The sequence below is a fragment of the Musa acuminata genome, chromosome BXJ2-3, assembly GCF_036884655.1.
Source record: "Musa acuminata AAA Group cultivar baxijiao chromosome BXJ2-3, Cavendish_Baxijiao_AAA, whole genome shotgun sequence".
Taxonomy (NCBI): domain Eukaryota; kingdom Viridiplantae; phylum Streptophyta; class Magnoliopsida; order Zingiberales; family Musaceae; genus Musa; species Musa acuminata.
The window spans coordinates 5,854,548-6,102,132 of record NC_088340.1 but is presented as its reverse complement, the minus strand read 5'-3'; the positions used below and the strand labels follow the sequence as shown (position 1 = coordinate 6,102,132).

Genomic DNA, 247,585 nt, shown 5'->3' with positions numbered 1-247,585 from the left:
CTCATCATCCCATCGACTTCTCTTTAAGACTATTATAGAACCCTATAAAATAACCACCCTAATCATGGAATCCTCGTATAAGGGATTTTGTATGCTCAGTAGCTTTTACATTAACTTCGTAAACCTTCCGAAGCTGCATGCAGAAAAAACAATGATGAAATTGCATTAGGATTTGTTGTTATCTTGATGCTATTCATTGGGGGAGTCGGTATGGTTTGATTATGTTCTATCGAAGGCAAAAGCTCGTCCTGATAGCTCACATGATAGTCACAAGAGGTGGTTAGAACGGGGGAAAGTCTGACTGAAGCAATCCCGAAGTGTTGCTTATTCGCTCGAGGTAGATTTCGTATCGAACTGATGTGGTTTAAGTTTCCTCGGGGTTCTGGAGATGAGCCGAGATGTGCCTTAGCTTTACCAGGAACCGTATATAAGCGATCAATGTCAAGGGAGTTCTCGACTTACTTATGGAGGATAACATAAAGTATACCAAAATCAAGATGAAAGAATAGTCTTTTTCATATTTTTTTTAATAATTTGATTTTAAAATTTGAATACCTGAAATTGGATCATTCCTATTATGTGACTACTGTTTTAAAACCCTATCTCTTTTGCTGTATTGATTTTAAGACAGCAAATTGAATGACTCCAAGTCGAAGTATCTCACAATTTATATATTTTTGCATCATATAAACTTTATTATCGATTGTGCCCAAGCTACATACTTGCTAACTATTGGTAGCTCACCAATATCTTTTAGCACTAGATCTATTTAATGAGCTATGCATAAAGTCCAAAATAATATATTTTTTTCGATCTTAAAATTATAATCTAGACTTCTTAAAATTAGCTCTATTGTCAATAACTATTTGGATAAAATACTATAGTATGATCTCCTCTATCATAGTGTTTATTAGGTTTGTAATATAATTTGCATTTTGAATCTTGTTGAAAGCATCAACTAGCTTATGAAAAATTACTTGTATGTTGTAATACACAAGAACATTGATGATACTCCTTGTTGGGTCTATCTAACTATCATATATCAGTGTCACCTTACATATATCCTTCAATTTTATTACCTCCCCATTCAAATATATGCTGTGAATCTCCTTTCGCGTTGGAGGTTTGATACTTGTGCCAAACTTTTGAATAAAAGAGATCTATGACAATATGAACCTTGGACTATGTTTACTAAAATCCTACAAAAGTTAGTCTAGGTATGCATGCATATATATAAAGTTAGTCTAGGTATGAATGCATATATATATATATATATATATAGCGTTAAATCTAATTATATAACACAGATTATTTCGACCTTGTACAGGGTCATATAAGGCGATTCACAGTATCAGCGTTTTGTGAATGCTACAATTATTCTCTGCACTCCTTATTGTTCCCTTGAACCAAAAACCTTATTGATGCTTCCAGATGATGATAGTACAAGTAGAGAGATTAACAGTAACAATCAGACGTCCAAATTTAATTGTCAGAAGATGTTCACTTGGGAAGAACCTAAGATCTGTGCTACAAAGTTTTGGAGTACATCGCCTGAAATGAAGGCTCCAGCTGAAGATCAAACGATAACATGGTCTTCATGATTGTTCCAACCGCAAAGAGTGACTCGCGGAGTGATTCCAGGAGGAGCCTCAAAAGTGATAGAGACGTTCATTGTTTCACCAGGAACAAGTGAGAAATAGTTGTCGGTGTAATGGACTGGAAGGATTCGTGTAACTCCAGAAGTTCCGTGGTTTTTCTTTGCAGCATGAACAGAAAAATGAAGGAAAAAGGCAACTCCTGAATCATTTCCATTTATGTCAACCATGGTGGGGGTATCCACTGACCTCAAGAAGCCAAGGCCTCTAGAAATTCTCCTCAGAATGCTGCTTTCCTTTTCTTCTGAGCCAATGATTGATTTTCCTAAATTTATGCAGTTCTCACCACCTTCCTTTTTATTATCCATTTCGTTGCAGATTAAACGCCTAGAGCTTTTTGAGAGGTTCTTCAATTGCATGTTTACTTCGTAGGTCTGACCTGATATAAGAACTTCAGATATAATCTTTAGTGGCACTCTCTTCTTTCGATATAGTTCCAACGACTTAAAGTCTTTGCCAGGCAGATGCAACCAATAAAAGTTCCTAGATAATATGGAAAAATCTGACAGTCTGAAGAGTTTGAGAAGAAGAAAATACACTGGCTGTGCATTCTTTGAATTGGGATACTTCATTTTGACAACTTCTACCACCTTCTTGGGTGGTACCAAGATTTTCTCTGTGACATTGTAGAACGGACAAGATCCATCCAGGCCCCAAACTGAAACTTCTACTGCCACATTTGAAAGTCCAGCTGAAGTTGTATTCACGACCTAGCACACAAATAATTGCTTTGTAGAATTCAAGATATTACATTTAATACTATAATATAGTAAATCAAATTACCTCTACAAAGTAGCTAGCTAGATTGAGCTGGACATGAATTGGTTCAGCAGCACAGCGACAGCCAAAGAATCCTGCAGTCTGATCATGAAGATGATCATAGAACTGACCTCGGAGGCCTGTCCAAGGATTTTGAGTCTTCCAAATCAGGACACCTGTGTACTTGGTCCACATTCGAGAAGTCCAACCCTCCAGTAAGGCTCTATATTGGACATAATTGACAAGTTGTGCCTGCAACAAAATGAACAAGAGATTTGCTGCAAAGAAGATTCAACAAGTTTCAATTTAAAAAGACTAGCGATTTGGTTTACCTTGTCACAGAAATCATCCAGGCCTTTTGGACGCCCATAAAGCTCAATCTGATCATGGACTTTCCCTGGCTTTGAATATGGAATGTATTTGTGATACTCCCATATAGGGTTCGGAATTTCTTCTATGTACCCATCAGATCCCTTGCTGAATAATGGTATTAGCCATCCTTCTGAAGGCATTGTGGCCCTGATTGTAGCTGCAACGGGCATGCCAACAGAGCCAACCTCTGGATTGAACCCATATGGGTAGAAATTATCCCTAAAGAAATCTTCAGGGTTCTGGATTTCATAAGGTCCATCAGTAAAATCACCCTTTCCATTTGCAAAACCATCCCATAGTGATCCTTGTATATATACACGTGTCCCATCAAGATACTGACTTGGGTCCTTTGTGTTGTCTGACAAACCTTCAACTGTAGTATGAAACAATGGATGGAGTTTCAAGTCATTTTTAAGAGATGTGTTAATATCTTTTGGGGGAATTTGTTCATTGCCACCAACCCAAAGAGCCAGGCTAGCATGGTTCCTGAGAAGCTTGACAGTGTCTCTTGCACATAAAATAAAAAGGTTATGGTCCAAAGGCCCATCAGGATTAGATATTGGTACACCTCGTCCATCAACATCTCCTGTTATCCAAAATTCTTGCCAAACCTGTAGCAAAGTAATTGTCATCACAAATTAAGATGCTGAAAACATAGAGAATTGATGCAAAAACAAATATCCTATATCTAATCAAAAGTTCATATGAATTTCATGTAAAGTTCAACTAAAAAGGAAGTAACAAAAATGTAATTGTTATTTTCTATAAAGTAGGGAAGAAAAGTATGAGAGATAAAAAGCAACATTTGTGCTCCAAGAGAACACTAGAATACAAGTGTAGGTGCCAAAATATAGACACAATTCTATCATTCATCAGTCAACCAGAGTTTGGATAATTTTCCATGATAACAATATGCTGAGCCATCTCCTATCCAGCAAAGTAGACTCCAACAGAAGATCAGAGTAGAGGAGGAAGGATCATAAAACAAATTGTAGGAAAAGCTTAGCTTCTTATCTTTCTAATAATGATTCAATCATATGAACAAAATTCCACAAACATGAATTTATAGACTCAACCTTAACTAGATTCAAAACCAAACTTTGAGACAAAGGGAAAATACGGAAGCATGTGTTAAATAGTCTAGATCTGCACCATCTGCGGGAGGGACAATAAGCATTTAAAACCCACCCCTTAAAAGAATTTCCTTAAGATGAACCTTATGTTTAATGGAACCCCCACAAATATTTAACCTTTTGGGGTGTAGTAGCTTTTGGGAAGAACTTTAGATAATGGAATTACTTTGCCTCTGAAGTCAAAGACAATCAAAAGAATGAACTGAATATGCTCCCAAGCTTGTTCACTACAGAACTAGAATCTTCTCCACCAAAAGAGGAGAGACTAATAAAAGAAAGATGTATTATACAGTTATGCTAGTTGATATAATGTTTCGGCAATTGACAACTACAATAATGGTATGCTTGTTACTTTCACAAATCATTTACATGTTTAGTGCAGCTGATTGAGGATGCTCACCACTAAGCATCCTATTTCTTAAATATATTAGTCCTTTCCTGTGAAGATTTGCTTCTTGAACATATCAACAAAGAGAACAGACCTATGATACAGAGATCATGATGATCCAAGATACATTGGAGCCACAATGGAGATCTGGATAGATGTTAAACCATGCTGGGAGCTGTGAGATGTTGATTAGCATCATATTCATCCGATGTTATATGTTAATTAGCTTTGGCACTTGTAATTCTGCATTTGGAATATGCTATGTAACTCCAATATCTAGTGAAACTAATACAAAATGATCTTATGAGATTGTGTTGATTTTGCTTATAGGGTAATGACTTATGTACAGTGAACCGAGCACTTAGGCACTCGCCTAGGTGCCCAGGGGAGGCCCGAGCACTCGCCTATTGGGCTGTGTGAGTGTCTTCACTTAGGCGAGGCCCAAGTGCTCGCCTAGGCCCAGGCACTAGGCAGTGCCGAGCACTTGCCCGGTTCAACTCAAACCAGGTCGAGCCTAAGTCGAACCAGACAATCACATCTAGTTTGATTTAACTGATTATCCATCAAGCTTGAGTCGAACAAAACACCAGACAATCGGTTATATTGAACCAATTATCTATTGCAGAAAGCTAGAAACCACATGGGAGGAAGAACCCTGATGCAGAAACCCTCTTTCCCACTTCGTTTTTGCACAGCGGCAGCCTACTTCCCCAATAGCAGCAACGGAAACATCTTCCACCAGCAGTAGTAGTGGAGTCCTCTCCTTCCCGGTATATCTCTCGTTCACCACAACCCCCCAAGCATCGACTACAAACACCCCCGCACCTCACCACCACTGCCCCCCCCCCCTCCCTGCGCCCCCTCTTCCCTCTTCCCATTCACCGCTGCCTTCATTGTTGTTTATCAATTTTTTATGGTTATGTTTCAATTTTTAGATAAATAAAAGTTGATTCTTTTTGTCTAAGTTTGTGAGAACAGCAGCTGCCTTCTAGGATAAGTTGACCTGGAAGCACTCTAGTGGGGCTTGAGCAGCCCTGTTTATATTAATTAACAGCAGCTGTTTATTTTTATTAATCATGATATATAATTTTTAAATTATAATATTCAGGAACCCGCGCTTCACTCGAGGGAGAGTCTAGCGCCTCGAGCATTTTGGGATTGTGGCACCTTTTAGCGCCTAACGCTTATGACTATACTGCTTGTGAGAGTGAAGGACAGAGAGCCCTCCATCCAGCAATCCTATTATGCATGCAGACCAAGCCATGCCATTCCAGTATTCATTACTTTGAACCAAGCAATAGATATACAGGCAAACCTAGGCTATTAGATTAAATCAACTTAACATACAGAAAGTCAATCCAATCAAATATGAACCTATTTTTTGAGCCGTAACTGAAAGGGCATATCTAGCCATTTGTCCTTAAAATATTTCCCAAAACTAAACCTAAATGATGCTTAGCAGATAGAATTTTCATTCTCTCATGCACTTGATTGGACATAGTAGCTGACATTTTAGATTAGCCAAGACAATAAAATATAAAGAACAACTAATATTTACACATCTTACCAGCAAGCCATACATATCACAGCATTGGTAAAATTCTGGCCTCTCAGCTATTCCACCACCCCAACAGCGTAGCATGTTAAAGTTCATATCAGCGTGGAATTTTATGTCAGTCATGTATCTCTTCTTAGAAAGTCGTAATAGCCCATCAGACAATATCCAGTTTCCTCCACGGATAAAAACTGGTTCTCCATTCACTTTGAACAATCTGCAAAAGAATATCAAAGTTCAATGTGGCTCATATGATATTGAAATTTGTAAACTTTAATCATAAGAAGTGAGATATACAATCTGATTTATGTACCTGCCACCGGTAACATCATCAACAAAGCTCTCGATTTTACGGAATCCAAAACGATGGTTCCATGAATCAGATTCACCAGATCCCTTTACATCAACTGTTATCTCAACATCATACAAGGACTGCTTACCCATGCCATTTGGCCACCACAGGCTGGGTTTATAGAAGAAGAGCTTGCATGCCACATATTGTCAGTTGCATGATATTGAAAAATGACTATACAAATTGTAGATGCCATAAAATAGGAGTCTTCTTGAATATGTGTGCATAACTATGAACACAATCTTAAAAATGCATGTCATATGTTTATCATATATTTATCAAATATATGTCAGATACGATACTTAGAGGAGACTTCTGGAATAGTCAAATGTATCCATATTTTTTCGAAGTATACATCTTTCCTTCATTTTTACACCATTAGTAAGTATCCAGATCTTCATCCTTTATACATCTAAAGTTATATAAATCTCTATTGTTTTTTTCTCTAGATTTAACAATATGAAAATAACCCTTTTTCTCATACTTATTATAAGTTTTGTATTTTGTCATACAACATTTTTTGTCTCTTTTTTAGTTGTAATATATCTTCCAAAAATTTTGATTGTTTTTACAACTTTGTCAGTCTTCAAGGCATGAACTCTTGGTACTGATTGTCCTTTGACCATTGGTCTTTTGTTATGCACATGATTCTTATATCTATAAAGTACAAAGGTTGCTTATGGCTTCTTGTTCACCTCCTCTATTCTCGTTGTCACCTAATTGATCTTTATTTCTCCTGCACTGTACATCTAGGTTTATCCAGAAGCAAACCCCATGCTAAAATCAGTTCTTTAATCCAACTGGAACCTTTTTATTAATGTTGCTCAAGAGGCATGCCTCCTGGACAAAAGTGGTGAATCAATCACTGAGCCTTAGCAAAAAAGGAAAAGTTTGGTAATATCCTCAACAGATTAAGTGAAGAAATATGATGCTACTTAATAAAACTGATTAACAAGAGCCTTAGATACAGGTTTATACACACCGGAGGTAGCGTAAATTCTATGTGTGTTCCAGGAGGAATTTGTAACTCATGAGATTGAAGATGCTCGACCAGGCAGATATTTCCCTCTAATTCAGTGGTAACCTGCAGAGACAATAAACACTCTGCAAGCCATGGACTTTTGTTTTCTAGTCCAACAGTAGTATGGAGATACGCCCTCTTAAAGCCATCGAAGAATGATGAGACCAGGTGTGGATCAGTTATCTTCACAGGCTGCATCAAAGGAATGAAGAAATGCATCACAAAATTATAGGACCCAGATATCACTGTGCATCAGTTCCTATATGAGGAAAAGTCATATACAAACTGTAAACTAGTTAATCAAAGAACAAGCTAAAAATTCACAAAAGTAAATAAGAGTATAATGGTAGGATCAATGCACATATTCATGCAACTATATTTAGAGTATAAAAAAGCTATCATTGACCACTAATAAACCAAACTATGTTATGAGGCAACCTATACAAAAACAAAAACAAATTTAATGGATACAAGAAAATCCAAAATAAAACTAAACCCAGAATAACTTTTGAATTGCAACTATTAGTACACAACATAAATTATGTTATGTGGTTATCTATTGAGATGAGAATCTTACAAAGAAATGCTAAAGAAAGAATAAACCTCACCCCTGTAACTTGAACAGATACTTCATCCCAAATCCCAGTGTTCCTGTCTCTGCAGTACAGAGGAAAAGATCTATCAAGAAAAGCAGGGACCACAATTTTTCATATATAGACAAACGATATATTATGAAATATGAAAAAGAAATAAACAATTGCCAGTGGTGATTGAACACTGGCACAGTTGTTACTGTAATTTGCATAACAGCAATATTCTATGCCTCAGGCATATACCTGCTAAGATGCATTGCCCGATCTCATAAACTAGCATGGAAACTGACATCCAAGGCATGCAAGTTTCATGCCATCTGACCTTAAGATTAATCAATGACCTAATTAGTGAGAAGCTTCCTCTTCTTCCTAGTCCGATACACTAGAGAAATTGGTACTTGGATCAAGACTTATAACCTTTATTTAAGCATTTATAAGCATATCAATAGCCACATGTAACTTTAAGAGATGGGGATCAGATATATACAACATATATGTTTATCAGTGAGTACACATAATATGCCTGTATATATTCCTCATTCCTCCACGTGGGATTATTAGACCATCATAGTCTTCACTCAAGGGTCAAGATTTTCCTGATCAGGACATGATAACCTACTAGAACCCACCTTTCAGGATCCTGACATGATGCTTACATGAGGAAACTTTCATCTTCATGCACGTATAGCAATCACATCTTGGAGAGTGTCAATCACAAGAAAGGCCCACAGAATTGCTTAGATATCATTTGTGATGACTCTAAACTAATTCTTTATTCTAAATATGTAAATCTAAGTCTTCCTTACCCCAATGTGGAGAATTAGATTATCACACAAGTTATTGAGCATGTAAGCTGTTTGAGTGATAGCAAATGGTATTTGTGATAACACATTATGACTAGGGTTACCTTACGTACACCAATTTGTGAATTTACTACTAATCAAGGATTTTAATTTCAAATAATACCATCCGTACCGGGCGATACGTACCGGTCCATCAACAGACAGGTACGTAGACCGCCCGCTACCAGGCGATAGCGTCAATTGGGGCTATTTCCACTCCGTTATCACCCTAAATCAACCATCACTGCCCGCTACCGAATGGTATCAGTAGAGGGAGAAGAAAAGAGAAAACTTGAAAATCCGATGCCGCTCTCCCTTGACAATCCCGATCTGTCGCCGCCCTCCCTCGCCGCCGGACGCTGCAGATGATGTCACCTCCTCGTCTAAGGCGACGAGGTCTCGACGTTATTGGCGACTTCTACTCATCGGCGCAGGGAGAGAAGAAGTCTCGACGACGTCTCGCAAGGAGAAGCAGTTTCTTCTCCCCACGCAGGTAGAAGGAACGAGGCATTTTTTTTACTTTTTTGCACGGGGAGAAGGAAGTCAGGAACCCTCAGTTTCTTCTCCCCACGCGAGCAGAAACTAAGCGATGTCACCCTTTCTTTTTTTTTTCATGCGAGGAGAACGAAACCTCCTCACGCGAGCAAAGTGTGGGGAGTATATATATATATATATATATATATATATATATATATATATATATATATATATATATATAATGTATGTATGTATAAATGTATGTATGTATAAATGTATATAGGTATATATACATACATGTATATATATATATACATGTATACATGTATATATATATACATATATATATATATACACACACACACACACACACCGAGCGATATACCGAAACGTACTTCTCATTATAGTTATACCATACCGTATCGAGCTGAGTTCGAAACTCCAATACGGTACAAAATTACAAACCTTACTACTAAAAATTTGGGCTTGTTTCAACCTAAAAGATTCCAAAATTTAATCTGATTTTATGGTAAACAGGATAGCATATACCAAGAACAAGACTCATGGAAACTTGAAGTACATATCTCATATCAAGTGGGATCTAATTCCAATGCCCAATGGCCAATGGGTCCTCATTCTCCACTTCTAGGAAACAAGGATCATAGTAAGTTGAAAGAATAAAGCATCTAGCATATAGTTGTAGAGATATTGAAGTGTAATGGATGCAAAACAATGTTTTTACAAATACAAAACCAACTAATACAAATATTTCAAAGATGGTGTATCAAGGACTCTTAGTTGAAGTGCCAATGACGTTTTGTACTTATCATATAATGTATAAATTGTTGAGAAAACCAGAATGATTTTTACATATGGAAATGGACAACATACAAATAACTAAGGAATTTAAAATAATGGCTCCCAACAAAAGTGCAAATATTTGAAATTCACTACAATAACACTTAATAGCATACCTTATTGGGGTCATCCAATCCCAACCTTCAACATAGTGAGCAGCAACATCTTTCCCGATCTGATTGGGACAGTTTGTAGTTGTCAGAATAGACAATTGTGTATTCTTTCAAATACATACCTCACCAAAAACTCAATTTTTTGCAGGAAAAATTGGAAAAAACAGACTATTTTTAATGTAAAATATAAATGCAACTATTGAATCCAAAACAGAGATTATGTAAAGTTCAGAAAAACCATCTGCAAATATGAGAACAATATATAAAATTTGAAGCGTTCCATTGAACTATTGACAAGAAGAAAAACATAATGCAGAAAACTTAGCTAAAGGATGTAACCCATACCGAGTCAATCTGACTTGATAAGGACTACACCAGACTTGTTCTGCCTAATTATTCAAATGAACTACAAAATCATGGTTTGACTTTGATGATCATAATAAATAATAGGCACTAACATAAATTAACTGTTGGTTTTGCAGGTTGTTAGTTCGAATATAGTATTCGCGTCTCTTTATTTTTCACTATGTTTAACTAATATAATATCCTTCTCTCAGTTTAGCTTGCAGCATGCACTTGAGTTCAATTCATGTAGAATAATCATGCTTGCACATGGAAGAGGATGTTAAAATTTATAAATATATTTTCTTTATTAACAGCTTAACCCTTTGGAACTTGTGGTAACTTAATTAACATATTTATCAATTTTTAATTAGGATTATATATAGAGAGTCCTATTTTAAGTTATTTGATGTCTGAAAGTCATAATGAAGTTATAGAACTTTTAGGAAAGTTTTTTAATTGTTAGGAGTCACATTTTGAGAGATTCCTCTTTTAGTATGATATCTTGGGGGAACAATATCACGTTTTCTCCCTCATCTTCCATGCATAAGAGCTTGTAAGGCCTATTCGTCATTCTCAAAGGTATGCTGTTCCATTTATGTATTAAATTAACATTAGCTTTAGATTGATAACTATCTTCTTTTCTCTTGTTCTATATCCTAGGAGGCACTTTCTCCTACTCATATTTGAAAAATTTCCTGATAGAAGGGTTTAACCTGTCACATTAGAAAATTTTTACATGACTTGTTTATACTAGCTTCTTAAGAATATATTTCTTAATCAAATTGAGAAAATTTAATGACAATCAAATTAATATTGGGAATTTCATACTAATGATGCAACAAGAAATGAGACAAAAAATTTTACTGTTCTAATCAACTAATGAATTCCGCCCAAATAGCTTCGTGACTTACCAAAAACCAACAAGAACAGAAACAGCTAAATTTCTTAAACATAATCTTAATTTCATCATAGTATAAAAAAACAAAAATCTTGAAATTAAGCAGACAAGTAAATAATTAACAAGTTCACTCAGCTTTAACAAATATGGATGAACAAAACAACAGTCAAAGATATATTGAATTGAACATAATGAAACCTTTAAAGAAAACGACATAAGTGAATGGAGTAAGTCTAAAGAAAATGATACAAACCTCATGATCCCCACCTTGTCCTCCCTGAGGAGGTATGCTACCAGGATGATCAGGAGGATGAACAAGGACAGCAAGCATATTTATCCCACTAGGAGTAAGAATATCAGTAATATTCAGTGAATGTCTTCGGAACATCCCTTTAGGAAGAATCTCTTTGTGACCATTCAAATAAACTTCAGCTGAGTAATTAATTGCACGGAAGTTGAGGTGTACATGTTGATTTGCTGTCTGAAAAATAAAGGACAAACAATAATAAAATTTGGAATTCCAAGAGTTTATATAATTAGGATCAAAAAATTCAGCCATAAACAGCACTTTCATCTAATAATTATTCCTAGTTTTTTCCAAGTTACTGCCTGCTAGATTCTATATGTTGAGCATGTTACCAATTGTAACACTAATTTGATGTTTTTGAATTTGGGACTCATTGATGTAACAACATTTTGTTCAAAAGTCAAACTTCATTAAATTTCAATGCATGAACCCCTAATTTTCACCATACCCAGATAACATCAGCAAGTCATCCTACTTCCACAGTTATTTAGGACCTGTTCCATATAAAATCCACTTTCTCACTACCTGTACCACATCTCTTCCTTGAAACTAATTAGTATGTTGTACAGGGGCATATGGCCAGCAAAATACCATTCCCATACTCAAACATTGTTCATCTCATATAGGATTATCAAACCAGAATCCAAGTTATTGTGGTATAAGAATGATGAGATTATGGAACTCAACATTCTCACATTTATTGCTACTTCAATGTTCATTCTAGTTCATACTGGCTTTTTACTGAACATGTACTTTAGAACAGTCAGTCAAAACAATTAATTTGACTGAAATTCGATTATTAGTTCCAAGACATAAAAAACCTATCAAAATGGTCTATACAAACCAGTATTTACTGGTCCAATGACCGATTGGTACATAGACTAGACAAAATACCCAGTCCAGTCAAATATAAGCTTACATCTGGTACACTACTATAGTAGCACAATGGGCTGTGAAAGTACGAGTACCAAGTACCAACCATACCTTTTTAATCTTTTGGATTTTTTCTTTTAAATCTAATATTATCCCATTCGTGTCTTCGAGTGTTTTTTTACCTCCATTGCTCATTTGTATCACCGTCGTGACCAACAAGGCCCTCCCAGTATTGGTACCAGGCCCAGATATATTCCTTGATGAGTTCTTTAGCAACACTGAATCTGATTCTGTTGAATTTATTCCAAACTGGCTTCAAATGGGACTAGGTTTATCCTTGTATATGACTGGTCCAATCCTGCTTGAGACCCCATTCCCATACAAGAACACAAAGGTCAGAGGTGCTGCAGCAGCCACCATATGTCCAACATTCCCAAGGGTATCTTGCTGTTGATGAGAAAAAAATCACAGATATTGAATGCTGTTGCTAAGGAATGAATTGATTTTTTTGTCTCCTCTTTGGTTTTATGTCCTTTTTTTATTTTCTATGACTTATTTGACCAAAATCATTATGATTTTTTTAAAGCTGACTTTCTATAGGCATGTTTTGTCTCTTTTAGATTTCCTCTGATTAACTTTAATAAAGTTAAGGCAAATAAGAAGTGCACTATGAAACCCACTTATCTTGTTGACTGCCTAACAAAAGCAATTTCCCACGGTGCCCACATTGCTATAAATTATTTAGAATAGTGACATGTTCCTAGGTTGGTTTCATCACCCATAATTCTGAAGAAAAACTAGTTAAATATATATCCTACCAAGGAAGGACATTCCTAACATCTTTAATAGTCCAGAATATCAGGTTTAATACATTATTTTCATCCTTCCATATATCATGATCATTTGGAAAAGAAGAATCAAGGCAGAAAGTATACAATGACAAAGATTTAATCTGAAGAACTTATTAAATAAAGCAACCATGCTAGGTACGTAATATGAATAATAGATGTAAAAAACAGAGTGAAACAAGCAAATAACAGAGCTTTATACCTTCTTACACTCAAAGGTTGTGAAAAACCAAAATGTGTAATATTCCCTCCCGGAATTGGCAATATCAATTATTGCTTCATTGTTTAGCCCATAGAAAGGATCTGGCACCAAGTTGTTCTTTAGCAGCGTTCCCAAAACACTGTGAAAGAAACCAAAAAATTATATACATCAACCAGAAGCATGACTTAGTAACAGTAATCAGAAACCATAAACCATGTACTTTATAACTTTCACAAATTATTCACATGGTACATCACTTATTTATATGTGCTCATGAATTACCTCAGAAACCAATAGTTCATCATGACAAAGGATATGTCATCAATTCACTAATTCATACGGTTTGAACTTCTCAACATCCACCATATCCATGTCACTTATTTTACAACTAACAAGATGCGATTGTTCCGTATAAAGAGGACCAAGGTCAAATGTTAGGATGTATCCAAACTATAAGTAGCCAATCATTTCATTCGTGGGTCGTGGAACAAATTAGTCTCATATATCTCTATAGTGTGGCATAGGGAAAGCCTACTTGCCTTACAATAATGACATAGTGGCTATTACAGAAATAAACTTAATGATTATGATACCACAACTATCACTACTTTGATTCGTGACAATTAGATATCAATGTCAAATGTTGTAAGAGCAGTGTCATTCATGGATACTTCAAAATTATAATATTGATCTCCAACCACACGAAAATGTGGACCTAGACCCACCTCCCCATGTAGCATTCATTTTGATGTTGGTAGTTTCCACTTTCCACACTTATAATCACTTTTAACAACTCATTCCAAACCTGCTATTTCCTGTCATATATAAGACTATTATGCATTGCAAGTAATATTCAGAGTAACTCCACAGAATGCATTGAAGAAATTGCCACAAATTTTATAATTCAACAATCTGATCTCCACAAAGCAATCATCCTCTTTATGGGCTTAGATGAAATACTTCTATCAGACAACTTTAAACAATCCTCATCTAAGTTGGAATAGCCCCTTCAGTCTTTTTGAACCTAACACCCTCCAAAAGTTCCTTAAAAGAACGTCTTTTAAGGCCCTCTACAATTCTAAAATGATTCCCACAGCATAAAATGAAAAGAGGTCAAATTCCCAGAGCCACAATGCTCTTCTATGGAATCCAACATCCTGCCAACATATTCCCCTTTATTGCATTTCCTTTTCATGAGGGTGAGCTTTAGTGTCATGATAAGATTACTCCTTTGTAATCTAAGTGGCTGAGTTTCAAGTTGCAGAAACAACCTCTGTCACTTCTTACGAGGGTAAGACTAATTAAATTCATCCTTCCTAGACCCTGCTTTAGCAGGAGCCTTTTGTACTCGGCTGCTGTTGGTAATATTTTCCTTTTCATCAATGATTTATTATCACTCTTGAATCATCTCTACACCAATTCATCTCACTACTATCCTCATCCAAAAAAATCACTTTCACAAATTTTATACGAAGGGTGATGACAATCATTAGCTGACAAGTCTTTTTGAACTTCTGAATTACAGCATCATCCAGTGGCAGCACTTTGACTTATGTTTCTTTCTCTGTCATATTTCAGCTTTATCACCTACAACCTCTTCTCTCTTTGACACCTTCAATATTTCTCTCCGCCTCTGGCTTATCAGTACAGACAGATACAAACCACAATTATCAGACTCCACATCATTTATCACTTGCTCAGAAAAAAGAGTCGGATCTGATCCTACAGATCTGGATTTATCCAGTCATCCTTTAATTGGAACCATGATGCTACAGATCACTTGGATCAGTATACATCGAGCAGGCCTTTCATGTCAGCACCATAAACCACAATATGTGCCGTCCAACACTCTGTATACTTAAATCTTAAAAGAAAAAAATCTGCGGCATGTTCCAGCATATGATATGTGAGTATATTGGCATGTACCAGACCCACATCGATTCGATCAGGGATCAACACAGATCTGGTACCCAAAACATTGAACCATGATTGGAACACTAATTCTATCACGGACTTGATATTTACCCATTGCATAGATTTTTCCTCGTCACACATCAGTAAATCAAACGTTTAACCACCCGATTCTTCACTTCAGAATATGGACCATGGACTCCCAGACCATAACTTAACTTGATGGTAAGACAAATTTAAACACCAGGTACCAAAACTCCAAAGATCTAAATACCCCCATCCAACTTTCATTTGTTACTCAGTTCCCTGTTCATGGAATAATTTCAACCAACTAAACATTACTCGCAAGTCTTCTACCGTCACTAAATACTTCAATAGAAAATCATTATTGCTTAAAAATATATCATTAATTGGCGAAAATTCCTCCAGTGCAAACAATTAATGTATCCGCCAATTTAGTCCATCACTACAACCTTTGAAGACCAAGATTCCGAAAAGGAGGTGCATCTGCTAGAATTGCCTTCTTTGAAGACCCCAAGGCAGATCTCCTAATTTCTAAATGTGAAAAGTGAAAAAGTTCACCAAGCAAACAACAGAAAATCCCGATTGCATAGATCTAGATCCAATTATAGATACGGAAACACATGATTACATGAGAAGATGACTTGGACAAGAACAGAGAGACGGTTTCAGTATTCCTACTAAAGCGCTCATTTCTAATCCCCTAAGAATCTTCCAGTCTGCAGTTCTTGCTGCACCTTCAACTTGAATCAAACTCAGGTATAAAGCAGATTCCTGCAGGTGTACACAATTTTTATGGTCCAATTCGTGGTCCCCTTATCTAGACTAAGTAAATGAGACTATCAGATAAAATCAGGATTCCAGAAGCCGGTTGACTACATGGGCAATGGGGATTAGAGATAATCCGTACCAAGAAGCAATCTCCCTAGTGCAATGGCTTAATAGACATGGAATAGAGCCAAATAAACAGCCCTCTGTAGCAATATTTGGATCACGCGATTGATTCTACAACATCTGGTATCGAAAGAGGATAAGGAATAATAGAACGGTGAAGCGAGAGGCGCAGGCTTACGTGCCGGGCACCACAGCCTCCATCCATGGCGCGGAGGGGCCAGTCGGAGGTTGGGTTGTGGTCAACTGCACGCCCGTGGCCGCTACTTCCGAGGATCTCGCTGCCAACCAACCCGAGTCCAGCTTCGTCTTCCCCATACCCACCCTCCTCCTCCGCTCTCCCAGTCCCCTTTCACAGTCCATCGGTGCGATGAATAGTACATCCATCCCATCGCGGCACCGAAGCACTCTCTATGTACCCTCGTCGTTTCTCACACGCCTTGGCCTCAGACGCGGGTCCCATCACATTATTAACTCTTCCCATACCTCCAACGGTGATTCAAAAAAGTACTCCCCTTTTACCCTCTCACCCTTATTTTGACGATTTACATATGAAAAATATTATTTTTATTTCCTACCTTAGAAAACCCCTTTGTCAATTAATTTACTGAAGAAAATCCGCCTATTATTTTCGGCTTTTTTATTCCTAAAAATAACCTGCTTTCTTTTGTCTATTTCTTTCATTCAAATTCAAGTTCAAAAAAGAAAAGAAAAAGAGAAATAAAATTCGTAATTCAAAATAAAATATAAAAAGTAATAAAAAATAATTTGGAAGACATAACAACCAAAATTTCATATACGTGTAACTATAGAAAATACCTAGTTATAGTATTTCTCTAAAACAACATAGGTGACAATATCTCTATCAATTTTCTAACTGTATTATAGTTGATATATAACATTATTGAGTCACAGCTCATAATCTAAGCTTTGTTTATTTTTTAGGGTTTTAAATAAAATTCTTATATACTTATTGCCATAATTTAATTTAAAAATATTCAAATGGTAATAAAACAAGCCAAATATTTAATATATTAAAATTTAAGCCTGTGACAGTATCTATGATATCAACTATACTGTTCTATTATAAAAAAAAGTATTAAAATTTCTTATCAGCTCATATTGTGAGGACCTTAGGATGGCATAAAAGCTCTTAAAACAAGAAAAAGTTTCAATTTGGAAAGTAAATATTTACATTTAACATATTTCAATCCAATAGTACAAGGTATGGTAAAAAATTATTAACAAATAAATAGAAAGCATGATCAAGTATTTTAGAACTCCTTTAATAAAGTTTTTTAAAGAAAATAAAAAATTGTTATGTATCATGCTCATCATTCCATAATAGAAAATTCTATTATAGAAAATATATCATGCTCATGATTTTTGCCAAGATTGAAAATATCATTATGTACCATGCTCATCATTCTATAATAAAAAATTCTATTATAGAAAATATATTGATCCTCGCCAAGATTGAAAATATCATTATGTATCATACTCATCATTCCATAATAGAAAATTCTATACCTATAGTGTTGTTGTTACCTTGTTAGATACATATTAAGCTCCGATTTCAAGCGTGAGGATCCCCTTGATTTTTTTAATCATTGTAATAATAAATTTTCTCCCTTAAATATTTTACTATTCTCTATTATAATTAATAGAAATTGTACCATGTTCTCTACTATAATTAACACTATAATGATCATATAAGTTAGGGGTCAAGTTTTTAATCTCTAATTTTATCACAAATAATATCACCTTCTCCTAAAATTTCATAATAAATGGATAATTAATCAACTAAGTCATTAATAACAATTTTTTTAGTTATTATTATTATTATTATTATTATTATTATTATTATTATTATTATTATTATTATTATTATTATATATATATATAGTGACGTCCTTAGATCAATGCAGTGGGAATTGGATCATGATAAGATCATGATAATGAGACCAATTCACTTATAAACATAAACCCTAAATATTTTCGATCATAGGTTACTCGAAATGGACATCGGGATAACTAGACAGACTAGTGTGCTATACACCTGTTCATATGATGGAGACAGCTAATCCCATAGTTGTTTATGTATGGACATTAGAGATATAGTGCAGGTACTCATTAGAGAATGACATCATTGAATGATTCACTTACAGAATGTTGGTTGGTTAATGATACATCATCGTCAGATAGTAATTCCGTAGTCTTAGTTATACGTCTGGTCCTTAGACATGAGACACTAAGGATGCTCTGTATAAGTACTCCATTCTTTAATCTTGAACTTATATGTATTGAGGTTTCAAAACAAACACAACTAGTCATCGAGAGTGATAATCAATCTTCCTAGGGCAATTGAGTGTCATAAAGGATCATTCACTCTTGATATCATGAGAGAAATATCTCATATGTTCTCACTTGGTCAAATCCCTAGCCAAGGTTAATCGGATCATTATGAATCTGATAAGAGTGAGATTCGGATTGAGAAAGAAAAAGTTCTTTGGAAGAATCCGATTAAAGTGAGACTCAGATAAATTTTATATGGATCTGACAACGTCATACCCAATATATGATCTCTGGAATATTAGATAAACGAGAGACTATAGATATACGATAACTAAGGGTAGACAGGTTAAATAGATTAGATCCTCCTTAATCATCTCGGGACTATGGCGTAGTGGTCTAGTACATCCATAATCGATGAGATATAATGAATTATTAATAATTCGCTGAATCAAAAAGAGTTCTAATAGGTGCAACTCACAACTAGCTCGATATTGGGCCTAGAGAGTCACATACATATAGTTGATAATACGACGAATAGAAGACTAGATATGTGATATCTAATAAGCCTTTGTTTTATTGGATCCATTGGGTGAAACCCAATAAGAGCTCAAAGTGGATATTTAAATAGAAATCAAATTTTCATTAAGCTAGGGATAATTAGATGGAGATCCAATATCTAATATTCCAAGATAATTGGATAAAGATCTAATGCCCAATAGGGCAAGATCCATTAGGGTTATGTTAGAGGAGTTCTCTATAAATATGAGAGGCCAAAGGGTCATGGGCTAAACTTTTTTGGTTGCCCACCTCCTATTCTCCTCCCTCATATTCTTCCCTTGCCATTAGCCCCATCAAAGGCATGAGAATAGCAAGAAGGGTCAGTCCCTTCTTGTGTTTACTATTGCGTAATGGTGCGCGAAGGCGAGGAAAGAATGCGTCAAGGAGGTGTGTTGTTGCTTCATCCATCGTGTGGATCACCACTAGAGAGGAGTTTGTGAGAGCTCCTTCGTTCATGGATTGAGATATATAGATTAGGGATATATAATTTTCCTTATGTGAGAAAGTCTTACACGTGTTACGTAGTTTTTCGTTTTACGAGTTTTTCGCTCTCAATCGTCGCACGAAGATCAAATATGATTCTTTTGAAAAATTGGTTTTTGCTTTATTTGTTGCTGCATATGTGATGCTCCCATGGTTTCACAACAGGTCCAACCTCTCGCTTACGCGGTCAAGCCAAAGCCCACCATAGTGGGTCCAGCCTCTTGCTTATGTGGTCAAGCCAAAACCTATTATGGGTCTAGCTCTTGCTTATGCAGTTGAGCCAAAACCCACCATAGTGGGTCCATTATGTAATTGGGATTCAGGGATTCAACAACTAGGATTCAGTAAACTCATCGGTAAAATCATCGCGAACAAGATTTTCGCTTACGCGATTGAGCTAAAGCCCATCACAATGGGTCCAACATCCCGCTTATGCGATCGGGCCAAAATCCACAATTGGTCTAGCCTCCCGCTTACGTAATCAAGCCAAAACCTACAGTGGGTCCATCCTCCCCCTTATGTAGTTGGGCCAAAACCCATAGTGGGTCTATCCGCTCACTAATGCGATCGAGCCAAAGCCCACCATAGTGGGTCCAGCCTCCCACTTATGTGGTCAAACCAAAATCCACAATGGATCCATCCTCCCACTTACACTATCAATCCAAAGCCCACCACAAAGGGTCTAGCCACTCACTTATGCATCGAGCAAAAGCCCACTACAGTGGGTCGAGCCTCTCGCATACGCAATTAAGCCAAAGCCCATCACAATAGGTCCAACCTTTCGCTTATGCAGTCGAGCCAAAACCCATAGTGGGTCTAAACCTCCTGCTTACTAGATCAAGCCAAAACCCATAGTGGGTCTAGCCTCCCACTTACACGGACTAGCTAAAACCCATAGTTGGTCTATTCTCTTGCTTGCGCGATCGACCCAAAGCCTACCATAGTGAATCTAGCTTTCCGCTTACATGATCGAGCCAAAACCCATAGTGGGTCCAGCCTCCCCCTTATATGATTGAGCCAAAACTCATAGTGGGTCCATCCCCCCGCTTACATGGTCAAGACAAAGCCCATCACAGTGGGTCCTACCTCCCACTTATGTGGTCGAGACAAATTCCACCACAATGGGTCCAACCTCCCGTTTACGTAGTCGAGCCAAAACCCACAATGGGTCCAGCCTCCTGCTTATTAGTCATAGGTGCCCTATAAGTTAATCACGTGAGTGATGACACATATGATATGCAGTATGATCTTTTTATTTATTATTATTATTGGTATTTTCTTACTTTATATTACCTATTGTATATATTATGATGTCCTTGGATTTATGCAATGAGAATTAGATCATGATGAGATCTTGATATTGAGATAAATTCTTCTATAAACACAGACCCTAAATATTCTCGATCATAGGTTACTTGAGAGGGACATCGAGATAGTCGGATAGACCGATGTGCTATATACTCATCCATATTATGGAAGCGACTAGTCTCATAGCTACTAGACACTAGGGATATAGTGTAGGGACACTAGGGATATAGTGTAAGTGCTCATTGGAGAATGAGTTCACTAAATGATCTGCTCACAGAATGTTAGATGATTAATGATACCTTATTATTAAACAGCGATTCCATGATCCCAATTGTGTGTCTGGTCCTTAGATTTGAGATACTAAGGATGCCCTGTATAAATACTTCACTCTTTGATACTAGACTTATAGGTCTAGAAATTCTAGATCTAGTATGGTCAGTTATTGGGAGTGGTAGCTAACTATACGAGGGCAATTGAGAATCGATAGAGGATCATCTACTCTTGGTGTCATGAGAGAAATATCATGTGTGTTATCGCTCAAGCAAATCCCTAGCCATGGACATTCGGATTGAGAGAGAAAATAGTTCTTTGGGAGAATCTGATTATAACGAGACTAGAGTAGATTTCGTATAAGCCTAACAGCATCATGCCTGGTATATAGTCTCCAATATATTAGATGGATAGGGAGACTATAAATATATAATAACTAAGGGTAGACGGATTCAATGGATTGGATTCCCTTGTATCATTTGGGGACTATGGCCTAGTACGTCCATAGTTAATGAGTTGAGTGAATTATTATAGAGATAATAATTTACTGAATTAGGAGTTTTGATAGGTATGACTCAATGTCAGCTCAATATTGGGCCTAGAGAGTCACACACATATGGTAGGTGTTGTAACGAGTAGATGTTTGAATATGAGATATCCATCGACTCATTGTCTTATTGGATATTTAATAAGCCCCTGCATTATTATATCATATGGATAAAATCCAATAAGAACCAATAAGAGATTATTGGATAGAGATCCACTGATCCAAGAGGCTTGGATAATTGGATAGAGATCTAATACCCAATATGACAAGATTCATTATGGTTAAATGGTATGAACCTTTATAAATAAGAGAAACAAAAAAGTTGCATAGGCAAGTCTCCTCTTGGTTGCCCCTCCTATTCTCCTCAATCGACAACCCTTCTTTATGGTGTGTGGACAACAAGAAGGGTTGACCCCTTCTTGATCACTATGTAGCCTTATGGTGCGCATAGAGAGAAAGATCATACTACGAATTGAGGAGCATTATCACCCGATCTACCATATGGATCACCGCTAAAGATGAGGTTAGTAGACCTTCTTTATCCTCTCCTACGGGTCTAGGATTTTTCAGGGATATACGATCTCCCTATGTAACACATCTTACATGATATGTGTAGTTTTCAATTTTATAATTTATTGCGCACCAATCTTCGCCCAACGACTAAATATTTTTCTTTGGAAAATCTGGATTTTTGTTTTTGTTGTTCCATTGTGCATGTGATGCTCTCTCAAGATTTCCCAATATCACTTATGCGGTTGGACCAAAACCCATAGTGGGTCCAATCTCCCGATTACATAGTTAAGCCAAAGCCCACTATTGTGATTCCATCCTCTTGCTTACATGGTCGAGCCAAAGCCCACCATCATGGGTCTAACCTCCCACTTATGTAATCGAGCTAAAACTCACAATGGGTCTAGCCTCCCGCTTACGTAGTTGAGCCAAAGCCTATCATAGTGGGTCCAGCCTCCTACTTATGTAATCGAGGCAAAGCCCATCACAGTGGGTTGATAGTCCCGCTACAATGATCGAATCAAGACATGCTATAATAGAAGCCGATACGGCAATCGAATCAAGACCTACTATGGCGAACTGATACTAATACTCCCGCTATAGTGGTCAAATCAAGACCCTCTATGGCAGAAGCTGCTATGGTGGATTTATATTGATCACTGATCCTCTCACTCATGCAATCGAGCTAACACACTCTCACCTAGGTGGTCGAGTATCTACCCCCAAAAGCAGAAGAAGGGGCAGGCCCAAAAGAAGACCCAACCTTCTGGACAAAAGGGGGAGGTAAAAATGGAGAAGGAAACCTCCCAAAGAAAGAGGGGGAGGTCGAAAAATGATAGAGAGTGAACTCCTATGCGAAAGGGGGATAAGGAAGATAGAGAGGGAAGGAAAAAAGAAAGGGGTCCCTTAGGTCAATATCCATCACTCTTACAATCGCGCTTGCAAAAGAGTGTCCTCCACCTCGATAGACCTCACACCAACCATCACAATCTCAACAAGGAATTCATAACAAAAATAACGCATATGCAAGCGTGTAATAATATAGACAAAAGGAAAAGCGACATACTTTAAGACTCCTTTGCAAAGCCTCAAAGCACCGCTTCTGGGGGGATGAATGATAGGGAAAAGCTTGGCACTGCCAGCTCCCCTTACCACCTTAGCCAGGAACACCACCTAAACCAAATGTGGGAGCCCCCACTAATTCCCCCCCAATCGCCAGTAGGGATCTATCCTGCTTGTCTTAGCTTTCCAAAGTGGGCACGCAAGAACCACTCCTTACTAATACCGCAATTGAAGAAACTATGCCCTCCACTAATGGTTTGCAATATGCCACAGCTTCCCCATCTACCTTCTAGCTGACATTTTAGCATAAGCTATGCCTCTACATTAATGATTGATAGCATAGCTTAGCTTTACCAACCTTTTCTTCCAAATAGTTGATGGAGAGACCACTCCTTGCCTAACCCAAAGTAGTAAGGTAACCAACCCCTAAGCATCCCAACTATCCACACACGGTGTTAGAGGATACACGTAAGTAAGCCGCCCTCATTAATGCCTCCACCATACAAGGTAAGGGGGGCCTGAGCTAACGCATGTCCATACTACTCGACACCTAAGTATAAAAGTCAAGCCCCAAACCAAGATAAGAGGTGCGGGCAAATACCCTCTATTCTCTCATTTACATTGCTCATACTATTATCTTCCTTCCTCTTCGTCTTTCGTTGACTTAAGCATTGGAGGGGTCGAGCAGAGACACCCCTAGCGCAGACCAATTATGTAAGACCCTTGGTGCCATCTGGAGACATGGCCAAGAGGTAGCTCAATAGGTAGGAGAATCCAACTCTCCTACCCAGCTTCACTATACCAAGGCCATGTCGCTCCCAGCAAACCACATCCCATAGTGGATTCTCTACATTGATTAGTCACATCAGCTCCTCCCGTCAATAAGGAGGAGTTATCGGGAAAGACCTACACCTTTGGTAGTAAACCAATCGGGTCGACTCACCCGTCGATGGTATCTGTATACCAAAAACAATAAATCAAAGTTAGGGCTTGTGATTTTTCATGATTGTAATAAATGATACCATCTTGAAAATAAGAATAAAAAATAAGAATCACAACAACAGAAAAAAAAAAATTAAAACATAATTGAGCTTCGTGGTATAGCGGATTGCACTTCAAATTGAAGATCTAATCCCTTGTGTTTAAATCCTAATTTATTTATATTTTCATCAATCAAAATAGATTATTCGAATCGGAACTGGTAATTCGAATCAAAATTGGAATCGATATAGTTCTAAAATGAGAATCGAAACTCTGATTTTAATTTCAAATCAGATAGAATCAGAACCGAGATCGATAATTCTAAAATCGTGATGAACATTAAGTTCGTCAAAAGAAACAAATGCTATATGCCACAAGAAAATTGTAACCAGGAATCCCTGAAGAGGAGCTCAGATATGTATCAATCTTCCAAACTTATAAACATCGAAATCATAAAACCATAATGATGATTTAAGTTCCAAATCAAAGCATTCTATCGGTAAATATTGGAAGAAAAAAATATTCATTTTAAAATATTTACAGGCTGTCAATCCTAGAAATAGAAAGCCCTCAAGATACTGGTCAGTTTCTGTTCACAAAAGGAAAGTAAAAGTACAACAGAATAAACCGAGGATCCTGAGATGGAACGAGACATAAAGCAGGTAAGCTGCCCACCGACCCCAATAACTCTTAGCATTAACCACTCTTAAATCCCATCTCCCAACGCCACCCGTCACGACAGGCATGCATGCATGCACGCTTATACAAAGATAGGGGACTGCTCGAGGACATGAGAAAGCGAAGGATGCGAGCGCCCAAACGCGGAAGTAGAGATGGAAGAGATCACTCACAGGACGGTAGCTGTGAACGGCATCAACATGCACGTCGCCGAGAAAGGAGAAGGCCCCGTGGTTCTCCTCATCCACGGCTTCCCGGAGCTCTGGTACTCATGGCGGCACCAAATCGTGGCCCTCGCCGCCCACGGCTACCACGCCGTCGCCCCTGACCTCCGCGGCTTCGGCGACACCGACGCACCTCCTGCCGTCACCTCGTACACCATGTTCCACGTCGTCGGTGACCTCGTCGGTCTCATCGAAGCCCTCGGTCGAGATCAGGTCAGTGATCAGTCTCCACGTACTCCGTCCTCAGCTGCGGTTTGTAAGGGTTGTGTTCCTGATGCAACAAGGTGTTCGTGGTGGGACATGACTGGGGCGCATTGGTCGCGTGGTGCCTGTGCATGTTCCGGCCGGATAAGGTGAAAGCGTTGGTGAACCTGAGCGTTGTTTTCCGGCCGAGAAACCCTACCGGGAAACCAGTGGAGACTCTTCGGACCGCATATGGCGATGACTACTACGTTTGCAGATTCCAGGTCTGAGATGTTCTTCTCGAGCTTGTCACCGTCACACCCTCATTTGAAACACGAGAATCTTGAAAGAGAATAAAGTGATATCTACTGTTCTTTGAGAGAAGAGCCAGAGTTGGTAGTAATGAATGTATATTAATGGTCGGTGGAAAAACGTTGGCATGAACATTTCATGTCTGTATATCGAATCTAATAGTAGGACATAAATTTTGTTGTGCTATATTATCTTCTAAGTAGATTTATAGCCTTCAGGAAACCGGTCTTTACGCTGCAGGAACCTGGAAGAATTGAAGCAGAGTTTGGTCGAGTTGGCACTTCCTTGATAATTAAGAAGTTCTTAACATATCATGATCCAGGTCCTGTTATCGTACCAAAGGAGAAAGGATTTGGAGATGCCCCTGACAAGGAGAACGCCCTACCTTCTTGGCTGTCAGAGGACGACCTTAATTATTTTGCAGGCAAATTTGAGAAGTCTGGTTTCACTGGAGGATTGAACTACTACAGAGCTTTAGACCTGTATGCATATGCTTCGTAAACTTTTAGATAGTTGAAATCTGTTTGTTTGACTAATGCGTCTTTTCATTATCGCATGAACCGAAGAGATCATCCTAGATTGTCTATACCAGCTGAACCAGTGATCGAACCTCACGTACAATTCATCCTAAATTGTTTGCGATGGAGTGTGCAGGAACTGGGAGCTGACGGCACCATGGACTGGAGTGCAGATCAAAGTACCTGTGAAATTTATTGTGGGAGATCAAGACCTAGCTTACCATTTTCCTGGTGTTCAAGACTACATAAGCAAAGGTGGATTCAAGAGAGATGTTCCCTTGTTAGAGGATATGGTTGTCATGGAAGGAGTAGGCCACTTCATTAACCAGGAGAGACCACAGGAGATCAGCAACATCATCCTTGAGTTCATCAAAAAATTCTGATTCACCAGCATCACACCATTCTGGTTTTTTACATTCCAATCTCGCTGCATCTTGTAGTGAGGTCTCGAGCTGTAATAAAGTTATCCAAAACTAGTAGCAGAATGTGAAAGGAGATCTTGCTGTTGTATTTTCTTGGACAAGTTCATCTGAAAGGTAAAATAATAGTTTTGCCAACAACATCAATTTTTTTACTATTTAAGATCGACTATATAGTATCTTACCATTATTAAGATATGTAAAAATTATATTTATTTTAATTTATAATATTTAAATCTTTGTTTATAATTTTTATTAAGACCTTTTTAAATCTTCCTCCATCTCTCGTTGCATTATTAATGATAATAATTTCATCTTTTCTAATTACAGCATTCATAGATCCGTCAGATATATATTTGTATTATTTTAAATGATTATTTCTTATTTTATCAATTTCTATGATACATAATTATTCACTAATTAAAAAAAAAAATTATATATCTTTCACATTAAGTTCACATATCTACCATAATATTTTGATCTCAGCAATATAAATTTATCGAATACTTACATTCATAAAGTATTATTAGTTTAACAATTACTTTATAAAATTTCTCTCTTAATTTCAAAGATATTTCGTGACACCCTAGAAAGTTGAGAATGGTATGATGTCGTAATTCTATAGGTTTGTTCTATAAGAATATAATGTAAAAACTTAAACAAATAACTTTCAATTATATGTATTACATAATCTAATCAATAATCTATCTATCTTCAAGACATTCATGAAATTCAATAATTCATTCAAAGTTCTTAACATTTCATTCCAAATAACATACATACAAAATAATCTTAGTATATAATAAAATTTAAGATTTTTATTTTTTTTAATCCATAATCACAAATGAGCTACTTCTCAATTTGAAAAACTTAGAAATAATCATATGAAAAAACCATAGCATCGTGACTCATATACTAACAAATCTTATCATAAATAAATACATTTTTTTTAAATAATAAATATTTTATGCATTCGATATATATTTTTAAAATATGCATAAATACCAAAATTTTCTTCATTTTTATATAGTTTAAAAAATATATTTTTTAGAACATGTATTTTCAAAATACAAAATGTGATCCTTTTCGTAACGACATATTGCATAATGAACGCATAAACATAGCTAACGTCATAGCATAAATTAGTGTAACTATTCACAAATAACATAAATATATCTAATCGTTCATATATATAAATTTAACTAAGTTGTATACTGTCAAAATAAAAAGCTACAGTAGCATTAATGACTATGACCATATTATATCATAAATTCAGATAATATAAATCAATAAATACTTATAACATAATAAATAACTATTCAAACTATATGACTTTCTAAATTCTTTTGCTTATAACATAACATAACATTTAAATCAATGTTATACTTATAAAAAATATAAATTATTTTGTAATATTTTAAATAACAAAAACTTGTAAATCATGTAAATCACATGTATTTATCAATTCCAAACACAAGCATTAATAATTTTCAAAATCGAATACTTATCTTGATTGTATATTCTTGATATAAATATATAATTCTGATGCTTTTTTCCCCTCTTCTTATTGTTCCTACATGATTGTTTTTCCTCCTCCTATTTATTTTTTATAACATAAATATCAAATAATCTAAGGACGTCATAATTAATGATATTGTCCTGCACACTAATCTAATCAGTAGGAGTGTAATAGAATTCAAAAACGTATCTGATACAATTTTCCTAAACTTAATCCGAATTTATTTAATATCAAAACAGATCCTCAATCATTTTTCTTTTCTCTTTCTTTTGGGCTCCTTTATATGAGGCGCAAAAGCTTCTTTTCTTTTTCTCCTCTCATTTCTTTCTCCTTTCTCTTTTCTTTCTCTCATCCTTTTCCAACTGTCCTCTTTTCCTTTCTCCCTCTTTTTTTTTTCTTTTTTTTTCCCTTCTATTTTCACATGCTTTCTCCAATTGCACGAGATCAGTTAAAAAATATTAATGTATAAGAATATATTAAAAAAAGAAGACTAAGAGAATAATTTATATTGATAAATAACAAAAAAGTTAGATTATATATTATTTATTATAATATATATATATATATATATATATATATATATATATATATATATATATATATATATGAGTCTAGCCCACAATATATCAAATTAGTATCTGACTCAATATATATTAATCTTGACTAGTTTGACTCACCCATCATCATAAAATTTTTAATATGGTATCAAAGCTAAAGTTCATAGACAAAATGAGTGAATAAAAAATAATTTGAAAAAATAAAAAAGACCTAAATGATTAAAAAAAAGAAAGAGAAAGAGAAAGAGGGAGACTTGAGCTAACATGAGCTTGGTAACTAGAGTTAAGCTTTTGGTGGGGAGAAAGTTAACCACACCACCAACTAAACTATGGTTGTGAATAATTAAATCATGAATATGTATATGAGTCGAACCCACAATTTATCATATTAAACTTTTAATTGAATTAATATCTGACTCAATATATATTAATTCTGACTCATCAAGATTTTTAACAACATCCCTTCTCTATTTCACCTTTCTTTTTTCCTTCTTCTCTCTTTTTTTATTTTTATTTTCTCTATTTCTCTCTTCCTTTCTATCTCTTTTCCTTCTGTTGGTCTCCTCGTAATCCCCTCCAAGGAAGAAGCGATCGGTGTAAAATCTTTTTTATTATTTTTTATAATTTATTTCTTATCAATTTTTATATTTACATTCAGATTCTTATCATACAAAACTCCAAATGTCCCTCATTATTTAATCATCTTATTTTTATTATATAATAATATCTTAATCAATATATTTATTTTATTGAATAATTAATTTATTTAAAGAAATTTCTTACCCTCCAACTTGATTATAAAGTTCTATCTATTCCTAGTATTACTAGAATTACACTTATATATTAAATTTTAATCTAACTTTATCTAAAATTTTTAGTTGCTAAGGATTGTCTCAATGAAATGCTTTAAATATTTAGAAAATAATAGATAAAAATTATATTTTATGATAAATTTACCATTTTAATATAATCAGATAAAAAATTTTAAATGGCCCAAATATATAATAAATAAAAATATAATTGTGTAAATAAATATGAATTATTTTTTTAAATAAATAAATAAAATTTTACCCTATAAAAAATATAAATCATCTTAGTTTCTCATTAAAGATGTAATGGAGATTGTGTTCTTTCCTTCCAACCCATCATACCTTGATATACCTCAACAATGGATAATGGAGATGGGGTGGGTTTCCTCACTACAGGTGCAATCTAATCAACTCAGACCCATCCACCTTAAGAGGAGCTTACTGCTGTTACTCTAAGCAGGTGTTTCCTTGCAAACCACAATTCTCTGTCTGCTTCATGGTCACAAACTTTTCCCCAAAGGTAGGTGCCAAAAGCTTTGTCATTCTTTACCAACCAAACCAAGCCAGTTGACTCTGAAGAAGATGCGTGCTGCTTTTGAGATTTCCCAATTCTGATAGATAGAACCTCCATCCTCTTTCTCAGTGTCAGGTTGCCGAGTATCAATTGGCAAGATCGCAGAGTTTGGTAAACCAATCGTCTCAAACGTTAGGTTGCTGAGTATGGATTAGCTGAAGGACGAGTTGGTGTCGTGGTTTCCTTTGGACTGGCCTCCTCAGCTTCTAATGGCTGGTATTCGTCCAAAGGTCAATTCCATCAAGAAGCTTCCCATATGTCCATGGATGCCCCGCCATACTCCTCCGACAACGACCCCATGCTTGCCCGACGAACACCACTTCTTTCCCATCCATCATGCTTGAGGTTGTACACACAAATCAAGCCAATAATTCTGGAGTATTTTTCTTCCCGCCGACAGCATCCGCTGTCATCATCTCGCCGGAATAAAACCGTGGATCGGGCTGTGCCGCCTCAATGCTGCTACGTGTACGAACCAGAGAGCGAGCGCAGCGCAAATCCATTTTGCCCTTCTCTGCGTTCTTGGATACACACACAAAGACAACTACGTCCAAGAATAAAAGATGGATCTCACCTCCTCAGAGCACCACATCTCGTTCCATATCTCCGCCGCTCCTCGTTCATAGGTACGCTTAGGCCCGTGCCATGGCAGACGTAAGCTTCTTCGTTGGAATTCTCGGTGAGTCTCGGAAACCCCATGCAAGTTTTACCTTGAATAGACTTGACACAGAAGACTTAATTTTGTCTCAGGTAATGTGATCTCCATACTGGTCTTTGCCTCTCCGATGTGAGTATATGATGATCGTACCCATCAGTGCTTGGATTCCTTGATGCAAGTCATGGTGATGATTCTTACCGTTGCTGGATATGATTGTGATGGTTCAGAGGCACTTTCCGGAGGATTGTGAAGACGAAGTCCACTGAGAGCTTCAAAGGGCTTCCTTACATCACCACCTTGCTCAGTACCTCTCTATGGACTTTCTATGGCCTCCTCAAGCCGGGAGGCCTCCTCGTCGTGACCGTCAATGGCGTCGGCACCGTGTTGCAGGCCATCTATATCATTCTCTTCCTCATCTACGCTCCCAACGACACGAGGGTGACTCTCTCTCTCTCTCGCTCGTCACGTATGTATGTTCTCTTTGTAGCTCTATCCTCATACGATTTGGCTGGTTTCAGGCGAAGATGGCGAAGTTGGTGGGGATGCTTAACGTGTGTTTCTTTGGGGCCGTGGTGGTGGTCACCCTCCTTTCGGTCCATGCCAGCATGAGGCTTCTTGTGGTGGGTTGTCTGTGTGCAGCACTGACGGTTGGGATGTATGCTTCACCCATGGCAGCGATGGTGAGCAAACGGAACCTTTGAGCTTATGTTGAATTCAATTTGCTGACATCGTTGTTCGTGATCTAGAGCACAGTGGTGAAGACAAAGAGCGTGGAGTACATGCCCTTCTTCCTCTCCTTTTTCCTGTTCCTCAATGGCGGGGTTTGGAGTATCTACTCGGTGCTTGTAAGGGACTTCTTCATCGGTGTAAGCTGGCTTCGTCACCGTTTCTTCTTCTGCTCTCTTAGATTTCCCAAGCATAAGCACCGTTCTCAGATCTAGAGTAACGCTGCAGGTTCCCAATGCTATTGGTTTCGCCCTGGGCTCAGCGCAGCTGGTCCTCTACGCGGTGTACAGGAGGAAGAAACCGGCGGCAAAGGCGACCGAGCTGGAGGCGGAGGAGGAGGGATCGGCTCACCTCGTCGACCATGTCGAGATGCAAGGATTCGAGGAGAGCAACAAGGCGTCCCAGCACAAGCACCTGAACAAAGGGAGCAGCCTACCGAAGCCGTCGGCGGTGTCCCGCCAACTGAGCTTCCAAAAGATCGTGAAGTCCGTCTCGTTGACTCCTCTTGAGCTCCACTTTATCTGGGACCAGAATGATCACACGGCCAACTGAGGTGCCGGAATCCGTCAAGATGGAGCTCAACATAGAAGATGTAGGATATATATCTTTGTTAGGGATGGAGCTCCATATAGTTTTACTTGATAGGGTAACTTATGTAGGCTTCTTTGATCAATGAATCAAAATGTACCATGCCATAAGAATTATATCTTAATAGCAAAGCGGCATCTTGATCTTTTCTTGAGATAAATTATCTTAATAAATTATTTGTTATATTTTACATTTATCAAAGATTGAGAATTTAAATTTTTATTTGATATAATTAAAGACTTTCTTGTCTTTATCATTTATCTTTTATTGAAAAAATATTAATTAAAAATAATCAAATCCCTCAAGATGATGGTGTCAAATATTATTGATTAAAGGTTCAAAAGTCATCCGCATATCCTAATAGTAGAGATATTTTAAGTGAAGAAAGAGAAATTTACCTCGTCATATGTCTTTATCTAGTCTTACAAATTTGAAGTCAACATGATTCTTCATTGATTATAAGTGTTCTTTCATCGTTGGAAGAGGCTGTTAGAGACTTGTACAGCTTCCAGGAAAACAACAACAGCATCGCGCTTTGCTGCGTGTCCCAAGCACCAGTCTCTTATGGGGACATCGATGCTACGGCGTACTCGTTGCATTAATTACCGCGTAGCTCGGATTCGGTAGTTCTCCAAGACACGCAACACTCCGTGCGTCCAATCAAGCCTTTCTGTCTTCCCGGACACCCAATATTAATCGCACAGAGAGACACAAAAGGCAGAAGGAAAGCCACGATGTCTCCCTTCCTTCGTCCGCGCTCTTCTCTTCCTCTCCTCCTCATCTTTCTGAATTGCTTCTGCTTCCGATCGGCCGTCGGTGGTGAGAGTCCGACGGCGTACGAGGTGCTGGAGTCGTACGACTTACCGATAGGGTTGCTTCCCAAGGGCGCCATCGGCTACGACCTCGACGCATCCACCGGCGCCTTCTCCGCCTACCTCAACGGCAGCTGCAGCTTCTCCCTCGAGGGATCCTACCAGCTCCGCTACAACCCCACCATCTCCGGCCGCATCGCCTCCGACCACCTCTCCGATCTCCGCGGCGTCAGCGTCAAGGTCCTCTTTTTCTGGGTCAACATCATCGAGGTTCGCCGCCTCGGCGATTCCCTCCGCTTCTCCGTCGGCATCGCCTCTGCCGACTTCGCCATCAACAACTTCTACATGTGCCCCCGCTGCGGCTGTGGCTTGAACTGCCCCGATGACGACGACGTTGCGGCCGGATTCAACCTCCGACTCCCTCGACTCCATCCGGATGCGGTAAATCGCTCTTGAGCACTATTAGCATATGGTAACTTTAGGGCTTTGTATGTTCCCTCGTAGATCTGCCTCGGATCAGGACGGAGCTATCTCTAATCACATGGTGAGATGGAGATACATTAATAAACTCGACATCGTTAAATATGAAGTGGATTTGGTAGAATAGTAGTAAATCGATTGACCTCTTGGTTAATTCTTACATATGGAGTGTGAATTTTGTTGAATTCCCGATTGTTCGAATGTAGGACTCTTGTTCTACATGGTGAAAGGGAAATTTGCTTAGGTGATCAAAGGACGAACTACAAAATTAGGGCAACTGATGTAAAGGGAAGAACTACAATGAATCATAACTGTTGAGAGTGCAAGGCCTTCCTATACTTGGCACAGTTGTATTCTTCGTTCTTTTATGGGTGGCATCGGGACCTGATCGAGCCAAATAGCCAAAACAGCTGAGGAATGAATCATGTAGAATATAGTAGGAACACTAAGCTGCATACCGAAAATGGATTTGAACGCCTGCAATTTTCTCTGAAACACTTGGCTTTCTTCGCTGCTCATGATCTACAAAAGGTAAAAAAGGTATATTTAATATGAAGTTTGATAGCCAAAAAGTTCAAAAGATACAAGGAGCTTTATCATCTGCAAAGACGACAACGATCTTGTCATCTTGCCATAGTAACCATTCATAGATTAGGCACAGTTCTGCAATACAAGAACAGTTACTGATCGTTCTGATGGGCGGAAGTACAAAACTAGCTGCAATAGACGATGTGGATGGATGCCTTAGGCATTGGGTACTTCATACCTTTACTATTACCATGAAATTAATTTCAAAATATTATCTAGCAAATGAGAATAGGACGCATGGATTGTTATCTCAAGGAAGCCATTATTCTCCAATCATGCTTTTTACGCCTGCCTCGATGGTGGACCTTCTGCTCTGCAAATTTAGTCTCGTTGCCAATTTCCATCTGATCAGTGTCTGACAGTATATAAAATCATCAGAAGAGTTATAGCGTGTATGAATCAACAAAGGAATGACAAGCAGATATCTGTCAAACCATCAAGAGCATAACTCTTTTTTTCTTTTCTTAAGGATAATAGCAAGGACAAGAGCTCAAAATAACAGGCTTGCAAAATACATGTATTTACGAGAGCCTACATGGCAATTACATGAAAGGTTCACAAAGTATATAGTTTATGCAGCATAGGTAGCATCCTCTCTAAGTCTTTTTAGCAGTGTTTGAGGGAACATCCCTGTTGAAAAGTGCAGCATAAATATTATATTTGATTTTTGTCGAGCAATATTTTAATTCAATTTTTTCACCTCAAACATATGATCTCTCCCACCCCGTCTCTCGAGGGCACCCATATTATTGTCTCACCAATCCTAAGTAACACTCATCTGCACTCCCTTCACTCTCTCATGATAATAGTGGGTAGAAGAGTAAGGAAAGGGACTGAATATGGGAGTAGAGAACCGTGGTATTTCTTTTAATAATACTCCGATTAACTCCACATCGAAAATAAAATATATTTTAATTTTTTATTATTAATTTTTTTATTATAACACATCGATTAGTCTCACATTAGAAATGAACAAGACTAAGATTGATTTATAAGAATGTAATGTATAGGTGTAACATTCTGATTAGTCTCATATTATAACATTCTGATTAGTCTCACATTGAAAGTGAGCAAATGAGTAAGACTAAGATTGACTTATAAAACTTTAATGAGTGTATTTATATAAACTTTAACTTTAAGTATTTTGGCTAGTGGTTTTGGCTCAACAAAGTTAACAAGCTAATTATCCCATCAGGCTAAATCTTGATACGACTCTCTCAATTTAGAATTTAGTGGCGTACATATATTCGACACGTGTTGGACACATATTCGTCATTGACATGACTGGACACATGTCCAACCATGTCTTTTTTTTTATTTATGTTGGATACAACATGGCGTGTCGGACTCGGGCTTCCTCATCGTAAGCAAACTGTGAAACCGAGATTCCTCACCACGAGTAGTATAAAAGCTTTGAAATCCTTTTTCCTCGTAGATTCAAAGATTTAGAAGCTGATAGTCGATGTTAAATACCTCGGGACCCAACCAACCAACCAAACCCTTCTTCCTCACTGCGAAGCCTATGCCCTTCGCCTCGAGCCCCCTTTTTTATTGTCACGTGTTGTCGTGCTCTTAAGCCCTCCACCTCGAGTCTCCCTCTCTACCGTCATGCTCTACTATGCTAGTTGAGCCCTTCACCTCAAACCCCCCCTCTACCATTGTGCGCCATCGTGCTCTTGAACCCTTAGCCTCAAGAACCCCTCTAGGATGGCCGTCATGTGCTCTCAGGCCCTCGATAACTTCCTTGATAACTTCACTAGTGTCTGACAAAGCATCTTCCACACTAGCATTCGACAAAGCTTCTTCCTCAGCAATGCCCAGCAAAGGTAAATTAATTTTATTATTTTAGTTTTTGAATTTGGGATTTTAATCTGGTTTTTTTATCTAGGTTTTTTTACTGTTAATTTGGGGGTTAAAACGACGTCTATAAAATTTAAATATATAAATTCTGTAAATAATATGTACATATATATTAAAAAATACGTGTTCTCGTCATGCCCATATCCTGAATTTTTTTAAAAATAATGTGTCGTCATATCTTTGTCTTGTCATGTCCGTGCTTCATTGCATAAAAAACTAGTTCAAGTGGATTAAAGGAATTTTCTTTTCCTGTTGTTTTATTTCATGTAACTTTCTGCACAATAAGCAAAACTTTTACTTTTGTACTACTTTCTGCTAAACCTGATGAAAAATTTTAATTAGGATGAGTTTTAACTTTTAGCCACTCTCGCTTCAATTTGGTTTAGTTTGAGAAAATTGAGGGGTTTGGTTTTGGAAAAACCAAGGAGTCCAGTTTGTTTCAAAAATTAGGTCCTAACCAAGATGTATTGCGACAAAGATATATCTACAAGGGGTTGAATACCTAATCACTTCATTTGGGAAGAGGGATACCTCCCAGCTGAGCTACATATGATCAGTACAACCATGGTTTGCATTTATCAGCTTCCTTAATATGGTAAACGAAACTTTATAGCACAGTTCTACCAGCCACATCTAGACTTAGGCATAACTTAAAATCTATATTCCATATGGGTGGAAAACAGTAAATCTAGTTATCAGCATTCGTAAATAAATTGACAATCATATTATTGTTATATATTTTAACATTATATGTGACTTGTGCCTTTGGGCATGTAAATATATGAGTTTGTCCAGTTCTTCTTATCATCTACCGTGATAACTACTACAACAGTAGGAAATAACCCTATATCTATGCTACAACTAGGCCGTTAAGGATAATCAGTTATCAAGAATGCAACCATCCGGACAAAACCTATTAATATAAAAATTTCTGAATGATACTAGAATTACTGATGCACAAATAGAAATGATAAGCAGGAGCAGCACTACTATGATTGTAAGGAAAACTGTCTTGAAGAGAAGCGATTGAAAAGTACTATGGTGAATTAAGCCAGGAAGAACAATACTGAAAAGAAAAACAATTGATTGCAACAACAGTTAAACTTTTTACAGTACTACGCCAATATACATATATATATATATATATATATATAAAAGAACAGAACATTATGTTATGTCTCAACTAGTTCATTACTTTCTTTTCTATATGCCCTTTACTTGTTGTAGCCCACACAAGATGAGCACTAATCTTTTTCCAGACATGGTAGCAAGTGTTTATCCAATCAACTAATGCAACAAGGCAATAAATAATGCTATGACAAATCTTTAGAAATGGACAAAAAATATGTTATAAGGTTGATGGTAGGAAAGAAAATTAGCCTCCAAAATTTTTCCTCTTTGCTGGTGGCAGCCACTAAGATCTAAACAGACAAAAGCTAGGAATGCAGTATTACTAAGACTAAAGCATCGAATCAGGTTATCCAAGAAATCATTTAGGCAAGTAAAGAGTAAAAGCCAATTACAACATGGATCATACCTCCAATCTCTTCACCCCAGAACAACTGCTTCCCATCATCGTCATCGTCCTCGAACTCATCATCATAGCCGAGCTCCCCATCACCCCTATAGCCGGGCTCGCTCCCATAGCCGGACTCGTTCCCCTGCGATTCCAGAACCACTACGCTCCCAATGCCTTGAAGCGCCCCCAGTGCAGAGCCCTCCCTTTCCAATCCCCCTCCTCCACCGACCTCCCTACCCTCCCTCCTTGTCATTCGGGCTGCCTCGCTAACATCCGATCCCCAGCTACCATCCCCAATCACGAACAGCTCCCCGCTCGAATCCGTCCCACCGGCCGCAAACGGGAAGTCAGAGCAGGTGGCGTAAGCGGCTGAGACTCCGCCGCGGCGGCGGGTCCCGCTGCGATCGGAGCTCCGCCCCGACACCGACCGCGAACCACGCCGCCGCCGCTTCCGAGCGAACCACTGGAGCCCCTCCTCCCGCCTCGGAGGCGGTGGCGGCGGCGGGGGCTCGTCGAGCAGGCTGAGCCGCGAGAGATCGAGGCCGGCGGCGGCGGCGGCGACGACGGCTGCGGGGGCGGTGGAGCGATCGGAGAGGCAGGGCTTCTTGGACCGAAAGGGGTATGATTTCGACGGATCGGAGCCAGCGAGGGTTTGCAGTTGGAAGGGCTTCCATGCGTGGAGCTGCAGCGTGCACGAATCGATCGCGTGGCGCGTGTTCGCGGATCTCGGAGTCATCACCTTCGCGAGGGATCACGTATATCTAGGGATCTCGAGAATTAGGTCATCGCCGATCGATCAATTTGCATGACACAACGGGATCAATCTCGGGGAGTGCGGTTTCCGGCCAACCCGGGAGGAAGGGCACACCGCATCTGAAGAAGAGCACGATCGCTGATTACTACCGTCCCCCTACATAAACAACGTTTGACCCGCTGCACTGTGTGGTCTCATCATCCTATTTGAAACTTGCTTACCCCCCTGTCTTACCAGACCATGGGACCCACGACAAGGTGAGGTTAGGAGGCCCAACGGGAGAGGCCTTCTCCTTCGAGGTCTGTCGTTCTGTGGAGGGTTCGAATGTTGGGGCCAATCCACAAATCAGATAAAAAAAAGATTGAAAAAAGACTTCGAATTATTTTAGAAAATTTCTATTCGAAATCCTTTTTATTATTTACAGATTCAAATTTTAATATCCTCAAAGATAACTCTTTACAAATATATGTAAATATTCTCAATTTATTATTTAATTTTAATTCTATTCTAACTCGTTTCATGTAATTTTTTTTCTTTTTCTTCAGCCAACTATGATTTCGGCATCAAACGCTTGTGGGGTAGTTAGTGGCATGAAATATGCATTTAGTCGAACCGGTCCGTTATTGAACCGGACTAATTATAATATTTTTAGATAAAGTAACAATAATTTTAATTCAGGAACCATATATCAAGATTACCAACAGAACGAACCGGGGTTGATTGCCTCCTGCGAGGACTGCTTCCCTCGTTTGAAAAGGTCCGAGTGCCGATTCGGGTCGCTCCCGGATAAACCTGGCATGCATCCTTTCCTTTATCAGCTCTGCCTGCTGCCGTCTTTATTCTGAGAGCACCACGAAATCGATCTCCTCCCGTGATCAGGATCAGGTTGGTCCTGAACGTTTATGGGGATTCCTGTCTGTAGCTCAAAGTTCGAAGGTAACTATTTGGGATATTTGTGTGTTGTTTAGTGAAGATGAAGTTCTGCAAGAAGTACGAGGAGTACATGCAGGGGAAGAGGGAGAAAGATTTCCCTGGAGTTGGGTTGAAGAAACTTAAGAAGGTTCTCAAGAGATGTAGGAGAGACCTAGAGGCCCAACGTCAACGCCGGGAAGGGGAAGAGGAAAGCAAATGCCCTTGCAGTTGTGCAGGTAATTGGGTCGGACATAGTTTCCCTTTCCTCTTCGTTTTCCTTTTTGATCGGGCATGGTTGCGATCTTCTTTTTATTTATTTATTTATTTGTTTGATCGATTGGTTCTTGGAATTTGATTGTAGTCATTTAGGGGTAAAATGAGAAAGGAAGCAGTGTTCGATGGAGATGGATGTTCTCCTGCCAATGTTTTTGTCTGTTGATCTGTTTCGGATATTAGTTTTATTTGCGTATCCTTTTGAAGTTTTCATTTTGGATAGATTTGTTTGATTCGTGAAATGAGGTCTTTTTGGTTTGGCGCAGTTTACATTCACGTTAGGACTTGGAAGAAGCTTTATCTATTCCTCATCCTCCATTTCATTGCTGACGCATACTTTTGTTGCTGAACACTCAACCTCTATGATTTTTTATCTTATTTGATTCATTATAGGGGAATGAACCTGTTGAGTACTATATATATTTTTTAGAAATGGATCAGCTGATGTCAGAAATTGGCAATAGATAACTTTTGTTGCTGAAAACTCAAAGGAGAACCTCTATGACTTTTTATCTCATTTGATTCATTATAGGGGAATGAACCTGTTGATGAGTACTATATACTTCTTAAGAATTGGATCAGCTGATGTCAGTATATTTTTTTATCTCTGTTGAGACATTATGTTTGAGTTATAAGATATGTTATTTAATAAACTAATTTTTAAAAATGGATCAGCTGATGTCAGAAATTGGCAATAGATAACTTTTGTTGCTGAAAACTCAAAGGAGAACCTCTATGACTTTTTATCTCATTTGATTCATTATAGGGGAATGAACCTGTTGATGAGTACTATATACTTCTTAAGAATTGGATCAGCTGATGTCAGTATATTTTTTTATCTCTGTTGAGACATTATGTTTGAGTTATAAGATATGTTATTTAATAAACTAATTTTTAAAAATGGATCAGCTGATGTCAGAAATTGGCAATAGATAACTTTTGTTGCTGAAAACTCAAAGGGGAACCTCTATGACTTTTTATCTCATTTGATTCATTATAGGGGAATGAACCTGTTGATGAGTACTATATACTTCTTAAGAAATGGATCAGCTGATGTCAGTATATTTTTTTATCTCTGTTGAGACATTATGTTTGAGTTATAAGATATGTTATTTAATAAACTATTTTTTTAAAAAAATAAGACAACAGATCACAATCTTTGCTACATGTTAATATATGCATTGATTGAATGGAGGGAAAACAAGCTGTTTCATGACATACTGCATCTTGATTTGATCGACAATATAGAAATATCTAAAAATATTAGCATTTTCTTATATATACTGATCTAATGAAATTTCAGATTTAGTTGAATAATTTTGATCACTAATTAAAATAGTCTAGATCATAATTTCATGTATGAATGCTTTTACTGTCATTCTTTTTAGTAGTTTAGACACACAAAATTTACCCAAATTATATTATTTTTATAAATATTTTGATTTTTTTATATGATAGGATTGATGTCTCGTTACCCAATTAAGATTTGGGCTAATTACAAATTATTCCTTATACTTAGACGTTATTAGTATTGCGATTCCTGTATTTAAAAAAAATAAATTGAGATCCTTATAATTTTGAAAATAAAATAAATAAATGTTGTCGGTTGCATTAACGGAAAATACAACACATGACACAATGTGCTGGATCGGCATGAAAGTGATGGGAAAAATGATAATTTGAACATTCCTTCTGTTTCTAGTTACTTTATCGACAAAAATATTATTTCAATATCTCACGTGCTAGAAACAGAAAGATATTGAAATTACTTTTTTTTTCTCCATCACTTTTGTATCGATCCAACACATCGTATCACGTGTTGTGCTTTCCGTCAAAGAAGTTGACAACATTAAGACAAATGAGGTTATTTGTTATACTTTCAGAACTATAGGGATCCCAATTTAAATTTTTTAAATACAGAAATCATGATATAATAGGATCTAAGTATCGGAGGTAATATGTAATTAGCTGTTAAGATTGTAGCTAATTTAGCTGCATTTCTGCTCCATATTCTTCTTTGCTAATAGATATATTTTCTAGAGGAATGATGTAAAACGTTGTGAATTTTTGGAAAAGCCATGTGTGTTTTCTATCTGTCTCATTTCTTTGGCAATTAAACGTGACATAGAGAACTGACTGACCACTGATCTGATACAGCCACTTGAAATTTAGAATTATCTTATTCATTAACTAGTGATGTTAGATCAAGACATTGTTTTCCTGCTAGATTATTTGGCTCACCTTCTTGTTTCACATGTAGTGTGTGATGGGACATTCTTCCCATCCCTACTCAAAGAGATGTCAATAGTTGTTGGTTGCTTTAATCAGAGAGCACAGAAGTTACTCGAAATGCAACTGGCGTCAGGCTTTCTAAAGTACTTTGCATGGTTCTCGGGCAATTCTCAGCAAAACCATGAAACTTTAATGCAAGAAGGCAAGGACTTAGTAACATATGCCATCATAAACTCCGTTGCCATGAGGAAAATATTGAAAAAGTATGACAAGGTATGCCATTTGAAAATTACATATTCCTTTTTTCTTTTATATTGGTCTTATACTTTCAAGGTTCGACTTTGTATCTGTAAGCTTCAACTATGCAACTGTGGATATAATTGCTTGTCTGTTGATATAATTAGTTCAAAACTCTGCTTACTTTAGAGTTTCATGTACAGATTCATTTCTCAAAGCAAGGGCAGGCTTTCAAATCACAAGCATTCAAGATGCACATTGAGATCCTTCAATCTCCATGGCTGAGTGAGCTAATGGCCTTTTATATTAATTTGAGGCAAACCAAGGTCAAGGATGAAGCTATTATGAGACCATTTGGTGACTGCTCACTCACATTCAATGATGACAAACCAAGACTTTCATGTGAACTCTTTGAATCTATGAAGATAGAAGTAGATTTGACTTGCTCTATCTGTTTGGTGAGTCACTGTATATGCTTTCCGTTTCCTCAAGTTGCCTCTCTCTCTCTCTCTCTCTCTCTCTCTCTCTCTCTCTCTATATATATATATATATATATATATATATATATATATATATAAGGACTTCTCTGTACTAGTTGAGTGTTGCATACATATGTAGTTTAGATAAATCTTAATTAATACTTCCTCGAGCCTGAGTAACTTGCTTGATAATTGTGAGGAGAACTACTTGATCAGCTTCTTCTTGTCCTTCTCCAGGACACGGTTTTTGATCCTGTTTCTCTCACATGCGGCCATATATTCTGCTATATATGCAGTTGTTCTGCAGCATCAGTGACAATTGTCGATGGGCTAAAGGCTGCAGACCCCAAAGCAAAATGTCCTCTTTGTAGACAGGTTACTTTCATCTCTTTCAGAATGTTCATCTGTTGGTGCTGAAGATACTTGTGTGCATGCATTTTACTCGATGAAGAATGGTTCTTCAGAAAGTAATATTTTCTTATCTAATTTAGGAAGATATGTAGTTTAGAAATGTGATACAATTCTATGTTTTCTTTACTTCTAGGAAGGAGTTTTTGAAGGTGCTCTCCACCTGGATGAACTGAACATCTTGTTAAGTCGAAGGTCCGTCGTTCTTACTGTGATGCTCTAACTCGGATTGCAGTTCTTACTGTGATGCTCTAACTCGGATTGCTGTAATAACAAATTCTTCCCTCGTTATACTCAAAACAGTTGTCATGATTACTGGGAGATGCGACTTCACAATGAAAGAGCTGAACGCCTTCGTCAAGCCAAAAAACATTGGCAACTGCAGTGCCAAGCATTCATGGGTTTCTAACTGCAACTTCAGCTACTTGTATATAAACAGTAAATGAATGAAGATAGTAAGTAATATTCTGTGTCTTGATGGCCTTCTGGGATATTAAACTTGGGACTGATATCTTTGAATTGTGCCATTTCTCTGATGAAAGGTTGTTGCAATAAATTGGTTTTTCAGATTGTTTAGTCCTTCACATTGATTCTTTGAAGTGCTATATAACTGCAAGACATGTAGATTATATTTCATGGGTTAAACCATCTCGAGATGGAGCAAAACCAGACTTAGATTAGCAAATACTAAATTGTCACCATCTGAAAACCTTATTTGGCTCCTCGCAGTTTCTGTCAACTACTAAATGTCAGCTATCTTGTTCAATGTGTAATCCAGCTTGGTAATGGGTGTTTGGCACGATGCAACACAGGACAGCAATCTAATATTGTTTACATTTGGTCTTTCTAAATCTAAGCCAATACATTATGCAGAAGTTGCAAGTCCTTTTTTATATCAGTGCTAAACATGACCACGCACCATTTTGACCTCTAAGGAAAAGTTATCATAACTCAAGATCATGATCCTAACAACATATCTGGGAGGAGGACAAAAATAAATTCAAGCCGGTGATTCTGACAAAATTTTCAACATCCAATTGGGGGATTCAAAAGCCAATATTGTTGTGGATGGCTGAGCCCCAACCGTTGGTAAAGTTGGTTCTGATCCATGATTTAAATTACTTTTGAGCTCTTAGGATTAGAGAAGTCGTATGAAAAAGGAAATAATCTTTCCCACAACACCTAAACTACGACAACCTTACTCTTCCATTACCACAGTGGATTCAGCTATGATGTGATGTAGTGCTTCCCACCGACGTAGTACCTCTCGCATAACTTCTTCAGTGCAGCCACAGAATGCTGCATTGCATTCAGTGCTGTATCCATGAACATTGCCTGCAAGATTACCTTATAAGCAAAAACTAAGAACGAAATGGAAGAGGAAAATTGACAGCACATAGAGTTAGAGTACCTGATAATCATCACCATACTTTTCAATTAACTTTCCAACGTGAACACGTTGCATGGCGGTCAGTGGTCGTAAAGATGCTGCTTTACCGTCCCTACGCTTCTTCCCAAGTGCAGATTTCACATCTGAATCAGTTTGACTTTATGTTAACAAAGCAATGAAAGATAAGTGAGCATGTAAAGACAATAACAATATTTTTGTGCCAGGCATCATAGTGAGAGCAAATCAAGGACCAAGTCTCCACAAAACCTTATTTATTTATGTTCCCTAAGATCATTATTGACGACCAATTGGACATTACATGAACCTTCTGAAAAAGTCTTACCCACTTACTGTTTTTATAAAGAATTGAGATGAACATAAGGAAGAGGAACATAAAGACTAGGTGGACCAAGAAGATATTCCGCCATGATTCCAGTAGAAGACAGTAAATTAAGATGTTAGTGTGCCACAGGTTTTGGGTTTAAAAATTGAGTTAATTAATATAGGTTGGAACTTGATATGGGGATTATGACTCATGCTCGAACATTTCATTCTTATTTGACAGACACCACATCGACACGTCATTTCTCCAATGCATCAAACTCACTTGACTAACACCCTGACCCCGTTCGGCGAAGTGGCACACAGGCACAAAGCCATGTGGCAGCCAGCATTGTAAAGGGAAGCTGACTAAATTGGCTTTTACCTTGAGTTTGGCGTTGAACGATTTATGGTTGGACGGCACAGACAACCCTCCCTAGCACTAACCACAACCTCAAACTTAAAGTTAATACTTTGGTGTCACTTATCCAGGCTTGTCATAATGTTGCTACAGTTAAGAATGCAGCTCCATAGGGCCTCAACTCTCAACAATTCAGGACTTAAAAAATTAAATGATTGAATTCTACGGTTCAAAGGCCACTGAGTCAAAATCTAAAGTTCTTTCAAGTGTTCGTTTAAAGCACTTGTTTCAACCAGACCAACTACGAGATGTTAGAATATTACCAATATATGCGAAATTAAAAGTAAATACGATGTTTCGCTGAAGAGAACATGTATACAAAAATCGATCATAACCATACATGAAAAACTAACCTTTAAAGGAAAACAACTAAGAAATATGCATTTTTAAAAGAAAAACTTGAATGCAACCGACCAATCAAAAACAGGAAAGAAACTTTAACGAATCGAAGCAACATTGGAACCAAGAGCTAGTAAGATTGTGCTTTTATATTAACTGACCATCGGATTCAAGATCGCTGCCACTGTCGATGGGGTCGAACTCCGAAACAGGGGTGAATTCGGGGTCGGGGACTTGGAGAGAGGAGAGCTGAACGATCTGAGGGGTACGGGCGCGGACGCTGAGGATGTTGGGGTTGGAGACAACACCGAAGGCCTGGTAGTTGCGGATAACGCTGCCCTTCACGTCCCACTCCTTAATCCCCTCTTTTCCCCCATCAGCGGTGGCAGCAGCGAGGGCCTCCGGAATGGCGACGGCTGGCTTGAAGACGCCGGGCTTCTTCCGAGGCAATCCAACCCGAACTTTGGCGTGGGACTTCTTGTACTTCCGACGCGATCGACCCATCGTTTCTCTGCCTCTCGCTCTCGTTCACCGCTCGTCTTTCGAAGGGTCCCGAGTGATGTTAGGGTTTCCGCGCTCGCTTTTATTTGGGGACTTGGTATAAATTTATATTTATATTTATAATAAAACCCTTGACTAATTACATATTATCCTGATCTCTTTAACATCTCGATTTCGATTTAAAAAATTTATATTTAAATATATATATGATTATAAAAGTCAAAACGTTTAACTTCATTTACCCTAACATCATCTATTTTATCGACGAAAATATGAAAATAAATAAATAAATAAAAATATAATTTTAACATCCCAATTTGATTTCGTGACACACGATAATAACATGGATAGCTATCGTGGATGAGGAGGGAGATTGACGATAAAAGATGAGGTAAAGGGAGAGGAACGTCGATGGTTTACATCTGTGTCGATGCCAACACAGATGTTGAGTGACATCAATCCAGATGTAGAGTTACGAAAGGATTGTTTGACATCTTCATCAACGTCCACAATGATGCAAGGAAGGACAGTGTCATTTTACATCTGTGTTAGCACCGATGTAAATGTCGAGTGATCATTTTATTACTCTACATCTACGTCGATATTAACGTAATTGTTATAAAGTGTTATTGTAGATGTCAAGTAACCCTTCGTCACTCTACATCTACATCAGCGTTGCTTGACAACTACATCGATATCGACGTAAATACAAAGCGTCGGTACCACTCTCCCTTTGCCTCACCTCTCATCGTCACTCTCCCTCCTTATCCACAACATCATTCGCAACTCCTATCGACGTCACGTTTGCTACTACTACCAAAACATAATTAGGATATTGAAATTATCTTTTTATCAATTGTTTTCATACGTTCATCGGTAAAACCAATGACTTTATGATAAATAAAACTAGATGTTTCACCTTTATAACTATAAAAACTTTAATATAATTATTTTAAATCGAAAGATCAAGATATTATAAAGTCTTACATAAGGTAATATTTAACTAGCTCCGTGAGAAATTTCTTAACACATTTATATTATCAATAAAACCCTCCAACTCTTCAATATTACATGGGGAGGTGCATCAGAAATTGATATTTTCATCCAAACCCTCCAATTATTTGCTATTACATTGTACTCCTGCATACCATCACAAATTTATATTTTCATAAAAACCCTTTAACTCTTATATATTACAAAAAGAACGTGATATTTTGCACGTCTTTCTACATGCAAAACCTAATCGGTGCACGAGAAAGCAAATAGAAAATTCAAAAAAACTCAAAGATAAATTTAAATAATCTTATTAATCAGTAAATCAACCATTTAATGACTTAGGTTTCTAAAATCTAGAACCAATTATTGTCATTTAATTTTATATAAGAATTAAGTTTTTTTTCTAGAAAAGTAAAATCATTTATTCTTCTCAAAGTATGTCAAAAAAAAAAATGAAAGGTTAGTAAAAACAATCATTAGGATAATCATATGTCCTCGAATGAAAGGTCTTTCTTATAATGCATGAAATTATGAGCTTCCTCATTAAAATGTAAGATCAAGAGACTATATTGGATGCTATGACTAATAACGATATATCAACATCGCATGAGGAAGAAGTTAGGTTGCCAAAAGTCTATTTTGATCCAAATATCCTTGAATTCTTCATGGGCAGCTCTTGAGATGCAAAAACAAAATTGCAAGACATACAGAAATGAATAGTTTTGGGTACCTGCTGAAACCTAATTAACTATAGAACTAATCAGTCCTCTATAACCAATACAGTATGATTAATATTCTAAAGTTAATCTTATATTAGCACGCTACTCATGCTGTCCCTATCTTACTAACTAATACTCTTTCTCCTAATCAGTAATTAAGAATCATGTTTATGCAATTATTAGATCAATTCCTATGAAATTACTTGGCATATTTATTTCAATTAGTTAAATTATCTAGGCATGCTAAGAAAAGATTGATGTGTTTCGAGATGATGCATTTACAATTGACAAGAGTCTTACACTACTGTGCCAGGCTTGTATCAAAAGAATTCTTCAACCATGTAAATAGTCAATATATTTTGCCTATTGAAGTGCATTGCATTGATTAAAACTTTGAACCATTCAAATACAAACTTACATCATTTACTTCACAACAACATCAACAAGGCCTTCTCCAAGTCCTAAGAACTTGGAGATGGCTACATGAATCTCTTCCCTCATCTATAACCTGCAGACTTCTTTACACACTTGTACACAAATCAAGGACAGGGAAGGATTTCAATCTTTATAGCCACATTTCAATCTTTATAGTTTCCAATAGATGCCCAACCGATGCAAAATACCCGCTACTAGCCCCCAAAACAAGATCTGAGCAAATACAACATAAAGAAGAATACCCACTCTTCTTGATTGCCACACTTGGATGAAAATGTGCTTTTGAATCCAATAAACCTGCAAGTTTATGGTCTCAAATTACTAGCTGAGAAGGAAAAATAGATGCATTGGATATAGGAACTGAACAAACAAGGGAAGGATTTCATCAGTCCTAACCCCATGCCTCTGGCTGGACAATAATTCAAGAAAAAATTGAAGCTAAAAAAGTGCCTAGACATGTACCAATGTGTTATTAGTGCTCTCATAGTACCACCCATTGAGAAATCCTTCAAATATGCCCTCTGCAGCCATTACAAAGACAAGCATTGCATTCATCCCAATCCATTCCAATGGTCGAAATAAATTACGCAGACCCAAAATATCAACCTGACATACAAGGGAAGCCCCTTAGAAAGAGCGCTGCAAAAGGAATAGTGAAAACAGTAGGCAAAAGACAAAAATCTGTCATCAGAATATTATGACTTAGTCCAGCCATCCTAGATCAATCCTAATACAATTTTCATTTTGGAATCTGAGAGTCAGATACATGGACAAGATGAACCTGAGTAATAAAACGTAAATGAAAGAGAAACCTATGTTCTGACCAAATAAGTGGTGGGAACTAAGTTTGGAATATTGTTACAGTGCAGTGAATTGCAAAGCTATTGGCAAGACAAAAAGATATGCACTAATAAGAGAGGCATGTCTTTCATATCATTGACTGTTTCAGATTGAGATGAATATAATTTTCATGAATTATTAATGTAATACCAGAAAATAGAAGATGGAGAAAACAATTGCTGCTGCCCCAGCTGTGACACAAACATAGCTGAAACTATAGAGCTGCTTGTTCAGTGGAATTGCTGCATGAACATCCCAGCAGTCAATAAAGATCAGGAAAATTTACAGAAATGATAATAATAGCAAGTATAACATATTGGAAAGAGATGCTGTACAAGGTTCCACAGAAATGAAAGTTCCCTTACCATGTGTAAAATGCAAAATAATTCCAAACACAAGGAGAGATATTCCAATTGAAATCCACTGTTTTAGTCTATTAAGATGACTCTGGGAGAAAAAGTAAAGTATTAAAACAAGTCAAATAAGAAAACTGTAGTATAGTACAGTAATTCCATTTATCTATCTGTTCATGAAAAGTAAAGTAAACCTTCATATGCACAAGCACATGGCCGAAGTGTACTCCAATGATAGTGGACAGAATGGCAGAGATTGAGCTACAGAAATATCAAAGATTTGGAAAATGTCAGAAATGACTATGTACAGAAATCAGAACATGACCAACATTAGATCTTGAATTTCATTGAATATGAGTTAGAAACTCCCTATATTTGCCTATCTTGTTCAAGCATAGATCATGTTGATGGCCATACAACAGGGAAGGAACTTGTTTGTTTCTAAGCATGATAATATGTAGGAAAACATAATACATCAGTATTAACATGCTTTAGTGACAACACATCCCAACCAAACACAAAAAAGATATAACTAAGACTGAAGCTAGAGTACCAAAAGGACAAAGCACTGACATTCACCCTTACAAATGAGAAAATTTATGGTTGAGGAAGAAGTTTGTATTTTTCAACAGAAAAAGGAAAGCTAATTTTGGATGAATAAACGAGTACAAGATTCCCCTGCAGCATCTGAGTTGATTAAGCAACAAAGATCATTAGGGAAAATAAAATCCCACATGCATGTGGATTGAGGAGGGACTGGTGTGATTGGCTATACAGTTGGCAGCCATAGCACTCTTGGTTGGAGACTGGGTGGCTTGCCATGTTAAAGGGACTTCAACCCCACCTTGGCCAACCAAGCCCACTGAGTGGACAACTGGACATATTAGTTCCACATGGCATACATGTAGTTTAGCCAGACTGGATGAAAGCATAAGTTTTAAAAGTTTACATAATCATTTCTTGTATAAATTAAGACAGGCCCTTATCAAATGAGCATCTAGTAGCAGAACCCATAAAATAAGTTGGTATCAAGATGGAAGATGATAGTAAAATACTTCAGATTAGGATAATGAACCTCTAGCAGACCTAACCTCACAATCCCTTCGGGTTCAAATGGTGATTGGCACCATGCTGGAGCATCATTTCGTAAAGGTCCCGCATGGGGTGAACCATAAGTGCAAGCCTGCATTACTTTGGAAGACGAAAAACTTGAGAACCACAACATACGAACAAGTCATAATTGCTTAGATAATAAGAAAAATATTCATAGGAAAACTGAAGGATAGGAAAAATGAATGGTCCTTTTTTATAACAAAACCACCTTGGATCTTTTCCAAGCCGGTCCGCGATACATATGGTTGATCCCCAGTACTTGTCGATCAACATAACCTACAGCATTGCAAGGAGGGTCCAAGCTTCCTCTGGTACCACAAATTACCTAAAAAAAGTTGGTATATCAACAATAAACAATCATCAAAGGAGTAATGGTTCATATTGCAAGAAGCACGTGATTCAAAACCAACAACTCTATTCAAGGACAGATACTCATACTGTAATTCTAATGAGAGATAAAAAAGAATACATGTTGGATGTAAAAATTAATGAAACTGAAAATGAAAGACACACAAAAAAGAGTCTCTCACATGCGGATGTCTGCTGCATTTTTAAATGTGCCAAAAATCCAAGGTTGGATATAAGTCATGCATATATTGTAGGTGCAACAAGGTTGGATCATTATTTTCTTATATTTATCTTTGCTATGGCTAGCTGTGATCCAAATGCAGGTTGAAGAATTAATTAGTTGAACAACAAATTGAAGATCTGATACCAGAGAACATAGTCAAGACAGTGTGTATGCTGCATGATGCCAAGTACAATATGGAAGTTTTTAAATAGAATCACATGCAAAAGGGAAAGAAAATAGAGAAGCAGCTTGATGAAATGTCAAAGTGGCAAAGTAATATATCAATTTCTGATGTTGGTGATTTAACTGCATACCTTGAAGCCCTTTCCATAATCTTGGCTATCACTATCATGCACTGTAAATTCCCAGTCAGGAACATATGTCCCATAAATTACTGCGAAGTAGATCGCAAGAACACATGCGCCAAATAACCTGATCTTATAAACAAAAATGGAACATAAGTACTACAAGCATAATGTTGAGACATACAAATCTGAATTAGCCTACTTGATTTGCATATCAGTCTATTGCAATGATCTCCTGATCAATATGCAATGTTAAGACTTTAGATGAAGCGATTATGCATTGTTAAGACTGATCAATATGCAATGTTAAGACTTTAGATGAAGTGACTATGCAATGTTAAGATGAAGTGACTACTAAAATTTGGTGGCTGTATATAATCTTATCCTGATTGATTTTGGTTTGCTTTTGTCCTTTAACTAATTGAAATTTGATGTAAAATGCGACAAGATATGTTGTTCATTCATCATCATGATTGTTCCCACTAGGTTAAAGCAATTATAGGTACCAATTTTTAGAAGAAACGATGTCAAGAAATCTTGAACTCTCAACATAAAAACAGCACGAAATGCAGGAATATCAAATTATGGAAATGCATAAGAGAAAGTTACATATAGAGATCAGAGAAATATGTAGAAACATGAAAAGTGCAATGATGAAAACATAATAATTAGCCAATATCTGATTCACATACTTCCATTCCATGTACAAAAATAGAAACTTTAGATAGGTACATGTCAATGGTAACTGAAATAACATTTCCAAACTGATGGAAAACAATTCTTCTGGGTTACAAAGCAAAAATAGTTGCACATTCTTGTTAAGATTCAACTTAGAGATCAGAAAGTATTATCTGTGCCTGCATCTATAGGAAAAAGATATGGATTGACACATGAATAGCTGATACTCACAAAAATGTTTACTGGGAGGTGAAGGAAAAAGAGAAAGAGAACATTACCATTGCCAGCAGTACAACTTAAATAGAGAACAACTTGTAGTTGACTGATCCTCAAATTTGGTATCCTTAGTCAAAATTTCGAGGACTGCTACTACCATATATGCAAGAGCTATTCGCTAGGAAGGCAAAAAATAAGGTGATCAAATCTTCCATAGGTCCATTTTAGAATAAAACTTGTTTTCAGAGGCTTTTGCATATCTGTTTGACTTTTTCACTCTTACCTGGAGGATACCACACCATCTAATTTGTTTCATGTCAACTCCATAAGTGAGCTTGTCAGGAGCATGAGAATATCCACCTGTAAACTTATCGTTTAGGAAAAACTGGAAAGAAGGAAAGAATAAAAAAAGCATCTAGATTAATACACATGAAATAGAAAAACAAGCTTTGAAGAATTAGATTTAAAGGTCAGAAATGATTTTCAACAGTAATAAATATATTCAAGCATTTTGTCAACCATGCATGGGATTGATTGTACCAAAAATAAGAAGGCCCCAAGGAAGTTTTCACAGAATCTTCAGAATTTCAACCAAATTTGGGCAAGAGAGGAAAAATTCTTCAAACAAGAAAATAATTAATAGACAAAAATATCTTTCTAAGTAGTGGTAGTTCATGTAACTGTTCTCATTAAGTTTTCTCATTTATTATCCACAATTTCTTCATTCATTATGGTCCAAACGTTTCAATTTCTTCATTCATTATGAATGTAACCGTTATCATTAAATTTCTTCATTCATTATGATCCAAACATTTACTTGAATTAATTTTTGAAAAGTTGGTGATAATGAAGAAAAACGTTCTTGATGGTAGAACATCTATATAAATAAGTTATGGTCCCTAGGCTCACTCTCAATCTTAAGAATTTGTGAGAGTTCTGAGCCAAGAAGTATCAAAATAGTAAGAGGAACCATTATCGAAATTCTCAACAACAATGGCAGAAGGTATTCAATTTCCGTATTAATTCTTTGTGTTTCTATTTAGTGTTCTAGAAACACTCATTTTGGTCTTAAATTTTTTTCTTACAGTTCAATCTCATGCAACCAGGAAGGGCTTCGAAAATTCTGCGGGACAATTTCTCACAAAAAGGCATGGATATCAGTTTTTGTAAGAAAACACCCATTTTTGTAGAACTACCCCTTTTTTTTCCGCATATTTCCTAGGTTTTCATACTTTTTGATTTAGATTAGTTTCATTTAAATGGTTCTAAATTTAGAATGGTTTAATTAACAAAGAGAAATAAACCATAGGGCCCATTCTTAATTCGAGCACCGTCCCACATAAAACGAAGAAAATACCCTAATCCAATGATTAAATATAAGAAAGCCTGCTGAGTCGTCTTCTCCCATCCAATAAGACCCACAGCATCCAGAGAACCCTATTTCCATTTCTAATACAAGTAGGATTTAAGGGAAAAAATGATATGATGGTGAAGCTTTTTGTTTAATTGAAGATGATGCCTCATTCTTGGTACTGTTGCATTCTTTTTAAGAAGAAAGATCATATGTTACTTCAACAAGGAACAGATATGACCTCTGCCCCCAAACTCAGAAGGCAGAAAAAAAGCAAGCTTGGATTCTAGGTATTGATTCTTTTTTTATTTCTTCCCCGTTACACTGAAATTTTTTGCTCCCATTTGCATGATCTTGTAGATTTATTCATTTAAGTTTAATATAATGATATTATGTTATTATTTAGCATATCAATGTCATCACAATAGGTTTTATTAATATTTATTTTACATAAATATTATAGTTTCATATTTTTATTTTGTTATTTATTTATATTTAACCATTTTTTAAAAATAAAATATCTTCAGTATGCTATGTTATATTTTTAATCAATTTTGTTTTTTATTCATTAAATTTTACAAATTTAGTTATATATTATAATAATTTTAATTGTTATATAACTTAATAAAAGATAAATCGGTTTCAATTGATTCAATTGGAGAGGAAAAACCAAATCGAAAAGAGAAAATTTTGGATCGCATAATTTTTTTGGGAATACTTTGGTCTCAAAGAAAAACTGAATATTAGGTCCATTTATAAAGAAATCATCCCATAATAAAAATATGCATATTTTGGTATCATATATTATATTTTAATGTTAATAGATTATATATACTTCTATTTCATATACTATGACTTGAAATGTAAATAGTAGATTCTCAAACATAATATTCATGGGGAATTAGGAAGAAGAGGATGTAGTGGTAGTGTTGGTAGCAGATATTTTCAAACAAGAAGTTTTGTTTTTACAAAAAAACCGTCCCATTTTTCTTAATTGTTCTCCAGCCCGAAAGCAACGGTTTTGGAAACTGGTGGCCATTTCCCCAAAGAAGAGCCCGTTTGTAGCATTTTTCCAAAAAAAAAAAAAAAGAAGTTCACAAGTGCAAATATAGGGTGACAAACATATTTGCCAACGTTAGAGTCAGGGTAGCAGCATGCAAAATACAATATTTATCCAAAATTGACAAAATCAAAAGAACATCATTTGTCATTACCAAATATTTGACATCATAAAAAAGAAATTGCAAAATAGTCATTCAAATAATATACAAGAGAGAAGAAGGGTGTGACGACAAGAGAGAGAGAGAGAGAGAGAGAGAGAGACCTGGTTGGAATTTTTCTTTTTTTTTTTTCCAGTTAAAAACCATGGCAATCAGTCCTCGGAGCCCTTAAAAACATGGCTTCGGCTCTCCTGAGGGATCGGACCGGTTTGACATCGTTTGGGCTACCACTGGATTAGATCGACTAAAACACTGATCTAAAGCAGAGACAACTTTCATTTTGCAAACGACGAGACTCTCTTCAAGAAAATTTTAAAAAAACCTGAGATTTTTTTCTAAAAATCATTCATTTGACATAATGAAAAATAAAATGCAAAAATTTCATTCAAATAATTTACATATGGATAATAAAAGCCGCATACTGTGGCAAAAATTTATGTATATATCAACGACCATATGCGGAAAAGGGAAAACCGAGGAACAAAAAAGTCGTAAAGCACGGAACTCATTCAGGCATTAAACATTCAACTGAGACAAATATTAAGCTTATTGTGTTTTTGCCTAACATGGGTTTTCGATATCATGTAATCCCTAACCTTGCAAGATGATGCCCCAAAACAGCAGTTTGAGCGTCCGAACCATCACTCTCCTCAAAGCCCGCGCCCGGCTCGGGATCCTCTGCAAGCACCATCGACAACAGATATGCCTTTGCAGCAATCCAAACAAAAGAGGGGAACATAGAAACAACGAAACCGAATGGGAACAACCTTGAGGGAAAGAGGGATGGCCATCCCAACGATGAAGAGGAAGAAGGGCATCACGAAGTCGGCGAGGTTGCACCCATTCCACGGCGCGTGTCCGATCACCGGCCATTCGCCACCGGCTCCGTCCACCAGGATCATCAACTGCCCAACAACCACCCACATCAGGCGACCACAGTAAAAATCCAAAGCAGCAGAGCGGAGAATGATGCATCGGGCGGGACGGTACCGCTACAGTGAGGCCGCGGAAGACGTCGAGCGACGCGACGCGCTTCGACCGGGCCGGGCGGGTCTTCTCTCCGCTGGTCGGCGGAGCGGCGTCGTCGGGGATTGCGCGGTGGCGGATGGCCGGGTCCTCCTCGTCGGCGTAGGGTCGGCGGAGGAGGTCTTGGCCGCTCGCCATCTGGCCGTCGGCTTCGGATACGGGGGCCGAAGGATGGCAGCGATCTCGCACTGTACGAGCCAAGCGGCAGTGTGTGGAGCATGGAGATGAGGGAAAAGATACCTTCTTGCATGATTGGCTACGAATTCAGTCGTCATGACTCGTGGAGTATAGTTTTTGGTAATATATGCGTCCAAAGAGCGCCGTGCCAGTTTTTGTTGTGTTTTCGTTTGCTTTTGTTTGGTTTCCCATTGACTATTATTCAGCTAAGAAATCCAAACTTGTTATTCCACTAAAATAAAATGCATGTGAAAGTCACGGACTAATTATATATTACCCATCGCATGTAGTTAGTTATTTTTAATACCTTAATTTGTATATCTTAAAAATTATATTAATATTTTATTAGTTAAAAAAAATATCTAGGTCTATTTATCGTAACGACGTCAATTTTATTAACAAAAATATAAAATTTAAAAAATAATTTTAACATTTCAATTGATGATGACGACGGACAACAACGTCGTTGGGGGTTGCAAATAGTTGTTATAGGTGAGGAGAGCGACGATAAAGGATAAAGCTCACTTTGTATCTATGTCGACATTGACGTAAATATCGAGAAACCCTTTTATCACTCTGCATCTATGTTGACATTGACGTAATTACTAAGCAGCACAACTATATTGATATCAAAAGGATAACTCGTCAACCATGTTAATATCAATATAGATGCAAAGTGCTCTGCATCTATGTTGACATTGACGTAATTACTAAGCAGCACAACTATATTGATATCAAAAGGATAACTCGTCAACCATGTTAATATCAATATAGATGCAAAGTGGGTCTCATCTCTCGTTATCTTTCTTCTCATTCACAACAACCAACCATAGCGTTATAGAATAACTTTGTCTATCACCATCAACTATAATATTAATTTATCTCTTTATTTTTTATTTTTATATTTTCGTTAGTAAAATCGATAATATTATGATAAATAAACCGACAATGTTATAGTAAATGAGCCTAAATGCTTCTGTAGGATGATACATAATTAGCCTGAAGGCTAATTATATCATATTTTATTTTAAAATTTTCTCATTCTATATTATATTACATTATATTTTTCCTATTGAACCCTACCTTTTACATTGAAGAGTCTGAGCCAATCGATTGAACTGCACCGATTATGATATTTTTAGATAAAGTTCCACAATGTCTTAGTTCACCGAACTAATTACTATTTTTCGAATGATGTTACCATGTTTGTGTTGGGTAGTAAAAAACATTATAATTTATCCTATTTGGTTATCATTCTTCTACGATAAACAAAAGCATATATCAAAAGTTTTTTTTCAGTATATATAAGCATAAGTTTAAGGCTAAATGAAAAAATAATTAAAAATTTTTGTTATAACATTCCTAATTTTTATCAAAACCAAAGACTCTCATGTAAATTACTTTAAAAAATCTAAAAACTTAGGATAAAGTTAATATTAAGATTTATGAGGATTTAAACTAATTAAAACTAACTTATAATGTTCTTAAATAAAATCAATATGCTTTTATTTATTAATAAAAAATATTATAATTGGGTAGTACTTCACCCTTAAATATTATCGTTCTTTCATGATAAATGAAAACAAATATATAAACCAAAATTTAAAGCCATCAGGAAAACCAAAAGAATTTTTATTTTTATTTATTTTAAAATATATGAAAACCTTCTTTATCTTCATCTAAAACCACAAACTCTTATACAAGTCATCTTACAAAATATCAGATCGATAAGCAAGATAAATGACCATTTACACTAACTAATTAATGTTTGATTATAATATTTTTAATAAACTTACAGTGTTCTTGGTATAAACATTATAAGTCCATTCATAAATATCGTTGCGGATAATATTTCATCTTTTTTTTATTATTTAATAAGCAAACATAATATTATAAGGTTTCTCAAAATATACATACCTAAATTTACGATCATATGAAAAAAAAAGATGACTTATTATCTTTATTATAAAATACATTGATAATTGTCATAAGATATACCAATCATTTTATACCAATCAAATTGTCATAAGATTGATAATTAACATTGATGGGGATTTAGAATAATGGCAAAAAAATTGACCGACCCTTGTTTTACTTTTAAACTGCATGAACAGATGTTTGCAGCAAAGAAGATGAATAAACCATCAACACCACAGGCAAAATTGTTAAAACTAGACTGCAGACTGCTGGCGACAAGGGAGAACATATCAATTGGTAAGAATTAATGACACGTATCATATCAATTACCACATTTCACCACCATTTACATTTACAACTACTGGAGAACAATAATATCTACTACATTGTATAAGGTGACATTGTGGAAGGTGAAAAGGCATCTGAAAGGTTCCTGGCCACCATATTGTGTGGATGATGAAAACGTTCCTGGTATAAAATGAAAAGCAATATCGGCAAACAACTACCATATCATCCCAACATCCAGCTTTCTTCTGCTCTGGAAAAAACAATAGAACCAGAAATCTACAATGACCATCGTATCATGTTGTTGCTAATTTAGCAAGAATGACCATATCTAAAATCTTGACTTCATAGGTATCATCCAATTTAACAATTCCATCGGAACCATCTATGCCAATGAGTTTTCCTGTCACTCCACGCAGTGTGCCATTCATAATCTTAATTTTATCAGATTTCTTAGGTCTGACCACCTCTAAGTCTGATGAACCAATCGTTAGTGTCTCCCCGTTGCCAACTGATCCGAGTGCAACTTTGCAGGACCCATCCTGTAAATGAACAAGTTATTAATAAGAAACTAAGAGTTTGTTGCAAACATAATAAGATTTTATCATCCACTTTCATTCCATCTGTATAACGAAAACAATTGATTTTTTTTTTTTGCAAAGGATAAGTGGCACAAGTGGGATTCAAGCCCAAGACCCTACGATAAACTATCAAGGTCTTTACCAGCTAAAACTAACTGGCACCTTCTAAATATGTCGGATGAGGTTTTGAACCCTCAACCCTTGATAAGTGAGTCTGGTACACCACCACCAGAGTTTAAGGTGTAAAAATGGAACTCAGACAAGCACTATGATTAGTTGTGTGTACATACCATCAGCACCTCCCTAACAATTCCGACATGAGAATCGCCTCCAGGTTTTACAATGTTAACAAAAATATCAGGCATGTACCAATTTCCTTCGTTCTCTCCACCTGCCAATAAAGCAACTAATATCAGGGATCTTTTTATTTTCATTCCACTTTATTGTTTGAAGGAAAGACATTATCTGCAACTTTATTGTTCCAAAGCAAATGGATATAGATAATGCTACACTTCAATCAACATAACAGCACCAGAAACAGGAGTGCCCAAAGACATATAATAGTTAAAAATTTGGTAACTCTCATGTCAAAAAATATTGCAATGAGATAGGAACGTTAACTATAAAAAAAGCCAACCCTCAAAGAACCACCAAATCGAACATTGGTTCTCCAACTCCAAAAGAAATATATGAACTGTCAGGATATTATTATCATGTCCCAGAAAAGGTAAAAGCAAATAGAATCAGTTAATAGTTAAAAACTCTGAATTAGTCAATATACCAGTTTTGCAATGTTATAGTTTCCATATGCATGCACTTTCAAGTGCATTTATTGGGCCATATCCAGGTCAAACCATCAGCTAGAAGTTGACATGAATGGAACAAAAAAGACTCCGAAAGAGTATGTAAAAAAGTAGAGATAGCTACCTATTGTTGGAGACATCATATCCAACCCAACGTTTCCAGGCGTCATGGGCTGTCCACCAGGGGTACCAGGAAGGTAAGATGCAGAGCTAGGTGTCATAGGCTGCCCACTAGGTGTTGAAGGTAAGTATGGACTTGGTGCACTTCCTGGGAAGAGAATAAGTTACATCTCCAATGTTGAGAAAGCAAAGTAGAAGCTTGTAAAAGTTGCATTCATTCAATTACCATAGCTGCTTTCCCTTGGTGTTGCCGAATCACTATAGTTACCTCCGGGGGTGCTAGCCCAACCTGAACCGGGAGTAGGTGCTTCATATGTCCGGACAGGAGTTCCTAACTGTAACAATTTGATAGCTGTTGGTTCAAATAATTACTCGAAAGAACTAGAATATGAATGCAAGATCTAGGCCGTTATTTTTATGTATGCTTGAAGTAGCGAGAATATAAATTCTGTAGCAAACAAAATGAAGTATACCTGATACTGTGGGCTGGTTCCCCAGGTAGCAGGATTACCTTCTTCCCAGCTATCCCTGTATAGTGTATTAGCATCATAAATATCAGCAGTCAGTTAACTATTGTTACCTTCTTATTTGTTCACAAAAATTTATGACCTAGGAGAAGTACCGATTCCTGAGGCTGTGTTCCGTATTATTTCTGTTTCATTTGATGAATTTAATAATTTGTTTCTTCGTTCTTTACCCCGAGAAGGTTTCAGTGGTCAATATTCAATTTATCATTTTCAACACCAAATAAGAGAGGATTTATCTATTTAAGGGAATTTATTTGCCAAAGAGGACCCAGAATCTTAAAGACAATGGGTCCAGCAAACAGCATATAGTTATGAAAGAACACACTTTAACTACCAAAAACTTCAAAGACTATGAAAACATCCCCATAGAACAAGTACCCAATGTATTCCATACCTTGATTTTCCTGTTTGACTGTAAAACACAAAACAAGTGCAATGCATAACATACCAGCATTATTCATCCAACTTTTCTTGAAAAGGACTTTATGGAACTAGCTTTAGTTTGCTATTGCAAACTAAAGACGTATAACCGTGTTAATGTTTAACAAATCCTATCCGAAAGTTACCAAAGATGTGCACTTTTCTCATATTATTTTTCATATTATTGCTCGATCAATAATATCATTGTATTCTTTATCTCGAGAGTATAATTGCTCCCACAAGCTATAAAGTGCCAGTTATTTGGGTTTAACTACATGAATCTTCTTGACAATAATGCCTTAACGTATATCTACACAACTGCTTATGTGGTCAGCATCATGGTCTGCAGTACCGAACTGTACCGCCCAGTACGGGCGGTACATACCGGTCCGACAGGTTGCCGGTACACGGACCGCCTGTTACCGGTCCGAGTGCACTGTAGCACCGTAGCAGTGCTACAGTACTCGGCACACTTGAGTATACCGCTCGATACACCTGGGTGTACCGCTAGGTATACCGTACCGTACCAGTACCGAGCCCAGGTCGAAACACCGGTACGGTATGGTATTGCGAACCTTGGTCAGCATATGCACAAAAAATGTGGCCTCACATGAAAATGTGGCCATATATACATCAGCATATTCAATTGTGACCACATAGGCAGTTCACAGTAAGCAAAAGTCTACCAGTCACATATATAAACAATTTTTCAACAAACCTTGCAGGACTCATCGGAGCCCAAGCCCGATCACGCATTGGTGTCCGCATTCCATCATGTATAGGAGTTGCTGCAGAAATTAAAATTTGTATCCAAATGTTTATTATCCAAATGTTGGAAAACAAGAGACTACTAGTTACAGTTACACGCAGCAACTAACTGTACAAATTTCAGAAGGAAAAATATTTCTCATAGCATTGAAAGAAATTCAAAGACTGACCTCCAGGGTCTCTCATTGGAGTCTGATAAGGATGTAATGGTGTTCTTGATGGATGCATGGGTGTTTCACTACCCAATCCATATCTCGAATCACTGATGAATAAAATTTTTAGAAAAATGAATATCTGATACAATACCAAACTCCTATGGAAAGTCAAGCATGAGATGAATAACTACCGGAAAGGGGTTGCTACACCAGTTGCGTCAGCAATGTCTTTTCTGTTGACTGCAAATACAACAGAGATTAGACTATGGATACAAAACAACGAAAATCAATAAACATGTATGCTTACCTGTAACAATCTTCATCTGAGAATCCAGCTCAACCCGGACTAAAGGACCTGTTACCTCCTTAACACGCCCTCGATATCCTTTTAAGGGACCAGATTTAATCTTAATGCATTTACCTATTAACGAATCATGTCCTCTTCCACCTCTAAATCCTCCACCGACTGCATTAAATTTGATTCACATCCATTATACATAAAGGTAGTGTCAAATATAGAAATTTGTCCAGTGAATTAAGAGTTAACAGAGAGACTTAGAAACAATCAAGTCAAAAGAGAGATGATGAGGCATACAATCAACAGGTGGCCCTCTAAGAGGCAGCCTTCTTGGCGACTGAAGAATATGAGGTGAAGATCGAAAAGCACCAAATCTAGAGTCCAAGGAATCAACACTCTGCAATATAATAACATGTAGTTATTAACTTATTATGACATAATAACATTTTTATATCTTAGTATAATTTAAGCACAATAACACACTTTTCTATCACTGCCCCCGTGTGATCCACCCACAACCACACAAGACTGAGCTTTGGAACAAATAAAACCAGCATGCTCAAGGTGATGTCGATCATGGATGAACAAAAATCCTCTGTGTATGTGCTCAACAGGACCTTGCTTCCCCTAGTTCAGAAAAATAAATAAATTCAAGTATGCTGTCAAAAGGATGAGTAAATAAGTAAATTAAGAATGCAATGCAACAAAAAATAGTTCTTACCCTCCATGGGCCCTCAACAACCCGAACAACATCCTTAATCGAAACAATGTTATTAGATCGATCCTTGGCATTTGACCGCCTCTCAATCTTGCATTTTATTTCCCTTAATTTAACAAGCACAATTTCAGGTCTGTCTGCTACTCCTTTGAGAACCTAAAGAAAAGCATTTTGCTTAGATACATGTTAAAAGCTACTGATTACCATCTACCAATATTATTTACCTGGAATGCTTCAGTTTCCACACGTATAATTACACCAAAAGACATATTGCTGGAGAGTTCAACTTGTGAGTAAGACTAAGTCAAAAGGATCAATCCAAATAAATCACATGACATCTATGTTAATAAACAAGGTAGGAGCTTACTCTAGCAACACAAGATCATGTAACTCATAATCCCCAACTCTCGTAACTCCAGTGGTAATTTCAGAACTCTCCACGACATGATCAGCAAAAACACGTATCTGATCCACACTAAAAATAATTATGGTCTGAACAAAACAAACTGTTATATGTACATCTCCACTGATCCTATGGCTTACATGTTCCTTTGTGGTGTCTGATAAGATGATCAAAACGTGCCCCTCAACCTTTACAACCATACCAGTTGCACCTTCCTGAACACCAGAGACCACTTTGACATGATCTCCTGGTTTGAAGTATTTGCATAACTCCTTTTCGTTAAAAGCCAATGTTTTCTGCATAAGACAGTTGGCCAGATAAGATTCTTCTCCTCAAAAAATCTATGTTAAGGAAACTAAACATAGAAAAAAAATGTAGAAGAAAGTAATTACAGGAAGCCCTGTCATCTTTGGTCTGACATGGACAGTTTCTTCCTCGACTTTTTCAACCCATCCCATAAGATTTTTGAGATCTCCCCGAACAACAATAACTGCATCACCCTTCATAAAATGACCCTTTTTTCTGTTAGCAAACAAGGTAGATAAACTAGCCACATCCCCATCAACATCATCACCGGGTTTCCTGAACTTCTCAAGTTCATCAAATGTAGGTTGTATGTTCTGCGAGCTAATTGATCTTAAAGATACAATTTTGTAAAGAAATCCATCTTTAAACATCATTCCATCAACCATCTCAAAATATTCCCCGGAGTCTTTGTCCCTTCTACGCTCCACGCGGATATGCATCTCCCTAGCCAAATTTAAAATAATAAATCAACACTAGCCAAAATTTCCATAGCAACTAAATCAAGTTCACAGGAAAACTTTCATGAGAAATCACAAGTAAAACCTTGCTTCATCAATATTAAAAAAACGAGGTGGAGGAACAAAAGTCTTCTTCTTTCCGATATCCCTACCTTCCTGAGGAAAAAAAAATTGCATGTTTAAATTCAAAATAGCAAAAGAATCCAGAATAACAAAAACCATTGTCAAAGTCTTTGATGTAATACAATTACGATAAAGCCCTAACAGGATATACTAATCTTATCAAAAACGAAAAAGATTCATACCAACTTATTAGCTAGTGTTTGCAAATCAACCCTGGGGATTAGCTTAACTGTCACTTTCTGACGTACGTTATCAACATCGACAACCTGCAAAAAGATTCAAACATCAAATAAAGAATGACACAACAGCATCAATCTAATACCAAACACATTCATACCTTAGCAAGATCTCCCTTATAGATACCAATCTTCATCCGAACCCACGTATCCCTAGAGAGTTCAACAGCTTTGCTTTCCACTGAGAGAACATCAGTCATCTCTTTTATTGGCACAAGCATCACTTTTGCTGAGGAAAATATATTTCGTAGACCTTTGCAAGCCTGAAACAAAAGAATTAAAATTTTTTGAACCTCAATATTAAGTTCCATAAGACAGTATCCCAATCAAATTTTACAGACCTCTTTGACATGGGCTTCTTTCTCAGCCTCAACATAAATATAATTTTTGAGATGATCCAATGCAATAACTGATCTGATTTGAAGATCTGCCCTATCTATAAATTTTTGCATGAGGCATATGGCAGTCTCACGCTCATGACCAATCTGAGAAAATGCAACGCAAATTTAATATAGGCAAACGTGAGCACAATACCAAACAATCTTGGCCTAGCTAAAAGGACAATAATGAAAATAGCATACCGCACATTTCACCATCCACAACTTGGGATCTTTTACCGATGGCAATAGAGCTTGTTGTTCAACATCAGTAGCATCCTCAGCATAGTCTATCTGATTTGATTTTGAGTATCTCTCTTTAACTCGTCTCTCCATCTCTTCCACATCTTCTTGATCCTCTTGCATAAGAATTGGACGATGTGGTAACCTTCTATTATCGTCTTCATCCGGTAGATCAGCTCCAGCATCATTTATAAAATCTGTATTTTTATCACACATCATGTATTAAATAAAACATAGAGAACATACACAAACTGAATGATAATTAAATAGATAACATCACATCTCTTAAAACAGTTTGCTTACACCTCGAACGAAGATATGTATAAATTAGAGTCGATGATGCACATTGTGTAGGTAGAGCTCAGAAGTGTACAGTAAACAGAACCACATCAAGGACACCTGTACCCAGGTATTCCCAAAGACATATACTCTACATGCACATATCAGGTTTCTCTGCCTCTGTGCACATATGTCAATCTATACATCATATCCACACAACAGAATTTTCTGAGCATGATACAAGAAAACATGCAAATAACAATAATAACACAAGTCTGGCACCACATTCACATAGTTAAAGACAGAGCAGTTCGGCAAACATGGCAAGAAATAAAGAATAAATATTGGGAAAAAAGTGGAGCAAGTTCCCCAGTACAACTTTGGCCAACAAACCACTAAAAAAGCTAATGAACTAAAGAATCTAAAATGGATTTATATGCTTTTTTACATAAAAGAGGCACAAAAGTAACCACAACAGCCACCAAATATGTCATCAGAAACTACTCATATATGTCCAAAAACGTTTATAAGGACATTGCAGATATTGTCATAATCATAAATAGTCCTATATGAAAAAAGGGGCCTGTTTAAATATCTTACTTGATGCATCAACATGACCTACTGAATACACTATTAGAAAAGTCATTTTTTTGTGTTCTACATTCGCTTTTAGAAAATTTTTATATGATCAATCCAGATAAAGAAGGTTCATTCAGGACAAACCTATCTCTGCAATATATTAATTAGATCTGCCATGATTCTATCAATAAGAGCCTATTTACAATTTAACAAAAATTTCAAATTGACACCCAACTCCAAGACCAAATTGAGCATATGCCCTGATTTTAGTGATTGTCAACAGCTATCCCAAGCTGAACTTATTAGCATTGGAGCACTTGTAATTCTATATAGGTATGGTTGCAAGGCTGTAAGGTTATGCTTGGAGTCCAAGCTTTGGAATATTGTTTCTCCTCAATTATGCTAAGTCAGATTACTTTAATAGCAATGTTGATAACTTCTGATAGGCTTCTTCTTCACCTCAAATTAGGGAAGTGAAAGTTACAGGCACTCTAGCACTAGCTACTAGCTAATTGTTTCCTCCTACAAACCAATTGGTGCTTGCAGAGCCACACTCATACCATGGCCCCAAATGTTCCACATTAAAACAGGACCATATTAATGAATTTATAATTTAAAATCTTATTAGTTTAAGGCGTACTTTATAAATGTCATAAGTTGCCAAATGGCAAAGCCTTCCATAATCCTACATTGGTCATCAATATAGACCATGGAGAAAGAAAAAGAAAGCCAACTAAAAGAAAGGAGACAAACCTTAGATTTGATATATGATTCGTAAGAAAAATTAAGGGCATAAATCTCGGATTTAATTGAATATTCATCTTTATAAAGAAGTTTCTTCTTTACTGAAAAATCTACAAAGGAGAAAGCAAACCAACCAAATATTTTATCAACAAGGAAGAATGTTTGCCAAAAAAATATAGCAATACATCTTCCACAAAAGAAGTAAATATGAATGATTAATATGTAATGATTTATGCGATGTAACTTTAGTTATTATATTCTTCCTTAACTTTGTATTTTTCTTTTCTTCTCATAGTTGGACTGTTGGAGATATACAAAAAGGTGAAAAAGGATTGTATCTAGGACATTAATCAATGGATGAATGAATGAGTTCTTTTTCCCACATTATGTGAGTGATATAGGGCCATGTTTCTTTTTCAATGATGGAATGATTATATGGTCCACATGTAAAACGTGGATAAGTCTGAAACATTGATTTCCAGGAGTTACCTATTAATCCAGATCAAATAAAATAGTTATCATTTTTGTCTATTATCTTTTATGATTATTACTTTACCCTTTACTTTCTCTGTTCATCACAAACTTGTCCTACATCACATATTCCAAGTACGACAGTCTAACTTAAAAATTTCACAATCCTTGTATGACATACAGTAAAAATACAAAATTTCACGTTTTAATCCTAATAAATATAGTGAGACAATATCCTCAACCAATCCAAGTTAGACTATATTGGGCTTTGACAGTTTGACCTACTGCCATCTCAAAGCACTATGGTGATATTGAAGGTCTAGGTTGGCCTCTTTAGCTATTAAGTGATTTGGACAATGCTACAATGACTCAACCTTCATATTTGATATTGGACCAAACTTAATGTGCAGCTTGATCAACTTAAACACAAACATACCTATGTGGAAAAGCCTCATTGTAACTTAATAACTAAAATTGGCCTCTAATCAACTATCTCAAGACTCATAACTACCATAATAAAACCATTTCCATTATAAAACGAACCATTCATAGAAAAATTTTTGATGTTAGATTTGATGTCGAGCACTTCCAACTATAGGTTCAACTTCAAGTGAAGGGTCAATCTGCTAACAAACGTCTCCATCCACCTTGCGCATCTGCATGGATGCAAGATATAGCCGGGTAGAATTTGACAAAGTTTCATGGAATTCAATCAGACATAGTCCTACTTGGCTGAGAACTCAAACAAGGTGAGATTAAGTCGCTCAAAGTTTCATTTATCAGAGTAGCCTTAAACTAGATGGAGAAGAGCAAAGATGCCCTTAAAAACCATAGGAAACAGAGAAGACCGTGATACGAGAGGATAGCCATCTATACATCAATATAGGGCACTCATCTAGCAATATTTATATACTCCGTTAATGGTTTCAGTGGCAATTTTAGATGGCATCCCAAGTCCAATTTAGGGTCTAATTAGTTGAATAAGTCCTATATTATAGGTTTGATAGTTATTTTTTTGAATAATTGCATTTTGAGACTTACAGTCATCTTCCTAAGGAATTTTGTGAAGCGACAAGATTAGTTCCTCTTCCCATAATGTTAATATATGAGCATGTCCTACAGAGCAGAATGTGATATTAATAATGTCTCTTCTCAACCAAATCACTCCTCTTTACCTGTCTTCGTCTTCTCCCTCGTAAATTTTCTCTTCAAGCTACTATCCCTAAAATAAAGGTAGTATTCTATAGGAGGGAACGTATCTCATCAGACAGGAAAATGAAGCAAAAACTAAACCTTAAATAAGATGACTAAAAGCTAATATAAAGAAACCTATGAGGAACAAGTGAAAATTGCATAAACCAAGATCTAATTCAAACAATATAAGGGATTTAGCTGGTCATCAAAATTGTGCCATGTCATGTACTAGTATGACTAGTGTGACACCACACTAGAAAGAAACAAAAGGAGAAAACAAACAACAGGACAATTAAGAAAAAAAGAAAAAGAACCATAACATCCCTGTGAGTTGATGGGTCACCCCATTTCAATATAAAAGACCCATTTAGGGTAAGTCTTGTCTCTATAGCGACATTACTTCTCTGTGACTAGAGTGACTAGAATGTGTCCTGAACACAACCACTTTGTTTGCATGAATAATTGAACTTACATTGACGCTCTGCTAGTTTATTTTTAAAGGGAAGGTAGCTTCAATCATTTTAGCTCCTTCATAGTAAGGCCAGCTCGATGAGAAAAAAAAAGTGTAATTAAGATTTCCCACAGCAGTGATGAACACCCTAATAGTCCTCAACTTCATAGCATGGGATGGTTCACCTAATTCAAATGAATAACCTAATACCTAAATCCAAAAAAGGCTAAATCAAATTGTCACCATAAAATACATGACTAAAATTCCTAAGAAAGATCTTTTATGTAAAAATAAAAAGTTGCACAAATTAAACATAATTCAAGAAGGTTCATAGCGCATGATGTTCCTTGATATGAACAAAGCTTGAAAGGCCACTACTTACAGGTCTCTTTTAAAACTAGCCCAGTAGAAAGAAAGCATTTAAGGGTCAAATCAGCAATCAAGCAAGTAATAAGTGATAATAACTATAATACACAAATTGATAACCTGTTCTTTTGCAAATAATGATCTCTGCCTCACCTAAAACAATCTAGCAGTCAAACAATATATATGCTTAATTGCAAGTTCTGTTGCTTCCCACTTAACAGGAAAATTGAAAGATCTCTTGTATCCACGACATTTGAATCACTGCAAAAATACCTAATTTGCATAGAGAAGCCTTACGTCCAAGTATTTTTTGGAAATAGCAGCAACAAGCTTAGCAAGCATGACAGGAAAAAATGGACCAATTAATTAACACACCGTAAAGACGGTTCACCAATAAACGATTCTGTCATATGATGTGATCCAGCACAATTACACAAAAACCATGTTCATCCAAGAATGCATCGACCCGTCGGTCATTCCAGAAGTGCAAAATGAGAACTCAACAAAGCACAAAAAGACCAATCTTAACCCCAAAAAAAATAATAGAGTGACGTACCATCCTCCCCCTCCTCTTCTTCCTCTTCATCGTCGCTGTCCACGACCGCCTCGAGCTCAAAAAACTCCGAGCCCGACCGCCGCCTCTGCTTCCGGCCTCGGTGACCGCCATCATCCTCGTCGTCCTCGTCTTCTTCCTCTTCTTCCTCATCGTCCTCCACCGCCACGTCGTCGATAAACTCAGATCTGCGCCGCTTCTGCCTACCCTTTCCCCCGACAACCTCCTCCTCCTCTTCCTCTTCCTCTTCCTCCATCTCCTCCTCCTCGTCGTCGTCTATAAAGTCGTCGTCTTCGTCCCGATGACGCCCGCGAGCCATCGCCGGTGCACTTCTCTTTCCAAACTAGGGTTTCAGTTTCGAAGGGCGTAGACGCGAAATCCCTATTTATCGTTTATAACACGCATAGGAGATAATTACACGCACATATATATAGGGCAGAAAAGTGGGTGTCGTTGAGATGGGCTGGTAAGCGCAAAGCGGTGGATTGGGCGATTCATGAATGCCGGACCAAAGCCCTTCCCAACATATAATACAACGCTTACAGTAACAACATAAAACAAGGCATCAAGTCTATTCCTAATGAATCAAACCTTCACATCGTTTTTCCCCAAAAAACATTTAAATTTAAAATTATTATTTTCAAACACGAGGACAATCATAACCTCTGATGACTTCAAATAGATGATCAGATCAAATAATTCATGCGAAAATATTTCCTTAAAAGATCTATCCACCTCTCTTAATCTAGCAAAATTCGTTGACAAATTCTTTGTATGATTCCTTTATCGAAGATATGTATAAAACTAACTTTCTAAAGAAGGATCGATAAATCAATAATTTTATAAAATAAGACTCATGGAAGCTCGATTTGTTTTCTCATTAATAAATTGTATAAGAGATGATAGAATCTAATTCTACTGTAAGTCGTTGCACTCAAACCCTCTTTTATAGCAAACCCTTCAAATCGTTAATTATTGTAAATATAATACTTTTTTTGAAATAAGTGTTAAAATAATCGTTCCTCAATTTTCTTCAGATCATTTCAAAAGAAATACGAACTCAAAAACTTAATGTTGCAATTTCCTTTCTGTAATCTCCAAAGAAATATAATTTGTTAGAACATGCAAAGTGGATATATTGATTATTTACGATTTGTGTAGTTATTTTATTGATTATTATCTTCCCATATAAGAGGAGATATGGTAGGATCATATGATCTACAAGTATGTAATTTTGATATGGATAGCCAAAGGTTGAATTAGTTCACAGAGTAAAATTAGTCTAATTTGTGTTCATTAGACAGAGTCAATATTCAATATTATTATATACTTTGTTATATGACCATATCATGTATCAAAAGGAGTCAACCTTATTATTTATTCTTACATTTATTTTTTACTTTTTACTTTTATAATTTATTTACTCGTCCCCCTATCATTTTCAATTACATAACTTGTTTTCTTATATTAATTTTGATATTTACTCTTTTAGTGGATTGGTTATTTTAAATGGTTAAATATCAATAGCGAGAATTCATTTCTTCTTTTGTACATGAAAACCCTTTCAATTTTGAATTATTTATGCTAATGATCTTAACAAAATTCATATTTTTTATATTATTATCATGGCAAGACTTGTTATTTTCTCTTAATTTTTATGGTAACTAGGACGATAAGAAAATGAAAAGAAAGAGGAGGAGACGATCGGGTTACACAAATCGATACATTCATTTAAACTAGTTCAAATAATTAAAAATAATAATTAGAACATAGTGAAAAACCATTCAAAGAATTTATTTCATTTTATTTTTTGTAATATTAATTTTATAAAAAAAATCATATTATTTTATATTATTATCATAACCATCTAAGACTTTTTTTTCTTTCTCTATCGAATTCTGATAAGAATCTGACATAAAGCTAACTCGGTATATTAAAAATATAGGAAAATTATCTAGATAAATATTTATTAATTAAAATTTTCAATGAAATCTCTATAATTTATCCAAGACTGTCGTTCTTCATAAATGAATAAATATATTCTTGAATTTTCAAATTTATTATGTGATTTTATATTAAACCTAATATTTCACTTATTTATTAAGCTATCCTTTTGGATTGGATAAGGAGGATGAAGAAGAAGATGGGAAGTAGTAGGAGAAATGGAAAAGAGGTAGAGGAGGAGGATTTATCTGAATTTTTAATCAAATATTTTTAGTTAAAAATCTGTGATATTTTTTATTTCGAAATAGATCAACAATTTAGTAATTATTCAATTTAAAAAATAATACGAAATTATAAAACGCAAAAAATATTATCCAGAAAATTATAATTCTGATTTCCGAGAATAAAAAATTAATTTCATAATTTCGTTAAAAAGGTTTTTCAGATTTCAAGAGATATAGTTGTTTTCAGATTTTATCTATTTGTGTATCTATTTGAATTTTCTTAAATTTGTATTATCAATTTCTTGACAAAAAAATCACATTCTGAATATTTTATATTCAATTTTAAACAAAAAAACTCTTTCTGTTTTTAAAAAACCTAAAATTTCAATAAATCAGCTAAAAAATAATATAATTTTATTTTTGATATACTTTGTTGGATGCCGTTACGACTGGATCCAGTGTGGCTCGGCGTTTGGTAGGGCCACCGATCGACTCGTTCTCGTGGTTGTACCTTTTCAGAGGGCACTCGGCCCCGAAGCCCAAGACGCGGCGCAGATCCGTTATCTCACCCAAAAATACTGAAGGGTGAAACATTTGTCGAGCCATCTCCTGTCCACCTCCGCTCTTGTGGGAACCAGCCACACGCACCATCACCTCTCTCTCCTCCTCCTCCTCACTTTAGGGTTACCATCGTTTCCCACGCCAGCAGTCCATCTCTTCCCGCACCCACCCGAGACGAGGAGATTCAAAGATACACGAGACTAGGAGTGGTTCGATTGGTATCATCTCTCAGTTTTAGCTGATGGCCAAGACGAAGCCTGGCAGGAAGGACCTCGATTCCTACACCATCAAGGGCACCAACAAGGTGGTCAGAGGTATTATATAGATTTGTGCGTGAATGGCGTCCGTCGTGGATCTATTTCTCTCCGTTGGCTTCTAACTATTCTTGTGTGCGTGGGGGTGTAGTGGGTGACTGCGTGCTGATGCGGCCGGCGGAGTCGGAAAAGCCGCCGTATGTGGCGCGGGTGGAGAAGATTGAGGCAGACCACCGCAATAACGTGCGGGTGCGGGTGCGGTGGTACTACCGCCCCGAGGAGTCCATTGGCGGCCGTCGGCTGTTTCACGGTGCCAAGGAGCTTTTCCTGTCCGACCACTACGACGTGCAGAGCGCACACACTATCGAGGGCAAGTGCGTGGTGCACTCCTTCAAGAATTACACAAAGCTGGAGAATGTTGGCGCTGAGGACTACTTCTGCCGCTTCGAGTACAAGGCAGCCACAGGGGCTTTCACACCGGACCGTGTCGCGGTGTAGGCTTTTCCTGCTCTAGCTCTTTTTTATCTAGCTTTCTCGTAAATGTATATCTATGTCGTTTTGCATTTCAGGTACTGTAAGTGCGAGATGCCTTACAACCCCGACGATCTCATGGTCCAGTGCGAGGGATGCAAGGACTGGTAACTACCTATCCATGCTCTGCTCTTCTCTATTGCTTCCCTGATCGTGGTGAGCTTAGATGGATATTTTTATTAAGTACTGTTGTTTATCTAGTCACGAGACACTTGTGAAAAAATGTTATGCATGTTCGTTCTTTGTTGCTTAAGCTAAGAGCAGCTATGAAATTAATGTTTTTGTTTCACAATTTCCTTTTCTCTCTCTGTGCAAAGTAAATTACTATTTTGCTGGTTCTGTCTGCGGAAGACAATTTGTTTTGGAAGGGCAGTGCTTTCTTATTGATGTTTCATTGAGTATAAATAAACTAGTGTCAGTTATTTACAACAAGTATAGGACTAACGTAGTGCATGGAGCACCCACCAATGTGAAGTCTGAGAATGGTCAATGTACCCAGCGTAATTTTTATATTCACAACGAGTCCATAATATCTAAATGGAATGTTGCCTAACATGTAAACAACATGTTCACTCTTAAATTTTCAATTAGGTAATAGTTGGTAGCTATTATCTCAATCTATCAATAATTTTTCATTTGATTTGTGCAGAAAATATTTGTTAACTATTATGCACCCACAAAATGGTGCTTCTGTTGAAGTTACCAACCTTGATATGAAGAAAGGTGAATGACTAGTGGGCTAATGACTTACTCAAAATAGCTACGAGCTGATCTTTAGTACAAACGCATGAGATCTTTAGTAGTGACATGATCACAAACAAAATGATAATATGTATCAGTAGACTACATTTTGTTGTGGAAGACAAATTCGACAAATAGATATGTGGCTTCAACATTGTCACAATGTATTATTAGGCTACGAGAAAGAGGTACGTGCAACCCTTAGCGGTTATTGACCCAAGTGCACAATATCAACTTTAGTAGAGGAACATGCAGCTAATTTTTTTCTCATACGAACATCAAGAAATTGCATTTGCCTCAGAGATAGATAATATAAGAAATAGTTGATGATCAATTGAACAGTTCCACTTTTTCATCTCCAGGAAATATCTTCACTCCACTCGTATTTCTCTTGCATTTCTTTCTGGTTTAGACCGGAGATAATCAGAGCACATGAAGAATCACTATCATGCATATTTTAATAGAAAAATTAGATATATATATTGGTATACATTGTCATTTCCGTTATGCAGTATATCATTAAATCTGGCATGCCTTAGTGAAGGCATGATTCTTTGGTGAAAATGATCAAGCTTCAAGCCTTTCATAACATTTTTTTTAATTTTTTAAAATGTACATCGACATAGCAAGATGTTGAGATTGTTTTTATTTGTGTGGTTAAACTACCATTTTGATGTGATTCTTGGTGTTTGAGGCCTTTGGAGTTTCATGTTATGCACTATCTAAATGGAAATACTTTTTTCACTCTTTTCTATATAATTTTGGATCTTTGTTTTGTCCAAAACATTATTTTAGTCCTTGTATCATGTTGTTTCCTGGTGTCTTTAGCTAAAAGCTATGTGGTGACCTATTGCATGTAAAGGTACTTCGTATGGCCTGGTTGACAATGCAAAGGAGACAAAGAAATGCATAAATTTATGTTCTTTTGTCATTGTGATTCATGATCTATTATTTGTTGGTGGTAGCTCCATATGACAACCCAACATTCTTAGAATATGAAGCAATAAGTGTCTTTCTCTTTTCCTTTTCGGAGTGTATAGTTGATTCACATGAAGTCATTTTGTGCTAGAGCCTTTCTCCAAGCTTTCTTTCTATACATCAACCTTTATGCTTGACTGTCTAGGTATTTGAGTGCTGTTATCTTTTCATGATATGTTCATGGAGTTGTTGCTATCACTAGAACATTCCTAATGGTCAGTTATGATAGGTGAATTTTACATAACCTGTTTTAGGATTTTATCATGTGACATATGAAGTACTAAAAGTCCTAATTTGAAGGATAACATGATTGCATGTATTTATTGTCTTTATAAAATTCATTGTGTTGCCAATAATTAAATTTCTTTGGCATGGTTAATGGGGAATATAGCTTAAGTTTTCAACTACCTTTAATTTTTTTTTGTTTATAGTTATTCACGTTTTAATTCTTTTACTTTTTTTACTTTGCACTTCTTCAGATCCAAAGGTTTAGTGGCCATATATCTGGACATGCATCGCACCTGACTCATGTCGAGAAAGCTTGGAAGTACATTCTTAATTTTCCATTTTCATAATAGATCCTTTTTTTTCCTGATTGTGGTCATTATGGATATAATTAATGAACAAAAAATATTGTGCTTTGGAGTGGATGATTAGTTTAAATATTTTCTTGGTTCGAATAAAGGTTTGTATGTTTTGATTCCACCAACCTTGTTTACTGATTCAAGTAGAGATGCATTTCATTGGAGTGTATTATAATTTCTATCGTTAATGCCAGCATTCATTTGTGCTCTTTTAGGTGCTGATATTGATATTCTGTCAAGCTTTGTGATTATCATTTTGGTTTTGTAATTTATTCTTGTGTTGCACCTGGAGAATTTTGGAATTGAAGACTACTGTCTTTTATTCTTATTTTGCTTCTCTGTTGTACAAAAACTTTAGTTCATCTCACACTTTTTTTAATAAAAGCAAATTTGTTCATTTGCTTTGGTTTGAGATTGTAAAAATGATCATGTTAACAGGTTCCATCCATCTTGCATGGGCATGACAATTGAACAAGCAAAAAAATTAGATCACTTTCTATGCTCAGATTGTGACTCCGAAAATGATGCTAGTAGATCTATAAATGGGTTCCCAGCTTCATCAGTTTCTGAGCCCAAGGTGATGAATTTTATATACTTTCCCCTATTTCTTTATTGATGTAAGCCATACTAAATTGTTTTTCATGCAAACTTCCACTTTCTGATTTTGGAGAGATATTAGATGTCTTGTATCCACTTAACATGTGCTTATGGTATTGTATGCATCAATCCTAGATTTGTCTTAAGTTCTAATGCTATTAAATGATATATCTATGCTATTTTTGTTACGTTATGTGGTAGATTTTATTTTTTTAAGCACCATGGTATAAGCTTTCACCTGGATCTAATACCATTGTGAAATAGGACATTGATAGTTGCTTTTTGAGCAGTTCGGTCTGTTTTATTTATTTATTTTTTTAAAGCATGAACTTAGTAAAAAGAAAAAGCAAAAAACCAGACCTGTACTGGTTCAGCCAGCTACTGATATGGGTCAAATATAAGTACACGTCTAAGTGATTAACTTAGTAAACTAAAGAATATAGGGTAGAGGTATCCTTTTATTGAAAGTCATAAAAAACACATTCATGTATAAAAATTAAATATTAAATAATATTAAATCTCTAAGTAATTTCTAGTAATCTAAAATTCATGTTTAGATGTTTCTGCATAAAAATTGTGTGAAAGGGACAAGAAAGAAGGGAATAAAGTATTTAATTGTTGTTTGAAACTTTGAACTATTAAATGAAATGGATAACATTCTTAGTTTTTCTTGTACAAAAATGTCACATAAGGTTTTAAAGAATCAAGAGTCTGGCACTAGCATCAAGAAGTAGTCATATGGATTAGTCATCAAACCTTGTGCCTTACTCTTCAGACATCTCTCATGCTACATCTTTCTTCAAGACTGGCATTGTTTACAATAGTGGATGAGGCGTAGTAGTGTATTGCTCGCAATGAAGATGTGATAGCTTTTTGGTGGTAAGTGGGAAGGATATAGGATAAGTTGTTATGGTTCCAATATGATGTAAACATTGCTTTGATGTCAATCTAATGTAGTACAAGTGACTATGATACCAAATCTGATGTAGGGCAGATGAATTGGAGTACTCTTGGAACAAAGAATACTTCATTTTTTTGAGAATTTGGTAGTTGTTGAATGGAGATGAGAAGATATTGGAGAAGATAAAAGTGAGAAATTGTAAATAACTCACTCTGGCTCAAATATTAACTCTCATGTATGAAGTTTTCATAGCTCCACCTATTACCTATGTGGATGATCATTATACACCATCAGGAATAAGTACCAGTTTGTGCACTTTAATAAGTATTCTTAAGGATGTGACCTTTTACCTCTCAGACTGTGGGAAATAAAACTTGGAATCTCCTCCCAGATTTGTGCACTTTAATAAGTATTCTTAGGGATTTGTGCACTTTGTAGATTTTTTGGTAAAATATTTATTTTTCAATCATGATGAGACTTATTACAGGATTAAATCCCCAATGGACTTGGAATCTCCAATCGATCGCATGATTGATGTCCATCCTTTTTCGTTAGAATCTCCAATCTAATCTAGAGATGCTCCTTTTTTGTTTAGCACCCTATTTGCCCTTGCTGAGTAAACTTTATAACTAGTGTAGAATCATATAATATGTTGCCATATGACAATTTTGCAAAAGGTCATGTAAACTAATAATTTTTTCATAGAAAATTAAATTAAAATGGCCCTGCACTAAAAAGTCATCGAGCAAGCTATGACTAGATTGGTGTGATCCACTCTTCTTCCTATTCTCCTGCCCTTCTCCTCCGGCTACTGCAGTTGGCCCTTAATAGTGACAAGCCTACCGATCCTCTCCTTTGGGAACGAGCCTTCACCTGTTGTAATTGGTTGGTCCTCACAAAGATCAGCAAATCTCAGTGAGTTTGGCTGAAGCCCAATCTTTCATTATTTCCAGCATATTACAACTGATTCTGGTCATTTTCATGAGCAATCTGTGAACTCATGAAATCAAGATTTCTTGGCTACGGAAGGGGCTGATGCTTTTTGGGTTTGGTATTTTAAAAAACTTTATCTCTCCTATCTTGCCTGTTATTCTATCCTATCCTGTGCACTAGTGGAAGGCGGATATTACAACTATGGCCGCAACTGATAAATATAATAGTTGTAGCAAATGACAAACATAACATTAGCAGCACTTATAGACTCTCTTTAGACCCCATATTGGTAGGAGAACTGTGCACCAACCTGTCCTTTTTAGTTGTTGGAACCTTCCTTTGCTTCATAAACATGGTCACTGATTTCTTTTGTGGGTTCTTTCTATCTCTACTTTTCTGTTCTCCTTCCCATCTTGTCACTATTCTAAATTTTAAGTCATCAAATTGGCTAGATTTGGCCAATTTCAAGTCCAGTTAAGTTTAATCTATTCTAGCATATTTCGACCAATTTCTAGCTATAATGCTGAGAATTGAACAAAATTGGATTAGAAGATAATGTAACTGATCAGATATGAAGAGTTAGAAGGACAATGCCTTGGTAAAACTTTTTGTTTGCCACGAGTATGTTTACCTAGAGACGACAAATTGAACTTTCCTTGAGACAATTTCTAAGACAATTTTATGCTTTTCGTGTGCATAGAACTTGAAGGCAGCTTAGCGATTCTTAGGTTTTTTTGGATGCAATCCTGGGAACTGTGTTGTGTGGATGAAGTTCCAAGTCACATGTTATTTCGACATTCTTGCTATGTAACAGTCTCTAGATAATGATCACATGTATGAACCCTGCCATTTATATTTGTTCTTGTTTCAGCTAATATTAAGAAGTTCAGAGGAAAAATATGTTCCATAGACATCAGTATAAGAAAATATTATTTTGTGTAGCATACTCGTGCTTAGGTTTCTCTTCCTTTTTCCTTAATATGTATATTAAACATCCCTTTAGAATCTTATCTGGCATAAAACTAGAAGCATTATTGGCTGAACATGTTTATGTTATGTTTAACATTCCACTATAAGTAGACTTCATAGTAAATGCTGCATGATATAAACTAAAATATTATTGTTTTCTTGTGGTTTGCAACCATGGCATAATCTGCAAATAAATGAAAAACTTACATTTTGAATGGCATTCATGCACATATTCGATGCACAACATATTGAATAACGTGCATTACACAGACCAAAATTCTGTGTTGGTTGATGAACTACATGAAGGTCAGCATGGTGAAATTGTTTTCTAATTATATCCTGTTTGGAAGTAAAAGTAATGCAAAATGAAATTGTTTTTTTTTCCTGGACTTTGTTGAATATTCATGTGCATAACAGTCAGAGGAGGTAGAAAAAAAGTCAGAGGAGGCTGCTCTTGAACATATCTAATCATCATTCTTAACTATTACATTTGGTTTAAATAATCCCCTCTTTTGGTCATTTGTAACATGTAACAGGTTTCAATACATGTAAAAAGGGAGGATTTTCTTAACATTGGAGGTAAAAAAAATTGTAGTGCAATTGAAGAAGGAACTTAGTTGTGCCTTATACCAAAATTGTCGTTTAATTTTATACTTCTAATATCCATATGAGAAAAACAAAAACTATATCAAGCTTCCGGGCGTCCCATTCCAAAAAATATATAAGAATGAGATTTATTTCTAAGATTGTTTAACACTAGATATCCTGGGGAATTAGCAGTGATCACTTTAATGCTTGTTGCAGGCTGAACCCAAGAGGAGGAAGAGGTAACCGCTAATGCTGTAGATTTGGCTTATGAGGATGTATGCATTTTATGAAAATATAACTCGTCTTGTTGGTATCATGAAAATTGTACAGTGCAGAGAATAGACTGCTCGAAGAAAACCGGTGTCATGTTTTTGAGGTTGCAATACGTTTGTAATGGTAATATTTGACTGCTTAAGGTGGTAATGTTTGAGTTCCTAGATCAAGCTTTGGTGTTCTCACCATTTTTACTATGATCTACTATATTTTATCTAGCTTATTAGAAAATCCAAAAGAACAAGTGCCAAGGTACTGCACATTTAACTATTACCATAAACATCTAAAGATTATTCATCATTACTTCACCTCGAAGTAATCTTATGTGCTGCAATTGATGCCTATAACTAATGATAAAGTTTGAGTCTTCATATCTCCAATCTTCGGTGAGAACATTAAAGTTTCTCTAGGCAAAATTTTGTGTTCGTTGTATTATAACAAATGTATAATTGTGATTTTGGAGCGTGCTCGGCAGTCTTAATTTTTCTAATGGTGTGTGGTGAAAGAAAGAAGGTTGATCTATTTAGATTCTATTTAGATGATGGCAACAGGTCAGTTTTAGCAATGTGTAAAGCATGCAACATGGTGAATTTTGATGTGTATATGTATGTATACATATATATATATATGTATATATACATATATATATATATATATGTATGTATATATATATATATATACATACATATATATATATATGTATATGTATATATATATATACATATATATATATATATATGTATATGTATATATATATGTATATATGTATATATATTTATATATTATATGTATATGTATATATATATATATATATATATATATATATATATATATATATATATATATATTCATTTGCAGCATATAATGGATGAATCGATTCATTATTTTTTATAAATATATATAATTATAATAAAAGATCTTTTATGATATGCCATTATTTTTGTTGAATTTATTGTTTAGTATGGCAGCAAATACATAACCTGAAGTGTCAACCAACAATTACATATAAATTTAAACTTAACACTTTGATTCGGGGTTCTCCTTTAACAGAGAGAAAGCGGCGCGTGCACAACCCCTGGGGCCATTCAGCGTCGTCCGTTTCACCGTTACCAACTTCCGTGGATCAGCAACAATGCGCATGAGCGGTCCGGTACAGGACACGTCGCGGCTGGCCGATCGTTTCTTAAATGATCATATCGCTTCGCAAGATGCCCTCGGTCGCCAGTAGTTGGTTGCGATGCTGCACCAAATCCATTTGTTCCGACCTTTCCCCACTCTCGATGGGACGACGAGAAGATGTAACGCAAGCAGGAGGCCATCTGCTGCCACGGCCTTTTCGCATTCCCCACGAGCAGAGCTTCCTTCCAGAACTCGAGTAACTCTTCTTCTCTGCTCCTGATGCACACGAAACCTCTTTCAAATATTCTGTGATTTCTTCCCTCCAAATGGAGTATAGCTAGGTAGCAGGATGAAGCCATTGCTATAGTATGCCACTTCAAAAGAGAAGGCGTACGTCAGGATCCCGAAACAGGCTGATGGAGGAAAAGGGCGGCAAGACCGCACTGGAACAGGTAGACTTAATCCCAAAATGATTGAACGGGATAGCGGTCACAGAGGATGTGATCAGTGGGCTCTGTTGCTGCTGAACAAAGGGGAAGGACGCATGGAGGGTAACTCTCTGGAGTGAAATCTATTCTTAGAGGCTGGCCTCAAGAATACTAGTGGCTCACCAAAGGATTTTAGATATAGAACAAAGGGCATTCCAAAAACTGAGAAATCTGTAAAAGGGTGCTACAAAAAACTACGATATATCTGTTTCTAGGTAATCGTGTTTGCAGAATATAAAAGAAAGACGTGCTCAAGCCTCATCCTAGAGAGTAGAGACATTAAAGATCGAAGGGAGAGAAACTAAATAGGGTTGAGAGTAAATAACAAGTTCAAAGTCGCCTGTTGAAATTCTAGGCTATTTTCAATTTGATAGGAAGGAGGGAGAAGCGGTGGGGAAGGGATCGACCAATTATCTTTCCATAGCCTAATAGACCTTCAATCGTCGTGAAGAAAGAGGAGACTGCAGATGCCAATCAAACAAGTGGAATTATTTCCAAGTTTGTAGAATGAGTTTCTTGCTAGATGATTGTCCCATGGGGGCCCATTTCATTAGCAGGGGGAATTGCTATTGATCTCCTACCATCACTTTCCTTGGAGGGCTAATTTGAAATTACTTAAATTGATGATTCCTACACCCTGCTGTTTGCTTTTGTAAATGATTGACCAGCTTACCAACTCCTTGATCATTCTTTGACCATTATAATGAGGAAAAAATCAGTGTAACCAGCATAAACTTGCAGGGAAATGAAAGCTGGAGAGGTAGTCAAGCAGGAGAGATGAGAGCACAAAACCCACTAGGACCAATCGCCTAACAAAGGATGGGAGTTCAGACTTTCAACTATGTAATGTAGGAAATATTAGGCTACCCTGTTGGAGCTCAACCAACTAATGAATCTACAACGTTTGCTTAGATCAGAGATCTGGTGAGAAGATCTATGGAAAAAAAACAAGGAGGGACGGTAGAGCTTTGCCTTATCCAGGGTCATGTTTTGGCCTATCACACCATTTTGTATCTAGTTACACCATTTTGCATCAATCTCCTAGGTATGAAAATATCGATAATGAAGTCCCACTTGATTTTGTTGAGGAGGCTCTCTAGGCAAAGTTTATGGATGGCCTTATTAGCTATCATGAAACTATAGATAAGATTTCTTGCATAAAAAAGAGAAAACCATACCAAGCTAATAGGGGGAGTAAGAACAACTATAAATTTAGATTCAAGGCTAGATACTAATATGTTGAAATAATTTATATGATTACTTGAGTAAAAGGAAAAATGGATCATTGAAACCCAGGTGTATGGGGCAAGTCCAAGGGAAGAACGAGCACTACAGAAATATTTTTAATTAAATATTGGGTAAAATAAATATGACAAATGCAGGATTCAAACTCATGATCTAGTTTGAGACCATGATAAAAATTTTAATTAGGCGATCAATAATCCCAAAAACTTAAGTTGTTAAGTTGTGGGTCAGACTCAATATACGTGAACTCTTTCAATGCTTTAGCAAGTTGGAATAGTTCTCTTTTCAATCTTTATCTCAGACATGAATATTTTTTAACATCCTTCCATTTTTGTGTGTAACTGGATCATCTCACCTTGAAGGTCAAACTATAATTTAGTATATCTTTTTAAATTTTTTAACCTACTCACTCTTTTGCGAATCTTTGTTTGATACCATGTTGAGTTTTACTTTTTTCTTTTTATAAATTGGATGATGACTTTGAGCCACATTGGTCAAGGTTAACATACATGAGATTAGAATACCAATTTAATAAAAAAAAAACTTAACCATAACTAGTTTGACTCAAACTCATTGTTGATTTAGAATCTCAACATTGTGTCGTGCCATGTTGTATCTCATCCTATAAGTTTTGGAACTTAGGGAATGCTCTATGGAGAATATTCTAAATAAATATATCTTAATGGAAGACGACTTCTAGTGTTAATAAAATCATTTTTATGTGGTGCCTGCATAGATTGCATTTACTTGTATAATAGACCAGCTTGATAAAATGTCCATAGTCATTAAGGATTTTTCACTTACTAGTTTTAGCTTATATTTTGTTTTTTTCTGCAACCTTCACTATGCAGAATGTAATTTTTCCATGGGAACTTATTTTAGGTTTCTACCTACATTTTCATTGCATGTATGATTGTGCTTCTTCTGGGTTATCTTTGTCATTGATTTTTTTAAAGCCTTATTTCTTTTGCTTCTCACGTCCTGTTAACTTGTTAGTTTTGATGCCCATACATACATTTGAGTAAATCTGGGACAAATTTGTAGAGGATCATGGAAAGGATTTCTTCAAGTAATGAAGTTGGTGGTGCTGGAGGGGCTTACTCCTATGATGCTTTGAAGAGATTAGATCTATTATGGTCTAATATCTGTTCAGAATCACTAGGTTGGTTTCATCACATTGTTTTAATTCACTAGTTTTGCTTTAAGCAATGCTTTTTCCACCTATGTTGCCCATGTCAAGGTGGGCATACCATGTTAGTGGCATGATGACACTTGGCATAGTAGTGCATGATGGCACTATAATATTGTAGATACATGAGTGGCACATGCATGACCTTGCAAGGACAAGCAGCATGTTGTATGAAACTCAGTTTTCTGATTCAGTACTATCATGATTATATCAGGTTACATTATGCTTTTATATAGCATTAACTTTAAGGAAAGAAGGAAGAAATTGACTCCTCTATTATGATATCCATCAGACAAGTTTGATGAGTACATGCATTTACCAGGCAGTATATGTAGGCCTACATGCCTGATTGGTGTTGGTCCGGTAATTAACTTATGTTACAAATGTCATCAGGTTCTATTTCTATCGACAATTAGCTTTACATTTGAATTACATGGACTGAATTAATGCTCCTAACTTAATTCATTAATATATTTTACTTCATTTGAATATTTTATTTAGCACCACCCTAACTATATTCCCCTTCATGCATTGCTATGATCTTGAGGATCGACTCAAGAACAGCTCACATTGGTCATTTCTTCCAAAAAATAGATATCTCCTTTTTCATATGTGCATATTTTTTGCTAAAATTGTCTTTTAATTAGATAATGACATGGCTCGCACACATGATGTTAATGTCAAGTTGACCAAATTCCTATATCTTAGTTATGTGTTGTTAATTGCTCATTTTAGTATTTTTCATATTAAAAACATTAAACCACCATGCTTATCTTGTTGCATTATTTCTTTGTTGCCTATGCTTGAAATACAAATAATGTTTTCGCATTTAAAACTTGTTATTTTCTCTTCATATATCATTCTATAATTATGGCTCTCTAGCTAGTTTCTACTTGGTTATGTGTTCGAAATGCAGCCAAAAGGACTAGATTCTATAGTTGAACATTTTATACATTGAGGCTTTTTTTTAATGGAATGCTAGGTGCTAGAAATCATTGAACATTGCTTGGAAGCATTCATATAGTTGTATCAAGGATTAAGATGCCATTTATGCTCATTGTTGAAATCATGAAATGCAATTTTGCATAATGGGTTGGGCATGAACTGGTACATGGAATGCCCAACACATGTACCACAATTTCAGATGGTCCATATAGGTTACAGGGTTTAGTGCTGATAAGCCCTATGAATCAGGGTTATTGGGGCCTAGACTGGGTGATACGCTTGGCCTGATTCTTTTCTTTTAATCCTGAAAATAAAAACCTTACCCCGAACCATCTTCCATTGCATGCGCCTCTATCTCGTGCTACTGCTCGGTTATCCTCTGGTACCAATTGTCACGCCACACGTGATCATCACCATCGACTTCCATGGAATGTGAAATTGAGTTCCTTGGTTCAAATGTATAATTGCACCTCATCTTTTATTCAGCCCATGAGCCTATCACTTAACAATTCATATACAGGTTCTGAGCATCAAGCTGACAAATTCAAAACAATAAAAAAAAATCATTAGATTCAACATTTAATGTGTTTTTTAATATATCTTTTCAGAGTGCATTTACTTATCTTTCCTCTTGATAATAATTTGAAATACTTATCTTATGAAATGATATGAAAAACAGTCATAACTGTAAGTTCTTGCTTTACAGGTTGTATTTTATTCTCTTTGGTGTCTGTAAAATGACCATTAGCACATACCTTGTTTTACTTTTTAACGTTATTTTTTCAAATTCTTTAAAATGGTTATGCATATTTTTTGTTTAGTCTGATTGATGATTTCACAACTTGTGTTCAATACACATTGTGTAACCTTATGCACATTGTGTCATACATTTTTACTTGTAAAATATATCATGAAACAATCATAGTAAGATGTAGAACTTTATAACATGAATATGAACGGAGCCTTTCCAATTTCTACACTTTCTACCATGAACAAAGCCTATCTAATTTCGACTCAATTTTTATGTAACAATAATCACAACTAAATTCTTTACTACTAATTTTATGTTCTTAAAAAGAAAAAGAAATCTGTTCACTTCAATGTTCTAAGATTTATAATTATGCTGTTGGTTAAGGTTGACAAGTTTTGTAAGAAAGTAATACTAAGTGTGCCTGTCGCTTGGATGACTGCTAATGCTTCTCCTGTGACCATGTATGTCTGGTTGGATGAATAACCCATCCCAAGCAACATTTGACTGGGGATTTCTCGATATGACCAAATGCTCCAAGGTTCCACAAGAAATTGAATGGGCTTGTAGGATAGAGCTGAATGATTGATCACTAGTTGTACTCGTAACCTGTGGTTTCATTTCCAAAAAAAATACTAACAATTATTATTTTTTAAAGGGGAGTGGGACTGAGTCTGATATTTCCCTAATAAAATATTTTTAGTTAAATCTGATCTCCTTCAGTAGTTGTACGTAAACTTTTCCTTGGATGTTTGCTATTTTGGGTTATATTTATCGATGTTTCCAATATGGCCCCGTATTGTTCGGTATGAGCTGTATTTACCGGTTTGAAAGTTTACCGCTATGCGAACAATACGTTTGGTTCAGGGCTTTTACCATCCGATACAGGCCTTGTATCGCTCAGTGCTGGTCCTGTACTATACAGTGCCTTTCTTTTGTTTTTACAGCCTTTTTTCATGTTTTTACTAAAACTTGGTAAGTACCGGCGTGCTAACACTCAGTTCACCATTATGATACCAATCTGAGCCTTGACCAGTACAGATACACAAAATTGGTAATCCTGATATTTTTACATGCTTCTATTAGATATTAAAATTTCCAGTGGAAGTTATGCAGTTTGTTCTATTTGGCATGTAGTTTTGATAGATCATGTTTAATGGATATAGTTTCCTTCAAGATTCTTAGGATATATTATGAAGTCTAGGTTTTTCTTTGTGAAACTCCTATGAATCTAATTTCCATAATTTGAGTCATAAGAGGTAGCTCTTTCACATGGTATAAGATAGCCTTTTGCTCATTAATCCTTCACATATTAAGTATTTAATAGGATCCAATCAGTGGCTATGGAGTGCTCTTTTATGTTGTTCTTTGAACAAAAAAATAATAAGATAATATTCTCTGGCACTTAAAAGGAAGTTCAAGCATCAAAAACGTAATTATCACTCAGTGCTAGAATCTCTTAGATCATGCTTTAAATTGCACGATCACATATCTTACGTTTCTTGGCCATATATAGGTTAGATATCATTAGCAAAGATTGCTATACAAACATAACAAAGCATACCAATGAATATGATATGATGTTTGTATGGACTATGGAGTTCCATGCCATGGGAAACTATAGAACCTTAGCAAAATAATATGTTGTCTTATATGTGCCATATGGGTGAATCAGAAATCCCCAAGGATTTTAATTTCGAATGATACTTCTCGTATCGGGCGGTACGTACCAGTCCACTAGTAGACTGGTACGCGGACTGCCCACTACCGGGCGGTACCATCAATTGAGGTTGTTTCTCCTCGTTGCTGCCCGAAATCAATCAGTAATAGTTGATTTCGATCGTCGTCGCCCACTACCAGGCGGTATTAGCCGAGGGAGAAGGAAGAAGAGGGAGAAGAAAAGGGAGAACCTAGAGATCCGGCGCCACTCTTCCTCGACGATCCTGATCCGTCGCCGCCCTCCCTCGTCGGACGCCGCAGATGAGATGTCACCTCCTCCTCGTCTGAGGCGACGAGGCCTCGGCGTCATCAGCGACTTCTCCTCATTTGCGCGGGGAGAAGAAACGAGGCGATGTCGCCTTTTTTTTATTTTGTAACTTTATTGTTATTATTATTATTATTATTATAATATATATATATATATATATATATATATATATATACCAATTGGTACACACATACCGTATCATACCGAACTGAGCTCGAAACGTCGGTATGGTACAAAATTACGTACCTTCGAAATCTCTACTCTAAAATTCCTGTTATATAAGTCGTTTGAAGAAAAAATAAAAAACAAGTATTTTTTTCTCATTTTGTGCCAATAAAAAAGCATGTACTCATAAGTATCACAAGAGTTAACAGTTATGGTTTTTTATTTACTATATGGATTCTTATCTTTGCACTTTTGCTTCAGAATTCATGGAAAAAGATATAATTAAGAAAAACACAATCTTTTTCATTTTTAACCATTTGTACTTTATTTTCAGAAGCAGAAAAAGTTCCTGAAGTTGTTTCCCGAGTTCCTGGTTCATCTAAGATATCAGAACTGGAGGAAAAAGCTGGATGTTCCTTTGATGTTTTAATCTGTGGTGGTACACTAGGGATGTTTATTGCTACAGCACTTGTTACCAGAGGTCTCCATGTTGCAATAATTGAGAGAAACCTGATCAAAGGGGTACTACCGTAACCTACATAAAGGGAGACCTTGATGATAGTTACAACAGTTTATATGTCAATCTAGTGCTATCTCTTGATGTTAAGCAAACAAGATTATTTTTATTATTTTTCAGAGAGAACAGGAGTGGAATATTTCAAGAAAAGAGCTCCTAGAACTTGTAGAAGTTGGCATTCTCACAAAAGAAGAAATTGAACATATTATTGCTGTCAAATTTAATCCAGTGAGTTCTTGATATTTGTTTCTGGCTGCCTGTTAATAAGGAATATTTCAATTATATACACACATACAATTAATGGTTTAAGTCATCTTTTTTTGCTCAACCTGCAGAACAGATGTGGTTTCGAGAAGAAAGGTGACATTTGGGTTGAGGATATTCTTAATCTTGGAGTTTCGTGAGTTAGTGTACTGAAATTTATTGTTTCACCATACTAGATCGTATATATACATACCAAGTAGGGATTTTGTGATGGTTACTCGATGCATATGTGAATGTGATATTTAAGAATGTCATAACATTTTTTCCACTTCACTGTAACTAAGAAATGTCTTGATCTAACCTACTATTTATTTTAACTCAATTAATCACATTGAAATAAGAATAATTTCAACTTCCATTATGCTTAAGCTAATGGACCTTCCATTATGATATAATGGACCTTCCATTATATCATCATTTTCATGCTTCTTATGCTTAAGCTAAAATTCGTGGCAATTTTTCTTGATTTACGGAATCGAAAGTGGAAACTGCAATGTCAGTTGGAGATGTGAGAAATTCTATATAGATCAGACAACTATCTTATAAAGAGATGGACCCTCATTTGAGCCTTGAATGTTTCAAAACTTTATACTGGTACACATCAAATACGTATAATCATCATGTAACTTTACAGAAGAAATTGTATGATGTCCATCTTGATAGAAGCAGTACATTAGATCCCATTTTTTACAGACAAGTAAAATTCATACCTTGATGCATGCAAAACTAAGATATCTATTAGTTCAATGGCAAATGGTGTACAAGAGGGAAAGGGTTGTATTCGAGAATACAGTTCAATAAATAAATTTTTTTCCCACAATATGTGCATGTGGCATGAGGTCACATTCCTATGATTGACTTTTAAAACCAAAATAAGTCTAATATTTTATCCTCAATACTTCAATAGTATGATGCCTTTCATGATTGGATTTTCCCTCCTATCAAGGGTCCTGAAAGAACATCATATCTAATCTAATATTTTGTCAGTCAAGAACATCAGACTATAATACTCATTATCATTTTATGGTTGCAGGCCAGCTAATCTTGTGGAGACTGTGAAGAGACGCTTTATTTCCTTAGGTGGAAAAGTTTTTGAAGCCAAAGTTGTCTCTAGCATACACATCTATGATGATGCTGCCGTAAGTCAATCACCTCGCTTATTTTCTGCTTATGTTCATTTGAGATTAAATTCCAAGTATACTTCTCAATTTACTAAGCTAGGTCACTGTTGCCGTGTGTGTATTTTCACTTCTGTTTATAGATAAATATTCTGTCACTTATTATTGGGTCATGAAATGTTCTTGAAAGAAGACTGGATATGGCCTATAATTACCATGAAGATAGGACAAATTGACACAGGACTAGATATTTGAATGAGCTTCTAGGAATAGGAGTTTTTTGAAGTTGAAAGTAACAGGAAATCTGGGCAAAAAAATTGTTCAGATCTGACTTAGGATTCTATTGTATTTGGAGCTAATAGGAACAACACATGGATTTCTGTTGTTTTTATTTTCTATCTTTTTAGAAAATAAAGGCTTAAAAAATCTGAATTTGGAACAATGAAAAGCACTGGAACTTTCTACCTGCTACAAAGTTGATTTGAAGATAAAGGATCAAACAATTGAAAGACAGCAACACAGCTTTTTGCTTGAATAGTTTGGCTTTGACATTAATCATCAGAGTAGGCTTTTTCTGTCCTTACCGTGGGTTATGCATAAAATAACAAGGAAAAATGCTGAAATACAAGCAATTATTTATTGTTTTAATAAATATGGTAAAATAATGAAATTAAATATTGCAAAGAAGATACAAAATGCAGCATAGCTAATGAAACCACTTGGTGCTAGCTTTACTATTGAAAATGGCCTTGTTCACATTTCCCTTTTGTGCATCACATGCAAGAGAAGAAATATCATTCCATTTATATATAAAAATCTCAACATATAGTTGCATAAGATCAATGATTTCAATAGGCGTTTGGGCGCTCGTCTAGGCGCTCGGGCAAGGCGAGGCGAGGCCCAAGCGCCTTGCATCATTTCTAGGCAGCGCGCTTCAAAGAGGCGTCGCCTGGGCGCTCGCCCGAGCCCAGGCACTGGGCGCTTCGGGCGAGCGCCCGGGTTAAACCAGGCGACTGAACCAGCATTTTAGGTCTGGTTCGGTCTCCGGTGCTTTAGTTGGTTCAATGGAACCAACTAAAGCACTGATATCAGCCTTCCTCTCGCGACTTCCCAACCCTAACCCTGCTCGTTGTTGTCGCCCTCGCTGTCGTTGCCACTATCGTCGCTCGCCGCTGCCGTTGTCGCGGAACCAACTAAAGCACTGATATCAGCCTTCCTCTCGCGACTTCCCAACCCTAACCCTGCTCGTTGTTGTCGCCCTCGCTGTCGTTGCCACTATCGTCGCTCGCCGCTGTTGTTGTCGCTGCTCCCGCTCCCGCTACTCACTGTTACCGCTATCACTGCTCGCTGCTACCGTTGCCACTATTGTCGCTCGTCGCTCCCGCTCCCGTTGTTGCTGTCGCTGCTCACCGCTACCGCTACTGTTGCCACTATCACTGCTCATCGCTCCCGCTCCTTCTCCCATTGCTCGCTGCAACCACTGCCGCTATCGCTGCTATTGTCGTCGCTCGCCGCTATCATCGCTCGCCGCTTCCGCTGCCATTGCCACTTCTCGTTGCTACCACTACCGTTGCCACTGTCGCCGCTCGCCTCTCCCGCTCCCGTTACCGTTGCTCGCTGCTACCTCTTCTCACATCGACTCAATAGTATATTGTTAACACTTAACAGTATATTAATAGTATACTATTAACCAGGGTTTGCCGTACCGAGCCGTACCGCCCGTACCGGGCGGTACGTACCGGTCCGACAAGTTGTCGGTACGTGGACCGCCCTGTACCGGTCCGCACTGTAGCAGTGCTACAGTAACACTGTAGCGCACTATAGCAGTGCTACAGTGTTCGGTACACCGAGGTGTACCGGTCGGTACACCCGTACCGTACCGTACCAAGCACGAGTCGAAACGCCGGTACGGTACGGTACGGTACGGCGAACCTTGCTATTAACTGTATACTAGTAACAATATTTTTATTTATTTATTAGATTAATAATATATTATTTTGATTTTAATACTGCTAATTTTTATTTATTTAAAATTATTGTTATTGTTTTGAATTTTGAGATTTTTTGTTAATGTGATATTGTGATTTTGTAAGATTTTTTAATTTAATATCATATTTTTATTTAAATAATTATATTTATTAATTATATTATATATTTTTATATTTTAGCGTCTCGCTTCGCTTGGGCAAGCACCTGGGCGAGCGCCTAGCGCCTCGGGCGTTTTTGGACCTTGGCACTTTTTGACGCCTAGCGCTTTTTAAATTACTGCATAAGATAATAGAAATCAATTACTGCCGTCAGCCTTTGTTTGTAAGTCTGTAGGGCTTTTTGCATCAAAGATAAAGAAAAAGGATATACTCAAGCCTACAATGCTTTAGCTGGCGAAGACTGATTTCATAATGATGTGTCATTTCTGTGTTTTGAATATTTTTGGATGCCTCTGTTGTTGCCTTTTCTTTTATGGTCTCTTTATCAAGTTGACCAATAGTAGTCAATTAACAAATTAGTATGGTGAAAATGAATTTTTATCCTGTTTTAATTGGCTTGGTATTTTGTCCATATGTTTTTGGCATCTAAAATTCTATATATACCTGAAAGTATGGGTTCCCCAAAAAAATCATCTCCATGTTGTTTCTTCAAATAAGTTTTTAAAGTTACATAGTCATAGTCTTCTTGAACCAGCAATTCAATCAATGTTGTTCTTATCCCAGGTGTACAAAAGAGAACACTATAAATAAATAAGATACCAAGTTTGATTTGAACTTTCTATTCTTCCCCAACCCTAATGGACTTTATCTATGAATAAAAAATTTTGAGATGCACATCTTTGCTGCAAGATAACCAAGAGGAACTAGGGCTGTGTTAAACTGCTGCAGTATGATATGAGTAATGGCTTCGTAAAGTTCCCATCGTCCTTTCCTTGACAAATTTGTTTTGTTCCTTGGCTCTTATGTTATATACAAAATTTTATTTCTGCTAGTAGTTTGACCACATCAAATTATGGTAGAGCTTTACGTGTTTCTTGTCTTCAAAATCTTTCAGAAGCCTAAATCATGTGTTTGGAAAAAGTATTGAGATTCTTAACTTTTTCAATTTCAACATTCTTTTTTTTGCCTTACGTCATGCATTTGTTATAAAATTCTAGCGATCTATTTATTTGTTTCTCTACTTTTGTTGTTCTTCGCTACATTTTTAAGGTGCAGTATCATGCTGTATTAGATGCTAATAATTAATATGTTTATATTTCTTAGATTGTGCAACTGACAAATGGTGAAAGTTTGTCATCTCATCTTATTATTGATTCAATGGGCAATTTTTCTCCAATAGTGAAACAGGTAAGTCAATATTTTGGTGCAGTATCATGCTGTAGTACACTAGTACTTACTATTTCTGCGTAACCCAATCCCTATTTGCCAATGTTTGACTCTAAGGCCAAGAAATCTGCTTAGTTCAGTTCAGTCTTACATACTACATAGATCAGGTATTATATCAGACTCGCTCTGGGATTATAAACTGTGGATGTAAAGGCCATTCAAAGTCTTTCTATTATACAGTTTTGCACTTTAGGGTAATAAACAACATCTCTGGTTTAAATTTTCTCTACCAGAACTTACTACATAAAGACTATTAGCTATATCAAAATCATCTTTTCAACTGAAGATATCACATATCCATCTTTTGTTATTGATCGACCAACTATCGTAGTTATTTTTACCAGAATTCCAATAATTCAAGTCTTACATAAATCAGAATTAGTAACTGAGAGTGTGAACCTAGATCCATCTGCTGATCCAGCATGATTTTCCTTTTTGTGGTAGTAGTCACTGCATTGAATACAGCATGTTGCGGCTTTTCTAGTGATTGTATTCATAAATTTACAAAGCTTTTTATAGACTTTTTAATGTATTCTTGACATATGACTCATAATATGTTTTGGAAAGTAAAGACATATTCTGATTCACAATTGAGGCAAAAGAAATGTGAAGGCAGAGCTTAATAAAGGTTATTGGGCTCTAAATCGACAGGTATTAGACAATAACATAGTATAATACGTTACTTTATGGGACAACCGAAGAGTTATTCCATTAGTAGACCGAGATTTTTACTCCTTTATATTTTATTCAACAATTTTGATAAGTCCAAAGATGTATCCAGATTATCTGGTCATGGAAAGAGTTTTGATTTCTCTAAGACATACCTTTTTAGAGGCATAACATACACAAGATCCTATTTACTCATTTGATTAACGAAAGCTTCAAGATAGAAAAGAAAAGGAATGGAAGGAACAAATTTGAAACTAAATTATATTTGGATATTTGAACACTAGCTGGAATTTTCTACCCATTAAGTCAACTCAATTATGTCCAGTTGTCCACTACTATGGACATTATTTAAACACTAGCTGAATTAAGTCAACAAGAAACTAATCTTGTGTTGTTAATGGCTGATCTTGCTGATGTGACTTAATACAAGTCCTAACATTGGTTAAAAATCTGATCAAATTGACTGTTTCTATCATTCTGAAGCCACACTGGTACAGTGTAGTATAAATATATACTGGTACTTTGAGCAATATCTCAATATTTTTCTCAACAGAATATTGAAGTATACCATACCTACTCACATATTTTGTAGTTCACCAGTCAGCCAGTGTCCAGTATATACTCATAAGCCCTTGTATGTTAGGATTCAATATCATGATTCATGTTCTTGGTCTTGTAGTCTCAGACCTCACATGTGAAAAGGTTCCATAAATGATTCAAACACCTTGTCATTTAGCTTCTGTTTTGTGCATTAAGTAAAAATTCATATGTTTTGTATGATAAGTTCCCTATTCCTCTCCTTCATAGATGTGTTATATGTTAAGGACCTAACCACCAACATCATTATTAATTTTCTCAATTAACTAAGACATATTACAAAAGATCATTAAGTTATGGTGCCTTGAACTTAGTAGCTCTGCATCTGATAACTTTAAACCTGATGTCTTGAGACTTTGTGGCACGAAATTTGAGACAATCCATTTTCAGTATGCAAATCTTCAAATCTATCCTTGCCCTACATTGGAGATCCTCTACTAATTAACATGGCATCCTCTACTAATTAACATGGCAAGATCACTGGTGGCTCAGAATTTGATAATTTTGAACTTGTTGTCCTGAAACTTTGTGACTTGAAATTTGAGACAATTAATTTTCAGTATACCTCTAAATCTTAAAATCTATCCTTAAACTACATTGGAGATCCTCTAGTAAGTAACTTGGCAAGATCATTGGTATCAATTTTCAAAATAAAAATTTTAATAGATTGAACATTTTCAAAGATTGGTTAATGCACCAATGCAATTAGGTGAATTAATTTAGACTTTTTAGGCAACTGGTGACTTAATTCAGATTAGGTTTTAGTAGAGTCAGAGAAAGGCCATATGAAGAATTTTTAAGAAACAATAAGAATTTTCTTCAAATATAAAAAGAAGAAACACTAGAAAAGGAATTGATAGCTCTCAGATTTGCCACTATGGTTCCTTTACATAGTTTGGTTGTGGGAAACGATCCATATAGCTGATGAGTAAAATGGCATGTTGAATTTATTGGAACTAGTGATGTTGTCTTTGTTCTGCAATATACACAATAGCTTTTAGTCATGTAAGAAGGACCTAGAAAAGCTGTGGTCAGGGAAAGAGTTGATCTATGTCCAACTACTTAAAAGCAGGAACACCGGTACGTTGAGTTGAATGGATGTTGGACTTGGAAAAGTTTCTAGGTGTGATGACACTAGAAATGGAAAAGAAAGGAAGATTCAACATAAAACAAAACTCATAATACTCAAACTTATGGTGTGCATACAACTTGATATATTATATTTAGAGTCTAAATTCTTCCTGTATCAAACTTTTATAGGTTTTTTGAATATCTAATTGTCTCGCTTTTTTCAGATAAGATCTTGCAGAAAGCCAGATGGTGTATGTCTTGTAGTTGGTTCTTGCTCACGTGGTTTCAGTGAGAACACATCAAGTGATATCATTTTTAGCAGCTCATCTGTGAAGAAGGTTCAAGAGACCCCGCTGCAATACTTTTGGGAGGTAATTCAGTTTAGGCTAACTAAAAGTAAAAAGGGTAAAGTTGTGATTATAATTTAGAAATTAAACTGTTTGGCTTAGTTCAATTACAGAGTAATGCTGCCTGCAGCCAAAGTTCTTAAACTAATTTCTATAGGAGCTTACTACTTAGAGGCCCCTTCTTACTATTCACAATCCCCTTCCTATTCAGAACCCCTTAAAAAATTAATAAAATAATATTATACTATTTACGGCCTCTTTAATTCTTCTTTTATCCTTCACTTTTTCCTTTTTTCCTTCCCCACAGTCCTTACTTGCACACCCTACTATCACCAGCTCTCTCCACCACTCGTGCACCCTACCGGACAATTTGCAAAGGTCTGAAATATGATATTTTCTGGGTTAATGCAACTGACTTAGAATATAGTGTCTTCTAGGCTATTGCAGAATGTATATAACCCAAAAAATATTAAATTATTATAACAAATGTCAGAAACTATTTCTCACCTCTTCCTCTTTGATATTTAATTTGTACCATTTCATCATCTATCTTTTTTTTTCGTCATTTTACATCATCTCCAGCGATTAATAAGAGGAGGAGAAGAAAAAGAAGGAAAAAAAGGAAATAAATGAGGGTTGTAGGTAAGGATTGAAAAGATTTTATTGAAATTAAGTTATAAGTTGAGGATATATACGTCTATTTATAAAGAGATAACTTAGGAATATTCAAAGTTCTTAACATGGGATTGAATAACAAAAAAAGGGTTGCAAATAGTAATCTTCTTTTTATATTCATAGGAATTACAATATACAATTCTGGTCATCTTTGAAGTGCTTTAACAACTTATTTGTGTCATATGCTGATGTTACCTGCTTCTCCTGTAGCTCACTAAAATTTTGTTCTATGGAAGTTGAAATATAAATTATAGTTACATAACAGCCATATAACAATACTGAAGTTGGATATAGAGATAATACAAAAAATATATTTAAAGGTCTTGCTTAGATTTCTTGTCGATTCTATAGAAGTATGCTTTACCTGAACACTTATTTATCTTAACTTAAATGTTTGTAGGCTTTTCCTGCCGGCACTGGTCCTACAGACCGGACTACTTATATGTTCACTTATGTTGAAGCAAAACCTGGGTCCCCGAAATTGGAACACCTTTTAGAGGACTATTGGGATCTTTTGCCTTCTTATCAGGTTAGTACAAAGTAACAATGAACCACACACAATGAGCAGGGTTTATGAAATATAGTGCATTGTGTACCATACTTCAACTCTATGACTATATCCATATAAGATGAAGAATCAGTCTCTAAATTGACTGTAAAATAGAGTTGGTTTATTCCAAAAATCAATAAAAAAATGCTATAGATAGAGAACCATAATGAAAAATCATCATTTCCATGAAATAGGAACATATAAATGAAAGCAACTTTGAAGCGCTTTTTGCAGGACAAGGAATGAAATTTCTGGTACCAGATCCATACTGGTTGATTACCAGACTAGTACAGGTCCACTCCATGTCTGCATGCCAACACACTGTATGACGACAAATTCCATTATATCGTGGTACAGTTCTGTTGGAAATGGGGGAGAAAGAAGCAAGAAGGCAGAACAAGAAAGGAGTAGGAGCAAGAGGAGGCAGTGGAGGAAGAGGAGCAGGAGAAGATTAAGTACTAAAGATGAGGTGGACAATGGGTGATATGTAAAGGAAAACTGGTTTGCAAGGAGTCATGAGCCCTAAAAGATTCTGGTTTTCGGGCCTTTTAAAATGAAAAATCTGCCATTAATTAATTGGATCACCCAAAATGAGACGATCAGCATCTTGGTTTATGCCCATACCAGTAAATACCAAATGGTATGGACTGATCTGGGTGAAATTGAGTTCTCTGCTAGAAGGTACAAAATAGTCACTACCTTTAATGAATTGAGAGAACAAAAAGATCTAGCCTAGGCTTTGTCTTTAGTTTTGTTTGTTGGGATCTAGAAGTCACTCATTTTGTTACACTCTTTATATTTGAATTCACATGTAGCTAAATACTTGCTAGAATTTTGGTCATGAAAATACTGTAAAGTGTAAAGTGCTTAATGTTGGATCAGAATGTCACTAAGGAGGGGTAAAGGGTTCAATTAGTGCATTAAAAAAAATCTTTTTTGCTTAGTAATTAATGAGACAATAAATAATGGGTGCAGTGTAAAATGTAAAGGGAAGTAGAAACTGGATTTGCAACTTTTGTAGTGATTTGGAACACTGGCCTTGGTCCACCCTCTAGTCTCCTTGACTCCTTGAAGCTGCCTGTTCCACAAGTAGGACCTCCTTCGGGTGAAGATCAGACTTATGGACTTTTCCTTTTTCTAGGGATCAAGGAGAAACAGCTGTTACAGTCGCACTTATAAATTAATGCTACTCTTGATTTCAATTTTCACTCTTAAAATGAACACCTAAAGCCAATGGGTAAGTGCCTGTTTCAAGTTTTAATGATCAAGCACAAAATCAAAGGAATGTCTAAGCTTGCACACAGAAGTTTTATCACTAAAAAGTTTTCTTATTCCAAGCCCTCTTTAAACTAGGTTTTTGAGTGCTACATAAAGGCAAATCCTTATCAACAGTTAGAAAAATTGAAAAACAAGATCCAACGGCTAGCAGGCAGTGCCATCACGAGGCTTGGCAGTACTACTGCTAGTGCGACATTGAAAAAGGCTACCTGACAATACTGCTGCCATCCAAGTGGTTTTTAAACCTAGCCCAAACTAGACTGAGAGACCTGTTTCAAGCCTGCTAACTGCTAACTGCTAAGTATGAATTTAAATGCAACATTATTTTAGTATTTTGGTGCTACATATGCAGCCCTGAAAAGGATAAATATGTGCAGTTTAACTGGATACCATTAGACACAATCATTTTTGCACAAGTTATTGTAAGCAAAACTGATGGTTTGATATCTTTTAATATCTTCCATGTTGTAGAGTGTGGAGTTGCTTGGTCCTTAACAGGTTTGAACTTTGAAGTCCTTTCACTTACTAAGCTTTTCTCTTTCATTGCTATATTTCACTAGATGTGATAATTATCAACACAATTTGTCAATAGAGTTAATCATCATCACATAATACCTCTTCAAGGTTTTTCGCCAAGCTCAACTAGTGATGCCTCCTCTTCATTTTTTTCACTTCTGTTGCCATTCTCTAGCTACCTCTCCTTGATCAACCCCACTAACTAAAACTTCCTAAAGATAGAAAAACAATCCAACAATATATTCTGAACACTCTCCCATCCTACCTTTTCTCTTTCTTCAATCTCTAGCTGATGAGAGCTACCCCAGGCCTGCACTGTCCTCAAATAGTTACTGGTCAGATGCAAGATGATGTGCAAGCTTCCAGCAGCATTTTTTTTTCCTCTATTAGCTGTCCACTCTAAGCCACAAATCTTGTTCAGCTTTTACCTAAACTTACCATCAAATGCAACTGAAGCAAGTTTTGTTCATATCAAACAAGCCCCAGAATAAACAAGACAAATCCCTCCTGCATCTAATTTGTTTCTTTTGAAACTCTTGAATCACTGAATATTTTCCTTCCAAAATACCCTTGAACAGCTTAAAGCATCACACAACGGTCATTTGTCAACAAGCCGATAAGTTACTCAAAAGGAAACAATGAGGATCTATATCCTAGCACCTGTAGGATTTCAGGGACATATTATAAACAAATCAGATTAGTTCCTTCGTGTTTATTATAATGTTATATTGGTTTCTTTTTCTTCGTGGCCTCAGTTATTTTCTTGGCTTGTGAGGCTATTGTTGCTCAAAAATTGCTCAAAAATAGGCTATTGTTGCTTTATCTTTTCAGTTATTCGTTGTGTTGCATCTAATTAGTTAGTTTAGCTTAGCTGCTTTGCATGTCATATTTAGGCATCTTTAGTAGCATCTGCATGGTTTTCCCAATATCTTAACAATGTAATTTGACTTTCTGCATTCTTTCTATAACTCAAGATTAGTAAAGGCTTGTGTTGGTAAGTGTATCTCCCTATAATGGATGATTTAAGTGATTTAATCTAGGATCGATATTGACTGAAAGATGATGTGATTTACTCTTCAGTTCTAAAAGAAGGTACTCGACCACATTGATTTGATGATCAACTCTTGAAATTTTGACAAGAAAAGAATTAAATTTTCTAGAAATCCTTGCTTGTTCAAAAAGATCATCCCAAATAAAAGGTCATGATTTTAGTGTCAGATGTTCTGTCGTTCAAAATTACTCAAAATATCTGGAACTTTATTTATACTTTTAATATTATTAGATCAAGACAAATATATTCGATCTTATATTTACATAATTATGATGGATTTTGCAAGTGGTAAGTGGTAAAGGTGGGATTTGATCCCAGAACAATAATCTTTACCAGCTAAGTTAGCAACTTCATTAAGATGCATTTTGGGTTACTCCAGTATACAATGACATTCTTGGAATAAATTTGTGTATGGGTAAGGAGCTTCCCACTTTGTAGTTGGCCTATAAGCACTTGAGAGGCTTATTGGTCACTTGAATTGTTTGTACCATTGTAGTATGTATGAAAACAGTCCCAAGAACTTGACTTCTGAATCCTATGTATGAATGATAGCTCAACTGGTAAGTTTTTCATCTCAATAAAAAAGAAGTTAAAAAATCGTATTCACTTTAAATTCCGTTCTATTATCAGCCCTAAAAGCATACTGCTTATAGTAACAAATTTCAGCTTAACTCTCTTCAAAAGGAATAAATAATTGACATGCATAATGATATTTTTGCTGAAGGGCGTACCTCTTGAGGAATTGGAAATACTAAGAGTAATATTTGGGATCTTCCCTACTTATCGTGACAGGTAGATGATCAAAATGACATTTATATGTTTGTTGGCACTTATTAGTAAGGATTTCTCTATATTCTTGGGCCTCGTCTTTTTTCTTTGAAGTGCACTCATGATAATTTTAATCATCTGTCTATTCTAATTGATTATGTGGTTTTGACATCATAATATGAGATTATGAGGAACTTGAGTTTCTATGTTATTTCCCCCATCACTCCAAATCAGAATATTCCCATGACCTTGGGCTTTTTGCTGTATCTTAATCTCCCAAAGCAAATTAGTGAATATGTTGGATCCTTACAATCATCACAGTATGTACTATGTATATATTTTCTTTTTCATCACGTTCACCAGGTTTTTCTGTTCTAGTTAGAACTTCGTGATTATAGTCCCTTGGCAGCTCTTTTATTGTCTGCTTCAGTTTAATCTTGGGTTATTCAAGAGGATTTCTAATGTACTTCAGCCTCCTTGAACAAATTATGAATCCTAGAGTACTTTTAGAACTTAGAAGTGTAATCAGCTAATTATGCTGCTATCTGTCTTAGAAGCAAAATTTCTTCTAATGTTCAAAAGACATTCCTTGTGAATGCTTGGACTAAGCAATTTTCTTATGTTGTCAAGGAGATGATGCCCCAAAAGTAAGCAAGTACACTAGGAATACTTCATCTGCTATCTGTCATTATGATTGTTGATTTGTTGTTATGATTATTACTTTATTAGTATTGCTGACTTGCTACTATGTTATCATGTACTATGGCTATCTGTAAATTTTATATATCTAGCTAAATTAAGTGCATTTTACCAAGGAATATCATTTTCTTTTTATGGTTTCTTGTTACCTTTTTTGTCTCATTATTCTTAATTGATGCTACCTTGAAACCACTCACAGAAGCAATTATTATTTTTCTGATCAATCAGAGTATTGAAGGATGCTGAATAATAAAACTTGCCTTCTCATTCATCACTTTTCTCCACAATAACAATGTACAGTATGTCTGTTACCAGAGCATTGTGTGGATAGCAGAGGAAGGAGGTCAATGTATTTGTTCTATGAATGATTTTCCCTTTTTTCTCTCTTTAATCTTTTGAAATGCTCAGATTAATGCTAATTAACTTAGCAATGACAAAGTGGAATTGCGAAGATGTTGTGTGCAATCTAAAGTTGAGTAGAAAGTCACTTCTAATTCCTAGAAGGTTTATTGAAGAATGATCCCTTGTGCACACACATGCGGATGCGTGCGTGCTGTTACATAAGAAACGCTGATTAAGCCCATCCATTTTATTTCGTCACTGAAATGAAATTAACCAAGGTACATGGGGCCTCTCAAAAGTGGAAGCACAGAGGGAAATGTAGTTAAAAAGGGGATAGGAAATTACAAGGAACAGAGCAGGTAACTTTACAAAAGCCGTCAGTCTTTTCAGAATCTTTCCCTTGAGATAGCCAAAGTTTCCAAGATGTTTGAAGGAGACCTAGCTCTCAAGGAATTTTCTTTCATCAGCCCTCCTTCCATATTTTCCAATAGATGGCACAAAAGTGACAGTCCCATCCAATTTGAGAAACCCTTTTTTTTATCTTGGTAAATTTTTAATCTCACAAGCTTGATTGTTGTGTTAAGAATGGTGCCTTGTGCTGGAATGCAAAAGGATTGGAGTGTATATCTTGGCCATTACTCTTGGATGAAATGTTCAATTAATCAAACACTAATGCCTGTTCCTTTAGCATGAGTACCTTTAGAGAAGTATCTGTACCATTTATATTTGGTATGAATCTCATGCAGGCAATCAGTACCTTCTATAATACAAAAGCCCTTTAGAAAGTTGTCCTCTCTCCAACCCCACACATTGAGATTCATCACTGATAAGCTAGTTGTGCAACTGCAAATGTAATGATTCTACTTCCTAATTACAGTTACTACAAGTTACAACACAAGTAGAAATTTAAGCTTTAGCAGAAAAATTATGGTTTTATTCATCAAGGCTAAAAGGTGACTGATTAACTTGCGATTTGGACATTCCTCTGGGGTTTCTTTGTTTTTTATATTAACCCGATGGATTACATATTATCTTAAGCTCCAATTTCTCTGGAGCTTTTTGTGTTCTTAGATTAATCTAATTTTTTAAGGGGGAGACATAAATTATTCAGGTCCAACAAGGTGCCTGTATTCCAGTACTAAGGGTCTCGTGAGACCTTTTCTAGGTTTGATACCCAAAGAGTAGAAAGAATGTGAATAATATCTACGTGATAAAATGCAACCATCACTGTCAGATTAGCTGTCATCCATTAATCTTGTTCAAGATAGCCATATCACGCTAATTTTTTTTATGCTGATGGTAATAAAGCCTTGGACTCTATATTTGATTACAGTTGCTTCATATTGAGATGGGGCCTAAAAGGGTGCTTTGACTGGTTTTGCAGAAGATGAATAGTTTGCCTTTTTGCTCAGTATTAATGTACTTTATTTGTATCTTGTCAGTTCCTATCCCTAGACAACCCTCAAGTGTTGAACATAAACTTGACCTGTTACAGAATATTAATGATCTAAAACCTCGAATCTCTGTCAACTAATCAAGGAACTCAATTTCAGGTACTGGATTCATACCAGTTCAGGCCAGGACTGGTATGGGTCCAATACGTGCCAACTTAACAATGGACCGATATGGATCCAATACGTGCCAACATATCGACACACAATGTGCTGGCATGTAATGGCAGTATGAAATTTGGCTGAAAACTTAAAAATCTATTTTAGTGTTACTTCTTAACTTTTCATGACAAATATGAACAATATTGATAACACTAAAATGATTTTAGTCTAGATTATATAAATACCAAATCAAAACATATATTGGACATGGATAAAAAGTAGTATAAAAGAAAATTGAACCTTTGCAGCCAGAAACGATCCTCATGTTGTGTGATCCGTATCTTGAGTAGCATGAGTGAGATACTGCTCCTTGAGCTATGCTCAAGTCCATGAGACTGACTGCCTTGGCCACCATTGTCGATGGACATACTGTAGTTGATATTGCTACTACATCCACGAACTTCACAGAGCATGAATTATGATGGAGTCCTGGCTGAAACTATTTCTTACCAATTGCATCCAACAGATCAATTGACTGTGAAGCTCAACCCTTTCCCTTGTTGTGATAGTTGAATGTATCACTATGTCCTGTCTTGGCCTTTGGAAGACTGACTATCCGAAATCTGGCTGTTAAGACTCGAGCCTGATGGGCTAACTAGCCTATCAACTTCGTTTGGTCTAATCCACTGACCAAATTGCTTAAGCTGAAGTTGATAGTAGTACACTCATCAGACCCTTATAAGTCAATCTTAATTCTGTCCACTTTCGATGTGAGACTAATCAAGGGTGTTACAATCATCCCCACTCAAAGGCTTGACGTCCTCGTCAAGCCCCAACATAACCCAGATCAAACCCTAGCATAGTGCATGTGAGGCGTAGCCCAGTGGTGGCTCCACGCCATGACGAGTCCTCTGACTCCGTCTACGGGTAGCCCTTTCCTACTCGAGCCCCCTCACCATGCCCAAATGCTAGGTCGGCTCTGATACCAAATGTTAAGACTCGAGCCTGATGGGCTAACTAGCCTATCAACTTCGTTTGGTCTAATCCACTGACCAAATTACTTAAGCTGAAGTTGATAGTAATACACTCATCAGACCCTTATAAGTCAATCTTAATTCTGCCCACTTTCGATGTGGGACTAATCAGGGGTGTTACACTGGCCACATCCTAATATTGGATGCATCTCTTTCTCATATTGATCCGTACCTTGTGACCCTATTGTTCCTCTTCCTTTCGTATTGCCGCGGTACTTAAACGAGAGGGGTGTGGGAGGTCTCTTGCCTCATCAGTAGAGTCATTTAAGTTCTCTGCTATGTGAACCCAATCGAGCATTGGATCCAAATCATCACTAGAGTATCGGGAGTCAAAATGAATCGATCTGGCTTGGGTCTTTATTTTCTTTTCTATCTCAATACAACGCATCCATGGATGCATGTTGTATTGGAGATACACTAACTTCTCCAATCCTCTGTACTCCAAGCATCTGTATGAAAGCCAGTTATGGATCTAGCTAGATTGCAAAGATCTAGCCTCTATCCTTGTAACTAGCCTAGATTATCCTAGATCTATGCAACTAATAATCTTGGTCTTCAGTTCTTATAAATGCTCCATCATCCATATTGCATAGTACCCAATGCTTGAGGATTATTCAAGAAGTAATTTTGATGTTATTGAAGTTTGAACTTTCTAGTGGCTTTACTGATATAGGATGTTAACTATTGCAGCTTATTATATGAAAAAGATAAAGCCAAATCTTGTTAGCTATGAAACTGGATTTGAGCCCGGCATAGCAAAATTAGCACTCCATATTCCAGAATCTGAATGTATGTATGTATGTATAAATTTGGTTTTATGAGGTAAACATAGGCAGACCCTATTTGAAAATACAATTGCATTGTTGCATTTTCTTTTCCGGAGACGATCAATGCATGTTCTTTGATCAAGTTCCTACATATGATGATTTTTAGGACAATATCTAAAACTAGATCTACCATCGTATATGCCTATATGGTATGATAGATGATGTATATTATGTATATTAGTTTCCTTTTAACAAATTGGTAACTAAGCCTTTGAACATTTTATCTATTGAGATGCAAAATGGTCTATCATATAGTCTGTGACTACGAATTTCTTAACCTTTTTCAAATTGAAGTATGCCAATTTTCTCTAACATCTATCTCCTTCGTGGTTACAGCCCTCTGCCTGCAGCTTTTGATCGCATCTTACAGGTTTTTTATTTTGCTTGTGGTTCTATCTAGTAAGGAAATTTCTTAATTAGATTAATCCATGTTCACCAGTAGTTCTGTGCAGGTTGGTGATGCCAGTGGTATTCAATCACCAGTATCTTTTGGTGGTTTTGGGAGTATGACTAGACACCTAAACCGGTTGTCAACTGGTATGAATGGCTAGAAACACACAAGCTGTGCATCTTAGAAACTTTCAATTTGGATTTTTTTTTCTGTATCAGCTATATACAATTAGGGAATAGAGTTTGTGCTCAAGTACTATATCCCGTTATGCATGATTTTGTCAGTTCTTATTGGAGCTTAAATTAATAGTCATAATAAAAGAATTACTATCAGATTTTATTTTTCTGTTTTTAGCTTCGTAATATTATATGCTGTACTGCTCTTGTTTGCTGTATCGTATAATAGAAAAGACCACAATCTGAAATTCTTCCCCCTTTTTTTTTTGGAGATTAGGTATATATGAAGCAGTAAAGGGAAACTTTATTGATGCATATAGTTTGAGCTTGATAAACCCTTACATGGTTAGTATTATCCTTCATTTTATATGTCAATTTCATATTCTTGGACCTGGCCTTCACTAAAAAGCATTGCAGCCCAACTTAAGTGCATCATGGTTATTTCAACGAGCAATGTCAGCAAGGGTGCATACTGAGGTTTCATCAACTTTTATTAACGAACTTTTATATTTCAATTTCCAAGCTATGCAGGTAAACTAATATTTCTTGAATATATATATATATATATATATCCAAAAAGAGAAATGAATTCTTCATATTATTTTATATTTCAATATTTTTAATGATGTCTCAATCGTATTTCATCAGAAGCTTGGGAATACTGTGATTAGGCCTTTCCTACAGGTTAGTGCAGTATGTTTTAATTGTTATATTCTTTATTTTGCTATCTTAAACCAAGATAAATGAACAGAAGACTGATATAATTGGTATATTTTACTTCTGTAGGATGTGATACAATTTGAACCCCTTGTAAGGACCTTGGTTTCTGTGATGATAAACCAACCTCAGATCTTGCCATCAATATTTAAGCAGGTGAATTTCATTTCGCTTATGTCAAGATTGTGTCGTCTCATTTACTCATTTTGCTGCCTTGTTGTGAAGTGGAATATTGTCTATCAGGGTGAATTTCTTTCTGATAGAATATCATATCTCCATGTGAATGACAGGTCCATGGATATTACATGACAAAGTATTCTACCTACTGATAACAAATAATTAGGGGAGGCAGATCTCAATATTAGTGTTGGTGATTTTCAAGGATCATCATGTTTGTCTACACTATGACATAGGCAATGTTTTGAATTGCAAAATCATGACAGAGGAAGCCAGTATTTAACCTAGATTACACAGTTGAAGATTGTGCTACTAATGATTCCATTAAGCATTAACTGTTAATAAAGAGAAATTGTAAGCTTTCTGTGCACTCTAAAAAGGATACCAACTAGAAACCAAGCTAAGGATGCAAGCCACAATGAGTTGAATCTTTTGTATTGGATAATTCAATGAATCATGGCTGCACTGTAAATGACAAACATACTACTGCAGGTGGTGTTAGTGTTTTGTTTCTTCATTAACATTCTTCTTAGTTTCTAAGTTCTAACAACCAATAAAAATTGAATTAAATGATGAAAGTATGACCTATATCTACAATAGATCTTTATGGATCTATGCTGGGTATATGCGGATCTAGGATAGATCTACATGAATCTATATTAATATATGAAAATCTAGTGTAGATCTACATGGTTCTAAGTCTAGTTGCATGAATCTAAGCTAATGTACATATTTGTAGGTTGGATCCATGTGTATCTAGATCAAACCCATGCAAAATCTTACCACAGTTTATGCTATTAGAGGTTGGATTTTCGTAGATCTCCATACTTTCTATATCACCTTGTATCATTACTCAACTGATTGAATTTAATATTTTTCGTTTCAAGACATGTCAATCTTATCACTTGTACCATCTTTTATAAATTTTATTGCTCCATGTAATTTTTATTTTAGGAGTTGAAGAATTTGGTTTGCACACCACTCTCCCTTACTACATCTCGCAAACATCATACTGTGTTACATGGTTCGTCTTATCAATCCGTACCGGTGTACCGACCAGCTATGGTATGGTATGTACCGAGTTATATCGAATCATACCAAGCATACCGACATATAGCACATGAGGGTGTACCAATGTACCACCCGTACTGGTCCTCTATCGGACCAGTGCATATCACCCATACCAAGCGGTACGTCGTAGTTTGACGAACCTTGCTTGGTTATCAAATAGGGGAGAGTACTTCATCATTTAGGAGATTAACTACTTCCAAAACATTTAAGGCATTAAAAAGACAACAATCAAACTTGATAACATGGAAATTCTTTCATAGCTTTTCCCTTATGTTTTATCTAGTGGAATTGAATTTCAATTCCGTAAAGTTGTTATTCTTGATCTGACCTTTTGATCTGGACACTCAGATATTATCCGTTGGCTGATATTTCTTATAGGAGGCCTTGATATAATCTGTATGCATTGAGTACTGAGCTAGAGGGCAGTAATTTGGATTTTAATACTGTAAATGTTAATGCCATAATTTCTACAATATCATTCTACTTAGGCTAGATATTCATCATGTGGTAAATCACTTCTGATTTTTTTTTTCGATTTGCTTCTTAGTTATTTTATATTTCATTTCCAATTGAAGTTTCATCAAGAATCAGACTAATTGTATTTTGTTCCATAGAAGTTATTCTCCAGAAGTTTTTTATAGAATAATATTATTTTACAGGTGGCAGTTGTGTGAAGTTGATCGTTTGTGAGTAGAGATGAGTTTCAGCTGCTAGTTTTGCAAATCGCTTGAAATATGCTATTGTTTTTGTAGCTTCTCTAGTGTTAATGGTGTCAAATAGAGTCGAGCTTTTACAACTACTTTGATTTGGACAAGCCAGCTGTTGGACGTGAATTTCAATAACTAACTACCTGAACCTTGTAGGGGTAAATACATTAGTTTCAAAAAGAGGTGATTCAACAGAGCTATTCAGGGATTAGGTTTATGGGAGAATCCAATTGTCCAACTGCTATCATAGCTGGAACTTGGGAATTGATTGGGAAATTTCGATCATAAAACGTTGGTAGATCTAAAAGAAGTGCTGTTATAGAGCTACACAAAGGAGCTAACTAGTGACCTTGTGACTTGAGAGTTGATTAACTAATCTTCTTGTGGATCAGCATCAGCATCATGACTTTTGTGTATGTTCTCAATTTCAGTGATCAAAATGATGGGAATGCTGGAAATTGTATGTGCAAGTTTCACAATATGCTATCTCGCTGGCTAGCTATTACTGTTGTCTTGGTTGGGTTCTTTATAATTGTCTATACTGTATTAGGAAATAGCTAATCTAGTTCTGGTAATGCTTTTTTGACTCATGTTTTTTCTGCAGGTCGGATTACATGTGATACTTGACTGGTCCGTCCATTTTGTTATGCTCGGCTACTACACATTTCTTTCAAGCTACATCGATCCTGCTGTAAGGTAGAGTCCGTTATGGTCTAAATTCATAACAGTTTAGTGCCAGCTACCAGTTTTGTTCTTTACCACATTAACACCTTCCTAAATTCAACTTCCTGATATCTTGATACATTTTCTACAAGGCCATGGATTAATTACCTTCCTGAAAGGAAGAAATACGAATGGACTCGACATCTAGAAGCGTGGAAATATGGATCTGGTTTAGACTACAAACAGGTGGAGTAAATGGCTCCCTAATTTTTCTTTCTTGTGATTATAGTGGTCAATTTCTTGCCCATTGTTTAAGATGTGTCTCAACTGATATATTGCGCGGTGTCACAACCCATCTGTTTCATATATCAGTGAGTCTTGGCATCTCACATTGATAAGAATCAAGAGGATTGGGCTCATCTGTTGAGGTCAACAACAAATCTCGTGTTAAGGCTTTATCTCAACCATTTGGATGATTTGGTGGACTTGCACACAATTTCGTTCTCTGCCTGCTTTCCTCAGCACCCAACAACATTACGAAGCTATTGAGTCTTGAGTAGTCAGCACCAGAAACAAGCTTTCAAGCTTAAGCAGAAGCTATCTGGCCTTTTGGTTTCAGTAAAATTATTGACCCGTAGCAAGTAGCTATTTTTTTGGATAAAAAAAAAGAATGGACAAGTCGAAGTGTGCAAGAGAAAACAATTTGATTGATATACCTAATGAGCAGCAATTTGATTGCTTTGACCATTTTGATCGTTTTAACCATATAGTAAAAAGACTATGTAGCAATTTATGATTGCTAATGATATGGTTAATTAGGTTGGCTTCTATGTTTGAAAGATTTGCAATTTTAGGTACTCCTAATTAGGTTGATTTGTATGGTTGTAAGCAAAATTTATAATTTCATGTACCAATGTTTACTGGTTAGGCTTCGGATAAGTAGAGTACTGATCCGATATATTGAGTGCCGATACATGCTGAATTTAAAAATAAAAATAAAAATATTGAGAAAATTTTACTAGATATATGGTTTTTATCATAATACCCACTTGTGCCAAATTGTATCAATCTTGTGTTGGATATTTACTATAGGGCTAATTACATATTATCCCCTTACAATTGGATCTCTTTAGCATATTGATTTTTATTAAAAATTTTGTATTAGAATCCTTATAATTATGAAAGTGAAATATCTAGTTCCATTTATCCTTACATCGTCGGTTTTATCGACGGAAGCACGAAAACAATAGACAAAAAGATAATTTCAACATTTTAGTTATTTTTTTTGTGGTGGCGGACGATAGCGCTATTGGGGTCACGGGTGATTATTGTAGATGAGGAGGGTGTAGATGAGGAGGGAGAAGCGATGAGAGTTGAAGTGACAATGCAAATACTGACAGTTTGCATCTACGTTAAACTCGCTTTGCATCTACACGTCGGTCGACGCAGTTGTTGAGCGACGCCAACGCAGATGTAGAGCGTCAACACCTGCATCGTCGTCTCACCTCTCACCGTCGCTCTCCCTTTGCATCCACAACAATCACTCGCGACCTCTAGTAGCGCTATCATCCATCACTATCGAAACGTAACAGAAATATCAAAATTATCTTTTTTGTTTATCGTTTTCATGCTTTAATTTTTTTAAATCTAAATATCAGAATGCTAAAGAGGTATAACTATAAGAGAGCTAATATGTAATTAGCTCTTTATCGGATAATATTAGGTCTCGTATCACCCGTATCATTAGTTTAGTCTAATGAGTTGGCAGGTCACATGTCTGATCAATAAATATCATTCCTACTGAATCGTGCTGAACGGAATTACAAAATGTCATATGTATAGATTTGTTTATAACAAACTGACCATTTCGTCCATGTACAGCCTGCTCGATTAGCACGAACTGTTGACTTCCAGCTCAAGACTGCTAAGTCTTGACCGGCATGTAAATAAAAAACATGGCCAAATCTCTCGGTAGCGTCTGGTTAGCTTCTATACCCAAATAACTATGACCAACTAATCCTAGTCCACTTAGTTAATGACCTCGTTAGATTAAGATAATAAGTAGATCTCAAGTTGAGATGGTTAGGAGCATCTTCCGAAGTCAACGAGCCCTTTGATCATAGAAAAATGGTAGAACAGAATTACGACGAACAAGTTTTTCGTAAATGTGTCCACTCTACAGCACTTCAATAAGTGTATAAACCTCTCAGGGAGGTCTCCCTTCCCCACAGGATAACAACCCATTAGACGTATTCGTCTTCATCTTTCTTGGTTCTATTTGCAGTAGCTCCCACTAAAAATGTTCTCCAATCTCCGAATGAGAGTCGCCAGCAGAAGCCTCGTCAAAGCTTCCCATCCTTCCGTCGTAACTAATCATGTCCTCCCAGTTTCCAATCTCGATCTTTTTCCCAACGACTTCCAAGTCACATTATGTTCCATCTATCCAAGACATACGACGGGGGACTTCGCTTCCGTTGCTGACGCTCTCCGCACATGCCTCCCTGCGTTCCTCGATCACTACCACCCGTTCACTGGCCGGATCGTGACGAACCCGGAGACGGGCTTGCCTGAGGTCCACTGCAATAACGAAGGAGCGGAGCTTGTCGTGGCATATTCCGACGTCCCATTGGCTCACGTCGACTTCCACGACACCGACGGCTCGCTGAACCAAATAGTGCTCCCCTTTGCTCACGATGTCCCTCTGTCCGTGCAGGCTGTGGAATTTGCCTGCGGTGGCTTCTCCATCTCGTGGGGCACCAACCACCTCCTCGTCGATGGCTACAGCATTTGCATGCTCGCCACGCATTTGTGTGAGCTCGTCCGGACCGGCAAGCTCTCTGTTTCCCCCAACCATGACCGCTCCTTGTTCCTTCCCCGTGTGCCACGTACCTACAGCCCTGCGTTGGCCCGCTCGTTCGTGCCATACACCTCGGACAACCTGTTCAACGTGCTCAACTGCGAGGGCAACGTCAGGCGCTTGTACTACATCGAAGCGGGCAACATCGACCGCCTGCGCGAGTCATCAAGCAAGGCGGGCCGCAGGGCAACCCGCATGGAGGCGGTGTCCGCGTACATATGGAAACTATTCGCCGGAATTGTGGAAGACGCGGGCGACACCTGCTGCCGCATGGCATGGCTCGTCGAGGGGCGAAGCAGGCTCAAGGAGATAAGTGACATGCAAAACTACATCGGGAACACAGCGACTTTCGCCACGAAGGAGGCGAGCACCGAGGAGTTGGGGAGCGGCAGTCTTTCGCAAATCGCTCGGGTGGTGTCGGCGTCGATACGTGAGGTGGCGAAGAAGGAGCATTTCCAAGAAATGGTGGATTGGATGGAAGAGCACAAGAGGGAAGGGAGATGGGTGGAGAGGGTAAGTGTCGGGCTTGGGAGCCCTGCGGTGGTGTTGACTTCGTTCCACAACTTTGGGGTGGACTTGGACTTCGGGTTGGGGCGACCGGTGCTGGTGATGCCCGTCGTACCGAAGGGAAGGCTCTGTAGCGCTTTTCTTCAGGTTGTAGGGAGTCCCAAGGGCGACGGCTCATGGAACGTGAGCGCGCTCATGTGGCCGAAGCTGGCTAAAGCGCTCGAGTTGGATGGTCTCTTCAAGCCCATCACTTCTCGGTATCTTGGTTTGGTCACACCCACGGCTCCTCGTCCTGTCAGCAAACTCTAAGATTAGACCATCTCATGTCCAATAAACTTGAAAATAAAGATGGCTTTTTTCTTTCGTTTCCTTATGTTGCCAAAATTTTGATTCCATACAGATTAGATCAATGTTGAAATTGTCTCTCGTACCTGTGACGGAGGTAATGTTTTGATGAGTAGAGATTGGGAACAGAGAGAAAGAAGAGTACCTGATGGCTGGAAGTGATGGAGGCAGGAGAGTGCTAAGCCTGAGGACAGAACGTAAAAAAATTATACTAATGTGTTGCTGTTAAAAGGACTATCGGAAGTAAGAGATTCAATAGATACTGCAAACGAGTTTGACTAATCCTTATCTTTTCGATACTTGTAGAATCCGCAATTATAGGCACATGTAACGAGTACTCGGGGACTGGATATTATTACATCTTTCAGCGTACGATTACACAAACAGATGCAACACTCTTCAAAGTTTGACGAGTCACTCTGAAGTTAGAAACATACCAGCCACCTATGTTTTGAAGGACTAATCTTCTACAAATGTTTAACAAGATGGTGGTCAGAATCTGACTGAGTAGGATACAGTTTAAATCCAAGCAACAATGCTAGAGGCATCAAGAACACTGATATTATTGATTATAATGATTAAAATTTAAATGCAAAATATGGGCATATGCATAAACAAACCTTCAGTTTGTCTTTCCATTGACGAGGTTAATATTGGGCAACATCTATCTAAGCCTGTGCTCCAAGTTCCAGAAGCAAGGTGTGATTGACGTCATTAGATCCTGGACCAATAAACTGAATGGGGCCTGCAAAGAAGTTTAATACAAAAAAGGACGCTTGTTCAATAAGTTACACTCTATGACAGTAGACTTGGCAAAAAATGAAGACATGATACCAGGGCTGATGTATCTGTTCTTGAGAGCCCATACATCTCTCATGGATGCAAACTTTTGAAATGGTGCACCTAGGTAATAATTGTAATGGCATTAGAAATCAAATACATCCAAAAAGAGATTTGACTGCAGATACATAGGACAATGATAGAGTAATCTAATCTCATGATCTGTGAGAGAGCTACCTTCAAGCTCCACCATTGCCTTCTTGATCACTGGCTTGAACTTACCTGGAGGCAATTTGTGTCTTATCAGAAAAAAATCATACAGCTGCAAGTTAATGCTAGGATAATGTTCAGGAAGAAGTGTTTCAGTATCACCTGTTCTAGGTCATATAGCTCAACAACTAGAGAGTTAATTAATTGTCCAGGAATTGTTATAGTTTTGTAATTTTATTACTTGATCATTTGTTGTATACTGCAAGGGTAAAGCTATTTAACCTCTCTTATTTTTGCCGTTAACTAAGTTTTCAGCATATAAATGATTGGCAGTGACCATAAACAGTTCAAGCAAATGAACAATTATAATTTGCACTCTGCAAATGATGATCGATGATATTTATTACTTATCAGCAGCATTAGGTAGACTGTCAGCCAAAGATTGTCAATCGTCAATAGGCCACAAGTTGTCAACAGATGAGCATCCATTGTAATCGATAGATCATGACCATTCCAGATGATCCTTCAACCATCAGGGAGACCATTGGCTGATAGTTGCAATTGCAAAGGCAACCAATGATAGACTATTGTAACTCAACCATAACACTTGGTAAACTGCCAGCAAGCAGCAAATAATCTTTGGACCCTTTAGCTGTTGGTCTTTATCAGTCCTGATCACTGTGGTTGATTTTGATTGGTGAATGTTGGGTCACCAGCAAGAACAGGAAGGCTAGTGGTGTGACTGATAGGTCATTGACCACCATGTAATTTGCAGATCAAGTGCAATCAGACTATTAGCCAATGGTAACTGATTAATACTGATAAACAGTTAACTGGCAACTGCAACTTGACAACAGGTATAGCCGACAACAGCATGCATAACACAAGATACTTTCAGCCTTCCATTATAAATGGAAATCTTGAAACCGTTAGGTCCATTTGTCTTGATCACAACCCAATTCATTTAAGGTGACCTGTCAGGTTTCACATGTTGTGACATTCAGAAAAAGTTTGAAACCATAGGTCAAGTTGGGTCTTGATAAAGCACATGTTTCCTTAATACTAAGGTTTAACGTGACTTGACCCTGATTTTTCTCTGAAAAGTAAAGCATGGCATCGCTTAACCATCAGTCCCCACCTTACTCGACCAACTAGCTATATAACCACACTCTAAGTCGAAAGAATTTCCACCAACCAGCAGGTTGGACGGTGTGTGCGCCATCCTACCCCATAGAATTCCACCCAACAAAAATCATCAAACTGAAAAATGAGCAAAAGAAAATTAATTTGTTCACTGTGGGAGAAAGTGGTTTTCAAGATGATTTTGGAAGAATAAAAAAACATGAAGCAACCCATTTTCAAAAATTTCAGCTTCTTGCTGTCCACCTTGACTACTAGAAATAAAAAACAAGAGTAAAGATAAAGTACAATGGAAATAAAAGACAGAAAAAAGGCAGCAAAAGTAGGGACTGTAGAAGCAAAGCAATCTTACATAATTAAAAAGCAATGATACTTTTGGCAGATCATTTGAGCAATCGACATCATCTCATCAGAGAATAAAAGAAATAGTATCATCAACTTTCATTTTTAGCTGTTTTGTGGAACTCTTTCCTTAAGCCTTGGAAAATGGAAAAAAGAAGTGGAACAATTCGAATTAGAAACAATAGCCAAAAATCATTTAATTCTCTCAATCTATCTCTCTCTCTCCCCACCCTTTTTATCTTTCTTTTATTTTCCCTTGTTTCCTTTTTTTTCATTTTCTCCCTTGAACTTTCTGCAAAGCACTTAAAACATTGACACCTGATATAGTTTGAATGTAATAAGACAAAGTATGAAGGCTCACTCATGTGAGCATATTATTCACATCAATAAGGAGAAAAAGACTTCCTTAAAGATCTAAAGTAAGATAAAGATACTAAATTATCAACAAATTTGTATTTAAAAAAATGCATCTTTTCACTAATGAGATAAAATTGACAGGAAGGCATGCAAACATTTAAGTTAGAACCATGAACACAAATTTTCGAGGCCATAGATTTCAGAATCAGCACGACTGTATTTGAGTTATGAATTACAATCTAATCAATAAAATTATGCAGTAGAGAAGTATGGCCAAAGAGAACACAAGTTTAAAGTAAATCACTTTTAGAGCTATTATCTAACAGAACATTATGCATAACATAAACAAATAACTTGAGTGAAATGGTGCTTTCTCGTTTTTGGAGATCATTACAATAACTCCAATTAAAGAAGAAATGTTGCAAGATCAATGTTTTTGAATAAGGGCAATCAGATTATCAGATTCTAGCATAACAGAGATGATAACATTGAGACAGATGGTTGTTAATTTTAAACTTAGATTATGGAAACAAACTAAAAATATGAAAGCTTTAGTTTTAAGTAAAACTAAAAAGGAACATACAACACAGTTTTTGAAATTCTAAGAAAAGAAATGACAACATTGCTCAGATGGATACAGAAAAAGTTCTCACGAGTCATGAGTAAGTTCAGATATCTTTAATCTATCATTCAACGAGGAGGGTGATGAAAATATTATTTCATATAGTAAAATCTTGGTGATTAATGTGGAGAGAGGCATTGGGGATTTTCTGTGATCATCAAGGGTTTTGTGCAACATTGCACACCTCGAAATAGGATAAATTGAATATAATTGTATAAGATGGTATGACATCTTCAAATGAAACTTATATATGCTAGGACCAAATGGTATGAGTCAATTAAATTTAGCGATACGAGGAAAGGTGGAACGAGATCTAATAAGTCTACCAAAAACAACAAAAAGAGTTTCAAATGATCTTAGTTTAATTAGAGCTGCTTTTTTTTTTGTTTTTGCAAGTGGTAAGTGATGAAGGCAGGATTTAATCCCAAGACTTTGCTATTCTTACCAACTAAGCTGGTTAACTCCTTCAAAAAAAATAATTTAGGATGAGGATTGAACTAGAGATTTGCATTATATAAAACTCAATGGTAGGAAAAGAACATTGTAGCAGACCCCAAAATGGTTAGGACAATACCACTAGTTGTTATTCTTGTTGTAGACATGCCCAAATGACAACCATAGAAAACAGAAAAGGTGTGTAAGGAAAGGCTTTCCTATTGTCTTAGATTGAGAAAAAAGACAACATTGCGACTGAATAAAGATTATAGAGTCAAGCTGGGTTGAGGCGAAGTTTCTTGTTTTGAATTTTGGAATATGCACAAAAGAATCATGCAAACAAATCAACCAAAGCTCCAACCGCTACCATATCTCACTAGAGACTCAGAGATAGATATTTCTTAAACTAAGTACCTCATTAAGGTATAAAATGTAAGACAAAAGTGCTTAATAAACAAAAGGCTTATACTCAAACTTTAAATTTCTGAACTTGGAAAATGGAAACCTAGATGGGCAGAATAGAGACCATGAATTCACAATGAGAAAGAATCAAAGAGAGATAGCATACCATGTCTCCTCTCAACATCCATCAATGAAGTCAATGCAGTCCCTCCAACAGTCCATTCATTAACAGGAGCACTCAAGTTACCAACCTAGAAGAAGCAGCCAGAAAAGCAATTAGCTATCAAGAAACCTAGAAAATGGACACTTGTATTATTTCTTGATTAACAAAAGAACATGTAGATTTTGTTCAGTAGAATAGAATGAGCTAATGGATAGTTGATAACTCATTGTATCTCATACTAGGACATGCACCAAGCAAACTCCATGGCAATCCAATCAGTAACCAACTTCATGCAACTATTATTGGGCAAAAGTAGTTGAGCTTGTTGGGCAGTTGAGGTAAAAGGAAGGCCAAAGGCCAAAGGTGAGTGGTCATTCAATTAACACGAACATGGCATGTGAATTAGCAAAGTGACATTAGTACAGAAACACTAAGAAATAAGTGTGATACAGAATACTGTAAAGGTTAGTGTCAAGATAATTAATCAATCAACAAATTTTTTTGGCATTGGCTGGCTCTTGATGTAGAGTGAAACCAGATACAACTCAGTTAGGTAGGAGTCCAGTAAGTTAGATTGAGCATGGGTTTAGTCATCATGAGTTTTATCAGCCTCAAAATACAACCTTTCTAAAGCAGGCTATAAATTACAATCCACAGAGCTGATAATCAATTTGAGTTATCAGGTTCTTTATTTAAGTTGGTAGGATTAAGGGCTCAATCCTACTAATAGGATACTAGTTCAATTCTATACTAAAATGCAGGGTTTGCCAAACCGGGTACTGGACCCAACTCTGAGATTCATCAGGCCAGTACATACCAGTCAGTACCAATGTACCAACACATGGAACACCGGTGGTAAGTACTGGTGTTTCGAAGAGGAAGAAAAAGGGAGAAGAGGAAGGGACGGTGGAGGAAGGAGGAAGAAAGAGGAAAGAAGAGGCACCAACGGAGAAGGAAGAGGAGAAAGACTTACCTGAGATGTGCAATGTGCAGTGAGGTCACAAGTGCACCCCGGTCTGGTAGCCGCCTACGTGAGAAGCATCAATCGCAACATTGGCGATGCTCATGAGCCCTGCAGAGGCGAAGGTGACACTCACGAGCCATGATGCTCGTGTGAAAAGTGGGAATTAGGGTTTCCCACTTGTCTTATGTGGCAGATCAGACCGGGGTGGGTCCGTGTACCGGTTGGCACTCGGACCGGTACATGCCACCCGTTTCGTACCAGTCCGGGCAAAACAGCAATCCTTGCTAAAATGTGTGTTCTTGTACACAATATATAGAGATTGTGGCAATATATTATATACTGTACGTATATGACATGTAAAGACATTATTCAGTTTCCTGAGTGAATATTTATCTAGCATTTCATGATGGAACTATTATAAGAAAAGAAAAACTATTTGAAATAAAAGAGTGAAGTGATGAAGGTAACTGAGGATATGAGGCCAGTCTTTCCAGAACACAAGAGAGCTCCTGCAGCATAACCCAATGCATAGCAATAGGTGGCATCAAAATTAGTAGGCAAGCCACATCTACCCTCATATCTGTAAATGTAAATGCAAATGCAAATCCTTAAGATAAACCAGACAGCAGTACAAAGAACTAAATATCTGGCACTAAAATTAATTTAAAACGTGACTAACAGAGCCTTGAAATGTGTGCATAAAAATTTGCAAACTAGTGGTGTGAGGGTAATCAATTTATCAATCAACAAAAAGGGCAGCCCAACACAATGCTTTCAACAATGCAAGGTCTGAAAAGGATCAAATGAATTCTCTTACATGCAAAGAGGCTATTTTCCCAACCATCAATAACCAGGTTGCAACAAGAGCAATCATATCATAACCCGAGGCGCAAGTTATCAATCAACAAGAGCCGACATTTGGTGTCATCCCTAGAACAATCACTTAAGTCAGACCAATTAAATAATTGATAAGGTATCCTTACCCAAAAAAGTGGGATTGTCCTTTAAAGTGTCCAGCATATTTACCCTCTAACTTCCTCTTCTCCAACTCAGTTTCAGCCATGGAGATGAGCATTTTCTCAGTTTCAATTTTTGAAACCTGACCAGGTAACAGAAAAAGGCTATGAACAAATGGACAAGCTAGCACTCTTTTCCGCAGCAAAGATCAACAAAGAACTTCCAAATGAACAATAAGTACTTCCTATTACCTGTACATTTCCATGTGGATCTCTTTCTAGCAACAATTGCTCTTTGATTGCCTGAGGAAGGAATTCAAAAAGATGCTGAGACTGATGTTGGAGTTTCTTTTTCCACAACCCATCTTCATCAACTACATCATGAGCTAGAATTTCATTTAGTTCTGCAATAAGTTGTTGAACCTAAAAAAGAGGCCATATCAATAATAATACAAGATGATCTGCAAACAAAAAAATGAAGAACAAGGATTTCTTAAGAAATTCAATTAAATGATTTTTGAAAACATAACAAAATTAAATATAGATACCTCAGGAATAAAGTCAATTAATCCTTCTGGAATAAGTATGACACCATAATTGTAGCCAAGTTCTGCACGCTTGCAGATTACATCGGTGATGTAGTCTGTGACATTTTTTAGCGTTTGCTTCTTGGCAGCAACCTAAATAATGGAGCAATAGAAACTAGAAGAAATATTTGATATGGTGTTGAATAATTTATGGCCAGGGATTTACAAAATGTATGGTGCAAAATACAATTCAATTGATCTATATGCACCTAAGCTCATCAAGCATGAGCACAAGATTTCTACAGAAAGTCTTGCTAGAAAACATTAGAAGTTCCTACTGCAGACCATATGAAAAGTGTATAATATGAGATCAATGATTTAAGATACTCAACAGCAAAGTAGATTTAGTTTAAGGCTTAGATCATTAATACAGAGGAATAGTAAGGCAGATATAGAACACTAGATGAAACAATTTCTATCCCCTAATGTATCATCAACCTTCTAGTTCTATAAAAGTCGAAGGTGTGCTTATATTTCTTCTTGTATTTGCTACAGTGTGTTATGGACTGTTGACTTCACTCCTCGCAAGAGTAAACTACTATTATGTGTATCCACAAGGGCAGACATCAGATTTCACTCACTGTTAAACAACCTATATTTTGCTTAAGATTTCTGCAAAGTTTCCTTTTCAGAGTCACTGATTACACACATAAGCAACAAAATCTACATAAAAAATTCCCTGCTTCATAAAGACATGCCTATTAGTTTGCTTCAATTTTGTTTAACAGTTTGCTATTTTCTTCAAGTCTAAAACAACCCTCAAAAACGTCATGATGGACTAATTTCAATCTAAGTCCTGAAAGTGCATTATAATAATCCATAAATAGTGAACTATTTAAGGTTAACAATGTGTTTTCCAACCCACACAGGATGCCGATGAACCCTATTTGATCTTACATCAGAAAAAATATCATACAACAAGTTAAGAATTGCTTAATTCAGATAATGATAAACCGTGTAGCAAGAAGATCTACAAATGAGTTACCTTATAATTAATAAATATTGCCTAAAGCTGTCTAAGGAAAATCAATAATATAAGTTATTGATTGTCAAGTAGGTCCTGAACATGAAAATCTAAAATTTAACAAGGAAAGCACCTCTTCACCAATGAAAGCAATATTTGGGTGTGTTTGTAGAGCACATTCCAGCGTAATGTGAGAAGCAGCACGCCCCATTAACCTTACAACTGCATAAGCAAGTTGTTTTGAAAAGAAATGAGGAACCAACAGAAATTTAAGATTAGCAACACAGTATAAATAATTTCTGCAAAATGTTATACTCTTTGATCTTTATAGTAACTAAGAGGCTAAGAGCTAGGTCCATGCAGTGTTATATACCAGGATGCCTACTGACTTAGTGGGTAAACCATACAAAGCAGAATGTTAAGAAATGAAAACAAACAAATCATCTAAATAATACCAACCTAAAAGGTCTGAAAGCTAATTTTGAGAGCAAACAATTTGAAATTAGTTTGGCATCATAAGTAATGGAAAGGATTGAATAACTTCTATATGGCCATTTCAAACTAGACCAAGACATGCATTATCATGCCGGGTTTGTGTAAGAACAATTATGAAAAAATGCTTCCTGTGCTCCACAAACATATAGGGAAAATGGGCAAAATTTTCATAACTTTTCCAGGGATACAATTGGTGGGTTTGCTGGAAGTAAATTTGACCTTATCAAAACACATTACAAGCACAAGTATTTGATCTGTTTATGACAGATGGTGCAAAAATTATTCTCAAGAAATAACCAATTTAGCCTGTTGTGCTAGCAATTAGCGGCATACAAGCAATAACCACCAGATGTCTCCACAAAATTTACATTCCACCATCGGTATATTACAGAGAATGCATCAAATACTTTAGATAAAATACTAATGCAACAACAAAAGAGCACATCTCAGAATATAATCGGCTTACAGTGATAATATTTTCCAGTTGACCTTGCATCTGTCATGACATTTCCTATCATTTCAGAATATATCTGCAATATAAGAAAGAATCTCTTAGAAAATTTGCAATGTTACCATGTCTGAAATGAAAAAGAGGACTTATAGTTGTAGGGTTGGTAAGGATGGCTGCACTTTCATATTTGCTCCCAGAAATATGATTATTTGATACTTGCATGGCATCACAAGAGTGCTTTTAAGAGCATGTCAAGCAAGTGAAACATGTTCATATCTTTGTTGTGCATATTCTCATTAACATATTTCACAATAAACAGTAAAGTTTGCATAATGATGATAAATAGAAACGGTCATATGATAAAAGTACAATGTCATCAGCAGCAAAACTTAAAGTTTGGATGTGTAAATTAATAGTCAATTGACAAAATGATATAAAATGCTCCAAGTATCTTCTAGACCCAGGAGTACGCCTTTGAATTACATGGAATTAAAGCACTTAATGGCACTAATAACATAATTGCATACCATGAGATAAGTATTTTTACTAGGTCTGGAAGATTAACATAGAAGATATTTATTTATTATGACAATTAATCAAAAATATATAGAAGAAAGGCTTGCATGTGGCTTTTCTTGATCAAGAAAAATTCTATAAGAGTTTCAATAAATTAATCATGGTGGACTTCAGGAAAGAAATGTATAAGTTATATTAATGTGATAAAAAGATATGTACTCGTAGAGTTGTCACTAGTTTTATTACTCGGTGGAGAATGAACAAGGTACTCTATAATTGCAAATGCAGATCAAGAATCTATTTTGGGTCTTTGTTTTTTCATTTAGGTCACTTAATAATTTACTAGCTATATTCAAGGCAAATTTCCATGGTGTATATTATTTGTTAATAATATTGTTTGCTTGATAAGAACTTGGTTGGAACTAATTGTGAAACTGGGAGATAGAGAATAAACAACCAACGGTCTTAGGATAAGATTAAAACTGAATATATCAAATATAACCTTAAACAATGACATAAAATAATTTAAAGAATAATTAAGATAAATGGATAAGGAGTTCTTAGGTGTAACATAGTATTGGATATTTGGATATACCAAACCTATTATTCAATAGCAATGAAAAATCAACCAAGACATTGTTGACAACACTAAAGCAGGATAACTAAAGTGAAGTGGGACATATGACATTTATTTGATCATCATATGCTCAAATTAAAAGATAATTTTCATAAGATGATATGGACCAAGCCAAAGGAGGTCATCATTGATAATGATCAGTGACATGCCATGAGGCAGAGGAAATACTATGGAAACTTTACCAGAAACAATAAAAAAAAGATTGACTTATGTATAAATTATTGATATTGCCCTAAACTGAGGTGAATGGCGGGAAAAGGTCCATGTAGCTGATCTCAAATAGTTAGAACATTATGGCTTCCTGCTGTATCGTTTATGACACAAGCCAATGATGGAAAACAGATAAAATAATTAAAATTTTCAGATGCAATGTTAGTGAAAACATAGTGAAGGATGGATGTTGGGGATCATTCAAAAAAATATAGTGAAGGATTATATGTCACCAATATATCAAAGTTTCCATACAAAATGAATCAAGATTGGTTGAAAAAAAATGCAATAATGATAATATAGTGAAGGATAAACACTAAGGAGCTAATGGATGTTGCAGATTATTCACAAAAATATAGTGAAGGATATGTCAACAATATGTCAAAGTTTTCCTTACAAAATGAATAAAGATTGGCTGAAAAAAAAATGCAATAATGAGCATCAAGAACCTCTACATCATGAAGCCTAGAAAACTTTGCAATAGTATTTATCCTAAAAATCCTGTCAATATGAACAGGAAGCTATAAGCCTACAACAAATTGCTAAGAGTTATTTCTTCATAACATAAACATTAAAAATGCACTTATTCACAATAAACACTAACAAGTGCATTTCCAAAGTTATGCTGACATGTTTAATGCAAAATTTCAATATTGCTTCCCTTAAAAACTTGAATTAACACAGCACAAGAAAGAAACGGAAGGTACAAAAAAGGCATCATTTGACCTTGCAGGCTGTATCAAATCCAAAACTTGCTGGAACCTCCTTGCATTTCAAATCTCCATCGATTGTTTTTGGGCATCCAATAACCCAAGTTTTCATATTCTTTTGCCTAAACATCCAATATTGTAAGAAGTGAATAAATTAAAGAGTGACACTAATCATCAACATCGTCAAAATGATTGAAGTACTATGGTTCCTGAATTTGTTCCAAAGTTCTACCTAAAATATTCAGCAAGGAGGCATGCATTCGTGTTGGAGTCATCACCACCAATAACAACAAGTCCATCCAAATCAAGTTTCATGGCTGTCTCCTCAGCTTGCTTAAACTGATTCATAAGACCATGAAATGTAATGTCAGGCATAGTGACAACATTGGGAAGCTGTCATCATAATAGGCACACATAATAAAGTAGTAAAAGAACTTGACAAACTATTTTTTACACAAATAATTTGCAAAAAGATAAGAGAACCACCTGTTCTGGGGTTTCAATTTTGTCCCTTCCGCTGCAGATCATATCAAATCCACCCTATTCAAATAAAACACAAGACTATTAAGTATTAACTCTTGGATCATATTCGTATAAATTGAAGAACAGAGTTTTTATTTATAAGTTACATCTATCATCCATGAAGATTACTGTGCCATGCATAAGGGCAATTAGGGTTCTAGTCCTAACTATGTGCTTGGCCACCAAGAATGCAAGGATATCATATTCTCCATGCCAAAATATGGCATATGGTCTACATGTTCATTAAGCCAATTACGACAAACACCATGGTGCAAAGAAAATACTCTGCATGTATGGTAAATGATACTAGATTATATCAATAAAATAATATAATACTTTTGTATATTTAGGATATTCATTCACTTCCCAAAGGGGAGAGGAATTACTAGAATTAAACCCATCAAATTGCTTCTCTGATTTGGTCCACCAAATACTACTCAAACTTTGAACCGAGGATTAGAATCTTAATCAGATGTGATCAGATGCCACTAGACTATGTGATATTCTGAATTTTTGCGCAGAATCAATGAAATAAGCAATTAAAAAAAAACATCAACACCAATCTTTGGTTGCATCAACAGATTCCGGTCAGTACATGTTGCTTGACCAATATTTGAAACCTTGCTTGAAACTATTTACAAAGTAATATAAGAGAATAATAACATTTGAACATAAAACAGACATTTAGTAATTAAATTATGTTTCAAAAACCATATTCTTCAAATATTTCCAAACTAAACCATTTTTAAGCAACCAACCCAAATCAAATCGCTAATATTATTTGATTTGGTGGCTTTAGCCAGAGAGTTTTAACCGGTACCTTTATTGGCTGGATCAAGTTACATGATACAATGAAATAAATCAACCTTAAATATTCACAAGTAACAGTTTAGTTCAATGTTCCAAAAATCTCTTAGGGTAAGTATATGAAAAAAAATCTAAGAAAGCACATTTTAGAAGTATTCTTTTGTGAAACTACTTTTAAGTTTTACCCATATGACTTGTTTAGTACTCCTTAGCAAAAGTAGTATAAAGAAATAAGAAGCAAATGTCCCCATGCCAATAAGTTTAATTCAGGTCCATAAGCCAGATGCAAGAAATCCTAGATTTTAAAAAAGGAAATTTATGGACTTGTACTTTTCCAAGAGGTTTGTCTAAAAGTAAGTTATCAAACAACATTTTTTGCTAAAATAACTTAATTAACTATTAAATCTGCAGAAGTCCTCAACAAGATTCCCCTGTCAGTTGCTTCAAAGTTCTAAAGTCAGACCAGTAATGATGCTTCACCAAAACCATATCCTTAATACTCTTTTCTCTTGCTTTGTGAAAGTGCATTATAATTGATTAGCTGCTCTTTACCTCTTGCATGGAATAATTGTTTTGCTATGTATGACAGTAACCCTATTATTAGAGAAAAAAATCTTCCAAAATGTTTGATACATAACAAGAATAAATATATTGGTCGCAAACTTCAATTGTTAATTATTCCTTTCCTGCTCCGCTTATAGAGCTGTCAATTTAATTATTTACTACTAATATCCCTTCTTGCTACTCAAAATCTCAACCACCAGGTGGCTGAATAACCTAATATTCAATGTTAAAATCCAAAATCCCTATTCAATGAATATAATTTGACAGTACAAAACAACATTGGATTAAAAAAAAGATACCTGGTTTCTGTAGGGATAGATGAAATCTGGAGTCAGCTCAACATACTTGCACTTCATAATCCCAGCAGGACCTCCCTTGAAACCATACAGGATGCTTCCGTTTGTCCGCTCCTGCAAATAATCTACCACATTGCAAAACAAATAAACAAGCGCTAAATCGAGGGTTTAAACATAACTAAAAGTGAGAATGAGATAATGGCTCACCAAATATCCCAGAGATGACATTGTGTCCACCTGGAGCCTGACCACCAGACAACACGACCCCAATCCTCAGACCTCCGGCCAAATCTGATGGATCTGAGCCAGTCGGCACCAGGTTTGCCGATGGCTGGCCGAACAGATTAGGAAACAGCTTCGCGATCTCATCTACAAATGTAAGCCACAAATACCGTCACGAGCATAAACAAGAAACTTCTATCCCAAATCCTAAATCTCTTTTTATCTGTCAACGAGATCTGTCGGGAGCGCGACCTGGGTTTCCGGCGGCGGAGCTCGGGGGGCCATCCACCAGCTTGAAGGGGCCCTTGAGGACAGAGGGGAGAGGGAGGGGGTGGTTGAGACGGCTGGTCTGCACCTCACTGTAGACGGAGGCGAGGCGTGGGGGGGCCGGGCCCTTGGCGCCATCGTTGGCGAGGACGGAGTTCGCAGTCGCCATGGATGGCGGAGATCGGACCGACCAGAGGAGGGAGATGAGGGATAAGAGCGAGTGAGCACCGCACCGAGTATACTGAGATCCCTCGCTTTTATGATAAGGATTTGGTTAGCAAGAAGAAACCGTCGTTGGAGGCTCCGCCGGTCCGGTCAGGGAGCAGTAAAATGGACGAGGAACCCGTGGCGGTTCGGATGATTGGATCTCTGAGCAAGTGGTGACTGCATCAATCGGCGTGCGTTTTAACGGATAAATTCTTTTTTTTTTTGAAAAAAAAATCAGTGGACACATTTTTAGTAGTGTGACAATTTTAATGGATAAATTCTTATAAAAAAAAAAAAGAAAAATCAATGGACACATTTTTAGTGTGCCAATCAATTTAACTGATAAATATTTTAATAATAAATCATAAAATTATGAATTCAGATCTCATCTCCCTCCCTTATTTTTATAAAAAATTTAAAATATATTAAATTTAAAATAATATGATCGATATAAAATAATATTAATAATGAAATGACCAAGTTAAACTTCACCATCAATTCGAGTCCATTATTTCTAAATTAAATGATGAGAATTTTTGTCGGAGGTGTAAAATGTCAATATTTATTGTCATTTGTGTCAATTCAGTTGGAGGATAATTTTTTGCATTTTATTTTTTGTAAAATAAAAACCAAGTTAAAGTTGGTATACATCACGTCTAAAGTTTGTAAGTATTTGCTTAGGGTGTTTTTAAAAATATTTAAATTTATTAGTTTATATAATATTATTTTATTTCTATTGGTTTCCAACTAGTAAATATATTCTTTGGATATTATATTAATGTGCCAAAGCATCTTTTCCCCATCTCTGAAATCGACGTGTATAACCTGTTTAATGCATTTCATGTTTTGAGTCTCGATTATTATTTTTATGAACTAATAAGTAATAAATGAAATTATCTTATTTATAAACACAACTCAACTTAAAGCTAATGTAACAATAATAAAAAAAATATATTCTCTAACATATCATTATGTTTGTTGAAACAAAATTTTCAATTATCGAAGCACTTGAATCACATAAATATTTGTATTTAATCAAAATATATATTTTTTGATATAATTCCTGTTAAAAAGGCACTACATAGCAGCTAAAATAGTTGTAAATTTAATATACAAATTATATTCGAAATTTAAATCAATTATGAAAGTAAGTACCAAAGTTATAATATTTCGATTACTGTTTGAAATGATTGCAAAGATTAAATTCGACTTTTATTATATCCAATCGTTTATATCAGAATATATTGTTGATTTTATTAGATTAAATAATACATATAAGTATTTGATATAATTTTTTGGTCACCAAAAACAATATGGGTGATTTTTTGAAAAAAAAAACCTTTTCTTTGGATTTTTCTTGGAAAGTGTCTTTCCTTTTATTAGAACATCTTTTTCCCTTCATTTTTCTGTTGATTGATCCATAAGATGAATAGGTCCAGCTATCATATTTTTATATTATATTTTTACTAATATAAAAATAATTAAAGATAGCAAAACCTCTGTCTATGAGAGAACTTATGCCACCAAAGAGAACACCATTCTTATTATTTTTTGATTTCGATGAATAAAATACTTAATTAATATATAAATAAAATAACTTACTATACTTTATATCCTTGAACTTGGATTCAAGGAAAGAAGTCATGGGGCTTAAATAACTCACCTAGAACACAGTATTTTTATACAAATTTTGTAAAAATGCTAAGTTTATAATATTTTTATTGTGTTACAGTTTTTCAGTAATATTAAGAAAACACTATAATGCAATACAAAAACATTATAAAGTAATGTTTTTGTATTATGTTGCATTGTTTTTCTAATATTATTGAAATACTATGACATAATGTAAAAATATTATAATTAGACCAATTCACCCTATTAATTGATCCACATGAAAAAAAAAAAAAAAAACAAGATAGGTAGTTAAGGGTATTTTAAATACTTAATAAAAAATATTAAAAAATAAAAAAGGGGATAAAAGCGCATATGTCTTTCTTTGAAATCGGCCCAATCAATATATAAAATGCATACCTTACTTTTATATTCGAACCCAATATTGAAAAGTTTATATCTAAATTTTCTTAAGATGTGTTATCAAAGTTTTGATATTTCGTGATCTATTTTATGACGAACGTCACCTTATTGATTGATCCATATAAAAAATGAGGGAAAGGAGAGAAAAAAAAGTGATAGGTGGCTAAGGATATTTTAGATACTTAATAAAAAAAATAAGATAAAAACACATAAGTCTTTCTCCAAAATTGGCCCAATCAATATCATAAAAAGCATATCATGCTTTTATATCCAAGATTAGAACCCAATAAGAAGTGTAGATCCAAATTTCCTTAAGATGAGTTGTCTTTGATGGATTCGAAAGCTAGTTTTGACCTTCTAATCTAAGATTTAATTGCATGGGTTAACATATCAAGTAATGATTTTTCAGCTAATGCAAGATAGTCCACAGTCTATTTTATGGTGAACATAGCAAAATCGATGATATATATGCAATTATGTTTCTAATGAGTGATTGAATCCTGAACCAATTTTTATCAACAAAGCTAGTTGACACATAAATTAGTATTTTGTTGATACTTAATTTCATATTTTTATAATAAAAATATCAATAATATAGATTAATAAAATATGTTTATCCTAAGTGCAAAATTTTGATTTTCTAAGCATTAGTTATCATCAAATGTCAGCATAAGATTTTATTAGTTCCGTGATTCTTCAATCATCAAAGCTTAGGTGTTGCAAACAATTGGTGCAGCCCATCTTAAGAACCAATCGACTGTTTACGTATCTGTCGGGCTACCCGCGGAGGATACGATCAAAGAACATGAGATGCCGCTATCATACAGCCTAATGCATTCTAAGAAAAGGCATTACCTTACTGCCGATGATAAAGACAACTCTGAAATGAAACAGAGACCGTGTCATATTGTTGACGGGTTTTACACGAAATGAGAGAAGTGTGGAAGATGATGAACAGACCGCCGTGTAAGGTGGATCGATGGGTTGGGGCGCCTGAAACAATGACCATGGACATGTTTCCACGAGCTAGTGGAGAATGTCGATGGTCCTGCCAACTCTCTATATAAGCGAGGTGTGATACCATCATCCCACACTGGACGACAGACTCCAGAGAGCTATTGCCATGGCTATTCCAAGAATTATTTGGTCTGTATATTCCACTGCATTACTGGTTTCAGTCCTCACGGCAGTGCCTGCAAGTATGTTGCCTCTCACTTCCCATATTTACTTCAGGATGGAATTCTCTTTAGGGATAATTCGCCCTTTATATAGCCTTGCATAAATAATTATATGTCGATGGACTAATTGATTTGTCTGCATCAGGTGTAAGTGCCATCGGTGTCTGCTACGGGAGGCTCGGAAACAACCTACCTCAGCCCGGCGAGGTGGTGAACCTTTACAAAGCCAACAAGATCGGAAGCATGAGGATTTATGATCCCAACCAAGAAGTCCTTCAAGCCCTACGAGGATCCAACATCCAACTGGTGGTAGGTGTTCCCAATGAGAACCTTCAATCGTTGGCGTCCGACCCTTCGGCAGCAACCAACTGGGTGCAGAAGAACGTTGTGGCGTTCAGGCCCAGCGTCTCCTTCCGTTACATAGCAGTCGGCAACGAGGTCATCCCCGGCGGCTTGGCACAGTACGTCCTCCCGGCCATGCAGAACGTCCAAAAGGCTCTGTCTTCCGCTGGCCTGCAGAACCAGATCAAAGTGTCGACCTCGGTTGCCACGATTGTTCTCGGGACTTCTTACCCTCCCTCTGCTGGTGCTTTCTCTTCTGCAGCGCAAACGCACATGAACCCCATAGTGCAGTTCCTAGCGAGAAACGGAGCGCCGCTGCTGGTCAACGTGTACCCTTACTTCTCCTACAAAGACAACCGGAACCAGATCTCTGCGTCTTATGCCTTGTTCACTTCCACGGAAGTCGTAGTGAAAGACGGGCAGTTTGGTTACCGGAACCTGTTCGATGCAATGGTGGATGCAGTCTACGCGGCGATGGAGAAGGTGGGCGGATCGAATGTGGCGATTGTGGTGTCCGAGAGCGGCTGGCCGTCGGCCGGCGACTTTGCAGCAACGATCGACAATGCCAAAACATACAACCAAAACCTGATAAGGCATGTCGGTCGAGGAACTCCAAGAAGGTCGGGAGCGCCGATAGAGACTTACATCTTTGCTATGTTCAACGAGAACCAAAAGAATCCAGAGCTGGAAAAGCACTTCGGTCTCTTTAATCCAAACAAGCAACCAGTTTACCCTATTAGCTTTGCTTAAGCCAAAAACCTGGAGAGGGTTACTAAACCTGTTCCCATATATCCATAGAATAAAGCACCAGAAAAGCCTGAGATTTCTGGTCGTTGGGTTATGTCATGTATTAGAAACTTCTATCTATACATAAGGAATATATAGACCATCAGATTAATGATAACTAACAAAGAATATATAATACATGACATAACCAGTCAACAATCACTAGAAATATAAAGATCCAGATAATCCAATACTCTCTTGTCCATATAGATAAAAATCTAAAAATAATTCAGATCAGTTATTGAGTTGTCGTCCATATGAAATATTCATATAAATATTTTTAAAAATCCAAAGAACAGCTCGAGTCAATTAAGAATTATCTTCCCTGTAAAATATTTATAAAAATATTTTAAAAAATTAAGGGGTAGCTCGAATCGAATACGAAATATCTCCCTTATCGAATATTCATGTATTTTTGAAAGTCCAAAGATAACTCGGATCGGTTACGAACTACATCTCCTGCGAAATATTCTAAAAAATATAAGGATAGCTCAGGTCAATTATGAACTATTTCAATCTTTATGAGATATTCTTATATTTAATATTAAAATAAAATATACCCTTAACTCCATTAAAGAGAGTCGATAATAACTTAACAATCGGTGGGGCTAGCTTAGGAAGTTCCTCGTAATCTTGGTGTTTGTACAAATAACGAGTCTAGAGAAATCATGTTTTGTCTTGCACAACTCCTCACATATGAATCAGAATCATATCGTATCGATAGAAACGCTAATGATATTTCCTCCAACACTATGATTGACATAGTGGTTATATGATTAGTTCAATGAATCTAATGGGAGCCGATATTTGACATTTAGACCGTCTTTTAGGCCCAATAACAACAGCAGATATTATTGATTTTACTTTATTTTTCATTATGATAGAAAAAAATAAAAAAAATATATTAGAAAGTCGATAAAAGATTATTATGATTTGATAACTTTTTATTTATGTTAAAAAAATTAAAACTTTTAACATATAAGATTAATTATAAGACCATTTATTATGCTCACTCAAACAAATCCCCTTATATACTCTCGATTCTAAAAAAATTATATATTTTCTCTTACATTCTTCAAAATCCAGTGTCATCTTTAAAAGAAAAACCCAAGAGCGATCAGATTATTTATTCTCATTTGCTCTTCTTTGCTAAAATATAAGGATACGTATGATATTTATATATTTTTTTTTTAATTTTTAATATTTTTTTATTTTATGATGATTCATTTTAGTATTAAGAAGTCTATAAATTCAAAGCACACATGATATGTGCCAAATAGAAGAAATAGTATTGATCGAACAATGTATCAAATAGAGGGGAAAATGTCAATATCGAATCTCTGAATACCAAGGCAGAGCCTTTAATTCAGCTACTAATAATTCCAAACGATTAGGTTGTTGAGAAAAGACCCAAATAGCTTCTCGGTTCTATCAGACCGAGCCGCCTAACTATGGGGCCGGGCGACATGACTTATTATGTCGGCCACATTAAGCACACGAAGCAATGTAGCCTTTCGGCCCGCTCACAGGAAGCTGCCAAATCATGGAAGGATATGGTGCCCGCCTCTCTCCTCCGCCCGTCCGTCCCTCCGTCCTTGCTTCTCCCCCATCAAGACCTGAAACGTGAATCTCCAACTGCACGATCCTTCAATGGTGGATGGGCGCACAACAGCTGCGGATCCAACCATCGTCCCGTCGCATTTACTTCCGACCTAATAGCTGCCCCCCACAACGCGTTACAGAAACCTTAAAATAAAACGGTGGCCAGAGGTGGCCGGCTGCGACAAACCAGTCAGGGCACCACATGGCGTCTTGAACATTGACCAGGTTTGGTGCGAGGACCACCTCGTGCCCGCTATTTCTTCCTACCCTTTTCTTTTCAGCGTCTCGTCCCGAGCCCACCGGAACAAAAGGATCCCGTCGCCTCACTCTGCAATCATTGACGACCTCCTGCGTCTTCCACTTGTATAAGGCCAATTGATTACGGAGCCAGCCACCCCCCATCGATCACTTTCCGTATCCCAATGGCGTCGACCGACGCTGCCCAACCCTCCCCCTCCCCCTCCCTCTCCCTGGATTCCCTCCCAACCACCCCGCGAGGCCGCGCGGCCTCCTCCGGCCCCGCCTTCGGCTTTGGGTCCTCCCACTCGCCCTCGCCCCTCTCCCTCAGCCGCTTCTCCGCCTCCCGCGGCGCCCCGGACTCCTGCGGTGGCTGGTGGCGGACATCCCTGCCTCGGCTGCGTTCCCTTTTGGGTTCCCGCGGTGGCGACCGGCGGATGAGGAGGAAGAGGGTTGTCGGCGGCGGTGGCGTGGGTGTTGCTGCTGGTTCCAAGGGATGGCATCGGCGGAGGACGAGGGGGATAGTGATCTGGGGCGGGGTGGTTGTTTTCTTTTTTCTTATGAACTGGTGGATGTTCTCCCGGCTTCAGGACACTCCCATCCGCCTACTTCGAAGGAATCCGGGATCCTCCAACGTGTCGGTCGTGTCCTTGTCCCGGCCATCTATTCTGGTACCTTTCTTTTTCCTGCATTCTTATATTTATTTGGCGGAAAGTTTTGCCAATGTGATCAATGGCCATTATTCAAAAGTTTCATAGTTGTGTTCTTTCCGTCACTGTGATTTATCTTATGGATGCAACAATGTTTTGATTTGTCCGATTAGCTTTGTGTTTCTATTTGCCTTAATGAAGTTGACTTAACAAACGAGAAGATAATTTGTCAAAAATTTGAATATTTAATGCTGCTGAATGGATGATTTGTTGGAGATGTGATGATGATTGTAAATTAAAATGAGAATGCTGAGTTAACAATTTTGATCTCCTCATATGGAGTACAAGAGTCTTGCGTAATAAGAAATAAGGATCAATGGTGTAGGATGTTCGTGTAAGCTCAATACTGCAACCTGTTAAGATGGCTCCCTGTTGCTGCTATTATCACTCGGAGATCAAACACACTGTCGCACATAGGTAAATGTGCAAATGCATAAATCGGATTGAGAAACATGGATGCTTATATATTCAAAAGGTGCAGGATTTGCAATGAAATGTAATGTAATTCTTTCAAACTGGTTCTTGGCATCTCATCATACAAAATAGTCTCACCTCATCAAGCTAAACTACTGCTTCAAGCACCCAAAAAACAGTGAAAATTTTTAGGTGAACATATGTGCAACAAGACCCTTTTGTTCTCTGGGGTTCGGGACAAGGTTTCAAAACTCAACTCTAGGTTATGGTGTAGTTTGGGTCAAGTTTAGGTTTGTCTTTTTAAGTCTGGGTTATACTAGGTCCCAGTCACATTATTCCTCCTTTAGAATCCTTTTGCTTTTTACTGCATTTCTGATATCCTAAAACTTCCATTGTGGAAGCCTTGTCCAGTAGATAGATAGAGTCAATCGGAAATGATGGCTCAAATTGGAACTCCAACAGAAGGTTGGTACAGTGCTACATTCTTTTACAATCTATGCAAGGTTTTGTCAAAGACTGAGTAGAATAACTTCTCAGTGTATTTAAATGGTAGGTGTCAGCTGCATCAGTGAATTCGTATGTGTTGGTGAAATCACATGTGTTATGTAATGATGAAATAAAAAACATTTTGTGCTGCAGTGCAGGCCACTAATTTTTCTCAGTATACTCTATCTTCTCTCTTGTTACCCTTATTGTTTTACTTAACTCATATTTTATCTTCTTTGGCTTCTGCTTAAAATCAATTAAAACAACAGGTTTATCAATTATTATCCATTGACTAATTTTACACCCTGTTGGTGTCCTCCATCGTAACATCCTAAGTAGCCATGTTGACTTATTAACTTATATGGAGTGGGATTTATCATTGTTGTTAGAAATGCTCAAGTTTAAAATGTTGGCAGTAGATAATAATCTAGATTCAATTATCTTCTCAGGATTGACTGACATGAAACTATATGAAACTATTACTCCATTATCTTTGCTTTTCAAATTATTGTTGGCAAACATATATAGCCTGTAGAACTTCATGACATTTTGTGTGGGATCGAACTGGATAATTTCTTCCATGTATCTAATAGTCTTGCTCTGCTTAATGTGTTGCATGTAGATGTCAACTTCACTTGTGTAGAAGCCTATAGAGTTGCTTTGGTACGATTATAATATATGCAGCGAGTCTGGTAGCAAGCTAGTCCAATAACACGTTACTACAAATCCAGAGAATGGTTCATGATGCATAATCCAAATTATTAGACTTGAATCATAATATGTAAGTCTGTAATATCCAAGGAAGGCAATATCGAATGATACCGTCTGGTACAAGCGATACATACCGGTCCAACGGCATACCGGTACGTGGACCACCCGCAACCGGGCGGAACGAAAAAAAATAAAATAAAATAAAATAAAATAAAATTATATATATATATATATATATATATATATATATATATATATATACGAGGCGATGTTGCCCCGCGTGGGGAAGGAAAAGGCGACGTCGCCTTATATATATATATATATATATAAACAAGATGATGTCGCCTCGCCTGGGCTGGGAGAAGAGAGAGGCGACATTGTCGAAGCGATGTCGCCGAGTTATATATATATATATATATATATATATATATATATATATGCCGAGCGGTATACCGAATGGTATATCGCTCGGTATACAGTTTCGTATCGTACCGAGCGATCATCGAAACTCCGGTACGGTATGAAATTGCAGACCTTGGTAATATCTAACTATTTCTTGATTTGAGACTATTGGAATATCACATCCATGTTTTAACATTGTGTAATACTGAACCTTACTCGTCTCTCTTTGATACTCTATTCATCTGGATGGTGAGGTACAACTGCATTGTGCTGGGACAGAGAAGAACCTAGTTATTGGGTGGCAATTTTTAACATATTATGTGCTTTATTTAGTCAAAGTCTTGATAACTTTTATATTTGTGTTGTTGTTGTTATGCATGAATATTTTATTTGACCATGATATCATGAGCACATCCAAATGAATTAGTACCATTAGCTGTGCAAGCCATCAAAAATTGAAAATAGCAAGTTGTAAGCCAAGGAGAACAAATAGGCAACACATCATATCAAGGTTTGAAATATCATACCGTACCGACGTTTCGACATTCGCTCGGTACGGTACGATACTGTATATCGAGTAGTATACCGTTCGGTATATATATATATATATATATATATATATATATATATATATACCGTTCTGTAACGAGCGGTCTGTATACCGGTTAGCTGACGGACCGGTATGTATCGCCCGGTATGGGCGCTATTATTTGAAAATGTATACCTTGCATCATACTATGGACATCAAATCATAAAATTATGGTCATTGACTTTAAGAGACCAAGTTCATTTTGTTCCAAAAGTAAAAATGGATTAATTAGCAAAAAGTTATACTGCAGTCACTCCCATAAGTATACTTCAAAACCTGCGTAATGTGTTTAGGACATTGTTTCGCTGTCTTTATTCAATTTTTTAATAACCATTTCAAATTATTATGGATTGTTTCAATATATGTTTATTCCATTCAGGAGAAATGGAATATTTATGGCAATGGTCAAAGGTCTACTGGAGTCATGTTTTCCAGACTGCTGGGATTGGCTGCCCATGCCTTGGCTGAGGTAAAAGAATCCACCTACCTCATCCCATAAAATGCAGACAAAGAAATCCATTTAGTGACTTAAATTGAACTAGTATTATTATCAAACTATTTCTGGATTAGGCTGATAGCAGACCAGAACCTCAAGATTTATGGCAGGAACCCATCGGTCCTACTACATGGAAGCGTTGTGCTGATGAACGTAACTGGGAACGTTGTGGTAAGTCACTTTCTTTTTCTTTTTTTATGTACTTTATTTGAATTAGTTTTTCCATGATAAACATTATGTTCAATACTAAAGTTTTGCTTGGTTCCTATTTCAATACGTTTTGTTGTTCAACTTGATATTCTTGATCTCTGTATAATTGATCGGAAAGCACATATAGTTTCTTATAATGATATTCGATTGTCATTCTTTTCTTGATAATGTAGATGGACATAATGGATACATTATAGTCAGTGCAAATGGAGGCATAAACCAGCAACGGGTCGCTGTAAGCAATTATTTAATTTACTTAGTAGTACACTAGTATTACACTATTACTGACATTTGCAATCCAAATTTTTGTCATTTGTTTACAGTTGCTTTTGAATGTAAGGTATTGAGATATTAGTATGAAAGGACATGGTTTTGTTTGATATTCAAGGCCATCAAAATTTACCTCTTGAGATAACGTTCCCATTTTGTTTCTCAAATGCTTGTTGCAACTATTCATGTTAGGTAACCAAATGGTGAAATAGCCTTTTTTAGTTGAGTTTTGGATCACATGTCACTAATTTTAGCATAAGAATCTATTACTAGCATTAGTATTAAAGATTATTTATGCCAATTATATATTCAAGAGATCTTGTATATTTTTAGCTTCTGTGTATAACTTAAATTTGAAGATAATGTCAAGCAAGGATTTAAATCCTGGTCTTGTACCAGGATTTATCAAGCTAACTTATCAAGCTAGTATGGTAACAATCTATTGGATGATATCTCAACCTATACCACCTAGTATCATCAATTTAAACAATGAAAAATAATATATGCACTGTTATTGAGTAATTTGATTTCCTTAACCACTAGAGCACAAATTATGTTCTCAGGTCTTTTAAATTTGATAGAAGTTATATTTTTACATGCACTGATTTCTCGATTTGTGGTTTTTCTTTGCCCTTATTGACCTCAACTGGTTCTGACGGAGTTCAGCATAATTTTCTTTACCTTGTATTGAACTTTGATCTAAAGATTAAATCTCATTCCATTATCAGTATTGGTTGGTGGCCAAATTGGTAAAATATTGATATTGATTGGTGTGCTAAATGTCAATACAAATTGGTACTGTTTGGTACCACCCAGCCAATGGAGAAAAAGAGAGGAGAGGGGAGGATGCGGAGGAGGAAGATGCAGAGGCGACTTGAAGAGGTGGCAACGAGGCATCGGTGACATGAGGAGCTGATAACAATGCAAGGAAAGGACAGCATGACTGGTTCACACCTAGACGAAGGAAAGAAAGAGAGGAGAATAACTGATAAAAATATCAAGAATTGGGATTTAAAAAGTAAATAAACGAGATCTCGGTACTAGCTTAATTCCATTTAGCTTACTACTTCAATAAGTATGATATGAAGAGCTGACCAGGCAGTAGGCAACATCTCAAATTGGATCAAGCAAAATTGCCTGCTCCACATTATTTACGCTTGAATCTAATAACATACCGATTTGTACCATACAGTAGCATCTCAAATTGAACCAGGTGAAACAAATATTAATTTGCACTGATTGGTGTGATCGAAATTAAAACACATGATTTCAACATATGGATGTTGGACCCATGAAAGTGGGTCATATCTACATTAAAAATTTATGGTGATCCTAAAAAGACGTGGGTTTGTCTCTATAAGCAGGCTTCATACCAAACATACTCATAAGTAGTAAATTTGATGGCATTAGGCAGCGTTGGTTAACAGAAATAGTGATTTTATGTACTTGTGCACCTTGCTAGGTTGAGAGTCTAGTTCAGCGTTACTATCCCCATCAATGATCACCTCATAGCTCTTGTTTGTGTACCTTAATTTAGATGAAAAAAATGTTGGTGCATTTTCAATCATCCATTACTTAAGTTGTGGTTAGTATACATATTATGATGGCAAGAAGTTCAGCATCATTTTCGTAACAATAAAGGGAAAAACTGCAAGACTAATGAAAATGATAATTACAAAAAATTATAGCCAAGAATTACATTCCTTGAAGCAAGGCCTATTAACCTAGTTTCTTTTTCTTTATGCATTATACGCTTCCAAATGTATCTTTGCAAGCCAATCTTTGCTTTTTATATGATATTTGATGGACTTAGACTTCCTTTTTTGTGGAAATATATTAATCAAGCATGAACTTTCTTAGGGATGAGATCCTTGATTAAACCGTTGAATCCTCAACCAAACTCAAATTTCAAATTCTTCCCTTGTATCATTTGGCTTCCTTTTCCTTCTTAAGCAATCTAGACAGGGTAGAAACGTAGAAGATGTTCCCATGTTTTGACTTGTGATGTCTTCAAAAACCCCTTTTAAATTACTAAAATTATTCTAAAGAAAAGAGAATATTATTAAAATGTAAAACATGTCCAATTTAACCCAAATTTAAGTTCATCACTAATTCAGGAGGGATTTGGGATGGTTTTTCTGTACCTCTTGTAGACCCCAAAGGTCTCTGTTTTGATCACACAGACCTCTTGAGAAAGAATTATCCACAGAATATGTATATTTGATGCACTTTTGATTTATGAAAGTATCATATAAACTTTTGTTTTGTTATCTTTGTTTGCTACCTTTCATTAATGTGCCAACTTTTGGTATAGTGCTTAACTTGCCTTACATTTTTTAACTGGTGTGCCACACTGCTATTTATATCAACTCTATAGTTCTTTCAAAACTGCTTTGGATTTATCCAATTTATACCCATTGTGAACTTAAAATTGTCTATGTTTAACAGATCTGCAATGCAGTTGCTATTGCTCGATTACTAAATTCAACTCTCGTGCTTCCACGGTTTTTGTACAGTAGTGTATGGAGAGATAAAAGGTACTCTTTCTTAAAATCAAATTATTGAGCTTATATCCTTTCACTATATCTCTTGTCAATCTTCTCTTTACACATATTTGGTTTTTCAAAAATAAATGATGAATGTATTGTAGAACTTAGAAGATATTGTAGCGCCCAGCTGTAACATAACCAATTTTTGTTACATAGAGAAAGAATTTGGAAATTTAAACTCCTTTATTTATAATTATATTCTTATATGAATAGGTTAATATCCATGTAAATTGTATTTTTGTTTTATTGTGGAACTGGTTTTGTGTTGCTTATCATTGAGATTTAGTATTAAATAAATCACAAGAAAGCACATTAGCTACATGCAGCATAAGATGAGTAAATTAACAATAGTGGACTTTGCTGCTGGGTTCTTTTAATTACGGGGTCTAATTTATTGTTGCATGGATAGCAAGATGCTTTTAGCCAAGGTCCGTAATACCGTACCGTACCGGAGTTTCGACCTGGGCTCGGTACCGGTACGGTACGGTATACCGAGCGGTACACCCAGGTATACCGCTCGGTATATTTAGGCGTGCCGAGCACTGTAGCAGGGTTACAGCGTTGCTACAGTACTGCTACAGTGTCGGACCGGTAACATATGGTCCGCGTACCGGAAGTCTGTCGGACTGGTACGTACCACCCGTACTGGGCGGTATGGTCCGGTACTGCAGACCATGCTTTTAGCAGTACTAATTTTAGCTATAATGTCAGTAAGGAAAGTTATCATTTTGTTAATATACAAAACCTAATCTTGAAAAAAACAGCAGTTGAAATTTTGTTTGTTAACCATTGAAATGATCAGCATGAAATGAGTTGTGAATGAATTTGTAATACAAAAATTTTAGTCGTAGTTGTTCAAACCTAAAAACCAAGTTATTTTTTATTTTATGGAAAATTTAATGCATTCCTGTCTAAAGTAGTCTCAAAGGTTAGTATATCTTTTGCGTATGAGTTTTCCATTAATGTTTTATTCTAGGTATAGAAAATGACGTTATTGAGTTCTATATCTTAGCCAATTCGGCGATATATACCAGGAGGAGCATTTTATCAATTACTTGAAAGATGATATTCCAATACAGAAGGCATTGCCTTCTGAACTGCAGTCACTAGACTTGGAAGCAATTGGTAGCATTGTAAGTGCCATTTCTCAACAGCCAATTAATGATACTATTGAGAATTATTTTAAGCTTAATCTTTTTTTTTTTTTTCATTTTTGTTGTCTGATATAAAAACTGGATTTTTGGTAGGTGACTGATGCTGAAATAATGAAAGAGGCAAAACCGAGTTTTTACCTGAAACAGATTCTTCCGATCCTACTGAAAAATAGGGTGGTCCATTTTGTTGGTTATGGAAATCGCTTGGCATTTGACCCTGTACCATTTGAATTACAGGTATAATATCTGCAAAATTTACACATTCATTATAGTATAGAATGTTTTTAAGTTAAAATGCCATATAGAAATATTCTACCGTGGAAATGCAACTATTCTGTTTCCATTTTCCCGAGGAATGACTCTTTACCTTTATTTTACTTGGGCTTCAGTCTTGAAACACTGTAATCATTTAACAAATGTTACTTGTAAGTTTCTAAAGGTAGATGTTCACCATGTTCTTTGTTCCAAGGTATAATATTTAAATTTAAAAGGTCAATTTAGATTGTTCTAGTCCATACTGGATGTACTGCTTGATATATACAATGCTGTGATCAAAATGGGCCAGTGTACTGTGCTGGTACAATAGTGTTAGCATAGTCTTTTTTTTTTCTAATGTCATACTGCTTCGGTAATTGAATTTTATGAAAGAGGTCAACTCATGGACTTAAGGGCTCCTCTTGATAGCATATTTTTAATGTTTTGTGATTGTCATTGTTTGCTCGCTGTTAAATTACAATCTACTGGTGGGTAAACAATGACCATTTTTATATATGGAAACAAATTAATATATAACATGTATAATAAAGTTTGTAGGATTGGGTCAATCATAATCATATCCAATCAAATTTTCAACTGGATCACTGGACCAGGATTATGAGTATGGTCCATATCTAGTAATATATCCATTGGTTAATCTATTTTCTGAAAGAGCAATCAACAATTTAAATATTGGTCTAATACCGGTTTTAATAACTGATTGGACTAGTAAGATACCAGTATACCAAGTGGTACACTGACTTATATGGCCCTGTATTAATGGGAAACAATAATTAAAAAATTTATAAGTTGGTATTGGACCATGGTACAGTAATATTCCAGGAAGAGTGGTATACGATTCCCTGAAAACAATCTTTGTTGATGGTAAACCAGTGCGAGAATGGAGGAAAACCAAATTTTGTTCTCAGAAATGCTGGGAAAACTGAAGCAACATTTATTATCCTGTTGCTCGACTCATATATTAAATTATTAATACAGGTTTATCTAGACGGTTACTGTTTCTTAATTGCTTAATCATATCAGTTCTCCATTAAAGATTTGTTCTTCATGCACAGAACTCCAGAGGTCCATATCATGAATTCTGGTGAGATGATTTATTTGGCCAATGGATATATCATTAGAAATATTGTCTTGAGCTTGCAAGATGAACTTGCTGACAAAAATGTAATAGTCACCAACAATTTGAGAAATATCTCTCTTTTCTTCCTCCCTTCAATTTTAAAATTTAAACTAATGTCATGCTAACAGTCTTTGGTCAATACCTGCCCTAAAAGTTGATGACCCTAAAATTTTGACTAGTTAATTTATTTAGATAAAGATAGACAGGCTAGCCAAAATTTATTTAGATAAAGATAGTTTATTGTCTTAGGATGTTAATAATGAGTGTCATGACATAGACAGGCTAATTAAAATTTCAACTTCACTCTGTTGTGTAGCTGTTCTGGACAAGGGGAAGTTTCTATTTTCATTTTTTTTATTATTGGAAGCACCAAAGCATAAAAGTAACCTTTTAATCTTGCTAATAAAATGAAGTTGGAATGACGACTAGTGAACTGGATGCACTGACATATATACTGCCTGCTGCATGATTCAGTGGAGGAAATCTGTTGATCTTTACAATTAGCTTGTCTTTTAGGCCTTAATTTAATTCTTCTTTTCCTAACAAAAGGAATATTTAGAGGCTTCGGTGCAGATGCAACTTTCATGCACTTCGGTTTGTTGAAAAGATACAAGAGACTGGTGCTTTGCTTATACAGAGAATGCGTCATCATGTATCACATTCAGGACCCTTGGAACATAATCTATTAGGTTCTTTTGCAGAAAAGCTTACTATGAAAGGGAATAAAATTGTCCCATCAAGGTATTTAGCAGTGCATCTCAGGTTTGAAATTGACATGGCAGCATACTCCATGTGTCACTTTGGTGGTGGCAAGGATGAAGAAGATGAGCTAGAAGCATATCGAGCTGTCCATTTTCCTGCATTGACACTTCTCAAGAACACTACAAAGTATGTAACAGATATATAAATTGCAGAAGAAAGATATTTCTTTTAGTATCATCTCATTTGATATATCACTATTTTCAAAAATATTTTTCTTTCAAAATATTTGACATGTCACTATGTAATGCTACTATTTTTCATTATCTATGTAAGGGCTTTTAGATCTTTTATGTTCACATGCAAAGCCTTAAATAAATTTACATATATTTCAGGGTACCTTCTGCTGCATTTCTGCGATCTGAAGGCAAATGTCCTCTTACCCCTGAAGAAGCAGTCCTTATGCTTGCTTCTCTGGGTTTTAAGCGAAAAACTAGCATATATGTTGCAGGTGCCCAAATTTATGGAGGAAAATTACGAATGGCTACTATAAATAGCTTGTATCCTAATTTGGCAACTAAGGAAAGCCTTCTATCTTCATCTGAAATTGAACCATTTCGCAACTTCTCTTCACAGGTAATATTATCTAAAATTCTGTTTGTTGTTTTTAATATCTTATATTAATCGAATGCAGAATTCAAATTCTGTTTGGCATTTTTAATATTTTTTGCTAATCAACTGCAGAATTCAAATTCTGTTTGTGTTTTTTATTTTTTATTAATCAAACACAAAATTCAATAAGTTAATTGACTAAAATATTAATTTCAATCAGGATAACAAAATTCATGAGTGATCTAGAAAAATAGATTTGGAAGTTATGGATATAATTTAACAATTGATGTCATATGAGGAGAACTTTATTTATGATTGACTTGGCCTATGATTGATGCAAAGGATGAAAGATAGAAGGTCAAATTCTCATTTTCTTATTAAGATACCTAGTCATTATGGACAAAATCAACAAAAGAGGATGAGAAAATTAAATGTACCAGCATTCGTATTACTGTGTCGTGCACAAGCATGCTTGTGCAAAGGCCTATTTTTAACTTTTTGCCCTATAGTGGGAACTTCTAGTAGTGTTTCAAATATCATACAGTACAAGGGACAGCATATTGACTGTGGAAGAGAAACTTCTAGCATTCTTTGGAATGCTGGAAGTATTGCCTGGTGTACCCTGGTATGTCCCAGTCTGAAAAGGGACCAGCATGCAAACCTGGCAATTTCACTCAATCCAGTGTTGAATGGGGTGCACCAACCTTGACACTCATCATTTTATGTTATACTCTGATCTAAGTATGATCAAAGTATGACAGGTACACACCAAATAGAGGATGAGCATACCACTTGGTTTCCAAACCACCACTCATATTTAAAATGGTTTCAACTTTCAACCTTTCTCACTCATTCTCTTCCATTTGCTCTCAATCTCTTTAAAATTCACCTCCCAAAGTCCCAAACTCTCTCAAATCCTAGTAAATTAAGGACCAAATTCAAGAAAAGAGGGATATTCATCTCCAAGTGAAGGTAAATTCGAAACTTAAATTAGCTCATTTTGGTTAATTTTTCTTGATTAAAGTTTTGTGCTTAGGATAGTACAAATATAGTGTAGATCAAATATAGTGTAATTTTGTGCTTAGGTTAATTTTTCTTGATCATTTTTTTTCACCTCACCTATGTACACCAGTATAGTGTAGATCAAAATCATTCAGCGCCAAGAGGCTCATATTGGATCAAACTCCCTTCTGATCTAGCCAAGATCCTTGCGGATCTAGGTCAATCTATGTGAATCTGAGTTTGATCTGTGCAGATTTGCCCTTCATTTGCTTAGGTCGAACCTAGAACACCATAATAGCCTAGATCCATTCGGATTCAATCTTCATTTGCCTATATTGAGCCTAGGTCTTGAAGGATCTGACTTTATTTGCTTAGACTTGATTGTTTGCAGATTTAGCCTAGATCTGCATAGATTCAATCTAGATCTTTGCGAAACTTACCTAGATTTATATATAATCTATGCTCAATCCATCTGGATCCAACTTCAATTTACAGTACCAGATGTAAATTTCACAATTATGCCTTAGAGGCTTTGACTAAGATTGGCAACTTCTCTAGAAAAATGGCACCAAGGCAATAAGGGTACGGATCCAACATAGCAACATGCCCGTTGTTTGGATAACTACTATCTTTGGCAATGACTCCACTATGATTATATTGGTCAGAGTGGAAAAAACCTATCTGAAGCAACATTTGGTTGATGGATTTTCTAACATGGTCAAATGCACAAAGGTACTGCAAGATGTCAAATAGGATTTCAGGACAAAGTTGGATGTTGAAAAGCCCTAAGACTGCAGCAAAATGTATAGTAAGCAGACATGGATAGGCAGACATCTATGTCAGTCACATATGATTAGTATATGGATAATGGGGATAATGTCGACGATAGCCCCAAACTTCTGGCCCATGTGACATCGGCCTAGAAACTCCCAGTATGATCGGAACAGTAGTGGCGGTGGTGCCAGGCCTCAGTCGAGTCGATCATTCACTCTGACACAACCTAGGCAGCAGCAGATAGGGATTAGATAAGAGTGCTAGCATGGGCCATCCAAATGGTACACGAATTTGGTAAGATAACTAGTACGAGACAATTGTGTACAGATTGCAAACAAGATTTCTTTAGTTCATATGGCAGAAGGCTAGCTCCTAACATTGTCGACCTAGATCCTGTGGCTTTCTCATTTCAGACTATAAAATAGACAGAATAGATAATGCATATACTAAAGATGAGAAAAGGGATATAGAAAAGGCAATTACAAAATAGTTAATCCCAGACTGCAAAATGTAGTTTGAGGTTCTTACTATTGATTTATGACATTCATTTAGAATCATTATCCTGGTTTCCCTTCTAGTCCATATAAGATCATGTCATAATATTTCTATCAAAAATTATTTTCTTTATTGATTTGGATCATGTCAGTTCGATCCAATCCAATCCATATTTGATTCTATCATCATGGGCCAATCTTGTTATGGTTTCAACTTTGTAAACTATTCTTATCTGTTCAAACTATTAATTTAAGTTTGACTGTAGTTTATAAAAGAAAAACATTCCTTGCAAAAGCTACTGAAAATTTTGTGAGATTGTGCATGTTATATCCCCTTTGGTAATTGGCCCGATATTTTTATTCTCCAATTTTCTGTATTCTCACTTCTTTTTATTTCTCTTTTTCCATCTCTCTCGCTAGAATTTACTGTAGTGATAAACTTTCTGTTTGAAGACGAACAATCCCATTCCTGCTTGGATTTGCTGCATCATTTTTGCACCCGCCACAATCCCCTCTTCAAGCATCAAAATGTTTGTAACTGATACATACACCACCAGACCATGGACATTCTCTGTTTATTATCCTTTTGGTCATGTGAAGTTATGATTGGCAGTGAACAAGAGTCTAGTGAGCTCTTCTCCCTTCCTCTTGATCCCTGTGGAAGTTGTGTACTTGAGGTGAATGCTAGATTGACAATTTCTGTAACAAAAAGGAGGCAAAGAGAAGATTTTTCTTCTTTCCTTTGTCAGGAGGCCACATGTGGCTGCAGATAGGAAGTGATCTTCCTCATTTTTTCTATGCATTTCCCATTAGAGAATTGAACTCTCTTTCAGATAAGAGTGGATTTTCATCTTCTTTACTGACAACTTCTGTTCTTATCTTTTGTTTCTGTTTGCATTCACATATAGGCTAGGTTTTAGGAGGTAGGCTAGCAATTTAGTTTTATGAGGCAGGCTGGATATTATTTTATTTTATTTTATTTTTTGCAAGGGAGTAGGCTCAATATTTGAGTGGTGGAGTTGGATTGAAGTGGGCACTAATTGGGAAAGTTGGACTAGATAAGTTAATCAAAACCACTTGCCTTTTCTCTTTTTTTTTTCTGTTTTAATAAATTTGCCTTGAGTACCATCAATATTTGCACCATTAATCAGAGCAAAGTGAGAAAGAAGATCCTTTGTTTGATTTTTCACATATTTATGAAAACTTGACCAACTCATTGAAGCAAAAGAACTTGAACTTGGAACTGTGTAATTTCTTTTCGCAGCTAGCAGCCCTGGATTTTATTGTATGTGCTGCTGCAGACGCATTTGCCATGACAGACTCAGGGAGCCAGTTGTCTGCTCTTGTTTCAGGTTACCGTATGTATTACGGAGGAGGTAATCTTCCGACAATACGACCCAATAAACGAAGGCTAGCCAGTATTTTTTTGAAGAACTCCACAATAGAATGGAAGGAATTCGAGGATAGAGTTAGGAAAACTATCAAACAGACCAAGCAAATTCATGAAAGACCAATTGCTCGGAGCATCTATAGACATCCACGATCTCCAGAGTGCATGTGTATGGTTGAGTAGGATATCAGGTTTCTTTCTTGAAATGGAGATTTTTTTTTATGGTTGTTCAGAGTGGTGCCAGCATGGTCTTATGTCAAATGTAGCTTTCAGATCACTGAATTGGAATGTCTGTCTAGAGCAAGGCAGATAAAGCGTGAACCTCCAGGGAAGTATAGAGAAGAATGGGTCACAGGTTATTTCTAAGTACCTTTTGAAAGGTAAGCATATTAGTAATACCTTGGAAACAATAACACCAACTACAATGTTGGTGAATGGAGAAAATGATGAGCGCAATGAAATCTTCTTCTGTTATATGGTAAAGGAATCCTCGGAGAACATGGTAAAGAACGTCGCTTGCAACAACTTTTTTCCCACTTGGGTTTTTTTGTTTTAGTAACTGTTACCTATAGAATAAGGCATTGATTTGGTATTAAGTGCTGGTGCACATGACACGGCTTGCAGCAATCAAACGAGTGCTCTATGTCGGTTTTAAGATGTCACATAGAACTTGTCAGCTTAGAACTTGAAATTTTTGAAGCTCGACCAAAGCAGAAGGTCAGTAACAAACATCAAAATGTCAAACTTTCCATGTGGATTGCTGCACTTTCTATCTGTGTAAGCTTATTTCAAGGTTGTCCAAAAGAATGATGCTATGTATGGATGATCCTATTTCACCATGAAATATTCTCTTCTTTGAAGATCTTTTCACTGCATTGGGAACATTTTTCTTGGGAGTTGTTTCATTTGGAAGGAGCCTCAGGGTACCACTGATCCAACTTGTTCATTGAAAGGCGTTTACAGTAACACATGATCTGGGCGAGGCATCAGGTGATGGTGCTTGAATTGTTGCATATGTAGTTGAGTAACATCTCTCTCTCTCTCTCTCTCTTGCAGTAGCTATTGTCAGAAACCAAAGAACCTTCTTGCTTCGTTGATCTTAAATTATTAGAGAGTAGTTATTGCCAGTCTTTTGAGTTTTCTTATGGATGAGAAGTGAAAGAAATATATCTTCCAAGAAGGCTCTCAGATTTGCCAAAAAAAATTTCTTCAGTGAGAGGTTTATCAGAAATAACTTAAGAGAATTACATGCTACATTCCAGTATTCAACTGAAAAAAACAGGCCGAGACTATACTTACCTTTACTCAAACCTCTTTAATATGCATTGTTCATAGTCGACTGCAACCAAAACACTGCATTTCTCATTTAGTGCTAAACACCAAAATTATTGCAATTTCATGTATGCAGTCTTCAGGTAAACATCCTACATTTCAAAAATTTGTAAAACCTGCAGAGATATGAGAAAAACATTAGTTTTAGGAATGTTATCAGCTGTTCATATGAGACCAAGCTCAACACCTCCAAAAGTGTGGTATGAAGTCATGATTTGGTAATTCTGCATGGATTTTACTCACCAACTTTTCGAGCAATAGTAATACAGTGGCAGCACAAGAACATTTGTAAGTTATCAACTGGAGAACTTTTCAAGCAACATTGCATCAAACATCACTATGCAAAGCAGACATTGACCTTAATTCTCCCTAAAAGCATACTAAAGCATTTCACATACAACAAAAGAGCATCAGGAACAGGCAAGATTCCTTTGATTGATTCAGACTCTTAAAGGAAAAAAAATTTCTGATGTACACATACGGATCAAAACAAAACTTCGGGCAACAAATTTAGCATCAGAGTCTGGGAGCAAAGATTATTGTTGTTACAAAAGGTTTACAGACCCAAGTCCACAAGCCATGATGCTAGACAGGGAGTTAATGACTAAGAATCTTTTCAAAAGTTCCTCAACCTAGTACCAGATATTGTCTTGGAAGTTTCTCAATATAGAGTCAGAATTGGCTTCCTCAGAAAACCATAAAATAAGGAGAAAAAAGAGATATTAGTAGCTCCATTGAGGTAAAACAAATCCCAAAAACTTTCTGTAATTCCAATGTGAATTCCTCAGTTCCTTGACAAAAGCTCCCTGTAAATCTTACTCCAAATTCGAAGCTTTGTTTGTGGTCACAGGCTTTTTGTACAGAAAAGTTCTGCAAACAATACAGAGAACAATCAAAGAGGTCAACAAATAAGATGCTAGTAGATAAGTGTATCAATTTATAGCTATTTCCTTCTTTGGCTAGTTTGACTGTTGGGTATTCTCTCTCATGGCCAATATTTACATACAATGAGATAAAATATATTAAATCAGCGGAACGATATTGAATGAATTTATTTTCTCATGTCAAGGTAACAAAAGAGGAGATATTTCTCGAAAGGAGCACAAAAACTTATAAGGAACCTGCAGAATTTGTTTAGCGCTTACTACTCATTGAATTTCACTGGAAAAATATTGCAACTACCATCATGTGCATTAAATGTTTATTTTCAGGCTAGTCATTATCAGTATACTTTTCCTATTGATCCAAGTCATCCACAGGTACTTACCTGTTTCTTTTTTGAGTTCTAGTCAATGTTATATGAGTTTGGACATTACAGCTTTTTGTTGTCATCGTATTTTATATTTTATATCATCTGATACATACTGCACATTGTATGAAAAATTTTACTGCATATTTATGCCCCTACTGATCACTAGTCGATTTAAGTTGTTTGAAGATATCACTAGGAATTTATGTTAACGATATGCATGATCAATCTATTTTCTGTACCATGAAATAAGTAGTAGAATTTAACTGAACATAAAAAGACAGACACAGGATAAGTTAACAACAGACTGACATAAGGCCTTGACTAGCAATTGCTAAATACTTTTGCCATGACTGACATCATAAATTTGCTAATAGTTAGCAAGAGAAGTACATTTGTTGAATGAAAAATTCAGCACCAAAATTTCCAAAAACCAACCTTAGTGAAACATTTTTCATCCAATGTATTATCATCTTATTCAAGACATAATGGCAGTTAACTCTATAAGATCTTAAACATGCTGGGTTGACAATGATTCACATTTCTCTGCTCTAGACAGATCTTTTGTCTCCACATTAACTGTCAATTTTTTCGCATGGAAACTCAATTATGTGAACGGGTGACAGACAACATGATGCCGTGTGCTGACAGAATGCTTTTAAAGAGAGAAAGAAAACAAAGCAGAATGCCTCAATCCACTTAAAAACAAAGCAGAATGTCTCAATCCACTTATTTTTCCTTTACCAAAATGTTCAGTTCTTGATATTGCATAGAGACTGGCCCAAATTGAAGTCTTGTGACGATAGCAATGTTTCCATGACTACCATGCATTTTCAGCCTAGTTGGATGGCTTGGTTAAATGTGAGGTACGAAAACCTCCCAAACTCCTGTAATTATTATCTTTCAGCAGTTCAGCTTGGAAACACACTTTGCTTACATAGCCACTGAAATACCCATGCTTTTTCCAAGCGATGAAGGAATCTCTTGACATGGTTTGTCCAATCCTATGTACCTTTCAGATGCAGTAAGCATTATCTTGTTGATCTCATTGGGCATCCCAGCCTTCAGAAGAAATGATACTAAAGAATTAACTGTTATGCTATCTGGAGTACAGCCAGAAGAGACCATCTTCTGGAAAAGGGCTATGGCTTCCGCCATCCTCCCCTTCATGCAGTGCCCAATTATAAGTATAGTGTAAGTAAACTTGTCAGGTTTACACCTCCTTTCCTCCATTTCTAAGACAACCACATTAGCCTCATCCACACGACCACACTTACACAGCCCATCAATAACAGGATTGTAAATGAAGGCATGTGGCATAACATCTCTCCTCCCTTTCAGTTCCTTCAGAAGTTTCCTCGCCTCATTTAACCTATTCATCCTGCAAAATGAATTTATAGCAACAGCATAGGTGTATGCATTGGGCTTTAATTCTCTCTGACTCATCTCGTTCCAGAGCTTCATTGCATCATCCAGCCATCCACTTCGGCAATACCCATCAATCAATGAAGTAAAAGTAACAACATCAGGAGGACAGCCAGAAGCCAACATTCTCTCATACACTGAAACAGCTGACAGCATGTCACCTACCTTACCATATCCATCGATAAGAACATTGTATGTTACCCTGCTGGGTCTTATCCCAGCACCAGTCATCTCACTGAAGACCCCCAATGCCTCTTCCATCTTGCCCATTTTGCAATAACCAGAGATGACAGATGTGTATGTCACCACATTTGGCAAGCTCGAACCATCTAACTGAATTCTCTGTAAAAGCTCCTGTGCTCTATCAAGCTGCTTGGCTCGACAAAGCCCATCAATAAGAGTGTTGTGTGTCACCATATCAGGCGAGCACCCAAAGCTCCTCATTTGATCAGAAAAATTGAATGCTGCATCTATGTCACCCAATCTACAAAGTCCCTTTATGACTATGTTGAAGCTACAAGTATCAGGAGTCAAAAACTGTGAATGTAAATGCTGCCTTAGAAAAAGGACAGCATCGTTCACTAGGTTTCTTCCAACTAAAAGACTCAGTAGGTTATTTAAAGTGTAAGATTGATACCAGCAGCCGAATTCAGAAGCTCTACCAAGCAATCCCACCGCTAGGTCCAATTTACCGGCCTCAATACAAGAAACGGCCAAGAACTCGAGGAAAGACTCCTCTATACCATGCCCCTCGTTAGCCATTTGATAAAACACCTTCAGTGCGTCATCATGGAAACCCGATTGGCACAGAGAGCAGATCACGAATCTAAAAGCGGCGGCAGAGTGGGTGATCCCAAAAGCGGAGCAGCTAAGCTCGAAGAATGCAAGGGCGGACAGGGGGTCAGCGTGGCGGCGGAGGGCAGCAAGGGCGACTGAAGGGGAGAGGAGGTGGCGGATGGGGGCGATCCGGTCGGCGGCAATGGCAGGGGAAGGGGAGAGGTGGAAAACGGTGGAGACGAGTTTGGCGATCCACAGGTCGGTAGGGTCGGGGCCGGAGCCGGAGGCGCCCGAGAAGGGGCAGCGGCGGGGGGAGAGGAGGGGGAATAGAAGGTGGCGCTGGTGACGGCTCACAACGATATGGTACGGCGGGGCGCGGGGGAACATTTAACGAGGCCGGCGATGCGGTCGCTCCTCATGGCCGTGGGCGAGAGCGCGACAAATGGGCGTGAAGAGAGTGTGGTGTTCTCATCCCTCCTTGGTGAGTAATAACATAGCACGATTAGGGCAGACAGATGTGCCAACAAAAGGGAATAGCAAATGGAGGGGCGGTCCGATGCTGTGCCGTAAGAATTAGTGAACGAAATTATTCTTTCAACGATTACAACTGACATCATAATTCTTTGTACAATAAACTAATAAACATTATTATTTTATCAACATAACGAAGTTTATTGAGGCTTCCACTCAAATGTGGTTATATCTTGTCAAATTGCTGCCGACTTTGAACACATTTGATAGGACCAAGTACATATGTTACCATATGTAGTTAGACCTTTAATTAATTTTCAGATTAAAAAAATATTTTTTATAATTATTATAATTATAAAAATAAATATTTAATCTTATTTATCGTAATCGATTTTATAAACGGAAGAGACAATACATATATTATAGTAACGAATAATGACGTCGTATATGGTTGTTGTAGTGGTGATTAATAACAACAACGCAATGGTCAATCCCGTCAATACCAATCCAAACATCGATAATAATAAAAAAAATAAAATAAAATGGTAAGACATCTATGTCGATGTCAAAAGAGAAAGACGTAGTAGAGCAGTGTGATACCGACATAGATGTCTCACCTCCCTCTTCTTCATTCTTCGACGATGATACAAATACCTCATTGTTTTGTTGACTATTTCTTTTTTATCATCGATGTTCTGATCGATATCAGCATAGTCAATCTATCGTATTATCGTTGTTAACGATTACTACAATAGCTATTCATAATATCATCGTTCGTCAGTATAATTGAAATTATCTTTTTATTTATCTTTTTTATCATTTATATACTATAATATGCTATATATTCTATCAGCAAAATCGATTATTTAACTTTCATAATTATTAAAAATTTAACATAAATATTTTAGATAGGAGTGGATTTCTATTTCGTGGGAGAGGAGAAATCGACTTCAAAGCCCCTTCTTCGTGAGGTAAATCGCATCGTGTGAGCAGCGATTCATCTTTCACGTCCATCTAAATTACGGGTTCGCTGCCTATCGGTTCAGGGACAACGGCTCACGATTTCCTGACCGTCCGGGCCGGCTTTCAAAACCCTACATATCAATAGCCCTATCGGTCGAGTCCGCCGTTCCACCGCGATGGCGAGGGACGAGAAGAAACGAAAGAAGAAGAGCCCTCAACTTTGTCCGCATGGCGACGCAATCGACGAAGACGTCAAGATCAAGAAGAAGAATAATAAGCACAAGAAGCCTAGGCTTCCGACGCCGCCGCCGGTGACGGTGGCTGTGGAGGAAGAAGATCTAGGCGATAACAAGAAGGGTAAGAAGAAGAAGAATAAGAGGAAGGCCCGGCAGGAGAACTGCAACGCCCGAGAGATCGATGATGTGGAGCATATGGGGGAGAAAGAGAGTAAGGAGAGCAAAAGTGAGAAGAATAGCCTCATCACTGACGCTCGATTCGCGGCGGCGCACTTCGATCCACGGTTCCAGCGGATGCCGAAGCGTGAGTCGAAGGTCGTCATCGACTCCCGCTTCACGCGGATGTTCTCGGACAAGAATTTTGATACCTCTGCCGCACCCGTGGACAAGAGGGGGAAGCGGAAGAAGGGGAAGGCTGTGAACCCCCTCCTCCATTATTATCTGCAACAGGAGGACGAGGAGGAGAACCACCAGGTGAACGAAGGTAGCGCCAAGGTGCAGAGGGCAGAGAGTTCACCGCGGCGCCTGATGGAAGGGAGCGGGAGCGAGTCCGAGGTGGAGTTTTCAGCTGAGGAGGAGGAGAAGGGTAGTGACGATGATGAGGAGGAGCAAAGTTCTGCTTCTAGCAGTGATGAGAGTGGTTCTACGGATGATGATGTCAGTTCTGTTTTCTTTGAAGTTGAAATTTTCGGCTGCATTATGGTGCATGTTGGAGTTCAGTTCTTCATTATTTTAAGTGGATGCCAGTATACTCCTTTGACATGCTTCTTTTCTTGCTGCATGATAGTTTCTTCTTGTTATATTTTCAGTTCACTGCAAGAGTTTTTGAACTCGCATTTACCTCTTAACAGTTTTTGCTTGAGGAGCACTTTACCCATTTTCTTGTTTATTTGTGAGTGTTTTGCTCTTATAACTACCTGAGTTCCTATACTTTCTATCTTCATAGATTGGAGAAAAAGAAAAAACAAGTGATATCATTTTGGTTTGAAATGTGTTTCTTCTTGTGGATAGTCTTACTATTTGGGTTCTCTTGTGCTATACGATTAGCTGCTATGCTAGTCTGCTAGTTTATTATGAAATACACTAAAGATCTATGTGCTTGGAATTAGCTGCTATGCTAGCCTGCTAGTTTATTAGGAAATACACTAAAGATCTATGTGCTTGGAATTAGCTAACTTTGATTCATCTATCTTTGGTTGCAGCACTCAGTGAATAGTGACATTTGCCGATATCTGTTGGCTAGTCATGAGGATACACCTGTAATAGACAGTGAAACTCACAGACTTGCAGTTGTTAATATGGACTGGGACCATATTAAGGTAAGCAGAATATCCTATGATCAGGAAATTGCAATTTAAGATATCTTGTAAATTTTGACATGTCTTAAACTCAAAATTTAAGATTTCTTATATTGCTTTGGATATATAAGAGTTTGTGTCTTGAGCTAAGATCCACTCTGAAACGTAGTCTTTTTTTTTTTTTTTTGGACCAACTGATTATACTATGATGAATTAAGAAACAAATATCATTACATTTTATTTTTAGCTTCTCCTTGTTCATTTCACAGAAATGTCACATTTAATTGTAGAAAAAAATATAAAAGGATACTAATGGGTGCCAAAGAGTTGCTTAAAACCTTACGTTTATGTATAAATGTTATGATTTATGTAAAATTCATCTTCCAGAGGCCAAGAAAGATGCAGTTTATGTTTGTAACCAGATAAACAGTTGTCTCCTGCACTAATGGAGTATATGTTTCAATTTTGTGGTGTCACTTTTAGGTTCCCCGCTTTCTCTTCTAAATGGTTCTCCACTTTTTGGTAAGATGTTTTATGAGCTTTCTTCTCAGAAGAAAAGATAATTTTCTTGAGTCAGATAGGTTCTAACATAATCTTGTTTTCTTTTATCTAATTTTGAAGTTAGTCTGAGATGGTTATGACATATGCTTTTTGAGCTTACCCAATTAAAGAATATAATCGTGATATGTGGTTTCTCAGACTTTGTTTTGAACCATGGAAGGGAGGTCAAGTACCTACATGGGCTTTACAAAAGTCAAGAATATAAACCTTCTTATGGAACCTCACACTTTGTTGTGAACCATGGAAGTGAGGGCAAGTACCACATACATGCCACTGTGGGATGTTTGCAGTGCCTTCCTGCACCGCATCCGTTGTTCTTTTTCCTCGTTGGAGCTGTCCATTAAATTTCTAACTGCAACTTGTCCGAGATCATGTATATAATGGTTTATGCTGTCTTGAGCTGGTTGTTTACTAGTGAAAGAAATAGTTGATATTGTTAAGGTTACACCAATGTATAGGTTGGATGTGCCAACTGGTAAAGATGTGGATCGATACACGGGTATTCCGTGCGAAGCAACAAGTATCACTTTTTATGGATGCCGTTTGAGCAAGGACCGCACAACCTATTTCAGCTGGGATAGAACCTGGAGGGCTGGTTTGTCCTTAATGAGTGGGGTGTCTATACCATCTCAGCTAGTGACTGGAGACAACTAGATAACCTTGACCATGGTGACTCTTGATGTTATTGCAAGAATGAGTTTGTATCTCTGATGTCTTGGTGTCTCTATTTGCTTACTTGTTTCCTTAGTTTATGTTTATTTTGTAATTCAATGCAAGTATTAATAATTATTCTCTATAAACTTCAGGTTGTCACTTAAGTTAGAAAATTCATTATTGGAAATACTAAACATGTCTTAGGTGCACACTATTAGCTGATCATCTTTTATCTCAACTGATTCATGAAGTAGATGTTGTTGCATGTTCAGTTTCGGATGCTATCTTTGTTTGACTTGAATTTTTCATTATTCATCTGAATCTGAAATTCAGTTCGTGCTGTGTAGGCTGTTGATATATATGTTGTGATGAGTTCATGTCTCCCAAAGGGTGGAAATATTTTGTCAGTTTCTATCTATCCGTCTGAGTTTGGGCTCAAATGCATGGAAATTGAAGCAGTTAATGGACCATCTGGTCTCTTTGATGACAGCGACGACCATAGTGAGGATGATTCTGATATTGACAATGAAAAGTTGCGTAATTATGAGTTGAACAAGCTAAGGTGATTTTATAAAAGCACATTTCTCCTCAAGTTTCTTGTGTCCTAGAAAATTGTTTGAGATTTTATATATTCTTTAGTTGAACCGTGAATGCCATTTGGACTAATGTTTTTATACTTGTCTGTACATGCACACAGTTTACAATTGACTGCAGTGAATTATCTGTTGTCATATCCTCTATGTGTTTTCACATGAATGTTTCCTATAGCGATTATCATGGATATATTTAGGATTTATGGTAAAAACATATAATTGTTCTGTTGAAAGTTTTGATGATAGTTATACTTCCATTTTCACATGACAGTCCAAATCATAAGGATTGTGCTTTCTAAGTCTTTAACTAATTTGATCTTTTTCTCTTTCCAATGATGATGTAGGTATTGTTATGCTGTTGTAATTTGTGATTCAAGTGCTACCGCCAGTCATATTTATAAAACTCTCGATGGCACTGAGCTTCTGAAAACGTCAAATGTTTTTGATCTACGATTCATTCCTGATTCTATGGAATTCAAGCATCCTCCTCGTGATGTCACCACAGAGGTACTTGTTTTTAGCCTTTGGATGTATATGCAAATTTAATTCATTGGACGGATAGGCTAAAGATTTACTTGTGACGGCTGAAGCTTCCCTTTTTTCCGACTCTGCAAAACAAAAAGCACCTGCTTCACAATGGAAATAGCAGTTTCTTTCTGTAAAATTATAGGTGATTTTTAATGCTGTAGATACCAATGAAGTTTGTTCACAAGATAGATATGAGATAGGCTTGCAATATGCTTGATCCATACGAAAGCATTTTGGAAGATATTTCCAAGGTGACTTCTCTAGAGTGTTGTTTTTATCTATTTCTTTAGTCATAGAGTTCCTTTTGATTTTATTTTGAAAATGCTCAAATTTTTGGCAAAATTTTCAGTCTGAATAAACTATGAACTTTTGACTTTGAGGTTTAGCAAACAGTATACTCTTAGTTCTTTTATGTTACAAATGCTTTTCTGCTGGCTATTTCGACAATATGTTTTGGCAAAGTTGGAGTTAGAAAATCAAGTCAGTTAGTAGTGAACCATATTTTATTTGAAGTCAGTGCAGTTAATGTTTGTATAATCTTGATATATGAGTTACTAAGGGTGAAAACAGTGCAAAACTTTGAAAGTTGTCTGGTTTATGAAGATTTGGAAATGTAAAATTTATTGCAGTTAGAGCTCACCACTCTTGAGCATTAGTTCATTCATTCATTCATCTATTTGCCCTTGACTGCAATTATAATTATTTGATATGATTCTACTTCATATTGAGTATGCATGTTCCCATATACTTATTTAAGCGTCTAGCATGTGCATGCAGGAACCCCTCTGCACCTGCTGGTTACCAACACGAATAAAAAGTTGATTTGAGTTGTTATTGATGTCCACTTAGAGATTTGTCACATGGACCTTCCTGCATTGTGTATTAGGTTGTGTTTAGTGGGGAATAAATGGATTCACTTCAACAAACGTATCTACTATAAAAATTAATGGATTTCTAAAAGTTTTCATGTGCCTGAAACTTCTGATGTTAACAATTTACTTTTTAGAAGTAGCTTTGATTCTTTTTTTTAATTTATATTTGGACAAGTTTAATACCTGATTATTATTGTGATATTAGGCACCAACAAGCTACAAGGAGCCAGCCTTCCAAACTCGTGCCTTGCAACATAGCAAAGTGAAACTAACCTGGGAAGAGGATGAGCCAGAGCGTAAAAAGGTATTAAGACAGAAGTTCAATCCAAATCAGGTTGGTCATTTTAACTAAGATTACTTTAGTTAGCTTCGCCATCTAAATGTTCTCTTTAGCAACTATGATCTTATAAATGTGTAGCTTGGAGTTAATTTCCTATCACATCCCACTAATTATAGTCATTTTTTATTATTAAGTTCCTCTCTCAATGATTCTCTTTGTCATAATTCAAAGTTTCAAACCAATGTACCATATAGATGATTTTTGGTTTTCCATGTATATTGAACTATTCATTTAAAAGTTAGTACATATTCTTGATGTTTATGAATTTCCTTGGGAATGGTTCAATGGCGGATTCCCCTTTAATCATTCATAGTTTGACTTCTTGACCTTGAGGATGGTTACTCTGTTCTTGGGGCCCGTCTTCTTTCATGAAGGAGGGCTTCACTTCATCAAGGCATACAAGTGCCTCCAATTATGAATCGAAAGAACTAGAGCTAGAGTAGTTAGCTATTATTAAGCATAAGGAAGATAACATGCAAAAAATTATGAGCTTTAAAAGCTTACAATGTTCACGTATATAGATTACCGTGTCTTCAATTCACAGTACGCATCTAATACTCCTAATAATCTAGATCTTTTTACTAGTTGTATAGCTGTAAATTTCTCATTAGAGGCTTCCAAAGCCATGACATGCTTTTTGCCTTTCCGCAGCCTACTTGACACCTTCCTAGCTGGCTGGATCCACTTCCTACATTTGCTAGATCAAAGGTTTTAGCTAGAGGGGCTTTCTGTCCCTCGGTGCTACCTAATTGGGAAGGGGTTTGCTAGGAATGGTTGACCCTTTCGTCTCCAGAATCCATGTTTTCATGGGTGATTGCTTGAGCACGTAAACTAGCACCTAGGTTGTAAACAAACCTTTAATTGCTTAGGCTATATGTCTCGCATGGATGCATCTACAAAATTGTCCATGTTCACATTGACAAACCTTTAGTATTAGCAATGACCGTGACCAAGGACACACACAAAAGAAATCTCCAGCGATCTTATCCTCATTGGTTTGCTTTTATGTGTTGTAATTAATGAGAGTTTATTTGGAATTGGTTTTGAATTTGAATTGTGAAGACAAAACTTGAAAACTAAAGGTTTTATATTAAGTATATATATGAGATATAATTTCAGTATACTAAGAGAAGAATTAATGATGTAATTAGGATGAGTGGACGAAAAGGTACAAATAAAAGTTTGAAGTATCTCGAGTCTATTGTTTGATAGGATGGAGAGATTATTTGAAGATTTTTCTTATAGAATAAAAATTGAATGGTTAAAGTAAATAGTGACTTGAAGATTTTTTGTGATCGCTAGGTGCCTTTTAGACTAAAAGAAAAAATATTATTCAATAATTGTTTAGGCTAGCCGCGCTCTATGGAGCCTTAAGTAGTTACGAAACATGTACGAAGAGTTAGTATAACTGAGATGAGAACATTGAGATGAATGTGGAGTTTTCAGGCTAGCGCCTCCCTGAATGTTCCGGTGATTTTTTCTCCCCAAAATTGCTATTGTAGTTACTTTGATATTATTTTGGCATGCGTGCAATGTGGATTTGTTAAATTGATTTCTTTGAATATCACACACACTACAGAACTGGATTTGTTTGCTTGAACTGTATGGTGATTCTTGTAACTTCTTGAGTTAATCAGTTTTATATAATTTAAGCCACTTTGCATTTGATTTGTCTGATAAGCTAATACAGATTTTTTTACCCTCGTATAGCTGGATGAGTTGAATGAGTATCTAGCTTCTAGTGGAGACAGTGATGAAGATGATGAGAATGATCAAGTAGATGATGATGAGAATAATGACCCATCAGCATTGCCCAATGGTGAAGTTAAAAAGCGCAAGGGAATTGAAGAGTTAAGAGCTCTTCTATTATCACAAAATGATTCTGATGGAGACAAGAGTGATGATAAAGATATGGAGATCACATTCAATACGGAGTTGGAGGACCTAAGCAAGCGGATCTTCGAGAAGAAGGACAAAAAATCAGAAACAGTTTGGGAAGCAGTGCTTAGAAAGAGAAGTGAAAAGAAGAAAGCTAGGAAGAGTAGGTCCAAGTACTCCGAGGATGATAGTAGTGATTATGATGCTGAAGAGGCACCTGACCAAACTGATGATTTCTTCATTGACGAACCTGGGGATACTGAACCCAAGGTTGGCAAGAAAAGGAGCAAGGCCCCGTCAAATAAAAGAGGCAAAGATGATAGAGGGAGAGATGATCTACGAGATTTGGATAGGGAACGTGAAGCAAGTAGAGCTGAGCTTGAGTTGTTGTTGACTGACGACCAAGGTCCCAACACAGGTCCTAAAGGCTATAACCTGAAGCCCAAGAAGGTTAAAGGCAAGAAAGGAAAACAAGTTCACGAGGAGGACAAGTTACCGGATGTAGATGTTAGCAATGATCCAAGATTCTCTGCCCTTTTGGCATCTCATCTGTATTCCTTGGACCCAACCGATCCACAGTACAAAAGGTAATTCCTGTTATCTTGGGCAATGTCATTATTCTTGTGTTATTATTATTTGAGATTTTTCTTTAGATCTGTCCTAAGGAAACCCAACTTTTGGTGTTACAGGAGTGCTGCGTTTGTCAGGCAACGTGTTGAAAAGCAGAAAAAGGGTGCAGGGAAAGTTGGCACCCGTCATGAAGATTTTTCTGTATCTGGACAAGATATTGATGTCGTTCCAGGAAAAGAAGAGGCTGTGTCTTCCGAGTCATTACCTCAAGAAAAGAATGACTTCTTGTCCACTGTTAGATCGCTAAAAAGAAACGCCAGTGGCTTAAAAAACCAATCCAAAGTGCGGATGAGATGAAATTTTGTAACATAGGTCGAACATTTTTTATCTGCCAGAAATTACGAGATGTTTGGGTTTTGTAAAAGTATAGTGCTTTGGATTATAAAATATTTTTCTGGCTGAGCTGAAGGCCATGTTTAAATTATTTCAGGTGGGATCAGAAATTTCATTTGTTGGGCCAACTTCATTTTACGGAAAATGCAGGTATGCTTGACAAGTTTCGGGATCGCAGATCAATATCTGGCAAGTGCCGTTTTGCATGCTCTTATCATGAATACACATAATTATTTGACCGTCATCATCAATATTAAGCAAGTTTTAAAGCAAGAATTTTTGTGTTTATTTTCAACTAATAAGCCAAAACTGAGTCAAACCCTTCAAAATTAGTCTTCAATTTTGTTACGGCATTTAAAAAATATATTTTATACTAAAATAAAAAAAAATAGTGCTGATATATACGTGACGAAGGAGTATAAAACTAGAAACTTGTTTTCAGTAAATCATCCATATAATTTAATAAAAATATATATCGTAATCTCGACGGCAAAGTTGATCACGCAAGGAACACGTGAGAGACCTTCTTTGCACAGTGGCATGCGTTCTCCGTGTGGCTGTCGCTGCTCATCCCACGCCGTCCCAAACGCTGATTCTTACTTTCATACCACCGACCAGCCGCCACTGCCAACTCGATCCTCGCCGTGGCTTCCGTCGCGCGTCCTTTCGTGGCAGGCTCCTCTCTCGAACCGCCACTACAATCCTTACTGCAGAGATCAATCTTAAAACTGCGTGTCCGACGACCTGGGAGTGGTCTCGGTGAAACGATGGCGTCAGCGTCTTGTTCCTATCCAACCATTAATTGCCACGTTTTCGGTTCTACAGTTCTTTGCAGCTTCGGAAGTAGGCGATCATTGTTCTTTTTCTTGCCCATTGTTAAAGGCGGTGTGCGATCCTCAATCGACAAGGTTATGCATGAAGGGGCAAATATGGAATTTCGGTTTCACTGTTGCTAAAAAGGGACTGTTCCTAATTTTTTGTCGTTATATAAAAGGGAGCTCTTTTTTAGCCGGAGGAGAGAGAGAATATTCGTTCCTTTAGCCCTTTCCCCGTCAAGTCTTCTCGCCGCTCATCGATAGATTTCCTTCCTTCCTTCTCTCTCTTTCGCGTTAATTCTTTTGATTCAGCTAATTTGATGCGCGGGCGTTGTTGATCCCGCGAGACGAAGCTTTCTTTGAACGCAATTTTGCGCCAGGTGCGTCGAACACATCCATTCCTTGTTCGGTTCTTTCCTTGCGGTTTCTTGTGATTATGTTGGTGGGAGATGGATTCCTTTTGTTTTCCCTTCAACTTTCGTAGTATTTGGCATCATTTAAAGGTGAACGAAAATTAATGCGGTCTGTCTTTTTGCTGGTCGGATAGTTTCCAGTTTGTGCATCTTTTTCCTAATTGCTACCATTTGAACGAAGCGAGGAGAAATAGGTGTTCGACTGTCTCGGTTAATCCCTGTCCATAGTGAACATCTTCCTCGTTTCTTTTCTCGTTTTCTGCTTCTATGTTCTATATAAACAATTTGAACATTCTACAGGGCTTCCTCCAGTATTTGGGTGAGCAGATTCTTTGGATTCATCCTTCTTGATACGTATCACGAAGAATTAATATGAAGAACAACTCATTGTTCGCAAATGTGGATTTCGCTGACACACCTAATCTCCCAACAGATTTCCAATTATTTCAAGGTATTGGTTGAGGATATTGTCAGAGTTTAGTTCTTTGGTAAAACAATTCTATCTACTGCACCAGCCACATTTATGCCTCTGGTATTCTAGTCCTACAGGAAGCGTTCCGTTTCATTTCCAAGTTTGCTGGATCGCTATCAATCGGGCTCTCCACTCAGTCAGACTTCAATTTACTTCACAAAGTTCCTGCCGATGTATTTGGCTCCATCCCCAGCCACTCTGAATCTTGTGCCCAGATCAAACGAGTTGCATCTTCAAGACAGAACCTTGCTGCATTGCATTTTGTTTTTGGTTCAGATAACAAATATGCCATAAAAGCTTATCTCACAAAGCTTGCAAGTTCCACGTTAAGTTTCTTCTGTGAGGAAGTTCGCGTCCACCATGGTTTTGGTCTTCCCATTCTATCACTAGCTGCTGCTTTCATACCTCCTTTTGACAACAAGTAAGTTATCTTTTCTTTGTGTCTGCTTAAAATTTTAGAATATCCTAAAACTTGCTTTTATCACTTAGCATTTGGTTCCAATTCAAGGTGATCCCTTTTTGATGGTTTTCCTGTATTTTATATTAGATCCTCAAAGGCACTAGCCAATTCAATTACGTTGGAAAGCACTAGTGATCAGATCAGTGGCCATGTAAATCAGTCACACAGAAAGGATTACTATCATGGCTGTGCTACCCTTGCTGCATCAAACATTAACTGGAAAGGAGATGCAATTGAACCAAAAACAGGCATCAAATTTCCGACATTCTTGGAGGATAACTTCAGTTTAACTACTAAGGTCCATATATACACAATCTTGTGATCTTTGTTTGCATTAACATGTGATGACATTCTTGATGCAAAGTATAGCTTCAATCATGGATGTTTTACTAATTCATTTGAAAATCTTAGAATTCTCATTTATTGATTTTGTGATGTCTTGAAGCTGAATTAATACATAGGATCAAATGAGAGGAACTACTGATTGATGAAGTATGTTCCTTTTTATTTTCATTTTTATTGAATTTTAAAATAGAAAATAAGGTCTTTCGAAGTTCTTTTCCATTTTTTTGTGTATTTAATTATACATGAATTTTGTGCTTCTCGGGAAGAAAGACTCCTACATAGTTTTCATGGACCCGATGCTTTAAATTTATTACTGAGATGCTAGATCAAACACCTTTACAATTAATACTATCGTTAGTGGATTGTTATCAAATTGGAGCTTTGTGTTATATGATTTCTTTATGTGAAACTTCAGATTGATTTGTGCATTTTGAGTCTTTACAATTTGTATGCCATCTGCTAAGTATTGATTCTTGAAACATGATCTCCATAGTTATATGGTTCTAGATAATTCTTGAAACATGATTTTCATAGTTTGTATACTCATTTAGTTGTTTTAGGCTTTTAGCCAATACCCTTCAACATATATTGACTTTATATACTATAAAATTTCATCATGGTATCAATATTTTGCTGTTATCTGTATCAGATTTGGATAAAAAGAGTTGACTATTAGGGCACAAGAGAACTTCAGACACAAAAATGTTACCAAATATGAGCTAAAGTATTTTGTGGAATTTTGTGATTATCATACTTTCTCATCTTTTTGGTATTTTCAGGTGCTTGTCGGAATTGGTTCTAGAAGCATGAGAATAATAAAGCTCAAGTCTTTGAAGCTCTATGCATTTGGCTTATGTAAGTAACTGTGCATAGTACTAACTATCATTTGTTGTTCATTGTTCAATATCTCAGGTTTAATATATATTAAGATTCATCCTCAGTGATGAGTTTTGTGGCTAGAGTAGGTTTGTAATGGACACAATTTCATACTCCACCATTTGTAAAAACTCATGTGATCTGTTTGTTCTATTAGATGTCCACCCTGATTCTATTTGTGAAAAACTGGGTTCCAAGTATGCTTCAGTGCCTGTAGCAGAGTTAAAGAACCATTCAGATTTTTTTGAAGATCTTCTCAGGTATATGACAAAAAGATTATCAGATGTGTAAATTTTCAAGAGATATAATGTTGCTGTTTCAGAATTATGTAGTTCCTCAATTGCTTTTAAAATGTGCTTTGGTTACAACCTTGTAACACAACTATTTTTTACCCTCATGCTTCTTGGGATGGACTGCAATAACTTTAATATGTCTGAGAAGTTTTCTTTGCAGACAGATTGTCCTAGAAAGTTTGCCATAAATCTAAGAAATAAGAATATCATTAATGTATTGAAACCTAGATGTAATCTCAATTGAACGTGCTTCATGCTATCTGGTCAAGCTATTGATTCACAGATTGAAAGATAGAATAGACAAATTTGCAAATAATATCTGCAAATAGTATGATATGGACTGCAATCCTGAAGGACAACAGAATTCAAGAACTATGTTGTGTATCAGATGGGACGGCTTGAGAGAGAACACATCATAGCATAAGCTAGTTTTGTTCATCCTGCATTACCCTTTGCCATGGTCTGATAGATGTTTCTTGAACCGACTGGAAGTTCTAAGTTTCCTCATACTAGATCACATGTTTCAATAGTAATTCAAATTCCAAAAACTGGTATTTATGCATAATGAAGTTGCTTTTGTTTTTGTAATCATTTTATTTGGAATCATGGAGTTATGACCAAGCAACATAATATATTTGTATAACTTGGACTTGAGGAATCCTGGACTCATTCAGGAACACCATAACTGGATGATTGTATGATGATTATCCTGCACTAATATTGTTCTTTGAACACCAGTGCAGTTTTCATGCACTGGCAGCCTTGCTGACCAACATCTCTCCTTATTTTTGCTTGCTTTTTTCTAGAAGCCATGATTGTAATGTAGTATGAGTGTTTCCTTTACTAGTGACTTTATTTGATTAAAAAAATCACATTTGGGCTTAGCTTTTTTTCTTCGTCAAGGGAGTTATCCACATGCTCTCTTTACACCATTGTTTATTAGCATGCAACCTTGGTCACACTTCCAATTTCATGTATTTTGTTTTTTTTTTTTTTCAGTTGTACACATGACAAATCCAAATTCTTTGGTATTTATTCAGATCCCCATCTGACGGTGAACCTTGGTACGAAGGTTTGCCGTACCGGACTGTACCGCCCGGTACAGGCGGTACGTACCGGTCCGATAGGCTAGCGGTACGCGGGCCGCCCGTACCGAGCACTGTAGCAGTGCACTGTAGCACTGTAGCACTGCTACAGTGCTCGGTACATCTGGGTATACCGAGCGGTATACCGTACCGTACCGGTACCGAGCCCGGGTCGAAACGCCGGTACGGTACGGCGAACCTTGCTTGGTACAATAGTAAAGTTGTTCCATTCTGACCTAGATGACCACTTTTTGGTTCATGGAAATAACTTTTTTTTTATAGGGATAATGTTATATACAACGGTAAAGTTGGTCCTTTGTGACGAGATGATCAATGTTTGATTTATGAAAATAGTGTCTCCTTTTATAATGTTATGGCTGCATATAGTGACAAGAGCCTTGCACATTTATTTCCTATGTTGTGATCTCAGCCTGTGAGCTCCAACAAATTGTTTAATTGTTGTTGGAGAAAGTGATAGGCTAACAGTCATCTTGTCTGGTTTCTGTGCTTTGTTTGATTTATATGGTTTTCAGTATAAACTCTCATTTCAGCAACACCATAAAAATCAAGATCATGTCCTTATATACTACTTTTTAATATTGAGGAATATCTGGGTGGTCTGAGGAAAATCTCAGGAGCTTCTACTATTACATGCTTTGTTTGTGTAGGTGGCATTAATTATTACTTACAATTTAAAACAAGTACAAATGAGCTTAAAGATGTATGAGAATGACATGTAAAATTGAAAATTTGCAATTGAAGCACCTTAAACATTTCAGGAAGAAGGTATCATGAAATAGTTCCATCTGGATATATAATCTGTTGCAGAAAAATTGCAACCTGCCTTAACTTAGTTTCCTATTTCTTTACAATCAATATAATATGTTTTACACTTTTGCTTTCTGAAACAAGAAACAAAAAGTCACTGAAAAATGTTCCAGTTGAAATAATTCATGGTTTTTTTTTCGTAGTTGATTTTAGTTGTTCATTCTGTTACAATCTTTCGAGATTGATGCAGGGAGGATATCAACATGACTGTTAGGCTGGTGGTTAATTGTAATGGCCTCAAAGTTAACACCGTCAGAGAGTATGTATCATCGGAGACATGTTAAACTCTTTCTCTATTCACAAATATAGATATATCATTTTTTATTTTGATACTACATCTGGTAGCTCCATGTTCTTTAAATTAAAAAAGAGGTTAGCAATCCTGCATTTGGTTTCTCTATATTTGCCAAAGAGTACAAAGTCATTATACATGCTTAATAGCATGAATTCAAACTCCAGTAATTATGGGTTTGAGAACCCAATTCCTTAATTGTAAAATATATAGAAATTTGATCTTTGGTTAGATTTGTCATAAGTGTAATGCCACTAGAATCACCTTACCCACTTTGACATGCTCTTTTTCACAAGCATCTTAGTTTCTGATATATGTTAAGACACAAATGACATATGCACGTGAATTTGCTTATTTCTACATGCTTTTTCTTGGTCATTTTTAAGAGTTACATGTCATGCTATTAAGGTTTTAATAAGTTATTAAGTTCAAAATAGAACCATTTGGGTCTAATTTCTAGAATGCATTTTAAGAATGTTGACATAGATTGATAATGGAGGTTGTACCATATTGGTAGGGTCCAAGATGTTGATGGATCTAAAAAATATTTGCAAATGCTAAATTTATGACAGAATTTTCTTCACTCAAATCCTTTTCCCCTCATGATGGGCCAGCAATATGCCTCTGCTTAAAGTTGAGAAGGTTTCAAAGGAAATTTTAAAAGAATGTTGAGATCAACCATTGCCTAGGAAAATTTAGAAAAGAGAGCCTGCTGTAAATTATATGAGGTTGATATGTTATCTACCTTTTTTCTTATTGCTAAAGAATATGTATTTAACCGAGAGGATAACCATTTTACGGCAAACTAACCATTGATATTGGCACCTGAAATAAGCCAACACTAGAAGTCATTAAAGTCAATTGGGACATACACATAAGGGTCGATTTGGATGGTTATACATTGTCAACTTAGGAGCACTATCAGCATTGCTTTATATAATCGCTCCATTGACAATCAAAATGTGGGAAAATAGTTGTAAGCAAAGTAAGGGATACTGTGGGGTGTAAATACAATGCATTATGGAAAAGAAATCAGGAGGTATTTACAAGGCTAGATATAGAATTTGTGATCATTGATGTATCTACTCCTTATGAAAGTAATATATGGTTTTCATGCTACTGAATTTGGCCTAATTAATTACTTCATCTTGTGGTGAAGTTCCCCTTCTATTATCTTCATTGCAGATTTTTATTGTTTTGAGATTTAAAGATTACAATTTAGTAAAAAGAAATAAAGATAAAACTTGTGCTTGAAATTTGACTAGAATTTGTTCCTTTGATGGCTTGCCACAATTTCTTAGATTATTTGAATGGCTCTTCGACATGACACATTGCTTTTCTTAAAATTTTCTGGTGCAGTGCTTTCGAGAAATCCCTTCGCACACGCTTGCAAAAGGTAGTGTTTACGTTTACAGAGCTATCCGCAAGTTCTTTTTAGGTTATTCCTTCAAGTTGTGCTATACTGACTTTGATTGTTTTGTCTCTTCCTAAGATGAACCCTGATACAGATTATCATTGCCTGAGGGTATTTGGTTCTTATTTCACTCAAGATATTGCATTGCCTGCAGTAAGATTGCATTTCCTTTGTTTATATTTAGTGCTTCTTTTACTTAAATTGATGAAACAAATGTTATTTCAGGGTACCACAATAGATTTTAGGCAAACTGCAAACGGGCAGCTGATAACAGAAAGTGAGTAGTGGCTGTCTTGTACTAATATATTTTTTTGTGGTCGTATTCACCAGATGGTGTGAACATTGTTTGTGTGCAGTTGGTGGTAGGCAAGTTGGTGCTGTGCACAGTAAGGATCTATGCAGTAAGTTGCTTTTCCTCGGTTTAATAATGTGAATTCTTTGATAATCTCTATGGCTCAGAAGCATGGTTCTAAATCTCGGATAGTGGACCTGTATTAGACTCCGGCTTGTATCAGACCGTCACAGTTCCAGTATGCATCTGCATACCGAAACATGGTACAATTTTGTGTACTATGGTACTGGCATGTGGAAATGTGAAATCAGTAACCTTGCTTGGAGGTTTACCTGCCAAAACATTTCCATTCAATCTAATTGATATCACATTTTATGTTTGTTCTTATTATTGAGTTCACATGGCCTGTCAACAAGGTTGCCACCCTTTGGAGCTGCAATTATGCTTGATAATTTTGTTAAACATGCAGCTTCACTTTTTCTAATATGATATGCTGATAAATAAAGGACAAGTTGGGATAAACTGCTTTAGTCTGAAGAAAAGCACTTATGAATATAAGTGTACATGCAGGAGCCTTCTTTGACATGTACATCGGCGATCTTCCTGTATCATTACAGGCCAAAGAAGAGGTTGCTGAAAATGTTGCGGGACTCATAAGGAGATGCTAAGATGAGAAATAGTTTCTGCTATGGTTTGCAAGTTTGTGCCGATGATTGAAATTCAGGTACTAATACAGGTCAGATAATACATTCTTGTTAAGTAGAAAGTCATGTATATGAAAACTACATGGCATCCAATTTTTTTTAAGCTGAGGGGCCATGTTTTTCAGGTTCTAAATTAAACATTAGAACTTCCTGATTCTATTCATTTTGGTAAGATTGACTCGGGCAAGCTGCCTGCCTCAGCCAAAACCAGATCATATCTTTCTGAGGTATACATTTCTTTTGTTGAGTGACGCAAGAACTCTCGTGATACCATTTATTGGAATATATGGATTCACAACCGTACATATGTTTCTGTATCATGAAAGTAATAACCATGCGTTCTCCTTTCTGAAATTTAAATATGTGTATGTATAAAAAGGCCACGTAATGTGCCACTCTGATAACATTTTGACTTCTTATCTTTATTTCACCGTTGGATGGTCGTAATGTTGATCAGCAATGCCTCTCAAGGCCATCTCGCCTTTAAATTTACACATTCCATTTAAGAATATTACAGTGCTGAAACCTGCAGTAGATTGTGCTGTAAAGGTGGATGATTTTGGCTTATAATCTCATAACCAAAACAAAAAGAGTAGTCGGGCAAAATAATACAACTTTCAATATGTATCTTTCACAGAAAGTTAAAGGTCTATATATATGATGACATCCAAAGATTGATATACCTTTCACAGAAAGTTAAAGATTGATATGTTAGGATGCTTATCAATGAAATAGAGATTAAAGAGACGTGGAGAGATGGTTTTAATATATATTATATAATAGTTTGCATTTTTTTCTAGGTTTAAAAAGCACTCAAAATTGATGGTAGTTGGCACCACTTACCCATTTTGGGTGACATCTCCCACAAGCGTGTCGCGGTTGGAGCATCCGATGGGGCCCACACTGAGGGGCCCATGTCACCTCCACTGGCAGCGCAGGTCGGAGGCGACGGATAAAGCGTAGATATGCTGAGCCCACGAGGATCTTTCTTCACTGAACTGTCGAAGGAGGAATCTTCCATCGCCTGATCCGTCTACGGCCACGGGAGGACAAATCATACACCGTTGACTCCCGCGGCCCCATCCTTATATCCGTCCGATTAAAATCTCTCTGCGAGCACAAGAAACGACGAACTGCCTACTCGACCCGTACAATTCGGATAAGGCCCCGAGGCGGCCCTATCCCTTGCCCCGTGGCAAACTCGGAACCGCTACTTTGGTGGAAGGTACGTACGTGTCAAGATCAGGTGCGAACCGGACAGTTCATCAGCAGTTACGGGCTCGTCTCGCTGCAACGAAGCCCATTCAATTAACCAGACAACATAATTACCGACAAAGATAGGATCGGGTTATCTTTAAATCAAGTATTATCATGTTAATGGAACGTAGATTACCCGATTCAATGATAATTAGATATTCGCTCCTATAAATAAATAGCTCTGGGCTTCTTTGTCCATTGCGTTCTGGGAGAGGGGAAGGGGTTGCTGCGATCGGAGAGTGCGTTGTGCCGGAGGATCGTGGTCGTTCCTCCGGCGGGTTTCGTGGTGGAAACGGTTGATCTGATCCTGAAGTTGGTGCGGGTTGATTTGTTGAGGCCGATGCCGATCGCGCTGGAGAATGGGAACGGCATCGGAGAGTCGGGGTTCGCCCGGGGGATCGCGGCTTGTTGCTCGAACTATGCGGAGGCTGCGTTGAAGGGGAAGGTTCGGGAGGACTCTTGCAGCTCGTCATCGATCGGGAGGAACAGTAGCGACGTCTCCAGCGGTGGTGAGGGGTCGGACGGCGATGAGGAGTCGGGGGAGACGGAGGTGCAGAGCAGGTTGAAGGACCCCCTGGAGACCATGGACGCCCTCGAGGATACGCTGCCGATGAGGTATTCTAGATTGGGATTTTGCTTCTCTTTTATTTAATTCGTTTTTATCATCGGTTATTTGAATACGATGGTTTTTTTCTTCAATTGGACTTTTATTGAATTTTAGTCAGTATATTCTTTCTTCCAGCCTATGTTTTTTTCTTTGAGATGCTCTGTATATATGTCAGATTAAAGTACCAAAACCCTGTGAAAGATTCTGTGGATGTTTCAGAAACAAATCAGTAGTACGAGAGGTATATTTGTTCTTATCCAAAAGATCTTGTGAATCGGATCAATTAAGGAACATTTCTCCTTTGGATTAATATTATAATTTGATACGAGGACAAATACTAGAAAACAGCCAATCAACCGATTTATCGGTTCCTCTAACCATGCTAGTTTTCTGTGATAAGAAAGCACATAAGATGTAATATATGAAGATATATTTTGATCTACTTCCTGATATCGTACATTTATTGACTTAAAAGGATCCTGCACCATTTGCACCTGTTGGAGGGCTCTTAAGTCTTCAATTACTGTCTCGCATCCCTCCATTTTCACTATGCCATTCATTTATTCTAGGCTCATAAGAAGTGACCGGTTGTTGGAGAGTGGGTGGAACCTAAATAGCTAAGATGGTAAATTGTGAGGGTTGGTCAACTTCCAAGGATCAGTTTGAACCGGAGAAGGTTCCAAATATAAGTTATTATCTTGGTTTGCCTTCTTTCCTACATTCTGTCATGGATGAAGTAAGCCTATACTTTACCATTTAATAATTTACCTATAGTGCATAAGCAGTACGTATCAGAAATGTAAAATCAAGACATTGGTGTAAATTATTTTTTAATGAATATGCCTAATATGTTTAAAATAATTCATTGAAATTCGTATAAATAGTCAAGAAAAACAGAAACACTAACTCAGTGTAATGTCTTACTTAACAATGGTATCATTCGGGGCATAACTAGTGATTAAGTTTATTGTTGATTTAGTTCAAAATCATTCATTTCAACCTTTTTAAGCAATCAGACGTTCAAAACAAAGACAAATACCATTGGTCATTCTCTTTTGTCTCTTTCCATTTTTTATTAAATTTGCATGAGAGCCTATTAACTTTTACTAACTTTTTTTACTGTGTTCTTGTGCTAATATGATATTCTTGATCCTTTTCGCTTCATGACCTTTTATAGCTATTGAAGCATAAAAAGTTCTTATGTTTATGATATTTCTACTCTTTTTTATTGTACATATACAAAAATTCTTTGTTAAGCATCATTTTGTTAACTTCTTTGTCATGTCATGGTAAGTGACAACTTTAAACATCTTAGATAAGATGGCTCAGGTCAACTACATCTGCACTGCAATATAATGTAAAACTGTAACTGATCTCAAGTTGTCAACCAAATTGTTGCTTGAAAAGAGAAAAAATTCCAACAAAATGGGAACTTATGTGCTAGTGCTCCGAAAATATGGTCAATTATCTATTGGAGGAGTTGGAGGAGAAGAAAGCAACAGAAGGAATGGAGCAGTATTCCACATTTTGTTGGATATGCTATTCTACCACACCCATGTGGAGCAAAGAGCTCATCGTACGGAATCCTGTAATGCACTTATGTGACCATGCACAGCAAGATATACCCCTGTTCATCCAGACATCAAAATGTCTGACGTACTTGCAGGACACAAAACCTCCACTCTACGAATGATCTCCCCTATTCAAGTCTACAGCCCTACTTCATGCATGATCTTCACTACTGGTCCCACTTAAAATGCAAGTGAGAGGAGAGATTACCTAGCAGAGATGGGAATGTGGGACAAAGAAAAGAGCAATTAGATATAATTTCGTAATATTATTTCAGAAAAAAATTAAAAGAAGTCAGTTGTTTCAGTAGTTTTTTAGTCTTTGGTTTATCCTAGTTAGAGATGGTAGTATCATCATATTACTCATGATGCTATTTAAGGAATCACAAAAGTTTCACTCCAGAACAAGGAGAATGACTCATGAGGATATTTTAGGTAAGGTATGCAATTTCGAATAATACCGTTCGGTACGGGCAGTACGTACCGGTCCATCAACTGACTGGTACACGGACCGCTCGTTACCGGACGGAATAATATATATATATATATATATATATATATATATATATATATATATATATATATATATATATATAAGGCGACATCGTCCCGCGTGGGAGAAGGAAAAGGCGACGTTGCGTCGCCTCGGCATTTTTTAATATATTTTATAAAAAAATATTTTATAAAAAAATGTATTATCTTTTATATATAAAAGTCTTTTATATTTTTATAAATATATATATATATATAATATTATATATATAAATATATATTTATTATATATATATATATAAAGGAGGCGACGTCGTCGAATTATATATATATATATATATATATATATATATATATATATAACGAGCGGTATACCGAACGGTATACCGCTCAGTATACAGTATTGTACCGTACCGAACGAACGTCGAAACTTCGGTACGGAACGAAATTATGAACCTTGATTTTAGGAATAAAAAATTTTCACCAACGGCAAAAATTTATAACATTTCTGTATTAGCATAATTTTGTGCCATAACTTGTGTATATACTGTAAAGTTAATGCTTGTTTAGCTTAGGTTTTCTGTCTTGTTCTTGCATGTGCCCTTTCTTCAGTTCTTGACAGGTCTTTATTCACTTTGGAGACTGTAGAGGATTTTTATGAAACAAACACTTGGTTGCTCAAGAAATATTGGATTGGATGGTTTGTCTCTTGTATCTAGTAGGTTGCCATGCATGCATAGCTACATGTTGCACAGTGAGCCATTGTAAGATCTAACCAGACACCTACGATATGTGAAATTTCCATTAGTTAACTGGATATTCGTGTTGGGTTTGTTCAACCTGAAAAATATATGGTTGGTTTCAAGTTTATCATTGAAATCTAATGAGTCAGATGGCTGATATTGGCAATTCAAAAAATTGTTGGCAAGATTGAACTTAGTGTTATACTAGATGACCTATAAGTATGGGAGAAATCTGATATGTATTTTAGAATCTATATTTTAGGTTTACAAGTTCTTTGGTTTCTCAAGAATAAACACTTTTCTGGAATAGTCAATATACGTAGCTTTACCCTTTAATAGGTAGAAAAAACCTTAACATGGTGCCAAAAGATTGCCCTCTAGGAACTTGTTTCAACTAGCAAGAAAAGGTCTCTTTCATGTTTCCTTCTTGTTTTTTAATTGGTTAATTATCATCTAATCCTAAGACCTTGCCTCCGGACGTCAACACCAGCACCACCTTATCATCATTGAGACTGGATTCTAGCCATCAGTTATGACTTAAGTCTTTATGCTGTTATTGAATCTACAGAAATTTATTATGTTGAAAGTTACTTAAGTTGACTCTAAACTAAAACAATTTGTTGTTTGTTGAGTGTTTTTCGTCGAAGTTGGATTATAAATTGGCATCAGTGGCAGAAATTTGTTTGATATATTCAATAGAAATCAACTTGTACTTAATACTAAATGCAGCAAGTATTTTAAAGTATGTGTCCTGAATACATTTGGAAGAAATTAACTTTGTACCAAAGAATTAACCATGCTAGGAGCTTTTTCTAATCCATTGTAACTTTTCCCTCTTTCCAGGCGTGGCATCTCTAAGTTCTACTCTGGGAAATCCAAATCTTTCTCGATCCTTTCAGATGCTGTAGCTTTGTCATCTGCTCAGGACCTTGCTAAACAAGAAAATGCCTACACCCGTAAGCGGAAGAATCTTCTTGCCCACAGCATCATGTCAGACAAATTTAGGAATAAGAAGCAGACAACCCTTGAAGGTGTGATTTCAGAGAAACCTGCCAATTCGAGCCAAAGTAAGTTTATTTCTTCTGTAATCGGTAGCAGCTCTGGGAGCAACGGTACAGGCAGCAATAACCAGCATGGACGAGCTCAACATCTCCCTCCCCGGCACCCACAGGGAAATTCTGTTCTCACCATCCCTGCTGCTTCTCCAGTCGGTTCCGCCTCACATGAAAAGTTCTCTCTTTCAAAGAGATCTTTCTCGTTAACATGTTTTCAATGTCTGGCTAATTGAACGTCTTTAAGTTAATTAAGATAGTAGTAGTAAGGATAAGCAGCACTGACCTCTTGTTTTGTACTGGTTTAAATGGACTGTTTATGGAAACCGACTTGATAAAATTAGGATGTCTGGTGGTTATATAGGCTATGTTAGACTCATTTTGTCTTTTTTGAGATTAGTAGATTTAGTAATAGTAGTCCTACCAGGCATTTATGTTACCTGTCATCCCGTGTTTCTGGTGCTTTTATGTTCATATCCATCCACAAAGAAAGAAAATGCGGTTATATGTCATCATTGTCTCTTTAGGTTAATCTACTTTCCAACACAATGGATCTTTTAAGAAGAGATTTCTATTTATATTTTTTTTTTTAATTTAGAATCTTATTTTAAACTTTTTAAATTTTTTTAAAAAATTAATTGAACATAAATTCTCTCTCTTTTCTCCTTTTTTTTTCTTTTTTTTTTCTCATCAAAAACAATACGTGAGAACAACTAGCCAGGTTGGAGTGCAAGTTGAGAGAACGTGGCCTAGAAGGCGACGATCAACGGTCAAGGGGTAACAATTGACGACAATTATGTGTTGGAGGGCGATGATTAGTAGAGAGCATCATAAGGTGGTTTGTGGTCGATGGCAATAAGGCACATTGGAGTATCATAAGGTCTGTGGAAAAAAAAAAAAAAAAAGAAGATAAAATTGAAATTATAGGGGTTATAGATAGTATAATATTATTTTATTAATTATTTAAGAGATTATGAATAGTAAAAAAGGGATTCTAAATATTATGCTTGTTTGAGAACTTTGTGCAAATATATACAATGGTTGTTAAATCTCCTACTGACTTAAGTATCGGATAGACTCCTATCAGCCATGCGCCCGCGTCCATGAAAATGATTGATAATTGTAGCTCTCATAACTTGCTAAATCATTTGAATTTCCTACTAACTTAAGCATCATGTAGACTTCTATCGGGCATGCCTCCGACATAGTTTTTGTAGGGTCATTTATCAAAAGTTAGTTGGATCTGAACACCTTCTACATATGATACAATCAAAATATTATTTATCATATTTATGTTATAAAGAAGGTTTCTTTTGAAATGTCACAAGATAATCATATCATGACTTCACAATAAAATCAAGAAGACCCCACTCCTTTAAATTTGAATCCATTCTCTACAAGGGTCACAACAAATAATCTTTTCCTAATTCTTGAACCCTTTATCTTTATATATTCATTTTAATGACCTTAATCTAAACTCTCCATTGATCAATTATCCACTAGCTAATCCACCTACTAGCATTATTTATGTTGAACATGACTCAATAAGTCAAGGTCAAATTGTTCAAATTATTAACACAACAAAGGGCAACAACCCCTTTCTCATTCCTCAAATATTTTCTCTATATCTAATACCTAATATCATGACTAAGTCCACACCAATACTTAAAAAACTCTCCTAGATACACATTTATCATGTCAAGTCTCATATCAAGAGCTTGAGCCACCTTATGCAAGAGTGCAACTCCTCGAGATAGATTAATATCTTAAAGATTTCATATAATAAATCAAAAAGGAAAAGGGCCTAACATGTTTTAATCTAACATAAAGTATCATTTTACTTAAGGTATTAGAGATGAACCAATTCCTCTAGGGTTTTACACTTTTGTTTTTTAGATATTTGAAGAGAATTTTAATTCATCTGAGCATATTACCGTAATCGTAGCCTATATGACATCATATGCAATGCAACCACCAACACATTTATATATGTCCTTTCCAACTACCCACGTAGCATGGCTTAAAAATGATATAAATAATACTTTTAAACTTAGTCTTTTTATCTAGTTAGCTAAGAAGTTTAAACTTAACTATATTAATTAAAAGTTACTAAAGAAATCCACAACTTCCCTTTTAGAAATCTAAAAAAAAGAGGGTGAGTCCTTGGTGAACTACACCAAGAGGTTTACTGAAGAAATTAATATGATGTTGGATCTATGCTCGTCTATTCTCATCAATGCCCTTCATCAAATAGCCTCCACCCTTCACACTTCTACTGGTTATTTATTAAGAAACCACCAACCATATATCCTAAGCTATTATGGAAGATTAATCGGTATCTCATAACCAAGTGCTAGGTAGCCAAAAAAAAAAAAAAGATGAAAGGGAAGAAGCATGTGATGTGAAGGATGAGCTTCCTTCCCAATCAACCATAAATGATTAACCTTAGAGTAGAAGACTTTGTGGATATCACACGTTGTCTTGAGGAGAATTTATTCATTTGAGCACTTCTCAAATGAAAATCTTTATCTAAACTAAAAAGAATTATCTTCTGCAAACACCCTCTTCGCCAATGAGGTCTTCACCTATAAGGAATGACAATACTATGTATTATCGATTCCATCAAGACTATGACAATAATACTAATGATCGTTATAATTTATAGTAGATTGAGGAGTTGGTTAAGAGGGAATATCTTAGTAGTTATCTCTCTCGGGTGGGTCTGAGTGATATCCCCCTACCCTTAAGGCCCACATAAGCAGGGGGTTAACATAATAGTTGATGCACTAGTCTTGAGAGGAGATAGTAATGCAGCTCGAAGATCCTATGAGTAAAAAATAAATGAGATTATAAATAATTTTTCACAGTGGCAAAAACTCTAGCCCCTTTGAAGGAGAAAAAGGTTAAGTTAACCAGGATCGAGGGTGGAGATGGGATCAACGATTAATTCAAAATCCGATGAAGAAGAGGATTAGAAGATGGAAGAATATATTTTCGAATTTTATGTGAGAAATGATTAAAAGTTTGTCAAACTAAAAAATACAATGAGAAGACCAAATCTGATCGTAAAGTGTCCAATTACAATAGGAGCTGACTCTTGTTATTAAACGTCTCATTATAATGACACTATCAAACTAGTCACGAAGTCTCCTTTTAAAATAACGTGATCAAATTTGGCTATAAAATATCTTATTACAATGATACAATTGAATCCGACTATGAAGAGTTATTATAGTGATGTGACCAAGTCTACTAAAATTTCTAGTTATATCGATGTGGTCAAATTCGACCATGAAGTGTCCCATTACAACAATGCGATTGAATTTGACCATAAAACATTCATTATTACATAATCGAATCCTACTATAAAATATTCTATTACAAAGATACAATCGAGTTAACTATAAGACATTGCACTTGACATTTGTCAAATCCAAGACAAATGTAACTATAAAAATATCATTCAAAAATAATAATATTATAGACAATCTTAGAGTAATTTCAAGTCAATGCACCTAGTCACACAAAAGATAACAGGGCTGGATAGCTTGCCAAGTAAGATATCTTGTCCTAACCACCTTCATATATTAAAATATGATATGACAAGATTATATAAGGGTTTTGGTAAATAGGCAATATGATATTATGTCAAACTCATTTGACATCCTACAAGGATAACAACTTAGTGTCAATAAGGATTATCTCGATGTTGATAGAATAAGTTATTTGACCAAAATAACAATTGGCAGATGATTTGATGCACGAGCCCACTGTAATGATAATTAGATAATTTACGTAACCGTTCTCGATATTGATATCTACCTCGACATAATAATAGCCTTGATACATTATAAAATGCATATATGTGCAGCATTTTAGCTCTCAAAATATTCTAAATCATTCGAAGCTCCCATTAATATAAACATTAAAGATGTCACGACATACGACATGAGACTAATGAGCTAATTAGCCTATCAATTTCGTTTAAGCTAAATTTTATAGTCCTATACTCATCAAATTCTTATAAATCAATCTTGATCTTGTCCACTTTCGATATAAGACTAATTAGAGTATTATAATCTCCCCCACTTAAGAGCTTGACATTCTCGTCAAGGCCTATAGCCCAGATGAAACCCTAGCATGGTGTATGTAAGACATAACCCAATGGTGACTTTACACTATGACAAGTCCTCTAACTTCATCTATGGATAGCTTTTTTCCTATTTGAACTCCAATACTAAGTTGACTCTAATACCAGATATCACAAATCTGAGCTTGATAGGCTAACTAGCCTATCAATTTTGTTTGACTCAAATTATTGATCAAAATACTTAAGTTGAAGTTGATAATAGTATACTCATTGGACCCTTATAAGTCAATCATCATCGTCAAAACCTAGTATAGCCCACGTAGCACAGTGGTGGCTCCACATCATAACGAGTCATTTTGCTCAATTCACACCAAAATATTTTGTTACTAATACCAAATGTCATGACTAAGACTTGATATTATTAACCTATCAACTTTGATTAGCCCAAACCATTAATAAAATATTTAAACTAAAATTTATAATAGTAAACTTATCAAACCCTTATAAATCAATCTTAATCTTGCCCATGTGAAACTAATCGAAGTGTTATAAAAGACGTTTTTACTTGGAGACGATTATCTATCAAATCCATCATTTGAATATGAAAATAAATCTTATTTAAACTCAAAGTCTTGACATATATAACATAATTAAAATATAATTTATTTTTTTTAATTATTTATTTAAAACCCTTGATATCTTTATGATGAATTTTACTCTCTTTTTATCTTTTTCTCATCTTTATGTTTGAAATCCTTAAACCCCTTTTTATCTTCTCTCATCTTTATGTTTGAAACTATTTCATTATGACATGGGTGCAATATGGTAAGATTTTTTTAAATATTTTTGACGATTTGAGAGTCTTATGTTTGATATGATTGATAAATCTGACGAGGATATAAAAAATTTATAAGGTATACATTTGTTCGCAGGAATATAGGGCAATACAAGATTAATAGAAAGAAACATCAAACATACACTAAAGTTGTTTATTTATCTTAATCTCAATTTCATGCCGAGATAATATAACATGAAATTTGAACCAAGAAAAAGATTTTGGGTTAGCCCACCTTTTCCGGTCCGACTCGCTCAGGCCCAATACGTTGCCTATCGCCATACCAACTCTTGCGAAATATTGGTTTATTTTCGAATTATACCAAATTAAACTTGGAAAATGAAATCGGACATGACTTGTCATATAACTCAACTTCCCATACAGTATTCGATGAGCCCATTTAGCTACTATTACTTGAATCTCGTCGAGGAATACCACGCGATCAAGCGACGAGGAAACCAAAGCATTGCTCGTTTACGGCGTCCAGTTTTAAGAGGTCTATTCAATGCCCATCCAAAGCAAACAAATCAAACAACAAACGATGCCTCAACCGGCTTTCTTCACACGCTTGCCCGACACGAACGGCCTCGCCATCAAACAACCTATCGTCGTCGTGGATGAAACCGTTCGCAACAGCATCGTCAACTCCAGCGAACCGTCCTCACGAAGAACACGTGCAGCACACGCAATTCCGCTACCGTGCAAGTAATGGAAACCCAACATAATTTCCTCCTTTGCGTGCGTACTCCTCTTCATCACCTGCCTCAGTTTACAGGTGCCACGGAGCTCCCCGCGAGCCGTATTCTCCGAATTACCCTCCTTCCGTTCCTGTTTTGTACGTCACGCCCCTCGTTGCATCCTCGAGGACATTCAAAGTTTCGAGTTCTTTTGAACTGCTGGTCAATCAAAGACCTTTGTATGTCGACTGCGACTGTGTGCGTCTGCGTGAAACAAGATCTGATCAGGTGCAGTCCCCACGACAGGTTGTGCCGTCAGATGATGTCGTGGGCGCAAATCACGTGGCCACGTTAATTGCGTCGGCCGCGCCCGCACCGACTCCAAGAGCTTTGAATTAAGCGACTCCAAGAGCTTTTGGCGATCGATTTCGCAGTGGCGTTTCCGGAAATCGTGGCAGTTTTGAGCCTTTTTATTCACCTATCGTAAGTGGCACCCTTGCGTCGGTTATCGCGTGCTCTCATTACTTGCGAGTACGGGCTTCGAACGGGAAACGGGATTCGGCTGGGAAACCGATCCCGTGGCCCGGGGGGAAGGATTCGCTAGTTCTCCTCTTAAAGGAAACCACCACGCGAAGCGATCGCAATTTCGTGATCCCATCTTGTTTCTTTTACTCTTTTCTAATTCTTGTTTCGCGTGGCTTTGGCGGGAAAGAACTAAAGGGGTGCCCGCCTGGTCTCCTCCCCCTCTTTTTTCGATTCGTGGCTAGGGTTTTCGAAGGTGTTTGTCGTGTTGCTTCCCCCTTCCTACCGGTCGTCGCCTGCGAATCAGGGCTCTTAGGGTTGCCGGGCGTTCCTCTTAGGGTTCTGGGAGGCAAAGATGAGCTATCGGAAGGGCTCCAAGGTCTGGCTCGAAGACAAGGACTCCGCGTGGCTAGAGGCCGAAGTGATCGATGTGAAGGACAAGCTCGTCACAGTAGTAGAACCAACTCGGAGGAAGAAGGTAGCTCGATCTTTTTTTGTTCCCGTCAATCTCTTTTCTTGGTTCTAAAGTTAGTTAAATTTTATTTTATTTTTTAGTTTTTAGAATTTTGGTTGTTACAATTTCTGCAGCTTCTTTAAAATTTGGAATATTTTTTTCTTGGTCCCTTCATAGGTTACGGTTGCTTCGGCGAAATTATTGCCTAGGGATGCGGATGGTGATCTCGGAGGGGTCGATGATATGACGAAGCTGACGTATCTCAATGAACCGGGTGTTCTTTACAATCTTTCAAGAAGATACGCACTTAACGAGATATACGTGAGTACTTCTTTTCGAATTTATGCAGTCACTAGTAATTTGTTTGAATGCTCTCTAGATATCTACCTTATATATATTTTTCCGGACAGTAGCAAGTGACATTTTCTTTTACTAATGCAACATATATCATCGTACTATGATTGACATGTGAACACGAAATTTGTGTTGTGGCCGAGTACCAATGGGTGTTTTTTCTTACTGCATGCGTTTACTTGGTTGCTTGGTCCTACTGCCTTTCTCTAAAACTAACTAGGATTTCTAGTTAAACTTACAGCTGTATTTTACGTTCTGCTTTTCTCCTTGTATAGGTTATAAAAGTATTGCTTTCCATGTAGCATAATTAATTAGTTTTCTGAATATTCCTTCTCAGTGTAATTCACTAGTCCCAACGTCTACAATTATATTCTAATATGCAAGAATGTTTACATTGCAAAAATGAGCATTGAAGGAAATGCTAAATTATCTGTGTATGATTACTGGCCATGTTTTACCTGTGAATAGGATTGAAGGATACAGGACAGATAGAAATATACTAATGTCCTTGAATAGGAAAGAGTCATGACATAGTGTAAACTAGATTGATCAATAGTGCATTTGCCAATCATATTAAAGTTGCTGCAGATCACATTGAGTAGATTTTGGGAAAAAAAAAGTTCAAATGTTGAGACTATTGGTCTGTGGTTAGATATGGTGATGCTGAAGTCATGACACTGGAAAATATGGGCTAGGAGGGGTGGGCATATAGCATGTAAAGAGAGTTCCTTTATGGGATCATGGTGAAATTCATGCAACTTGGATTGCTTTTCTAGGAATAGTAAGAGGCAGTAGAAGAGATAAGAAAAAAAAAATGTTTTGATTTATGAATCAAGTTCGATGTAGTATATGGCACCACAAGACATAATATCTGGTGGTTTGGAGAACTAGAATACGAGGAAAATGAATGAAAATATGCTTTAAAACTGAGTGATAATTGTGTGGTTTACAGAAAGTTCCTGCAAAATGTAGATGGATTTGGTTGGAGCCTTCTGCACTTGATCGGTTAAATAAGGATGTACGATATGTTGGCAATATACAACAGCAATGAAATAACTTTAGAAGTGATAGTAAAATAATATAATAGAGATCGACGATAAGAGCTAGCGACTATTAGCTAAGTTGGAGTATCAGTAGCATCATGAATGAGAATTCTGTTTGTAGTCAAATCTTTGCTATTTGGTCTTTTTTGCTGATTAAGGCTTGACTTTGTCCTTGGAGTTTGTTGCATTATTGTCTTCCTATTCAGGTGTTGTGGCAGTCAATGAAATTATTGCTGTGATTTAGGAGCATGATGAATAGTTGAAGACTCATAGGAGATAGCTGACAATGGCCTATATTATTAAGATTAAATATCTTTGACAAAGCAGAAGATGAAATTTTAAGTTGGTGATTTGTTATTATGGTTGTTGTGTCATCTATAGGTCATTGTGAGGCTTATAAGCTGCAAAATCCTCCTCAATCTAAAACAAGGGCTGCATAGTTCACAATACTTGCACCACTTAAAGTCTAGAAGGGTCAATACATGAAGTGCACTTTGCAAACAAAAAAATAATCTTGCCACTTTAAATTCTGATTGTCTAGACCCATGTAGACCCATGAAGGACAACCTTCTTATGACATTGAAAACTACACCTTTGCATATCATTTGGAGCTTCTGCTTGTTTCTCACCCATGTTGTCTTCCATGTTAAAAAATTTAGCTGTACCATTGTTAGTTTGAGACCATCAATTTTCCCTTTAGAGTTTTACCTTTAGAAGTTGTTGAGGATCAGATTTGTGTTCCTGTGGAAATTTGCATAGTTAGAGAAAGATCACAAATTTAGCTACTTATTTGATCGAGTAATGGTTCGCAGAAGGGGCTACACACACACACACACACACACACACATGTGTGTGTGTGTGTGTGTGTGTCTCATGCTCTTTTTGCCATTGTCTCATGGCCTAAACTCACATTGGTGTCTCATGCTCTTTTTGTGCATGTGGTGATGCTCCAATGATGCATGAACATTTGCAAGCTTGGGATCCTCCTTAACATCATCCTCTCAGCCCTCATACTTATTACAGATGGTTGGCTTGGATGTTTGTGTATTTGAGTCCTTAGTCTTAGGGCTTTTTGGACCTTTTGTCTAACCTGAACCCCATCTTATTTCTTGGGGAGCTTTTGTGCATTTGACAACATTGAAAAATTCACCGACCAAATGTTGTTTTAAACATAATTAGTCTCTCAACCTGAACCCCATCATTCTCTCGGCCAGATGCTGTTTGTGCATGTGGTAATGCTCCAATGATTATTCCTCCACAACGACAAACATAATGATAATATATGCATTATCAACAAAGGTGGTTCTCCATGTGATGGCAGTACTACCACATAGGTTCGGTATTCAACTACTTCAGGGTCAATGTCTTTCAGACATTAATAAACTAATTTAAATACACAAGTACAAATTTACACTTTTAAGCAATGAAATACATCCTTGACCAATGATATATCCTTGTAGATCTAGCCAGATCCAACATGTGTATAGGCTGAATCCAAGTGGACCCCAGATATAGACCTAGGTTAAATATGCTTGAATCTTGGCTGGATCAATGCAGATCATTGGATTCAGTCATTACATTAATCCAGATGTATGTCAAATCCGCATGGATATTGGTCATGCATGAATGATACTTTGTCGGTTTTGCATTAACCTTCATTAAATCTGAATGGATCTAGTCCAAGTCTATGTGGATCATTTCGGATTCACATGATCTAGATCTTGACCAAATTTGTCACAGTATATTTTGGATTCTCGTAGATTTTTCCTGGTTTTGAGCCACTTGACTTGCTTTCAAGTGGATCTTCCTACATTTGACCTCATCTTGATATGAAATTAATTAATATATATGTATACATCTACAGAAAAAGCCAAAACTTATGGTAAGTGTAATGAAAAAGCTTCGTTTAGCAGAAAAAAAAAATAAATTCATTTAAATTTTAGCTTCAGATTTACCTTATTTTCAAGAGAAACCAGGATGATGTCTTGAGATTTTAGTTAAACTTGATTAAAATCAAAGTTAGATTTATAAAGATGATTATTTGAGAGAAATATTGAGAATTGAAAGTGAAAGAATGAGGGAAAGAGGTTGCTGATGGTGAAAAGTAGATTAGAGAAGAGGAATTGGGTGAGGAAGTGGCGACAAGACTAGGAAGGGTAGCTTTCCACCTAAGACAGTTTGATACTGGTAAGGTCTGCTTCGTACGATAAACCTGATATCGAACTGTCCAGTTCTCATACCAGTTTTCCGTAGACATAAATACTATTTCAAACTTACCCTGTGGTTTAAATTTAAATCATCTTTTGTCATATCAGTCCGACTAAGTCCTGCCCATATACAACTTCTGAATAGCCATATTGTTGGTCCAAGCCAACTGATTAACTTGATTGGTAGTTAGTCCAGCTGAATGGAACAACATGTGCTGTGGAGCTTAGCTGGCACTTTAATGTTTAAAGTTCTAGCAGTTCTAATCAAGTTAAGATAGTAGCTGTAGAAGACTTATTTGAACTCCCAAGGTGTAGGGAACAAAAAAGGAAGGGAAGTGAAGACCCAAGATTCTTGTCCTACTATGCCTCCAGGCTACCAGTGCTTGTGGATCATACAAGGGTTGCTGGTCCTTGTCTGAATTCCTGAGAGGATGCTAGTTGTCTTTGATATTCTGGGAAGGTCTTTCTTATTACTGGCTGACTTATTTTAGCATATGACTTTTGATGTGAATGGCTTGTTAGAAAGCATGTGGTAGCAAAAGATATTATAATAAAGTGTGATCCAGTATATCTGTAATATGTGTCTGGAATTTGGAATGATCCATTTAAATGGTCGTATATAGTTTAGTGAATTATTGGGGTGATATGGATGAAAAGATGCATGCATGTAGTGTTTGTTATACTGATATGCCCTTAATTCTGCATATGCCTAATCTTCTGCAGTAATTGATAAATTCCACTTACTACAATGAAAGAAAATAAAGTTAGTATTATAGTTGTTTTCCCTTCTATAATACTTTATATATTATGAACAATGGTTTTTTTGACTTTTGTTTGGATCCTGATAGACATACACAGGAAGCATCTTGATTGCAGTGAATCCATTCACCAAACTACCTCATCTTTATAATGAGCACATGATGGAGCAGTATAAGGGTGCCCGACTTGGAGAGTTGAGTCCTCATGTTTTTGCGGTGGCTGATGCATCTTACAGGTAGGATTTCTTAAAACTCTATGGCTAGTCATTAGTCATTTGAGAGATGTTGACTTCCATGTACTGCATGATACTAGTTAACTTAGGTTTCTTGTTATAGAGCTATGATGCACGAAGTACGCAGTCAGTCCATCTTGGTTAGTGGGGAAAGTGGAGCAGGGAAGACCGAGACAACGAAGTTGATTATGCAGTATCTGACGCATGTTGGTGGTAGGGCTGCAAATGATGACCGAACAGTTGAACAACAAGTTCTGGAAGTATGTGTTTTCCACTTGGATCTTGCTTTTCTTCTTTCTTGTAAATTTTTCATCTGCTTCAATCTTATATAGTCTGATATTTTTGTTAATAAGTAATTTGGAAATCATCATTTCTTTGTAGTCAAATCCACTTTTGGAAGCATTTGGTAATGCAAAAACAGTCAGAAATGATAACTCAAGGTGAGTTTTATATTTTTGTCAATCAACATGACCCGTTTAATTAATCTATCATGTGGGGACCATTTGTAATTTACATGTTAGAGATATCCATGTGTACTTTCATTGGTTGACTTTTATATACCTATGTCATGTCTTGTTGATCCAAACATGGATGCTGTGTGAACATTTTGGAACTGGTCACGGGGAGGACCAGTTCCAACATGTTGCTTCAGGTTGGTGTTGAACGCATGATTCCATTTGATTTTTGGATTTGGTCGAAAAATTTCTAATGAAGTTTGTTAGAACTGGTGTACTTCATGTGGACTTGATGATTCTTGCTAAATCTTTAAATAATACATTGCAGTTTCAACACTGTACTCAATAGAGAAACATTATGGATCATGTAGTTTATTACTCTTAAATAGTGTTGATGGTAAATCCTGGTGCTTGGTCTTACTAGTAAATACCAGCCCGTGTGTACCTGTAAATACTGGTCTGATGTACCTGTCCAACTTGTGTAAACCATGATTGTAACTTTTAATATATTAAGCCAAACATTTAAAATTTTAACCAGCTAAACTCATGCGAGAGTTCTGTAATATATATTTTGGTTTGACTTGTCGACATGTATTAGATGTACAACTAGTCTAATATATTTTGATATTCTATTGTGTATTTTGTTGCATTAATCCCTCAATTTTTTGTGGGAAAGTCACCTTGAACTCGCATTGAACATGTTTCATATAAATTTTTAAAATCTGACATGCAAATTTTTCTGTAGTCGCTTTGGAAAATTTGTTGAGATTCAGTTCGATGCAAGTGGTAGAATATCTGGTGCTGCAATTAGAACTTACCTTTTGGAGAGGTCTCGTGTAGTCAAGATCACAGATCCAGAGAGGAATTATCACTGTTTTTATCAATTATGTGCCTCTCGAAAGGTATACATTTAGTGCTGTGGAATCTGCCATTTGGTCTTCTTACTATTTGGTGCCACTTGGCAAATCTTTCCCTTCTGTTCTTATAAAGATTCTTTTTTTAATTTATTTGCTTGATGCTTGAGCTGTTAAATTGCAACCTGATTATTTCTGGAGTTGCTAATTAATTGCTATCTGACATGGGCTTACTAATGAGAAACATTAAGTATTATTGATAAACTAAAGATATTCCATATGGTTAAAAAACATTTAGTTGAAGCGTGATGTGAAATAAATACAAAATGGTTTTAGAGGAACCATTTTGAGTGAAAGGAGCATCAAATAAATGATAGACCTTGATGAAAAGCTGACAAATGGAAAGGTTGAACAATGACATGGTGTCACAAACTGTCTGGTCATCTCCTATTTTATCTTTAGGTATTCTTTATTATCTTTCTCTATTGTTTAATTTTCTTTTTTCCTTATTATGATGAATTTTTATTTTTTTCTTAATTGATTTCGATCCTCTAATCCTGTCTGATCAATATTGATTGCGTATCTGTTTGCCAATGTCTAACCGGATTTCGATTATGCCTCCTATAATTTATCCACACCACTTGCAAGATGTATATCCTTTATCACAATCAGTTTTACTGTAGATTACTGATTACTAATCTAAATTGTGACAGCTCTTGGGAGCCGTCATAAGACTGACTTCTTTTGACTTGTTTCACTCTACTTATGTCAAATATATAGATGTATTTATATTTCCTTAATTTTGATATATGTTCCTTGATAGTCCAAGTTTCATTTTGTCAGAAACCTTAAATATGTTGAACAAACGATTTTATATTATACAAATGCTTGCTTCATTTCCTGTTTCTGCATCAGCAATCTGCTGAACTTCGAGATATTTATCAGTAAATCATGTAGGAGACCTGCATCACCATCAATTTGTGTTCTGTCAACTTGTAACCTGTCTGCTCATTTGTTTATCATGTTTTTGTTCTTTAGAAATCATGACTGCAGTACTGTGGTATGCTTTGCAGTTCTTGCCTGCTTAATGTTAATTTCATGTCTAAATATTTATGCTATATTTAATTTCACTGGTCTTCTCTAGCTAATGGATTTGTCTTTTTTATTCTTCTCATTTTTCAAGGATGCTGACAAATACAAGCTTGGCCATCCAAGCAGCTTTCATTACTTGAACCAAAGCAACTCATATGAATTAGATGGAATAAGTAATGCAGAAGAATATTTGAAGACGAGGAGGGCAATGGATATAGTTGGGATAAGTGTAGATGATCAGGTTAGATCATAAATATTATTATTTTTATGTTATGCATCTACTAGAGCCTATCTTTTCATGTGCCTATATGTAACTAATCTTGATCGTGCTTTGTTCTCTAATACCTAGGAAGCCATATTAAGTACATTAGCTGCTATTCTTCATCTCGGCAATGTCGAGTTTTCACCTGGCAAAGAACATGATTCTTCGACCATTAAGGACTCAATGTCCTACTTTCACCTTCAAACAGCAGCTGATTTATTCATGTAAGTAACTTGATAATCAGAGTTTACTATTTGTTATTCTTATGGAGTGTGAAGTTCCATATGTGTGTGTGTGTGCAAAACAAGGACTGTTGTTCCATACGAAATGGTACAAAATGGATGGTATGTATCAGTTCGGGCATGGGCCGGTATGTAGACTATCCCATTTCGAGTGGCCTGGTCCAGTTGAATAAAAATAATAAAAAATAAAATCATAATGGCGCCCATCCAACTTAACAATAGAAAATCTAAAATAGCACAAGCCCTCTTCTCGCATTCAACATTGCTACTGCCACAATTGTTCTGCCGCTGCCGCTACTTCGCTGCTGTTGCTTCTTCTCTTTCTCCATTTCTTCCTCCACCGCTTCCTCTTTTACCTTCTTCCTCCTCTATTCCTATACTGCCCCTTTCTCTTCTCCCTCTTTTTTTTCCTCTCTGAAACACTGCTACATATTGGTGTACCATATGTTGGTGCACTAGTACTGATCGATATGTACTGATACGATAGATTACCAAAATGGATTTGGTGCTCGAAATGGTGATCGTTGATATATAATGCAAGTTTCATAAGTTGCTATACAAAGCTTGTCCAAGAAGGACAAAAAGAAAACCAAGCAAAAGGAAGGAAGCAATTATAGGTTTGAGTGAAGATTCTAAAGAAAAAAGCAAGGAAACAAGCATTGAGTGTCATCGAGGATTTAATCTCCAAAAGGAAGTTTTTTTCTTAAAGTTTATACTGAAGTGAAAATATATCAAAGAGATATCATCAAAAGGAAAATTAATTTCTTCAAAGAAGGAAAGTTACAATGAGTGACATACCATAATTCTTTGTAAGTTTTTCTTTTTATTCTTGTACTTGGGATCTATAAAAAGGGGAAATGAAATGTAATGGCACATCAGATCAGGGGTCAATAATTTGAGTTTGTTTTTCACATTATATGTGAGGGTGTGAGATTACTTTTATATTTTTGATAGTATAAATTCATTGTTCACATACGAAGGTGTGAGACCTTGATACTGGGAGTTCTATCCTTTAACCAGTAGTTATTTTTAAATATTTTCCATTATTTTCATTATTTTCTCTTTGTTTTCTTTCCTCAGTTCTCACTGAAAAAGCCACCCTCCTTTGTGCATGATGAGCTTGTCCTACATTACCATTAAAAACAGTTGATTACTACATTTTGGTTATTAGAACTGGCTGCACATGAAATTTGCTTGAGCAATGATTTTGTAATGGAACAAACTCAGAGTCTTTTAACTTCATGAAAGGAATTAAATTATCATACTATGATTTAAATGGTAGCAATGCTTGTTCATAAATTGTTGTTAGTAAAATCATCTAAGTTTAAGAAGTAAAAAATTTTAAAGCCGAAGAAAAAACGAATTCTTAACTGGGTATGTTCCCCCAAATGATCAAACAAGATAAACTAAAGTCAGCTATTTCTGATTAGACTAGATGAGGTTTATTTTTAATTGTCAGTTTTTATTGATTAAATCTTTATTAGTAAAAATGCTTGTTTGCATAAGATGCATAACAAAAACTTTGGTGTAATATGTGACATATCTACCGTAAATCAGTTGTAATGTAGAACCTTTGGATGGATAGTAAATCTTGGGGCAGTTAAGTAAAAAAACACATAACGTCACGATAAGATTTTGCTTCATGACATAATGATGATCTGTTTATTTTAAGAAACTCCTTTCCAACTTAAGCTCTTCTGTTGCTGCTGCTATCATTCTTTTGCATCAAACTAATTAATTCTGGATTGTCCATTTAGCTGAACTTGTGCTTTTAGGTCATTAATTCTTGTTGTGCTTAGCAAGAGAATCATATTGTTTTAACATTCTTTGGCAGGTGCAATCCTGACCTTATGATTTCAACATTGTGTACACGTGCAATACAGACCCGTGAAGGAATTATAATTAAAGCACTTGACTGTGCTGCTGCTGCTGCTAATCGTGATGCTTTAGCAAAGACTGTATATTCTCGATTGTTTGACTGGTATGACCTTCTTTCATTCTTCAACTTATTATCTTATTATAATGCATATCACTTGTTATGACCTTAATTTTGCAGGCTTGTTGAAATTATTAACAAGTCTGTTGGGCAAGACCTAGATTCTAAGATACAGATTGGAGTCTTGGACATTTATGGCTTTGAGTGCTTCCAAAATAACAGGTGAAGAACTATTCATGTACAACCATAACTGCATTTTATATTTAAATCTTTTATTTGTTCATACTACAATATAATTAAATTGGTAGCCTTGTTCTTTACAGATAATATGTTTTGGTTATGTTGTTAAAGACCATATTGTCTCTTAATAAATTTAAGATCACTGAGTTTCTCTAACTTATGTGTTTTTATATTTCCAAGTTTGTTGAAATATTTTGTAACTAGAAATACTTTGTTGGTGCATTTTACCTCGCTAATTATGCTTATCATTGATGTTAGTTTGAACTTTGAATTATTTAGTCATTGACATCATGGTTTACTTTGCTAATGGATTATAGTTATAGCAGTGATTTAAAAGGCGCTAGGCGCTAAAAGGCGTTAAGATCCAAAAACGCCCGAGGCTCTAGGCGCTTGCTCAAGCGAAACGAGGTGCTAAAATATAAAAATATAATATTGTTACTAGTATACAGTTAACAGTATACTGTTAATACATTATTAATAGTATACTATCGAGTCGATGTGAGAAGAGTGAGTAAGAGTAAGATAGTAGCGACGACAGTGGCAAGCAGTGACAACAGCGATGAGCAACGATAGTGGCAGTGGTAGCAGTGAGCAACGGCAGCGGTAGCGAGAGCGCAGTGTAAGAGTAAGACCGATGTTGCTGACTGAGAGCAGCGACAACGGCAGTAGCGAGCAGTGATAGTAGGAGCGGCGAGCAACGATAGCAGCAGCGAACAGTGACAGCAGTAGCGAGCAGTGATAGTAGCAGCGAGCAGCGATAGTGGCAGTGACGAGCAGCGACAGCGGAGAGAGGCAACAACAGTGGAAAGAGGTTGCGACAACGGAGAGGAAATGTTAGTGGCAGAATCGTGAGCAGGGTTAGGGTTGGGGAAGTCGTGAGAGGGATGCTGAGAGGCTGATATCGGTGCTTTAGTTGGTTCGATTGAACCAACTAAAGCACTAGGGTCGCTTGGTTTAACTCGGGTGCTCGCCCGAGCCCAGGCGCCGAGCACTTCGGGCGAGCGCCCAGGCGGCGCCTCTTTGAATCGCGCTGCCTAGACATGAAGCGAGGCGCTCGGGCCTCGCCTTGCCTCGCCTGAGCGCGTAGGCGAGCACCCAAGCACCTATTGAAATCGTTGAACTATAGTATGCTATTGGTTGGAATTTAAATAGCCAAATTTTGTCGTTTGATTTATTTTAGTGATTGAGTTTGATTTGGCAACAGTTTGTGTCAATGAAACTGAAACTAAAACTAAATCAGAATAATTTTTCTGTTGGGCTTGTTGGTTACTAATAGCAAAAGAATTTTTTTCAAAGAGGCTGTGATTCTCCTTGTGATAGTTGCGAGCTCCCACAATCTCGTTGGGGTTTTGGCAAAGTCTGCAAGTGGAAATGTTGTATCCCTTGAGGTTGCTGATGTGTTGAGGAGGCCTTATTGTAGTCTCTTGGATGCATTTCTGAGAGTAGGAGGGAGAGAACAAGCAGGAGGAAATGAAGAATGTAATGTTTTGTTGGTTGGAGTGGTCATGAGGGTGCTGGAGGTGTGGAAGGAATGACCTCAGAGGTGTTGGTGATTGCATTCTTGCAGGTATTGGCAAATGTGATGTTGCTGTTGGTGTCCTTGATTTGCAGTCAAGGAAAAAAAAGGATTGTGTTTCAGCAAGGAGAGAGATATTTGGAAAGTGTTGAAGTTGTAGCGGCAGTGAAGTGTTGGCTTCACATTCATGGTGGATAATCAACTAGATCAAATTTGGTCCAACTTAGACTCAGAGAATTTAGGGAATCCTAACATTGTATAAAGCTAGTCTTGGTTGAGTTCTACTTGGTTTTGATCAAGGATTGAAATATCGTACCGTACTGAAGTTTCGAGATTCTCTTGGTATGGTACGGTACTGTATACCGACGGTATACCACTCGGGGTGTGTGTGTGTGGCCCGGTAGTGGGCGGTCTGTGTATCGGTCTGCTGACGAACAGGTACGTACCGCCCGGTACGGATGGTGTTATTCGAAATCGAAGATCTTGCTTTTGATAATTCAAATTGGTCTCACTTGTGCCATGTTTTGATGGCTTGTTTTCAGTCTATGTTAACTATTAATAACAAAATCATGTTTGCAGGTTATATACATCAAGCATTAACATCGTGGTCTGATATCGCTACTGCTTAGCAGGGTCGAAACAAGTTAATTATTAGTGTCTTTTAGAGTTCCCTAAAGTAACAAGTGAATTCTTAGTGTTCCTCAAAAGTTGGATCTGTCGGAACAATGAAGTAATTGTTATACCTCATTAATTGCATCAGTTGCTCTTGAAATTTTTAAGAATTAAGAATTGTAGCTTGGGAAATTATGCAAAATAGTTTATCATCAATCTTGAAATTAAGATCTGTAGCTTGTCAATTTCATCCACCACATTCTTTATTAGATGCTATAAGTAATATGTGTTATGAACATAATGTGTTGTACAAACGTAGGATCCAAATATAAACCATATTGCTTGCTATGGCCCAGGGCATACTGTTGGTTGCTTATTGTACTAAGATACTACAGGTTGATTTATTGTTAGACCCAGTTTATTGGGCAAATAAATATGTTGTCCAGTTTGATCCATTACGTCAAGGTGGTTTTTGAATGGGCTGTGCTTGCATTAAGATTCTTTGTTGAGTATAGTAGATGCATCTTAGCCATTTAAAAGATCAAGTAGACATGTAATATGCTCTTTTGATTGCACTCTAAAAGTTCTTTAAGCAAAAAGGTGGTTTTTGAATGGGCTGTGCTTGCATTAAGATTCTTTGTTGAGTATAGTAGATGCATCTTAGCCATTTAAAAGATCAAGTAGACATGTAATATGCTCTTTTGATTGCACTCTAAAAGTTCTTTGAGCAAAAAGTTTGTTGTGACGCAGTGGAAGGCCCTGTTTCATAGAGGTAATCAGAACCGTCCACTTTCAAACATATCTGGTAATCATAATATCGGGAATCTTGGCATTGTCTCCTTCTAGAGTAGTAATCATCCATGATTATTTTCAGATTTAAATAATATGACTGCTGGATGACATGGATTTTTAGGCAGGGTATGGAATTTGTGGAGGCATACAGAAACCGCGGATGAGAGGGGTGCTAAGAAGTTGGAAGAAACAGTCCAGTGGAAAAAGATAACTAGAGTCAATAACCTAAAATAACTATTTTATTTTCATTAAGAAAATTACAACTGTATTTACATTCTTTCTCTGAAGACAAACCATCATTTAAATGCGACTTAAAAGGACTTTCACTTGCAGTAGGAACTTTTGAAATAGGAAGTGTTTAGTTTTTGGCTTGATCTTGCTTTCGAGATTGAATCATTTTTTTGCTGTTAAATATGTTTTGGATGTTCTTAGATATTTTCTATGGACTTTATTTAGGTTTATGTTTCTTTTTTCAATAGCTCTGTTTAAGTTAAACTCTAGAAATAGTGGTTAGGTGCATTTTTCCATGAATTGACAGTTCACCATGTGAGGTTTGTGATGTTGATGCTCAAACATATATATTCCCTTGCAACTTTTGGATGTAAAAAGTGGATGTGATCTTCGAAAAATAAACCATGATCAACTTCCATGGAAGGCGAGGTGGTTATCTGTAAAATAAAGCAATTACTTTTTGAATTTTTTTTTATCTTATTTATATCTGTATGTGCAGCTATTTTCTTCGGTCACTGATTATATGTTTCTATCCAGCTTCGAGCAATTCTGCATCAACTTTGCAAATGAAAAGCTTCAACAACATTTTAATGAGGTAAACTATGAGATTTTTGTGTTTTGGATGCATATGGTTCTAGCGTGCTATAAATATAACTTTTTAGTTGTCTCAAATGACATTTCACCTTGTGTGACACTGGTGCTGCAGCATGTTTTTAAAATGGAGCAGGAAGAATACAGAAATGAGGAAATTAATTGGAGCTATATTGAATTCATAGACAATCAAGATGTTTTGGATTTGATTGAGAAGGTTCTTATTAACTCCTTTCTTTTGTAGAAATTGAGGCATTATGCACACTTTTATTAGTTAATTGTATGATATTTGTGGTATTGGTGATGTGCATTTAAAATTTATGTTTCCCATGACCTGGAAGAAGCCATTATTTGTATCAAGATTTGCAATACTATCAGTTTGGCATAGGCTACTAAATTGTTCCGACAACCTACCGGCATGTGGACCAGGGTAAACCATGTGGACCTATACCAGTCGGGGCTAGGACCGGTCTGGATTTGGTATCTGAGATTAAAAGCCTTGTTTTGCATGTTGTTATTAGGAGTGTTATTATTTCTACTATTTAGAATTTCTGGTCTGTGTCCTTTTAAGTAGAAATATGCTATCAATGTTTGTAGACTTTTTGTATAATTATAGCCACAGAATATCATTTCATATTCCATGTAAACGATCCCTCATAACCAATGGGATACATCATGGTGATGGGTTAACATAATTATAGCCACAGAATATCATGTCATATGCCAAGCAAATGATCCCTTATAACCAATGGGATACAGCATGGTGATGGGTTAATTCCGAATGCCATGACATCAATCTTTGTGATGTTTCTCCTGTTCGCTGATGAGTTGAATGACTACTATCTATCCTTAACTTTTTTCTCTCTTTATCATTTCAATTTTATTTTTCATGATGGTAGGTGGTGGATATTGCAACAGCTAATCCGATGATTGCAATAAGAAGGAAGCAATAACAGAATCTTATCCTTGATTGACATCATAGATCTTTGACTTTTATGTTATTTTTTTCTCTTTTCCATATTCCCTTCCCTCTTCTCTGTCTTTTTTCTAGTCTGTACTATTGTCGTAAGTTGTCAAAATTAGCCAGCTTCGGTTGTGTCCAGTGGTTCAAGTTGTTTTATATCGATTGGCAATCGCACAACCAAGAATCAGCAGGAATAGTCTTGGACTTTGGTGATGCTGATATGAAATTAGGAGTATTTTGTTGGAATCGGATTCGACCACGAACTATATGATTTGGTTGAACAATGCACCTTGTTGGGAAGTGAGCTGATTGTTCAAAGGAGATCGCCTTGCTCCATTAACTCCTCGAAACATGAATTTACAGTTATTAAGATAAAATTCATGTTGTGACATTTATTGATTATACCATATTAGAAATCAGGTATGACTTGCAATCATTTCTTAAGACATTAAGAAAAACTAGTGAAGGCATAGTTGAAACAGATGGTCCAAAATTTTCTAACAAAAATTTGGATCTCCTGTTATTATTATTCGATAGTTTACTATGTAACTTGAGTGTTAATAGTTTGCCTCCATAGCTTGCCTAATCTTGTTATAGTGATCATTGATGTTGTTCTTTTACTTGTTATGTTCTTGTTGTGCAAATACAAATATTTAATGTTGCTTTGTATTGTTCTTTTGCAGAAACCCATTGGAATAATTTCTCTCTTGGATGAAGCTTGGTAACAAATAACCTTCTTTATTTTGTTTGTCATATTGCTTATTTTACCTTATTTTGGTGTTTAAAGGACTAAAACCTCATCTTCTTTTGTCAGCATGTTCCCAAGGTCAACACATGAAACATTTTCTACTAAACTATTTCAGAGTTTCAGATCACATTCCAGATTAGAAAAGGAAAAGTTTTCTGAAACAGATTTCACCATTTTACATTATGCTGGAAAGGTAGGTGCAATATGTAGACTTTGTGATTTTTGAGCAATAATGTACCTCATTTCTTGAGCAACATTTTAACTTATACTTTTGTGGTTTTTTTCCTTCCTATAGGTGACTTATCAGACAAAATCTTTTCTAGATAAAAATCGGGATTACATTGTTATTGAACACTGTAATCTTTTGTCATCTTCAAGATGTCCTTTTGTTTCTGGACTGTTTGATTCACTACCTGAGGAGTCCTCGAGATCATCATACAAATTTTCATCTGTCGCCTCCAGATTTAAGGTGTGCTTTTGTCAATCTTTAGTTTTTTGACAGTGAAAGAAAGATGTAGTTGTACCTACTTGTGCTTGTTTTTGTTGATAGAGAGCTAGTTAAGTTGTATGCGATCTAAAGGAACTCAGTTGTGGGATATCTGTCTAGGAAGCATGGTACCTTGTTGGTAAATGTTATATACCTGGTCAACGATGTGTTTTGGGCCTTCTTTGAGTTCATTTACTTTTGACGTCTAATGTGAAAGGTCTATGCTGTGCCTGATAAGCAACTTGTCAAAATTTCCAAGGACCTGATCCAGTAATGATTCATTCTGTTATTATTTGTAAGTAATTATTTTGATTGACATCACTGACTGGTAGGCAAAGTGACATTTTCTTGAAGGAGATTGTGCCTTTATCTTTGGTTTGGATTCTTGTTGTGATTTTCTAAAAAAACTTATATGAGATTAAATATGCAGCTTGAGGCATAATCGGTTTCCAATTGCTCAGGCTCCTAATGTTCGAATTTCACATGTAAAAAAATAGTTCTAAAAGTTTATATTACCACTTTGGATGGAAGTGACATAGTGAAGATATTAGATAGGCCAAAAAGTTTGGATTTATGACCTTTAACACGCCAGTGCCCATTCCCCACTTTCTGTTTAAGGATAACCGAACATGCTCTAGGCCTAGGTGATATTGTCAGTCTCTATTTTGATGAGCTTATATCAAGCTTGTTCTTTTTACATATGGACTTGTTAAATCTAATGTGAACTTTCTCTACTATGAAGGTTCTCATCTGGCAATCAGTACTAATTCCTGTAGCGTCATGTTGTATTTTTTTTCTCTGAAGATATGCTTAATCCTTTTTTACACACTCAACTTAGAGTTCCATGCATGGCCACCCAAATTTAACATGAAAAATCTTGGATGATAGTGGTCCACAACATATTTACTATCTCCGACTCAAAGAACTCATAATATACAGATCTGGTTTATCTGTCTAATAAAAGTTTTGCATATCATGCCATTCTATTTATATGACTCATAAAAGATCAAAATAATACTCCCTGCCAAATCGTGTTCTGCACTGAACTATATGTTCATGATAATTTTTTTTTCGATGACCTATCTACATTGTTGTAATTAATTTCTAGCTTGATATGCACTTTAAACTCCTTGATTTGGTACTTGTAGTTTCAGCTATAATCGTATTCCAGCAATTCAAGCATTGTGTTTGTGTTGCTATTTACATGTTTTGTTAACCAATCTTTTGTAGCAACAACTTCAATCACTCATGGAAACACTGAACTCAACAGAACCTCATTACATACGTTGTGTAAAGCCAAATTCTTTAAACCGCCCACAGAAGTTTGAGAATCAGAGTGTCCTACATCAATTGCGATGTGGAGTAAGTACCATTTTAGTTCATTTTATATGCCAAATTTGTACTAGCTTTGAATTATTATAGTACAACCTTTATTGTTATACATATTCAAGATCTTCTAGTTTGTTTAGGTTTTTCTTTTGCTTTATTTGATTCTTATGTTGGTATAGCATTCTTTTCTTTATGTAGAAGTTGTCTTGTGCTCTTGTTATGGATAAATTATTTTTGTTGTGATTGGTTACAAAATTTTGATCTCTTCATCAATTTGTACGTGTAGGGAGATTAGAGTTTTTTTAAAAGTTTCCTAACATTTATTTTGTGATTGTTTAGGTTGTCTACTGTTTTTAACTAATTCTAAACTAAAGATAAACACTGTTTTAGTTGCCCTAGATTTGATTGTATATAAATCTGAAATTTGTACCATTATATTCTTTTCTCGGCAAATACTTACAACAGGATCTTTTTTGTGATTCTTAAATGCTATGCTTAACTGCTTACTTTTTCACTTCATCTGCAGTGTATAGTGCCCTTCTGACATTTCAATAATGTAGCATTTGTTGAATCTATTATTTTTTAATATCAAAAGACAGAAACAACCATGTGGTCCGTTGGACAAGTGTCATTAATCTGTCAGCAGGCTGTGTGGTATGCATTCTGTGCTGAGCCAGTTGACATGGCTGCTATGTGGCTGAAACATGGTGGCTGAATAGAAATGAAACAAATTGAAACAATCTGAAGATTATAGTGAAAAAAAAACTCACAAACCTCTCTATTGGCATCTTGGATTTCCTATTCTGCCTCCCCTTTGATGGACTGGTGGTGATCGATAGACTGAGGTGGATCATGGTGCTGTGTTGTCCCGAAAAGCAATGGGGAATTGTTAAATGTTCCTAATGGTCTATTTTCTTTCGGCTTCTTCCTTGATTGAATTATGGACAATCTCACTGTTAAAAAGAGTTTGAACCACCTAGGAAAAGAATGATAAAAATGACTTTGGACAAGAATGGATAATATCAATGATATCTTGTGCCCATGTACTTGTGGACACCATTGATTGAAAAATTGCTTTGACTGATTCGGTATGGGTTAGTGATTTCTATAGGCGCTTGGGGGCTCGCCTAGGTGCTCGGGCAAGGCAAGGCGAGGCCTGAACGCCTTGTTTCATTTCCAGGCAGCGCGCTTCAAAGAGGCGCCGCCTGGGCGCTCACTCGAGCCCAGGCGTTGGGCGCTTCAGGCAAGCGCCCGGGTTAAATCAGGCGATCGAACCAACGTTTTCGGTTTGGTTTGGTCTTCGTTGCTTTATTTGGTTCAATTGAACCAACTAAAGCACTAATATCAGCCTTCTTCTTGCGACTTTTCAACCCTAACCTTTCTCGCCGTTGCTTGCTGTTACCGCTGCCACTGTCGCCGCTCTCCGTCTCGCTATCACTATCGCCGCTCCTGTTGCCGCTGCTCGTTGCTCGTTGCTACCAGTGTTGCCGCTCCTGCTCCCACTGTCACTGCTCGTTGCTACCGTTGCTGTTGTAGTCGCTCGCTGCTCCCGCTCCTCACTGCTACCGCTACCATTGTCGTTGCTCACTGCTCCCGCTCCCGCTGCTACCGCTGTCGCTATTCGTTGCTACCGCTATCGCTATCGTTGCTCTCAGTCAGCAGCCTCGATCTTCCTCTTACTCACACTCTTCTTACTTCGATAGTATACTGTTAACAATATATTAACAATATATTGCTAACTGTATACTAATAACAATATTTTTATTTATTATATTAATAATATATTATTTTGATTTTAATACTGTTAATTTTTATTTATTTGAAATTATTGTTATTGTTTTGAATTTTAAGAGTTTTTGTTAATGTGATATTGTGATTTTGCAAGATTTTCTTAATTTAATATCATATTTTTATTCAAATAATTATATTTATTAATTATATTATATATTTTTATATTTTAACGCCTTGCTTTGCTCGGGCGAGCGCCTAGCGCTTTTTAAATCACTGGTATGAGTGGTATTTACTTGTCCAACAAATACGTTCCAGCATATCGTGTCAATGTGCTGGAATGGACCAAACCCTTATTGGTCCAGCCATGGACCAGTATCAGTCCAATATCGAAAATCGAGAATCTTGTTGGACCCTGTTTTGAAGTTTCCGTTTTGAATTCCTGTTGATGTTGGGTTGAAATGCTTTCCCAGTGTCCATGAAAAAAAGATTATCAATTTAATACTATACTTACATTTATTCTTTTTCCTCTTCTTTCTTTCTGTTATTCCTTTGCTTTCTGATTTAGTATATGGTGTGACTCCAGCATATTACAAACAAAAATTTCGTGCTGGAATCAGCTCTAATCTGTTGGAATCAGCCACAATCGATTGATCTTAGAGAAAATTGTCCAATCCCAACCAAAATTAATAGCTTGTAGTAAAAGAATAAAAAAGATGTAGCCACATGACCTCATTGAAGATGAACCTCATTTTTGGAGCACCTTTTGGTGAATTTGTTATTCCTGTTGTGCGTAAGGGATTGCGTATTGGTATCTTCATATAACTAGGTTTATCTTCAATAAGGGATTGCTTATTTCTTTTCCTTAAACCTTTGTACTCTGTTGTGCATATTTCCATTGCACTTGTTTTGTATTGTTGCATGACAATTAGTACACCTCATTTAATAATGCAAAACTAAGATTTCTATAATTTTAATTTCGTAGACAGTACTTACATCTTGATAAAATAGTTGTTTTGTGTCTTAATGTTTTTTATAGGGGATTTGCTCCTCTCTTAAGGCATAGGAGATTTAGGTGCCTTGGTGATAACTGAGTTTTTTTATTTGGATACTGTCCACAGTGCTCTTACAGTTGTTACGGCTCACCATAGCTATCTCTTTGCTTGTCATAGCTAAGCATCCATATTGCCTCATTAGCATAATATCCACAATATCCTGAGGAGCTTGAATGGATTTATCTTGAGTTGATAGTATTAGCTTCCTTGCAAATCTATATATTTTTGACAAAGAAAATTTGTCTTGGTAGATAGGCCACTAGTTCAATCTAATTTCTTTCCAGTGTGGAAGATTTTTGAGTCATGTCGGAAAATTAGATTTGGAGTATCTTAAAATGTGAGTGCAACCACAATGTATGGAAACAACTGCTTGTATATCAAAGTACCATGCCTGTTTGTACATCTCACATTTGCCTACTACAGCTTTATCTTAATTGTCTTCTTAGTTTTGTTACTTGACATTTTAGATATCATTCACTGGTTCAGAATGTTGTTTATCATATCTAGTCTCTTATATCTGTGTTCTTTTAATTAGTTGCAGCAAGCTATTTGGTCATCATGTATGTTTGTATGCAGGGTGTTCTTGAGGCTGTTCGAATAAGTCTTGCTGGTTATCCGACTAGAAGATTTTATTCGGAATTTATAGACCGATTTGGGCTTTTAGCTCCTGAACTTTTGGATGGAAGGTAGTTGATTTACTGAGCTTATTCTGCTATGACTGGCAGTGGCTGTTGCATTAATTTGAACTGCTTGCACTTTTTTTATTTGATGTGCTATTTGTCTTGCATCTTTAGTTAATTTTTTTCCCAGTTAAATGTAGTTTTTACCTGCTTTTGGATTTGAAGGGTGGACATTCTATGTATCAAAGCCTTATTAGTTCTACAAGTTGGTTATAGCTGCATATAGTTGTACTTCGCTTTCAGTTCACAGGACTTTTATTCTCTAAGTGGATACACTATGAGATGTGATGGCAAGAAGATGATTTAATACATGAGGGTTCAACACATTCAGGTGTACTGACATATGTTATGCTGGAATATACTGCAGTACAAGGGGAGGGAGGGAATAGAAGAGTAGGAGGCAGTGGCTGCATAGAAGGAGAGGGGTACCACTGGCATGTGGCGTGAGAGGGAGGTTTTCTTCTTTTTTTTTGGTTTTTTTGTTTTGGGGAGGCGCCAGAGTATTGTGTGCAACAAGTTTTAGGGTCAAAACTTTGGATGGTAAGCACTGTTCACAGTGCTTCCCTAGCGGTAAGCCCTGATGCCACTTGTGGACGTATTCCTTGGTATGTATACTTGTTTGACATGAATAGGCTGAGTGAAACACTGAAGGTGGGGCTTTGGCATGCTTAATTTGTGTTAATTTACTGTGATTCTTGAGGTTATTTGTTTTATCCTAATTGCTTTTGAGGTTTGTTGGAATTCAAAATTTTGATTGGGTTGGACTGATCAAATCTTTTGGATCAATAAGACTTGTTGCTTAGACCCATGCTTGATCGAGGTTGTTTAGAACTGATAGAATTGGTTGGATCTGACATTTTATCCAATCCTGACCCATCTTAGTCCGACAATTTTGGCTAATGATTCAGTCCAACAATTAGGTAGTGATTACCAACTAGTAATGAGCGTGTGTGTGTCAGCATTTTCCAGATGTCTGCTATAGTAATAGAGTATGTCTTTCATTGATGTTGGTACATACTGGTTGGCATTTTCCAGTTCAAAGACAGTTGGGACAGGGGATGTTGAGCCTCGACTGTGAACTCCACAGAGGATGACTGGCTGGATACTTTGATTGGGTTAAAAATCTCGAATAGCTCCTTGCCTAAGGATGAGATGTAGACTTAAAATCAACTGGGGGATGCCATTCTCCAAGGAGTTCCTCATGGGGATTGCTTTGCCTGACACTTTTGATCTATTTGCTTATGTGGGAGATTGCACTTGCTGACTACCTGTTTGGTGCTTGCATGAGGACTATTTGGACAAGTGTTATATGGATTGCTTTTCATGTTGGATTGCTGTGGTTCACTGTCATGATCATTGATAATATTTAGCTAATCTCAAGTTATCTGGATTCATAGACATAAAACCAACAAAAGAAGGATAAAATTCATTTAGACATTCATACTCTTGAAACCATCTAATGAAGTTTTGAAGCAAAGAAGCATATAATTATAATAACATTTAAAGAATTCAAAGCTTTGAGGCCTTAATGCATGTGGCAATGTGGCATACCTTAGTCCATCACAATGAACCATCGGATCCTACCCTTCTATGCAATGAAAGCTTTGTTATTGAACTTGGTAGTCTACTTTGTAACTGCATGAATTAGAACGTTCAACCAATCTTTTTTTTTTTAGCCTTACTTATCGGTGTAGCTTTAACTATAGTTGCTTTAACATTTTTCTTTCAAGAGTTCATGGTATCACTAAGTTCACATTTACCAAGTGAAAAGAGAATTTCCTTTTCTATTTATATTATCTTTTTCTCTTTCTCCTTTATTTTTTCTGTTCCATGGATTTGGCACTTCTATGTGGTCTTGTCTTTGGCATGCCATCCACAGAGTAGTGCCTGGGTGTGCATTGGTATCTCAATCATTCCTCTGTTTCCAGTAGAGAGGAAAAATCATATGAATGGGTGGCTTTATATGTGGTGTTCTTTTTTGCATTACTCATTCCATATACAATATCTTTCGTCCATGTGTTGTTCCTTGAAGCTACTTCGAATATATGCCAAATGCATATTCCTGGCATACGATGCATTTTGTGATGCAAACACTTGCATACTCTTTGAATTTTAGTTTCAAGGTACATGGCAGTCATAATTTCATCATAATCTATTGCAAAGATTATTGTATGGTGGCATGAGAGTTACCTAATACCCTTCCCGCATTGTATGATTCTGAGCTAGGCTAGTATGCATGCCTTGTGGATGTTAGCACAAGTTATTTGATTTTATTATTACCTTTTTAATAATTTTGATCTATGTTTCTTTGTTCCATATTATCTGGCAGCTATGATGAAAAGGCATTGACAAGAGGAATTCTTCATAAGTTGAAGCTTGAAAATTTCCAAGTATTATTATTGCTTATGAATTCCTTTTTATGCTTCTTAAATTCAATTTGCTACTTGCGAAGCATTTCTTTGAGTATAATGGACATGCTTTATTGCTGATTAGTATGTTATGTATGCTATCTATATATTTTTCTTATTGCTCGTATCTTGTAAGACTTAACCTTTTTGTTGATGGTTATGAGTTGAAGTGCTGGGATTCTGGATGAATGGATAGAGAACAATTGACATAGAGGCAAAGTTTGTCATACCGTAGTGCACCGCTCAATACGGCGGTATGTACCAGTTTGATAGGGGGTCAGTATGGGCAGTATGTATCAGTACATCGGTATGCCCCACTGCACCGTATGTCAGTATGTTGGTATGGCTTGATATGTATTGTACCGATGGCCGATCGGTATATTGGTATAGATTGATAAAGCGAACCAAGCATAGAGGAATATAATTTTGTTTCAAAAAACTGATAACTCATTGTTTAGTCATTGTAGGTTCATATAATAATACCAAAAATGTTTAACAGTATATTATATATAATGAAGAAATGTTATAGTTATAAGAAATCAGGTGAGTCTATTCCATGTTGATACTTCATCTGTTAGGTGTCAGCATGCATGGCTATCTAAATTAGTCTTATATATTAGATGTCACATGCATGACAACTTTAATGGGCTGCTGTCACTTTGTATGACATTCAATAAGAAAGGAAGCTCATCTTACCTACCTATATGTCATACATGATATTGCTTCTCCATCTACAACCCGAATCATTAAAATATAAGACACTCTTTTGGGTATCTAACCACTTAAAGGTAAAGGTGGAAACGGAGTGATTGGAATAAGGAAATAATAGAGTAGAAGGAGAAAGTAAAAAAGGATTAAGATATGATGAATAGAAGACCTCCATATGTCTTAACCAAATAAGTTGTGAATGATATTGCATCATACTTTTGGATTTCACTTATTTTATATTTTTAAGTGTTTCCTTTTTGAAATACATCTTTGTATTTTTTATTTTTCTCTGTATACCTTTATGCAAGCCTCTTTTACACACTTAATTATGACAATTTAGAATGTTCCATATTTTTCAGAGTTGAATTTGTTTGTATTTCTTTTAGTAACATTAGTTCTTAATATTCTCTTATCATGATAAGTATGTTTGCTATATAATATTATAATTCTGAAATGACATTCTCATATTAAAAGTGATTTATTAATAAGGATGGTTTGTAACAAATTTTCCTATTGATAGTATTGAGAGTATGTTTGTTATGTACTTCTAGACTCCCATTTGGTTGTTTAAGTTTAAGAATCATATTGGATTATTTTTTATTTATGGAATGAGTTTGTTATTTGCATCAAGCTGTATCGTCATGAAAAGTGGTTTAGTTAATTTCTAGATGATTAAAATGCCATTGTTATTATTTTTGGGTGGTACCAAGAAAGCACAAATCTGAGTTCCTTAGCATGGGTAACTAATGATTTTAGTTGTTGTCAACAATCATAATATGTAAAATGAGACATATCTAATGTTTGTTATGTATTATTATAGAATGTATCTCTTTTTCTTATGTTATGTATCCATTGTGAATCTGAAATAATCATGTATAAGTATGTTAAATGTGGCAGTTCAGCTCCAGTTCCTGGGAGTTGGGATGTGACAACTAAAGCAGCTGAAGCTTGGCCGTAGTGGAATTTCTTGTGATTGCAGAGTCTTAATTCATATTTTATTAGCTCGTAAACTCCTAATAATGAGCCTAGCAGTCTCCTACTTACTAATATGTGTCCAATTTTTTGACTTAGAGAGCATATCACTTTCCACAATAATTATAGCTGTTTAATATAATTATTAATATTCTTATATACCTATCTGAATTTTACATATAAAAAATGTCTAAAAATAAATGCTAGAATCATGCTGCTAACATGGTTCTCCAAAATTGGTTCTGGAGGTGGGGACACAGATCTTTATATTTTCCCAAATTCACTTATCTGCCTGTGTTAACATTGAATTACCAAAACTTGACATGGAGTCTGATTTATAGGGATGCTGGCTCTTTTTAGCATAGTTCTTACTGTCTACATTTTGATAACTTTATTACAAGCTAAGATATCTGAAACCTTGATATGTTTTTTATAGACTTTGAGGTGCTGAAGCTTTTCTTACATTTTGATAATATTATTGTTTTTTAGTTTCTCTCATAGATTTTCTTGCACTGTAATGGAAATGCAATTTTATAATTCTTAGGCTCTTCCATTTAGTTGTGCATGGCACAGACTAAGCAAAATGCTTTTTTGGCTTAGGGCAAGTTGGTACATTCTTAAGTATAACACTTTATGGTATTTCCAAATTTTCTGTGTGGATGTTGCTGATCATGTGGTTATTGAAATATGTGTCTCATACACAGGGCCATATATTTGACCTTTATATTCAGAATGTAAGCTTACATTGTGTAACGCTTTGCTACTGTCAAGTTTTCTTTTTTAAAATATCATAACCTTTTTTATTGGTACTATTCAGTATTCAGTATATCCATATCTTTGTGAAAATGGGCTCTCGTTTTTTCAGTCTGCTGAACAAATATGTTTGTCAACCATTTAGAATTTTTAGGTTGATCTGTTCCTTAAGCAGTTGTTTAAAAGTCATATTATTACTATAAAGCTTATTAATGAAGTTCCTATAATTTAGTTTAGTTATCATCACTGTCCTGGCTCATGTCATTCAAATCCTTCTTTCATAGCCTTCTTGACTCCTACGTGCAAAAAAACAAAAAAAGATTCATGCTTTCAGCTTTCTAAGTTTACTCTGTGTGACCACATATATTTTTATCTGAGTCATCGAACATGACTTGGTATTAGCTTACAAAAGCAGTACTTCTTACCAGCTTGGCAGGAATAAAGTTTTCCTTAGAGCTGGTCAAATTGCAATCTTAGATTTACGGCGTAATGAGGTTTTGGAAAATGCTGCGAAGTTCATTCAGGATCGTTTTAGAACATTTGTGGCTCATAGAGAGTTTGTTGTGACTCGAGTTGCTGCAATTACTCTCCAAGCATATTGCCGAGGTAATTTACATCATTGCTTTATTTTATATTAGGAGCACACAGAAGTATGAACTCACTGAAATAATTGTGCATCGATGATCATCATGTTTACTAAATTCTGACTTTTAAATACTGTGCATTGAACATTTGATTCTCGACAACATCGTGATTATTTATTTTTATGGTATTTGATTATAAACACTGGATATATGGGTTGTACTAGGTTTAAGCCAGGAATCAGTCAATTATAACCCAGAGAACGAAACTAAGAGTTGGACCAATTTAAGTTGTGGGCAAAATTTTACACCTATGATGGTCCATTTTTTCGTGATGTCAGTTTAGTTAGCTTAGTTGAATGCTGATTGTCCCAGATGACATGCTCCTATTGAAGTAAGATGTCTGGAATTTCTTTTCTATTGTTTTTAGGCTGTTTATCCAGAAGAATGTTTGCAACTAAAAGACGAATAGCAGCTGCGGTTTCAATTCAAAAACATGTTCGAAGATGGCTGTTACGGCGGACTTTCTTGCAAGTTTATTCAGCAGTTGTAGTAATTCAATCTAGTATTCGGAGTTCCATTGGTCGGCAGAGATACGTGTGTATTAAGGAGCATAGGGCTGCGGTGTTTATCCAGGTTCTTTCTCATCATGTTGATATTATACTTCATAAAGGGTTTTGATGTCTCATTTTAGTGTTGGCTGATTATGCTAAATGGTTGTTTATTTCCATTCGCTTGCTGTCACATGTATCTTGGTTTGGTCAAATTTATATATCTGAAGCCAGTGAATCTTACAACCACAATCTTCTTGGTCAGCCCCTTTTGTATAATTGAGTGACTCTGTTTTTTGTAGTTTTTAATACAAGCAGTGGTCTGACGTATAACTTGAATATTTCTTGACTTGGTGCATAATTAAAAAGAACGTAGGTGATCCATTTCATAATTGTTTTCATTGTGATATTATTTATTTTTTAAATTTATAACTTTCAATTTTAAATTTTTTATCTATTTATTTCTGCTGCTGAATAAATACTTCAGCTTCATGCTCTGCCCGACTAGTAAAATATGATTGGAACTCCTAGATTTTCTGATGACTCTTGTCGAATATTGGCATTCTTGATATTTTCTTCCAGAATAATATCATGACTTTCTGGAGTTCCACTTCGTCCTGAAACTGATCAGACTTTTGCAACTTCATGGTTGTTCTTGTAAATTATTGTTTAATTATGTTGTGTCTACTACCTTTAAATTACATTTTACACATTATCGTAGATCAATGTCGGGCTTCTTTTTCTTAGTCTGTTTATATGTGTTGCATCTGCAACTAAGTTTCATCTGCAAGAGCTGATGTTTCCTAACACTCTGAACAGGCTTGGTGGAGAATGTTAAAGACATGCATGGCTTTTCAGGAATACCGAAATGCTGTGGTGTGCATTCAATGTGCTTGGAGATGTAAACTTGCAAAAAGGGAGCTTCGGAGGCTTAAATTGGTACGATCTCTTCCTTTCATTCAGTGATGTAGATGTGACTTAAATTGTCAAATTTTGGGTACAAGCTGATGTTGCCACTGGAACTGGTTATATATGTAAGTTTGTGCAGTCACCTCAATATGTCAGCATGTCAGCAATCTCATGATAATATAGGTTCAAATTAACATGTCACTAATAGAGCAACAACCAAAGTGGTTCTTTCCCCAACCATCACAAAGTAAAATATACTAAGTAGAAGTACTGTATTTAGAATGACAAACTTGTTTTCCTGTCTTGCAGAGGATTCTTAATGATCCTTGGTACTAGTTCCCAGTGAAATTTTGGGAGATGCACTGAAATGCTAATGCTGAAAATTTTATGATACTGAAATTAGTGCAAGGAATTGCAAATGCATGATCCCGAATGACTACATGTTCAAGCTGTTAACTCAATTTTGTGTGATAGAATGTATAGAGAGAGAGATGGTTTCAATGTAGTACCTATGACATTATTTTGGTCATTAGTATCTGTTGTTTGTATGAGCATTAGAAACTCTAATAAACCTTAATCTTCTGTCATCTTAGCACCACATGTAATTCTGACCTTTTATAGACAAAATAGTTTAGAGAATAGATTCTTGAATTTTATTGGTTGTACTATACATATATCTGAAATCCATCAGAAGCTGCATCTTGGAATGAGTTAATCTTTTTGTACCATTCACAACTCATAGTTTATTTCAAAGATGTCTAGAAAGTTCAACATTACTTGACATGTTTGCATGACTTGAATTAGTAGATGTACTACGAATATGATTCTTACTAATATACACAATTAAGATGTTGATCTACATTAACAAAGATCTTGTTGGTTGAGTGGGAGTTGGAACAGGTAGTGAGGATTGGAGAAAAGAAGAGCCTCTTGTAAGAAATACTATTTATTATTAAAAGAATAGAGTGGCTTAAAATAAATCAAATTGAAATGTATTTATGGTTGTACAATGATAGATGCATCATGTATCGTTGTCATGCTGTCAGTTCTGTTATACATGCCTATCGTACATTGTCAATTGAAGGATGGTTGAAAATGGCATTCAGCCAGGAAATAATTCTAGATCAAAAATTGAAAACAAGAAAGGAAATAATAAAATTTTAATTTTTTATAAACCTTAAGACATGTACAAATAAAAAGCAGATGGTATTTACCTGTAATTTATAAAAGCCATTGGATTTTAACTACATGCTACAGCATATGATTATCCGTGTTCTATTTCTCTTTTGTCCTCTTTTCACTTTCACATCTCTCTCTCACTTTCTCAAATGTTTGTCAATATACACATTGTGAAAATCTAGTATTGTTTGATAAGAGAACATAAGTATTTATTATAGAAAATTGTTAGTATTAGCCTGTGACTTACTAAAGTCATAGGATTTTAAATATATACTGCAGCATATACTCAACCCTGTTGTATTTCTTTTGCTTTCTTCTTACTTTGCATCTGTTTCTCTCACCATCTCAACTTTTCTCATTGTATGCATGAATGTTGCAGCAACATTCTTCATTTTGTTGTTCTTCACCAGAACTGCTTAGGTCTTGTATATTTTTCCTTTTTTTCCTTCTCTCCTGCCTCTCTTCTTTTTATTGTTATTGTCCAATCGGAATCTGTAAAAATGATTCTTTTTATGGTAAAGCTAATAATAACCTTTTTCAGATTCTTGTCTTTTTATTGCTGTGTTATTCTTTATAGTGGGCGCAACATGTTGCTTATTGCTTTCTTTAACTTCTAGTCATACATCAGAAAATTTTCTAATAGTCTTCAACTCTATGTATTCTCATATAGATAATTACTAGTTGGCTTCTTAATTTATCCTGACGCTACTATTTTGTTTACTCTGTATGGACACGTAGCTTTGTATATTAGATTTTGCTGTTTCAAGTAGAGAGATTTACTTACTTTCATCTTAAAACTTGAAGGCTGCAAATGAAGCTGGAGCTTTACGTGAAGCTAAGAGTAAGCTTGAGAAGAGATTGGAAGATCTTTCATGGCGTTTGGCTTTAGAGAAAAAGCTGCGGGTAAAACCAACATTACAGCTATATTTTTGAGCTATCTTCATTTTCTTTTTCATTTATGCGTGTTTCATTTCAATGCAGAAAATTTATTGCTACTTAATTAGTCTTGTATGATTATATCACAAGTGAATTCTATTGCTTTGGTAGCTTGTAGTAGGTTAATTGGTGGTCCATTGTGTTTGACATTATTAGAACATGAAATACTTCCAGTAATATGAAAAAAAAAAAGGCTAGATGCATAATGATGTTATGTATCATGTTCTTGTGACATTGACATTTTTGACAGATTTACAAACTCAACATATGAACCTGCATTCTTCCTATTAGTTTATCACATTTTAAAATGTGTTGCCAAATCTATGTGATCTTTCTATGAGAAATGTAAGATATGTTTCCATTATCTAGTTGCAAGAATGTAATTATCAGTCCAATTCTGGTTTCAATAACCAGTTGGACCTCTAAGGTACCAGGATATTGGGTGGTATATAAACCTGTATTGCTCGGTTCAAAAGAGTAATAAAAGAATTAAATCTTGGTTCGTATCAACTTAAATGGTCTGGTACCTGTCCTTCGTCATATTTGTAAAACCGTTTATTACGTACTGGCTTAATTGGTATTTGATTTCTTGGATCTGAAAATATGGATGAAGAGAATAAGATGCAGAAATTTCACAATCTAAAATAACAATTGAAAGAGAATTGTTGTGGTGATTGTGATGTGTATGCCAAGTTGTACATTGATGACTTGAATTTGTGGACTTAAGTGCACAGTATGAGGATTGTTAGGAATGAAGAAATTGTTGATCTTATAATTGCTGCTGCTGATGTGCTTAAAAGGGCATACACATTTTGGATTTTGTTATGTGAAGGGAAATCTGCAGCTGCTTTTCCCTAACTGCAGATGGATATTTCAATTTTAGACAATCGTGCAAATATTATTGTATAGTTGCTGCATTGTTTGTACCTTCGTAAGAAAGAATTTGCAACTATTTGCAAGGTTGTCTATTGACCGTTTGGTTACCGCCTCTTCTGTTTTTTTTCTTATTTAAGTGGTGTATTGCTTCTATATTCTTTGCTAAGTTCCTGCATGAACTTCTCTATTGTAGTTTGCAAGTGAAGAGTCAAAAATGCTGGAAATTTCAAAACTTCAAAAAGCTCTGGATTTAAAGAATGCTGATCTGGATATGGCAAAGTCGGCTACTGCCATAGAGTGCAAAAAGAATGCCATGCTTCAGAATCAGTTGAACAGTACTTTGAAGGAAAAGGAAGCTATCATGATTAGCCTCAATGCAATGTCAGAACTTAAAAAGGAGAACTTGAACATGCAGGTTTGGCTATCTTATTTCATGCAAATGACTTTCAAGGAAATATCTGATTTGATTGTATTTTTATTGTTCTTAGTTACTTGTATGATCTTTTACTTGTACTGTCCAACCTAAGGTATATGTTGAAGCTAACAAGGTTGATAAAATTATGTAAGATAAGACACTAATCAGGAGTTTATACCATTAAAAGTTATAACAACTTTACAATCCAGATCACACGAAAACAACATTTGATATCAGTTTTTATGAAGATCCATTAACCTTGTTCTAAATTTTTGATATTACCTAAACTCTAGGCATGCATAATTTCTCACCTACAGTACTTGTGGCATCAAGTGTTTTCTAAGATAAAAAGAAAAGATAAAACAAGGTTTTTAATTTCGGGTACCAGACCTGTTTTGGTCGATTGGAGCAGTATGGTCTATTCTGGCGTACTGACATACAAGTACGCTGATATGTACCCCAGCGCAAAAGAAGTGGGGAGGGGGAGGGGGAGCATGGGGAAGAGGAGGTGGAAAAAAGGAGTGGAGGGAAGCAGTGATAAAGATGAGGATGTGATGAGAAAGCTTGTCTCATGTTAAAGTTGGCATATAAATTAAGAAGGTACATGTTGATATTAGTTTATCAAATATGAACATTGGTAACTTTTGTTCCTATATTTTCTCACTCTTTTTTGTTTTTACGGTTGTGTTCTTGTTCCATTTAGTTTGGGTTTTTCTTAGTCCAATTATCAAGTTGATTGAAACGTGCTAATTTTAGAGAGATGTATACAGTCACTATGCATGTCGTATCTTAGAAATGCTTCATCCAAGAAAAGTACAACATTTGTTTACCGATGAATAATCATTCTAATGGCTTCCTGTTAAATTTACTGTGACTATGACATCCTTATAAATAATCTTTCATAGGTTAGTTGTTCCATTCTGTCATCTCTTCGGTATACATCCTCATTTTTGTCATTGTTTATATTACTGTTTCTTTGTGTTTGTTTTGTTTTGTTTTGCAGAATTCTGTCCAGTCTCTTGCAAAAAAAAATTTGGATTTGGAGAGTGAGCTTCTTAAAGCAAAAAAGTGTAATGATGAAACCCTGGAGAAATTACATGATATGGAAGAAAAATGTCTAGAGCTTCAAGGGAACTTGAACAGGTTTGTTTTAGTTCTTGAGTTTGAACTTCAACATCAACCAAAGAAAGGAAATTGGAAAATTAACTTGTTGAGAATCTTTTATTATTTATTTTCTTTTTAATTAAACTATATTATACAAATAGCACTCTGATCTTGTCAATAGCTTAAGTCGAAATTGGAAAATGTTTTTAACTTATGGGATAAGATTTGACATATTCTAGTCACATGCATATCGATGTTCCTAGTTCTCAGTATGGGCACTGTATACAGACCATGTGCTTTGTAGTACCATACATGCACGAAGAATTATGGCCAACATATGAATCTAGGAAGCACTGATGAATGCTTCTTGCACCTAACTAAAATTAAATGCAATCAAAAGAATCTTTGAAAGTTAATCTGGTGAATGCCATATGCTTCAGAAAAATTCTGACATAGTGCCCTTTGCTTCAGAAAAAGAATCTGATGAATGCCCTTTGCTTCAGACAAAAAAATGATAAGTGCCCTTTTGCTAAGATCCATTTTGAGCATATATTTAATGGCTTTTTTAGATGATCCAGCTTTTCATTATTAGCCACCCATTCTATATGCTAACTCCTTATGGCAAGGACAGTATGCCCCAACTGTTCATCTATTAAAGTACTGCAAAAAAAAAAAATCATCTTATGAAAGAATATTCTGCTAGTTATATTTTCCATCACACTTTTTTTTTTATCTTATCACATTATTCATTTGATTTCTCAGCTTGGAGGAGAAGCTTTCAAGTTTGCAAGATGAAAATCATATCCTCAGCCAAAAGACAATAAGCATGTCACCTATGAACAACCTTTCTGGGGTCAAACCTTTATCTGAGGTTCTTATGTTGTTATCGTATTGTTCAGTTTGTTGATTTTCTTTCCATTTTGTAAATAAGTTGCTTTGGAAAAGACTATTGACTGAGATGATTTATCCTTTTGTCTTTTCTGCAAATATAGAAATACTCGAATGCACTTGCGCTATGCAACATTGACCAGATGCCTACATTTGTAAGATTAATCGTCTTGTTGGTTTTTGGCTTTTTCCATTTAACTTCTGGGTTTGCAATTAATGTTCATTGTTCAATGTAGGAGACGCCACCTACAAAATATCTTATTCCTCTTCCTCAAAGCTTGTCGGTATCACGAAGGACAAGGAGGGGTGTTGAGAGACACGAGGTAATTTCTATGTTGCTTTTTATCAGATGTAATCTTGAGTTTGTTCAAGAAAGTCCAATTATGTTACTCTGGGCCTTCTAAAGATAATGCATGCTGGGAATTTCATTGTATGTGTCTAATTTGTTTTTCCAAAATTGTGTCTAAATTACATTTCGTCTTATAGTATCTCTTTTTATTTGGAACATTATTTTATTATTTTGTTCTTTTTGCTGTTTATTGTTTAAAGCATGGTATGCAATTTCGAATGGTACCGCTCGGTACGGGTGGTACGTACCGGTTCGATAGCATACTGTTACGCGGACCGCCCACTATCGGACGGACCGTGCTACAGTACTATAATAATACACTAAGGTATGCCCTGGTGTACCGCTCGGTATGCTGGTACCGTACCGTACCGAGCCAACCTCGAAACATCGGTATGGTACGGTATTGCATACCTTGGTTTAAAGTGCTGTGATTTTTCCATAAAAATCTTACTTTATGTCAAGTAATACTTTCTTCTTGGTCTCAATCTAAGCAAGATATTTTGCAGGAAAATCATGAACTGCTTTTAAGGTGCATTAAAGAAAATTTGGGGTTTAAGGAAGCTAAACCAGTTGCGGCTTGTGTCATTTATAAGTGTCTTCTCCATTGGCATGCCTTTGAGGCTGAAAGAACAGCTATTTTTGATTTCATAATTGAGGGAATCAACGATGTTCTAAGGGTTAGAAGTTGATTTTTTTTATTTGTATTTCTTGTGATCTTTACTTCAATTAAAATATAAGAGTTGTTGATTTTTGATTCATATGTTTCAGGTGGACAACGAACATGATAACTTACCTTATTGGTTGTCCAACACTTCTGCACTTCTATGCCTCTTGCAGAGGAATCTTCGATCAAATGGTTTCCTTGCAACACCTCGACGTTCTGGATCCTTGGGTCTAAATCGAAGAAATGTACAAGTTAGTTATCAACAGCAACCTAATTTTTTTCTGGCTACTGGTTGACTTTTTTTTTCTGATTTGAAAGCCCATGTGGCTGCTGAATCACTGCTTGCCCAAAATGGTTTTATCAATTTGGATTTTTCTAATCACTACCTACCCAAGAATAGTTGTTTGATATATTTAGACTGTACAGGCTGCTGCCTAGATAGAGTGGGAGGGTGGGTTTTGCTTGAATGAAAGATTTATTTTTTTCTGTGCTTCAGGGAGGTGGTACGGGATAACCTAGGATGTTGATGAATGAAGTTTCATGTCTGGAATCTTACATGGCTAGAAGATGTAGGCTTTATAACATGCTTAGAGATAAATTAGGATATTGATGAATGAAGTTTCATGTCTGGAATCTTACATGGCCAAACGATGTAGGCTCTATAACATGCTTAGCTAGGAGTCCTTAAGAGTTGGTGCAGAAGTTGTTGTAGAACAAGATACTGATCCAATTCAGAAAGAATGCTTGTCCATTGTAAGCTAATTTCAGTTTGATTTTTTGAAGGTCCAATACTTTTTTATGGTCTCTTTTCTTTCTTTGACTACTTGGATAAGTTGTCATATTGGCTAATATATATGTTTGAGATTTGGCTTTAACACTTGCCATTAGCCTCCAATGCATGTATACTTGATTTTAACACTTGCATTGTGGATTTTTAAATAACTGAACCTGTGTTCTTTAGGTCTTAAATTTATATACCCTTGCAGAGTCTGAAATCACCTTCAAAGCTTATTGGAGGAGATGATAACCTGGCATATGTGGATGCACGGTATCCAGCTATCCTTTTTAAGCAGCAATTGGCTGCCTGCTTGGAAAAGATTTTTGGATTGATGAGGGATAACCTGAAGAAGGAGATTTTACCACTTCTCAATCTTTGCATTCAGGTGGGGTGTTGGTTACATAGTTGTTATATGTTAAGTTTTCCATACATTGTGATATTATTCTCACTGATGTTCATGGTACTCCTTGATGATATTAGCACTATCCTGTCTTTATAAAAGAAGTAAAATAATAATCAAGTTGACTTAACCTGTAAATATTATCTTTTATGAGGAATATTATTCGTTTCTTTTAAATAATTTGTTGAAGGCTCCAAAGTCTACTCGAGGACCTAGCGTAAGGACATCAAAGTCACCTAGTGGTGTTGCTCAACCACCGTTGAATACTCACTGGGACCGCATAGTCAGATTCTTGGATGCACTTATGGATCGGTTACGTGAAAACTTCGTGAGTTTTTGCTAGTTAATTCTTTTATGATTGTTTATTCATTTTACAGTTAATATTCTAGAATGTTGATTTAACTCTTTTATTTTGATTTGGATTATGCTGCTGCAGAAAGCCTTCTCTCTTTGTTGGCATGTTATGTTGAAAATATGCTTGATTTTGTTAGAGGAAAATTGATTCAGTTTAATGTAAAAAGGTGTGCACATGAGGATTGTGAAAGAAAGCATGTCAGGATAAGAGAACAATAAATCTTTTGATATTTTTTATGTGCAATAGGTGGGCTGAAACAATCCCAACTTAAGGGCTGGTATTTGTTGCTACCTACCAAATGTTGGTTAACAACATAATTCAAGTGTAGGGTGGTACTTTTCACTGAAATGGACAGAAATACATTTTGTATGATGTTGTCTTGGCATTGTGTCTTGATCTTCATTTTGCTTAGTCAATTGGATTAAAACTATTGTCAATTTGGCCCAGATTATTATATTTGGAATAAACTCTTCTGTTATTCCTTCGAGTTGCTAGATAGCATCTGGCGATCTGAGGGTGTGTCAATGTGACTAGTGTGTTGTTCTGTTTCATTTGAAGTTCCCTGAAAATAATTATATTTTGTTTCAGCAAAACCTGAAACTTATTTGAAAGAAATTATGCACAATAGAGATAGATGAGGCTTCTGCTGCAGCAATCTATATTCATATTCTTTCAATTGGCTTCATTTTATGTTTGGGTTCACTAACCTTCATCTTTTGTATTTTTTCTCGTTTCTTTCTAAATGCAATTTCCTTATTCATTGTCTAATTTATTTTTTATAACTTTAGTTTGAATTATATTTTTTTTCCAATTCTCACATAGGTACCTTCATTTTTTATACGTAAGCTGATTACACAGCTCTTCTCGTTCATTAATATCCAGCTTTTTAACAGGTAAATGTTTCTTTCCTTTGGAGTCACAATTTTTAACTAATATCATGACTTAAGATGAACAATATTATTCTCTATTTGTGAATGCTAGTCTCTTACTACGCCGTGAATGTTGCACATTCTCAAATGGTGAATATGTCAAGTCTGGACTTGCTTTGCTGGAAAAGTGGATTGCAGATGTTACAGAGGAGGTGAATTTATATTTTTGAGTGCTTAGGTTTTGAACTAGCACCACTTAATATGCTGTATTCTGCAGTATGCAGGAACTTCTTGGCATGAGCTAAACTACATCAGGCAAGCTGTTGGATTCCTGGTAAACTAATGTCAACATGTTTCGAGGTCTTGATTGGAGCTTTCATTTTAAATTCTTTGCTAATCTCAATTAAAAATGATAGATTATACATCAGAAGCGGAAAAAAACTCTTGAAGAGATAAGGCAAGATCTTTGCCCGGTATGATCAAATGTTCATATTAAATTTCTGGAATTATTACTACCTTGATCAATATCTACCAGGAAAAGTATATTTTGTGATCATATTGGCAGTCATTTAGATTATGTTCTTTTTCTGACCTTGATCAGGCATTGAGTTTACGGCAAATTTATCGTATATGCACAATGTACTGGGATGACAAATATAGTACACACAGTGTATCAAATGAGGTCTGTTATATTGACTCAGTATCTCTTTCACTTGATTTATTTTTGTTTATTGGACTAAAATTTTGTGGGCTTATAGGTTGTTGCAACAATGAGAGAAATGGTCAACAGAGACTCTCAGAATCTTGTATCAAATTCATTTTTGTTGGATGATGATCTATGGTATGCTTCTTACAAAGAACAAAAAAAAGAAAAAGCCCTTATGAGATATTACTCCAGAAATAAAGGGTTCTTGTCATAAATTTTATGATTTAAGTTAAGCATGATGGTTGTATTGTCTCTTCAACTATAGTTCCCTACCACATGTTTTCATATAATAATATCAATACCGGTATTAGAATTTTGTTCAATTGATACATGCCAGGATAGAAAGCATAGTACACCAACAGAAAATGCTAAAAAGTATATTAGACCAGTATGTGGTTGGACTGTTATAATACATTCCATATACTTCAAATTTGAGAACTCTCCGCCATTTGAATACCTGTGGTATAGCCCACATATGAACTTGATGGTCTTCATATATTCATCTCCTTCTCAAACTCCTTCCCATCATCAAACCTCATGTATTGCCTCTATCCTCCCAGCATTTCTTCATGAACACCTTTGTCCTCTGGTCACTATCAAAACCCTTGATTATCACGTGTCATCTGTTTATTCTTGTGCATTACTGATGAATAATAACTGCCTGACCTGGTAGTGTATTCATAGAAAAAACTTCAGGTTCTGACCACTGACATTGTGGCTTTATTGTAGCATGTGTTTTCACTATTTTCATTTTGTTGAGTTCTGTTATTACTTTTTAGTGATATTCCAAATATTAACAAAATGGAATAGCAGTATCCATAACATGATATCTTGAGAAGAATGCTGATTGAGTGTGCATCTAATTACCACATTACCTCATCCATGAAATATCTGTCATAGTTAAAAAAAAATTGCTTTTTCCTAGTTTATGTCTTTATGGCAGAACCATGTTTTGGAACTGCATATATATCAGTTCTCAAAGTTTTTGTAGGATAACTTTATGCATTAAATGCACTGGATGAATCTGCCTATTCTTTTTGTATGATGGTATTGTAAAATTTTCAATTGTGTTATTGCCATAGTTCGCAATACCATCTGGTACACTTTTGGTATGGATGGTATTTACTGGACCGACAACCTATCAGCAGACCAGGGTAAGCCTGGCACTTCAAGCCCGGTATAAAGTGTACCTTATGGGTTTGTTCTATCTGGTAGTGACTTTGTACCACCTGGTAACAGGATTCAACCCGAAAACAGGATTTTATTTTCCAACTTTTTCTCTGTTATTTCTGAAACTCAGTGCAGTACTGGAGTGTGGGTACATGGTACGCTGGTGTAGCCCAAATCCATATAGGTTTGAGCCTAGACTAGCACAGGTTCAGTAGCCGAAATTACAAACACTGGTTGTAGTAATACCTCAAATGATTTGAACAAAGTATGTAAATCTCAGGCTACAAAACTGACAAAGCATCATGCAAAATTCATCATGCAAAATTCATCATGCTAAGGGGAAAATATATGGATTGTGAATAATGCCCTTTACAACTTTGGAAACAAGGTAAGATTTTTTATATTGCATTGTTGATAGGAAATAATGATTTCAAAAAAACGCCCCAAAATCTTCATCATTTGCAAAGCCAATGTCATGTACTCCCCCTCAACCAGCTTCTCCTTATCCTCTAATTCCCTGTACCTCTCTCCAATTTTGCCTTCTGACATCATTGAGATGCCAATTCTTGTATGTAAAAACCACATCTAGCCTAATTAAGACTCTTTGAAACCCATTGCTTGCTAGAAATTTCTGGCTAGCACCTGTTCTCATCCTGTTGGATGGCTGTAGTCCACCACTCACCTGCCTCTACCATGTCCTCTTAGGTCATGTCACCTATCATTGGTCCACCAACACTTGTCACCAATGAACTCTAGTTCCGCTCCTACTGGCCAATGACCTCTAAGCCTTTCTCTCAATAAAATGTAATGGGAAGCAGAGTATAGTTTTGCTGCTCACAATAAAATTCCAACTGCTAGGTAAAATTAATGACCAGCGACAGGACATATTATATTCTTTACACCTACATGTAATGATCTAGATGATGAAAATTGCATAATGTTATTTGTATTATCTAAAGATTAACTGATTCATGTGGCAAACATTAAAATTCTGTTTGGGTCTAGCTCAATGCATGATTAAAATCTTGTTCCAATAACGATTTTTTGTAATCAGTCTGATTGGTAGAAACCTGATATACTGGATCGTATACCAACCCTTATGGCCCAATATCAAAAAGCAAAATGAGAAAAAGTGACTACTCACTGATATTTGATTCCTTTGCTTAATGTAATTTCAAACAAGTGGAGTTCAAGTTCGCAATGAGCTAAAGTTTGAGTTGTTAATGCTGTTTTGGCATCCCTTAAACCATTGTAGAGTAAAATGTCTTAGATTGGATGATGACAAATTAAATTATTATGAATCAAATGGTATGACCTCTTTTTTATGTGAATTAATATTTTAGTCAACTTTATGGTGTCCGATCTCTTTATATAGTCTAAATTTGAATTTACATATTGTTAGTGGATAATATCCTTTTATTTGTTCAACTGTTTTCTTCTGGCATAGCAAGGGTTTTGGGCTCGTCTCATTTAAAATGGTCATATGTTTTGTGCATGTTTTTCTTCGTATGCTAAAGAAGTGGTAGCATTTTTGTTGGATATAATATGCTCCAAAGATGAAAACTACTCTGATGTTCTTCTTTTTCCAATGATGTTCCTTTTATCTGGACCCGTCCGTCACACTTGACACAACTTGATTAATGCTCCATGCAGGTTTTTGCCATTTTATCTCCTCTGTCTCTTTCTACCTTCTCTCTTTCTGTTTCCAAATGATATATTCTCGTGGTTCTACTTCTACCTATGTCCTACAATGTAATCTCGATCCAATGCTCTTTCTCCTAATTTGGTTGCAATTTTTTGGTTTTTGTTTTTGATAAGTAGTTCTAAAGTTTAGTGAAATGATTAATAGCTACTGTGCGGGATCTCCATATTTTACTTGGGTGATACCATATAAACCAGGTTAAGAGAAACTTGGGAAACTAAAATTTTATTTTGATGATTATCTGAAGTACAGTTTATGTCCTGCATGGCTAGCTTACATTCAGATAACTTGAGACTGACACCACCTGTACCTATATCAATCTTGGAGATGCGTTCTTTACTTGTACAATTACTGTCAGCTTTATTTACAACGTGTTATCCTTGATCAATATTGAAGATGCTTTCTTTACTTCTACAATTACCGTTTGCTTTATGTACAATGTGTTGGTGCAGACGCTTTGAAAAACAAAAGGTTTACATTTTGTACTAGCCCACTAGACTGAAATCTCAAGTTACTTTTCTCTTATATAAGTTTTTCGAGTGCTCATATATATAGGCTCTATTGAATAGATATACCCATCAGTTTAACATTGTCACGATCTCTGTTTTCCTTGATGCAGCATTCCATTCTCAACGGAAGATATATCAAAGGCCATTCCTGCTATGGACCCTACAGATGTTGAACTTCCACAATCCCTTCAGCAGCTTCCATCTGTGCAGGCCCTATTTCAGCCCTCCAAGGTGCCACTACCTTAGTTGAAGAACAACTGAGGCTTAGTTGTTGACGATAAAAATATTTTGTACATAGAGACATGCCATCCACTTTAAGTTGCTTCAGGCAAGTGCATTGTTGTGCACCAGAAAGAAGCACCATCAGACAGCTTTGATAACCACAGCGATGGGAAGAGAGCCCAGCAGCAGCAATGTGAATATTTTGTCACTATAACAAGCACTTGGGCTGAGGTTTTAGCTGAATTCAAATGAAGATGTGAAATGCTATTCAGTTGTGTATGCCTTGTAAAATATTCTCATGGCTGTGGCAGAGTTATAAGACGAAGTGATGGTCCTTTTTTCATTTTTGTTGGGATGGCCTGTCCATGCCATTTCTGTTTATCAGAAATCAAGTGTTACCACTCAGCATTGTGATAGAACTAGGTTTATTTATACTATAAAAGTCTTGATTTTTTTAATAGTTTGAATACTATTTGTCCTTCAGATATTACTCGATCATTTTTTTAGGTATTGTTACAAGATTAATTTTATATGATTCAGTTAATTCTCTCTAAACAATACATCAGTGCCATGTGTATATCCATATCAGCGTAGTGGCCACCGTATGGTTATTCATTTCATCGAGTATGCCCCCAGGTGACTGAAGTGTGATGACACCAACAAATGATTGTTTTCGATCCTACCCTAGTACGATTTAAGTCTCGTAGGACTTGCTGGTACGTATTTGGGAGATACACCTTTTTGGTATTCTGCTTTGTCTGTACAAAGTTTTCATCTGATGCAGATTCGGTAAATATAAAAGTCCCACTTTATGGTACCATGGAGTCTATAACCCTTCTTCCATATTCTTGTAGAAACTTAAATTATAGTCTTGTTTTCTGTGGTTTTCATCACTTTTGATTGGGTTCGCTCATGCGGCAATCAACCAACATCCATCCTATCAATCCCCATAACATCGAGCCATTCAGGGATGAACGACATCTCTAGGTCGGTCCATCGTTGAACGACATCACTAGCTCAGAGTTTCGTTGAGAATTGGTGTGACTGTCTAAAATTATGTTGTTCCTCATTTTCCTGAGTTTGGTGGGTTAAGACTCAATGCGTAAAAGACTCGACTTAACTTGCAACAATGAAGTTGAAGTTATTGGTCTATCGTCCAATAGATCATGTCTCATGTTGTAAGTTAAGTCTTTCACCTTAGTCCCTTTATTAATTATTACAGTGGAATGAGTCTTGCCCCATCTGAATAAGGAAACTTAGGAATAACGTAGTTTCTCTCTTGCCTCTCCAAACGTTTTTGTTTTTGACTTCCATCCAAGTGCCATGAAGGATGCTTCTGCTCCATGTTTTATTTGTATGAAGATTTTATTTCCTTCATACAGCTCAAGTTGTTTATTAAGTCTAACCCAAGTTGCTTGAGTCTGATTCGATCTGCATTGAGATGATGGTGGCTAACACATGAATTAACTTATCAAAAATTTAAGATTTATCCTTAGGAAACTTGTTTGATTGGATCAACTCTTCTCTTCATATATTATACAAAAGAAAAAGTTTTCATAATCCACGACGTTTGAGTCTTGATTACTTTGGTATAGCCACAGATGGTTTGTCATTAGTATACAAAACCTTAACATGATGAATAATTCTATTAATTGTCAATTCTCTCACCTGTAGGAGCCTTTGTATAATCTTTTAGTTATCGATGAATCATTCATCTACTTGCATGGTCTTCTTATTTACTAAGCGCTATCACTTGTATTGAGAACCATTAATATAGATTGATGATATTAAGTAAAACCTCAAATTCAACCATCCAATCTTTATGTGTATATGTGTTATTCCTAATTTACTTGTTTTCATAGTGCCTCTCATGTAAGCGGTTGATTATTTCTCCAAATGTCAATTTTAAATGTCATTTTCTAAACAATTTCATTCCCCCTATCTCTATGTCTATTTTCCTCAATCGATTATACACGTGGATTGTCTCTGTGAAATCTTGCTAGGTTTCCTATATTAGTACACTTATTCACTTTACTACCAACTATCACAAATTTAATTGATTTTGTAAAAATCATCTGATACCCTTGTGATATTTATCTACGAAGAGTAAATCTCCCTTTAACCTTTTGTTATTTATCAAGGAAAAGAAATGACTTAGTGGAAACGAATCAAACTACTATTGAAGCATAAATTCAAGGATCACATAAATAAACATCTAAGCAAATACTCTATATGCATTACAAAATATAAATATAGATTTTATAAGTTCTAAATGATCATTTAATAAAAGAAAAGGTTTAAGATAACCTACCATGTATAAAATCACTATGCATAAGTATTCGTACGATACCCATTAGGTACTCGGCGTTTCATACCAAATCTCCACTTTCATAAATCTCAATTAGTTGTTAGCTAAAAGCTTCATTTTACATAATTTTATCTCTCTACAACATGCGAGTTGGATAAAAGTTATAAACAATCAAAAAATTCAATTAAAATGAAGTCATCAAGCCTACTACAAATTCCTTACATTATTAAGGTATGAACAAATCAATAAATCATGAATATTATATCGAATACCTTAGATAATCATTGATAGCACAGTGATTATGCTTGTCTTAGTAAAAAATCTTTTCTCTTACCTTTCGCTGTCAAAGAACATAGATTGGGTGGATAGCTTGAACGAGGGCAACTTGAACGCAGACAAAAGACAATCAACCTTTTACTACCATGGAAATGCCCACGTCAAGCATCAAAACCTTTTCGATCATTTTAAATTTACAAGAAAACAAGAGAACATATACGTGATGGGAGCACTGATCTAAGGGACACAGAAGAAACTTGAGAAGAAACACACAGAACATAACAACAAACAACAACAACACATGACCCGCAGAAGTTTTTGTCACATCCATCTCATAGCCAAGCCAGTGAATTATACCCCATTTGTATTCTTTAATGCCAATTAATTTGTCTCTTCCTATACACATATTCCGAGGAAAAGATTCTTCCTTGTAGGATTACGTAAGAAGACAAAGCTACATGTACATAAATAATATGAATAAACTCCAAAAGACTCCACATGTTGTTAGGATTAAAACGCCGTGAGGCACGAACAAGAACAGAAGCAGCAATCACATCAGAGAGATGACATGTTTTGGACCATAGTGAGTAATTTTACACTGTCCTGAGAGTATGTAGAAGAATCACCCATTTGTTTTCGAGCATTACCTTAAGCTCATCGGTTACTCTTCTTTTCAAAACACTGTGCACGGAGATATATGAGACCATCGACGTTACTACATGCATGCCGGTGTTGGCGGATTCTTTGGTAGGAACCAAATTATTTGGAGAACTAATTAAAATTTTAATGATAAAATTGGGATCTAATTATTCTATAAATATTTTACTTATATAAAGGTTTAGAAAAAAGAATTATCCTAGATTGTCCAAAGAGAGTCATATTATTTGTATCTTACTATTCTCATATAGTGAAGGATTTGAGTTTTTCTACAAGAACATGAAGAACATGTAAATCTCGATCTTATTATTTTTTATTATTGATTCTCTCGAACATTATCTTCGTACTCATGTCAATATATTTGCTCCATATTCTACATGATTTTCTTTTCCTTGCCAACTTGAAGAAATTATAATTATGTTAATTACCTCCTTGTACTCGATGTGGTCCATAATTCATGCAAATCATTACCACAAGGTACTAATTTAGTAAAGAAAAGGTGAAATTTACAAAAGTTACCTTTTGGAAAAAAAAAAGAAAAAGAAAAAATAAATTAGTAAAGAAAGTGACAACTTTGACGTCTTTTCTATGCGCATGTGACCGTGGTCTCTATTCCGTTCGCTTGTTCATCGAGTGGAGAAGCAACATGGAGGCCACAATCTTTCTATTATTTGGAGTTGGATATATGAATTAGGAGTATTTAAATATTTATTTATAGTTTCTAATAAATTTTTTTTTATGTCTCTTCTTATCTTTACCCATACTATTAATACTAATTATTTTAAATCTTCTAATTATAGTATCTATGTGTCAAATTAGATTTTTAATGTCTGATTGAGATATTGGTTCAAAGTCGACTAAAGTCTTATATTGTATTTATCTACAAGTGAAGTAGTATCATGCAAACAAAGATATCTCCTAATTGAATCTATAAAGTTTTTTTATCAAGACATTTTTGTTAAAACTCCTTTGACACTTAAGTTAGTTTTGATTCAAATGATCAGACTAAATATCAAGTCTATCTGAGAGCAAATACACTAGGAGAACTTTGAAATAAAAAAAAATATATTTTTATTATATAATCTGAGATCATCGTTTTCGATGCTATAATTAAATGTCGAAAACGATTATGTTTCCTTCAATACTAAATGCGATCACGAAGCATCGAACACAATGAACATAATATAATGAAGTCGAATCCTATGTATCAATCTTCGTAAAGTTAAATCGATCGTTATATTATCCGAAAAATAACATCATGGCGATCACATGATGATGATGTGAGATTCATGGTCCATCTAATTTAAAAGAATTAAAAAATATATATCTCGAATTTGATTCAAACACATTTGAGCCTTGGGATTAAATAGACATCCAATATGATGTGAGATTCATGGTCCATCTAAAATTCTCGATAAAACGAACGGGTGAAGTGCCATTGAGGACGGAGCTCGGAAAGGAAGAAGACCACCTCCGTGCATCAGCCGTCGTCCCATTCAGATCTATCTATCTGTCTGGCCGCGTGAGGGACATCATCGGGTGTCAGTGTTGTAGCAACTTTTTATTTTCTTTCTCGTGGTCCTGTACGCATCCAATCATTCTCTTCCACATTCCTCCGCAGCATTCACCAAACGCAGGGATCGATGTTTCTTTTCTCAATCATGTCTCAAGTACTATTACTGTGGTCATCTCAATGTCATTTTGAGCTCAATAAACATTTGTGAAAATATCCTTCTTTTTTATTTTTATTTTTTGAAAATTATTTTTATTTTCAGAACTATCTCCTCTTTCTTACCTAATATCTTACACATCTTGAGACTAAAAATATTACAATTTCTTAGAAGTATGTTCTCAATAATACTAAAAATATTACGATATAGTAAAAAAAATGACAATATATTATATTATTTTCCTGGTACTACTATATTTTAAAAACACTATGTTATATGTTGTAGTGTTTTCTTAGTATTATTGAAAGCGCTATAACATAATATAAAAATGCTATAAATATTACAATTTTTTTATAAAAACATTGTGTTATAGTGTCTTTGTCTTATATTATAGTTTTTTTTTTTGTATTGTTGAAAATACTGTAACATAGTATAAAAACATTATAACTAGTTTCATTGGATGGATCCTATCAAATCAGGAATATTTTAGGTATTAGATAAAAAAAATGCCGTTAGAAAATTCTGAAAATGAAAAGCACTTTTTTTTTAAAAAAAATCCTAATAAAAAATCTTTTTTCAAAAATTCACCCTAATAAGTTCGTTTCATCGATGCCTTTAATTATATCTTAAGACATCTAAAAGTTTATAAAATTTCCCTTACTAGCTAAACTAATAAATATCTTAAAATAAAAATATGTCGGATGAGATTTTCTCTATAAAAATAGATCTTATATGTCATCCTGAATATTTAATATATATAAAATATACAATCGAACAATAAATGAGTGTGATACATCACTACAACCATTGTTCGACTAAAATTATAGACCTTTCTAAGAACCAATATACTGAAGCCATACATTTTAGCCGCTAACTTCGAGAAACCTTTAGACGTGGATGATCACTCTCATTTAGAAGTACAGGACAAGCTTGCCCATATAGGTTTGGTGTTTGGATTTTTGTAAATCCCAAAAAGTAGGAGTACCAATTGGAGATAACTTTTGTGGCTGGCTGTCTGGTTGATGACATATTAGTCATGTGTTTCTAATTGCTTATGTAAATAATTTTCTTGAATTTTTATGGGATTCGAACTAAGAATATCGGATGAGATCTCAAACCCTCAACCTTTCATAAAAGGATATGGTACATCAACACCAGATTAATGTTTTAGTTGTACAAGTTAAAGAGTAATCTTTTGTATCAGATGATATTGGAATTGATATGGGAGATCAGTATCTCCTCAAAGGACGGAAAGGAGGAAATGGAGAGATGAAAGCTATAGCCCAATACTGATAACTCATATTGACAAGTAGAGTCTCAAATGAGGATCTTCTATGTGAAACTTTATGGCCTAAGAACTCAGTGAATGGTTTGGGACTGTTCATAGTCTGGACTCTTTCTCCTATATTTTAGATCCTATATTTCAGAATGTGATGTCTCTTGTCGAATAAAATTCCTATTCATTAAATATATATGTATGTACGATATTTCTTTCACGGATCGAACTTGACAACCTTATCTCAGTTGACAGGTCCACTCTGATGGGTACCATGAGCATGCTTATTTTTGTCTCTGGATCATGTGAATCTTAATGTGCATGAATGAGTCTTGTACCCAACTTGGAAGCTACGACGATTATTTAGGGGTCCTTTTAGCTGATCCGAACTTGTAGAACTACAATCCTCTACCATTCATTGTTGATGATGCAGCGCAGCTGTTGACATCATATTGACAAGCAGAGAAAGGGATACCAACAAAACAATGCCCACTTAACAGCAACTCATGTCTATTTCGTTTATTGTTCGTGAGCTGATAGATACAGTGAAGTTGCAGCGACATTCTAATGATGCGAAGATTATTCATGTACGAGAGGAAGGAGATGATAAGCAAGCTGACGCCATCTACTGCCTATGTATGGATCAGTCGTCGCAGTGGAGAAATCTGGCCAGTGATTCGAGTTCCCGATCCAAACTGGTTTGAGCTGGATCACACATCCAGTCCTCGAGCATCCCCTCGTTTGCGGCGTAGAGATCGCAACGCGAGTCGTCTCCACACAGCGAAACCAAATTGAGGTGTGGAACCTGCACGGCGGAGGCGGCTTCGCCCGCGTCGGAGCTCATCAACAAGTCCCACCAGTTCCCTTCCGTAAGAATCGAGAAGGACTCACCGGGCACCGACTCCGGTGCCTTCTCGGCCTCGGAGACAGCAACCAAGTCTCCCTCTCTACTTACCTGCACGAAGTGGTGCAGACTGGAGAGCACCACGGCGGGCTCGTGCTGGTTCTGCACTTTCTTCCTCAAGTAAGTATTCCAGTAATTCTTGATCTCGTTGTCTGTTCGACCGGGCAACCGCCCGGCAATCAGCGACCACCTGCGGAGAAGATTCAGAACTCTTTTCGATGAGAGAAGTACTCACAGCAGGAGAGTACCTGTTTCCTATGAGCCTGTGGAGTCGGATGATGAGGTCCTCTTCCTCCAGAGAAATGTTCCCTCGCTTGATATCAGGCCTCAGGTAGTTCAGCCAACGAAGACGGCAGCTCTTCCCGCACCTCTTGAGTCCTTCAACCAAAAGACAGAATTAGACAGCTGCCGTGCTCAGCTGTACGTACAACAGCAAGCCTGCATCTGAGCAGCTCCACAGAGAGAGTCAGGTTTTCGTCTGCACCTGCTTTCTTGGGGAGGCTTCTCCATCTTCCTTCCCCGTGGGTCTTGATGTAAGCTTCCAAAATCCCGTCCTCCTCTGCAGTCCAAGCACCTCTCTTGAGATCCGTCTCTTTAGCGCAGCAAGGCTTCCTTCCCATTCCGAATCCTAAGAAGTAGAATCTTTTGGCAGACTATTTCTTCGGATTAAGGCTGCAGAACATATTCCCATCCGTGCGCAGCCACGGTTTATAAGCCGAGTTGGTGATTCTGTTCACAGGTGAGGAATCTGAATCCTGCGAGCCTTGGCGGTACTGCATGTGTCAACCCATAATACGCAGCTATCTTTTCATTAGGTACAAGGAATAATAAGAACCCCTATAACTACAGGATTAGTAGCTAACCACGTTGATCGGTGGCCTATTAGCCTAAATGCTAAGGCTACCTATACAATTTCATTACGTTTAAGGTTATGATTTTATTGCAGACTCACAAGTCTTTCTTGCTCTCTCGATCGTACTACCAGTGCACGTCACCTAATCACTTCACCTGCCCTTCTAACTGGAACGTGGCAAACCTACCCTTCGCACCATTTCACGGTTGCTTCACCACAACTGTTCACAATGCATACTATTAGATATTTAATAGATTCTAAAAGTTATTGGCGAATAAAAAGAGAATCCTAATCCTAACCTTGTTGAATTATGATGGTAATATAGATAGTAAAAAAAACAGAAAGGTTTGAATGTCATAGTTTCAATTTACGATCATTTAGATTTCAATCTTGATTATTCTAACACAAACTTGTCAGACGATGGTGATGACCACCGTGGCCGGTGAGTCAGCACGGTCAGGTCCACGGGTTGATATCGGAAGTCTACGATCGGTCGAACGGGTTGTCGAGGTTGATTACACCCGCGGGTCGGGATGCCACGTCCGTCTGAGGAAGGCGTCTCTCGGTATGGATGTTGGCGTCATCTTCAGGAGAGCGTCTCTTGATCGGGGTGGTCGCGCTTCCGGGGATGTCCACGCTCCTGCATACAAGGCCCTCGTCGGGTGATTCCCGACTTGCCTCTCGACGATTAAGTTAGTGCTTGGTTCTCTCTTTTTATTTCTCCCTCTGACTAGATGCTGGTCATGAGCTTTTCATACTATTGTGCGAGGATCAGCTGTATACGGGTTTGGTGCGGTGGCTGATCCTCGAGGGGCGGGGTGGTACCTTCATGCAGTCACCGTCCCGGAATGCAAGGAACGATGCCATACAACGTCGTCCCGAGCTTACCGGGACGGGATGTCCCGAGGGATGCCTTGTACGGATCCTAGCACGATGCATGAGAGTACTTTTTTTTTACTGATCTGATGATGTCGTGGCACGACGTCGATTGTGACGTAGTTGGAGCCCAAAATATACCTTATTACAAAGCATATATTATAGACCGTCGAGCACTAGTAAAAGAACGGAAGATGCATGTGTATTCTCTTTCAACATTAAATCCATCTGTCCTTGCGACACACTTAATCATCACCTGTTCGTCGTCGTACCCCTCTTCCGCAGAACTTGTCCCTTGCAGCGATTCGGCCCTGCCTTCGGATCGTCAATCAAATGAGGAGGCACAGAAAAATCTCAATGACCGATGTTTGATGTTACAGCAAGCCTACGTTGGACAGTCAAATTTTGTCGCATGCTTTCTATTTGGATATCCGAAATCGGAATTGATTAGTATAATATTTCATAAGTAATAATTTCTCATATTCGAATTTATCATTTGATCTTATGAAAAATTTTATAAAAAAATTATTTGATGTAATAATTTTTTTTCTAAAAAAATTGTGCTATGTATTCATTATCCCCTTTTAGGTATATGGGTGGAGCCATATACCTAATCTTAATGAGATTATGCAGCAAATTGTACTGAAAAACCGGAGGAAACAATTGTTGGAGAATTTAGTGTCTTTTATTATTATTAAAAATTTTACTGATAATTTTTTGTTATTTATAATCTTATTTTGATAATTTTTAATATTCTAATATATCCTTCTATAAATGGACATAAATATCTTCAACTTATCGCTTAATTCGAACAAAATCTTCCAACTCCTTTCATATTATGGGAATGATTATGGGTATGATCGATCAATATGTAAAATGAGTTATGCAAAGTAACGATAATTGAGAGGTCATGTGAAATAAGGATAAAATTGAGGGGTTTTATTTAGTAAAATTATATTTTATTATTTTCTTAAATGATTTATGAAGCAACGGAGTTGTCAGTAGCAAAAACAATTTTTGAGTCGAATATTAATGACAATTCGAACCTTAACTACTAGGATTTCAGAGGAGGTAAACAAGATTATATTGATGATATGGATATAAAAAACATGACCATAGATTAACCTTCTCTTAATCTATCTGAACGAGGGAGCAAAAAAAAATTTAAATAACAAAATTTATACATTATATATACAATAAGTCATAGTGTTAGGATCTAATTTGGTTAACTGGTAAAGGTCTTATCATATCACCATTGTACCTCAAAAGGCTTAGATCGTCATGATATGACAAGTTGGAATCCAAATGTCGAACATAACTTTCTTCGAGAATAAGCAAAGAAAAAAAAAACAACGAGATTTGATCCTAAAATTTTAATATTTATAGTCATCCATGCATATTGATGTTTTCTCATCCATGCTTTAATTTAGAAGATTCTCATATTACATGAACATTTTTTAACTAGAGTTCATACTATTGCAAATAATCAATCAATTACCAGTGTTCTTATCTCTTTTTTAGTTATATAATTCACAAGTATTTATCAATCTTTTTTTTTTAATATCATGAACATTTATCGAACATCATCACACATCATGGTTCGACAAAAGTATACATATTTTCAACATGAATCTTGTCATATATTTGGCCTATGCAATAAGCATATAATGCTCAACAATGTTATAGGTGAGAGAAGCAAGCAATTCACAAGCATAAATGGTTGGGTTTATGTTGATCGAAGTGTCTAAGTTTGTGCCCGCAATCCCTCATCATCAAAGAGACATCTGAGTGGTAATGGTAGAACAAAGAAGTGGAAGTTCAATAATAGAAGAAAGAGAAAATTGTTCTTCATCAAAGAAAGAGTGGTAATAGTAGAAGAAAGAAGAGTAAGAATCGAAGCAAACATGTGACACGGTAGACGCCACCACACAAAGCAATAATAATATAGGCTCAAAGCAAGGACGAAAGATTCCAAGTATATATCAACACCTCATGCACGTGATGAGGAGTTCGATCGTTCCCTTTAATCTTTTTCTATTAGCTACAAAGTCTACAATGCCAAATGCTATCTCACCGTCAACAACAGTTGAGAACAAGTTATTCGTAACATTTCGGAATTATGTTGGCATATTCTTCTATGCTTCCATAAGAAAACAAGAACAGTATCATCTTCTACGTTAGAGGTCGAGAATAAAGATGAAAGTGTCATCTTGTGCTCTAAAAAACATTATCGAGATCAAGGATGATGGTAGTGTTTTATATGTCAATAGGCATTCGAAGATGATCTACCACGTTATGGGCACTTTCCAACTTGTTGAATCATCGAACACACCAAAAGGCCACAATATTGTATTATAGTATGCCAACAACCATCATGCCATATCTCGAGTGAATATTGTATGTAATAAACATGGTATAAAGTGATACATGCATGTCCAGTGCAATCATAATTATAAGGGTACGGGTTTGATACAAATAATGATTTTGGACTCCTGATTTTGAAAGATCACGTACAAGTAATATTGCAAATTAATATAGTATAGTCGGATTTAATCTAATATGCTAAATAAATTAGCTTCCGAACATGACAAGGAACCTACTGACTGTATTATAACATAAAGAGAATATTCGCTCATTAAGTAAGTGGTTATAAAATTAACGTATAGAAGTAATACTAAACTCTTTATAATTTTTTACACCTATCGTATATGAATACTGACTTTATTGTTAGAGGAGTTTTATTGTACGTACTCGAACAAAGTAAGATGAGATACGAGATATAAATACTTTTTACCATCGATTGAAAGTTATCCTCGTATACTCATGATTCTCACATTACATCCTCTCAAGAAGAACTTATTTTCTATTCTAGATATAGCATTGTTTGAAAAAAGAGACCAATTACATCAGGGTCAACAATCAAAATATCATATCAAAAGTATTAGATTTGATATTCGACTCAAATCTATACAGATAGTATAATGTCCACCTAAATCACTATGGGCATATAGACATAAGATCGGTTGCCCAATCACTTTGTAAGATTTCAAAGGATTTAGGCATCGGATGCTTAATCTCATGCGCTAAACATTCATAGTTACTATGTGATTTATTGTTCATTCTATAAATTCTAAAATATTAATCCATAGTATGAAACTTATGCTTAGTAATTCAGTGTGCTATTATTAGATAGTCTAAAATGTCAACTATTTAGACTAACTTTGACTGGATTCTTTTGGTAGACAAAATAACCTTTCTAAATTAACTTGATATTATTAATAGACTCTTAAACAATATGTAGGTAATTTGTGCTTCTTTCCTTATAAAGCCTCAACTTGGTCGTCTAATTTGCTCACACGATATCTAATATCTTATGCAAACTAAAGACAAACACTTAGCCATCGGATGATGAGTTGTGTGAAATCCAAATGGGTCCCTAAAGTATTAACAAAATCTTATAGAGTTTAGATCCAAATCTTGCATCGACGTTAGGTTCGCTCTACTTGTCTTCTGGCCTCCTCTTTTAGAAGCTAACTTGTATTGGCATGACATGTGTCAACATGATTAATCTATCAATAACAATAGGAAATAAAACATATTAAAAAATCCTACCTAATAATAGAGTTATTTTTTTTTTTGAAAAATACCGGTTAGATTAACTGGTAAAAATCTTGATGGTCGATAGTAAGCTCTTAAGATTGAATTTTATTTTCACCATTTATCTTTGTAGTAAAAAAAAGAAACGAAAGAAAGAAACTCCTCACCTTAGAATCATGAATTATTGGGATTCATGTGCACCAAAACGTATTGCTTGGCGATCAAAGTACTTCAAACTCTATAAACTCACATGTAGTTCCATACAAATAAGACCTCTACATGTTCATAGCAAAAACTATAGTTGTCTTGTTAAGAGTTTAAATCTTACTAGTGTACAACGAGTGCTAGACTTAAATCAAACTTAGTTCTCAATCCTTAGAAAAGTAGATAATGGGGAATTCCTCCATAATAATAGTTAGAACCACGAATTCCAATTTCATGGTCATAAGATGACCCCAAGATCCAAACTGAAAAACACACTGCTTCATTTACCACAAAGTTTTTATTCTCTCTTAAAATCTAAACTCACTCAAATTCATAGTTAAATCTTCATCTACATCCATACCCTTTTGGTGGAACGCAATGCGACATATTGTTGTAATTTAGAACTAGTGTTTTTTTTCTTAAAATAATCAGTAGATAAATGCCCAAAAAGTTCATTCCCAATCATCCTTGTAAGCTTGTACTTAGTGATTGCTAACTTAATGGAATTGACCTAACAACACCACGCCATGTGATCCCAAAGCTAGTTGGAATGTTCGCTAAGAACGCACGAGTCCTTTGAAGGGCTGATGCGAGATGCTGAAAGCGACTTCGTATGATGCTTAATTCGCCTTCCTCGGTAGCTATAAGGCATGCACAGAGGCTTTTATGACATGGAAGAAGACCCACCCAAGCAAACCTATCACCACAAGAATTAATGCAACTCTCGATCAATCTCCTAAGCTACAAATTGGTTGTCACAATGTAAACTTTTTTCCTCATGAACATAAAAGGATAGAAAGGCCAAAAAACCCATGTGGTCTTTGCAGGACTTGTGCTAGTTGGTTTGGTGTTTGTCCTCGCTCGTTGATGCAAGATGGAATTCACTCGTTTCCTCTCTGTGGAAATTATTGTGGGACTCGTGAGGTTGAAGACCACATCGTTGTGCTTGTCCTTATGTGCTCTCTATAGGTCCCATGTCGTACAATGATCTCAATATTTTGTAGCAATGTCTTGCAGAAAGGCTTGTTTTTGGACCCAGCATCCTAATGTTATTATTTGGCACCTTTGGCTAGCCGTTCCATGCATCCATCATACATTTACATACATGGCCTTTTATTTACGGGATGTGCCCCTATCTTCCTTTCAACCAGCATTAGTATTTTGAGCCCCACGCAGAAATGGCCGATCTCGTAAAGCTAACACTTCTACATATAAGAACGTAGTCTTATATAAGAACTCATCCTTATTCTTATTATTATTATTATTATTACCGTCATCATCATCGTGTCAATATCTACTGTTTCATGTTGGCCTTTTGGTAGCGTAGCTGAAGTAATCCAACCGTGTGGTATACTGTACATGCATTCACATGCGTCGGCTTTACATATGCATGCATAGCATGGCATGAATATGAAACCATCATGCGCGAGGTTATATGTGACTCGGTGTCACCAAGTAATACTCACCATGTAAGACCCAGTAGAGCAGTGCTTGGAGGTGTTCTTCCTGGTCTATATAGCCTTAGATGTTGATTTCGTGAGGTAGATATATGTTTACGTGGATGTGATCAGAAAAAGAGGAGAGAGATGGGGAGAAGGCCTTGTTGTTCTAAGGAGGGACTCAACAGAGGAGCATGGTCTGCTCGTGAGGACAATATCCTTGTCGACTACATCAGAACTCATGGCGAAGGTAAATGGAGAGACCTCCCCAAGAGAGCAGGTAAGGTTTAGTTCCTCTCGGAGGCATTCATCGATCTTCCTGTTCGTCCTCTAATCAAGCAAGCATGTTTCGGGTGTTAGGGTTGAAGAGGTGTGGTAAGAGCTGCCGGCTGCGGTGGTTGAATTACCTGAGGCCAGACATCAAGAGAGGCAACATCACACAAGATGAAGAGGATCTCATCATCAAACTCCATGCACTTCTCGGGAACAGGTAGTTGTTTCTTACACTTGAATGATCTCCAAGAACTCAGATCACTTCACTTGATTTATGTTGCTGTGTGTCTGTAGATGGTCCCTAATAGCAGGCAGATTGCCGGGGCGAACAGACAATGAAATCAAGAACTACTGGAACACAAACCTTAGCAAGAAGACGATGCCTCCGCTTTGCACCAAAGGGTCATCGAAAGGAAAGGAGGAGGAGAAAGTGGGGTCGTCGGAGGAGTTGAAGGCAGCAGGTGAGCAACTTCCCGCCCATGTGATTCAGACCAAGGCCGTAAGGTGCACCAAAGTCTACGTCCCATCGCCACGAGATGATCCACTGACCACGGGCCCCAGTTCCGAGCTTACTCACGGCGAGAGCCCGTCGTCGTCGGTGCCTCGAGACGCCGATCCCGCAAGCTTCCTTGAGGACTTCGACATGGATGAGTTCATGTCGAGCTTCCAGGAGGACGGCCTCCTGCAACTCTGCGTTGACGAAGCCCACGAAGACGCCAACTACGCACGTGAAGATGCCGACGATGACTCGCTATGGTTTTGTGACCCCATGCAGATGGATCTGAGCGATGGTAACAGTTGCACAGAATCACAGGTAGCCGCTGAGGTTGAGAGATTGACTTATCTGATAGATTGTGAAGAAGAAGCGCAAGACAAATAGTTGCGGTAAAGGGACAGCTCTTTTTATGGGGAGATCCCACTTCCGGTATGTATCAGATGCACCTCTGCTAGCTTCTGCTGCCTGTTCGCGGAATGTCACTCAGATATATCAACAAGAAAAGTAATTAGAATTAATATGATGTCAAATTATGTCTTTAATTTAAGTTCATATGTATATGATAATCGTAGTCCTTTCTAAAATATAAATGTAGCCCTTTTTAAAATAATAGTAATAAGATACTACTAACCTAAAATCAGATCAAATAGAAAATAAAAAAAACTAAGACATAAATAATATATATATATATATTGAATTAAAAAATACTTTTAAAATCTTAAACTACTCTTAGACTTGTGCCATATAGACTTAAATACTTAGACTTAGATAGATCTACACATATAAATTTAATTTATTTAGAGGTATAGAATAACAACTTAAACCAAAAGATCCTTATCTTTAAAATTATATCTAATCAATTTATTTAAAAGATAAGATAAAAATAATAAAATAAAATCTTCCAAAAGATATACTTCAAATCTTAATACTCCCCCTTCAATTATATTTTTGAAGATAAATCTTAGCTTCCTTTAAAAGAGAGAGATTTATTAAAGATATTATCTTTGCTTTGATCTCGATAATTTTAATAACTCATTGCTTGACAAATTAGATTTATAGCTAATGTCAATATATTTTGATTATGATATTGCAAAATAGTTGATTTATTAATTTGATAGTAAACGTCATTTATTAAATGTCTTAACCATATATATTTTTTAGTAGTAAGTGAAGAAATCTTGTATTCTACTTCGATTATAGAAAGAAAGATTAATTATTATTGTTTATTATACCGTGAGATACAAGCAAAATCATATTAAAAGAAATAATCATAAATCTATGATTATCCAAATCATCTCCTTGCATAATTTTACAATTCATGATGTTTGTCCTTCAAATTCAAGATTTATCTCATACATTTTAAAACTTGCTTTGCTACTTCAAGATGTGATTTTTTTTTGGAGTTTACATAAAATGACTTGCAAGACCACTTAAAAATATAATATTTGATCTTATAATTGTCAAGTAAATAAGATTACCAATAAAAACATGAAAATATTGAGGAAGTCTTACTATTATTATAATTTAGCTTTATAATTATATCCAATGGAGTAGAAACCTACTTACTTTTATTAATTATAAACATTTCAATAATTTTTTTTGCATAACTTATCTAAGAGATAAATATATCTTCTTCTTTTTTTGTTGCATTCATTACCTTTAAACTATAAAAAATATTAAGCTCCCGTAAGACTTTCATTTTAAACTAGAGAAATATCATTATAAAATCTCTATTTTGTTATTATCAATGATAATCATATCTGGGAACTTACTTTAACTAATAGAGGGTTTTCTTGAGCTTACAAACATAATTTAGTTTCAAATATAAGTATTAAATATTTCAATAGTTGTTCTATATAAATATCCTTATTAATTTTATCATATAGGAAGACATTCTTCACAAAGCTTCTATTTAATATTTTCTCTTAATCTTCTTCATATTTTTGAAAAAATCCAATTGTAATAAGTTTTGCCTTATAAAAATCTATACTTCATCTGACTTATATTGCACCTTATAAACCTATTTGCAAGAAATTAGATCGATATTTACGGGCTTTAGCATAAGATCCTAAGTTTCATTTTTGTGAAAAGCCTTTATTTCTTGATCTATGGCATCTTTCCACTCTTTAACATCTTTGGCTTCATCAAAATAAGTAGGCCTAATATTATCAATTGGTTTAAAAAAAATTTAACAGAGGCATATATTATCTCCATCTAACCATTGGTTAAAAAATCATTCTTTTTTATCTTCTTAATGTTGAAATTCTTATTTCATGAATATCAGTACTCCCTTTATCACTTTGCTCCACTATTGGTGATAAAAAAAATAATAGAAGTGGATACAGATTAAAAAAAAGAAGATGAGTCAAAATCCATAAGAGCACTAAATAACAAAAAATATGATTTTAAACATATATCACTTTTACTATTGTGATTAATATTTTTAAAGAAAATAACTTGTGAATGATAATAAGAAGAAACTTTATTTCATACCGCATACGGATCCACATTTGATTTCTTACGAAATATGAGCTCATATGAAGATTTCATTGATTTGAATAAAAGGAGTTCAATTAATAACATAAATTACACATGTCAGACCTTTTGCTCATAAAACTCTAGGTAACTTCATTACATGAAGTTAACACTTATAAGTCTTCACGAGATATCAAATCTTTGTTCTGTCACATCGAGGACGCTTGACCTCCTTCATCCTCTCATAAAGATCTACAAGGAAACAAGGATATATAATCTCCCTAGATAACACAATCTACTCTATACACGATTTTAAGTTTCGCAGATTTTGCGAATTAATCTTTGCACGACAACGAACATCTCTCTAGGAATAGAGGATTTTGTTTTTCTTGTTCTTCCACTGCGCATGTGATGTCGCCCCCAGATTTCCCAACAGTAGTATCAGAGCCAGGTTGTTCGTACTCCACATCATTATTGTTGTATAACTTTTTAATTTTTTCTTTCAATAGCACTCTCGACAATTAACTTGAATACTTAATATTTTAAAAATACTTTTGATTTTTTTCTTCACATAATAAACCCAAATAAACCTTATAAAATTATAAATAAAAATAAATATATAATTTGAATATAAATAAGATGAGCTTGAGTAGGATCAATAGATCATTGTGAATAAGCTCTAAGCTACGAAGAAAATTTATACTTTAAAAGTGATCTATCAAAAAATTGTTTGTGTATCTTGTCATATTGACAATATTCATTAGCTTCATTACTGTTAAAAAATAATAATATTGAAAAAATCATTAACTACACTTATATGCATTATATCAAAATCTAAACACAGATTTAGATGGATCAACACCATGTATTTATTAAATAGATGTTGAATAATAATTTAAATCAAGAGACTATTATTACTGAAACTCTATCTAATTAATTTTATTTAAAAGATAATAATCTAAAATCTTCTAAAAGATATACCTTAAATCTTAATAGTAACTTCAATTTGGAATTGTTTCTCAATAACAAAAGATTTGAGTCATAAAAACACCTCTTCATTTTTATAATTTTTTTTTATAAATGATCATGAAAATAAATTAAAGGCTAAACATTTTATTAAATTTTGAGCTTATCTCCTTCGCCTACATAAAGTTACCTATTATTAAGACTCACTTGTGGAAATTTGAATTTAAAGTATATATTGTAATAATATTTGAACTCTTTGAATAACATCCCAACACAAACAAGAAAGCTTCAATATCAATCAACTAGAAAGAAAAGAAAGAAGGAAATACTTATACTTGCAAATCCTTGAAAGGAAATAGTGCTTCATTTGCACATTAGATGGCTTTTACTGCATATCTCTGAGAGAATCTCTTGCCTTAAAAGTTTGCATTTCCATTATTGATCAACCGACCCATTCAAGCTTAATATTAGCGCTTAACATATGCTTGTGAGATTTAATTGTAAATGTTGATTATTAATTGAGCCCACAAAAGATAGTGTAAATATCATTTTTAATTTATAAAAGAGATTGAAAATGTGAACTCTAAAATAGAATGCAGGAGTAAGTTGTCTTTGCTATAAGATGACGAGTAGATGAATATTATTGGTTTGCTATCGAGCCCACACAAGAAGTTTTCATATATTGATCTTTACAGACAGAAAGAGTATTTATTATTTTATTACTATAGATAATTTTAATGAGAAAGGATTTGAAGCACAGCATAGGTATTAGGAGTCATATGTATCTTATTAATATAATATATCGTTCATTATCTATTAGTCCGGAAAACGATAGATTTAATAATAATAATAATAATAATAAACTATTATTTTTTTTAATATAATTAAAGAAAATTCTGTTTTGGCATAAAACAAACAAAAAAATCTAATTAAATCGCACATAATAGAATACGAATAGTGAGCTTTCTATTTAAATGCGCGTTCGGAACCGCTGCTCTTCCAAGGAAGCGACCGCTAGGGTTTGAGAGTCTTCCGCCGCATCTCAAACTCACTGGGGTTTTGCTGACCGCGAAGCAATCACGACTCGCAATCGAAGCCCTCGATTTCTCTCTCTCGTCCTGCAATGGCGTTTTGGGGTCAGAAATCGTCTCGATTGCAGTTTTCGTTCCACCTTTCTACCTCCGAATCTGTTCTTTCTGACTCGCTTTGTTTGCGTCCCTCTGCATCTCAGGCGTCGAGGTGAAGCCTGGGAAGCCCTACACTCATGTCTACGACGAAGCTCGAGGAAGGCTTCGCATCACTACGGTGCTTTTCCTCGTCAAATCGAAGATGCCGCTTGGATGTAATTGATGGATTAGGGCTTTTCTGTTAACAGAGAATTCATTCTTCTTGTTTTCTGTTAATACAGGCGACGTTGGGGAATGGCAAGGCGACGGCGAAGAGCGTGGTGCAGTGCAATGTTGGCAAGAAAAGCCCTATTTTGCTCTGTAGCTTGGTTCCTGATAAAGCTGAGTCGTGCCATTTGGAACTCGAGTTTGAGGAGGATAACGAGGTTGTCTTTTCGGTCCTCGGGCAGAGAAGCGTGCACCTCAGCGGTTTCTATCCAGGTGCCCGCCGTGGCCACGGTGACGGAGGAGATGAGACGTATCCTTATCAATTTCAAGAATTAGTGTTTTAAGATGCTTTTCTTTGTTCTTCTGGTTTTATCCTTGAGTTGGTCTTCTAGTGATTCATATGGTGAAGATATTGGCGAGGAGGATTCAGAGAGCTACGGGAGCTTTGATACTGAGGAGGATGAGTATGAATCAGACTTTATCGATGATGGTGATATCGAAATGTTCCCCTCTTCCCCTCAGCGAAAAAGCAGTGGTAATTTTATTATGTTAATTGATTTATTGAATTGTTTGCCAAGTTACTTCAGAAGCATGATTTGGAAGGCAATTTTTTGTTCTTTGTGATGTATCTATGTCGCATTATAGTGATGATTTTGTCTATTGGTGTTGTGGTATTTGCTAATTCGTGTCATGATTAACGTCTTTCCTGCTACAATATATAAATATCTTTTCAAGCTAAGATTGTTTGATATAGCTTTTACTAACAGTGTTGAGGATCATTTTTCTCAGGTGAACAGTTTTAGAAGCTTGAATCGCAATAGTTATGGATTTTTAGTTGCAGTTTAATTATTGTCCTATATTCCTGCAAAACTATCTTGGTATTATTGTCCACAATAAATGCTATATGGTGTATGTAGGGCTGAAACTAGGGCAAGTTTGGATTGGGTTATTATTTGTGAACTGTCACCTAATGAGTCAACCCCATTGCTCAGTTCATAACCAAAAACGATGTGATGTCTAGCTTGGGCCATCAACGTTGGCTACCTGTCGAGCTTGGGTCTAGTTGGTCCATCGGGTTGGATGGGTCGGCCTGCAAAATGGGGAAACCTAAGTTGAAACTATTGAACTTTGTGATGCTTATAAAGATTATTGGCATTGAAAATATTATTTTTGAATTGGTGGCTCAGCAAGGTTGCAGAGGGGTTCTGGACAGTCTTTTATTCAAGGTCGGCACAATGGCTGTGCATTATGAGAGTGAGAGAAGGGCTTAATCACTCTCAAAAGCTATTGACAATCGCTAGAGTGGGAACTATGAGAATACTACCACCCTCCAATTCCATATTAAACTCTTATTCTAATTCCTCTTGTTTTCATTGGAGAGTTTGACCACTTACCTCGTATCCTCAAATCCGAGCTTCACCATTTATTTGCATATATCTGACCAGAACTAGTCCACTGCAAGGTGATGGTTGTGTAGAGAGTTGATGATGATGATATGGCACCACGATTCCACTTTTTGGTGCAGTGGGGACAAGAGAGGTGGCGAAGCAAATGTATAGTGAGATGTTAATACATATTTTTAAGAGTTAATTGTGCATGTTTTCTTCTGTGAATTGTTAAAAGACTATAGTTTTGATAGTATCTACATCTATGAATTGAATGTAAAAGGTTGCTACTTGGGTTTAACTTGATTAGTGCCTAATCTTTTAGCTGGAAGTCTTTGTCTTTTTATTTGTTTCTATTTTGAACGGGAATTGTGCCAGACTGAATTTTGAGTTTGTATCAATTTCTAATATAAGAAAAAAAATGATTTGATCTTTTTATTAAAAAGAACAGCTAGTTTTCATAATTGAGTTTAACCAATGACATTTTCTGTGTCTCAAATTGGAATTGAACCAGTTGAACTGACTAATGGGTTGATCAGTTAGTTGGTTTGATGAGTTTAGTTATGTGGTTCTTGGTTGACCAACGAGCTTTTCATGGAATATTTTATAGAATATAGATAAGTATATTTGCCAACTTATAAGGTTCAATATAAACAAATAGTTTGATAAAAAAATATTAAATACAAAACAAAAAAGTAAAGACATTAATACATCATGTATGACAAAAATAGGAGAACACAAATATTGATACAAAATTTGCAGGCAGCATTTGACCTATTATATAGGTTTATACAATCTAGACATACACTAACCAATTGAAATGAACCAAATAAATAGGTGGTTTGGTTGGTAAGGTTAGTAAATTCAACTTTATGTTGACTTTTAAGAATCGAAAGGCCTGTACTGAAATCAGATGGGTTGCTTTGCTTAACCATACTTTTCTGTTCAGATAATTGGTTTTCAAGGCCCCTGCTGTTTTGCTTTTTGTCAACTATCATCGATGGATGTTGATTATCCATCAGCGCATCCTTATAAATGTATTTAGTATGCATTAGCCATTGCATGATTGCTTTCTTTTTTATCTTTGACTAGTTTTATGTTGTTCCCATGGCCTTGTTAAATTGTCATCCTTTTCTTTTAAACATTTAGTCATAATTGATTATCCATTAGTTCATCTTGATCATTAATCATTTCATGATTGCTTTCTTGTTGATATTTGACTAGTTTTATACTGTTTCCATGATCTTGTTAATTGTATTGCCCTTTTCTTTTAAACATGTAGTCATAATTGAGGAGATTGTAGATGATGACAAGCCAGCACATGGGAATGGCATTCGTCGGCGTTTAAAGAAAAAGAGTCAACTGGTTGAAAGTGATAGTGGAGATGATGATACTAAACTTCAACTAGTTGTCAAGTCTAATAATAATACTGAAGTGTTTGAAAGTGAAGATGATGATGGCTTTCCAATCTCTTTTTCAGTAAAAAAGAAAGATGCTGCTAATAATTTTGAGGTAGATAAAAAATCAGGTAGTACAGTCAATGACGACAAGAAAATAAAGATTGATGCAATTAGTCAACGTGATGAATCTACAAGGTTTGACTTGTTTCAGAATGTGTTGCAACTTCTTTTTCTTATTGTATTACAGCGGCATGTCTGGATCTGTTTGAACAGGGATGCTACTCAGCCATGCGATTCTTCAGTAGCTTCTGTGGTTGTTCCTGAAACTGATGGCATCTCAAAGAAGAAAAAGAGGACAAGAGAAGATGTTGCAGAGGCAAAAACTGAGACCAATGAGAACAATCATATGATAGCACTCAGAATGGATGTGACAGAAAGTGATGGAAAGAAGAAAAAGAAGAAAGAGAAGACCAAGAAGGATAAGAAATCTGATGTAGGTGATGATTATGCAATGGAGAGAACAGAAGAAGGGTTTAACGGAGATGGGAATGAAGTTTTCAATGCCAGTAGCTTAGAGAAAAATCCTCCTCCTGAAGCTGAGAAGCTGCATTATGATCAGTGAGACTTATGACCATAATGACTTGATAACCCTTTGAATCTATCTATTGAATTATCTGCATATTGCAAAGTCCATTCTTCCTATTCATCTTTAGTTGTCTTCCTTTTGTTCTGCCCTGCAGTGATGGAAGTGCTAGTGGAAAAAAGAAGAAAAACAAAAAGAAAAGGGCCAAGGTTGATGAGGCTCATGAAAATGCTGGTGCAGATGCCGAAGCAGAATTGCAACAGGGAAGCCAGCATGGAACAAAAAGTAAGTTGGATTCTGATGGTACTGAGATGCAAGAGTCTGCAAATAATAACCACTCTGATAATCTCACAGTTGAAGAGCCACCTAAAGATAGGTAAGATCTGGGACTCTTGTAAAAATGGTCTGTTATTTATATTGTTGTTTATGTGAAAATTTTATATGGTTAAGCAACGTATGCAGTGTTCCTGATGACAATGGTCTTGCACAAGATGCCAAGAAGAAGAAGAAGAAGAAGAAGAAGGCAAAGAAGGACAAGAGCCATGATAAAGATTCAACCTCAAAGGAGGTATCTTTGAATCCACTAGAGGCAGAACACAAAGCTGAACCACAAAAAACAAGAACATTTTCAAATGGTTTGAGGATTGAGGAACTATCTATGGGCAAGCCTGATGGAAAAAAAGCTTCTCCTGGGAGTAGGGTATATTCATGAACCTAGAGATGCAACCATTTAGATCTTCCAGTATGTCGTTGTTACATTACTCCAAGTGTCTTTAAAGATTGGTTGTTTGTGTACAGTTCATCAATTAGTTCTCCCACATCTTTTTCTCCGTCAGCAGAGTCAGCATATTCTTTATCCTTTTATTGTTGTTCATCTAATATTTGGTTAGTAATCCTTTTGGTTTTTTCCCTTCAGGTTTCTGTTAACTATATTGGCAAGTTAAATAATGGAAAAATTTTCGACTCCAATGTTGGCAAAAGGCCCTTTAAATTCCGTCTTGGTAGGGTTATATTAAGCTGGTCTTTTGTTGGTTAACAACCTCCATTTAAACATGTTCTATATGTCTAATGTGAGAATTTTCATTTTAATTGTCAGGTGTTGGGCATGTCATTAAGGGATGGGACGTCGGCATTGCAGGTACATGCCAGTACACTATGCACACATTGTTCTAATCTGTTGCCAGAAACTAATGATGCATTTGATTGATTACCAGGCATGCGAATCGGGGACAAGAGGAGACTCATCATTCCACCATCCATGGGGTGTGCATTTCATCCTAATATATGTGCTTCAGTTGTTGCTCACACAGATCCTTTTGTCCTAATTTCTGTGTGCTTCTCTCTTTATGCAGTTATGGGGCTAGTCCTGCGGGGAAAATACCAGGGAATTCATGGCTTGTCTTCGATGTGGAGCTGGTGGACGTCAACTGAACTCTTCACTCCACGTGTGTGAGAAATTTTTGCTGCATAGTGGATACATTAGTTCTGATGTCATTTTTTACCATGCCATTGTGGTTGCGTTGTCCCGAAAATTTCTATACCAAGAGGTCTTTACATACTTTAATTACTGATGCAATTTTTTCCCAAGCATATGTATTCTCTCGTTCCAATAGTATATGCCAAGAGGTGTTTGATAACTTTACAGGGAAGTGTTGCTCTTTTCACATTGCTTGGTAGTTATCCTCTTGATACGTTCTTCTAATTACCCGTATTGGAGTGCCTCCTTTGGTCAACTTACGAAGAATATCTTATTTGGAAGTTTAAGATTTTTTTTTCCCAAATTACTGTTCATTTTTTGTGCATCCTCTGGATTAATTAACTAAACTCAAAAAAGTGTAGCATAATTGTGAGCCGTTCGATCCACTTGGAGACTGTTTTAGGATCCACATAATGTCACATTTGAGTTATTGAACCTTGGAACTTTGTGTTAGTCTGGATCTGCTGAAAATTCCAAAACCAAAAACAATCATATTGGTTAGCAATAATATAATGGAGAATATGATTGATTCTATTTTGATTCGAAATCTTGAGTTATTCAACTTTGTGTTAATCTAGATCTACTGCCGAAATAATTAAAAAAATCCAAAACTAAAAGCAATCATATTAGTTAGTAATAATATAAAAAAGAATATTTTTTTATAAATATTTAGAATGTTTTATGTTTAAATAGAAAAAATATTTTCAAGTAATTTTTTTTAAAAAAATGTTCAATCAGTTAAAGTATTAATCGATAGCGGGTCATAAGTGATGCAATGACACAAAGGTCTGTCCTCGTAAACACTACATCAAAAAGCAAAGGCACGTTCAACGAAACGGAAGAGGTGATCAAGTCAGTGGGGGGTAAATTTCCTCTAATGGCACGGCATGAAGGTGATTCCATTAATAAGAGTGCGAGCTTGAATGATATAGTCCACTACCATCGAAACATGCCTTCCACTTTACTTTGTCCATTCATTTGATCCGATATCATTAGCACTCAACTCATGTCCATGCCAAAGCGCAAGTGTTTGGTCTCCAAGATCCAAGCACTCGAACCGAAGCACAAAATTCTTGACCTTTTTATCATAATCTATTTTTTTTTTCGATCCTTATATCATATTATCAAACACCCAAATTTTCATTGATGATGTGATGAAATTTCGAGTCCTCAACCTCAAATACTACAATCCTCATTATTTATTTTCCATTATGCATGCAATTAAACCCAAATGAGTACTAGATTTGTTCATAAGGGTTTTTTGATATTGATATCCCTCGTCTTCTTCGAGTCAAAAGGAGTTGCATAGGCCAGCAATGGTCACAGGGAGACAGAGAGAGAAAGAGAGGCAGGCTGATGCCACTCGAAGGTGGTGATGGGCTGGAAGCCGACATACTTCCACGCTATTGGATGTCAAAGTTATTGAGGAGCTTTTAGGCACCAAACAACACAACTAATCCCATCATCTCCAACACTCGATTACACCACCCACTTGACATCATGAATAGAGCCTCCCAAAGTTCCATGGACCTTTGTCCAAATTCAACGCTTTTGAGGCTATCACTCGCTGCGGTGACTCATCCCAACCTTTCTTTATCCCTTGACTCCAAACAACGAACAAATCGTCATATGCTTAGACTAATGTCCAATTGCGAAAGTGGGAGGGAGCTTCGTGTTCGAGTAGAACTGCTCATGGAGAAAGAAATGTCTGTGGA

General features: G+C 36.2%; 23 protein-coding genes across 36 annotated transcripts; 15 read left to right on the top strand and 8 right to left on the bottom strand.

Moving 5' to 3' along the window:
- Positions 1-1,401: 1,401 nt before the first annotated feature.
- On the bottom strand, positions 1,402-16,818 carry LOC103977642 (mannosylglycoprotein endo-beta-mannosidase). Its single transcript, XM_009393213.2, has 11 exons — positions 16,596-16,818; positions 13,592-13,730; positions 11,615-11,842; positions 10,122-10,180; positions 7,844-7,892; positions 7,197-7,427; positions 6,176-6,345; positions 5,875-6,079; positions 2,747-3,397; positions 2,439-2,666; positions 1,402-2,365 (listed from the first exon to the last, which is right to left on the bottom strand). The coding sequence occupies exons 1-11, from the start codon at positions 16,799-16,801 to the stop codon at positions 1,577-1,579; spliced, it is 2,955 nt and encodes a 984-aa protein (XP_009391488.2). The 5' UTR covers positions 16,802-16,818; the 3' UTR covers positions 1,402-1,576.
- Positions 16,819-25,240: 8,422 nt separating this feature from the next.
- LOC103977641 (uncharacterized) lies at positions 25,241-26,853 on the top strand. The gene is made up of 4 exons (XM_009393212.3): positions 25,241-25,543; positions 25,615-25,797; positions 26,066-26,307; positions 26,480-26,853. The coding sequence occupies exons 1-4, from the start codon at positions 25,262-25,264 to the stop codon at positions 26,724-26,726; spliced, it is 954 nt and encodes a 317-aa protein (XP_009391487.2). The 5' UTR covers positions 25,241-25,261; the 3' UTR covers positions 26,727-26,853.
- Positions 26,854-30,125: 3,272 nt separating this feature from the next.
- On the top strand, positions 30,126-32,309 carry LOC135607093 (bidirectional sugar transporter SWEET16-like). Its single transcript, XM_065098603.1, has 6 exons — positions 30,126-30,900; positions 30,972-31,008; positions 31,107-31,317; positions 31,398-31,559; positions 31,626-31,745; positions 31,834-32,309. Exons 1-6 carry the CDS (start codon positions 30,867-30,869, stop codon positions 32,155-32,157), a joined length of 888 nt encoding a protein of 295 aa, XP_064954675.1. The 5' UTR covers positions 30,126-30,866; the 3' UTR covers positions 32,158-32,309.
- Positions 32,310-32,818: 509 nt separating this feature from the next.
- Positions 32,819-33,645, top strand: LOC135607092 (uncharacterized protein At5g01610-like). Its single transcript, XM_065098602.1, has one exon. The coding sequence runs from the start codon at positions 32,928-32,930 to the stop codon at positions 33,459-33,461; it is 534 nt and encodes a 177-aa protein (XP_064954674.1). The 5' UTR covers positions 32,819-32,927; the 3' UTR covers positions 33,462-33,645.
- Positions 33,646-33,706: 61 nt separating this feature from the next.
- LOC103977637 (uncharacterized) lies at positions 33,707-38,387 on the bottom strand. Of its 2 annotated transcripts, none has more exons than XM_065098600.1 (3): positions 37,471-38,387; positions 33,944-34,428; positions 33,707-33,895 (listed from the first exon to the last, which is right to left on the bottom strand). In XM_065098600.1, exons 1-2 carry the CDS (start codon positions 38,186-38,188, stop codon positions 34,319-34,321), a joined length of 828 nt encoding a protein of 275 aa, XP_064954672.1. In that variant the 5' UTR covers positions 38,189-38,387; the 3' UTR covers positions 33,707-33,895; positions 33,944-34,318. The 2 variants fall into 2 exon arrangements, with proteins under 2 accessions (XP_064954672.1, XP_009391484.2); XM_009393209.3 differs by having other exon boundaries at positions 33,707-33,869.
- Positions 38,388-38,897: 510 nt separating this feature from the next.
- LOC103977636 (probable E3 ubiquitin-protein ligase BAH1-like 1) lies at positions 38,898-43,331 on the top strand. 2 transcript variants are annotated; one of them, XR_010485074.1, is made up of 7 exons: positions 38,898-39,091; positions 39,175-39,354; positions 41,652-41,896; positions 42,064-42,318; positions 42,636-42,714; positions 42,884-42,942; positions 43,051-43,219. XR_010485074.1 is itself a non-coding variant. In XM_018822776.2 (7 exons), the coding sequence occupies exons 2-7, from the start codon at positions 39,180-39,182 to the stop codon at positions 43,154-43,156; spliced, it is 978 nt and encodes a 325-aa protein (XP_018678321.2). In that variant the 5' UTR covers positions 38,902-39,091; positions 39,175-39,179; the 3' UTR covers positions 43,157-43,331. The 2 variants fall into 2 exon arrangements, 1 of the variants encoding a protein (XP_018678321.2); XM_018822776.2 differs by having other exon boundaries at positions 38,902-39,091; positions 42,577-42,714; positions 43,051-43,331.
- Positions 43,332-43,725: 394 nt separating this feature from the next.
- On the bottom strand, positions 43,726-45,791 carry LOC135607091 (uncharacterized). Its single transcript, XM_065098601.1, has 3 exons — positions 45,380-45,791; positions 44,159-44,280; positions 43,726-44,082 (listed from the first exon to the last, which is right to left on the bottom strand). Exons 1-3 carry the CDS (start codon positions 45,720-45,722, stop codon positions 43,975-43,977), a joined length of 573 nt encoding a protein of 190 aa, XP_064954673.1. The 5' UTR covers positions 45,723-45,791; the 3' UTR covers positions 43,726-43,974.
- A 1,985-nt stretch (positions 45,792-47,776) lies between these two features.
- On the bottom strand, positions 47,777-55,818 carry LOC135607089 (uncharacterized). The gene is made up of 13 exons (XM_065098599.1): positions 55,507-55,818; positions 55,284-55,421; positions 55,113-55,194; positions 52,229-52,305; positions 52,008-52,123; positions 51,061-51,178; positions 50,384-50,500; positions 50,154-50,245; positions 49,257-49,323; positions 49,075-49,156; positions 48,860-48,951; positions 48,332-48,475; positions 47,777-48,166 (listed from the first exon to the last, which is right to left on the bottom strand). The coding sequence occupies exons 1-13, from the start codon at positions 55,678-55,680 to the stop codon at positions 48,020-48,022; spliced, it is 1,446 nt and encodes a 481-aa protein (XP_064954671.1). The 5' UTR covers positions 55,681-55,818; the 3' UTR covers positions 47,777-48,019.
- A 2,112-nt stretch (positions 55,819-57,930) lies between these two features.
- Positions 57,931-69,500, bottom strand: LOC135607088 (putative transcription elongation factor SPT5 homolog 1). Its single transcript, XM_065098598.1, has 22 exons — positions 69,098-69,500; positions 64,419-64,654; positions 64,179-64,322; positions 63,939-64,100; positions 63,784-63,867; positions 63,564-63,634; positions 63,107-63,464; positions 62,855-63,010; positions 62,679-62,776; positions 62,536-62,584; positions 62,315-62,467; positions 62,077-62,220; positions 61,891-61,990; positions 61,603-61,761; positions 61,487-61,535; positions 61,311-61,402; positions 61,091-61,160; positions 59,899-59,953; positions 59,652-59,760; positions 59,430-59,573; positions 58,793-58,893; positions 57,931-58,463 (listed from the first exon to the last, which is right to left on the bottom strand). Exons 1-22 carry the CDS (start codon positions 69,411-69,413, stop codon positions 58,218-58,220), a joined length of 3,096 nt encoding a protein of 1,031 aa, XP_064954670.1. The 5' UTR covers positions 69,414-69,500; the 3' UTR covers positions 57,931-58,217.
- A 2,327-nt stretch (positions 69,501-71,827) lies between these two features.
- On the top strand, positions 71,828-79,342 carry LOC103977632 (chromatin remodeling protein EBS). Its single transcript, XM_009393203.3, has 5 exons — positions 71,828-72,137; positions 72,229-72,571; positions 72,647-72,715; positions 75,350-75,488; positions 79,116-79,342. The coding sequence occupies exons 1-5, from the start codon at positions 72,065-72,067 to the stop codon at positions 79,140-79,142; spliced, it is 651 nt and encodes a 216-aa protein (XP_009391478.1). The 5' UTR covers positions 71,828-72,064; the 3' UTR covers positions 79,143-79,342.
- Positions 79,343-80,283: 941 nt separating this feature from the next.
- On the top strand, positions 80,284-109,040 carry LOC103977631 (uncharacterized). Of its 3 annotated transcripts, none has more exons than XM_018822754.2 (19): positions 80,287-80,547; positions 83,069-83,186; positions 87,393-87,580; positions 87,696-87,803; positions 87,886-87,935; positions 88,873-88,978; positions 92,209-92,292; positions 94,893-95,039; positions 96,091-96,219; positions 99,810-99,877; positions 104,645-104,678; positions 104,761-104,845; positions 105,153-105,220; positions 105,293-105,406; positions 105,524-105,559; positions 105,662-105,748; positions 108,152-108,243; positions 108,363-108,456; positions 108,583-109,040. In XM_018822754.2, exons 1-19 carry the CDS (start codon positions 80,410-80,412, stop codon positions 108,583-108,585), a joined length of 1,749 nt encoding a protein of 582 aa, XP_018678299.2. In that variant the 5' UTR covers positions 80,287-80,409; the 3' UTR covers positions 108,586-109,040. The 3 variants fall into 3 exon arrangements, with proteins under 3 accessions (XP_009391476.2, XP_018678299.2, XP_018678298.2); XM_018822753.2 differs by having other exon boundaries at positions 80,288-80,547; positions 87,911-87,975; XM_009393201.3 differs by lacking the exon at positions 108,583-109,040 and having other exon boundaries at positions 80,284-80,547; positions 87,911-87,975; positions 108,363-108,465.
- A 1,360-nt stretch (positions 109,041-110,400) lies between these two features.
- LOC103977630 (coniferyl alcohol acyltransferase) lies at positions 110,401-111,943 on the top strand. Its single transcript, XM_009393200.3, has one exon. It carries the CDS (start codon positions 110,510-110,512, stop codon positions 111,881-111,883), a length of 1,374 nt encoding a protein of 457 aa, XP_009391475.2. The 5' UTR covers positions 110,401-110,509; the 3' UTR covers positions 111,884-111,943.
- A 216-nt stretch (positions 111,944-112,159) lies between these two features.
- On the bottom strand, positions 112,160-125,929 carry LOC135607087 (pyrophosphate--fructose 6-phosphate 1-phosphotransferase subunit beta-like). Of its 2 annotated transcripts, XR_010485073.1 has the most exons (18): positions 125,524-125,929; positions 125,257-125,418; positions 125,053-125,174; positions 123,347-123,400; positions 123,093-123,199; positions 122,877-122,982; positions 120,803-120,866; positions 119,975-120,063; positions 118,839-118,970; positions 118,543-118,713; positions 118,318-118,433; positions 117,803-117,914; positions 116,374-116,458; positions 112,937-112,981; positions 112,754-112,822; positions 112,540-112,664; positions 112,357-112,386; positions 112,160-112,264 (listed from the first exon to the last, which is right to left on the bottom strand). XR_010485073.1 is itself a non-coding variant. In XM_065098597.1 (17 exons), the coding sequence occupies exons 1-16, from the start codon at positions 125,705-125,707 to the stop codon at positions 112,588-112,590; spliced, it is 1,695 nt and encodes a 564-aa protein (XP_064954669.1). In that variant the 5' UTR covers positions 125,708-125,929; the 3' UTR covers positions 112,248-112,386; positions 112,540-112,587. The 2 variants fall into 2 exon arrangements, 1 of the variants encoding a protein (XP_064954669.1); XM_065098597.1 differs by having other exon boundaries at positions 112,248-112,386.
- A 2,900-nt stretch (positions 125,930-128,829) lies between these two features.
- On the top strand, positions 128,830-130,191 carry LOC135606431 (glucan endo-1,3-beta-glucosidase-like). The gene is made up of 2 exons (XM_065097462.1): positions 128,830-128,978; positions 129,103-130,191. Exons 1-2 carry the CDS (start codon positions 128,903-128,905, stop codon positions 130,047-130,049), a joined length of 1,023 nt encoding a protein of 340 aa, XP_064953534.1. The 5' UTR covers positions 128,830-128,902; the 3' UTR covers positions 130,050-130,191.
- A 1,404-nt stretch (positions 130,192-131,595) lies between these two features.
- LOC103977626 (O-fucosyltransferase 2) lies at positions 131,596-147,142 on the top strand. 6 transcript variants are annotated; one of them, XM_065098593.1, is made up of 10 exons: positions 131,596-132,595; positions 135,619-135,705; positions 135,807-135,903; positions 136,116-136,177; positions 138,661-138,749; positions 139,774-139,894; positions 140,009-140,152; positions 141,871-142,199; positions 142,406-142,646; positions 146,157-147,142. In XM_065098593.1, the coding sequence occupies exons 1-10, from the start codon at positions 132,110-132,112 to the stop codon at positions 146,463-146,465; spliced, it is 1,965 nt and encodes a 654-aa protein (XP_064954665.1). In that variant the 5' UTR covers positions 131,596-132,109; the 3' UTR covers positions 146,466-147,142. The 6 variants fall into 6 exon arrangements, with proteins under 6 accessions (XP_064954665.1, XP_064954666.1, XP_064954667.1 ...); XM_065098594.1 differs by lacking the exon at positions 146,157-147,142 and adding an exon at positions 145,890-146,138 and having other exon boundaries at positions 135,616-135,705; XM_065098595.1 differs by lacking the exon at positions 146,157-147,142 and adding an exon at positions 145,883-146,102 and having other exon boundaries at positions 135,616-135,705.
- An 882-nt stretch (positions 147,143-148,024) lies between these two features.
- Positions 148,025-151,594, bottom strand: LOC103977625 (pentatricopeptide repeat-containing protein At2g06000). 2 transcript variants are annotated; one of them, XM_009393192.3, is made up of 2 exons: positions 149,302-151,594; positions 148,025-148,484 (listed from the first exon to the last, which is right to left on the bottom strand). In XM_009393192.3, the coding sequence occupies exon 1, from the start codon at positions 151,450-151,452 to the stop codon at positions 149,797-149,799; it is 1,656 nt and encodes a 551-aa protein (XP_009391467.2). In that variant the 5' UTR covers positions 151,453-151,594; the 3' UTR covers positions 148,025-148,484; positions 149,302-149,796. The 2 variants fall into 2 exon arrangements, with proteins under 2 accessions (XP_009391467.2, XP_009391468.2); XM_009393193.3 differs by having other exon boundaries at positions 149,608-151,594.
- Positions 151,595-152,556: 962 nt separating this feature from the next.
- Positions 152,557-160,513, top strand: LOC135607086 (uncharacterized). Of its 2 annotated transcripts, none has more exons than XM_065098591.1 (7): positions 152,557-153,392; positions 153,938-154,054; positions 155,596-155,810; positions 156,186-156,348; positions 157,447-157,575; positions 159,292-160,046; positions 160,149-160,513. In XM_065098591.1, exons 1-7 carry the CDS (start codon positions 152,676-152,678, stop codon positions 160,384-160,386), a joined length of 2,334 nt encoding a protein of 777 aa, XP_064954663.1. In that variant the 5' UTR covers positions 152,557-152,675; the 3' UTR covers positions 160,387-160,513. The 2 variants fall into 2 exon arrangements, with proteins under 2 accessions (XP_064954663.1, XP_064954664.1); XM_065098592.1 differs by having other exon boundaries at positions 152,603-153,392; positions 157,447-157,545.
- A 907-nt stretch (positions 160,514-161,420) lies between these two features.
- LOC103977623 (fatty-acid-binding protein 2) lies at positions 161,421-169,028 on the top strand. Its single transcript, XM_009393189.3, has 12 exons — positions 161,421-161,617; positions 161,951-162,101; positions 162,192-162,543; positions 162,670-162,880; positions 163,707-163,782; positions 163,961-164,063; positions 166,200-166,268; positions 167,661-167,697; positions 167,794-167,868; positions 167,941-167,992; positions 168,072-168,116; positions 168,578-169,028. The coding sequence occupies exons 2-12, from the start codon at positions 162,023-162,025 to the stop codon at positions 168,673-168,675; spliced, it is 1,197 nt and encodes a 398-aa protein (XP_009391464.1). The 5' UTR covers positions 161,421-161,617; positions 161,951-162,022; the 3' UTR covers positions 168,676-169,028.
- A 1,143-nt stretch (positions 169,029-170,171) lies between these two features.
- On the top strand, positions 170,172-174,869 carry LOC135607085 (protein OXIDATIVE STRESS 3 LIKE 2-like). The gene is made up of 2 exons (XM_065098590.1): positions 170,172-170,583; positions 174,222-174,869. Exons 1-2 carry the CDS (start codon positions 170,309-170,311, stop codon positions 174,664-174,666), a joined length of 720 nt encoding a protein of 239 aa, XP_064954662.1. The 5' UTR covers positions 170,172-170,308; the 3' UTR covers positions 174,667-174,869.
- A 5,677-nt stretch (positions 174,870-180,546) lies between these two features.
- LOC103977620 (protein OPAQUE1) lies at positions 180,547-221,879 on the top strand. Its single transcript, XM_009393186.3, has 38 exons — positions 180,547-181,032; positions 181,186-181,329; positions 185,461-185,606; positions 185,707-185,863; positions 185,985-186,043; positions 186,804-186,960; positions 188,096-188,245; positions 188,354-188,490; positions 190,343-190,489; positions 190,565-190,666; positions 194,373-194,430; positions 194,542-194,643; positions 196,074-196,111; positions 196,205-196,331; positions 196,434-196,607; positions 197,856-197,987; positions 201,314-201,423; positions 203,747-203,807; positions 206,687-206,864; positions 207,270-207,475; positions 208,210-208,329; positions 210,283-210,381; positions 211,484-211,705; positions 212,709-212,848; positions 213,572-213,680; positions 213,802-213,852; positions 213,934-214,020; positions 214,553-214,723; positions 214,815-214,961; positions 215,697-215,873; positions 216,079-216,216; positions 217,066-217,136; positions 217,225-217,324; positions 217,390-217,446; positions 217,529-217,585; positions 217,714-217,794; positions 217,871-217,953; positions 221,310-221,879. The coding sequence occupies exons 1-38, from the start codon at positions 180,910-180,912 to the stop codon at positions 221,443-221,445; spliced, it is 4,554 nt and encodes a 1,517-aa protein (XP_009391461.2). The 5' UTR covers positions 180,547-180,909; the 3' UTR covers positions 221,446-221,879.
- Positions 221,880-228,101: 6,222 nt separating this feature from the next.
- LOC135606430 (transcription factor MYB1-like) lies at positions 228,102-229,219 on the bottom strand. The gene is made up of 3 exons (XM_065097460.1): positions 228,997-229,219; positions 228,761-228,890; positions 228,102-228,702 (listed from the first exon to the last, which is right to left on the bottom strand). Exons 1-3 carry the CDS (start codon positions 229,130-229,132, stop codon positions 228,252-228,254), a joined length of 717 nt encoding a protein of 238 aa, XP_064953532.1. The 5' UTR covers positions 229,133-229,219; the 3' UTR covers positions 228,102-228,251.
- Positions 229,220-235,498: 6,279 nt separating this feature from the next.
- LOC103977618 (transcription factor MYB1-like) lies at positions 235,499-236,780 on the top strand. Its single transcript, XM_009393184.3, has 3 exons — positions 235,499-235,761; positions 235,842-235,971; positions 236,049-236,780. Exons 1-3 carry the CDS (start codon positions 235,629-235,631, stop codon positions 236,632-236,634), a joined length of 849 nt encoding a protein of 282 aa, XP_009391459.2. The 5' UTR covers positions 235,499-235,628; the 3' UTR covers positions 236,635-236,780.
- Positions 236,781-240,679: 3,899 nt separating this feature from the next.
- LOC103977617 (peptidyl-prolyl cis-trans isomerase FKBP53) lies at positions 240,680-246,035 on the top strand. 2 transcript variants are annotated; one of them, XM_009393183.3, is made up of 12 exons: positions 240,680-240,827; positions 240,923-240,996; positions 241,100-241,335; positions 241,418-241,560; positions 243,693-244,005; positions 244,084-244,428; positions 244,551-244,769; positions 244,856-245,093; positions 245,310-245,394; positions 245,490-245,531; positions 245,608-245,656; positions 245,746-246,035. In XM_009393183.3, the coding sequence occupies exons 1-12, from the start codon at positions 240,815-240,817 to the stop codon at positions 245,822-245,824; spliced, it is 1,836 nt and encodes a 611-aa protein (XP_009391458.2). In that variant the 5' UTR covers positions 240,680-240,814; the 3' UTR covers positions 245,825-246,035. The 2 variants fall into 2 exon arrangements, with proteins under 2 accessions (XP_009391458.2, XP_064954660.1); XM_065098588.1 differs by lacking the exons at positions 245,490-245,531; positions 245,608-245,656; positions 245,746-246,035 and having other exon boundaries at positions 244,856-245,135; positions 245,310-245,349.
- Positions 246,036-247,585: the final 1,550 nt, after the last annotated feature.

What these genes read in the sequence shown, in the direction of transcription:
- LOC103977641 (XM_009393212.3), top strand. Translation starts at nt 25,262, where the DNA reads ATGGAAGAGATCACTCACAGGACGGTAGCTGTGAACGGCATCAACATG. An exon ending in AAGCCCTCGGTCGAGATCAG is followed by an intron (nt 25,544 to 25,614) that starts GTCAGTGATCAG and finishes TGATGCAACAAG; the next exon opens with GTGTTCGTGGTGGGACATGA. An exon ending in TACTACAGAGCTTTAGACCT is followed by an intron (nt 26,308 to 26,479) that starts GTATGCATATGC and finishes TGGAGTGTGCAG; the next exon opens with GAACTGGGAGCTGACGGCAC.
- LOC103977617 (XM_009393183.3), top strand. An exon ending in GAAGAGCCACCTAAAGATAG is followed by an intron (nt 244,770 to 244,855) that starts GTAAGATCTGGG and finishes CAACGTATGCAG; the next exon opens with TGTTCCTGATGACAATGGTC. An exon ending in ATGGGACGTCGGCATTGCAG is followed by an intron (nt 245,532 to 245,607) that starts GTACATGCCAGT and finishes ATTGATTACCAG; the next exon opens with GCATGCGAATCGGGGACAAG.
- LOC103977631 (XM_009393201.3), top strand. Translation starts at nt 80,410, where the DNA reads ATGCTGCACCAAATCCATTTGTTCCGACCTTTCCCCACTCTCGATGGG. An exon ending in ATTCTTAATCTTGGAGTTTC is followed by an intron (nt 87,976 to 88,872) that starts GTGAGTTAGTGT and finishes TTATGGTTGCAG; the next exon opens with GCCAGCTAATCTTGTGGAGA. An exon ending in TTTCTCCAATAGTGAAACAG is followed by an intron (nt 92,293 to 94,892) that starts GTAAGTCAATAT and finishes CGCTTTTTTCAG; the next exon opens with ATAAGATCTTGCAGAAAGCC.
- LOC135607092 (XM_065098602.1), top strand. Translation starts at nt 32,928, where the DNA reads ATGTCTCCCTTCCTTCGTCCGCGCTCTTCTCTTCCTCTCCTCCTCATC.
- LOC103977636 (XM_018822776.2), top strand. Translation starts at nt 39,180, where the DNA reads ATGAAGTTCTGCAAGAAGTACGAGGAGTACATGCAGGGGAAGAGGGAG. An exon ending in TGACTTGCTCTATCTGTTTG is followed by an intron (nt 42,319 to 42,576) that starts GTGAGTCACTGT and finishes GTCCTTCTCCAG; the next exon opens with GACACGGTTTTTGATCCTGT. An exon ending in AACATCTTGTTAAGTCGAAG is followed by an intron (nt 42,943 to 43,050) that starts GTCCGTCGTTCT and finishes TACTCAAAACAG; the next exon opens with TTGTCATGATTACTGGGAGA.
- LOC135607085 (XM_065098590.1), top strand. Translation starts at nt 170,309, where the DNA reads ATGCCGATCGCGCTGGAGAATGGGAACGGCATCGGAGAGTCGGGGTTC. An exon ending in GAGGATACGCTGCCGATGAG is followed by an intron (nt 170,584 to 174,221) that starts GTATTCTAGATT and finishes CCCTCTTTCCAG; the next exon opens with GCGTGGCATCTCTAAGTTCT.
- LOC103977625 (XM_009393192.3), bottom strand. Translation starts at nt 151,452, where the DNA reads ATGTTCCCCCGCGCCCCGCCGTACCATATCGTTGTGAGCCGTCACCAG.
- LOC103977632 (XM_009393203.3), top strand. Translation starts at nt 72,065, where the DNA reads ATGGCCAAGACGAAGCCTGGCAGGAAGGACCTCGATTCCTACACCATC. An exon ending in CACCAACAAGGTGGTCAGAG is followed by an intron (nt 72,138 to 72,228) that starts GTATTATATAGA and finishes GTGGGGGTGTAG; the next exon opens with TGGGTGACTGCGTGCTGATG. An exon ending in ACACCGGACCGTGTCGCGGT is followed by an intron (nt 72,572 to 72,646) that starts GTAGGCTTTTCC and finishes TTTGCATTTCAG; the next exon opens with GTACTGTAAGTGCGAGATGC.
- LOC103977623 (XM_009393189.3), top strand. Translation starts at nt 162,023, where the DNA reads ATGAAGAACAACTCATTGTTCGCAAATGTGGATTTCGCTGACACACCT. An exon ending in ACTTCAGTTTAACTACTAAG is followed by an intron (nt 162,881 to 163,706) that starts GTCCATATATAC and finishes TGGTATTTTCAG; the next exon opens with GTGCTTGTCGGAATTGGTTC. An exon ending in GCTCTATGCATTTGGCTTAT is followed by an intron (nt 163,783 to 163,960) that starts GTAAGTAACTGT and finishes TTGTTCTATTAG; the next exon opens with ATGTCCACCCTGATTCTATT.
- LOC103977637 (XM_065098600.1), bottom strand. Translation starts at nt 38,188, where the DNA reads ATGACTCCGAGATCCGCGAACACGCGCCACGCGATCGATTCGTGCACG. An exon ending in CTGGGGTGAAGAGATTGGAG is followed by an intron (nt 34,429 to 37,470) that starts GTATGATCCATG and finishes ATATACTGTCAG; the next exon opens with ACACTGATCAGATGGAAATT.
- LOC103977620 (XM_009393186.3), top strand. Translation starts at nt 180,910, where the DNA reads ATGAGCTATCGGAAGGGCTCCAAGGTCTGGCTCGAAGACAAGGACTCC. An exon ending in TTGAACAACAAGTTCTGGAA is followed by an intron (nt 185,864 to 185,984) that starts GTATGTGTTTTC and finishes ATTTCTTTGTAG; the next exon opens with TCAAATCCACTTTTGGAAGC. An exon ending in AGCTTCGGAGGCTTAAATTG is followed by an intron (nt 208,330 to 210,282) that starts GTACGATCTCTT and finishes TAAAACTTGAAG; the next exon opens with GCTGCAAATGAAGCTGGAGC.
- LOC135607089 (XM_065098599.1), bottom strand. Translation starts at nt 55,680, where the DNA reads ATGGCGAGCGGCCAAGACCTCCTCCGCCGACCCTACGCCGACGAGGAG. An exon ending in CCATCCCTCTTTCCCTCAAG is followed by an intron (nt 55,195 to 55,283) that starts GTTGTTCCCATT and finishes TGGTGCTTGCAG; the next exon opens with AGGATCCCGAGCCGGGCGCG. An exon ending in AAGTTGTACTGCTGGCAATG is followed by an intron (nt 51,179 to 52,007) that starts GTAATGTTCTCT and finishes TTATAAGATCAG; the next exon opens with GTTATTTGGCGCATGTGTTC.
- LOC135607086 (XM_065098591.1), top strand. Translation starts at nt 152,676, where the DNA reads ATGGCGAGGGACGAGAAGAAACGAAAGAAGAAGAGCCCTCAACTTTGT. An exon ending in GTGGTTCTACGGATGATGAT is followed by an intron (nt 153,393 to 153,937) that starts GTCAGTTCTGTT and finishes CTTTGGTTGCAG; the next exon opens with CACTCAGTGAATAGTGACAT. An exon ending in TATGAGTTGAACAAGCTAAG is followed by an intron (nt 155,811 to 156,185) that starts GTGATTTTATAA and finishes ATGATGATGTAG; the next exon opens with GTATTGTTATGCTGTTGTAA.
- LOC135606431 (XM_065097462.1), top strand. Translation starts at nt 128,903, where the DNA reads ATGGCTATTCCAAGAATTATTTGGTCTGTATATTCCACTGCATTACTG. An exon ending in CCTCACGGCAGTGCCTGCAA is followed by an intron (nt 128,979 to 129,102) that starts GTATGTTGCCTC and finishes TGTCTGCATCAG; the next exon opens with GTGTAAGTGCCATCGGTGTC.
- LOC103977642 (XM_009393213.2), bottom strand. Translation starts at nt 16,801, where the DNA reads ATGGATGTACTATTCATCGCACCGATGGACTGTGAAAGGGGACTGGGA. An exon ending in GTGATATGTATGGCTTGCTG is followed by an intron (nt 3,398 to 5,874) that starts GTAAGATGTGTA and finishes ACTTTGCTACAG; the next exon opens with GTTTGGCAAGAATTTTGGAT. An exon ending in TAGCTAGCTACTTTGTAGAG is followed by an intron (nt 2,366 to 2,438) that starts GTAATTTGATTT and finishes TTTGTGTGCTAG; the next exon opens with GTCGTGAATACAACTTCAGC.
- LOC135607087 (XM_065098597.1), bottom strand. Translation starts at nt 125,707, where the DNA reads ATGGCGACTGCGAACTCCGTCCTCGCCAACGATGGCGCCAAGGGCCCG. An exon ending in CTCCGCCGCCGGAAACCCAG is followed by an intron (nt 125,419 to 125,523) that starts GTCGCGCTCCCG and finishes TTACATTTGTAG; the next exon opens with ATGAGATCGCGAAGCTGTTT. An exon ending in GAACAGATACATCAGCCCTG is followed by an intron (nt 112,665 to 112,753) that starts GTATCATGTCTT and finishes ACTTCTTTGCAG; the next exon opens with GCCCCATTCAGTTTATTGGT.
- LOC135607088 (XM_065098598.1), bottom strand. Translation starts at nt 69,413, where the DNA reads ATGGCTCGCGGGCGTCATCGGGACGAAGACGACGACTTTATAGACGAC. An exon ending in AAACACTAGCTAATAAGTTG is followed by an intron (nt 63,635 to 63,783) that starts GTATGAATCTTT and finishes TTTTTTCCTCAG; the next exon opens with GAAGGTAGGGATATCGGAAA. An exon ending in GCTCCGATGAGTCCTGCAAG is followed by an intron (nt 59,954 to 61,090) that starts GTTTGTTGAAAA and finishes TACACTATACAG; the next exon opens with GGATAGCTGGGAAGAAGGTA.
- LOC103977618 (XM_009393184.3), top strand. Translation starts at nt 235,629, where the DNA reads ATGGGGAGAAGGCCTTGTTGTTCTAAGGAGGGACTCAACAGAGGAGCA. An exon ending in AGACCTCCCCAAGAGAGCAG is followed by an intron (nt 235,762 to 235,841) that starts GTAAGGTTTAGT and finishes TTCGGGTGTTAG; the next exon opens with GGTTGAAGAGGTGTGGTAAG. An exon ending in CATGCACTTCTCGGGAACAG is followed by an intron (nt 235,972 to 236,048) that starts GTAGTTGTTTCT and finishes GTGTGTCTGTAG; the next exon opens with ATGGTCCCTAATAGCAGGCA.
- LOC135607091 (XM_065098601.1), bottom strand. Translation starts at nt 45,722, where the DNA reads ATGGGTCGATCGCGTCGGAAGTACAAGAAGTCCCACGCCAAAGTTCGG. An exon ending in CAGCGATCTTGAATCCGATG is followed by an intron (nt 44,281 to 45,379) that starts GTCAGTTAATAT and finishes AAACTGATTCAG; the next exon opens with ATGTGAAATCTGCACTTGGG. An exon ending in AGTATGGTGATGATTATCAG is followed by an intron (nt 44,083 to 44,158) that starts GTACTCTAACTC and finishes GTAATCTTGCAG; the next exon opens with GCAATGTTCATGGATACAGC.
- LOC103977626 (XM_009393194.3), top strand. Translation starts at nt 132,110, where the DNA reads ATGGCGTCGACCGACGCTGCCCAACCCTCCCCCTCCCCCTCCCTCTCC. An exon ending in TAAACCAGCAACGGGTCGCT is followed by an intron (nt 136,178 to 138,660) that starts GTAAGCAATTAT and finishes TATGTTTAACAG; the next exon opens with ATCTGCAATGCAGTTGCTAT. An exon ending in CTGTACCATTTGAATTACAG is followed by an intron (nt 140,153 to 141,870) that starts GTATAATATCTG and finishes AGGAATATTTAG; the next exon opens with AGGCTTCGGTGCAGATGCAA.
- LOC103977630 (XM_009393200.3), top strand. Translation starts at nt 110,510, where the DNA reads ATGTTCTCCAATCTCCGAATGAGAGTCGCCAGCAGAAGCCTCGTCAAA.
- LOC135607093 (XM_065098603.1), top strand. Translation starts at nt 30,867, where the DNA reads ATGGCAGACGTAAGCTTCTTCGTTGGAATTCTCG. An exon ending in CTTCTTCGTTGGAATTCTCG is followed by an intron (nt 30,901 to 30,971) that starts GTGAGTCTCGGA and finishes ATTTTGTCTCAG; the next exon opens with GTAATGTGATCTCCATACTG. An exon ending in CTTCACCCATGGCAGCGATG is followed by an intron (nt 31,560 to 31,625) that starts GTGAGCAAACGG and finishes TTCGTGATCTAG; the next exon opens with AGCACAGTGGTGAAGACAAA.
- LOC135606430 (XM_065097460.1), bottom strand. Translation starts at nt 229,132, where the DNA reads ATGGGAAGGAAGCCTTGCTGCGCTAAAGAGACGGATCTCAAGAGAGGT. An exon ending in AAGCCTCCCCAAGAAAGCAG is followed by an intron (nt 228,891 to 228,996) that starts GTGCAGACGAAA and finishes TTTTGGTTGAAG; the next exon opens with GACTCAAGAGGTGCGGGAAG. An exon ending in CACAGGCTCATAGGAAACAG is followed by an intron (nt 228,703 to 228,760) that starts GTACTCTCCTGC and finishes TCTTCTCCGCAG; the next exon opens with GTGGTCGCTGATTGCCGGGC.